We start from the raw sequence: 208,958 nt of genomic DNA, 5'->3' as shown, positions 1-208,958 counted from the left end.
TTAAAAAGAGCAATAAACTGGCTCAATTTCTGAGGGACAGGGAAATAGATGCTTTTCCTAAAGTTATTGCTACATCTTCAAGATAGATTAGTGTGCATATGTACTCATGTAGCTGAAATGAGATGAAAATAAGGCCATAGCAATCTTTAAATTCAATTCTTTCCTATTCAGGTAAAATACCAAAATGCCCTTTAAACTCAAATTCAAATTATATATATAAGTTTAATAAACAATAAAAGTTTTCTTACTTTGTGAACTTTTCACTGGTCTTAATAAAGATGCTTTATTTTTAAAATGTTTTTATGTACTTTAAATATTTTATTTTTTGTTTTCTATTTCTTGGGGGATTCTGAACACAAGTTTTTCTGAGAAAGAAAGGCTAGTAGGAAGAGAATTCTAACACACTTTTTTTCAGTGCCATCCCTGTCTTCAACAATGCAATGCTATATATGTACATGTAGAAGTAAGCACCACTGTGTTCAGAAGGGAGGTTCTTCTAGATCAGTGATGGCGAACCTTTTAGAGACCGAGTGCCCAAACTGCAACCCAAAACCCACTTATGCATCATCGGGTGCCGGGTGGGTGTGACACATTGGTGGTTGTGGCACGTTGGGTGGGTGTGGCCAGTTGGGTGGGCATGGCCCATTGGGTGGGCGTGGCTGCGGTGGTAACAGCAGACTGGGTGGGACTAAAAAGTTTAATCAATCAATTCCAACTTTGCAAGATCTTTTTTTTCCCGCGGGAAGTTGAAATTGACTGATTGATTGAACCTATTTTTTTTTTCACACGGCACCAGAGGCCTAAAGCGAAAAGGTTTTATAAAACCCAGCTGAAGGCCTAGGATTGGGGCGACGGCATGCGTGCCCACAGAGAGGGCTCTGAGTGCCGCCTCTGGCACCCGTACCATAGGTTCGCCACCACGGTTCTAGATTGTCCCCTTGAGAGTTGGAACAGATTTTCTGCTCTGTTAAGACAATGGATATCAGAGGCAAATAAATCAATGAAAGTTCTCTTGTAGTCTCTGACTTTTTCTTTTGGGACCTTCTTAAGGTCCCAAAATCATTTCTTAATGGGGCCTTCTTAATCTCACTGGGTTTGTACACTTTTAATTGGGAAGGATGGAATAAGTGTAAGCAAAGTGACTCCAGGATATTCGATATAGTAGACCTAGAATATTGAGTGGACATTCACTGTAACGAAGAGGTTTTGTTCATAGTACTGAAAACAGTTTAATTGATAACAAAATACACATTTCCTAAACACTGTAATGGAAGAGTGGCTAGATGTAAACATGGAAAATAAACAGCGGCTTTTGGGCCCAAGTAGAACTCTGTGTAATTTTTAAAAATTAAATTGATTCCTTATATTATTTTGGTGATTTTAAAGATTCTTGTTTGAAGACTCTTGTGTCTACCATTTACCAGTTTTAACTGCAGCTTGGATTAAAATGTTGTTTAGGCATTTATTTCTTCATTTCAATAATAGTCAAACTGTTTTCCAAAGTGTTCTGTGTTTTCTTTAAAACACACACAGGTTCAACGTCCAAAGTTGAATTCAGCAGACAGTGATAATACCCAAGTTATTTGTTGGGAGGAAGGCTGGTCCTACCTTTAATAACGATAAGCTATTTATCGTTATTGTCAACTATTTGTCAACTATCAGATTTGGAATAATATTTCATTATAGTTTAAACCCCTATTGTATGTTTATTGTCTGATATGAGGAAAGCAAGTGAAGATTTCCGGTCTTTTTATTGACATAACTGATTGCTTTAGTTATTACAAATCTTAGTTTGATTGGTAATCGTGTTTTTCTTTTTTTTCTTTCTTCAAAATGGGTTGAATCTTTATGTAAAACTGAAATAGTGTCAGGAAACATGAAAAAGACAACAAAACCAAAGCAAAATATAGAAAAGGAGGCAACACTACAGTACACCTACAAAATTGAATAATTTGTGGTGAAATTCATGATGGATAAAGCCATTTACCTCAAAGCTTGAAAAATAAAAAACTAAATACACTTCATTGGAGAGACAAGACAAAAAAAATAATAATGAAAACGTGCACCTATGACATCTATGTGCATCTACACTATGGAGGATAGGTAACATGCAAATGATTGTATAATAAAGAAAAGATCGGATATACAACGGATACACAAAATAAATAAGGACATTCATGACCTACAGAATACATGCAACCTTCTAGATCCATCTTTTCAGCCCCAGTATTGTGCCACCAAAGTGCAGAAGCAAATTTCCAATTTTCAGTACTTCTTTTCTTCAGCTAAAATAAACGTTAAACCACTAGTGCATAATACCAAAACTATTTTGCTTGAGTCCTCCCTCAAATGAACAAGGTTCAGTCTCATATCCTCCAGTAAAATCATTGTCTCTTGCCTTTCATAGGATCAAATCCACAGTCGATCCGTAAAGGATCTCCCCATCTCTCATGCCAAAAAGAATACCCATCCTTTCAAGTGTACAAAAAGGGATATCCAATTCTTACATTATCATCAGAAGAAAAGGGAGAAGGAAATCTCTCCCTGCATCCCACAGCACTGCCTTCACCTATGCCAGGGGTAGGCAACCTTGGCTCTTTTATGAGTCGTGGACTTCAACTCCCAGAATTCCTGAGCCAGCCATGCTGGCTCAGGAATTCTGGGAGTTGAAGTCCACGACTCATAAAAGAGCCAAGGTTGCCTATCCCTGATCTATGCTGAGAGGTTATAGGGGTCCCCAAGGAAGGAGAGGGAGGTCCATTTGATGTACGTAAGCCTGTTCACATAGTACTGAACTTTACTTGTGGAAGTGAGTGCACAAATAACACCAATACTTGAAATTAAGGGGGTTCAGTTTAAGTCAGACTCCATTTGGTGGATCAGCCATGGGGGCAGTTGTAGGGAAAGCATTTCTAATGGAAACCTTTCAGATGTGCCTGGCTGTGGAATTCTGGGAGTTGAAGTCCACAAGTCATAAAAGAGCCAAGTTAGAAGACCCCTGATATAGTGATTCCAGAAGTATTCCCATTGACTTTGACAGTTAACCACTGCAGCATAAATTATAATCCCTTTTTGCAATAGGTTGCCTGACATTTGTGTCGAGTAAAATGACATAGGTTCAGTGGTGGGATTCAGCCGGTTCGCACCACTTCAGCAGAACCGGTAGCTAATTTTTTTTGTTGCCCAGGCCCAGAATGGATTTCCAGAAGCGGCATCCACACAGAGAACCGGTTGTTCACATATTTGAATCCCACCACTGCTTAGGTTGCTGAAAAATATTACTCAGTAAGTCAACCTTACATTATTCAGTTGAAGATTCACAGTTGAAAAGAATAATGAAAGCAGTTCTTGCTCTGAATATACAATAGAGGATATTTTTAAAATAAAAATGGTTTCCAGCAAGCTTGTAAAATGGATTGCTTGTGTTCCTCTTCGATGGATTCTGCAAACCTCACCCTGAAAAAGATCTACAATGAAAAACAAACAATGTGCAAGGGTTTGGGAGGTAAAGGTTGGAAAGATTCTAAATACATAGGCAGTTCACTCACTGTGAACCTGGCAAACTTACCTTAAGAAGCAAAGGGAAAGAAAAATGCAAAGAATGTACTAATTGAATAAATGCAACTGGTGATGATGGATTAGAGGAGGAAAATGGCACCTCCAACAATATTTAAGAACTGCTTTTATCATCACTCACTGCGTCCTTTGGAAGATTTTAATTGCTTTATAATTCAAAGTTTAATTCAAAGCACATGAATGAGTTAACTCTTGTAAATAATATAAATACATTTCTCTTCCCCAGCCCAGACAATTGTGCTACATGATTCAAACGATTATGTAATTACAATTATGTAATTGTTTGAATTATGTAGCACACTTTTCTGGGCTGGGGAAGGGAAATGTATTTATATTATTTACAAAAGTTAACTCATTCATGTGCGCACATGCACACATATATACATACATGTTCGCAGTCTTGCAGTAAGCAATATTTTCCCCATGCTTTGGGGTGAGCAATTTCTCATCTGACCTTTGCAATTTACAGTCCATAGTTTAAAAACAACCAAGGGTTTCAAAGGAAACCTTTCTGTTTTTATCCTGTTATCTGGAACAATGGGAAATGATGTGTTCAGCCAGCAGATGGCGTAAACAATCTTTGAACTTTTGTCCTCACTTGACCTCTTCCAAAGGACCCTACGGTTCTTGGTCAGTCTGAGTTTCACCATGTAAGGTGTATTCAAGTCTAAATTAATGCAATAGTTAGTCACTTAGAGCAATTTGCTGCTAAGACAATACATACATATATGCAGACTCTAAAGGCAGAGTCCAGGCAATAGTTTTGTCACTGGTTAGGGATACTTCAATGCATATTTGTGTGTGTTGGTCCTCAGGCCACATTTGTCAAGCTCTTTTCACCTTATGGTTGAGATCATGCTTTTCTTACAGCTGAACATAGTTGCAAAGCTCACATGGTACAAATTATAGTGCAAAAACAAAGCAGAACCATCTGTGGCCTCAAGGTCACTATAGAGTCAGTTGTCTGCACCTCTGAGAATCCCTACACATAATGTAATGTGTGTGCACATTACAATTATAATAGGCCAGTGCCAGAAATATTTTCAGGTGCATGTACATTTTAACAGCTTATGCCCACTGCTACTTACAAGTCTCAAATTACCTTATATTGTACTTCGTGCATTTGTTGTATGTGCCTGGAGATACTTCACGTGATCTACAATACAAACACAAAATATAAGTAATATTGGAATCACATTTAAGACCACAATGTAGCCATGCACCACTAAGCCACTCTGTTTTGTATCCACATTACTGGTGTCTGATATTTAACAAATGGGTTCATGTGTCATGCAATAAACCATGTTTTCTTTAAAAAACAACAACAACGCATCAACCATGTTTTTATTTAGCATCATTTGAAAATCCAGTTTATGTAGCTTAGTAAAAATAGTTTGATCATCAGAGAAAACCTGTGCCTACTGTTTCCCATACTATCGTGGAAACACTCCTCTTAGGTATTCTGAGATTAGAGTGTCTGCCGGAGAGGTAAAAAAAAAAAAATCAAGATAGAAGCTGTGATTATGCAATTAAAGCTCTCCCTTTTTAATGCACATTATGGATGCTCTAAATTCTCATCCTAAATTTAGTCCGGCCTTAGGCATGAAAACTGGGTGACTCAGGGTCATTCACTATCAGCCAAATACACTGCACAGGGTTGCTGTTGTGGGGAAAATAGGCAAAGGAAGGAGTATTAGATATGTTCATTGCCTCAAATGTATATACTTGGAAAGCCTACCAATAGCTGGAAAGGGTTGGATTAAAAAACAACATTGAGGCATTGATCATAGCAACACAGAAGCAGCCACTATGCGCCAGATCCAAAAAAGCAGGGGTCTACCAAACTAGATAAGACTCAAGGTGCAGTCTATGCAGAGATACCTACCTTAAAGACAGTTCAACACACAGTGGCAGGGTGTAAGATGCAAGCAAGAACAGCATACACTGAATGGCACAACTAAGCAGCTGGCATTATGTACAGGAACGTCTGCATGGTGTTTGGGCTAGACCTTCCCAAGTCCAGGTGGGATATTTCACAGAAGGTCATGGAGAATAAGAGGGCTTCCAGATCCAGATAGACAGACAGGTACTGGCCAATCAACCAGATATCATGGTAGTAGACAAGGTTCAAAAGACAGCAGTGGTGATAGATGTAGTGGTGTCATTTGATAGCAAAATCAGGAAGGAGTGTGAGAAGCTGGAGAAGGACCAGAGCCTGATGGAGAAACTAGAAAGAATGTGGTAGCACATAGTCCCAAGTGCTCCTACCAATTGTGATAGGAGCACTTGGGTCCATGATTCCTAAGCTGGGACAGAGACTCCAACAGATGCCATGAAGGACATCAGCGCTCTCTTTTCAGAAGAATGCTGTGCTACAAACAGCTAAGATATTGTGCAGAATCCTCAAATTCTCAGTCCTCTGGTAGAGGACGTAATATTGAAGAACATGCATATCATCCATTATATGGGTGAGAAGAGATTTTATAATTTGTTTATGGCTCAAATAGAAATATAAAGGTATTCAATTGTATTCCACACCTTCTTCACTTTAGGAGTAACCATGCTAGTCTTTTACAGTGAAAAACAAGGTATCTTGTGATAGCTGAAAGATTAACAAATCTATTGTGGGGAATATCCAGTGGCCACTTCATTGTGTTCTATGAAAGCCAATGCCATAAGCATTCCTTCGTCTTTAAAGTGCTAAATTCTCTTTATTGTTTCTCCTGTACGTAGGCTGCTTCATAAACCAGTCGGCAATGATGATAATTTCAACCAGTAAAAGTGCTTCTGTTCACCATTTCTGAGTGGATCTTAAGTAGCTTTTGATATTGAAATTGGAGCTAATGCGCACAAGCTGCAAGGAACAAGTTCTTGTCAATATTTTAGCATTCTTCTTACCCAAATATTATTACAATTCTTGCAGCAGGGGTGACTCATGATTTTTTTAAAAAAAGTTTTGCCTCTCAGACACAATAGCTGGGTTCACAAATCAAACTCTCTCTTTATATTTTAGCTAGGTATACCATGATTGATTTCTCTGTATTTTGTTGATTATGCTATAAATGGCTGGATTCCCACAATTCACTAAATCAAGTCCACACATACCAACCATATTGGGGGCTTTGTCTTTTGTATGAATGGGCAATTTCTTTCTATCACTGAGAGGAATTGTGTAACAAGGATGAAGAAGCTACTATATCTGGCCCACAAAAATCTGAACCATGACTAAATACCAACAGTTAACAAGCAATATTATAACTCTTGCCATTTGGTTTTGCAACCCAGATAGGATACATCTTTAAGAAACACATGAGCAAATAAGATTCTCTCTCTTCCTATTTCCTACTAGACAAGCTTAATACAGTTAGTCCTCGACTTACGACTACAATTGAGCCCAGAATTTATGTTGCTAAGTAAGAAATATGTTAAGTGAGTTTTGCCCCATTTTATGACCTTTTTTTGCCACAGGTGTTAATTGAATTACTGCAGTTGTTAAATTATAACAAGGTTGTTAAGTGAATCTAGCTTCCCCATTGACTTTGTTTATCAGAAGGTCGCAAAAGTGATTGTGTGACCCCAGGATACTGCAACCATCATAAATTTGAGTCAGTTGTCAAGAATCTGAAGGTAAATCACATGACCAAGGGGATGCTGCAAAGGTCATTTCACAGGTTTTATCTGTGAAAAATGGTCATAAGTCACTTTTTTCAGTGCTGTTGTAACTTTGAACGGTCAATAACAATAACCATAAAGTTGGAAGGGACCTTGGAGGTCACTAGTCCAACCCCCTGCTCAGGCAGGAAACCCTATACCATTTCAGACAAATGGCTGTCCAGTCTCTTCTTAAAAACTTCCAGTGTTAGAGCATTCACAATTTCTAGAGGCAGGTTGTTCCACTGATTAATTGTTCTAACTGTCAGGAAGTTTCTCCTTAGTTCTAGGGTGCTTCTCTCCTTGATTAGTTTCCATCCGTTGCTTCTTGTCCTACCTTCAGGTGCTTTGGAGAACAGCCTGACGCCCTTTTCTTTGTGGCAACCCTTGAGATGAACTGTTGTAAGTCAAGGACTACCTAATGCTTCAGAATTTCATATAAAACATCCCTTCCCACCCCAAAGTATGTTTCAGCACTTAACAGGATCAGATAGGTTAATGTTGTTCCATTGGTGCTTAAAACTGATCTGCTAATACCTAACTCAGGGAATTATTTAAATATTTGGGCTCCCATTTATGGGCCTTTGATTTCAGGAGAGGAAAAACAATGGACAATATTTTATTACCAAGTCTGTCAGTCTGAAAAAGCTCTTTTCCAAGATCTAGAGCAAATATTTCAATCATCCTAGTAAATAAGAGAAGACATGGAGGAGAACAGTTTGCATATTAAGTAGCGTGGACCATAATTGTGCATGCTACAGTACATACAAAGATAATTTTTCCTTTCCTTCAGGTGAAAACAGCCTGAGCTTTAAAACAGCTTCTAACTTAATCTGTCTAGCTGTTAACAGATGTCAGTAGTTTGGAAACAATATGCTATTTTTAGACGGTGACTTCTCCTCAACTGCAATTTAAACATCAATACCTAATTGCTGAGTTTTTCCTAGTAAAATAATAGAGCGTACGAATATGGACTTTCCTGTGAAATTCCTGTTAACAGAATCAGTTTCCTGTCCTCAGTATGTAACGCATCGCTTGATTTTCTCTGACTGTCGCTATTTACTTTTTCTATCGTTTAATATCCTTCTTCTGTTTCTAGGAACTATGCATCTTTTCCAGCTTGAATATATGATTCTACTGAATTAAATGTCATCCTCAGTCATTTTTAGGCTGAGTAAGCAGCTACAATAGCTAATTATGGGCTAAATGGATGTTTCTCCCCTCCCCAGCCAGAACTATAATGTTAAAAACCTATCTCAAACTCAGCTAGATTTCCCAGCTGTGCAGTTAATATGTATTTTCATCTGACTCGATCTCAACAAAGATATAAAAAGGTATGCATTAATAAATACACACACACACACAGAGAGAGAGAGAGAGAGAGACAGACAGACAGACAGACAGACATACTGTAAAGTTTCTGTACATGTCACATCCTAGATTTTCAAGCTGGATGCATTACAATAATGTAGCAATGTAATGCACCTGGATTAAAGCAGAACAGAATAAAATAACAGAGTTGAAGGGACCTTGGAGGTCTTCTAGTCCAACCCCCTGCTCAAGCAGGAAACCCTATACCATTTCAGACAAATAGTTGTCCAGTCTCTTCTTTAAAACTTCCAGTGTTGGACCATTCACAACTTCTGGAGGCAAGCTGTTCCATTGATTAGTTCCACTGTCAGGAAATTTCTTCTTAGTTCTAGGTTGCTTCTCTCCTTGATTAGTTTTCATCCATTGCTTCTTGTCATGCCCTCAGGTACAGAACAAAAAGGTATCAATTTATATTTCCTACATTCTCTAACAGCAAGGATACATAGTCAGTTTATTTGCACAGTTAACCACAAAATAACTAAGCACATTTTAGCTTAGTCTCTCGGGCAAACCCTGGTCATGTCTGACCAGTTCATGGTCCAATATATCCGGGAAGATAGGCTGAACAGACAGTGATTGTTAATTATGTGTAGATATATTTTGCAAAGATAGCTCATAGGGATATATTAGTCAATTACATTTTAATTTATGATTTTGGGTGAATCAAATATTTGGTCTATGGTGGCCCCAGGTGGTTGTGACTTAATCCAGAAACAATAGTACATGATCTAGCACAGGGGTGTCAAACTGCTGGCCCGTGGGCCGGGCGCGTTGCGCTCACCCGATTGCCAGCAATGGTGGAAAAGTTCTGATACATCATGCGAAATCACGTGACGTTGCGAGTTTGACATGTCTGATCTAGCACAATACGCAAAACTAACTCGCAAAGCATGTACAGTATATCTCTGCTATAGGCTCTTGCCCATTCTGAATGGTAAGATCCAGCTTTTTTTTTTTTTTTTGTGTGTGTGTGTGTGTGTACATGCGCATGCACGTGTGTCCTACTGGATACATCCAAGGATTGGTCAATATTTGAAGGAATTATTTCCAACATCTTGAAAAATCTTAGGGACGTGGCTTCTGTTGAAAAAAAAAAACTCCTCCTGATCTTGATGTTTTGGACACCTACTAAAGGTAGACCTTGACTTACAAGTGAGTTTTGTCCCATTTTACAACCTTGTTTGCCACTGTGGTTAAGTGAATCACTGCAATTGATAAGTTAGTAACCTGATTGTTTAGAGAATCTGACTTTCCCATTGACTTTGCTTGTCAGAAGATTGCCAAAGGTGATCACATGATCCTGGGACATAGCAAAGGTCCTAAATATCAACCAGTTGCCAATCGGCCATCTGAATTTTGATCACATGACTATGGGGATGCTGCAAAAGTCGTTAAATGTGAAAAACAGTCATAAGTCACATTTTTCAGTGCCATTGTAACTTTGAACGGTCACTAAACAAACTGTTGTTAAGTTGAAGATTACCTGTATTCAGATATAAGTATTAGTGCTGTGTATTGCTTTGAATTCAGTGAGGAAAAGGAGTTTCAGGCCGCAAAGCCATACACCAAACAATACATCTTTAAAAATGAAGTACACGACTGTTTCGTTAAAAAAAATAAAGGGAAGGGTGAGGGAGAATATTGAAACAAAACATTTAAATAGTATGCTTTGTTCTTTTTTATTTAATACATCAGTTTTAACAGGAAGCATGATATTGCATATAATGACATATTTCTTCAACCTTTGTTGAGAGATATACAGTATAAAAGAAAATCTTAGATTAAACTTTCAAGGCCTTTTCACTTAGAAATCCTAGTCTCTGTAGACTTTTCTCCAGGAAGCTGTGTTCCTCCACTACTTTTGTTTCAGTAGGACATACGAAGAGAGAATTATAAAACTCCTTATTTATGGATAGGGTAGTCATTTAGTTAGTGAAGTCTGAATTCCAGTGCACAATAAACCCTTTGTGGAACATCTTAAAGTTATTTAGAAAATACTAGATTTCTGCAGAACATAACTCAAGAAACAATGTTCTGGCTCTATTTCAATCTGGCTTCTGGATGCTTGATCATTTACCTTTATAGCAGGCATGTCAAACTGCCGGCCCGCGGGCCGGGTGCATCATACTGAAAGCACGCACCCACTCCATTGCTGGCAATGGGGAAAAAGTTGCGATACATCACGCGACATCGCGAGTTTGACATGCCTGCTTTATAGGGACAGAAACATGGGAAGTGCTCTCATGTTAGGTTCTTGAACTGATAATCGAATATTACTGGAGAGGCTCAACCCGTTGGGCTGATAGCAATAGTTTCATTCTTACTAGCAGCACTATCAGCAGAGAGGGGCTGTGGGAGATTTCTGTCAATTCTTATGATACTTGAGTAGTGGGGTCCCTTTCTGGCTATTCAATATCTACGTCCAAAGTACAAGTCCTCAACTTACAACAGTTCATTTAGTGACCGTTCAAAGTTACAACAGCACCGAAAAAAGTGACTTATAACCATTTTTCACAGTTACAACCTTTGTAGCATCCCCACGATCATGTGATCAGAATTCAGATGCTTGGCAACTGGTTCATATTTATGACCATTGCTGTGTCCCAAGGTCATGTGATCATCTTTTGCAACCTTCTGACAAGCAAAGTCAGTGGGGGAAGCCAGATTCACCTTAATAACTGGGTTTCTAACTTATCAACTGTAGTGATTCACTGAACAACTGTTGGCAAGAAAAGTTGTAAAATGGGGCAAAACTCACTTAATAAATGTCTCACTTAACAACATAAATTTGGGGCTCAATTGTGGTTGTAAGTCGAGGATTACCTATAGACATCCAGACATATGGGCACAATGTCATCTGTATATTGTGCTCCGTATATTAATGCTCAGAAATATTTCTCCTTTTCACCTGATCAGAAAAGCTATAGAAGCCTTTGAGAACTGTTGATATTAGAGTAGTAATAGATGGGAGAGGGGAAGGGAGGTCCAGAAATTGAAGCTTAATCCAGATTAGGATAGTGACAGTATGAATATGTGGTTTCAGGGAATTAGAGTGGGATTCAACTGAGGGGTTCAACTTGATTCCATTCCATCTATAGCAGTTGTTCTCAACCTTTTTAATGCCGCGACCCCCAACCAGTCGTAAGTCGAGGACTACCCAACTGGTCGTAAGTCAAGGACTACCCAACTGGTTGTAAGTCGAGGACTTTCCCTGCCCGGGAGCGCCACGCATGCATGGTGCCGCCCCCTGTGCCGGCCGAGGCGTAGCTGGCAAGCGGCAGAGACGGCACACGCCGACCACCGGCTGGGCCACCAGCTGGCCCAGCCCAAGGGAGGTAAGGCACCTGCTGGGCCCCACACGCGCCAGCAACCCTCCCTGCGCCCGCCGGCCTCCCACCTCCCACCCCTGGCCCTCTTTTACTTACATTTTTAGTAGTTGCTCAGCAGGGAGGGGTGGAAACTTCCAGACAGCTCGCCTTTCGCTGCAGACAACTTGCAGCACCGTTTGCAGAATGGGACTTTTGGCGGGCTCAGCAGGGCAGAGACAGCCTGGACAATTCCTATTGGCTTTTGAAAGCCAATAGAATTAGACTCTATTCAAGAGAGTCTATTCTATTGGCTTTCAAAAGCCAATAGAATAAAAGGGAGTAGCACAGCTAAGGAAAAGGGGAAAAAAATGGCGGACTGCGTTGTTTGGCGACCCCCGTGAAATGGTCATTTGACCCCAAATGGGGTCCCGACCCACAGGTTGAGAACCACTGATCTATAGCAATCAGTGGTCAGCTTTGGCTGGCACACCAGCTCTGACTCTACCTGAACTGGGATAATGTAGCCTTGGGATAATTACCCATGCCCTAATAACTTTAGAACTTGATTAATGTCGAGATACCCTTTGAAGATTGTCTGAAAGCTGCCACTGGCTAGAAATGCAGCTACAAACCTGGGGTGGCTAAAGGGGACCATTTAACGCTGGTTCTGAAAGCTGTCTTTGACCTGGAGAACTCAATCTGAAGGGTGGATATTGGTCTATAAAACTCAAAACAGTCTAGGGCCCAGTTTCTTAAAATATCACCTGCCTAAATACCATTCATCCTATGTATTAATATCGGCCGAGAAAGTCCGGCTTGTGGTCCTCTTAGGTCAGTGGTTCTCAACCTGTGGGTTGGGACCCCATTTGGGGTCGAATGACCATTTCACGGGGGTCACCAAACAAGGCTGTCTGCCATTTTTCCCCCTTTTCTTTGGCCATGCCCCTGGCACCCGGTGATGTATAAGTGGTTGGGGGTCACCACAACATGGGGAACTGCATTATGGGGTCGCGGCGTTAGAAAGGTTGAGAACCACTGTCTTAGGTGTTGTCAGTTCTCAGCTCACAGAAAATAATTAGGGGTGGGACCTCGGCAGTAATGTCCCAGTTATGGAAATCTCTCCCAGGGAAAAATGAGCTTCAGAAAGCTATTGACAATATGTCAGTTCACCACATTTTTTTGTAGGATAATAACTATTCTAGTATCAGTCTGTTTTTAGGTTGCCTGTTATCTTGTTTTTCTATTATTTTAAAATGAACATTGTTTTAATTTTTGAAATTATCGTTTTGGGGCATCCTTGGTTTTATTGTGATGGTTTTGATAAAGATTGCTTGTTATTGTTTTCTTGAAAATGGCTCCGGGCTTTTTCTAGGAAGGAAGTGGTATAGGAATGAAATGAAATGAAGAAAATGAATTTAATAGTGATCAAAAAGAAATGACTGCATAGTGTATATCTGTTAATATAAGAAAAAGCCTGCAACCAAATCTGTAGTTTTATGGGGGAAAGAGCAATAGGGATGATTAAAAGTCAGTTTAACGCAGAAGGAGCCCGTTTAAATGGAAGGGTTAAAGGCAATTTTAAATCCACATTCCTTTATCTGTGTTTTTACGTATGCGCATTATCAGTGCAAAAGATGCCTTAAAATTTCTTTCTATGGCATGTCTGAAATCTCCCTTTGTGTGTGCGTGTGACACTCCCTAGCAAGCTGCCTCTTAGCCACAGGGTCACTTTGAGAAGGCAGCAAGGGTGAGAGGCCAATGAGGCTATTGGCAAATCCTCCCCATTCAGTGAATAGTTCTATTTAAAAATAGATATACAAATCTTGGATCAGCAATATAACTGTTTTGGTTCCCAACTGAAAACAATGGCATGGGTTTGTTGGGGGAAAGTCAGCACATGAATAACAAGACGCTTCTTGGTGTGGCAAGGAGTAACCAAAAATGGCCACGGAAAAGAAGAGAGGCACCCCACAGGCTAAAAGCAACTTTAATATATCAACTCATTTTATTTCATCTTTTGTTGTTATCCCGCTTGCTGTTTTCGCACTGCATTTTAAAATTATTATTGAAGGAACTATGAAAACTTAAACAAAAATGCAGATTGTGAATGAGAAGCACCAGTAAAACCAATAAGGCAAGCCTCATAACTAACTTAACTTAACTTAACTTAACTTAACTTAACTTCTGTGGTCTGTAATTATGATTAATGTAGTTTTAATGCTATCCATGAATGCTAGAAACAACTTGCTTTGAAAGGTAACCCAGAAATAGCAGATAACAAGCCTATTTCCTATGTAAAATGAGATGGTATCATCTACTTTTAAAGTAGTGGAGACTGGCTTTATTGGATTCAGATTTGGCAACTCTTGTTATAAAAATCCTTCTATTCCATGACATTTTTTGATTAAAGTGATACAGACGGTCTTTAAGTTGCTTTGGGATTCTGGAGGCTCTGTATTTCCTGTATCTTAAACTGAACCCACAAAACAAAATGGACACATATGTACTGTAGTATAGGCAGCATGATCCCAAACAGCCATTGTCATTCAAGATCCATCAAAATTAATGAGGCATGCAGCGTAAAGCATTCAACAAATGAGGTGGATTGCAATCCAGAAATTATTTGTTTTATAGCAACTTCTAGAAATAGGGAGACTCAGATGGCATCCTCTGAGGCTTCTATGGCAGGTTGATGGTTGCAACTGGGAAATACAGTACATAGGAGGTAAAAATCATCTCCCATAAAAATATCACACTAGGCAGATTTGCATTTGCCAAGTGGATTCTCTTTCTGTCAATCAATTCCTTTTCTAGAGAAAGTAGGGCAAATCTACTATGAAATATTTCTTTCTAAAACAATTTCATGAAGCCTCAGTCCTATCCTTCTTTCTACAATATGGCTATGATCACACAACATTCCAGGCCTTGGTTTATTGAATTAAGCCAGTTGGCTGAATTTGAACATTGACTCGTAAATTCTGGGTACTCTGGCTGTCCTATTGGAATGATAATCAATAATAATCTGTCATAACAACATACATTAAGGCTACCAAATCTGAGCTGCAAAAATCAAGATGGCAGCCAAGAAAATTTTGCCTCTTTGTGATTTTCTTGTAATCATTTAGATTTTTTTTCAGCTCAGCTCTGCTACCCCTAATATATGCTATTATTACTGATTATCTTCCCAATTTAATAGGAGAGCTAGATGACAGGGAATAAATACAAAGGTAGTAAATACTTCTAGTGGCATAAGAGATTGGCTGTGCATCTTTTTTTTAAAAAAAGTAAATAAAATGTTATAGTCCCCTAGTGACAAATAATAAAAGCTTTGGCAGTCCTCTGAGACACCTACATGGATGCATTTGACTTTTGATTGCCTCAAAAACATTATCCCCTGGAGAATGTATAGCATAACAAATACAAAGATGACTCGACAAATTATTTCCTTCAGCCACTGTGCATATATAACCGAGGAACCTTCAGTCTAATCTGTTTCTAATACTATTATTTAAAATAATCAAAACTGTTGCCCCCTAATCTGTTCAAAAATCAATTATATATTTGTTGAATTACGTGCTGAATACATAGCTATAACTAGAGAGAAAAATGCAGCAGTCTTTGGGTTTTCCTTAGTTTTAGGAACAAACAAGAACCTTGACTATGGAAATTCTGAAAACCTTTCCATATACAGCAGGAGTGTCAAACTGCCAGCCCATGGGCTGGATGCGTCATGCCGAAACCGTGCCCACCCCATTGCCGGCTATGGAAAAAAAATCACCATACGTCACGACACATCACGTGAAGTTGCAAGTTTGAGACCCCTGAAATAGAGTATAATTCCCATCATCCGTAGCACGCATGATCATTGTAGGCTAATACATCTGGAGAGCACCTGGTTGGAGAAAGCAGTGTTATTTGTGGCAGAACTATTAGGTAATTCCTTATCCAGGCAATTATTTTTGTCAGTGCAATAATCTTCTCACAAATTTTGTTCTCTGATAAGGAGGCACAGTGGCTCAGTGGCTTAAAGACACTGGAGATGGTCTTTGCTCCTGCAGTTTGAGTCTTAGCACCTTGTGGTGGAGTGAGCGCCTATCACTTGCCTCAACTTTGCTCACCTAGCACTTCAAAAGCATGTTACATGCAAGTAGATAAATAGGTACCACTTTGGTGGGAATGTGGCAGCATTTTGTATAGACAATTGAACCTCAGCCGGTGCTGCCTGATTGCAAGGTGACATCGGTAATTTGGAAAAGGCCCCAGATGATGCCTCAGGATGCCACCCTTCTGGTGTGGTGCTAGTTTGCCCTCTATAGTGCCCCCTGAATAGCACACGAGAGTAAACAGACTAGCACTCTTCGGCAGCAAAATTTGTACTGATTAGCTAACAATACTTTGTACTAACTCTGTAGTCTCTTGACTAATTGTAACATCACTGTATGCTAAAGTAATATATAATGTTTTCTGATCAAATTGTGCATCGTATTGTGTATGTTGTTTTGGTGGTTGATTTAATCTAACTTGTATGAGGCTACATCTCTGGAGATTCTGAGTAGTATACAGGTTCATATACAGTACTACATTAAATATCAAATTTTCGGTTATGATGGCCAAATAGATTGATAGCTTAGTTCAGGGGTAGGCAACTTTGGCTCTTTTATGACTCATGGACTTCAACTCCCAGAATTCCTGAGCCAGCATGGCTCAGTTTGAAAACTCTCCCTTTCCCCTCAGCATGGCTGGCTCAGGAATTCTGGGAGTTGAAGTCCACGAGTCATAAAAGAGCCAAGGTTGCCGACCCCTGGCTTAGTTGATTTAGCTTAATATATGAAGTCAACCAGCAATGTTTTATTCAATAATAGATACTAAACTCAGTAGCATCTGCACCAAACCTCTGCAACAAAATGTCAAGATGCACATGGCGAGATCACTAAAATGCTATAGGAGTGTGGTGGCTCATGAGGTTGGAATGTTAGGCTGACGATCGGCAGGCTCGTGTTTGAAACCTGTTGCTGCCGTGGAGTGGGGTGGGTTCCCAATCACACACTCCAGCTCCCGCCAATCTAGCGGTTTGAAAGTGGGTAATTGCAAGAAGATAAATTGGTACCATTTCGGTGGGCAACTTCACAAGGATGCGAAAGGGCCCCCCAACTGGATGTCTCGTGGGCAATGGTGATATTACCAGCAAATTCTTTCACCGAGGAAGCGCTTCAATGTTTTTAATATGGAAGTATAGTATACCCAAATGCTGCCCTTATGTATTTCCATCCTGAAAAGTGACATAAATATATTAGTCACAGCATCTGCATGCGTGTATTATCATTGGCCCCCAACTTGCTGACACCATATAACCTGAATAACTTGTTGTTGTTGCCATTTGATGCCCTACATGACATAGTGCCATGTTAACTTCAGGATTATATCTGATTACATTGGCTGATCCCACCTGGTCAGACAGGGAAAGTATGTTACAGATCCTGTCAGCTAAAGAATTTTGCCTGATGGGGATCTAGGAAAAGAGGCTTTTTGGCTGTCTCCCCCCTCCCAGATGAGACAGACCACTGCTCTCCTGACCTTTTGGAAAGGTGTGAAAATATGGCTCTGTGGCTTTGCTTGGGGCTCTCACATAGGACCATGCAGCTGTGGGGCTGGTTAGCACCTTGAAAGCTCTACCTCGCCTTTTATTTAATTTTCACACTGATTTTTAGTTAATCCTTTCCTTTAAAATTTTAAATTATATGTACTGTTTTTATGGTTTTATGTTTTATCTCTACACTGTCCATGGTTTTTAAATTTGCTAAATAAATGAAATTTATCTGTGAGTGTGATTTCAGGGCTGACACTGAGGTTGGGGGAAAAAAAAATAAGAATATGTCAGAAAACAAACAGGTGGATATTTCAGTGTCAATCTTAGCTGAAAAAAAAAGAGGATTAGCCCTTCAGTTTTGCCTTTTGGGAAAAGGTGTTTGAGAGAGGGGTTTCATATACACATCTTCATAATTTCATTAATGAATGAATGCTATTAATTCCTCTTCTTGACAGTAAACATAATGGTGACTGTTGATTGTGAATCTTTCTGGGTTGTACTTTGCTGTTAAGGGCTTGACATCACCTTTAAAAGGAAAAATTAACATTAAAGAAAACAACTTTGTTTCTGCATGGACTTTGGACTTTTTGCTAGAAATGCTATATTAATTTTGAAATTTGGCAATTATAGTTGCTTGCAATTATAGAAATATTGTATAATATTTAATTCCAGATTAAAAGGTTAATGTATTTTTATCTTGATAACTCTACTGAAAAAAGTTGAAACTTGCTTTTTTTCCTATTTCTTTTCTCCCCCCCCCTTTTTTCATTGCATCTTTCCCTTTCCTATTTTTTCTTCCTTAACTTTTTTCTTGTTTTTTAAATATTTTTTATATTTTATCTGTTACATAAATTTAAGGAAGCATATTAGTGGAACCATCTCCAGAAACCATTGTTTGTGTGATTGTAACAGCCATCAGGGGCTCTGGTTTTAATAAATGTTGATTCATTTTCTAGCTTTATTCATTTTACTAATTGTTTGGCTCTTATTATATTAACTTCTTGTTTGATGCTATGGGATTGTGATTTTATTAATTTTGACTGTAAATAAATAAACCACAGCTATTAAAAATGTGAATTTATTAAGGGAAGGTGACAAAATTCATAGAATACTTATTTGAATGTCACTATTTCACATTTTAATATTTAAGCCTCAAACTTAACTTCCATCTTGAAGCCTTTATTGTTTATAATAAGCTACAGCTTATCTGAGTAAAAAAAAAATCAATATTTTTAATCATTAAGAGTTTGAAAAAAAATAGTAAGCTTAAATTCTCAGTTAAAAAATAAATTAAATAGAGCCAGTTTGAGTCTAGTGGTTAAGGTACGAGGCTAGAAACTGGGAGATCATGAGTTCGAATCCTGCCTTAGGAATGAAAGCTAGGGGACTTTGGGCCAGTTACTGTCTCTCTCCCTCAACCCAACAGATCTCACAGAGTTCTTGTTGTGGGAAAAGGAGGAGGAGGAAGGTATATTAGATAAGTTTGCCACCGTCAGTTATTTATATAAAAAAATAAAGATGAGATATAGATAAATAAAAATAAAATAAATCTGGCGTGGAGTTTACGAAGTATGCTTCAAGAGTGCAAACTACCCCTTTAGATAGTTTTCTTCATGTTGTTTAAATGAAGTTAAGTGGAATTAGAAGACATTAATATTTGAAGGTTTGTTAAAGGACAATACTAGCAAATCATAGTGTAATTTTTCATTGATATAGAATATACTGTACTGTAGCATTCTACAATTAATACTAAATTAAGAACTAAGAACATTACTTGATATATAGAGTCTAAAAATGCCAGCATCCTCTAGCAAATGATTTACTATAATTGTCTTAAAAGTAAGTTCAAAACTAAAAAGTACCAAAAAAAAAAAAAACCCAGAAGAAAGAAAACATCCTCATATTTTCTGAAAGATCTCTTGTTCAGGATGTGTAGACATTTAATAGGTGAAGTTTTTCTATGCATGGTAAATCCATGATCTTGCCTGATTTATTCAGAACTGACTATATTATGACTGCTGTGATTTCCTCATTTCAGCATCTGCTTCCAAAACTAACAACTGCTTCTTTAATCACCTTTGATCAAGGCACAACTTCCACATTTAGTAACTGTGTGTTTTTATAATCACACACATCTATACAAAATTTGTACAAACTCGCTTTGATGGCTGTGCACATGTATTCAGTGGAGAGACCCTCACCAACACAGTAACTTCACTTGAAGTCTATGAAAGTAATGCAATCCTTTCATTAACTTTGATGAGAGTTGGCCTACACCCACTTTCTGGAATTCATCACAAAAAAAATCTTTCATATATAGCAACAGACACTGCTTGTTTAAAGTCACAGAGTAAGTAAAATACAAGGACAGGCATGGTTGCATTGTTTAGTGATACCTGATAGAGCAGCAGTGGGGAACCGTGGCTTTTATATGAGTTGTGGACTTCATCTCCCAGAATTCCTGAGCCAGAATGATAGAGTCTTGTTCTATTCAAGCTATTAAGGATTTCAGTTATATGGTACTGTATATGAATTGCAGCTAGTGATTCACAATTATTAAAGAGCTTAATGGAATTGAATTTGTGAAGTATTCTCCTGACCCACCTAAACAGCTCAGAAGCTCATCAGGGCCAATCCAAATGTTTCAAAACCAGCAGAATATAATATTTCACTATACCGTTAGGTACCTAATTTGTAAATCCAGACCACAGAAGACTAGTGGAGAACAACCATTATTTAGTAGTTTTGCAATTGGCAACTCATCTTGGGATAGCTGTTGCCTTAGCAGTTCTTTACTAAATCTCCAAAATTACTTCCACTTAGACGTTTATTTACAGAACCCTTTGGTTTCTATTATTGTTGTATAGGATGGTGATTGAGACAAGGGAGTTGAGCTGAAGTCTTTTTGCACCAGGATTTTGCTAATAAAATCTGCTTTAACCACATATGTTTTTGCTTTGGTGAAGCTCTGTGATTGAAAGTAACATCTGTTGAAAAAAAAAAATCAGGTAAAAGTGATTTTGAATGGAAAAGACAGGCCTGCTTCACACATGATGCTAAGGCTTGTTCATTTTGACTTAGTATGGAGTGCTCAACAAGCCACTGTGGCTTATATTTGCTAAAAAATAAATAAATCTATGTTTAAATTTGTATGTGAACCTGGTCAAAGCATGTGTGAGTCAGCATCAGCACTTTATGCTATTTTTTTACCCCATCTTTCTAGGTATGTAGACCATTCAGTTAATTTAAGTCCCTGTGGTGATACTACTAACAGAATTTCATTTCTGCTATATCCAGGACCCATACAACAATATAGATCAGAGTGCAATATAACTAGCCACAGCAATAGCACTTAGATTTACAGTATATAATGCTCCACAGTACTTCACAGCCTTCTCTAAGTGATTTTCAGAATCAGCATATTGCCCCCAAAAATCTGGGTCCTCATTTTACTGACCACAGAAGGATGGAAGACTGAGTCAACCTTGAGCCAATCAGGATTGAACCTCTGACAAGTCAGCATGAGTGTTAGAACAGTCATATATTGCAATCGTCATATAATCCCTGTTCTGCCATTGTTTAAGCAATATGATTCTTCTAACTTCGTATCAGGCCTGTTGTGGTCAAATCTTCTTGAAACCTTAACAGCAAGTGGTCTTGACATAGAGCTCCATACGTACATGGATTATGTACAGTAGGGTGGTATCAGTGGTGGGATTCAGCTGGTTCATACCACTTTGGCAGAAGTGGTAGCTAATTTTTTGTTGTCCAGGCCTAGAACGGACTTCTGGAAGCGGCATCCAAACAGAGAACTGGTTGTTCACATATTTGATTCCCATTACTGGGCGATATGCTAAACCTAAACAGATCATATTAGCTGGGGTTATTGTTTAAAATTTGTAGGGCTTTGATTTCCCAACTTGCATAATTACTCCTAAGAAGGTCCTGACTCCGCTGTGTTATGGAGAAATGCCCTTATGTCTATCTTTGGCTAGCTCTACCTAGCAAATAGCATCTTTGGTGACTGGCTGACCTTCACAGCAATAAATTCTAGAGCTGTAGGAGATGACCAGGCTGAGCCTGAGGGAGGGGTCAAATGAGCCATCAGTCTCGAGATTTAAGTCCAGCCCACCTTGAATTCCATTGACTCTTATCTACTGCCAATTTGATTTGATTGTTAGTAGTAGATCTTAAACTTGCAATAAACTTCATCTTAACTGTCTGGATTTCTTGATTTTCCTGTGCATTGCAGAAGTGACTTACATACAATAAAGACCATCTATAATGGTCTTTTCATATCCTAACTCTACATAATGCAGGTCACATATTTTGCCAGCTGTCTGAATGAAGGATACAGTATATTGCTTGGGTGGGTTTGAGCCTTATATAAGCCACCATTTAGGTTAAATGTAGCTGCACCTAAAGGTTTGTTTTAAATTACACGTAATCATGGAAATGATTAACACTCTTTTGGTCAAGTTATATTTTACTGCCTGGATTAAACACTTTAAAATAAATATTATTTTAAATCAAAGGGTTTACTTGGAAAGATTCCTATCGTATATTTTAAACTGTCACTTCTTTTGATGTTTGGTTTTTTTTTTAATCTTAAAATTTATTTCAAGAAATACAATTTTTAAAAATGCTGTTTAATATAATATGAACTGGATGGAGCTCTTTTACCGAGCCTGAACACACATTAATGTAGTTCGGTATTGTTCTCCGATAGGAAGCTGTGATTGAAAAAAGGTTTTAGGCCCTAAATTGCTAGCTTAGATTATACCTTAACGTATGGGCCACCAGTGTAGTACACTGTGTCCCTGTAGACGCTTACTTTGTTATTCACTTTGCTTATTTTATTTTTAAAAAGTGGGAGTTAGCATGCTACAAAACAAAATGCCATCCTTATTCCTAAAATGTAGATCCCCGTTTAATGGACTTTGGATGCTACAGATATAACTTTTGTCCAGGCATTCCTGAATTAATGGACAAGTTTGTTGAATTCAAATAACATAGACAAGGACCTTAAATTTACACCATTGAATCATATTCACATTATTTGCATCAAGTTACGACATACAGTTAATCCTTGACTTATGACCACAATTGAGTCCAAAATTTCCATTGCTAAGTGAGACAGCTAAATGAGTTTTGCCCCATTTTACAACATTTCTTGCCACAGTTGTTAAGTGAATCACTGCAGTTTTAAGTTAATAAGATGGTTGCTAAATGAATTAGCTTTCCCATTGACTTTGCTTGTCAGAAGGCCACAAAAAGTGATCACATGATCCCTACTGCAACTGTCATAAGTATGAGTCAGTTGTCAAGCATCCAAATTTTCATCACGTGACCACGGGGATGTTGCAACAGTCAGAAGTGTGAAAAACAGTCATAAATCTCCTTTTCCATGGGCATAATTTCAAATGGTCACTAAACAATTGTTTGTAAGTCAAAGACTACTAAAGGACAACATAAATTGCCACATCTAATATACTTTAACACAAAGGACAGGGCAGAATTGTTCAAAGTTGTTCCATAAAAGCAGGACAAGAAACAAAGAGCCTCATTACAAGGAAATACATTTTACTATTGATATAGAATACAGAATAACAGAGTTGGAAGGGATCTTAGAGGCCTTCTAAGTCCAACCCCCTGCTCAGGCATGGAGCCCTATACCATTTCAGACAAATGGTTGTCCAATCTCTTCTTTAAAACTTCCAGTGTTGGAGCATCCACAACTTCTGGAGGCAGGTCCTTCCACTGATTAATTGTTCTAACTGTCAGGAAATTTCTCCTTAATTCTAGGTTGTTTCTCTCCTTGATTGGTTGCTTCTCTCCTTGATGGAATATTTCCCCAATAGTAAGTGTTGTTCACAATGAAATGGACTGCTTTGGGAGATGGTGGACTCTTATTCACTTGATATTTTAAGCAAAGTTTGGACAGCCATTTGTCACAGATGCTCTAGCAGTGGTTTTCCTATACAGGACAGAAGATTGGTTCACATGATCTTCCAACTTCTATGTGTGCAAACCATATTCTCCCACTTAGCCATGTCAATATTCTGAAAGTGATTAAAACAAGGAAGAATCCTTCTTCACTGAAAACTATGAATTAGGATGTATGACAGTATAAATAGCAGCATGCCCTGAAATCCCACAATGCCAAGTACATTTCCATACAAATATTTAAATAATTGAAATTTTATATATTTTATTTATGTTATAGTTTTTTTAAAAAACCAATAGACTGCCAAGACAGACTGATGTAATTAGTTTTCTGGATACCTAAAAACCCCCACAATATTCTTTCTGAACTTTAAGCACTTTTAGGCTAGTCCACATATAATCCACAAAGCATTAAATTTTCTTTGCTTTTGGCTTTGCATGAGCTTAGTCTGATAGTTAGCACTATGGGCTAAGCAGATCACAATGGTTTGTGTCACAAAGAAAAATATGTTGCCATAGGTGGCGATGCAGCTGGCCCTTTAAATAACCAGCCAGCTTTCCAGTCGAAGGAGTCACATGACCTCCAAGAGCCAATAAAGGAAAAGAAAGGGGTTCTGTCAGGTTTTGGAGGCAAAATTTTTGGGGAATGACCTTAAACAAGAAGCACAACTATGATTACTAACTCTATCTTTATTGTAAGATTGCATTAGTAGAATTTTGAAAAGTATGATAGTTCAGGTTCTATAAATGTATTAGAAATATGTCATATTCTCTCTCTCTCTCTCTCTCTCTGTATGTGTGTGTGTGTGTGTGTGTGTGTATAATTGTTAATTCCTGAATTTTTTCTGTTGCATTTTTCACTTTTTAAAAACATTTTATATGCACTCTTAATCTTTGAAAATATATGTATTATAATTATCCTTGTTTTATTTCTTGTCTTTTTTATTTGTAAAAAAAGCGGTATTTTTTTAAAAAAAAACAAGACTGAAAGAAGTCTTCTCTTCCTTCACTTTTGTTTTCTTGAAAACTAGGAAACATCCTGAGACATTCAGCCACCATCTCCTCTGAACTCAAATTTCATTTATCAGACTGTTGTTGAGATTGTGGTTCTTTTGCCTGCCAACCAAGGTCATTTCCATATATATACCATTTACACATCCATAGCCGGGACAAATAATTTCTCTGTTTTTAATTAAAATTCTTTATAGGTATTTCTTCTAACTAGTCTGATATCATCAATTCAGGTTTGGCTATTTGCATATTGATTCCTTTAGTGCTGGTTAATGACTAATAAAATATTTCAGATTCAGTATTGTATGCATAATTAGGATTGTTTCTCTAAAATAAAAGGGCTCTTATTACTTTTGTCATTTCACCAACAGATGTGGAATGAGGACTAAGTAGAATGTTTGGCTCCTAATTTCATAGAACTGTTTTAAAGTTGCAATGCAATATAATCAGTTCTTTTATCTGAGAGTGTTGAATGTTGTTCACACTGTCTTTCTCTACATACTGTGCTGAGCCACAACGTGGGTTTCACACAACATGGTTAGCATATTATATAGAGACCTATATATAAATTTATAAATCATGTTTTTGTTTGTTGTGCAATCCCAGGCAATATTACTTTATCATAAACTGAATGAATTATAGCTTAGCACAAAGTGTGAATAGATTAAGGGAGAAATGCTATTATGTATTAACTTATTATGAAATACCTTTCCCCAACTTTGGTATTACAGAAAATCTTGTTTATCCGGTTATTTGAATTAGTAATAAAGTTTGTTTTATGTGTTTTAGTATCTTTTCTTTGATGGAATTGTAATTTGAGGCTATTTTTATTTTGATATACTGCCATGGTATAGTGTTTTGTTTGTTTTTGTGTAACAGTCCTACATCTAGAATAATGATTTGTTTTTAATAAAACGGAATAAACGTAAGGTGACCAATCGTCCTCCTTTAGGGAGGACAGTCCTTCTTTTATAAGTTCTGTCCTCACTCGAAAAGTGTCCTCCTACATGTCCTCCTTTTCAATATTTGAAGACTAATCTGTAAATCTCCATATTTGATCGATGCCGAGCTGATCCACTCGTATGATGTGATATATTTGTATTTGACATGACGATTAGTCAAGGCTCGGTACAGTGCGGCGAGATGCGATTATGAGACACATGCACGCTGCACAGGAGAATTGTTTTGAGAGTGCACCGTGTGCAAAGGTGCGCTGCACACAAGTGGCTTTGTTTACTTCTTACCGAAACATGACATAGCATACACGCACGCATTAGACTCACTTCTTTCTCAGTGAATATTCAATCATATACAGGTGAGCACAATAATTCATGTTTTATTAATTCATTAATAAATAAATTTCCAAATATGTATCATTTTATTTACAAGTTTATTCGCTTATGTTATTGTTTCAGTTTTAATAATTAATTTTATTTATTCATATTTTTTTCTTCAATTTATTTGTGTCTTCCTTCTCATTGTAAAAAAGTTGGTCACCTTAATAAACGGCCTTTCTAATACTAGTTAGGATCCCATAGATTTTAAATCAAATTAGTGTTGGTTTGGAAGACGGTTATTGTATTTACGTTATTTTGTAGGTATGGAAATCTTTTTTTGAGGCAGCTGTTTCTAAATAATACTGTATGAAGAAACTAACTCTTCCAGGTCATTAAAAACATTTTCATGTTCAAAATCTATTAAATAACCTCAGAGATTTCTAATTGCTTCATTGTAGCTATATAGAGGCACATACAAGATTGTAATAAGCAGCGACGCAGTACATAAAAGCAAAATGAAGAAAGTGAAAAATTAGTAACGTTAGATTTAAAAACAGCCCACAGATAATTAATAGTCACCGACACTTCTGCAGCTTTTAGCACCATTCTATGAAACCCATCTTCCTTATTTGTAATGCGTCTGCTCCTCTTCCCGGGCATGCTCAGAAGCAACAATGTAGCCAAACTTGCCCTTTTGTGAGTCAGGGCGACCGAACAATCGCTACTGAGTCTGCGTTTATACCACGTCTCCGCCGCCGTGGGACGTTGCTGCGGGGTTTGACAGAGGGATCACGAGTGAACGCAGGTGAGCGTCTGTTTCCGCTGCTTTCGGTTTGAAAAGCCGCTTCGAACGGTGCCGGTCGTAGCCTTCCAATAATGGACCCAGCAGAACGGCCTCTGCAAAGTTAGGGCGTTGCGCAGGGCTTTTGAATCGTGCAACTGGAAAGTAATTTAAACTTTTTAAGGTCTCTTATTCTCCTGAATTAAGTTGATGCATGCCACGTTTTAAGAAGGAAACGTGCCCGCCTAATTGCCTAATTCGGTCACTGCAGTCTGTTCTAAAAAGGCAAGCTTCCACAAGCTGAAGCCCCCCCCCCATCAGTTGGACTCCTAATTTTTATAATCTCCATGCAGAATGGTTTGGCTGTCTGGCAATGATGGGGGAGTTGCAGCCCACCATTTCTAGAAAGCTGAAATGGTAGAGGTCTAAGGTATAACGCTTTGCTGAGATTTGTAATGGTTTATTTAGCAGTTTACTGCTGGAGCAATTATCTGCATGTATGTAGTGCTTGTTGGATTACACGACTATCGGAGTCTTCTGAAGCCCCGTGTTGTTTTTTTGAATGTTTAAAGTTGTGTATATAAAATTTGAAATTAATTTAAAACCACCACAACATGAATAAGATGAATTATATAACAAATCTAAGCAGCTAAAAGAACAGAGCTTTGACTCTTAGATCAAACTGGTGCTAATTCAACTTGCTTCAGAGTTTTAGAGAGGCAGTCCTTGTTAACTTGGTCCTCAGTGTACTCTTGTAGACAATTAGTGGAGAAGCTTAAAGGTGGTGTTAAAGCAGAATGATAGGAGCAGACTAGTGGATGCTGTCCCCATCCTCAGTGCCATTACATGCTCTTGATCCCTTCGCTCAAAACTTGCTCTGTCATGATGCAAACACTTTTAAGTCTGAATGTTTCATATACACGTCGGTTAACATTTTGAACATTATGGCAAAGTACTCACCTCTGCTCATCTGGTTTTTTTATACTGGAAAAATGCAATGCCTTTGCCAGTGTTACTGGAGCAATAGGATTGACAACCCTCAGCCTGAAGATGATATGTTTGCTCATACAAAATATGTGACATGATTAATAGAGCAATATTACCAGAAAGTTAAAGCAAAACAAAAGTTAATATACAGTGGATATAAACAGTCTATACACCCCTGTTAAAATGCCAGGATTTTATTTATTTATTCCCCCCTCCACAAGACAGTTTCAATTTATTTTTCAATTGATTGCACAGCTTATATGTTATGAAGGTGAAAACAATTCTAAAGTGATTTATCTTGGTCTGATTTTCTTATATCTCAAAAACCTGGCACTTTCATAAGGGTATAGACTTTTCTGTATCCACTGTAACATGTGGAATACAATAATCCTAGGAGTTCAGACAAAAAAAAAATCTTACTGGATTAAGAAAAAGATTCAGAATTTTGACAATGTACTGATATTACAGCAAAGTAATTGTAAAAAAATAAGATGGTTGAGCTAATACCTTATTTAGCTGGTAAAAAATCAGAACAGATTTGTTTTTTCCAGAAAGCGTCTTGTTTAATAAGATACTTCAGTAAGTAGCTGTGTCTTTTGTGATATACTGCACGGTTAAGGGATTGCGCTAAGGTTTGGAAATTAAGTTCAAGTGCATGTCTGAATGATAGATATTTATTTATTTAATTTATAAGCCGCCCATCTCACTTAGCAAAGCATTTCTGGGTGGTTTACAAATTGCTTACAGATTGCTAAGTGGTTCACTAGTGGCCTCTAAGCAGCCTACATCTCAAAATTGTTGTCGGGGTAAAATGAGGGATGGTTCTGCTATGATCCCTTCTTGATTTTCTAGACAAAGACAAGAAGATACAAGAACAATGCTTTGGTTTAACTATAAAACAATGAAAAGAAATTAGCAATTCCTTAAGTTGAAAAAATTCCTTATTACATTCTATACTTTCAGCAAGAAGAATAACTGTTATCAGCTATTTGTTTTCAACAAAATGAACATATGGTAGTTTGGAAGATTGTTGGGGAAGCAGACTAAGTTTCCAAGACTGCTTTAAAAAAAAGATCTGCCAGTAGCTCTTCATATATTGCTATACAGTTGAGTGTTCTCTCCAACTGGTTCAGTGAATGGTTCATACCCAATATTAAGCAAGATTCTTTATGTAATAAGCCATAAGGTTGTTGGTTAAGTTCACATGTGACTGTTAGACAAGTGACATCTCCCTTGTAGTCCTTTAGTGCTTCGGTATATGTGCTATGTTCACAGCAACATATGTACTGGAAAAACATCTTCAGTTCCTGAAATACATCTACAGAACTCTTTCTCAAACTGATGTTCCCAGATGTTTTACACCATGATGTGAATATCATCTACTGTGCAGTATGCTAGGAATTTGAATGAAAATCCAAACCATCAGGAGGGCACCAGAATAATGAAGGCTGCCACAGACTACAATGGAACAGCTCTTTTTAAATATTGCAGGCCAAGTACACTCAAACATTCAAGAAAGTTTAAAAAATTGTTGAGACCTTGTGGGAGGCATAATATGTCAGTTTATATATGCCAAAATAATACTAATCTCAGGGGCTGCCACAAAGAAGAGGGAGCCAAGCTATTTTCCAAAGCGCCTGAAGGCAGGACAAGAAGCAACGGATGGAAACTAATCAAGGAAAGAAGCAACCTAGAACTAAGGAGAAACTTCCTGACAGTTACAACAATTAACCAGTGGAACAACCTGCCTCCAGAAGCGGTGAATGCTCCAACACTGGAAGTTTTTAAGGAAAGACTGGACAGCCATTTGTACGAAATGGTATAGGGTTTCCTGCCTGAGCAGGAGGTTGGACTAGATGACCTCCAAGGTCCCTTCCAACATTATTATTATTATTATTATTATTATTATTATTATTATTCTACTACCGTATATGCCGGCATTTAAGGTGACCCGGCGTATAAGATGAGCCCCGTCTTTAGCGCCGAGTCGCATGCCTAGAACGTCGTCTTATACGCCGGAAACTACCAGTATTTCCGTCGTATAAGACGACTCGGCGTATAAGACAACCCCCGACTTCAGCGCCAATTTTAATGCTTGCGGAAGTCACCTTATATGCCGGCATATACGGTACTACTACTATTAATAATAATCATTCTGTGGCTAATGTCAGAAATATTAAAATGATACACAAGGATGGTATAAAGGGAAACTCCAACACATAGCTATAATAAACGGGTTCCTCTCACATAATGTAACCATTTATCTCCCAAAGGTGCTTTTTCAAAAGGCAATTTGGACTTTATTTTTTCCTTGAAGATGTTTTGCTTCACATCCAAGAAGCTTCTTCAATTCTGACTCAGTCAGAACTGAAGAAGCTTCTTGGATGAGAAGCAAAAGTCTCATTTTGCCCTAGTTGCCTTTTGAAAAACCATCTTTGAGACAACCATGATCTGGGTGACTGAGAATCTCCATAGACAACTATTTATTTCAGATCTCGAAATATGCTAAACCAGGGTCCCCAACCTTCAGGCCACAGCCCACTATCAGGCCGTGGCCTGTTTGGAACTGGGTCACACCAGCGGCTGGCCAGCACACATGCGCACAGCTCGACTTGCATGACTGGTGGGCTGGTTCCCCTCCCCCCCCGCTGGGTTTATTCAGCAGATGTGAAACCAAATCAGTGATGATGTTGACATTTTATATCTGCTTTTGTTTCAGAAGCTTAATTGTCAATAGATTAATCAAACAATGTCTGAAGAAATCAGAAAAAGGCTTGATTTTCCTAACACGCTTATACAGTCACAGGTGAGAAAGCTTCTGTTTGTATGTATAGGTAGTCCTCAACTTATGACTTCAATTGAGCCCAGAATTTCAGTTGCTAAGTGGGACTTTTGTTAAGTGAGTTTTGTCCCATTTTATGACCTTTTTTGCCACAGTTAAGTGAATTACTGCAGTTGTTTAGTTAGTAACATGTTTGTTAAGTGAATCTGGCTTCCCCATTGACTTTGCTTGTCAGAAGGTCGCAAAAGGGGATCACATGACCTTGGGACGCTGCAACTGTCATAAATTGAGTCAGTTGCCAAGCGTCTAAATTTTGATCACATGACCATGGGAATGCTGCAACAGTTGCAAGTGTGAAAAGTGGTCATAAGTCATTTTTTTTCAATTACATTGTAACTTTGAACGGTCTGTTCAAAGTTAAACTGTTATAAGTCAAGGACTATCTGTACTATGTATGGCATGAATATCTAGATTGATCCACACACATATGCACTTGTACTTGTTGAAAAATAAATTATTTACATGAAACCTCTGGGGAAGATTATCCAGAGTTTTGAGTGGGATGTCTTCAGGATGATGAGACCCTGCTTTGCTGCTCCTTACTATCCCGTTTCAAGTAAGTATTTGATACCCTGGAGTATTGCCAAAGTGCCATTAGAGACTGGATGAGAAAAAACAAGCTGCTAATCCAGCCAAAACAAAGGTGATGTTGACTACATTTTACTAGTTGGCTGTATCTAGGCAATAGTGGCTGGTTTTTAAAAAAATAAGCAGAGATAGAACAGATTAGTATTTGAACAAGGGACCACAAAAATTACCAGGATTATCGAAGAAAGTGGGAAATTAAAAAAATGCAAGAAGGTACTGGGGATGGTGGGAAATTGCTTCTATATTATTATTATTATTATTATTATTATTATTATTATTATTATTATTATTATTATTATTATGTCATATCCGTTATTGGACGTTGGTGATCATGTTGGCGATCCTGTTTTTATCAGCAGCCGCACGAAAAAGTGCTGCTGAGTTTTGTCCAAATATAGTTTTGTCTACATTATTACTACTAATATATTGCTACCAATTGTAAATTTCATTGAACTGTCCTAAAAGTCACTACAAGTTGAGTTTGACTACTAGAATATATGTTAGTAGTTTTGCTAATTCTTTCACAGAGAAGTATGAAATAGATTCTGTTAGATCAGAATTAGCAGTCTTTCTGTTGCACCATTCTACTTTTCATAATGGCCATCTGGCAGCTGAAGCACAGTAATAGTGAATTGACAGATAAGCTCCTAACCAAAATTCAAAATCTCTTGGCCAAGAGATATGACTACATCAGGTTTCTTTAAGCCATTTGCTTGGTTTTCACCCTGTACGAACAACAGATAGGCTCTTGTGTGGTTTGTTTTAATTAGTGAGAGCAGCCATTATGTCAATGAAGAAATATTCTTAAGAAAAGATCCAGGTTGATGTCAGGCTTTCTGCTGATTTATGATGGTGTTAACTAGAACTGTTCATTTTTCAAATAGTAATACTGTTCTTGCAAGTATTTTTCACTTGGACTTTTTTTTTTTAGAAAAATAGATCCCTGCCTGTATTCATTGCGTAAGTTGGGCATTTTGTGGTCTTTGAATTGATACCATGATATAGCTTAGCACCACTGATTTCATTAGTTTACTCTGCTGGGATTAAAGAACTGTCTGGAGAGCCAAGGGAGGCTGACATCTACTCAAGAATGTTGCCTGCATAATTATATTTCTAGTAGCCATATGACATGTATATTATAAGCAGCTTGATATGTCTTCATATAGCTATCATGTTTTCATATACTACCTGTCTGACATAATTATTGACACTTTGCTAAATAAATTAATTAGAATTTCTTCAAACTTAGAAGGTGAAGAACTCAGCTTCCTACATGCATTAGCAGAAAGGTGGGGGAGATGGCATTTGTTTATTTTAAACCCCATAAGGGAATCATTCCTTCTTATAAGGTGCAAATAAAAAAAATAAAAATGTTTTTAAATGCATCTGAAGTGCTTTCTTATAAGAAATTCTACTTCCTTAGTACAGTTACTAAATTCTTAAGGAAATATAGAACTCATCTGGCTATTCGTCCATTTATTCTGTAATGACAGATCACAGTATCCCATACCCTAGGAAGGAATTTTTCCCATTACTAGGAACAGCTATTAAATCACTTTTTAAATGAGGCTGAGGACTTTCTCATATATGTAACTTCTAAGTAAAGGCCCATCTACAAACATTGTTTTTGCTATGCTGATTCAGGTACCAAGTTCTGGTCCACTTGTACTGACAATCTAGGGTTGTGAGTAGCTATATTTTTAGCACCAAGATGTTATATCTCAGAATTCTCTGTGAAGATAAAGAGAATATCAAGTTTGCTACTATTGAATTGTGTTTGATAAATTATTTTCCCCCCAATATAACCTTAGCCTTGATGATGATGTTCAACTAACATAACTGGGGGAGGGAGGGGCAGGGCATGGTTGCTGCTGGCTGCAATAAAGATCATAATTTAGTAATTTATGTTTATTCACAGGCTGTGGGCCATCTTATTGCTGCAGTGCTGAAAGAAAATGTTTTATCTAACAAGATCAGCCAATCCAGTAACCAGGTTTGTGACTTTGCTTTCATTTTTCTTTCCTCCATTGCCCTGACAACTGCTTTTGTGGTGTAACATGATTGAAAATCAATTCTGGTAATTTTAAATTTTCACAACCAGAGGATAATGCTTCGCTGAGAAAGAAAAAAAACATTGAAATGGTGTATGTAACAATATCAGACTATCTAATGATAACGATGCACTGTCTGGAATGGGCAGGTGCAAGGTGACTTGCCCCACGATGCCTCCCCGTTCAGTTGAAGGCTTCGTTCTTGCCCTCAAACTAAAGCCGGCACAGGTGAGCGAGCAGCATTGGTTCCTGTGCCCAGCCAACTCCGATTCCATGCTTTGCCCCATAGGCAAGCAAATGAAGCAAACACTCCCCCCTTAAAATGGAAGCTTCTGGGGGCCATGATCTCTTTTGAACCTACTCGATATTACAGCACCCAGGAGCTCCCGTTGTCGTTGTGAAAAACATTTTCAAGCCAACTCTCCTCTCCTTCAAAGGGAAAGAAACCTCACCAGAGAGGGTTTTTGTAAGGTTCGGCAGGAAGGGAGGGGGAAGTGTGAGGTATCTTAGTGGGTTGGGGAGGCCTTGGGGCCTGTTCCATCACTAGGCCCTCTATGGCCTTCCCTACCCTGAGATACCTCATGTGCACTTAACGAGCTGCGTGCGTCTTAACGAGCAGGGAGTGATCTTGTTCGAGGTACAACATTCACTCCCACGAGTTTTCGAGTTATGATGGAATGGGCAGGCTCCATTCCATTCGTAACTTGAAGACTACCTGCCAGCTGTCAAGTATCCAAATTTTGATCATGTGATCCCAGGGATGCTAAAATGATCATAAGCATGAATGAATGGTTGTTAGTCAAGGACTATCTGTATAGAAATTTGTTTCATTTGCCTCAGTTCATATTGGCTGAGAGATGCTGAGATTTATAAAAATCTGTAATGTAATTGAAAAAAGATGTGCCAAAGATTTGCAAAATCTGGCCATAGATTATCTGGTCCTGATACAAAATACATTTTCCTATTCTGTTATCTTTTTTCCTGATGTTTACTTTGTGTAATAGTTCATTAGATTTAAATGGAATAAAACTTACATTTCTGAACTTAAATTTAGAATTGTTGGAGCTAAAACTATTTGTTGCAGCTTTATTTAGTTATTGTTTGATCACTTTATAACTGGCTTTCCTTCAAGAGACAAAGACAATATACATAGAAGTTCCTCTTCTTCTTTCTCTCCTTAATAATCCTGTGAGGTAGCTACAATTAAGAAAGCATGACTGACTCAAAATTATGTCAAAATCCATAGCTGACAATGGACTAGAATCTGAGTCCTCCTAGCACAGTGGTTCTCAATCTTTTTAATGCCGCGACCCCCAACCGGTCGTAAGTTGAGGACTACTCAACCGGTCGTAAGTCGAGGACTACTCAACTGGTGCAGCACCATTTGCAGAATGGGACTTTTGGCGGGCTCAGCAGGGCAGAGACAGCCTGGACAATTCCTATTGGCTTTTGAAAGCCAATAGAATTAGACTCTATTCAAGAGAGTCTATTCCATTGGCTTTCAAAAGCCAATAGAATAAAAGGGAGTAGCACAGCTAAGGAAAAGGGGGAAAAATGGCAGACTCCATTGTTTGGCGACCCCCGTGAAATGGTTGTTTGACCCCAAATGGGGTCCCGACCCACAGGTTGAGAACCACTGTCCTAGCACTAATGTAACCTTTTAACACTATGCCTCTTTGCACCTCCTTTTTCATTTCTAGCATTGTTTTCATGCATATTATAATGCTCATTAGAATATAAATACACAACTGAAAATGAAATAATGAACTGGTCATGGGCTTTTTCTGTTAATTGTTTATGTAAATTTTGTGGACATTTCACTATATCAGTGGATTGAAAAAAAATGAATACATACTGTACATGTAAAAAGTGTAGCAAACTATAAACTATCTACTAGATATCTTTCTAAGTATTAAATGGAAACATCTTTTTTATTAAGAAAGGCAGAAATTTTGTCCTCTCAGAACATTTGCCATACTGAACACTTTCACTTTTGAAATATTTTGGCTAATTCTAAATGAGGAGAGTAAACATTAAAGAAATGGTTTCCATTAGGCACTTCAGTCCATAATCAAACATGCTTGCAACCCATTGACAGATTTAAATGGTTAGGTGCAGTTAAGCATTTTAGCTATATTTTTAAAAGTATCAAATATTAAAATTACAACAGGACAACTACCAGCTATCTCAGAATTAAATTACGATTTTGATTAAATCAAAATTAAATGTCAGTCCTAATAAATTCAAAGCAAACTGTAAAATAAGCCTTCCTCAAAAGATGTCTGATTCTTTTGCTACCAGAAACTTATATTCTAAGTGCAAAGAAACAGGAACAAAAAAGAAGCATGTTACTTTTATGAGGCACTTCCATAATTATGAGACCACTACTGAAAATACATTTTTAATATATTATACTGTCCTGGGAGAGATATTTGATATTCAAGCCATTCTCCATTTACACAACTAGCAAAAACAGGAGTCTTCCATGTCAAAGAGTTTTCTGTATCACATTAGTAAATTTTACTTAGTCTTGAGTTCAGGAAGCCATCTGAGGTAAATTAACTATATGTTCAGCAAGTGGCAAGTGAAGAAAGAATGAAATATTCTTTCACTTTCTCTGTTTTTGCTCAGATATCAGTTGAAGTAGAATGGCTGTGAGAACAATAATTGAATTTATGAGTCATCAGTCCTGAATAACGGAGCTTGTTTCTCCTCTCTCTTTGATTCCAGACCCCGGCGTTAAAGTTGCTCTGGGAAAAGTCCTGCAGTGACAATATGATGGTTCGGACAACCTGCTGTGAGGCTCTGGTGATGCTTGTTAAACAAGATCATGCAGAGTTTGGCTACATTCTTAACACAGCACTCAGCCTCATTCCTTCAGCCAGGTGATGGTCATTTAATTGAAGATCAACTCTTGATTTTGTAGGTCAGAATCAGTGATACCATCTTGTAAAAAAAAAAAAAAAGGTAAAGTTGACCCTGGGGAAACCGTGAAAGAGCCATTAATGGAGGAAGGAAAGAATGAGCTATTAAGGGAGAAAAAAATTATACAATCCTGAGATGGAGGAAAGAATGAGAAAGATGCAAAATAACTCTACCTTGGTTTTGTTTAATATAAAATGCAGCAGGGAGAAACTTGGACAGGTTTGCTAGATCCTGTTTTTTTTTTTAACCTTATTATAATAAAGAGCATTAGGGTGAAGGTTCGTTCTCTGAGTTTGGTTTCTGAACGTTTCATTACCAAGCTAGATAACATCTTCAGTGGAGTTTAGGGGATGTCAGTCTGGTAAACGTTCAGAAACCAGCCCACAAGCTCGGAGAATGAACCTTCACCTCATTCTACGCCTGAGCTACAGATATTTTGCAAATAAAGAGCATTCTAGGAATCTCTACTGTTTCTGTTACTTGACCTGGCTTACCTTGCAGGGCTGACACCTCTGCTCTTTTCTGCTCCAGTGTCTCACTTCTGAGTGTCCAAATGCTAAATAGTGACTGGACTTCAGAGTCAAGCTGTCTTTCCTAATCTCTGGAACCCAGTCTCTCATTTTTATTTTTTGCCATTCAGTGATTCTCTCTGTAGGTCTTGGGCCTGGGTAAAATAACAATGCTTTTCCTCCAAGAAAGCTGTCAGGCATATAACAGTTTTCTTACAGTGCTCAAAAGTATTCTCAGCTTCATTCAAACATTTTGCTGTTATGAATGAAAACACTACCAAATGCTTTTTTTTTTTTTGGCCATTTCTTTCGAGACTTCAGTGATCTTATTGAATTGACTATGGATTCAGTGTTCATGATGTCTTTGCTCAACCCAAACCCAAACAGATTTTATGGAAGTTTGCCAAAGCTAAACGTGTTCCTTGATGTTCTGCCTCTTCTGTTGTATTCTTAAATTGGAGTTAGATAAAGAATGGAGCAGAGTAGCATAGCAAAAAATAAATAGGTAAATAATAAAAATAATGATTTGCAATGATGCTCAAGCGTAATCACCTACAGATTTCTGCTCTTTGCATAGAGGTTGTTTTATTGCTCAAGGCTAGTAATTTGGTTTTCCACCTGTACTGTATTATAAGGTCATTGACCCTCATAGTCAGAGATTCCATGATTTGTACCACCAAAACATATTTCTAACTTTCACAAAAGTACATTTTGAATGTGCCTGGCTTCAACTAGTAATACATCCCTGTCCACCCCCAACCTAGCACAGTGAAACAGCAATCTCTTTTTTAAACATTACTAAAATACTCTATTAAACTCTAGCTGTGTATTACTGGCATACAGTGTACATTAGGGTATGACTTAAAAATATACAGGTAGTCCTCGAGTTATAACAGTTCATTTAGTGACTGTTCAAAGCTACAAGAGCACTGAAAAAAATGACTTACGATCGTAGTATGATCTTTGCAGCATCCCCATGGTCCTGTGATCAAAATTCAGACGTTGGGCAACCAACTCATATTTATGACCGTTACATTCTCCTGGGGGTCATGTGATCACCTCTTGTGACCTTCTGACAAGCAAAGTCAATGGAGAAGCCAGATTCATTTAACAACCAGATTACTAACTTATCAACTATGGTGATTCACTTAACAACTGAAGCAAGAAAGGTTGTAAAATGGGCCAAAACCTACTTAACAAATGTCTCACTTAACAATAAAAATTTTGGGCTCAATTGTGGTCATAAGTCGAGCACTACCTGTAATCGAAGCCCCCGAAAAGAGTTAAAGAAAACTAGGTTACTTGTCAAGGTAGCAGCTGGAGTTAAGCTAAAGAAGAAGAGGAAAACTAAACAATTTCCCCAATATATTCTTGAGCATGTAAGTACCATTTTCAAGGCGAACATCAGGAACTGCTTGGAAATCCTGAACCTCATTGACAGAAGATTTAGAAGAACTACAGGATGAACATAACAAAGTTATTAAGGAGGAATGGGAAAAGACACTGCCAAAGATAAAGAAACAAGAAATCAAATTGGACGTCAGAACAGATCATGGAAATTACCAAGAAAAGAAACCAAAGCCAAGGAAAACAAAATCTCAAGAAGAAACCTACCAAACAATTTCAGAGAGCTGTTGGAAGAGACAAGAAGCAGTACTAAGAGTACTTCTGTAAAGATACTGAAGATGGAAACAGACATGGAAAACAAGGAAAGTCTTCCAAAATACCTCTGAACTCTAGAAGGGGGTTCTAACCTCAAATCGATATGCTAAAGGATGCAATGGATAGATTCAACTGATTCAAAAATAAATATGGAATGAATAGCCTTAAATACTGTACAGTAAAGCTGTCAGCCTCAAAGATATTGTAGGAGATATTTCTACTTATAAGAAACTGTAGTACTAGAAGATGAAATTAAATCAGCATCCAGATGCAGAAACTGATGGAAAACTTGCTGAAATATGGCAATCAACGGAAGAAGAATCAGTAAGGATTTTAACCAAGCTGTTAGCAAAATCAGTGATGAGTCTAATGAAGCAAATCTGGAAAACAACACAATGGCCAACAGATTGGAAAATGTACATCCCAATATGAAACTAGGAGACTTAACAGAGTATGCAAACTATTGTACAATATCCTTAATTTGATACGTCAACAAAATAATGCTTGAAATCATCCAGTGCAGACTGAAGCCCTACACAGAAAAAGAGATACCAGATGTTCAAGCTGAAGTTAGAAAATGCTAAGCCGCATAAGATATTGCTGAGCACGCTCAATAATTAAGAAAGCAAAAAAATACCAGAAAGAAGTCAGTATGTGCTTCGTTGATTTGTAGAAAGGCTTTGGGTGGTGTCACCATGTGAAACTGTGGAATGTGCATTAAAAAAAATTGGGAATCCCAGGACATCTCATTGTCCTCATGCAAAATATATATACAGATCAGGAAGCCCCAGTATGGATAGTACATAATAAAACAGATTGGCTCCCGGTCAGCAAAGAAGTGAGGCAAAGTTTGGAGGGTAGGGAATGGCCTTGAAGGACAGTTGGAAGGTAATGGTTAGATCAGTGGTTCTCAACCTTTCTAATGCCGCGACCCCATAATACAGTTCCCCATGTTGTGGTGACCCCCAACCACTTATACATCACCGGGTGCAGGGGCGTGGCCAAAGAAAAGGGAAAAATGGCGGACAGCCTTGTTTGGCGACCCCCGTGAAATGGTCGTTTGACCCCAAATGGGGTCCCGACCCACAGGTTGAGAACCACTGGGTTAGATAAAAGGGGATTGATATGTGTCAAGAGAGTAACTTGGCAAGCCCATTCCCTAATTCAGTGGAGATAAAGGGAGGGAGGGGGAAGCATATTCAGACTTGCAAGATTCTGTTACTATAGCTGTTACAATAAAAATTGTACTAACCTACCTGATGATGGTTTCTTAGTCTGACCTACCTTGTAAGACTGACATAAGCATTTATACTATCTCTTCATTTATTCAACCCGTGTCCTGAACATATATTAAGGGAATCTGGGTTGGAAACAAAAGAATGTGTGAATATGTTACTTTGGAGGAAGAAATATCAATAACCTGAGCTCAAAAATACAAAGGATCTCCAAGCTCTAGTAATACCGTGTATGTATGTATGTATGTATGTATGTATGTATGTATTTACTTGCCTCCAAAAGAGGCACCAGGTAGACTGGGTCTTATTTGTTTGTTTGTTTGTTTGCCTCCAAAAGAGGAACCAAGTCTTATTTTGGGGGGATGTCTTTTATACTCACCTCCGGCACCGACAACCCCGCCCAGCAAGTCCACTTTTTCTGCAGCCGAAGGAGCAGCTTCATTCTGCAGCTGCATTCCGGCCGGCATTTTGCAGTCAGGCCTTTCCAGAAGGCCTATGCAGCCGAGTACCGAGCTATGGATTGAATCCATAGCTTGATCCTCAGCTGCAGAGCTGTTGGAGAACCGAGCTATGGATTGAATCCATAGCTCAGTTCTCAGCTGTAGTGGCCTTCTGGAAAATCTGTGACTGGGAAATGTAGGCCTGGCTGCAGAAGACACCGCAGAAGAAGAGCTGGGCCAGCGAGGAGAGACCTGGCTGGAAGGTAAGTGGGTGTGGGGTGTGCGGGGCAGTTTCACCCTCACCCCCGCCCTAGCTTGCTTTTTAGATGTGTGCCTTGCCCCAAAACTAGGGCTTATTTTTGGGGTATGGCTTATATTAGGCCCACCCCCAAAAATCAAGCTAGAGCTTATTTTTGGGGTAGGTCTTTCAGGAAAATGTTAAGAAGCATGGAGGAAAGAATGGAACTGAAATTAAATATAAAGAAAACTAAACAAATGACAACAGGTAGAACAACCATCCATAGAATTGACAAGATATCTAAGTGGTAAATAGTTTCTTCCTTTCAGGATCAACAATATTAAAGGAACAGTCAAGAAATAAATCACAGACTAGATAGAGCAGCTGTGAAAGTCTTTGAAATGATGATCAGATGCTATGATGTGTTTATACTTACAAAAATCAGAATAGTGCAAGAAATATTCCCTGTGGCACCGTATGAAAGCAAAATTTGGACTTTGAAAAAATAGAACAGGAAGAGTATTGCTGTTTTTTTTTTAACTTTTCTGTTGAAGAAGACTCCTGGGAATACTGTGGACAGCCAAGAAAACAAGTAAACCGTCAAACAAAATAATCCAGATATTGCACTTGAGGCTCAAATTATCCTACTTTAGATTAATTATGCAAAGACCAAGCTCTCTGGAGACGACTTTAATGCTGAGAATGAAAGAGAAGAAGAGGACAACTAGCAGAAAAGTAGGTGGACATTGTTACAATGGTTTTATATACTATTGGAAGATCTGAAGGACTAGGTTAGGAACAGGTCGTCATGGAGAAAATCTAGGTGATTGCTAAGAGTCAACACCAACTTAATAGTACATAATCAAATGGGCTGTAGAGAGTAAAGAAGATGACATTGATGGAAATACACAAGCTCTTTCCCCAAAGTGATGAGGGGTGAAATGCACAAGTCCACAACAGAGATCAAATATATAAAAGGGGCTTAGAAAGACACCTCCCTAATTCACCACAGTATAAGAAGAGGGATGATATATAGGACAATCAGAAAAATTGGATGCCAGGAGCCAGTCAAGATCTTGGGTTCACCCTCTCAGTTGGCTTTTAGAAGGCTGGATGACAGTCTCCATTTTGTCTTTGTCTTCAGTATATGTTTTTTTTTTTTGAAAGGATACTAGATTTGCATACTTTTCTAATTACTCTTGGGAATTGTTTATTAACTTTTTCAGCTATTAGAAACCTTCGGATTGGGTGCGTTTTCCTTCAATCCTTAGTGAAAAAAGTTTTAACAAAAGGTTTATGAACTTTAAAAACAATTATGGACTAAACTGCAAGAATGATTAAAACTTTGATTGTAGAACGTTACAAATAGGCTAAGTATCCCGATAAATTTGCAGTAAGATTTTGGAATTAATTATAAAGAATCCTTCCCAGGTGAAAAGTCTTTCATTTTAAAACATAAGAGAAGATTTTAAAAAATGGATACTAAGGGAAACCAGAGGGAGTTAAAAATTACAATTAAAGAAGAACATTTAAACTCAATTTACAATTATAGAATGAAGCAAACATTTGAACATTTTGAAAAATACTTTTGAACAATGGACTGAGAAGTTAATTTTAAGGGTGTCTGCCTCTATAGATAGACAGTATCTAAAAGATTTTATGGAAGTGGAGAAAGTTCTACCAGACAAGAGCAGGACTGAGTTGAAAATGGCTTTCTATAAGAATGACATGGGAAAAAATGCTACGCTAGACATACAAAACTTTGGCTGATGTCTTAATAATTAAAAAGGATATTGAAAGATCAAAAGGAAGAAAGTGACCTGATAATTTTGCTATATTACAAAAAGTAACTTGTTAACATTTTGAAAAGTTTTGTGATAAGGAGCAAAGAAAAAAATCAGGTTCAATGATACTACTTGAAGGGACTAAAGACTGAGATTGTTGGAATAAAAGGAAGGAATATAAAGTTGGTTTATTTGATCAAGGTTAAACTAAGTATATTATTAATGGGCTTTTTGCTGACATCAGGACTGAAATGACAGTGCTTCATGAATTTGCTTATATGTAAGAGAAGGTTTATGGGAAGAAAGATCATTTGTATTTTAAGAGAAGGTGATGAATTTCTCTTCAACAGTGAGATGGGTGGCATATATATTTAATAAATAAATAAAATAAAGTTAGTAAAATGGTTTATACTTGTGATGAAAGTGGGAAATCACTTTATATTTTTTAAATTTTTCTTCACTATATACTTTTTCAATTTCTCTATTTTTCATCTTTTTCTATTGTTTCTGCATCTTTCTAATCTTTATTCTTCTATTTTCAGTTTGTATTAGCTTTTACTGTTGAAATTATAATCTTTAATAAAATCACAATTTATATAAAAAGATTATTTATTCCTTCACCCTTCCCTTTTCCACTTTTGTCTAAGTTTCTGATTTTTCTATCTATAATAAATGGCTCTCAAAGGTGCTGATTTTTGAAAAGGATAAAAGATCCAGTCTGTAGCTTGCTTATGGAAAGTAACGGTGATACTAATTAATTCCTATGTTAAATTGATGCGAGAAAATATTTTTCGGGATTAAAGTGGCTAGCAAGACCAGAACTGTGGGAAGAGTGCAGCAAGTAGGTGAAAAGACTGTTTGAGACCTTTATATGAATCCTTAAAGTCTCTGGTATATGCACATATGACCTGTTATATATCTTCAAAGAGATACTTTCAAAATTAAGACTGTCTTGTGATAGTGCCTACAAGATAATTTACTATGTAAAATGGGCACATAGCTATCGGAATCAGGGCAAACCAAATGAAAAAGTACTATGTTGAATTATGGTTTGATTAATGACATAACCTGGGAAGTCCTTTCAAACTAAAAAGTGGTGTTAAGGGACATCGTGAAAATGTTTCCCTTTTTGTAGAAATCTGTTGACTGAACATGTATTTTTACTGTGCTTTTTGATAGGAATGTCCAGGGCTTGATAAAAATCATTGTAAAGCTATTACAGATGCAAGCCTTGAAGACATCAAAAAATGAAGAACAGCAACAGCTTGACTTATATGCAATCAGGTATGCCTTAAACCGGTCAAATTGGCCTGCTGTTTTGAATGGTAACGTGATAAACATTGCAAGTACCAAGGATTCTCATTACTTGCAGTAATTATTTTATAAAGTCTTAGCTGAGAACAGTGTGTTGGGCAACCCAGTTTTTCTCCATTCTGCATGTCCATGAATGACCACATGTACATTAAGAAACAGAGATTAAGAAACAGAGCAACAGTCAAGGCAATGATCAGATAAATCTGAGTAACTAATAAATAATAATAACTAATATATGTATCAGATAAATCCAAAGCAAGAATGGAATTTGAGAAAATATCTCAAGCTTGACCCTCCCTATTGTGAAGGCAAGGAGCTGGGAGACACATTCAGATTTGCAAGATTGATGTGATGTCAACATTTTGAAGCAGAAAAGACTCAAGCCCCCAATATTATGGATATTAAAACTATTTTTATTATAGAGTTATAGTAATAAAATCTTGCAAGATTTTTCTTATCTGACTATTGTCTTGGCTGTGGCTCTTCCCGGTGTTTCTCAAATTTATCTTCACAACCCATTATATCGCAAAAATGTCACACCATATTGATTTTATGGTTACAAATACATTCTAATGAGCATACAAATTTGAAAATATGAAATCTGCAAATAACAAGAATTGGCTGGTGTGTAAATAAATAAAAAAATTGCCTGAAATGCTAGTTGATAAAAATCCAATAAAATCTGCTTCATTAGGCAACAACCACAAAAAAAGGTGGAGCTAGGTTTGGGGGGAAAGCCTAAACAAAGTTGGAGAATCATTTTGGTTTAGTGATTAAGGCACTGGTTTAGACAGCAAGGGGCTGTGAGTTCAAGCCCCGCCTTCGCCACAAAAACCATATGAAAGTCCTTGGGCAATCACTCACTCTTCGCTCACATCACCTCACGGTAGTTCTCAGGAAAATAGGAAGAAGTGTTGGTTATGTTCACCCCCTTATCTGTAAAAATAATAAAGTTACTGGATATAAATAAAACTATTCAGCTAAACTTTTGGCTTCTCCAGTATTCTCCATTAAGCAGCATACAGTATGTTCAAGTAAGCAGTTACAGAGGATGTGATGAAGGGATACTGTAGAAATGCAGCTTAAAGTTAACAGACACATATTTAGAGTGAAAGAGTTTAAATCTCCAAAGCCAAAGGAAAAACCTCCTGCATTATGGAAATAACCTAATGATTTGACCAAACCTATATCCGTTAACAGTGAGAAAGCCCGGAGAACTGGTGAAATACCAAGACAATTTAAAGAAAGTAATTGATTCTGTTTTAAAAAGAGGCAAAAGGATTTGGAGAGCTGACATTTGGTACCAGAAAGATATCTGAGAAGATAAATAAAACAACGGATCTATAAACACTTTGAATGCAATACAGTGATAACCGGAATTCAGCATTAATTTGTTGCGAACAAGTCTTATCAGACTTCCTTCCTTCCTTCCTTCCTTCCTTCCTTCCTTCCTTCCTTCCTTCCTTCCTTCCTTCCTTCCTTCCTTCCTTCCTTCCTTCCTCCCTCCCTCCCTCCCTCCCTCCCTCCCTCCCTCCTTCCCTCCCTCCCTCCCTCCCTCTCTCCCCCCCTTAGATGAGGAAAATACTTTGAACACAATAAGGCCTAAGTTCAGCAAAATATTTTACAACATAACCTATACCGCTAATTAACGATTTAGTTATACAGTATGTCTATTAGGTGGGTCAATAGCGACTAACAATTTGAAAATTAACGATCAAGTGCATCAAATTGGAAAGGTGTATGTATATAGAGTCAGGTTTTAGATTGAGAGTTGTTTAGAATTAAATAATAACTTGGATGGCAAGGTGAAAAATAAAATTGCAGATGACATAAAATTGAATATCACAGCAAGAAAAATAAGGCCAAAGTTTGCCCAGAAAATCAGAATGAATTTGAACAGTGGCAATTTCATATTTTTTCATTTGGGTGAGTGGGTAGGGTGGAATAAAGTCCTGAACAAGCTACATCCTGTATATCAGAAAATATGAAATATTATCCAGTATTTTTTCTTGCATTATAATTTTTTCTTGATAGTGCCCTTTGAGCATATGAAAAGAGAATGTAGGAAGGAATGCACAATACAGTATGTATAGTATGAAATTGTATGCATGTATTCATTCACATCAAGAATAAATGTTATTCCGTTAATCCATTATTACAGGGACATATTGTAGGAAAAATTCTGATATCACAGTAATAAACTTACCTTCATTAGAATCATTCTCACCATTCATGAGGCCATTAAAAAGTTTATTAATATATTGCCTGTAAATACAGCTTTCATTCTGTATCCATGAACATATACTCCCCTTCTATTAACAAAACATATCTCATGGGCAATTCTGTATCTTATTATAATACTGTATTTATGATTGTGTTTATTTTTAGGATAATCAAATTTGCAAGTTTTATTATTTTTAATGATTTAATGATTTGTTGTCATTTTTTTGTTTTCTCCCAGAAACTCTCCTCACCCTCTAATTATTGTACTTGAAAACAGACCTGATTGCTGGCCATTCCTTCTTCAACATATGACCACATTTTTCCAGCAATGTCCAAAAGGGTAGGAAAATAAAATAATTGCATAAGTAACTGATGACACAGTTGACCTCTAGATTCTTATGTGAACTCAGGCTTTAACAATACAGGATTTTTACTGCTGATTAATAGAGTGGTAACAATTAATATAACATAGCACTTTAGGCTTATAGAGTATAGCGCCCCATAGTACTTTACAGTATTTCTGGGTGATTTACAATGTAAGTATTATTTGCATATTGCCCCCAACAGTCTGGGTCCTCATTTTACCAACCTCAGAAGGATAGAAGGCTGAGTCAACTTTAAGCCCTTTTCAGGATCGAACTCCAGGCTGAGGGCAGAGTTTGCCTCAATACTGTACATTAACTGTGCCACGAGATCAGCAAAGTGTAGTATTCTGTCAATAATCATGATATCATATTAACATGTGGTGAAAATACCACTTGTTTCTTCACTGTTCCACAAATTATATTAGATACCTAGGGTGATTCTTGTTTCAGGTAGCATATGAACTTCTGAACACTTGGGCTTGATTGCCTGCTATGTTCCTTTATCCAGTATATACCCATGAAAATACTAAGATATTGGATAAGGTCTTGCAGGTTGTATTGCAATCTGCAGATTATCACCTGTTTTGGCTCTCATTCTTTCTAATCTTTTCTCTGATTAGGAATCAACAACTGCTATGTATTCTAGAACAGAGGTCACCAACCTTTTCATACTGGTGGACTGGAGGGAAAGGGAGCAGCTGAAAAACTGGGAGCGTGCATTCGCATGTGCGAACAGTCTCATGCAGGAACAGGGCTGTGCACACCCACATGGCACTAGTGACCCCATTTGCACGCAGGCACCAGTTGCCACCACTGCTAGCACTCGCACATGCGCAAATGGGCCATGCAATGTGCACAGCACTAGTGGCCCTGTTTGCGCAGGTGCGCAGGAGCTAGCTGCCGCTACTAGCACCCGCATGCATGTGCAAATGGGCTGTGCAACCTGCACGGGCTAGCGGCCACATTTAGCACCTGTACACATGCGCAAACAGGCTGTGCAACCTGCACGGGGCTAGCAGCCCTGTTTGTGCTAGCGTGCAGGCGGTAGCCCCTGCACATGCACATATGTGTCCGCGGGCGCTACCGCAATTTGGTGAGTACACGCATTAGCCAGCCTGCTCCGCGGCCCGATGGCCAGTAGGCCATGGCCCGGTAGTGGGCCGGGGCCCATAGGTTGGAGACCCCTGTTCTAGAAGACGTTTTAATTCAGGTTTTTCTAGCTTGATGTAGTAATGTTTTATTTTCTTCTCTGTGGTTGTATTTGTTGGTTTACATCTTTTAAACCTTGAAGGTATAGAAATTATATTTTTTGTATTTTTCCAGTTTCTTTATAGTTGATTTTTTATTGTATACCAAAAGAAGCAGTTGCTACATTGATGTGATAACTGTCTTGTGAGTTCTTAAAATGATTTCTTACAATTTCAGGGCAGAACATGTATGGGTCAATATAATGAGGCCATTTCTAAGGTACCTATATTGTGAACCTTACCAGTTGCGGGAACATGCAGAATTACGGATGAGCCTGCTTAGAGTCTTGCTTCAGCCATATGGGCCTTTGAACAAAGAGGAACCCCATGCCCTTGAAAGCCATCTCCTTCAATTGCTTTGTGACCTAGTTCCATATTATCAGGTAAAGCTTCTCCCGTGCTAACCTCTCAGTGCACATTATTTTATTTATTTACTTTCTATTGTTTCTATGTTTCTTTAACATATGTATGTGGCCAGGGAGCCTGATGGCTCAACAGTTAAAAATGCTGAGCCTGAGTTCGAGACCTGAGTGTCACATGATGAGGTGAGTTCCTCTTGCTTGCCCCAGCTTCTGCTCACCTAGCAGTTTGAAAACATGCCCATGTAAGTAGATAAATAGGTTCCATTTCAATAGGAAAATAACAGCGTTCATTGTGCCTTGGTGTCTAGTCATGCTGGCCATGTGACCATGGATAATACTGGCTCCCTCGGCTAAGAAACGGAGATGAGCACCTATAGTCAGGCATAACTGGATAGGGGAAACCTTTACCTTTATATGTACAGTATGCATATGGCCACCCATATACCAAACTTGGGATAGTGGATAAAAGAAGACAAAATGACAATCCATAGTATAAAAATAGCAAATCTGAGGACCTTAAAAAATTTCAATAACCACAGATATCAGAGGTTGGGTTTTTTGTTTTTTGTTTTGCATCGTGGCTCTAGCACCAGGGGAACAGCCAAGCTTTTATGGCTTTCCTTTCTGTTGGTAAAAGATTACAGGGAAGGAGCGTCATGGTTGCCTATATCTCAAGGAGGAGTCTGTTCCATAAGACGGGCACCATGACTGAGAAGGATTCATCAAATGACCTTATTTTACTGATTGGACCCAGAGCCTGCCTACTCTGCCAGATTTGGTGGGATGGACAAAAACTGTTGGGGAGAGGCAATCCCACAAGTAGCTTGGCCCCGTCCGTGTAGTGTTAAAAATAACCATCAAAACTTGAATTTCATCCAGAGACTATTGGAACCAGCGTGCCTTATGAAATAGCAATGTTATATGGCTTTATAGGTAGTCCTTGACTTATGACCAGTCATTTAATGACTGTTCAAAAAATATTAAATTCAAAAAAGTTATTTATGACCTGCCCTTGATGTTTCAGCTGTCACACCAACCCCACGATCACATGACTACATCCTGGGTGCTTGAAAACCGGCTTTTATTTACAGCCGGTTACAGTGTCGCTGGCCATATATGATTGCTTTTTGCGACTTTTCTTGTCTGTTAAGAAATACTCATTGGACTGGCTGCATTTGGACTTAGGATCATGTGATTTGCTTAGTGACCACAGTGACTTGCTTAAAAAATGTCGTAAAAATGGTTGGAGAATCAAGTCTGGTCACGCGGTAATTTGATTTACAACCCACAGCAACTTATGAACAATTCTGGGCTCCGTTGTGCTCACAAGTCAAGGACTACGTGTGCTGTGGAGCGCTCTTGCATTGTTTGGGCTCTTGCATTCTGGACCTGATGAAAATTCTAAATGCTCTTCAGGTGTGCAGAGCAGGTCGCAATGGTCCAAGTAGGAGATGACTTGAAATATGAGGGACCGTGACCATTCCTCCTGATCTACGAATGGGTATAGTTGGTGCACAAGATGTAATTGGGCAAAGGTCCTCCTGGTCATGGCTGCCACCTGCTTCTTGAACAGGAACTCTGAATCCAGAGGGAACCTCAGATTGTATACTGCCTGGTGGAGAGTTACCCCATTCAAAAATCGCTACATACAAGGAACTCTGAGACCCATAGCCATGTGGTCTTGTCAGGGTTGATCTGAAGTTGGTTTATCCTTATCCATACTACTGCAATGCGCTCTACATGGGGCTACCCTTGAAAAGTATTTGGAGACTACAGTTGGTCCAGAATGCAGCCGCGCGAGTGATAGTGGGTGCTCCTCGATACACCCACGTTACACCTATCCTCCGTGAGCTGCTCTGGTTGCCTATTGGTCTCCGGGTCCAATTCAAGGTGTTGGTCATTACCTTTAAAGCCCTATATGGCTCAGGGCCAGGCTATTTGCGAGACCGCCTACTACCTCATAGTTCCCTACGTCCGGTTAGATCCCACAGGCTGGGCCTCCTTCAGGCCCCGTCGGCCAAGCAGTGCCATTTGGCGGGGCCGCGGAGGAGGGCCTTCTCTGTGATGGTGCCCACGCTTTGGAATCAGCTCCGCCCGGAGATTAGGACCACTCCCACCCTATTGGTCTTCCGTAAGCTACTTAAGACCTGGCTTTTCCGGCAGGCCTGGGGTTTATAAAACCTTACCCCTGGATGATTGTTTTTGTATTGTTGTTTTGTTATGTTTTATGTGTTTTTTATTGTTAGCCGCCCAGAGTCCCAGGGCGGCTTATAAATTTTATAAATAAATAAATAAATAAATAAATAAATAAATGAATGAATGAATGAATGAATGAATGAATGAATGAATGAATGAATGTGGATTCCAATCCCTTGACTGTATTACTTGGCAGCTGGGGATAGAGATGTGCAACTAAGTATCATCAGCACAATATCAGGGAGGTGTTTCTAGAATGCATACAGTGGGATCTTAGATTACCTATTCCAGATAAACTGACTTACTATGAACGCAAAATCTCTCTCTATTGCATTCTTCATTTATACATATCTGCTAACACTTTAGCTGGTTCTCAGTGCTGAGTATGATGCAGTCTTGATTTTTGTTTTCCATAGGTAAAAGATGCTCTACAGATCACGGAAGCATTGCTTTTTCTGGAGGGATTATTTCGGAGTCTGCTACGTCACCCTAGTTTTTGGAGGACACAATTATGTCATCTTTGCCTGCAGCTTCTGGTTTTCTGTGAGGTTAGCCTGCAGGCCACAGGGGAATGTTCATCTTTAATTGGCTTAATGGAGGAAAATGTTGAGCTTCTGAAAGAGGTAGGCTCTCTGGGGATTAAGATAACTTTTAAAGATGTATTCATACTTAATTGTGTGATGGCCCTTAACTTTTGGCACTTAGTTGTAAGGTTAGTAGGCTGGACTGGAAACAGGCATCACAGGTATTTAAGGACACGAGAGTTGCTAAGAAGTAGATTTATTATAGTAAAACTATGTTATTATATAAACTTTCCCAGCATCTATATACTACTAAATGTCTACAACTTTTAACTGGACAAAACTACGCATCTTAGGTCAACAATTTTTGAACCAAAGTAGCTCAACTGGACTAACAGAGAATCTGCTCCAAATCCAGGAGCCATAACACCTAAGACAATAACATTTGGGAAGGTTATTTACTGCTTAAGTATATATTGGGCTGCTGCTGCACTTATATGATCTTCATTTTCAATATTTGCCGATAGTTTCCTAGCCACTCTCACAATCCTTCAGTCTGTCTCCCATCCAGGAGCAGCCACTTATACAGAGGAGGAAGAAAGAGGGGGAAGGGAGGGATGGAGGAAGGAATTGGGAGAAAGGAAGGGAAAGAAGAACAGGAAGGATGGATCTCCACATGTCCTCCAAAACCCACCTCCGTGTACCCCCAAGCACACTCCCTGAACTATGCTTCTGCCCTGTATTTCTCCCCTGACCCACAAGGCACTTCTTTCACATCTGCGCTTACTTTTCCTGAGCCATGCCATCCCCCCATGCGGACCCTTTCACATTTCCTCCTGCAGCCTTCTTACTCCATGCCACCCTCCACATGCCTTTTCTGATCCATGATGCTGTCCCTGTGTGCCTTCTCCAACCTGTGCAATACAGCTTGCACACCACCGCACATCCTTCCTCAGCCGCATCACCTTTGCGCCTTACCTGACTACGCAGCACTTCTTGCACATGCCCATGAACCCTTCTTGACCTGTGCTACCCCCTGCACACCATTGTGGACCCTAAGGCATCCTTCTCATCTTGTGCTGCCCCTCCATGCAGATTGCCTGAGCTGTGTAGTACCTCTCTTGTCCATCCTCATGCACCTTTCCTGACCCACGCTGCTCACCCACCCGCCCTTCCCTACCTCTAGTATTTGTACACCCTTCCTGACCACCACCACCACCACCCAATGTGCCTTTGTTGACCTATGCAGCACTTCCTGTGCATCCTACACATAATTTCTTATCTGCCACTGCCCCCACTGACTTTCCAACTCCCCACAAACAAAATAAATGGGGAAGCCAACAGGAACTTGAGGGAGGGAGGGAGGAAGAAAGATAGATTTTCAGGGCTCCCTGCCTGCTTCCCACAAGGAAACTCGGTGGGGAAGCTAGCAAGAAATTGGAAGCTGCTGTCCCTCCCGCTGCTTTTTTGCCTGCTGGTGATCATACTGTTTCTTGTATAGATAAGAAAATATCTTCGAAACAATGACCAAATAGGGTATGAGCTGTATAGCAAGCCTTATTTACAGGCAATCCTTGATTTACCAACACAATTGAGCCTGGAATTTTAGTTGTTGAGCAATCGATCATTAGCGAGATGTCACATGACTATCCATGTGACTGTTTTACTCAACAATTGCAATCCTGGCATTCCTAATCGCAATTGTTAAGTGGATGGATTTCCAGATAAGGAGTGTGGATGGGAGTGGGGAAACCCTGGCGGGTTCCACTCAAGAACTGAAAATAGTCTGTGCCAAATTCCTACCAGATTTTTCAGCCTCTGAGGAAAAACGCTCACAGTCTGCACTGGGCCTCCCAGGTCTTGCCCCATCTGCCTAAAGTACTCTGTGCTGATTATCTTATCACATTGCCTCTCCGTCCTCTGCTTGAATTTTGGCTTCCTCTCATCTCTAGGGTCTGGGTGAAAGAGCTGCTTCCTGAAGGATGTCACTTCTCAGAGTTTAGGAAGGAACACCGTCGGCTGGGTGGAGAAATGGAGTTCAAATAATTAAGATCTGAACTCCATATTTGCACTCCATGGGATGATGTCAGTCTTCCTCTACCTGCAGAAGGAAACTCCTTCTATGGGTGGTGAAATCGAGCTCAAATCACCAGGATCTGAGCTCTGTTTATCTACCTTGCTGAAGGAGCTCAGTGCCCCTTGGTGAGCAGATCTTTCAGCTCCCCGGAGACATGAGAAAGTCCTTTTGGCCGGCAACTTGCAATTTTCTCTGCCAGCTTTCCCACTGACTTTCCAGGAAAGCCGGCAGGAAAGATTTCAAACGGTGACAACATGTTTGTGGGGCATTTGCCAACCGGTTGTAAGTTCAAACAGGTTGCCAAGCACCCAGATCGCGATTGTGTGACTGCAGGAGAGCGAGCGCTCTGCTGTTCTGTGAAAACACCCTTTCTGAGGCCATTGTGATTTTAAACAATTGTTAAACGAACTTTGCTTTGAGGTACATCAATTCCTCAGTTTTTTTAAACAGCTGAAATTATCTTTACAAGAAGGCAGCTGTATGCAGCCATAAGAAAAGTATTGTGTTAAAGAAGCAAGGCACAAACCATAATTTATAAAATACATGCTAAAACAGAACAAACAAACAAGTCATGTCATTAGTTTAACACAAAGAGTAAAGCCAGTTATTATCTAGCTATAGTGTTTCAGGTAACATTTTTCTCATCTTCTGTGTGATAACACTGGAAATAAATTTGAGTCTTACTGTCTTTGTCCCTGTTGGATTCATATACATTTTTAGTAGTGCAGAGAACTACAAGGTTCGCTTGTTTACAGATCATGAATTCATTATTTGTAAAAGCTGACTTTCAAAGAACCTTAATCTTTTTGACAGGTGAGCACCTATGTATAGACATCACTCTAACCTCAGTAATAAAATGGAACCGTATAAATCAGCTATACTATTATATGTGTGTGTGTGTGTGTGTGTGTGTGTGTGTGTGTGTGTCTGAACATAGACTTTTTGGCTTTGTTTTTTCTTCTGCAATAAGGATGAAAGAAAGCTTTTGTTGCAGTCCAAGACCAGAGAAAGGAAATCTGACTGGCTTTTTTCATGTATATCTACATTTATTCAAGCAATATGTTTAAACACCAGTTAGTATGCACTAGCTCTCTTGAGAGGAGTCAGAGTCAGTCACTGGCTCTTATATTATGACACTGTTGCCTTTCTGCTGAGGAAATGGAAACATGGGAAGTAGTTATGTTACCAGCACCTAGTACTGCAAAGTCAGAAGAGTTATTTATTTTACATATTAAGGCTGAAGAAATATGCTTCATTTGATTTTTTTTTTTTAAAAAAAACCAAGTGTAAAATTTGCTTAGGCTGTTTATTTCCAGAGACTGTTGTATATTATACTTGGAAAGAAAATCAAACTTGATTGTGTATCTTGGTTTTTTAGGGTTTTCCATTTCAGATGACCATCATTGGACTGGGTGTGCTCCTGCTGCAGATTCCAGCTAGTCAGCAAAAGCCTATTTTAAATCTAGGTAAGACTTCATTGTAAAATTGCAATAATTCCCTGAAAAATTACTTGCATTCTTTATCTTTCTGGGAGGGAGCAATTTCTTAATAATTTCAGATTATTAGAAAGTATCCTTTGTTGGCAACTGTTGTAGATTAAATTTGTTGTTCATAAAGATTAGTAGGAGATTATATGTCATAAACATATATTTGTTTAGCTATTTTTATGCCCGGAATGTCTTTCAGTTACCTGAGAACCACGTCAATGATTTAAATGTCAAATTAAGCAAGAGGAAATACAGAACATTACTCATGTGTTCCATGAAACTTCTTGAGAGATGAGAAACTAATTTCATTTACAATAATCCTAATCAAAATTAGAATAAATATGTTTATCCATTTAATAACAGACATTTGTCATATTTATCAGCCAAAAAGTACTCCAGAAATTTCCTCTGTGTCATCTCAAAGATTTTTCCAGTTACATATCATGCTGATTTAATTTTTCTAATGTATATTTAAGGTACCAATTAGTAATCCAATATTATTCAAGGGTTGTCATCCATTGATGAAACCAGATTGTGAAGGATGGACAATCAGATTAATAATTTATGTAATGCACATACCAGAGTCACTGTCAACATTTTTCCATTAGTATTTAAATAAAATCATAATGAAAATTTAATACAATAATAAAGACTGTTAAAGAACTAAAAGAAAAAGAAAAAAAATGAGAAAAAAGAAAATATTAATAGGTTTCCAGATAAGATGTCCTGAAGAGGGAACTTTCCCTCTTCCCAGTTGCTGGCCCAAATCCAAAGTGCTTCATCTCCCTCTGAAAATGTAAAAAGAAAAAAAAAATGAGCATTAAAAAAGCTGCTACTACATTTCTTCAAATGATCTCAACACAATAAACTGCTCTGGAGCATCTGTGACAAATTGCTGGAAAAAAGAAAAAAAAAGATTTAATTTCTTTTTGATTTGCTGCCCAATGGGCTTTTCTGAATAACATCTGCTTCTGAACTGTTTGTGGAGTCAGATCTGGAAAAATCATTAACTCCTTTGTATTTCATTCCAAAAATCCCACTAGCTAAGATAAATGCTGGATGTGATCCCATAACTGTACATCTTATACATTTCATAGCAGTAGGACAGTAAGCAACTCATAGGTTTCCCCTCCCAATTACTTTATCTTATTTAAATTTAGCAGAAACTAAAGCTTTCTGTTGTTCTACAGCTCACTTAAAAAGCTGCTTTCCCTTGGAAAAATGGTCCCATTCTTGTTTATTATGTCTTTGTGGTTAGCTTACAGGTACTAGGTTTTGATAAATGTAGCAAGATAAAAGGTTTTCCACTTAACAGTTAAAAGTACTTACTGAAGGCAATGAAAATATGCTGAAATACTACCTCGTCCTTGGTGTTCTCTGAGTTTGGTTGTTTTCTTGAAGATGTTTCATTACCCAAACTAGGTAACATCATCAGTGTGCGTGCTGATGTTGTTATCTAGTTTGGCTAACAAACAATGAAGAAACTTAATACAATAAGAAAACAGACAAGGTCAGAAAGCACCAAGGACTTCTCATTTCAACTCTAAGCTACAAATATTTTCCTTTCTTGGTCCCTTGTCCTTGGAAGGTATCAAGATTATAAACTTAAGTTTGTCACCATTGAACCCAGGAATCTCAGATTCCTATTTCTACATTGATTCCGTAGTAAATTTACATTTAATATTGTGGGAATTGAGATTCCCTGAATGAGGCAGACTTGTAAAATTATCTCAGAATTAAAGGCTATTTGTTTACTGAGGGAACTTTGAGTGTAAATGTGAATGCAGCCACTTTATTATTACTCCCTAGGCGTGTTGGCTGCTCCATGTTTTTGAATACCCTTCTGTTCTAAAGGGGAAATTGTATCTGTATTCTACTATTTTTCACTATTGTGTTAGATGGTTCTGAGTTATAAAATTCTTAATACAAATGTTCTCTTGTTTTTATAGCCATCAAGCTTCTGTCGGGTTCGGAAATCAAGATGACTCCGTTGATGGCTGTCATCTTAGTGATGCCTGCATTGCAAATACTATCGTCCACAGCTGTTCAGGACAACATGACTGAGGAGAATGATAGCACGGCTAGGCAGCAATTAGCCATTAATCTTCTAGAGATTGTACAGCAGGAAGAGCTGAAAGAGCAGCACTTGGTGAAGTTTTCATGCTTACTTTAAATTTTCTAGCTATGGTAAAATAATAGTTATATAATATTTTCAGCTTTCAACTCTACTTCAAACATAACAATGTAAAATATTAAAATAAGTACTGAAGTATGAGGAAAGAATATGAGAGAATCAGTCAGATTATGAAGGGGCAATATAAATAAGCACATATAGTAATTATTAACTCATATCATGTTTATGGCCTCTTAAAGACATTGGATTGGCCTTTACCTAAGTAGAATCTTGGTTTGAGTAGGCCTTTTGGTTAATGTGTTAGGGCTGTTAAGTACCTAAAGCATGGGTGTCTAACCTTTGGCTTGGGTTGCATTGAGTGTTGGGTCATTCACAATATATATAATATATAGTTAAGTCTTTGGTTGTTCGGGTTTTCTCCCGCGTAAAATTGGAAGTGTCTTGGCGACGTTTCGACGAAGTCCCATTCGTCATCTTCAGGCTGGTGCTTTCAGCTTCATGCTTCGAGGAGCAAACATCGCCAAGACACTTCCAATTTTACGCGGGAGAAAACCCGAACAACCAAAGACCTACATACAAACACCCGCGAAAACCTCAGAAAACAAATATATAGTTAATGTATATAAATAACAAAGTTCCTGTGTATTTTTAATATTTGTTATGCAATCTTGTGGAGCTGCATCTTGTGGGCCATGGCTTGGACATGCCTGACCTAACGTATAAGACCCAGACCCTTGATAGATCATGTTAAGTCCGGCGTTCTTTTTGTATAACAGTAGGCATTTAGCAATTCACAAGAGGATGTCCAACAATCCAGAAAAGTATTATTCCTCTGTAGGTTGATACGGCCAACATAACTGAAAGTTTTTGCATAATCAATGAAGCATAATTAAATAATTTTGGTATTCTTGGGTTTTTTCAATTATTCAGTGTAATAATGGTTCTTGCTTCTCAATCTGTTTTAAAACCGCTTGAACACCTAGGATTCCAAACTGCATTGGATGATACTAAGCATTATTTAGCTAACGTGAAAGTATGTTGTCAGAAATTTAATTCTTCTTTCTTGTACAAATTTGGTATACAAATTGGATTCTCCCAATCTGTTTGCGACGGTGTTATTCTCAAGATTTGCTGGCATTATTTGGTTAGGACTTTTATTGATTCTTCTTCTTGTTGACCAGGAATCTGGAGAAAGCGTAGAAGGCTTATACGTGCAGAGGGCCCCATTATCTCTGCCTGCCTGCAGGGCCATAGATGGTCACCCAAAGGGGAACACCCAATGTCCTAAGATACCCGGGAACACCCAGTGTCCTTAGGTAACCACCCAAAAGTACTCGGAACATCTTTAGCTATTTCTGTATTCTATTATCTATAGTGTGCCAGCTTTGCTGGGTGACTTCTTTATCTTTATGCCAGCCTTGCTGGATGTATTAAGTATGTAATAAAAAGGGTATAAATATGAGCATTTTTTGTTATTTCGGGCTTGCTTTCCTTTAAAGGGGCCTGTCTTTGTTCAGCTGAATAAACGTGTAAGCTTAAAGACAACTTCTGGTTTCTTGTATATATTACCAAGCCACACCTCAGAATTGGCATAACATTCTGTTAACTTGCCATAGTTCTGTAGATATTCCATCAGTTCCTATTGCTTTCTGATTTAGTAATAACTGAAACACAGGCCTAATTTTATCTTCTAGTACTGAAGATTCTTATGAATAGGGAATATTTTCCAAGTTATCTTGGATATTGACATCTCTGCTATATAGAATTTTAATATATACTCCTTCCATCTTTGTTTGGTGTTCTTTGAATCAATTAATATCTGGCACTGACATCCTTTAACATACTAATAATGTGATTAGATCTTCCTTTTGAGTTTAGAGATCATTTGGAAAACTTTTTTTTATTTTTCTATGTCTATTTCCATCTTTATTGTCTTTACAGATGTACTTGTAATCTTGCTTATTGTCTTTTCTAACGTCTGAAGTTCTCTGGTAGATTATTTCCTGATATTTTTGCCTTTGCCTTTTTTTCTCTTCTTGGCTTTTTCTACTCTTTCTTCTGATATCAGGTTGCTTCTTTCTATTTCTAGATTTTTGGCGGTCTGTTTTCATGTTCATGCTTAAAATTTCTTTGATTTCATTCCACAATTCCTTTGGTTGCATATCAGTGGGATCCAGGACTTCAAAGCAATTTTTGATCTTCTCCTTGAAAATGGTGTATGTGTATGTGCTTATGACCATATAGTGGAAATTGGTTGGCTTTGTTTTCTATTTGAGCTTGACTCTGAGCTCAGACAAGAGTAGTCCTTGAACTCTTCTTCAGTCAGCCCCTGTCCTTGCCATGTTTTTATTATTATCCACTAATTTGGTCAATTTGATCTGCATGTATTCCATTTCATAATGTTTATGCATATTGGTGTTTTTTGGGTTGTTTAAAGACCTAATTAGCAATGAAGAAACCTAGGCTGTACGTTACAATTTCATTTTCTTACTGTTTCCAACAATGACATTCCAGTCTCCAACCACATGCAACACATCTTGGGTACATGTTTCTACAGGTAATCCTAGACTTACAAACATTTGTTAAGTGACCATCAAAATTACAACGGCATTGGAAAAAAAGTGACTTATCACCTGTTTTCACACTTACAATCATTGCAGCATCCCCATGGTCATGTGATCAAAATTCGGGCGCTTGGCATCTGGCATGTATTTATGACAGTAGCACTGTCCCAGGGTCATCTGATCACCATTTGTAACTTCTCAGCCGGCTTCTGACAAGCAAAGTTAATGGAGGAAGTCAGATTCGTAGGTGGTTTGTAGAGGCCTATAAAGCTTCTCTAGGACATTTTCTTTTTCCTGATACTGTCAGCTAACTTCAAAGTAAATAATTCATACAAAAAGAAGGAGTTAATTGGTGAGTAGAATTTATGAGTCCCAAATAAAACCAAGTCCATCTAGGGCTAAATCAAATTTCCTCTCGGTTAGTCCAGCAGTTCATCTGAATGGGTTGGAGAGCTTCCAAAACATGTCACCCTCCTCATATTAAGCCTATATTAATATAGTCATATATGATATGCCTTAAGAGTTAGAAATGTTTTGGTCCATTTGGAGTGGCAAAGTAAGTTTGGGGAACCTACTTAAAGAAGAGGCAAGAATCCCTTTGTATGTTAAGGAGCTCCAGCTAATTTTAGTATGCCAATAATTCATAATTGCTTGGGGCTTTAAGCATGCTCTCTAGTAATAGAACTCTAGCAATTCCTTTATAGTGATTGACATTTGGGAAGTTTAAGAGAATACGTAATATAAATATAATCGTAGGTTTAGTTTAAGAGAGGAAGCCATAATTGACAACAGTGATGTTGGTGATTAATTTGAATGAAAAAACTCTTTAACAGCAATAAGATAATATAATTGTTCTTTGCACAGACCAGCTTTCCTCAACTTATCAGTCCAATATTTCCACAATTCCCAGCCAGTATTTTCTTTGTCCATACAGGCTGCGAGTTGTGGGAATCATGTTTTTAATATATATTTGCAAGTCGAATAAAATACGGTATTCATCTTTGGCATCATGAAGGAAAGCAGTTTCATTATTATAATAGCCCTTTTCATTTCCCACAGGTCTCCTGGGATCACTTCTTCCCCATAAATAGTATCTATGGTTCATTGCATGTCACTTGGCAACTCCTTTGGCTTTTGAGAGACAAGACCTCCATGTCTGACTGGTTGTCTTCTGTTAAATCAATGCTTCCTATTGCAACACAAGTCTCTGTCCATGTCGTTCTCCTGGTAGCTTATCTCCTCATTCAAGAGAATGAGGATAATCTTCATAGTGTGCTGGATGCTACCATAGAAATTGCAAAGGTGGATTCATCTCAGGTAAGATTGATTTTTGATAACACTTAATATCCAAATGATGTCTCAAAATCAGTCTGAGCTTCTTACTTCTGAAGCTTTTGGCTTTTTGCATATCACCTTTTTGTTACATTTTCTTCCCAGCTCCTCTTTTAAATCTTTTTTTCCTTTTGCTCTCTATTTCTGTATGGGCCCATTTTCTAGTCACTTGCTTTTTCCCTTTATACACAACCTGCACACCAATATGGGACAGGAGTGAAGCTATGTGGAGGTTTTCTGTTCCATTTTCTAACTCTTAGCACTGCTTTCAACTTTGAAGAGGAAAAACGGGTTAAACAAGAAACAGAAACAAGTTTCTAAGTGGGTATCTTAAAATGGCCACCTCTGGCACTGGTGCTGTTTTGAGACATAAAATGCCCATAAATTGTGAAGCAGTGAGAATCCCTGATTGTTTTTTCAAGAAAAAAAAAAGGAATACCGTATATGCCGCCGTATTAGGCGACCCGGCGTATAAGACGACCCCCGTCTTTATAGCCGGGCCGCATTCCTAGAACGTTGTCTTATACGCCGGAAACTACCAGTATTTCCGGCGTATAAGACGACTCGGCGTATAAGACGACCCCCGTCTTTGGCGCCGATTTCAGCGCTCGCGGAAGTCGTCTTATACGCCGGCATTTATGGTATATGCAACATGTTATGCAAAATATAGTTGTTTGTAAAATTGCTAGAAAAATTGCAAATATAGCATGTCTAGACAGTGGATTACTTGCATTTCAATAAGTGTGTGTGTGTGTGTATGTATGTATGTATGTATGTATGTATGTATGTATGTATATGTATATGTATATGCAGAACAGACTGATTTATATTTGGTAGACCAGGTGCCTCACCCAAGAGACAAGATATATATCCTCCCTGGTTTCTGCTGACTGGAGTAAGGGGAAACCTGTGGCTCAAAAGAGTAATACAGCTGCCTAACATGCAAGCTGCCCAGGTTCGAATCCCTGTAGGGAGTGACTAGCTGATGAGGGCTAATGAGCCTGAAATAGCTATACTAGTCTCCCACTAACTCTTTGCCAGCCACAAATTCTGAATTTATAGTGTTCACAGTATGTGATGTCTGCCTGCAAAACATGCTCCTAGATTGGAGCAAAACGCAGAACAGACTGATTTATATTTGATAGACCGGGTGCTTCACCAAAAAAGATGAGGTTCAAAAAAAGGAGACATTGTAATAAAACAAAGAAACATATTTTTTGGACATAATGTATACATAATACATAATGCAGGAAAAAAAATCTAAGAAGAAACAGATGAAATCAAGTCTTAAAACACAAGTTTTGCCAATGAAACGAAATCTAATCAGTCTGTCTTCCTCTGAGGTATTCTTTCATCAGTTTCTATTTCTTCTGACTCTTACACATTTTATTTGTCATTTTTCAACTTCCATGGATTTCAGAAAACTAATTTTGCCTATTGAGGCAACTTGATTTGGGATTTTTCTAAACATTTACCAATTTCTTTCACATCTTAATCATTTTATGCGTCAATAAGATAAAACTGAAAAATGTAGAAAAAAGAGAGGAAGAAATCTGTGGATCAAGCTCTCATAACTCCTGATCTTAAAAGAATTTTGCTTAATGGTAATGAACTACCATTTTTCTCTGAAAATAAGACCCAACCAGAAAATAAGACCCAGCATGATTTTTCAGGATGCTCATAATATAAGCCCCACCCCCAAAATAAGCCCCAGTTCAGATTGTCAGCCAGATTTGTTTATAAAGGTTGAATATAAAAGTAATTAAAATATATATAATTAAAAATCTATTGATAAATGTAATAAACATGTTTTTACTTAGCTGATATAATAAGAACTATACTAGCAGACATTAAGTGAAAGAGAGAGGAAGGATTTGATGTTGAAACGAGAAATTTTGGTTACTAAATTTAAGACATTTGGAAATTAATAGAAAATAAGAATATTATTTTGTATTATTAATTATTGTATTATGTAAGATGGTGAGAAATAGGATATATTCAAATAGATAAGACATGTATCCTGAATATTAGACTTTGTGATGAATTGTGATAAAGGGAACTTTGGTTACTTAAAACTTGGAAATTATAAATATTAAATGTTAAATTTAAACATTAATGGGAAACTAAAAATTGGGAAAAACTAATTAGGACATTGATTGTCTATAAAGACTGAATGTTAAAATAATTTGGATATGTATAAGCTAAAAATTATTGATAAATGTAAGAATGCTATTTTTATTTAATTAATATAATAAGAATTGTATTAGTTTAAACATGAGACAGTAAATACTAAGGGAAAAGAGAGGAAATATTTAATGTGGTAGTTTGAGACTGGTACTAAAAGATTACTTGTATGTTATTGAATTATTGATTAACTCAGCCGCCACGTTGCTTTTCAAATACTTAAATGTATTTGAAAAGCAACGTGGAAAATTAGAAAATCAATAAAACATTAAAAAAGACATATGGGGAGGGCAGGGGTGGAGTGGGGAGAGGTGGGATCTGTTATTATTCAGCCAACCTCCTCCATTGCACTGATCCCCCACTGGGGCCCCAAGCCAACTGGTACAGCCACATCTTTAGGCTCTTGCGAAAAGATAGGAGGGTTGGGGCCAACCTCAGATCGGGGGGGGGGCAAGATGCAGGCGCAAGGGCAGAGAAGGCCCTCCTCCTGGACCCCGCTAGCCGGAATACTTGGGCTGATGGGATCCGCAGCATGCCTTCTCTGCCAGCACGAATCATATGGGCCAATCCCAGTGGGGTGAGAGAGTCCCTGGACCCATGCCATGAAGAGGTTTAAAGGTGATCACCAACACCTGGAATTGCACGCGGAAGCAGATTGGTAACCAACACAGCTTGCAGAACAGTGGTGTTACAAGGGCCATTCTTGGGGCCCCCCAAACTACCCAGAGTGCAACACTTTGCATCAGCTGCAGCTTCCAAATGATCGTCAAGGGTAGCCCCTTGTGGAGCACATTACAATAGTCCAGTCATGAGATGACTAGAGACTGAGTGCCTGGGCGCAATTTAATAACCTTTGAATGTTTTGGGCTATAACTTTCATAGTCTGATGTGGCTGCTCATGCATGATGTTGGAAGCCAAAAGTTCTGGAGCGCACTAAACTACCTAGCCTAGATTGCTTTACCTGGTGAATTCATCACACTTGCCTATCTATCTGATTTCCTTGCTCCCATTTGCCATGTTTGTTTTTCATAATCAATAAACACAAGATAGAACATTATGAATGCATAATTGGCTATAAGATGGATAAAGATAAAAAAAAATAGATTAGTTGCATTGTGCTTTTCATTAAGGCAGCTTTCCCCAACCTGATGCCTTTCACTTGCATTAGGACTGAAACTCCCCAAATACCCGAGTAGCCATTCTGGATGGGAAATTAGGGAGCTATAATCCCAACATATTCAGTCAAGTCTGGGAAATTTGTGATGGAAATTATCTATGTAAAGGTATATCTCATCTGCATGTTTATTCTGAGCACTTGAGTAGCATTTCCCTTTTCTAACTTTATTACACTTCTCTACAAACTATACATAATTCCAGTTTTACTCATTCTTTCATTTTTATTTCCTGGAGAGAGGGAGTATAAAATGTTTTAAGAGCTAGTGCTTATTGTTAGGTTTACATGAACATTTTTGTTAAATAGGAATCAATCCAAAATTCTCATTTTTTCATAAAAAACTACATTGGTTAAAACAATTCAGATGTTGACAACATACAGGTAGTCCTTTGTTAATGATCATTCAGCGACTGGTCAAAATTACGAGGATGCTAAATGAATAGTACTTAATCTAATCCTTGAAGTTATGACTGTTGCAGTGCCCCACAAGCTGTCCAGGACTTATTACCTCATACTGGCTTCCTAGTTGATTTTGCTTGCTGGGAGCTGGCATGAAGTTGCAAGCAAATCCTCACTTAGCGACCCACAATCCTTGATTAACAATGGCAACAGGAACTGCTGGAATTACCATTGTTAACTGAAGACTATCTGTACAGTCTTCCATCTCTGTGCAAAGTTTCTTTCCCTTAGCAATTTTTGGGTCAGCCGTGTGGCAAGATATTGTTGCCAGATATTACTATCAACAAGCTTTTGTTTCCATTGCAGATAGAAGAATCCTCCTGTTTGGTACCTCCTGCTCCTTTTGGTACCTACAGGTAGTTAATAACAGTAACTCGGACCAGGATTTCATTACTAAGCGATGTAGTTTAAAGTATAATGTTACATAACTACATTGCTTAGCAATGGCAATCTTGACAGAAGGTGATCCCACACTGGAAGGGGGAGGGGGAAAGAGGGGATGGTTTTGTGGGAGGGGCAAGCATGTGCACATTCATGAGCACCCATTGCTCACATGAGTGAGGCCGAGAGCATTTGTGACACTTGCACGAGTGAGGCCCTGGGCGCTTGCATGAGTGAGGCCCAGGTGCTCGTGATGCTCGTGTGAGTGGGACTGTGCGTGCACATGTGCTCACACCAACCAGCCACCCACCCACGTGGCCTGGTTGCGAATAGGCCATGGACTGGTAAATGGCCGTGGCTCACAAGCTGGGGACCCCTGCTATAGGGGGTTGGACTAGAACAGGGCTTTTCAACCTTTTCACCGATTGTACCACTTTTAGAATATGGCAACATTCGAGTACCACCAGTCACCTAGCGAGGTGTCAAAAACTTGATGACCCAAAAAACAAATGGAAAAAAGTGATAAAGTACAGGTAGTCCTTGACTTACAACAATTTGCTTAGTGACTGTTCAAAGTTACAACGGCACTGAAAAAAGTGACTTATGACAATTTTTCACACTTATGACTGTTGCAGCATCCTCAGGGTCATGTGATTTACATTTCGATGCTTGGCAACTGATTCATATTTATGATGGTCACTTTGTTCCAGGGTCATGTGATTGCCTTTTGCAACCTTCTGACAAGCAAAGTTAGTGGGGGAAACCAGATTCATTTAAAAACCATGTTACTAATTTAATCTCTCTTTCTCTCTCTCTCTCCCTTCCTCTCTCTTTCTCCCTCTCTTTCTCTCTCTCTCCCTCTCTTTCTCTCTCTCTCCCTCTCCCCCTCTCTCTATTTCTTTCCCTCTCCCTTTCGTTCTCTCTCCTCCTCTTTTTTTCTTTCTCTCTCTCTGTCTCTCTCTCCTTTCTCTTCCTCTCTCTCCCCCTCCCTCTCTCCCTTTCTCTCTCCCTCTTTCTCTCTCTCTCTCCTTCTCTCCCTTCCTCTCTCTCCCTCTCTCTATTTCTCTCTTCCTTTTTCTTTTTTTCTTCCCTCTCTCTTTCTCTCTCCCTCTTTCTCTCCCTCTCTCCCTCTCCCCCTTTCTCTCCCTCCCTCTCTCCCTCTTTCTCTATTCCTCTCTATTTCTCTCTCTCCCTCTCTCTCCCTTTCTCTCCTTCGCTTTCCCTCTCTCTCTTTCTCCCTCTTTCTCTCTCTCTCTCCCTCTCTCTATTTCTCTCTTTCTCTCTCCCTCCCTCTTTCTCTCCCTCTCCTCTCTTTCTCTCTCTCTTTCTCCCCCTCTTTCTCCTCTCCTCTCCTCTCTTCCCTCCCTCCCTCTCTCTCCGATTGGGGATCGATTTGGAGGCACGGAGGGGAGGGGAGCGGCCGAGGGCTGCCTGTGTGACTTTGAAGTGGCCACCTTTGGAAGTACCAACATTGCTCCAGCCAGGCTCAAGCTGGGCAGAGCGGACAATGGGAGAGGAGCGGGTTGATCATCTTACCGGTAGCCGAGACTCCGGCTCGCCTTCCCGGCCAGCGGGGCCTACAGTAGCGCTGGCTGGGGATTGCAGGGGCCTATGATAGTGCCGGCTTGGGGCCGCGGCTTGCGGGAGGGCTGGCCTGCTCAGCGGAGGCTCCAGCGGGCCGCTCCCAGGGGGGATACCGGGGCTGCTCGTGCGGCTCCCTGGCCATGTGCACTTCGGACAGGGCCAGCCCGGAAAAGCCTTGCTGGGCACGCTTCTCCCAGGGGGTGGGGCGCCTGGGCGCAGGGCCAATCAGGAGCCCCGCGAGGGGGCAAGCTCGCATGAAGAGCCAAACCCTTTCTGCAATGGAGAGATGCGTTGAAGGAGCCAGCCAATCATGGGACATAGATTCTGACGGACGGCTGGCCTGAGCCAACAAGGCGCCAGAGGATGGGAGCTATAGTTGAAGGCTGAAACGCCTTCAGCTGTAACTGCTGCTTGTGTGTGTGTGAGTGTGCGGGCCCTGGAGACGCGCCAATCAGGTGGAAAGGAGCGCTGATTCTGGGGCTTCCCCTGAGCCCTCACGGCCCCGGAGAAGCGCCGATCAGGTGGAAAGGAGCGCTGATCCTGGCGCTTCCCCTGAGCCCTCACGGCCCCGGAGAAGCGCCGATCAGGTGGAAAGGAGCGCTGATCCTGGCGCTTCCCCTGAGCCCTCACGGCCCCGGAGAAGCGCCGATCAGGTGGAAAGGAGCGCTGATCCTGGCGCTTCCCCTGAGCCCTCACGGCCCCGGAGAAGCGCCGATCAGGTGGAGAGGAGCGCTGATCCTGGCGCTTCCCCTGAGCCCTCACGGCCCCGGAGAAGCGCCGATCAGGTGGAAAGGAGCGCCGATCCTGGCGCTTCCCCTGAGCCCTCACGGCCCCGGAGAAGCGCCGATCAGGTGGAAAGGAGCGCTGATCCTGGCGCTTCCCCTGAGCCCTCATGGCCCCGGAGAAGCGCCGATCAGGTGGAGAGGAGCGCTGATCCTGGCACTTCCCCTGAACCCTCACGGCCCCGGAGAAGCGCTGATCAGGTGGAAAGGAGCGCTGATCCTGGTGCTTCCCCTGAGCCCTCATGGCCCCGGAGAAGCACCGATCAGGTGGAGAGGAGCGCTGATCCTGGCACTTCCCCTGAGCTCTCACCTCCCCCAAGCATTTTTTACTTACTTGCTTTCAGCTGCACTCACTTTCTCCTTTTGCTTCTCTGCCTTCGTTTGCTTCTCTGCCTTTGCCATGTGTTTGTAAAAAAGAAAAAAAAGTTCCATGAGACTTTCTAACTTCTTACGAAGGCTGAGAATGACAGGAGAAAGGGAGTGCTGCTGAAAGCAGGTGAGTAAAAAAACGCTTGGGGGAGGTGAGGGTATCTGGGTGTGGGCGGGGGGACCTAGGCAATGCGTCGTGCAGCTCCAGCGGAATCTCCACTGAAGACTGCTTGAGGCTGCCTGCCGCCAATCAGCTGGAGCTGCGTGCTTTGATCCTGGGCTCTCAGTAGGACCCAGGCAACGTGCAGTTCCAGCTGACTTTGCCACAAGCCTGTGCGGCGCTGCTGCCGCTTCACTTCATCCACTTTTACACTTTTAAAAAAAATTTTTTTTTTACATTTTTTTTCAACTGGTCCTACGCGTACCACCAGCCAGGTGCTCGTGTAGCACTGGTGGTATGCGTACCATCGGTTGAAAAGCTCTGGACTAGAAGACGTCCAAGGTCCCTTCCAACTCTGTTATTCTGTCATTGACAGTTCTCATTACTGTCATTCATTGAATGCCATCTGGTCATTAGGCAAGGACCCACCCCGATCCAAGCCATTCCTGGCTTGGTCCCTCGCAGCCTCTTTAAGACTGCTTCTTCTTGAACTCCCCTCACCTACCTGTGCCCCCCCGAGTCCTTCTGGCTGCCCTGTACAGCAACAGTTTCAGCTGGTTGCCAGGCCTCTATTTCAGCCCTGAGTTTGCCAGTCTCACTATCACCAAGGAGTGTTGCCTCAGTTCCCCCACCATGGCCAGATGCCCCAGTGCTAAGCCCCAGCTGACTTGGCCATCCCACTGCAGCTGCAGGCTACGCGAGGCCTTTTTCCTAAGGTTGTATGTTCCAAGTAGTGTGTGGCCTTCTTGGGAGACTTTGGAAGTCTTCATGTATGATCAGTTGTAAGCGCAGTGGGCTGCCAACTGCCTAAAGTTTGATCACATGACTGCAGAGGATCTGCAATGGCTGTAACTTTGGGTGCCAGGTTAAATACTGTATGTTGACCACTTAACTTCAAACGGTCATTGAAGAAACACTGTGAATAATTTACCTGAAAGTTAACCAGTATTCTTGTGTTTCCTGGCAGAAAAGATACTTTGAACCATTATCATCCAATATATTTTCAGCTTTTAAAAATGTTTGTTATTAAATATATATGAAGAGCAAAAGCAGCAGATAATCAGATGGGAAGTTAGTGATTATTAATCTCATCTACAGAGGCTTTTGTGTATGAAACCTTAACAGGCTAATCGACATATATAGGAAAATACTCATGGACTTTTCTATTTTCTATTAACCTTGGGTATATTGGAAGCAGTAAGGAGAGTGACATAATGTTAAAATGCAAAGAGAGCTGAACCACTGAATTATGAGAAATAAGCTTTGCAACAATGTAGAATACAATTCATTAATAACTATGAAACATTCAGTAATTGTATTCTATTAACGTTAAACCTTTGGGGTACATTCAAATACTTACTATACTACTTTCTCACTGTAAAAATTATTAAAACATGCAGAAAAGTACCTATTAAGTGGTTGCTTAAGTATCATAAAGTTCAAAGAATCGCAAAGGTTAACAATAAAATAGTGAGAGAAAATCTTATGTTTTGGATATACGATAGCTGATCCACTGTATTTAATTTCCTTGGGTATCTTGTTTTTTTAAAAAAGCATTCAAAATGCAAAAAAGAATGATAAGAGAGGAATTCTGATTTACAGTTTGCAGCTCTGTGGGAACAGCTGTCCGTGGATGGTTTGTTCAGCATGCTTTTATCATATTAATTCAGAACAGATAAATGGGAACTACTTTATAAGAAATGGGGAGCTTGGGGATTTCTTTTCAACCTCAAATGGCCTGGATTGTCTTTGTTCTGCTGATTTTTTATTTATTATTTTTGTAGTATAGAATAGAGAAACGGAAGAAGGTTAGAACCACAGAGGGTGTTGCCAATGGCAGTCTGCTGTAAATTATTTGCATAGTTATGGATGAGGATATGGATTAACCCTAGATCAACCACATTGAGTGCTAGAAAAAAGCATTTTTAAATCTTTGGGTATTTGGCTTGTTGGGAGGTTTATGGCTAACTTAGCAGAAGAAGCTTAGTTTTTGTGTAGTTTTCTTTAACATGTGAGTCACAATATCTTTTAGTACAATGGAAATTAAATAATGGATTATGATAAATCAAAATTATGCCAGACTAATTTATCAACCCTGACTGCTCTTTAGAAGGCCAGATCCTGAAGTTGAAACTCAAATACTTTGGCCACCTAATGAGAAGGAAGGACTCACTGGAAAAGGGCCTAATGCTGGGAAAGATTGAGGGCAATAGAAGAAGGGGACGACAGAGAATGAGATGGCTGGATGGAGTCACTGAAGCAGTAGGTGTGAACTTAAATGGTCTCCAGAAGATGGTAGAGGACAGGAAGACCTGGAGGAACGTTGTCCATGGGGTCGCGATGGGTCGGACACGACTTCGCAATTAACAACAAATTTATTTAGAGTTTATGTGCTAAAACCATGAAGAAAGCTTAAGACAGATATAACATTTTTGAAAGAAGCATTATAATCTGTAAAACAGTGATCAAAGAAACATGAAATATAAGTAACAAAAATCTTGAAACCAAGTTTTTTGCAATTTACATAGGCAATATGATAGCTATCTATTTTGCAATAAATTATTTACATTTGGAATTAAGTGATTTTGCTTAAATCTCTACAATTTAATTTTCATCTGTGAGGTCTGTTGTGTTTGATGTTTGCACAATGTTTTAATAAATTAGACATTCTAAATAGGAAACATGTAATAGAAGATGCAAAAAAACATTAACCTTAATTTATCATTTACCATTTAAGAGTGTTTCAAACGCGTCTAAGGCGTTTTGATAAGACGTCAGAGATATGCGTGTGGGCTGCAGCTGTGAAATAGGAAAGAGTAATCTTTCTTTTGGAGATATATTTATTTATTTATTAAATTTTTATGCTGCCTGTCTACCCTATAAGATGATTGCTTGCTTGTAAGTTATGAAATAATTAAAATATAAACACATTTAAACTACATAGATTATGATTATAAAACTATACCGAAATCAGAACCATCAGAGAGGTGGGACCGGGATGAGGCCTTCTTATCCTGTCAGCCTCCTCCAGCAGCCTCTTCCTCAGGGGCCCAGGCCAAGTTTTGATATCCTTCCAGAAGGCTGAAAGAGTAGGATCAGTTCTTACCTCCAGTGGTAGAAGTTCCACAGGAGTGGGGCCACAGCGGAAAAGACTCTTCTCCAACCCGCCTGCTGGAATTCCTTAGCACAGTGTTTCCCAAACTTGACAATTTTAAGGCATGTGGACTTCAACTCCCAGAATTCCACAGCATGCCTTAAAATTGTCAAGTTTGGGAAACACTGCCTTAGCAGATGCGATCCATAGTAAGCATCTTCTACTGGTGTGAATGGCGCGCACTATTCCCATTGGGGAGAGTTGGCTCCTTAGGTACCCAAAGACTATTTTGGATCAACAAAATAAATTTAAGCTCTCTTTGGATCCTGTTCAACTACTGTGGGTGGAAGTTATAGATAATTAGCTTTTTATTTATTTTGGTTAAAAATTCAAATGCTTTCTTCCAGATACAGGTAATCTTCATTTAGTGACTACTTGTTCTGTAAACATTTGAAGCTATGATGGCCATGAACAAGTGGGACTTAACAGCTAGTCTTTGTAATTGTGGCAGTCACGGCATCCCCATGGTCACGTGACTCCCTTTTGTGCCCTTGGCTGCTAGTTTCCAATATGCAAAGTCAGTGAGGAAGCTGGCAGAAAGTTACAGATGGTAATTAGGTGATGTTGCACTTAACAAGCATACAGGGTTCGCTTAAAGATGGCAATCAGAAGTCCTGGAAATTGTAAGTTGTGCAGTCATGTGACATCACGCTCTATAACTGTGTTGCTTAGTGACAAGAGTTGCTGGTCCCAATTATAGTAAGGACTACCTGTAATTTGCAAACTACAGCTCTTAGTGTTTTCATTTTCAGTAGCTTATATCAGATATGTCAAACTCATGATGTCATGTGACATCGCACAACGTATTGGAACTTTCCCCCCATTGCCGGCAATGGGGTGGGCGCGGTTTCCTCGTGACGTGTCTGGCCCATGGGCCGACACTTTGACATGCCTGGCTTATATAAAAGGAATTGTATAGCTAGCAATATGGTGGATTCTCAAAGTCTGCCTTTTAAAATCTGTCCATCAACCAAGCTTCTCCATCAGAAATTATGCTCTGAGAGTTTTCTGTTTCTTGGCACAAAACTATCTTGAACATGTTATATCAAAGGTCACATAAACATATTTCATTATATTTATTTATGGAGCACTCTTTTATTTTTACAGTCAGTGTCTGATCTTTACATCAGTTCAAAGAGGAGGGGAGCCTGAATTTTAATTTCATAGTGTCATCTTGTAGATAATGTTTTTCTTTCCAAGACCTTGCTGAAAGCTTCCTAATTGACTTATCTAAATGGATTTTTAAAAAGGCAGGTTGTTCCATAAGCTTTCTGTTCATGGCCAATTGTAGTTGCATTAGCATGTAGCTACAATAGCCTTTGTAGCTTACAGTACTACACTTCTATGCTGACTAATAGTGCCCCCTAATTAAATGGCTTATCCAGTACTTCTTAATATTTAAAAAGAAAGAAGTCGTAGCTTATCCTACTTTTCCCTAATCCTTTTTTGCAGGAATTCTGCTTAGCTCAATATACGAGGGACAGCTGATGAGATGCAAGAGAGGAATGGTCATATAAAGCTGCCATTTCTTAACTTTCATAGTACCTGGTCATTTAAAGACATACATTCCTAAAATATGGCATTTGTTTGGGTCAACACAAGTTGATTGTTAGATTATGACTAAATAGAGAAATTCAATGATCTCCCTCTTCAGAAAGAATCTAAATTGGGTCCTGCAAGTTTTCCAATATTTATTTTTAGAGAAAAATAAAACTGCTTTTAAAAAAGGCAATACAAAACCAATCTCTTTGGCAATTTTTTTTACTTTATTTTGTTTTCCTATATTCTGTTGAAGAGATCAATTAGTAAGCCTATGTGATTCGTCTAAGATAATAAAGAATCTGCTCTAGGCTGAGATATGTAGCTTTGCTTGCCACATGAATGCTGTATATGCTTATAAGGGACATCTGTCACTGATTTCTGTTGAGGTCATTTGCATACTGTGCGAAGCAGCCAATATCAGCCTTATAAAAATTGCAGTCTGATACATCTGGGGGTCATCCGATTGAGCAAAGGAGATCTGTGTACTTACTCTATAGCGGAGCTATTTAATATTTGCAATTTATCTGCTTCCAATGCATCTTACTAGGCAAAAGAATGATTTGGAACAATTGGGAAATTCTTAGATGAGTGTGATGCTAGTTTGAATGGGGAAAATCACTGCAGAAGTCATACTGATTTGTTTTGCTGGCGAAAGAGTTTAATGCTGCTTTCCTAATGGGTTGAATTGACTCACTGTGTCAAAAACACTATTATTATGTTGTGTGTGAATCCAACCATGCTGCAAGAAGAAAAAATTAAATTGTTTGACTGAGAGGTCATTTGTGCATTGTAATACAAGATCTATTACCATTATTAGTGGATTATGAGTCCTTGGGGGATATTCACCCTTTTATGGTCTAGCTAAACTGCAGCAGTAAAATATTTAGTTGTAAATGACAGCCTTCTGGGAAATTCATCTGAAGACCATTCTCTTCTATATTAATTTGGATTCAAGTGAAAGACCAAATCAAATGAAAGAATAAATGAAACTTGATTTTAAGCAAAAATGGCATTTCAAGTTCTCAGTTTGGGAACTAGTGCGTGTGTATGCAAAAATGCTTTTTGTCTTTTAATAACTAGAAATTACATTACACAGGGAATATACTGATCATTATAAAGGAACATATTAGTAATGTGAAATTATGGCATTGTACAGTATAGCATAATCAAAACACATCAGAGTAAAATAAAATACAAAATTAAAAGCACTATCGGGTACAAAGAAGACTGGTTTGCAGATTGCAAAAGATGAAATCATGGTATAACTTATATACATTTTCAAGACTCTGAAATGTGACAGATATATATATATTAATCAAGTTTATGGCCTAAAGAACATGGTAGAAAATTAAATCTCATATGCTTTGTATTAATTTGTAGCAGAAATGATATTGTAGTGAAGGTGATGCTATTAGGAGAATAACAACATTCTTCTTATCCTGAAATCTTATATTTGAGTTAACAAAAGTTTTTTTTTTTAAATGGCAGCCATTTTAAGTTGCATTGCCAAGGTTGAGGCCTGGAGACAATCCCTTCTGCAGGCCTCAACTTCGTTCTGCTCCTTCCCCCCAATTACTTCCTTCCTTGTTTTTTCCTTGCTTTATTTTGTCTCTTGCTGCCTTACTATCTGCACAATAAACACTCAGTCCTTCATGTTTTCCAGGTGGAATACTGACCACCCCATCATATGTTAGACAGTTTCTGTGTAAACTAGTGCAAAACAATAGTTGTGCCTGGAATTTTCATCTCTCTAAAAACCTTTTTTTTTCAAAAGAAGATATATGTAGTAATGAATTCAATGACTTTGTTTTACAAAGAATTGCTTTTTCCCAAATCTTATCCATTCAAAATTAAAAGAAAAAATAAGAAGGATACTACAATATATAATATATTCCCATCTGCTACAACTATCACTCACCTTCAAATTATAAAATTGTAGCTCAGTTGCGCTGGAAAGAGAACAATTTAAATTTTTTTACTTAGTAATATATACTGTAGTATTATAAATTTTAAAAAAATATTCCTCTATATATCATCAGATGGCTTTGTTTCTCCTACTCTTCTCTTCTCTTCTCTTCTCTTCTCTTCTCTTCTCTTCTCTTCTCTTCTCTTCTCTTCTCTTCTCTTCTCTTCTTTCTCTTCATTTTTCTTTTCTAAGGTAATGGCTGTGTAACTAAATGAAGACTGATTTGCTGTCAGAATATAAACATGGGTAGCAATTCTATTTTGTGAAGGATCATATTTTGATTCCGGCTAATAATTTTAAGAGCAGCGAGTAAGTTTATTCGCATGACTGACTTGACCGAGATTTTGTTTTTAAACTACAGTTTATTGTGTGAAGAAAGAGAAAAAGGGAGGGATGAATCCACTAACTCTTTGTCAAGCATCTAATGGAGAGGGTTGGCCTAGTTGCTGAATCTTTGGAGATGGTGAGGGGTTGAAAATGCTGCATTGCTAAGCAACACATTCAATAGCTTTCTGAGTGTGTTCATAGGCAGTGCGAAGTATTGAAGAAGGGGGTGGAAGGAACTCTTGGAGGGAAAAAAGGTTGAAAAGTAAATGCTCATTTAGCATTGGTAAGGACATAGCCTTCCTTTCTTTAAGCCAGAAGTTAAGAGGTAGCTTTTATTGGATTTTAAAAATCTAATACAGTACAACAAAGCATCAGAAACCATCGGTTTATGATCTTAACATAATTTATTAAGGTAGATACTGGTATAACATTGCTAGCTGCTTTACAACAAATATATGTATAATTATCAATATATGTCCACTATCAGTTTAATTGTTTCTCTGTGTATTAGGTCCCATAGAGACATTTATAATTTTAAGCTTAACTTTTTTTTAGTTAAGTATCAGGGCTAGAGATAGTGTAACTATAGTTATACTATAGGTACTGCTACTTCATATGGAAGATCATAAAGAAGAGATATGTAAAATAGCATATATGACATTAATGTGCTTATTGATACCTCCACATAAATAAGCTTTCTGTCTCTACTTTTAGATGAAATCTTATTTAAGATGTGACATGGTTCATCTATATAAGAAAGTCTCAAGACAAAATAAAATCTTACACAGAAAAATAATGGAAGATGCTTTGCTTGAGAATGTGTTGTACTTCCTCAGAAAACAACAAAGCAAAACTAGGATAGGAAGCATCTTGAATGTTCATCTTGTAGGGGTGGCAGGAAGCAATGGTTTGCTTTTGGGTACTGTAGTTTGTGGGTGCTTTGGGGTATTTGGGGGTATTTTGGGCATTTTGTGACTAGCTGCACTCATCATGCCAGTCATTCTGGAAATGTGCAATCCTTTCATGGCAACCATTTGCAGGAAGTTTTCAAAATTTCCAGAAAACCCTTAAAGATCCCCCCAAATTCTCACCAAGCCTACCCATTTCTGTTATAAGGTCTGCTTTTTCATTCTGTCTGTAACTTTTTGAGATCACAGAAATTGTACCTCGTATTCTTTTGCTTTCATCACTTTAAAAAAACATGGATGTATATTTCTTAAAAATCCTCAATCCTCGACTTATGACCAGTCACTTAGTGGACTTACCGAAATTATGATGGACCTCCTCAGGGCTACTTATGACCCTGTTCCGATGGCCAACCCCTCCCCCCCTCAGTCACTTAACCGTATTTTGAGTGCACAGCAGTTGGTTCAAATTGAGCCGCTTGTAGTAACTTGCAGTCACTTGACTGTGTTTTATAATGTGTTTGCCAAAATCCGGCATTTACTTCTGGTTTTTGGCAAAACAGGCCCATAGTGAACAATGGATTCATGTCATGTACGAACAATCAGATCTACTGCCAAAGAGTTCAGTTAGCTATTTTATTGCTCATGCCTACAATACAGGAATCTTCTCAGACTGGCGGTTTGTACTTGGGTCAGACTAGATAAGGTTCAACAGCATTCAGGGGGAGGGGGGGGCAGAGCTCTCCCTTTTATGCCCATATAGGGATTCAAAACTGATTTCCCATTTGACTCCTCTCCCAGCTCAGCCGGTCTATCTCTGAAGCATCACTTAACAATTGCGGCATTCACTTAAACACTATGCCAAAAAAGGTCATAAAATCAAATTGGTCATGTGGGTGATCTGCTTTAAGACCACTGTAAGGGCAGGCTCCATTAAGGTCATAAACCACTATCTGTAAGTGGTTTTGAATTCAAGATCTTCCTTTGGGAGAATGTTGGAGATTATCTGATTAGAAGCAGTGAGTGCTTTTTGAGGATATCCTTACGTACATCTTGTCAAGGAATTGGGCAGCCGGTGACCAAATGGATTTAGAGATGCTGACATGAACTTGTAGTTTTATATAAATAAATTTATTTTACATTTATCTTTATAAATGCAAACAAGGTAGTCAGGCACATCAGTACATCATGAGGTAAAACACAGAGCACACAGGAGAAAAAAGGCAGGGGGAAAAGGGAAACTCCCCCTCCACACCCATAGCAACCAATCACAGTGAAGATTACCTCACACAGGAGCCATCACTCTCCAACCAATCAACTATAACTGTGTGTTCTGGCTCATTGTACAACCCCACTGTTCCAGCTACTAAATTTAAATATCTTAACATATCTCTAATGATTTTTTCAGTTGGAAGCAACCCTTAATTCTTGTACAATTGAAAATTATAGGAATGGCCTAATGGCTTTGGAACCATATGGCTTTTGAATGCTTAGTTCCTGTTTCTGATTTCAAATTATTATCATCTGAAAACTCTGAGTTCAAAGGAAAGTTGTGTACATCACAGCAAGCTGCTAATGTGATTAAAGATGCAATACAGAAAAAAAAGAAATGTTTCATAAAAATTGTTCAAAGAAACCTCCTTTTCTGACAAATAAAAACAATATGGATTTATGAGAAATTCAGGACTGCTTCTACCAAGGCTTATTTTGGTGCACTTCTCTTCTGCACCTGGGCTGTACTTTATTTAGCCTAATAAATTCCAGCTTTGTCCTGCCCTGATTAGGTGCCTACTTGGCTCCAGTAAGATAAAATAGAATGAGATTGTCTGTAAAATCAGATTCAACAACTAATTTGCAACTCTTTGGGATGGGTACATTTTTCTGTATGTGAAGGTGCATGCTTTTTTTGTTTGGTGCTGACCCACCACTCTTAAGATCCGTGCCTAGTTTGAATTTGATAACTTTTGTTTTTCTCTGCCATATGCATGATATTGCTTACTGTTTTCTTTGAGTCACAGCACTAGTTTTGCCTTCTTAACAGCTTTTAGACCTTAATGTTGACCTGGCCCTTTAAAATATATGCACTTTCTATAGTTATTTATTGTTAAGCAGGGGTAAGTTTTATAGTGCATTTATACAATTCTGAGATAAAACTATGATGCCTACAGGGAATGTAGCCATATGCATAAAGAGGTAGAATCACAAGAGCAAAATTTTGATGGGAGTAGAAAAACAAAATAAGTGAGTTAAGTTTAGCTCTTTGGATTTCTTCTTCTTTTTGAAAAGGAAACATTACACTGAAAATCAATTATTTGCCTCCACATTTTGATGATGTCATTGAAAAAGAAAAAAAGGATTGAATAGGTATAGGTATTACCCACATTGCCATAATGCTTTATGATTTTTTTTCAACATTCCCATCTTTACTGAACTTGTGAGTATGACAGATTATGGGAGGTTGGGAAAAAGATGGAAGAGGACATTAGCATAAACATCAGGAAATGGAGATGATACAAATCTGGGAAGAAGCATTTGAAAGTATTCAAAGAGACTTATTCTTAATTAGTTCACTACAAATGAAAGCAAGAAATTCTTATTATAGTTTTTAAGATTTTACATTTACCTAGAGTAGCATTAAAGATATCAAATCTGCATAATTCTTGCTTCCTTGATCTTGCTATGCTGTACAGAGCTTGAAAAACAAACCAAGTGGTACATGTGGGTACCAACAGGCAGGCTTGTCAATATGATTTTACTCATGTTGATAAATATCATGTGGTGTTCTTCTTAGCAGGATTAAGGAGTTCTAGAAATTCATCCATTTGAAAGGTGAGATGACCTTTCACATCATATGTCAGGGACTGACTCGGATTTTGGCATTAGACTTAATCTCTTGTAGCATGAAGACATTTTTTGTAAAACAATAATGTAAAATATACATGGGTTTAAATATGAATCTTCTTCGTACAAAGAACGAATCTATGGCTCTTCCTCATAAATCCTTCAATTAAACAAATCAACTCTGCCATTTCAAAATGCAGCAGAATATATAATTCTTTACTTAATTTGAGCTGTGGAATTTATGTTTTTTTTTTTCCTGAAACACACATTGCTTTCAAAACAACACAGCTACTGAGTTAATTGTATCTTGCTGGTATGTGAAAATTATAGAAGATATTACATTTTTGGTTAAAACAAGGTTAAAATGAGGAAATTTGTATTAAAATATACTCCCTTTTATAGCATTATTTTATTATGTTATTGCATGAAGAGCATTTCATTGAATTGATGGTTTAAAAATCAGAATACCAAGAATACTTGAGTATTAAATTTGAGTACAAAATGTAATGTAAATACTCTTCAAAAGTATTATTGGACATATTTACTGTTTAGTTTTTAACAGCAATTATTTTAGCAACAATAATTCTGTTAGACTTTATTCAAACTCTCGCATTGATTTAATGTAAATTTTAGATGTAAAGTATAGAAATGAGAATTAAGTCATATAATAGTTTATTTCTAAACCATATTGTAGCCTAAGAAACTAGTTTAGAAATTAAAGATGCTTAATTTGTTTCCATTTCCAGCAAAATGTACAAATGCAACTCTTGGCACAGTGGAAATAAATCCTATTGAAAACACAGCTTGAGCAAATACTAACAATATTTGCACATTTTATGGGTACACCCAACCTTTGAGGCTCATCTTAATTTTGAAAGCTTGGTGGATTTTTAATCTTATCACAAAATGATGGACATGAGAGGATTTACAAAATAGCATGCAATGGGAATGGGCCAATCACAAAATATCCTTTTTTTGGAAAAGGCAGACAAGAGGAAATGAGAGACAAGTAACCTGCCAAAAACCTCATTACAAGAATATGTCTAAGTCTGTCTTCCAAGGACATTCAGTTTTTTGCTCCAGTGAAGTACACTCATGTTGTAAGGACAAATTGTAAATTTCCTTTTCTTTTTCTCTATGGGTGAGCCAAGTCATCTCCACTTTATTTTCCTAGGATACATATTCATAAACCAGATCAGTGTGTCTGTTGTGTATATCTGTTGTATGTATCTGTGTCTATGTGCAAGATTCAGAATGTCACAGAGATTCAACGGGGAAAGAAAACAAAAACATAAGTGTTGGGACAAAGAAAAGAAAAACCCTAATCCCAGGTCGAGGTCCCATTTATTCACCTGCTAATGTTCAGAACCATGGTTTCTTTGTCCGTAGCAGAAATTGACATCTTTTCTGATCAATCTACCCTTTTTTTTTTGCCTTCCCTCCATATCTCTGTGTAACCTACTTTTTCTGCTTCAAATCTATACAAACTCAAGTATAGCTGGATTATCAGGAGGGAGTAACTAATCAAGAATGCTACCTAGCCTCTTTCAAATTGCAAATCAAAAATAACTTGGTCACCAGTCACACATTATAGGTATGAGAGCAGTTAAGTATATTGAGTTCATCACTGCCAGGGAGCAGTGAATTGAATCTGTTAGTACTGAGCATTTTCAATTCAAAAATTGGTTCAGAATCAACCAAATACTGTATATTTTGAATTCTATACAAATTAGATATGTTGATGTTGCCACATTTGATTCTTTACAACTTAATGGCGTGCAGGATAACTTTTCAAAAATTGAACAAAATGGGGTTAAATTTGGTATGGTTGGAGAACCCAAGGAAACAAATTTCAAAAATGGTCCAAATTGGCCAGAGGTAAAGAGTGAAAAAAAAAACCCTTCCCACACAATATATATGAAGAGCAAACTACAGTGTTGGGGAGTCCTCCCTCCCAACCCTCCCCCCCTTCCTCTCTTCCCCACCTTCCCATTTCTTCTCCTAGTCCTGAAGTGGCATTATTATTGAAGAGGTTGAAAATAATAATAATAATAATAATAATAATAATAATAATAATAATAATAATAAATTAAAGTAGCAACAATGGTGCATTGGAAGATCTGCAAAAAATATCATTTGCCTGTAAGCAAAAACTGGTGGGATCATAAAATAGAGAAAGTCATAGAAAATGATAAAATTAAACTGCTCTGGGACTTCAGAATTCAAACAGACAAGCACCTGCAACATAACACCCCAGACTTAACAATTGTCGATAAGAAAGACAAAAAAGTCTGGATAGTGGATGTGGCAGTGCCTGGAGATAGCAGAATAGAAGAGAAAGAACTGGAGAAGATAACAAAATACAAAGACCTACAAATAGAAATAGAAAGACTGTGGCAAAAGCAAGCAAGGGTAGTACCAATAGTCATAGGCTCCTTGGGTGCAATCCCAAAACAACTGGAGCACCACTTGAACACCATTGGCATTGACAAATTCGCTATTAGTCAATTGCAAAAGGCGGCCTTATTAGGAACTGCTTCCATCCTGCGACGATATCTGTAATACCATCAAACATCCACATCTGCCTATCCCAGGTCCTGGGTAAGGACTCGATAGGTAGACAAAATGCCAAATCCAGTCTGAACATCTGGCTGACTGTGCGATGATCGATAATAATAATAATAAAAAAGTTGGAAGGGACCTTGGAGGTCATCTAGTCCAGGGCTTTTCAACCTTTTCACCCATTGTACCTCTTTTAGGATATGGCAACATCCGAGTACCACCAGTCGCCTAGCAAGGTGTCAAAAACTTGATGACCAAAAAAAAAAAAGGAAAAAAGTGATAAAGTACAGGTAGTCCTTGACTTACAACAGTTCGCTTAGTGACTGTTCAAAGTTACAATGGCACTGAAAAAAGTGCCTCCCAAGGCACAGCCGAGCAAGACACCTGCCTGCCTGCCTGGCAGCGCTCTCATTCCCCTCCCTCGCTACTTTTCTAGGATGGTCGCGTACCACCTGTCAGGTGCCAATGTACCACAGGTGGTACCCGTACCACTGGTTGAAAAGCCCTGATCTAGTCCAACCCCCTGTTCAGGCAGGAAACCCTATACCATTTCAGAAAAATGGCTGTCCAGTCTCTTCTTAAAAATGTCCAGTGTTGGAGCATTCACTGCCTCTGGAGGCAGGAAATTTCTCCTTAGTTCTAGGTTGCTTCTCTCTTTGGTTAGTTTCCATCCGTTACTTCTCGTCCTGCCTTCAGGTGCTTTGGAGAATAGTTTGACTCCTTCTTTGTGGCAGCTCCTGAGATATTGGAACACTGCTATCATGTCTCCCCTTGTCCTTCTCTTCATTAGACTAGACATACCCAATTCCAGCAACCGTTCATTATATGTTTTAGCCTCCAGTCCCCATGCCAGATGTTTGTTGTGCATGTCATGCTTTCTGTAGCATGTTCAGAGATGTATACTAGAAACAATTACATTGTAAAAAAAAAGTGAATACTGAGCCATATCAACAAAGTGAATACTGTATTTCAAGCTTGGTATATGCAGAAAAATTATAAATGGGAAAAGGCTAATTTTAAAAAAATTAATGGAACTGAAAGATTTATAGACTGTTGCATAAATTCCTGTCTGAGAGACTTTAATACAGTAATCAGTTTCTTAATGTAGAAGCATTTTTTCCATAGAATTGAATGATTGTCTTCAACTACAGTATGATCCTGGGTAAAGATTTAATTGGTTTAAGGAATTCCCAGCAGGTACTAATAGACACCAGCTCGTATGCCAAGGCACCTTTTCCCTTTCAATCTGAAGCACCACTGCACATCCCTTTTAATTAATATAATCCAATTCATAAAAGCGGAAATAGTTGAGGAGTGCTGTTATTGAACTGCTGGAGGGTATTTATGCTCATGGGAACTATGATAGTTTATTAAGGCAACAAATGAACCATCCTAAATATTTAGCTTATTCCTTCCTTCCTATAGGAAAACATTTTGAACATTTCCCTTTAAGGGTAGTTTTGTTATCCAGATTAGCAAATGTTAAATGTTTAACATTAATTCTGGTAAGTTTTGAACAACCAAGCCTTTTAGAAGTAATCATACATATTATAAATCTTTTTTTTAATAATATTTTTATTAATTTTCTATTTTACATTTAGGTATTTAAAAAGCAACTTGGTGGCTGGGTTAATCAATAGTTCAGTAACATACAAAAATCTTTAGTACAAATCTCAAACTACAACTTCAAATATTTCCTCTCTTTTTCCCTAAATATCTACTATCTCATATTTAAGCTGATAACAGTTCTTATTATATCAACTAAATAAAAACATCATTATTACATTTATCAATAAACTTTTAGCTTATACATAATTACTTTTATATTCAATCTTTACAGTCAATCAATGTCCTGTTATTTGGTTTGTCCCAATTTTTAGTTTCTCATCAATATTCAAATTTAACATTTGATATTTATAATTTCCAGGTTTTATGTAACCAAAGTTTCCTTTATATCAATTCATAACAGAATCTAATGTTCAAAATACACATCTTATCTGTTTGGGTCTAATCTTGTTCTATTTCCTAAAAGTTATCTATTTCCCCCATCTTACATCATCTACTTGATAATACAGTATCCCCTTTAATAAATCAAAGCCCATTATCTATATTGTCTGAGTTAACCAATTAATCAAACATATTCATATTTTTTTTCTTTTGAGTCTAATTTTTAAGTATTAAATAAATAGCATCCTTATTTTCAACTAATTTCCAAATGTTTTAATTTTAATGACCAAAATTTTCCTTATCTCAACTTCTCCCTTTGACCCTCTAATTCAGTGGTTCTCAACCTGTGGGTCGGGACCCCATTTGGGGTCGAACGACCATTTCACGGGGGTCGCCAAACAAGGCTGTCCGCCATTTTCCCCCCCTTTTCTTTGGCCACACCGCTGGCACCGATGATGTATAAGTGGTTGGGGGTCACCACAACATGGGGAACTGTATTATGGGGTTGCGGCATTAGAAAGGTTGAGAACCACTGCTCTAATTAGTAATATAATCCCTTGTGATAAATCAAAACCCCAATTTTCTTCAGTCTTATTCTGGCTTTCTTTCTTTGTCAGCTAGCCTTCCATGTCAACACTTTTAAATCATCAAATAGATCCCCCTCTATTATTATATATATTGTTTGGAATAAGAGAGACCATTTAGTTGCCATTTTTTGGGAAGGGCTAGCCCGTTAATATTCCTTAAATTGTCTCCCTATTATTCCAAATCCCCATAATTGTCCTGGTATGTTTATCTTCCATTCAGTCTGTTCTTCTTCCTCCTTCTCAAATTTCTTCTGATTTATATAGAAAGTCTTTTCCATTTTCAGTGTTGTCAGTCCCTTTTCTGGATATTCCATTGACTATATTTGTTGATCAATTGAGTCCTCTGACTTAGTATTTGATTGTTCTACTTCTTCTGTTACCTTCTGCATTGTTACTTCTTTAGTTGTCGTTGGAATTTGAGTTTGTATATCTAAGCTGATATCTTTTTCTTTTCTGTAACATCTTATTTTTTCACAAGCTGAAAGGATGTTTCATGTATTGCTTTTAATGCAGAAAGAATCTTTTCCTGGTCTTCATCCATCTTCTCTTAATGGTGCATTAAGTTGAGGACTTTGAAATCAGATGAAAATAATTTTATAGCTGGGCATGGGACCTCTATTTCATATGTTTGTAGGCAGTCTTTATAGTAAAAGTCTTTGTCAAGTACAATTTTATAATGTAATGTATTTCATCATCTGCAGTAATGACCAATATTCCTCAGATAAAGTAGGAAGGCAATTCCCCACATACAGCTCTAAAAATCAATGAAGGTTTACATTCATAGTTCAAGGAGGCCAGCCATGCCACCCAGAAGTTCTCTTTACAGCTGAACTTCTCACAGATGATGTTTATCAAAGTTAAAAGAGTGTTATCTGTAGTCTGGGCTACAAGCCAAGTCTCCTTTAGGCAATAACAAGTTGTAATATCAAGCTTCACCACAAGATGTTACCGATGCCGCTTAAGGTTTTTTAAGTCCAAAATTTTTATAGTCCTTTTTCCAATTTTATTTCTTTTTTATAGATAAAAACAAAAGTCTTCAGTGAAAATAAGAAAACTTTTGGTCCCTAAGTTTCAGAAACGTATAAATCCAATTAAATTAAAGTTATTCTTTTAGTGCTTTAACTCCCCTGGGTAGTCAGTCCCACTATTCTTAGAGGGTGGGATAGAATTTCCCTTCCCTCTCTCCTCACAGGGGGAAAGATACTTTGGGCAGCTTTTACAGGAAGAAAAATACTTAGGATCTTAGAGAGAAGATTGGATCTCACCCAGTTTCATCTGCGTTGCTTTAGAAGTGCCTGGTGGTAAGTATGATGTTGGCTGTCTGCAGCCTAGTGACGAGCCATATCGCTATGCCTGGTCTTTCCTCCGCCGGTTTGGAGGGCTGCCCCAGATCAAGCATGGATCCCTTAGCTCGTTGCCCCTACAGAGTGACTTTTGACTCTTTCCAGGATCCCCCAGCGGAACAAAATTGAACGTGGAAAACGGAGCTTGCCTTCCAGCGTCCGCGGCGGCCACAATGGCAAACCAGAAGTCTTAGATATTATAAATCTTGTAGCTAACAGAGACGGTTGTATTTTGCAAAAATAGACGTGTACAACCTCCAGATTCTACTCCCAGATATATTGGAAGGCAGACTAAAGGAGGAATGTGTGAAACTGAGGCCTGTTATATATTTTCACATTTTAAAATATAAATTGTCATAATGTACAGATACTTTCTACATCCTATCCTTATTGCTTTTGCTTCATTGTCAAAATTCATTTGTAAACAGTCCATTATTTATTTTGTGATATAAAGTGCAAAATTTCACAATAGTTTTTTTATTTCCTTTTGTTGTTTGTCTCAAACCTGATTCTGTTCTGAAACTAGGGAAAGTTAGCACAAAAGAAAAGCTTCTATTTATCTGTATTAGTATTATAATAATTAGTAATACAATGTGCTAATTTTAGGGTGGTTGCTTTTATATATAGGTGCCAAATCTGATTCCAGTTTTGATGTTTAAATTGGGAAGACCATTGGAGGCCACACTCTGCCGAGACATCTTGTATGCTTTACCTGCTTTGGGAGTTCATAAGGTCAGTATAAAAATATAACTTATGTCTCCTATTATTTATATGAGGTGCAATTAATTTCAGTGCGATGATTATGTTCCCATAGGCTCTTTGTTAGTTGTGGTAATAATGTTGAAAGCTTTAACAATGGGACCCAAATTGCTGTGCCTGAAACTTATACACAGTTCTGGTTGTACAAATTAAAAGTGCTAACTATAATTGTCTTTGATTGTTGGCCTAGGAGGGTTTTTCCTGGTTTATTTCTATGCTGCCATAGTAATCCTTGGAATGTGCAGTTACATGGCTCAAGACAATTATGGGAATATATATTGTGAGTGATTCCTTTTAAGTAATGCCCTCCTAACCATACCCAAGCACTCCGAGTTGGTTGGTGATGTCCATTTTGCTCTCTGAGTTCATGGTGACCTAACCCTAACCCTAAGTAGAATTTTCCTCCAATGGGATTTTCTCATGTATTTTTCCAGGAAACATTGAAAGGGCAGGCTAAAAAAGTCAGTGCCCTCCTAACCATACCCAAGCACTCCGACTTTGTTGGAGGTGCCCATTTTGCTCTCTGAGTTCATGGTGACCTAACCCTAACCCTACGTGGAATTTTTCTCCAGTGGGATTTTCCCATGTATTTTTCCAGGACAAATTGATAGGGTAGAGTAGCAAAGTCATTGCCATCCTAACCATACCCAAGCACTCCGAATTGGTTGGCGATATCCATTTTGCTCTCTTAAGTTTATGGTGACCTAACCTTAACCTTAAGTGGAATTTTCCTCCAATTGGATTTTCCTACCGTATATGCTGGTGTATAAGGCGACTTCTGCGAGCGCTAAAATCAGCGCCAAAGACGGGGGTCGTCTTATACGCCGAGTCGTCTTATACGCCGGAAATACTGGTAGTTTCCGGGGTATAAGACAACGTTCTAGGAATGCGGCTCGGCGATAAAGACGGGGGGGTCGTCTTATACACCAGGTCGCCTTGTTCGCCGGCATATACGGTATATATTTTATCAGGACAAATTGATAGGGCAGGTTAGAAAAGTCAGTGTCCTCCTAACCATGCCCAAGCACTCCGCGTTTGTTGGAGGTGTCCATTTTGCTCTCTGAGTTCATGGTGACCTAACCCTAATTTTAAATGGAATTTTCCTCCAATGGGATTTTCTCATGTATTTTTTAAGGAAAGATAGATTGGGTAGATTAGAAAAGTAACTGCCTTCTAACAATACCCAAACACTCTGAGTCCATTGGCACTTTCCATTTTGCTCTCCGAGTTCATGGTGACCTAACTGTAAACCTAAATGGAATTTTCCTTTAATGGGATTTTCTCATGTATTTTTCCAGGAAATATGGATTGGATAAAATAGAAAAGTAACCGCCCTCCTAACGATACCCAAGCGCTTCAAAACTGTTGGCACTGTCCATTTTGCTGTCCCAGTTCATGGTGACCTAACCCTAAGAGGAATTTTCCTCCAATGGAATTTTCCCATGTATTTTCCTAGGACAAATTGATAGGGTAGACTAGAAAAGTCATTGCCATTCTAACCCCATACCCATTCACTCCAAATTGATTGGTGATGTCCATTTTGCTCTCCGGGTTTATGGTGACCTAAAGGTATATAAAGGTATCAAATATTATTCTAATGGCACGAAAGAAGGTGAAGAAAATGTGCTTTTTACATGGATTTTAAAACAGTTATACACAGGAACCAGTGAAGGGGGGAAGAAAATAGAAATAGGATATTCACCTTTTAATTTATGAAAATACTGACCAGGCTGAGCCCGAAGGAAGGGTCAAACCCATCATCACTTTCAAGTCCCTTCATGCCCACAAGAGATCTAAGCTCACCTTGAATTCCATTGACTTTTATTTACCAGAAATTTGCTTTGACCATTAGTAGAGAGCTAGCATGGAATAAACTTGTATTGATTTGAATAGCCTTGGTTCCTGATTTCTTGTGCCTGACAACAACGCAGCTATTGATTAAATTGGCAGGTTCAACTTAGTTATAATTAAGTATCTTTAATAATAAAAGGCAAAAACCAAATAAATACATCAAATGAATATGTTCAAATAACAACTGTACGCTCATTCGAAATACTAAATATGGACAGAAAAAAAATATTATTTAAATAAGTAATATTTGATATAGTTGATTATAGCTGTCTTGAGAGCCAGTTTGATAAAATAGTAGAGGTATTAAACTAAGACTAGGGAGATAAAAGTTCCAGTCTCTGCATAAGTGATAGAATTAGTCTCTGTCTCTCAGCACAACTTACTTTACAAATGAGGAAAAAATGGAAGAGAGTACATTATATGTGTTGCATTGAGTTCCTTGGAAGAAAGGTTATATATAGCAGTAATAAGTAACATCTTATTTAACAATTCATACTTTCAGTTCACCTCTCTGAGCGATATAATCTAATCCCAGTGTGTATAATGAATATAGTTCACTGAAGTCACATTTCATTCTTAAATTAAGAATGCATCAGTGTATATATTCAGCAGAATAACTTTTTAATGGTTCATTTGCATAAATTTCTAAAAATATTATATGTAAAGTTTCACAGTTTATCCCATATCAAGTATATTAATTTACTTGAACTATAAACATCATGTCTACTCTTATCCTGTAATGAAAGTGCAGATTATAGATTATAAATAAAGCCAATGTGGGATTGTTAGCTATGCCTCACCCTATCCTGTTTACACCCAATTTTTACAACTCTTTTGTAAAAAAGCTTTCTCTTTTGTCTACTTGTAATGCTAAATTGTGCAATCAGTCAAATTAAAAATTACTTTCTCATTGTTGTCTTAAACAAGGAGAGCACATTAGTGCATCTGGAGATGGTACAAAATTAATCTCTCTGGATTTATTTTACATGATAAATGAATATACAAGAAATTGCATTTACAAAAAAATATTTTCTAGGTCTGTGTTGCACAGATTTTACGTGTGCTGCAGGTATTAGGAAACACGCCAAAGCTTCAAGCTGTTACGTTACGTCTGATGACATGTTTATGGGAGAAACAGGTAAAGCTTTGCAAACTGTTAATTTTCAGACACACACACACACACACACACACACACACACACACACACACACACACACATACATATATATATATATATATATATATATATATATATATATATGTCTTTGGTTGTTCGGGTTTTCTCCCGCGTAAAATTGGAAGTGTCTTGGCAACGTTTCGACGAAGTCACATTCGTCATCTTCAGGCTGGTGTTTTTAGCTTCTTGCTTTGAGCAGCAATGTGTGGTTTTAGCTGTTTCTTCCTTTTAACTGCCAGTGGGGGTATGAACTGATTGGGTGGGAGCTTGGCTGTGTTCTGATTGGGTGGAGGTGTGTTCTGAATGGTTAGGGGCTTGGCTGTGCTCTGATTGGCTGGGGGAGTGTTCTGTTTGGTTGTGCTCAGGTTAGTGTGAGTTGCAGAGGGGTTTAAGATTTTGGGGTTAGGGAGTCGTTTGTCAATAAGGGCAGGTTTCCAAATGGCTGGTAGGCGGGAGGTATCATCTCGAGATGATACCTCCCGCCTACCAGCCATTTGGAAACCTGCCCTTATTGACAAACGACTCCCTAACCCCAAAATCTTAAACCCCTCTGCAACTCAGACTAACCTGAGCACAACCAAACAGAACACTCCCCCAGCCAATCAGAGCACAGCCAAGCCCCTAACCATTCAGAACACACCTCCACCCAATCAGAACACAGCCAAGCTCCCATCCAATCAGTTCATACCCTCACTGGCAGTTAAAAGGAAGAAACAGCTAAACCACACATTGCTGCTCAAAGCAAGAAGCTAAAAACACCAGCCTGAAGATGACGAATGTGACTTCGTCGAAACGTTGCCAAGACACTTCCAATTTTACGCGGGAGAAAACCCGAACAACCAAAGACCTATATACAAATACCCGCGAAAACCTCAGAAAAATATATATATATATATTATATATATATATATATATATATATATATATATATATATATATATATGTCTTTGGTTATTCGGGTTTTCTCCTGCGTAAAATTGGAAGTGTCTTGGCGACGTTTCGACAAAGTCCCATTCGTCATCTTCAGTCTGGTGTTTTCAGCTTCGTGATATATGTGTGTGTGTGTGTGTGTGTGTTTTCTGAGGTTTTTGCGGGTGTTTGTATGTAGGTCTTTGGTTATTCGGGTTTTCTCCCACGTAAAATTGGAAGTGTCTTCCAATTTTACGTGGGAGAAAACTCGAATAACCAAAGACCTACACATATATATCTTTTTATTTAAGTAATTGATATACATGTTGGGAGTTTTGGATGGCTACATATAACTGGAGGTTATCCATCCATTATATAAACTCTTACCTGAAAATTAGTCAAAATATTGTGTACAGTAATTTTTTCAGGTATGCACCCTCTTTTTTTACATCCATTTTAATCCAAATTGGAGGGTTGGAAAAAATGATGTAAAGGGGCTTAAGATCCTCTCTTTCAGTGGGTAGCTTCAAAAAAACTGAACAGAACGTATTGTGGGGTAAAATAAGATTTGGTGCTGGGAAGAAGCTGGCAAAAGAAAGATTTTTACAAAATGCCTTGGATCTGTCTGGACACCATAGTGAAAACAATTCCAGAAGCATTTTCTCTTTTGATGAGAAAAACAGTGGCCATACAGGTAGTCCTCGACTTACAACCATCATTTAGTAACCATTCAAAGTTATAACAGCATTGAAAAAGGTGACTTATAATTATTTTTCACACTTACAACCGTTGCAGCAACTGGTACATATTTTTGACAGTGGCACTGTCCCAATGTCATGTGATTACCATTTATAACCTTCCCAGTGCTTTCTGACAATTAAAGTCAATGAGGGAAGCCAGGTTTGCTTAACGATTGCACAATTCACTGAATGATTGTTATAAGAAAGGTTGTAAAATGGGGCAAAATTTGCTTAACTTGCTTAACAACAGAAATTTTGGGCTCAATTGTGGTCGTAAGTCAAGGGCTACCTGTATGTTAAAATTCTGTCTACTCTCCATTTTAAATGCCGTGTCTTGGTCATGTGGCTCAGAGCAGAGCAGGTGTGCAGTAGTTTGCTTGCTCAATACTTCACAGCGCCTCTTTGTACAAATACAACCGTACATACAAATACATGCAGACACATGGGATGAGAGCAGAAGTACACACACACACACACACACACACATGTTCTCACTCTGTTAAATGGAAGAAAAATCAGAGGCCTCCTATAGTAGCTGCTGATAAAAAAAAGTTGGAAAATTTTCAGAAGCCTTACTTTATGTCCTTTCCCTGTGTTTTTAAAAATTGTCCCAAATTTTGTCAAATACCCCGAGATCATTGCATGAAATCTGAGAGCTATAGTATGATTATCAAAATATCATATGGCTTGGGGATCTCTCTTTCTTTCCCCTCCCCCCCCTCTCTCTCTGACACACACACAGAGAGACTGAGTTGGTATGTACAGTTATTATTTGCAAACAGACATAAAATTGTATCAAAGTATGCATTGTAGGAGGGGACATGAATTTGTAAAACTCTTGATGTTTGAAAAATAGATTAATTTAATAACAGTAGGGCAATAAATTGTCACTTTCTCATCTTCTGTTTCCCTTTTTCCTATCAAAATATATTTAGGATCGAGTTTATCCAGAACTGCAGAGATTCATGGCAATGTCTGATATGGCTTCATTATCTGTTAGTAAAGATACTCAGTGGGAGAAGGTGATTGCCAAAGCGGCTTCTATCAGAGATATATGCAAGCAAAGGTAAATGTTAGGTTTCATACATAACAGTCAAACTAAAGGTTCTTGCAGCAATGTCAGAGACAGATGATAACACTGAAACTGGGAAAGATAAAAATAAAACTTGGGGAAGCAAGGACACAGTATCATAACACATACACTGTTAAATTTGCTTATGTTCTTCTTGGCTTGATGATATGTATTGCTTGTTACTATTAGAGTGTTAACTTTGGGGGGGGGGCAAAGGTTCAAGGCAAAAGAGTTTTGAGCAATATGGTCAAAGCTTATGGTGTTGTTCTATTTATACCATAATTTTCATTCTGTCCTCCCAACTTTTTTTTCCTTTTTTTCTTTAAATTGATATATGCTTATCAATTATGCTGATTGTAGTGCTATTGTGTGTACTTGTATTTTTCTTTTGTGGAAAAGAAAAAAAAATCAAATAATGTACTCTTATACTGATAATAATCTTAGTAAGGAGTATGACCTTAGAAAGGAAACCATAACAGTCTAAGAGCTAGGTGGTATAAAACCTTGAATTGGCTAGACTTAGTATTATCATTTTGTGTCCTTGCTTCCCCAAACTTAGTTTACTTCCCCAAAGTTTGGTTTGACCGCTGTGTATTTTAAAGGAATGCAGTATCATAAATCCAGTCCCTTTCCCCCATCTGCTTTGTCACATGACTCCTTCAATTCATATTCTACTGTCCTAGGCCTAATTTTTTTCAATTGATGCAAGATGTTTCAAGATACAGTATTTGTCTGAAAAATTGGTTAAGATCTAGCTAGATCCTTAATGAATCTGTCATGTCTGAGAATGAAGTCAATGTATTTCATGCCTTTTCCACAAGTTGTGATGTTACTATTACTGAACTTAATACCGTAATGGTTTCAGGAGTCAAGCTTATGTGAAACCACGGACAAGTGGTTAGCTTCACATATTATACTAATGTTCATTTTTAAAAAATTAAATACTCTAAAGAAACTACATCAGTACACAAGAAAATATGCAAAAGAATAAAGTAATATAATAAAGATGAATAAACCAAGAATTTTAAAATGTCATGGAAGATTATAGCTTTCCTGGCTCCAAACATTTTTTATGTTTTCTCTTATGGTAGAGATGGTGAATTATGCCCTTCCAGCTGTACTTGAATTTCAGGTTCCATCTGCCCCATCCATAAGAGCCAGTGCTCAGAATGATAGATTAATAATATGTGGATGGCCACAGATTCCTTTCCAGAGACAGAGTATGTATGTATATGTGCATTTATATCCTGCCTTTATTATTTTTACAAATAACTCAAGGTAGTGAACATATCCAACACATATTCCTTCTCCTATTTTCTCCACAATAACAACCTTGTGAAGTGAGATGGGCTGAGAGAGAATGACTGGCCCAAGATCACCCAGCTGGCTTTCATGGCCAAGGCGGGATTTGAACTCATGGTCTCCTGCTTTCTAGCCTGGTGCCTTAAACTGGTACAAAAGTTGTGGATCTTGAGATAACCATGCAATTATGTTCATTTTTTTATAATTACATGAAAACTTTTGTATTTTGTTAGGCCTTACCAACATGGGGCAGATATGCTGGCTGCAATTTCTCAGGTACTGAATGAATGCACAAAAGCCGACCAAGCCACGCCTGCTGCCTTAGTCTTACAAGGACTTCATGCACTTTGTCAAGCTGAGGTACAGTTTATTTTTCTCTTTTATGTATTGCATGTTTTGTTCATCATTCCTTCTAGTAGTTGTTCTTGGAAAAAAATCCCATATTTCATTCGTGTTAAATAAGATTCTATTTTCCTCATTCACTAATCTTCTAGTAACTGAAAGTTACTAGAGAGTTGTAGTAAAATTATATTTCAGTCATTAATTGTCTGGCTCTGAAAAGTGTGGTTCTTAATGTATAAATTGAAATTGTGCCTTGAATTTATTTTGATTCTGGTTTTATATTGATGTCTGAGGACCTATTTTCTCCCATGCTATTAGGGGTAGAATTTGTAGTACCTGTGATATTAATTACAGTATTTAGGTTTCCTCAATTATTTTGTTAGCTAGTAATATTAAATTGGTTTTGCAGAACAGCAGCAAATGGTAGTTTTGTCTAAAGGTGGGAGAGAAGAGAATATAAGCGAAAGAGGAAAATATTCCTTAGGATTGTGTTACCGTTGGTTATACGGCAGTGAAGATGTTTGGATGTAAGCTGCTATAGCATCTGGGATCCTGTGGCATCTCATACTGTGGATGGTATAGTTAGAAACAAATACAGGGGAGTTTGGAATAATGAAATAGCATGATGCTAGGGGCTGTTCCTGCTCTTGATCATTATAGCTCTATAGCTAGAGTTCTATGGCTAGAACTCACAAATGGAGAATGTATAAAAGTAATACAAAGACTGTGGAGCAGGCACTGAATAGTTCACATCCATTGCAGTAGTAGAAGTCATTTATTTTCATTGTACTTCCTAAATTATTGAATCAATTTAGGAATAGCAAGTTCAAAGCACCACGCAGCTCCTCCCACTTCATATGTAGGCATACCTCTATTTTTTTATGACATCTTGTGAGTTTTTGCAGATGGCTTAGAATTAGAATCATCAGTGAAACATTAAGGTACAATAATAAGCTATAAAAGAAGAAAATGGAATGTTAAAGTTTCCAGTAGCAGATAGTATAGTTAACTAACTAATCCTCTAAAATCGCACAATTTTTGACAGTTGAAATGTAAGAACTTAAATGAGTTTTATGAAAGCTTTAAAATATGGAATGGAAATATAGTATGGAAAATAACAAAACTGTTAGAAAAACTACAAAGCAGAAGACAGTTTAACTGCCTCAGGATAGCTTTCTGTAGCAAACGTGTATCATAATCAGAAAACCCTTTTTCTTTTGAAACCACCTACTAGTCTTTGTAGTAGAAGTACCAGGAGAACAGCTTGTAAATACAATTTTACATGAGGTACCTCTGATATAAGAGAGATAGAACTCAATTTTTGGGAAGGAATTTAATGGAGAAACACAAGTGCTCGAGGAGACATTTTTGCAGTTGATGCTGAACTGTGACAAACAACTTTTGGTCATTAAAATACTACCGTGCTGCTGGTGAGGATGGCCCTCAGGTGATGGGAGTGGGATATATGTTTCTTCTGGACTTAGCTTAGAAATGGGTGATATGATGACTCAGTGGTTAAGAGGCTGGACTTGTTGGCTGGAAAGCCAGCAGCCCAGGTTCGAGACCCAAGTGCCACGCAATGGGGTGAGTTCCAGTCCTTGTCCCAGCTTCTGCCAACCTGGCAATTCAAAAGCATATAAATCCGAGTAGATAAATAGGTACCACTTGCGTGGGAAGGTGTCAGTGCTTTGTGCTGGCTACATGACTGTGGAAATGTATTCGGATAGCACTGGCACAATGGCCGTGAAATGGAGATGAGCACTGCTCCCTAAAGTCGGCAATGACTAGGGGGGTAAAATCCGCAGGGACTCCTTTTTTTACCTTTAAGTGGAAATAACAGGAACATTGGCGGAAAGAGACCAAAAAGAGAAGTTCTTTTTCTTTTTAGGGAAACTAAAAACTAAAGCTGACTTATCTGGGGTCAGAAACCTAATTAGTACTTCTATAGGAGATAATTAGAAAATGACAGGGCTGTAAGATATTTTAGGAAGTTGAAAAATGAAGAATGGCAAATTGAAGAATGGCAAACTACTTATGTACTATTTCCAAGAAAGCTGCATGGATGTGTCCCCGTAGTCACGCAAAATCACACTCATTTTGAGGGAAAGCATCTATTGAGGGAAAGCTGATGCATTGAATAAATATCTTGGAATTCAAGAAAGCATATTTTATTAAACCCAGAGCAATGATAAACAGGATTCACTGCCTGGAGAAGCTAATTGGAAACGGAACTCAGAATTTTAAAAAGAAATACTAAAAACACAATTGCAAATAATTTTATTGGGAAAAATATGACTAACAATAGAAACTAATGTGAAAGCCTAAAACCCACCCAAGTCACGTGTTGAGATGTTTCACGTTACAAATTGAATAACTGAATGAATGAATAAATAAATAAGTCTTTTAGTGAAAGCAAAGAGACAGATATAGGAGATATGTGTTGTACTTTGGATTAAGAGGCAAAAAAATGATTTGACGCATGTGCGGGCTTCAGTTTGTCTGAACTTCAGTCTCTTATCCTTAATAATCATTAGAGAATAGATGATGTACTAGATAATTGTAGAAAGCAAAATGCTCATATCTTCAAAAGGGATCTAAGGCATGGGTGTCAAACTCATCACGCCACGTGATGTGTTGTGACGTATCGTGACTTTTTTCACATTGCTGAAGCTGGGGTGGGCGTGGTCTCCGCATGATGCAACCGGCCTATGGGCCGGCAGTTTGGCACCACTTATCTAGGGAATTACAAATCAGGAAGTCTGGCATTGATAGCTGGGAAGATTCCAGAGTTATCAATCTTGAATACCATGTAGTATTTAGCAGAAGTTAGCATGCTTTTATCAAGACTTACTTGGTCTTGCCAGACAATAATATCATATCATTATTTCTTTTGGGCAACTTCTTTAGTAGGTTATGACAATACTGTGGATTTAATATACCTTAATATCAATGCAGCTTTTTTACAAAACACCTCATGGTGATTTTGTTAGCAAATAAGTTAAATGTGAGTCAGATGGCATGACAATAGAATATATACATAGCTAAAAATAACAAAATGAGGTTTAACAGATATACTTAAGAAAAAGAAATCAAATGCACGGATACAGGATGGGGAACATGCCGTACATATTGCTGCCTTCGAAGAGCATCTGGAAGCTTCAGCTGGTACAAAATTCAGTGGTGGAGGCAGTTACATGCGCACCTAGATCAGTTCACATTACACCTCTGCTCTGTGAGTGACATTAAAGTTTAGAGAAAGGTAGTGAAAAATGATCAAGGAACTAGAAATGGAATCCTATGAAAAAAAATTAAACCCACTGGGCATGAGTCTTGAGTACATTTCTAATTCTTGAAAGGATATCATAGAAAAGATCAAGACTGTTCTCTATTATCTCAAAATAGCTGATGAAAGAATAATAGTTTGAAATTTGAGAACGAAAATTCCAACTGAATGGAGGAAAATAATGGTAAAGGCCAATTACCCAGAAAGGTGGTGAGCCTCCCATCAGTGACTATGTTCCCACTAAAAAGCTTCTGTTAGAGTTGTTTCCCCCCCCCCCCAGTTCTGTGGTTCTGTGATTCTACCATTTTAAGAATGTCTTTAAAGAAGAACACCATAACAATCAGTACTGGAAGTCAATCTTGAATCTGAATCTCACAGAATAACCTGCAACTTTTAAATGCTTTTTTAACTGCAATGATTGTCCTGTACTAAAATACAATAACTTATATGAAATGCAAAACACTGTTCATGAATCATTCATATTACTCCTGAGTATTGAAGACAGCTACTTTCGGGGGGCATTCAAATAATATATTTGTTAATGATTCTTGCAGTATTCTTTGCTTTCCATGTCATACCTGGAAAACATACAAAGTAGTCCTTGCCAGACCAAATTTGTTAAGTCTTTGCAAATCCATTTTTTTTTTTGCCAGCATAATTCTGGCATATTTTCTATGCGCCTTATGTCCTGGTCTATAATAGATTTCATGTGGGAGCTATTATCATGGAGGCCAAGATTCAGAAATGAAAAAGCTAAGTTGGTGTGGTGAGTCTGTGTTTATAATCTTTTCTTCCCTGGAAGCAATTTTGTGTGGTTTATTCCTTGATCTTACATTTATCAGGCTTTGACCAGAGAGAAGACATAGAATAAGGTAAAAATGAAGGGAGACCTGACAGAACAGAATAATAAAATGGAAACTATATGATGACAAATTAAATGAATTTAACAAGACAAAAATTGTTTCTTGGCCATTCTTAAAATAACTTTGCGATTAATACCTGAAGAAATATATTTTCCAGAAGCTGAGTTTCTTTGGGTTGAAAAATCTTTTTCTTGGAGACTAAGGAATACTCTTATGAGGTTTATTCCATATGCTTCCTGTTAAACAAAGGTAAACATAGTGAAACACAGAAGTGTCATTTTAAAAAAGGCAAAGGGGCAACTTTATCTTCATATTATTCAGGAGCACCAATGATTCTGAATATTTTGAGAAAGAGTATACATTATCACAACAAAAGCTGATACAGACAACTTAGTAATGTTGTTATAATTCACTTTTTAAAATGTTGTTGTTGTGTTGTTAATTGCGAAGTCGTGTCCGACCCATCGCGACCCCATGGACAACGTTCCTCCAGGTCTTCCTGTCCTCTACCATCTTCTGGAGTCCATTCAAATTCACACCTACTGCTTCAGTGACTCCATCCAGCCATCTCATTCTCTGTCGTCCCCTTCTTCTATTGCCCTCAATCTTTCCCAGCATTAGGCCCTTCTCCAGTGAGTCCTTCCTTCTCATTAGGTGGCCAAAGTACTTGAGTTTCAACTTCAGGATCTGGCCTTCTAAAGAGCAGTCGGGGTTGATCTCTTCTAGGACTGACCGGTTTGAACGCCTTGCAGTCCAAGGGACTCGCAGGAGTCTTCTCCAGCACCATAGTTCAAAGGCCTCAATTCTTTTGCGCTCAGCCTTTCTTATGGTCCACTTTCACAGCCATACATTGCAACTGGGAAAACCATGGCCTGGACTATACGCACTTTTGTTGGCAGGGTGATGTCTCTGCTTTTTAGTATGCTGTCTAGATTTGCCATAGCTTTCCTCCCCAGGAGCAAGCGTCTTTTAATTTCTTGGCTGCAGTCCCCATCTGAGGTGATCTTTTTAAAATATCAGGTATCAAATAGTCTTGAATTTGAGTAGGAAAGAGAATTATAGGAATTAAAACTTTTAAAATGATTTTAAGAACTCAGGCTCTTGGTACCAATTGACATAACCTTATATGATCCTTCAAAATGCCTCTTACATCTGTTGGATAATAAACCAACTTCCTACACTTGTTATTAGTGGTATCCTTTTATGGGTAGCATGGCTGCCTTCTAAGTAATAAATGACTAATTATCAATTTGTTATTAGCTGTTCCTTAAAATCTAGTACAGGTTGTCCTTGATTTACAACCACTCATTTAGTGCCCCTTCAAAGCTACAACGGCAATGAAAAAAGTGATTTATGACTAGTTTTCACACTTACAACCATTGCACCATCCCCTTGGTCATATCAAAATTCAAGCGTTTGGCAATTGGAGTGTATTTTTGACAGTTGCATTGCTTGGGGTCATCTGATCATCATTTGTAACCTTCCCAGCCGAGTCCCAACAAGCAAAGTCAAGGGGGGGGGGGAGTCAGATTTGCTCTGAGGAAAGAAAGTCCTTGTGGTCCAACAAGCAAGGCTAAAAATCTGAGTTGGTAAACTGTCAGTCAAGGGACAGATTCAAGGGAGAAACAAGGGACAAGGGGAGATGAAATCCAAGGTCCAAACACATCAAGCAGGTTCATAGGCAGGAACTGAATTTTAGATAAGTCCTCGGCACTTTCTAATGTAAGTGAGCACAATAAGTAAGCCATGCTGAGATTTCATTTGGTGCACAGCTGTACAGCAGTCGTATGTGTGCTCCTTGACTTAAAGCCGGTTGCTTAGTAACAGTCCAAAGTTATGACAGACCTATCTTGGGACTTGTTACAACCCACAATCCAAGTTCCAACAAACCCCTCCCCCCAGTGCCATTACCAAACCTCGATTACTCAGCAACATTGGCCGCTTTCACTCTTGTCACAGGATCACATGACAGTATTTTATGACAGTTTTGCTGAACACTGGCACTTCTGGTTTTTGGCTAAACTGTGCCCATGACAAATCATTGGTTTGCTTAAAAACTGTCACATGTCCAGCTTGTTTTACAACCATCACGACTTGGGCAGGCTCCATTACAGTTGTTATTCGAGGACTAGCTGTATATGATCATGCCAAGCCTCAGGGGAAAAATTACCCCAGTCACGCATTAGTATTTGTACATTGTGGCAAACTGGTAGATCATCACAACACTTAAATACCAAGGGTCAAGAAAATATTGTACAAGGGAACTTGGTTTGTTTTACAGGGCTTATAGGTTGTTTTCATCAGAACGTACACTGAGCAAAGTGCAATTCCCCCCTCCTTCAGTTGGAGTAAAAACAGAAGACAATATCCACAGTATAATTAATCAAAACACATTAACAATTTCTAGTTGCTCAAGGGAATTTTTTTTACTACACCGAACCATTATTTTTCAAGACCTGTTGATTCCAGTCTGGATTGTCTCTTCTTCCTTCCTCCCTGGCTCTCTTTCTTCTTCCTCCTCCTCCTCCTCCTCTTCCCTCTCCTTGCCATTTATACAATTATGAATGCCACTTTTAGGAATAATGGCATCACATCTAATTTGATTCTCAAAGTATTCACAGTTTTGGTTGAGGTTTGTCAGGTCCTCATTTTTCCTCCCCACTTTCTGCAAAGTGATACAGAATAATGCTCACATAGAAGAGGGTTAGTATAGTATAAAATACATTTCAGATCTTCATGCAAGTTAGAATAACTTCCGAATGTACTGCGCTCATATAAGCCCACTGTATTTTTTTATGGTCTAACAGAAAGGTGTATTGAATTTTATTTTCCTATATGCAAAAATGGCTTCACTAACAATGTATTCTTCTGTTCGTGACCATTCTCAGCTTTGGCAAGGATAATTAAAGCATTTTCTGGTTGAAAGTGTATATCAAACCAGGGTGTTCTGTTGCATAGAAGCATAAAAAAAGACACTGTCAATAGTCCTGAAATCTGTGACATTAAATCCTTGTTAGGTCTTAGAGATGGAAATGACCCATTCATGCTAAAACAACAATAAAGGAAGGAACAATAAGCACAAAGTTTAAAACAAACTTACAAAGGCTGTTTGCACCCTCAGCCTTTGAACGCTGCCTGGCGTTACAAAGATGCTTTCTGATCGGCTATTGCTCCGTTGTGTCAGAACTAATAGGTGCCCCCATATTGAAGCACAAAACTGCTTTCATCTTCTGCGACTCCTAGAGGGTGTTGTGCTCTCAAATAACAGCAATGTACAATTGAGCAATAACTATCCAGACACTGGGCATTTCCTGGGGATTCATGACCGAGAGAAAGAGTTCACTGCAAGCCGTTTATCACAAGACAGAACTGGCTGCTCCCCCAGGAAATGCACCGTACTTGATGATTGTTACTGGACAATGATGATTGTTACTGGAGTGCTGTTATTACTTTTGCATTTGTTTACATTTTTTTTTAAAAAAAAATACTTTGGGAGAAAAAAAAGGATAATTTTGGTTTCTGTGTAACATGAGAACATTGACAATAGCCGATTCTCAGTTTTGCTGCTATGTTTCATTATTCCGGAAAACGTGTTTTCGCAGAAAGACCCAGTAAAACATTTGAATTTGAAGTCAAGTGTGTTAAAATAAATTTTATTATAGAAGTTTTTCAATATAGATAAAAGCTTCCCTAAAGCTAGCCAGAGTGTATATGATTATATGCTTTAAATTAAGCGTGAATTTTTATATTATGTTTCAAAGATATCTTAATTGCGTGGTGCTGAGATACTGCATTTCTGATTGGCTTCAACTCAGAATGTTGTGTTTAACTTTATGAGATGGCAGTGTACGTACACATATAATGTTGCTGTATTAAAAATGACATAATGTTTTCTTTGAGGCAATAATTACTGTACTGGTGCTATTGAAGAGAGGAATTATAAAAAAGTTTCTTTTTGTATACATTTACTATAAAAACCAAATAAGGGACACCCATGTTATAAAGCCCTAGACACAAAAACGTGCTTTTAAGAGTGCTGATAAAATGGTCGAATATGGCACAGTTTTCTATAATTTTTGTTAGCCCTTCACTTTGTAAGTCTATTAGACTATAACTCATGTAATTTCTAGTCAGTAGATCACTTCCTAGAGTAGTTGGGAATTTTCTGAAGTATACTTCAACACATTCAGAAGGCATGGAAAAAGTTTGTATTGGGTAGATCAATACTATCAATTAAATAACATTGCTTGAAGAGCAATTACACTGGATGAACAGCAATTAAAAGAAGATTTAATCTACTCATTATCTACTTAAAATGCTAAGAAAATTGTATGGTATTGTTCAAAAATAAAATAGCATGTAATTCGATATGTCTTGGTAATAAAAGAAGACCTGGCTTTTTGCTCTCATTTTTAGGTTGTAATACTTACTACCTGATTTTGATCCTTTAGTGCGTCTCTGTTTCTGTCGCTGGTTTATGATAGCATGCTTTATTTATTTGATTTGGTTTTACCACAGTTTCCTGCTTTTATAGATTACATTTTTCTACAAGCTCCTTAGGATAGTGAGTATAAATAAATATGTATATATAAATAAATGTGCTGCCTAAATCACCAGTGGATGAGGGCTGTAGTTCAATAATACCTGGAGGGCTACTAATTATCATCCTTCCTCCAAATCATCAGTTTCAAGATGTGCAGATCCTGCCTTGTTACCAGTTTATTCTTTTTCCACCATTAAATGTTACCAACCCAGATTAACCTTCCCTTTACAATTCAGGGTAAGATTAGCAGTTCTTTTTCTGTGAAGCTTTTTTCTTTACCATTGTGAGTAGTCCTTGACTTATGATCAATCATTAAACAACCTTTCAAACACTTATTAAAAAAATACTTACAACCTGTCCTCAAAGTTATGACTGCCTCTTTTGCAGAGGGCACATGATCCCATCTTGGGCACTTGGCAACAGGCTCACATTTTCAACTGGTTGCAACATCCCATGATCAGAGGACCGCGATTTGCGATGCTTTCTGTCGGTTTCCAGAAAAAAAGATCCAGTTTAGAAGAAGGGATTCACTTAACAAGCATCTGATTCAGTTTATGACTGCAAGTGACTCACTTTATGACCTTAATAAAAATGGTTGTAAAATTGAATTTATCACATGGTGCCTTATGATCGCAATGATTTACAACCAATGTCATATGCCAAGGTCTACCTGTAATATTCTTTGTATAAAATAAAAATGTCTAGGAGAGACTCCACAGCTCTAAATTCAACTTTATGTTATAGCTCAAAGTCATCAGTATAAGATAATAAAGCATTTATACCTAACACATTTTATCTTTACAGCATGCAGAATTTAAGTTATATGTTTTCTTTCCTATGGAAATCAGATAAATGGGTATACTTTTCAGAATATATCCTATAACTTGAATGAGGATATACTATGCTTTTGACAACCTGATTATTAGTATCTCAGCTAATCTGAGATTCTTTCTTTTCTTTTCTTTCTTTTTTCATTGATTTACTGTATTGCCACAAAATTCCAAGGGCATTTGGAAAAGATCAGTAGCTTTGAAGGCTAGGGAAATTTTGACTTTGTCTGTTATGAACAAGGGGAGCCCAACCACCAGCAGAGAAGCCTGGCTGACTGGCTGCAAATCACGATTGGTGAATGAACCCCACTGAGCTGGAAATAATACCGTGACTCAAAGTATGATAATCAATGCTATTATGCTATCTTGGTGAATATCTGTCTTGATTTAGGTTTTGATTTTTTTTAAAAAAAAGCATTAATCTTTTTTTATGGTGTTTCAACTTAGAGGACACTGGGGGCCAGCAGCCAGATGTCACACTTAAAGTTGCTCTGTGATAAGACCATAACTACGGTGCATGTTTTTAACTATAAACATGTAAAACTGAGGAACTTTGTAGAGTAACATTTATGCCATTGTTTAACTAGGATGATTTTATTACAGTTAGTAGACTGGGAAATTATTCTGGAGGAAGTTTCTTCAACTTGATGCTTTCCAGAGCAGGAGTGCTCTAGATGAATAACCTTTTTAGGGGTCAATTTAAAGCTTTGAGACCGTATGCTGGAGAAAACTTAAATTTGTTTAAAATTAAAAATTCTTTGAAAATTAAACTGCATTAAGAATTAATTTAATACATTTTACAATATTATAAATTTAATTATAATAAGTACATGCAGTAGGTGTTTAATAATGTACTATGTTATCACATTAAATGATGCAGTTCAACAGGACAATTTAGATAGCTGGCTAGATGTGGTGCTAACCTGCTGATTGTGCATCTGTGCCCTAGAGAATACAGTCCCTCTGAAAGCCATCATTGAGTGTAGTGTTTTGTGGATACATTTATTATTTTGAAAAAGATCAATATTTTTAGATAGGGATTATTTGATTAGATGTTGCAATCTAAATGAATATTCCAATTTAATACCATAACTCCTCAACGAACAATCAAACTCACTTTCTTATCCTCAATTTTAAGGCAATTATTCCGTTTTCAACTTCTATGTAAGAGTGGTATATCTTTTTAATGATGATGGTTAGCACACATATGAATTAAGTCTTACTTAAGTCCTCCCTTTATATAATTATTCTGATGTGAGGAACATCATAGGCATTTCTTCCCATAGTAAATCAGTATATTGGAAAGTATTCAGAGAGCAGCTTATGATACTGAGGTGTTTGAAAGACAGATGGGAGAACAGTCAGAAGGAACTATTATATTTATCCTGAAGGAAGCAAAAAGAAGAAAGATTAAAGGGTCATAGAAAGACATCATTGTATACAAACTTATTTCAAAGGATCTCAGGCAGATGAAAGAAAACAATGCTGTCTATTACATATTTAGTTGGTCAAAAGCAACACTTAAGGACCGGTAGTCTTAAAAATCAGAGCCAGTTTGGTAATGCAGGGGTAGGCAACCTTGGCTCTTTTATGACTCGTGGACTTCAACTCCTAGAATTCCTGAGCCAGCCATGCTGGCTCAGGAATTCTGGGAGTTGAAGTCCACGAGTCATAAAACAGCCAAGGTTGCCTACCCCTGGTATAATGGTTAAAGCTAGAAACCGCGCGACTGTGAATTTTTTTTTTTTTTTGAGCACAAAGCCAGCTGAATGACTTGAGCCAGTCACTTTTTCTTTGCCCTAGGAAGGCGCAATAGCAAACCACTTCTGAAAAATCTTGTCTAGGAAACTGCAGGGACTTGTCCAGGCAGTCTCCAAGAATCTGACAGGATTGAAAAGAAGAAAGTCTAAAGCCCAGACGGTGACAGATTCTACAATCATAACATTTTTAAATGCTTAGGACCAGAGTAGATCCTTTTAAAATTGATCATAACAACTGCAATCCCAGCTTTCCTAATTGTGGTCATTTAGACAGACAGAGCAAAAGAGCTACTTTCTGAAGGAGGGCAGGCAGCTTCCCTCTGGGCACAGAAGGGAATTTGTGTGGTGAGCTGGAGAGAGGAATTGGGGAGCCTGAAAATCCAAGCTTTCTCTCTGTAACCCAATGAAGTTTGTCTGCTTCTCTCTCTCCCCCCCCCCAACATGGAGGGGATGGGTAATCTTTTGGCAGGTGGCAGCATCTTGCAATCTTCCCTTCCCTTCAGCAAAGAAGATTGCAAAGGGTGATCACATGGTTGCGGAACACTTGGCAAAGAGTTGCCAACCACCCAAATCACGATTATGTAATTATGGAGGGTGCAGTGTGAACTGTTACGAAGGCCAGAAGTGCTTTATCAATAGTAAAGCACCCTTTCCAAGGTATTGTAACTTTGAATAGTAGCTAAACAACTGATTATAAGTTGAGGACTACCTGTACAACTTCTGTCATCTCAGATTATTAACAATGCTGGTTAAGTTTGATAGAAGTTGCACTGTAGCACATAGATTTACTACTTCTGTTTTAGTCACTTGATTCCTGGTGATTACCTGGACAAGTCCTACAGGGGTTTTTTTTGGCCAGGTTTTTCAAAAGTGGTTTGCCATTGTCATTTTCTTAGGGCTGATATACTGGCCCAAGGTCACTCATTGGCTTTATGCCTAAATTGGGATTAGATTTTTTTAGCCTGATGTCTTGACCATCACACCAACTGGCTCTCAGACCTTAATTTAAGAATATTTACCAAAGTTTTTTTTTTAAAAAAAACCATTGAATCAATAAAAATATTCAGTGCGTTATTTTTTTTGTAATATGAATGGGCTCTATATAAGATTTTTTTCCTTATGTTCCTTCCTCTCCCACTTCTGTATCCAAATTAATATTGGACTTTCTGCTTTATTAATTTTTTTAAGACAAAGTCTTTTCTGAGCCAAGAAATTTGCATTTTTTTTCATATCAGGTTTGTAGATTAAACATGAATTTTTCAGTCTTACTTTCTGGGTAGACCTATTATTAAAGTGGCTTTTTTAAACAATACATTGTTTAACAATCTAAGACATGGGGGCTGAGGAGAAGAAGAGAAATGAGAGTTTCAAGAATATTGGCATTTCTCTGTTGGATTGTAACATGACTTATGAAGTAGATAACTGAAAATGTTGCAGAATAACTGTGAGTAACCCAAGGTTGGCTTCTGTGTATATACTATACACATATGCACACACACATACACACACACACACACACACACAAGCATACTCTTTTACAGACATTTTTGGCGAATTTTAGTTTGTGTGCTTTCCAATAGCATCAAAAAAGTGTAACTATTTTGCAAAATTAATGTTGGTAATTCCTCCATATAGGAATTCATATTAAGTAGGAATTTCTGGGGCTGTGACAAAATTATTCCCAGGTGAGTCAATATGGAATTGAAAGCCTAATGCTGCTAACAAAGGTAAAATATTTACTTACTTGTGACTAATGCTAAGATCTGCTCTTGTAGACTTGATCAGTGTCAATGTGTTGCCATCATCTCATTGGACATGTTTTGGACCTTGATGTAAATTAAAATAGAGTTTACGATCTTAAATGACATGTTTCTAAGATAATAGTCATTTATAAGAATGTATCTAGTTTAATAATTTCTTAATGATTTTTTTTGCAACATAAAGGCAGTTGGTATCATTTTAAACTAAAACACACAGTGATTTACTATTCTTTCCATTTATTTTTGTTATGGTACAATACATTGATTAATATTTTTTCCAGTTAGTTTGTAAATAAATATTTACAATTTTTCCCAATTTCAGGATTTTTTTAAAAAAATTCTCTTTTGCCTATATACATTCTCCACATGAATTGTTTTGTCTGGTTATTGAGATCAATGTTTTCTAAAGTGGAGGTGGAGAAGTGTCATTTTCACTCAACATATAATCAGATTAAGTTTCAGTAGCTGTCAACATGAGTTACACTGGAATTGTCTTCATGGATCCATCTGTTCGTTAAAAGGACTTAACTAAATAGGAGTTCTTAAGAGCTTTATCGTTACTGATTATGAAATGGTACCCCTAAAGTCTTTCTACAGCTGCCAAAATGGCTGTTTAATTCTGATGCCCAGCGTTTTGATTTTTTTTTCTAATATAAAATATTGCTATAGTGATTTCATTAACTCATTATCTTTTCAAAATGAGTATCCCAGGGACAATGTTAACTCATTTATCTGCCCATATAGATATTTGATTCTCCCATTTGGCAGAGGCAACTGCAGCTTTTTTTTTTTTTTTTTTTTACAATTTTGTATATATTATGACACTGTTTTTGGCATCTACTTCCTTGATTTTGAATATAAACCAGATGTGTAACCCTAATTTAGACACTACTTTGTCTTCTTCCCCTTAGTATCACCTTGCTCTTTTAATTTTTGGAAGGATATATTTTTTTTTCCTAGCCAATTTTACTTGTCTGTCAATATTTCTGCTGCCATTACAGCGTAGACTTGAATGATTCATGATAATTGCAGGCAACTGGTAGAAACCTGCAGATATGATAACAATGTCTGAAAAGTTGAAATTCCTGAAGGGAACTTTTATGCATTTCTGTGCATGGACTGACCCCAGGGAAATCCATTGAAGTCTTCATTACAATGGTTTATTCCCTGCAGAGATGGGGGGGAAGGGAAGAGGGCCTTCCAGCCTTGGAGAATGCCTTATGGGGGAAAGTAAAGGAGAAAGCAGCTTCAATGCCCAAAAATGTAAATTATTGGTTACTTGATCCATTTCTTCCAGTTATGTTCTTAGACTTAGAATTTATCCAGGTGGCCTAAAGGATGAAGGATATATTAGACAACTTACGAAACACATGTTTCTTGAAAATTTCAGAAACTTTTAGTATGGAATAAATTTTTGGAAAAAAGTACTGTTAATATTTACTCTATTTACAGTTTTATTATTATTAGATTTTTATCATGGTTTTTTTTACATATATCACTCAAGGCAGTGAGCATACTTAATACTTCTGCCTCTTCCTTTCTCCACAACACAACCCTGTGAGGTAGGTTGGACTGAGAGAAAGTAACAAGCCCTAAGCCACTCACCTAGCTTTCATGCCTATGAGAGGCCTAAAACTCATAATATCCTGCTTTTTAGGCCAGCATTTAACAACTAAATAGAACTGACTCTCAGCTGATGCTGCTATGATGCCTTTGTAATAAAAAGTTTTAATTCTAGTAACGAAATAACAAGAAATTATACATTAACAATCACATTCTTATGGGGAGGCAATGGGGAAACATCAGTATTGAAGTGGGACTGCTGCTATATTGCTGATTTTTTTGTTTAAAAAAACACTCTTTAGCTTGATCAAAGTGTACACATTGAGGAAAGAAATGAAGTAAAACTGCTTAGCAGCTTAGCCTATAACATTACGTTTCTTAGTAAAACCATAAACTGAAATGATCATTTTTACAATACATTACCTTTTGGAATCAGCTCTTAATGTCCTTATTTCCTCTATATGTTACCTTGCCATCTATGTTGAATTGCAGTTTTATCCACTCTGATGCTCTTCAGATTTGTAAGAACTACAGCTTCTGGATTTCCTGGTTAGTAAGGATGTTGACAATACAGTTGGAATAGCTCAAGCTGAAATCTTTTCTCTGTTGATGCCTTTCTCTAATCAAAATTTTAAAATGTCTTATCCTTTGAAATCATATCTAAGGAAGTACTTAGATATAGTAAAGAGTGTATGTTGTCCTTGGCTGAATTTCATACTAAAAATAAAAAGGAGACACCTGTTATAGATCATGAAATACAGTACTTTTAAAACTTGCCCCATTTTTCTGAGATAATGTATTTTATTCATACACAGCATTCCTCAAAAATAAAATCTATTGTTCCCAAGATTGCACATTAATTTTTGTTTCATGGCTTCTTCAGTCCTGACCATATAATAAATTCTATTGGGCAGTAGATGGATATATATTTTTGTGTTTACTGACTTGAGCTGAGATTTCTGTGTTTAAAAATCAGTTGACTTAATAAATGGTATTAATACCACCTTGACATCTAGTAATACATTGCCTAGTCTAAATGTGCATTACACCTCTCTAAATTATTGCTTTTCTTGAATTTCATTCATATAGCACTCTGGGGGCTCATCTAGAAAACAAACTGCTTCAGCATTGACTTATTAAGCTATAATTTTGAAGCAAGTAGGCGCATGCATGGACACAAGTTACAGTTTTGTTAGACTGAAAAACCACTGTCATTATAAAATGGTAGCATATTTCTTTTAAAAAAAATCTTTTAAATCAAAATATGGAGTTTTGAAAATGTATGGATTTAAAGGCTGCAAATTCCATAGGGAATTCTGACATGGTAAAATGTTGAAGCAGAAGCAACTTTTATTGTAGTAGCTTGTCCTGGGTCAATAATGGTCAGGTAATTAGTAATGAGTACAATTAGACTGCCTAAACGTAATAAATTTTGCCATGAGTGAATATACAGCTCCATTCATTTATGCACAAATGGGGAGAACACATTAGCATACCTCTGTTATTTGTAAGTTTGTTGATTAGAGGTATATTTATTCAAATCTTTTGAGTTTTTCTAAAACTGCTTCTTTAGAACCTTACCTCCAATGACAGATGGTGCTCACTTTGTTCAGAGGTTTTTGCCGAAATCTCTGTTTTGGTAATATGTGCGATGAAAACAATTTCAGACCTGATTCACCTTTTTTACTGTTAATATTATTGCTTTTAAGGAAATGTTAATAAATTGTAGTTCTGACTAGAACTTTTTCAGATATTCTTCTCTTAATGGTAAATTGGTATTTTCAACTATAAAAAACTATTTCATCAAAACTGATTTTATACTGTATATGAGCCAGATTTTGCTGTTTTGTTGATGGATCTTTTCTTATCCTATTTACATAAAGAGATTTTGTACCTAACAGTGATCCGGCAAGGGCTAATTTCTAGCTATGAATAAATATGACAAATTTATGATAATTATTTGAGAATTCTTCTTTAGAAAAGGCTGCCTAAGAGTATATTGCTACATTGCTTATCCCTTCTAGTTATTGGGATTTAGGCAACAGTATATTGTCTTGCAGGACAATAACTATATTAGATATCCATTCAGAGAATGATGTGAACATGCCTGAGAAAAATGGATTTTGATTGTGCATATGGTATGCTAGCCAAAATGCACCCAAACAGACTAGTATTGCATTTACCATTAGCAGGGAATATTCCATATGGCATAGGAGTGGCTAAAGCTGGTCACCTTGTCTACACCTTTCTAACTTTGGCCTCAAGTTGATCACAGATATGAGGAGCAAAGGATGTGTCAGGATCTGTGGGCTCATCTATGATGACCATAACATATTAGAATGTAAGAGGAATAAATAAAACAGAACACAATTAACAAGAAAAAAGAGAAGAAGGAAGGAAGGAAAATGAAAGAGAAAGAAGTAATAGAGATTAATAAAGGTGGTCAGATTTGAAAGAAACTAAAAGCATAACAACTTCAGAAAGTGGAAAAAAACGAGTCCTGTTTAAAAAAGTATTATAAATTAGATTAATAGCATGAATGGAAACTGGACATAAGGAAATTTTATGCCTGGAATATATAAAATAATTATTTTACTGTGTGTCACAATATGGAGTTAATGGAAAGTATAAATGATTATCAAAAGGAGCAAAACTCTGTATAAACAATATGCTCTGGCCACTTTACTCACATGGGAGGGAGAGTTATACTGTATATCAGGAGAAATAAAAAGAAAGTTCAACTCAATAGGAGATAGATATTTAATGTGGAAAAGAAGAAGTACAGTCAAGAATGGGGCCTGAGTGAATATGGATATAAAAATGACTAATCAGCAAGGGAAAAAAATGTTGGGTTGGTCTATAGAATTATTGAGGATCAAACTGTGAAACAAATATGAAAAAAGGATGAATGAATTGAGAGGATGGGAAAACCGGGCAATTTGTGGTAGTTGATGAAATCCTGAAAAAGAGAGAGATGAGAATGTTAACAAAGCAAAGGCAATGTATGGGCTGGAAGGAAAGTATGGTTTACAAAATAAAAAAAGTATGAAAAGTATGGAGTGAGTGCAGTGGTGGGATTCAAATATGTGAACAACTGGTTCTCTGTGTGGATGCCGCTTCTGGAAGTCCATTCTAGGCCTGGGCAACAAAAATTAGCTACCAGTTCTCCGAAGTGGTGCGAACCGGCTGAATTCCACCACTGAGTGAGTGCTTTGATGTAAACTAGTTCTGGCTGTGTTCGTTTTTCTTATTTGGTGCCTTTAATTTCTTTTGCTTACTGTTTTTACTTGTGTTTTGTGTAATGTTGCTTAAATCAAAAGGGAATTGTATGATGGTGTATATGCATGTCATTTATGCTTTTCAATCCCAAGACATTGGATCCAGCCAGTCTGTTGAAGCTAAAAAGATCTGGATTCCATTAATACCTTTATTATATCTATGGTAAATATCATCAGTATAAAATGTACTTAATTTTGGTTAAATTTTAGTCGCCTAATAATAATTGAGTTTCTATCTGAAACATGGCACATCTGATTTACAATGAGAGCCTACAAGATGTAATTTGTAAGTGCTATTTCTAATCCATATATTATATCTCTTTAAACACATTTTAAACACACACACAGAGACTTTTGTTTCTTTATTCCAGGTTGTTTGCATTCGTTCTACATGGGATGCACTCTCACCGAAACTGAGCTGTGATACCCGGCCACTTATTTTAAAAACACTCAATGAACTGTTCTCTCTTGTCCCTTCATTAATGGTGAATTCGAGTGAATATGAGGTATGTGTCTCATACTGGCCTATTTTTTTTTTAATCCACCATTTTAAATAAGCCAGTCAAGTTTTAATACTTCCTTGAAGATTGTTTATGAACACAAGCGAAGGCAACCGAACTGCAGAGCCGAGGCGGCGTTCTAATGACATTATTGGAAAGTGTAGAGCCAGATTTTCTTTGCTGTTTTTCCTTCAACTTTTGAAGGATTTTTATTTTTATAGAGTAGCAGATAACGATCAACCTTGGTGTCCTTCAAAAAAGCTAAGCAGGATTGGACCTCATTAGTATTTGGATAGCACAGCGTTCTCGTGCCCTAGGCAAGGTTAAGAAATATTCCAGCAGAAGGCAGTGGCAAACTAATTGTTTTGTTGCCAGTTCTCTAAAGGAGACTTTATCTTTACTTTTAAGTAAGATGCATTAAATACATTGGAGAGTTGAGAATAGGGTCAGATCAATCATAGAAATTACTCAGGGCCAGAGCTAATGTTTACAGGTATTCTTGATTTACGACCATAATTGAGCCCAAACTTTCTGTTGCCAAGCAAGACAGTTGTTAAGAGAGGTTTTGCCCCAAATTTTTTATCACATTTTTTTTCCGCAGTGAACCACTGCAGTTGCTAAGTTAGTAACATGGTTGTTAATGAGAATCTGACTTCCCCATTGACTTTGCTTGTCAGAAGGTCGCAAAAGGGGATCACATGACCTTGGGACGCTGCAACTGTCATAAATATGAGTCAGTTGCCAAGCGTCTAAATTTTGATCACGTGACCAAGGGGATGCTGCAATGGTCCTAAGTATGAAAAATAGTCATAGGACACTTTTTCAGTGCTGTTGTAACTTTGGTCACTAAACAAACCGTTGTAAGTCAAGGAGTACCTATATATCTGCTATCATTTCATGGCTGAGCAGTGATTAAAACTAGAATGGACTGTGACGAGCTGAAGGTTTTTTATGATCATTTTGTTAAAGTTGAAAGTCTGGCACTTTTGTGGAACTATTGAGGATTTCTTAATAAGTTATTAAAAAGGAATCATTTTCAGGAAGAATCAATCTAAATAGGCATTTGCCCTTAGTTTTCTCATTGGCTGGAATATATAACCAGTTGAAAATTACTTTAATTTTAAATAGTTTTGTTTGCCACAAGTAAATAAACTACGCCAGATTAGACCAAAAGCTTATCTAGCTCAGCATTTTATTTTAAAGAAGCCATCCTAGATACTTTCATAGATGCAAAATGAATGTATTAGCACTCTCTCCTTATGTTGCCTAGCAACTAGTATTCAAAAGCATACTGCATTTTATAAATAAACTGCAAATAGCTAGGTGGATAACTGTATTCTGTACGAATTTGACTGTTAAATGTCTAACAGATTCCAAATGTTCATTTTGCTATGCATGCTATTTCCTTCTTGAGGTGGTGAAAACCTCCAAATAATTTAACCTTTTGTAACTGGGGAATTTGTACAACACTGTAATCATTTGGGTGGTGCTTTTCTGCATTTCTCCTGCCTGCATTTTTTAAAGTAAATGAGCAAAATTGTACTAATGCTTTACAATTGAACCAAATCTTGTAAAAGTGGCAGTAAGGTATTCAATTTATTTCATAAAATGCCAATCTAATGTGAAAGAATTATGAAAAATACAAATTCCATTTTAGACGTCTATATAAAATTTGACTTTTTTAATAGCAACTGTCTCTTAGATAGATATTTAATTGAATTAACTATTATAAAATCAGAGTAGTTTTCCTAGTCTATGAACATACACTTAACCTATATACAGATAATCCTCGACTTATAACCACAATTGAGCCCAACATTTCTGCTGCTAAACAAGACTGTTAAATAACTTTTTCCCCGTTTATGACTTTTCTTTTTTTTTTTTATTGAAAATTTTTAGGTTTTACAAAAAGAAAAGATTCCTCTCCCCCACACCCTCCCACCCCTCCCCTACCCTCCCCCAATCTTCCCAGAGCTGAATACAGGCTTAATTAAAAAAAAAAATTTAAAAAATCTTGAAACACTTATAAACCATAAACAAATCTAAATACGTTAATTAAACAAATTATAAAATGATTAACAACAGTATATAAAAAATACAAGAAGAAAGAAAAGAAAAAACAGAAAAAGAAAAAATAAAAATAAATAAAAATAAAAGAAAATATCTAAGAAATATCTTAAACTTTAACTATAAATTATTCAAAAACTAAGTAATATTTTTTTATATCCAACTTATATTGTATGAAATCTATCCATCTTTTCCATACCAGGAGATACTTCTCCTGCGATTGATCTTTCAAGAAAGCCGAAATCTTTGCCATTTCCGCCAAATAAGAAACTTTAAAAAACCATTCTTGCAATGTAGGCACCGTTTATGACTTTTCTTGCCACAGTTGTTAAGTGAATCACTGCAGTTGTTAAGTTGGTTATTAAGTGAATCTGGCTTCCCCATTGACTTTGTTTGTTAGAAGGTTGCAAAATGGGATCACACAATCCCAGGGTCCTGCAACCATCCTAAATACATGCCTGTTGCCAAACATCCTAATTTTGATCATGTGACCATGGGGACGCTGCAATGGTCGTGTGAAAAACAGTCATAAGTCACTTTTTCAGTACTGCTGTAACTTAGAATGGTCACTAAATGAACCATTGTAAGTTGAGGCCTACCTATATAGAGTTAAGCTGCAATTTGTTTTGTTTTGTCATGAAGGAAATAAATTATCTTAAAGCTGAGCAAATAGGATGATTACATCCTTATATTGAAGTTTATTGGGTCCTGTATCAGCTACTTTACTTTGCAGTCTCTTATATTAGGAGTCCCCATATGTCCGGGCTGTGGCCTGCTATTTGGCTGTGCCCTATTGGGAACCAAGCTGCTGAAGTGGCGGGCAAGCACGTGAAACTTCATTTATGCACGCATGGGATTTAGGTTGCGTGCGTGAAACCATTCCCCTTCATCGTGGAAGCTGCTGTCGCCGGTCCGTAGAACCAAAAAGGTTGGGGACTCCTGTGTTATAATTCTCCATAAACATACATTCCGAAGAGCTTGATAAAAAGCCAATTAAATATTGAATAAATTCTAGTGCTATATTTTCCCTATTCCCCCCTCCATTTGCTCTAATGAGCAGAAAGGTGGTTCTGTTAGGGTCATTTGGCTGTATCTTTTATTCGTATTGCACATGCAGTTGCATATATTTAATATAATTATTCTGTCAACGAAAGACTGAGCAGAATGTTTTAATAGGTAACTTCTGTGCTTCTAAAAGCATTTAAATCTGTTTACAGGGCTGAAATTGTAACGTTGAAAATGTTTTTTTGAATTGCCTCTTTAAGAGTACTTAAAGGTCAATCCCTCCCTCCCAACCTGAAATGGTGCTTTGCATTTTTATTATACATCATTGAATATGGGATCTTGAATATAATTTTTAACCTTTGAAATTTTCTCAGTAAGTATAATAAGGACTATTAGTCTTCACTTTGGAGCCAGGTAAATTGCCAAAACCTTTCTTGTTATTTTAAATTAGGCTCCAGTGGCCACTTAGAAATACTAGTCCCTTGTTACTAGCTCAAATAAACTGCTAATCCATAAATTCCTATCTTGGTTTATTCTATGATGTGTTATTTACCTCAGTTTTCTATCATGTTTCCTTGATAAAAAAAACTTTTCTGAATTGGATTTTGCTCTCTCTCTCTCCCATTTGATGTTACAGAAATTTAAAGCTCAAGTTGTCAGTTTCCTATGGAGCCACACACAAAACAAGGTGAGATACTAGAAAATGAACTGGCTTTGGCCAAAAACTGGCCCTGCGTAAATATTTTCTGTGTTGCATTAAGCACCTAGTTTCTCTGTCCAAACCTACATTTTTTTGATAACATATCGTAATCGTGGATATGTGACAAAGAAAATCTTTTTTTCTATAACCACTGCATACCTTCCTAATTCTTTATTTTATGCCCAGTTATGATTGATCAATGGCATTGATAAACATCCCCACATATCGTCAAGACCACAGAGAGGTCTTGAGTACTAGAATCATAGTAAATGAACTGTGTGGTGGTATGACATGTAGCAGGCAAGTCACCATTCTTTATTTCTAAAACATTTTACAGTCAGGATATAAAGCAGTCAATTTATATTTTGACATTTTTGATCATACCATTAAATAATATCTCAGATGTTTACTCCAAAGTCCTCCTATAGTATAACTACTGCAGAATAATATAACTTATGTGCTGTAAAAAAATAGGTTTCTTTTGTTTAGTAATTTTGGGTGATGTGATATTTAATGTGCACTATTTGCTTTTAGCCACAAGGTTCAAGACAATTTAGAACGTGGCCTACATTCTCCACTTGGAAAATCAATGCTACATTTAGCATAATATATGATATACAGTATTATATATAATATACAGTATTTTTTTTCCTTATCCATCCTTATTTGCTGTGATGTGATGGCAATATTTTTCTTTAGGATTCTCTTGTAGCTATCTCTGCATATAAATCTCTCTCTGAATTTCATTCTGAAGAATACACCATCCTCCATCTTCCTGAACAGGTAGATCTTTCTTACTTTAATTATGGGTGAGTGTTGTAATCATTAGGAATACAAAATAGTGTGGAAAGAGTGTCCAATCCTTGCTTGAACATTCAGTAATTCATCTGATCTTAATAGGAAAAGGCTCTATAATTGCTACTCCATCTCCTGTATTACAGTATATTCCAGTTGCCCGGACTCACATCTTTCCACCTGTTGCAAGTGGGAGTTTGAAAGCAAAGAGTATTAATACTGATTTTATGTAATGTAACATAACAAAGTACAGTATTAGTTAATATAGAAAAATGCCTATATGTTGGGTTAATGGTATTATTAAAATTGCCGTATAATAAAATTCAGCAATAAGTTAAATGACTAACTGGAATAGTAAACAATATTACAAATTTATGGATGTTATGTTTATAGGGTCCTCTAATTTACACGGTTCTGTGGTTTAAAACGTAGTATGCAAGTGCATAAAATAAACATTTCCATAAAGGAACTCTAAAGGTGATTCTGGTAAAAGTTAACACAGGCATGAAAATAACATAAAAATAAACCTTGCAACTCTAACCTGATAACCACAAGTATCCCGATGGCATTATCCCATTATGAGGGTTATAAATATTCAACTGCGTATACGGCGGGTTTCTTTTTATAATATGAATGTGAATGACCCTAAATATATTGTACATCATTTTTAGCTTTAAAAATGTTCCTGGGTACTCTTGTACTCCTTGGAATCTTAGTCTTAATTTTAATCTTAGTCTTAGTGAGTGTTAGGGTACCCTATGGAACAATGAAGATAGCAGAGAAGAGAGACAAACACTGCCTTTCCATCCTCTTGCCCACATTTTCCTCAATATTTATTTTATTCAATTTGACTTAGGGCCACTTGACTCCAATTGACTTTAGGCAGCTCAGAGCATAAAAGCGAAAGAATAGCATGGAATCTTATGAAAAGGACATAATGTAAAAAGATGCCAACATTGATCAACAATACAAAATTATCAGTTACCCACAAGGGGATCCAACCACTCTAACCCAATACCAGGTCTTTAAAATTATTGCCACAATCTTCTTTCATATCTGTGTTCATTAAACTCCTGTGGAAAAAGTTATGAATTTATATTACTTTGTGTATGAAATGGCTTATATTTTTTTTAATAATACCCTTTGTATTGATGTTATGACAACAGAATAAAAAAGACATACAGTATTTCGTGTCTCCAAATCTATAATAACCTCTCCAATAACCATGAAATCTGGGAATGATGTGAGCTCTAGTTTATCATATTTAAAAGCCTCAAACTGAGGAAGGCTGAAGCTTAGTTGCCTCTCCTTTCAGCTGACTTAGGGAAACTTGTTTTCAGTTTTTGAAGTTCAGTTCTGTACAGCCGATTGCATGCTCTCTCTCTTTTTTTTTTCATGGTTTATCATGCATACAGGCAAGACCGGAATTGGATCAACAAAAAATGGACTTAGAGGAAGAGGAGGGGGAGGAAGAAGAAGAACCAGATTTGTCTGTCCCTGGCCACTCATATATCAAATTGTTGTTGCTCACTCCTCTTCCTGTCTTACAAGGTACAGCATATTCATAAAAGATGATAATTTAGAAATAAAGTTGTTTTAAAACTTCATAGTATCAAACACATCGTTTCTTAAAATGGTTTCTAAAAGTTCAATTTGAAAACAGCGCTTATAGTACAGGTAGTCCTCGACTTACAACAGTCCATTTAGTGACTGTTCAGAGTTACAACGGCACTGAAAAAAATGACTTAGGACCATTTTTCTCACTTAACGATCAAAATTCAGACACTTGGCAACCGACTGATATTTATGACTGTTGCAGTGTCCTGGGGTCATGTGATCACCTTTTGTGACCTTCCGACAAGCAAATTCAATGGGGAAGCCAGATTCACTTAACAACCACGTTGCTAATTAACAGCTATAATGATTTACTTAACAACTGTGGCAAGAAAGGTCATAATGTTGAGCAAAATTCACTTAACAACTGTCTCGCTTAGCAGTAGAAATTTTGGGCTCAATTGTGGTTGTAAGTCGAGGACCACGTGTATAACTAAAATATACCAAGCAATCGTGCTGTGAAGAAATGAGGTCCAAGCAGTAATCATCTTCACACATAGCCCTTATCAGCTTGCAGAGGTATTTGTTTTATAAAGTTGGCGAGCTGGAAATGGGACATAGAGTTGAAGGGGGCAATAAGCTCAGGTTTGATGTTTCATGAGTGAATTGAAATAGAGAGGATGAAAGCTTAAGATCGATCTTTAACTTTTGTTTCCAGTTGTTTAGAAATCAAGCACAAACATGAAATTCCTAATAGGTTTTTACAGTATTTACATGCATAGCAGAATTGCCGGAAGGTTCTTAAAGGGAAACTTCGTTCTCTTATGGGAAAAACACAGCCGCAACTTGTGAATCTGGAACAGAATCTAATATAAATATTGTGGTCCATCTCAGGGCCTGGTTTTCAACTGATTCTAACCTGTGTGTGATGAATGTGCTTATATTTGTATGTGTGCGGAAAAAGGTACCAAGTGTTCAAGACAATATTTAGCCAATAGAATTCCTAAGAATAATCCTAACCTTGGTGTCATTTATCAACCTGATCTTAACATTAAATAAAGAATTCCAAAAGTTTACCATAAGAAATAAAACATCTGTGGTGTTAACAGAGGAGCTGTTGGTATTTGCAGTAAAAAAGAGGAATGCCAAATAGTTTGGCTTAAATAGTTATAAAAGAAATTATTCTGGATAACATTTCTAAGTAATGTCCATTGGAATGTCTGGATAAGGAGTTTTTCTTCTGTTCCTTTATGTAGATAAAGAAAGGCTCCTACTATTGTTTTATATTAATCTGTGTCAGTTGTCCAAAAATATGTAGTTAACAGGGGCAAGTAGTGCCCCTCAAAGGAATGTTTGACAAATCCTGTTTCGGCAGTATGAAAAAAAAAATGGCAAGAAATAACCAAAGTATTCTTAAATAGAATTTTTAAATAGATCTACTCTTACATAGATTTAGTTTTATGGTTTTGTTAATTTTTTTGATCTGCTAGTAGATTTGAAAACTTGTCCTCGTTTTCCTATAAATAATGGACTGCTTTTTTCCGACGCTTCCCTCTGGCTGTTATTAACAGAAACAACAGGCAGGAAGAAGGGTGGGAGAATGGGTAGTGTTCAGGAGAATAGATGGAATAAGAAAAGATTGGAGGATAAAAAGCCAAGGCATATCAGAGTCTGACTGGATTTTGTTAACTGATTTGTGACACTTTGTGTATGTCTGGCTGGCAGGAATGAGTATATGAATAAGTTTTCAGTCAATATTAGCTCCAGTTTATAAGATACTGTATCTGTTTTAAAAAACTCTGCATCGGATCCACCCAGTTAATGAGAAAAAGTTGTTTATAGCTTTCCCTTTGAGAGAAAAATTGTAATTTCTCATTATATAATAAAAAACGGGTATAGATTGTTAAACCTAACAAATGTTGCCTTACTTTGCCTATTGATGATGAAGCAATGACCTGCTGTAGTCCCTCTGACTTCGTTTGCCCTTGCATTTCAGTTTCCCAGCTATAACAATTGTTTAAAATTTCATCAATTAACGTACCATCAAGCCCCCAGCTTTGCTATCCTTGATCAACCTAACCATGTTGCATCTATTTATTTTTCAGTATCTATGTTGGAATTGTTTTATTTTAAATCACATCAAGCATGGTGTAGCTCTAGGCTGGGATTTTTTTGGCTGATGTAAGGTAAAAGTCACTTGTGTTGTTTCAAACTGGAGAGCTCATTTGTATGGTCCAGACAAAGGGTCCATTGATCAACATATAAGACATTTTGGGCTGTTTGTTTTTGTTCCTGAGCTGGAACATCTGACACCATTTATTGAAGGCTTCCTGAGGTGACATTTTGAGTGAGAGGTGAATATGAAGTCTTGCTTAGGAGCTACAGAAACCATGACCTTGAAGCTGTGGTTGAATATGGAGTTACCTCTTATTTCAATATAACATTCCCAGATAATCGTCGTGGTTCTGCTTTGGTTGGGTGGTTCTGGTTTCTCCAGTCAATCACCTTTTGTTTTCTTTCTTTTCCCTCACTGCCTTTTCACTTCTTCCCTTCCCCCCCCCTTTCAGCTTTTGCAGAGTTTGCAGCATCACTTGTGAAAGAAGAGATGGCTAACATGCCTCGTGGAATATACCATTCCGCACTGAGAGGTAATGCTGTGCGTTCAGACCATGGGAAGACACTATCAAGTGTTCCAAACTTTATGCTGAAAATGCATGAAAGGAACAAGCAGCCTGGGCTGAAACCTGGTCTTGCAGGTAAGTTTCCTTGTGGACCTTTATATGGTAAAGATTCTTGCAATGCCTCTTTTGTTTTCCTAATGACTTTATTTTTATGTCACTCAGAGAGGCATTTGTAAATTGAAAACATTTAAATGTCACAATTGACATAACTTGACATTCAGAATAAATACCATGTATGCCTTGCGTTTACATCACTTTTTTTTTTTAAATAAGAACAGGGCACAATCACCCAGTAACGCTGTCTACTAAGTGTTCCTAGTCCAATACTCTGATTACTAAGAGCGGGGATTTTAAAAAGCCACAGCAAAATTTTAAAAGCCTGAAAAGTAAGGTATTTGAGTAGCTTAAAAGCCTTAAAACATATTGTACATAAAGCATTCTACAGTTGAAGTATCACCAAAAATAATCTTCTAGTTTGTTACCTATAAAGCTTATAGGGATTGGTTACCTGAGGGACCGGCTAGCCAATTTAATCCTATAGGATTGACACGCTCTGGATTAGATTAAATTAAATTAACTAATGTCATCTTTTAGGACCCTGGAAGCATACAGTACTTCTCTGTAGTAGCAGTTGCCCTCTCGAATGAAGTTTCCCCTGAGATCGAGATGACCCTGCCACTCTGGTGTTATTTAAAAGAGTGCTGAAGACCTGGCTCTTCATCCTGGCCATGTATTATCCAATGGACAAATTATTAAATATTCTAATGGCATCTAGTGAAGGTTGTAAAAAAGTAAAATGGTTCATGAGAATAGGTAGATAATAGGTAATTTTTTTGTAACAAAATGTTTTTGGGAGATGATCAAGCTTTCCTCTTGTGCCCAGGTTGACTTGATATAGATCGGGTTTCCAAATCCATTCATGGATGCATTCTACAATTGATTTGCTATAAGAAAAGTGAGTCTTGAGCCTCTTCTACACCTTGAAAAGAAGAAGAAAAAATTCTGCTCTCCGTACTAAGCTAATTAGGTAGAACTAGGCCATGATCTGTTGGTGCTTTGGTAAATGTTACACTGAAAAGAAAATCGGTAATTTGCATCTTCCCCCTGCCCTTTAAGAAATAATTACCAATTTTTTTCCTGAAATCCCAGTTTTCAACTTTTCTGAATGACAGCTTTATGTAATTTTACAGTAATGTTAACATATGTTTTTGGAATATTTATCAGCAATTTAATGCATATATAAACACTTTTTTCAGCTGGCATGTTACTAAGTTATGATCTTCCAATCCATGTGGGCAAAGACGGAAAGCCTATCAATCGGTTTTTAGCCAGCAGGGGGCGAAACTTCCACCAGATGTTTATTGCTCTCATCCATGAGGTAAATGGCACCATTCTCCTCCTTTTTGTGTAACCATTCAAAGCATTTATTTCCCTACCTGAGCTTCCATTTGCTTATATTTAATTATGAAATGGTAGCTGCAAGCAATGTGCTGTTGTAATTTGCTCTTAATTAAGTAAACTTAAGGAGGATGGAAAGCATAAATTCATCTAATGAAATGCTCTCTGAGTTGAAGTGTTTTCTCTAAAATGTTATGCAATTCAGAGGATCAGAGTTTTATCTTCAACTCTTTTAAACAATTTTGCTTAAGCAGCTGATACCACTGACAGTTCCAGGCTTGTCTGAAAAACAATTAGGGGATGGCAACCTGTGGAGTCACCCATATGCCTTGTTACTACTGTATAATAATAACAACACAGTCTATCTCTTCATCGTTCTCAGCATCCTAGGATATTATATTAATATAACTGAGTTTTGTGCACTAAAGTTTTATAAACTGAAGCTATAACTTTCCTGCATGAAATATGATTTAAGGCAGGGACAAAAATAATATGAAAAGGATATATAATTAAATATAATGCTTATACCACTTACAACAACTGATTTTCAGAAATTGCAGAGAGCAGATAGAAGAGTATGAAAGCATGTGAAGGGTATGTTGGCATTTCTGTCAGATTGCATCAAACTGCTATATTATTGGTGCTATTTTTATAACTGGAGGAAGGTTCTGAGCAAGCTAACTATGTAAAATTATTTCCTGTCTGTTCTGACATTTGAATGGTGGCTGGGTTACCAGGAAGAATTTACATCTATCTCTATTTGGATAATGGGTACTCTGCAGGTTAAGGAAAGAGTTACTGAAGATTATTTTGAATTTTACTCAACTTTATGAAAGTAGACAAACTTTTGAAGAAGAGTTTCTATTTTATTTTATTTATTTTATTTAACATTTCTTAAACTGTAGTAAATATTAGAGCAGCTTATGCCACCCAGAAAGGCTGGAAATGTAATTCTCAGGATCCCTTAAATTAGCCACCGAGCTTGAAAATTCTTAAGAGTTGTACTTCTGATAATTTTGGAGGGCACAGCTTTCTGAAGGCTGCATTAAATAATTATCACTCCATGTCTCCCAATGTTTTTTCAGAATGCACAGCACATGATAACATAATCATACTCTAAATTTTACTATTCTCTTGTCATTGATTCTGTGATAGGTTTAAAGAATTCCAGGTTCAGAAGCAGTAATTAAATCTGTAACCCTGCAGAATGCTGTGCTTATAGATCATTAAGATGCAAACTTGCAACTATTCTTCTGAAATTACTATTTAAAAACAAAATCTAATCCAGTGACTCTTCTCTTACACCTTTATGGGTTTGTGAGCAATTCTGATGTAAAATAATGCAGAGATCAGCCTGAGATAAAATACGTACTTTTAAAAATCTAAATAATCTGGTACAGGGATCTTGCTTTCGTATTAACAGCACCTATCACTTCTCAGTTTTCAGCTAAAGAGTGTAGAATTTATTCCTGCACTCTGTCTGTTTTGACTAGCTTGTACAGTACTCTAAGTTCTAACTTTCTTAGTTTTCACACTTTCCTGGATTGTTGAAAGATGTCAATGGCTCAGCTTTCCAACTCCATGTACAGGGCTTGGATATTAGTTCTCAGTCATTAGTAAAAGCCATGTGGCCTCTTTTTCTTGGAGAATCCACTTCCCTATAGGATTAAGAATTAGGTTCTGAAAATCTGTCTGTTTTGTTACCTCTTCAGTAAACCTCACTTCACAGAGCCAAATTTCTGACGATAATCATTAGGAGATCACTTTGAATAATTTGAAAGTATCTGTTTCCCCCATATACTTAATATTTTATATAGTCCTAAATTGACTTCTGCTAAGATTAGCAGAAAAGATTATTTTTATGTGGCTTACAATGCTTTTTGTAGAAAAATAGCATAAAAATAAGTTTCTTTCCTGATTTATTTAATTTATGAAAAGTTGTGTATCTATTACAGTGTTTCTCAACCTTGACAATTTTAAGGCATGTGGACTTCAACTCCCAGAATTCCACAGCCAGCATTGCTGGCTGTGGAATTCTGGGAGTTGAAGTCCACATGCCTTAAAATTGTCAAGGTTGAGAAACACTGTATTAGGACAAGGCAACTGACAGCACCAAAATATAATAGAGAACAATTGAGAAGTAATAAAATGGAAGAGTGAACATTAAAATAATTGTAAAACAATGTACAGTCCTGATTGAAAATATAAGTTTTAACTCTGTTGTTTAAAAGCAGTCGAAATAAATGGAAGAACAATGCAACTCTTGTTTGGATGCAGTGTAGGACTGTGAAATTTTTATTTGTTTGTTTGTTTATTTGTTTATTTATTTGGCACCCCTCTCATGTCAAATGACTCTGGGCAGCTTACAGCATAAAAGTGAAATGAAAACCTTGATTTCTGCTCAGGAAATAATTGTCAATTGCTTGTAACTGCAATAAAAGTTTAAAACCTGCCACTGGATGAATCTTAAATTTTTGACCATGGCAAGATTTTTCTGCTACACGCCAGACTCCTCCTCCACATTATGTACTTCAAATAGAAAGGCAAGGAGATAAACTAAGTTAATACTTAGCAGTAGTAGGAATTAGCTGGCAGTTGATCCATTCCAGAATGAAAAATAAGCTCCAGTTCTTGGATAGTGTTTTTGCTTACGAATAGGGCTAGTTAGAAGGATTATTGGGCTCTAGATTGCTAGCTTCAAAAGGAAAACCAAAACTTATTTTAAATATAATCAACTGAATAAATCTGTCTGATTCATCCAAAATGTTTTATTAATTGCCTTGAACTTCTGTGTAATCTTACACTCTTCTCTTTTTCTATAGGAGATTCTTATTTAAGAATCACTTTGAACTGTGAGATGGATGGAAAATAAATTGATAATAATAAATCATTCTTTTTACTACAATCTCAGTTTTTTATTTTCTATCAGCCACAAAAAAGATCTTTCTTTTGTCCTTCAGAATTTGGAATATATTTTTATCTTATAAAAAGAAATGTCTGTATTCTATTTCATAACTTCAGGGCTTTTGTTTGTTTCATGTGGTGCTAAATTTCCTTTTGGCTTGACAGGCATTTAGAAATACACGTTTGTATTAAATTTGAATCAAAGGAAAAATAAAAAATTGAGAAAATAATGAGAGAGAAGAGTGTTTTGCATGTGCTGTTCTAAGCTTTGGAAACATCATTCATAACTATTCATTTGTGTGGTAATTTTTCTGTAGGATGCAAGATGTTAAGATGAAACCTTGCTCCTGATATAGCTTAATAAAGGTTATTTGAAATGGTAATTTCATTTTCAGAAACAAATTTTTCTTTGGCAAAAAAGAAGTAGCCAGCTTTCTTGCAGCTGCAGATACAATATTTGCAAAATAACATTTCACTTCTACTGCTTTTTTTGATAAAATAACAAATGTGTCTAATTGAATGAATGAATGAAAGGCAAAAAAAGAAGGAATATTCTTATTTTAACAAAGGGGTGCAGTGAGGTCAAATAATGCCACATTAGAAATATTTTGAGAAAGGCTCTGAGTTGATTCCTTAATTTGAAAGATTTACCGTAATATGATATCTCTGTGCCAATGGGAGTCAGCTCTCTGCCATTTTGGTATTCTTCATTATTGTTAAAAACTATAATGCTTTAATTTACAAGATTTAAATACTGCCCTAATCCAAACATTCTGGCCAGTACACACTTCAAATTAACTTTCATCCCTTTCCACATGAATAATACGAATTTTGCATTTTGTATGGCATTAGTTGTGAAGCTCTAATGTCTTTGGACACCAGGAATCAACAGCCTAGAGCTGTCTGGATCTTAGGAACTTTATTTCTGATCAGCATTAGTAAACATGGCTTACTAAGCAGTGTAACACCCAAAGAAGAACAAAACTGCCTATCAATTACATGCAATCAGTTCAGGCAACTAACGTCTGCAAGAAAACAACCAAGTTCAGAGAGCACCAAGGACTCCACAGATTAAACAATGCTTGTGGAGTTTTCTCCCAAAAGGAAGTGTAAGAACTGAGATTCCAGAAAGAAGTCTAGCACACTGATGTGGGAGTTGCTGACAGATACCCCATGCTTTCTCCTTGCTACTTCATGATAAATAACTTAAGCCCCTAAACATGTTTCCACACAATTCTTAGAAGCTCCAGCCTGTGTGGAAGGTTTTGGAAATGCTGAGAATTACAGTACAATAATATGTGGAGGGGCTCAAATTGCCCACTCCTAAAGTTTTTTAGTCCCTATGAATACAATGTTTTCTTTTAGTCTATATAATAAGCTCCTTTTGAATTCATATAGGTAACCATTTTTCAGATATTATTGCATTGATGCCTTTTAATTATAACAGCCACCCACACCCACATATACATACGCATACACATACTTTCTTAAGATAAAATAATTCTATGATACGACAGCTTTATCATTATTATTTCATAAGAAACCCCTTCAACATGTTGCTTTTGGACATGAATTATTGTCCTTTATTTATCAAAACATCTATGTAGAGGTTTCTCATAAGTTTTAAATTTTTTTACTGTTTTTCTCTTTTGTGAAGTTCTTTATTAGTTCTGGAAGAATTTATTAAGGAACTTCTTAATTTTACTTGCAGAGGAGAATCCATGGGGTGTGCTTGAGCGATACTCAAAAGTTAATTTAGGAGCAGTTAAATTAGTTCTTTTCAATATGTAGAGTTTTGTACCTGGGATTGGAATGTAAATTGCAGGCAGAGAAGCTTATAATAGTTACTTTCTAAATGAATTTTTAAGTGGCATTTTTATTAAGAGATACATCTGAAGACACTATTTTCAGTGAAAAGTGTAAAACTAAAAACTACTTTAAAATTATGTTATGTGTTTCTTGGGCATGTACAGTAAATAACGGATGTCAGTGTAAGGAAGAATGCTCATGTTATATACAAAACATATGGACATATTTATACAATGAATGAGATATTTTATCTAGTGAGCATATGGTTAAATATGTGTGAAGAGCATATGTATATATCATGTTTACATACCCATATCCAACTGATACAATAATCATTATCAGATGTAGTTATTTGGATAATATTTGTTAGGTTGTACAGTGTCTGTCAATAGGAATTGCTATAGTATATAAAGCATATTTCACATTGTTTAGAATTTATTTTCTGTTAAAGACAGACATATGGTTGTATCAGTAGAAATCCGTTTGAAGTTGTGTATTCTTCACATTCCTATAATATATTTTTTTTTAGACTAACTCTATAGCTCATCGTGTAAGTCTTCCCAAAGTGCTAACTTGCTGTTTTATTGTTTGGTAAATAAATTGTGGCAGTGCTCCTTAGAAAAGAATATTCCAATATCATTATATTTTTTGCACATTGAAAGGGTCTTCAAAGAACCCTCCTCTGTAGCTTAGACAAACCAACAATTATCTTAATATGTTTCAGCAGTTACAAATCATCATTTTGAGGAGTAGTTTCTGCCCTCTCAGAGAGATTTTGATTAAGAGACACCTGACTTCTAACTTGTTGTAAAATAGCTGGTACCCGGGTCGATATTTATAGTTGTATGCAAAAGTTAAGACACCCCTGGTAAACAGAAGCTGACTCAGTCTCTTCATGGTAGAAAGTCAAATATGCCATCTTTCTGCAAATTTGAATACATACAGTGCTCACTATTTGTATGTAGTTGCTTACAGATTCAGAATAAGAAAACATTGAACACAGCATGTGTAAAATTTGAATATGCTTTTGGTCAATACTATGTAATACCTCCTTTGGCTGAAAGATACAATGAACAATGCCATAGTTAAAAGGTTCCAGAACAAGCAGTAATACCTGTTTTATGCTCAACATTAATTATCTTACCAAGAGGTTCAAGATTGTTTCTGTCTCCAAATCAGAACTGAACTCAGATTAGAAAGCATCCTAAAAACAACAACAACAACAACCCAAGAAGTTTGTTATATCACTGCTTTAGAACTTAGCAAAGATTGTGACTTCTGGACAAAAAAAAAAATGGTGGCCTGAAAATGGCTCTGGGAAAAGTGGAGTCAATGCTGTGGCAAAGAACGAAGAGCTGTCATGCAGGCTGCCTCTCTGAATCTCCGCAGAAGTTACAGCCTGAGGGGTTTCATAAGTAGTTCTGGTTGTTTCCATCTGACAATGGCAGAGAGTGAAACAAAAGTTAGTTTCCCCCCCCCCTCATTTATAGTCCAATTCCTTACTATTTTATTTATTATTAGTTGTTTATTTTTATCAGGAAAACATTTTGCAAAATATTACAGTTATACCAGTGCTTCCTCCATAATGCTACTTTATTCACTGGAAGACACCTGCCTTGTTCTAATGATAGATGTATGTCTTGATCCAGAAATCTAATTCCTTTTCCTAAAACAAGACATTATTGATTCAGTCTTTTTGACCAGTAAGAGGATTTGGCTTCAGAAGCATCTCTTTGAGTCTGAACTAGCTCAAAACCTCCTTCTTAGGGGGAAGGGGGGGGAAGGGAAACAGTACCACCCTGAGACTAATTCCAACTGTGGTCTTGAGGGAGATACATCATCACTCTCTCAAATATTAAAATCTTCATCATACCGAAGTCACCTTAGTACTGATCAAGATAAGGTCCTGTTTAGGATGTGATAAAAACAAATAAAAGCCAAAATCCTACATAAGATTCAGTGAGAGGCAGTCCACATGTACTTTTCTGGCTTTCAACAGCTCCCCCCTTCCCTGTCCCCTTCCCATATTGGAGCTCTCCATGGTGCTGTCTATTTTTGTTGTTCCTTCTCAAAAATATGAACGTTAATAATCTGAACATAGCTGTCCACATTTGCATCCTGACCCAGATAAAGTTGCTAACATTCTAAACTAAACAACTCAATCCTTTAGAGCTCAGTAATCCAAACAATATGTAATAAATGTATGGACCATCCTTTGATCCTTTACTGGCTTAATGCTAAGTCCTTTTCCATTGTTACACTAATTATCTACTCAAACACTGCTGTCAGCTCCCCACAAAATCAAAACCTGGATTTCATGCAGTATGAGAGGGTGCTTGGGAGTGATTATGTCAACTGCTGTCAACTGTTGCCATATCCCTGTTCCACAGATCAACCAGATTTTCATCAAGATCACCATGGCTTGTGGCAGGAGAATCTAATAATTTTCAAAGGCCATGTTAATAACCCCTTTTCCATTCCTGTGCAATGTTTATGAGTAGTGATCCATCAATAAAACGGTTCTTTTGAACTTCTCTTTCTGCCTTTCTGTAGATCACTTCCATCTTTCCCAGAAATTAGTAGGTCATGAGTATATCTTGTCACATTAATTGAGAGGCCCGTGGTTGCTATGACATTCCAGATGACCAGAATGTGACAGTGATGTAGAAAATGCTTAGAACACAGCTTTTGAGAGAAATCAGAGAAAAAAATCAGGGCTACCTTCACAAGTTCCACTGGGAGACAACCGGTCCATCAGCAGAATCCTTCTGTACTAATGTAGACGCATGCATTTCCTCTTATTAGCCAAGATTAATTACAGTTTGCTAAGGTTTGGAGAAGAAACTAATTCTGATCATCTAAAACAGAAGTGAAAACTTTGAAGCTATTTCTTGTGACTACAGGTAGTCCTTGACCTCTGACCATAATTGAGCCCAAAATTTCTGTTGCTAAGTGAGGTATTTGTTAAGTGAGTTTTGCCCCATTTTATGACCTTTCTGGCCAGAGTTGTTAAGTGAATTACTGCAGTTTTTAAGTTAGTAACATGGTGGTTAAGTAAGTCTGCCTTCCCCATTGACTTCGTTTGCCAAACGGTCACATGACCCCGGGACACCGCAACTGTCATAAATATGAGTCAATTGCCAAGCGTCTGAATTTTGATCACATGATTCTGGAGATGCTGCAATGGTCATAAGTGTGAAAAATGGTCATAAGCCACTTTTTTTCAGTGCCGTTATAACTTTGAACAGTCGCTAAATGAACTGTTGTAAGTCGAGGACTACCTGTCATTGGATGAAACAGAACTATACAAACCTTCCCAAAGATAATATGGCATTTAAAAGATTATCTTGCAATGACTCTCATCTTACCTTGATAAATATTACAGAAAAGCAATCTAGGATAATTCAAACTTTGATGATTGAATTATGGAACTTTATATGGCTCTATTTTTTAATCCTTTTCTCTCTTTAATAGCTACATCTAGCTTCCCCAATCTGTTCCTCTTTAAATGTGTTGATAAGAACTCCATCATTTCCAGCCAGCATCTGGTTGCTGATTTTCATGAAACAGCTGATAAGACATGCAGAGAATTGAGATTATGCCAATGATGGCTAGCTCTTTGTTCCATTTTCAAATGATGCCAAGGAGTCTATGGAAAGTAATAGATTGCATGTAGGCTAAGATGATGAGAATGAATCTTAGAGAAGCTGATCATTGCAACATACAGTACTTTACACTGGGGTTAATGTAGAAAAGTGTCCAGGCATACGAGTGGTGCAGAATATTTAAGCTACTTTGTTTTTTTTTCCCCAACATTACTAAATCAATTGCACAAGCTTCCAAGTTTTTTTTTTTAATTGAGCATAGTTTAAGATGCTTGTTGTTTACAAATTCTGAAGGATTGCCACTTTTTTTTACCAAAAGAATCTTGGGACGTAGGAATCAAGGCCAAAGTTTTATCTATGTCTGTAGCCCAATTGTATGGATGTACCTCAACTGTAATTAATTTCATTTTTCAGCAGGTAGTTGTGAAGTGTCTGCTCTCCTCGGTGTTTCTTGGTTTTTAAGATTTAGAACGTCTATTATTCTTGTTAGAATGGTACTACTTTATTTCTAATGTTTCTTATTATTCAAATTACCCTAATAATCTGTTACTGCCTTTTAAGCACTGTCATTGAAAGACAGAAATGAAAGAAACTGGGTTAAACATAAAGAAGCTGGGTTGAATATAAAATTGAAGTTGGGTGTTTTTTTTTAAATAAACCATTCTACTGTTTTTATAAAAAATATTGAAAAAAGTGTATTATAATCCAAGTTGGTTTCTGTACATTGGACCTGGATTGGTGAGCTCCTAGTGCAGATGCACACAACCATGAAGCTGAGTGGTGTTGGATCAGTCGTTTTATCTCTGAATAGTTTCACAAAATGATTTTTGTAGGAAAAAAATGGAAGTGGGGAGTGACAAAATTTAGTTCCTACATATTGATGAAACAAATCAAAATGTATATGTTTGTACACCAAGAGGTATCTGGGTATCTGTTATATAGTAGTCAGCATTATGTCCTGAATTTTGGGTGACCTGAAAACTGCCAAGTTCTCACAACTTGTGTTTAATAGGCTTCAAATGCCTGTCACGACAACTACCAATGTTTTTGGTTGAGGCCGTATTAAAAATAATTGGACACAGGAAACAAAAAAACGATTCTTTTGCCTGCCATACAATATTATGAGACATAACAATGCACCACAATCATTTTAATTACAGTGCTCTTTAAAAAAAAAAAAGTAGGGAGCTTTGAAGTCCCAGAACAAACAGAAATGATCCCAGGCAATTTGCTGTAATAAAACTATTTTACAAAGAAATGTGGAGTTGTGCTATTAGTTTCTTAAAAAAAACAAACAAACCCGACTGTGCTTATGTTATATCTTAAATGATACTTAGCCAAAGTAGATTGAGGTAATAAAAGTTTTCCATTCCTACATATGGATAATTTTTCTATATGATTAAGATTCTATTGTAAAATATTCAGTAATTTATTAATACAGTGCAATTAGTGTAGTATGGATTTAAAAACCAAATTTACTTGTTTTACAAGTCCTTATAGTACCTCAGAATTTTTTTGTATTATGAAATTTTCAACAAGATGTCTATTTTGCTACACAAACTGCATTTGAAAGGTTTCTCAAAGTGCATTACTTTGTTTATTTATTCACTTAGCAATTCTCTAAATGTTAAGTAGAAGAAGGAAAAGCAATTTCCCATCAGATAAGACTAATGAGGCTTTCAGGACAAGTTGTATTGTCTTTTGAATTACAGTCTCTGCATGAAAAATCTGTAAAACTGAATAACCAGAAGGAAATATAAAAGTATGAGTGTTTTTATTTATAAAAACTTCAAAACTGGTACCTGATACAAAGAAGTAAAATATCTGATAATGGCAGCGAGCCAATGTAAATTTGAGTGTTTGTGTGTGTTTGTGTGTGTGTTACTTTGTAACTGCATATTTTTGTTCAGTTTATAATATTCTTTTCTTTGACATGCAGGTTAACATTCAGCCTTCAGAGTGGCATCACTCCTTGTTGCTGCCTCATTCCTGGGCTGGATTTATGGAGAGAACATATCATGCAATTTTACAAGTATGAGATATAGCATATACAGTATATCAATGGATATTTTTATGTTTTCCTCCATAGTGGGATGATTTTTTTGTGTGTAAATACATAAGTAAGCAAGTATGCCTGATGCATTCAGAGTTTTCAGTTACATTGGGCTCTTGAGAAGTCTAAGTTTAACATTAGGGAAAGATGGGTTTAAAATGTCTCCTTAAGATACGATATAAATATCTACGACAGTGTTTCTCAGCCTTGGCATCTTTAAAATATGTGGACTTCATCTCCAGAATTCCCCAACCAGTCTCCTGGGAGTTGAAATCCACACATCTTAAATTTGCGTAGGTTGAGAAACATGGTCTAGGATATTTTTTTAAATTCTGAGAATACAGTTTGAGAGATTTCATAAAATGACCCTCAGCCATGTAACATCCATATACCCTACAAGTTTAAGATCTGATATATTTGCAACTAACTACCTCTAATGGCTTCTGCCTGTCCAATGAGATCTGGACGATTTGGCTTATCTCAAAATAGCGTCATAAAAATTAAACATCCAATAGGGTAGGGTTTCTGAAAGATATGTTCTGAATTGGAATGATATATAAACTCAAGGAATGACATATAAAATGAAGTAAGTAAATAAAGTGGTGTTTGTTATAACGGTATACCACGCTCTGGATTTAAAATGGAGAAATAACATTAATTTTCAGCCTGTAAATTTAATGAAAGTTACCTGTTCCTGCCAACTCACCGAAGAACCGGCCAAATGGATTCCCATCTCAGTGCTATAGGTTAGGGTTCAATCCACATTGATTTTTGATTAAATCAATCCTATTGATTTCAGTTAAATTTAAGATAGCTAATACAAGACCCAAGCACCACATGGTAGGGGGAGCTCCGGTTACTTGTCCCAGCTCCTGCTCATCTAGCAGTTTAAAAGCCGGCAAATGCAAGTAGAGAGATAGATACCACTTTGGTGGGAAGGTAACTGCATTCTGTGTGCCTTGGCATATAGTCATGCAGGCCACATGACCACGTAAAAGTCTTCAGACAACACTGGCTCCCTTGGCTAAGAAGCAGAGATGAGCCTTGCCCCCTAGAGCAGTGGTTCTCAACCTGTGGGTCGGGACCCCATTTGGGGTCGAATGACCATTTCACGGGGGTCACCAAGCCATGCTGTCCGCCATTTTTTTCCCTTTTCCCTAGCTGTCCTACTCCCTCTTATTGGTGGCCACACCCACTTGGGGGTCACCACAACATGGGGAACTGTATTATGGGGTCACGGCATTAGAAAGGTTGAGAATCACTGCCCTAGAGTCAGAAATGACTGGACAGGGGAAACCTTTACCTAATACGGGGTTGTATCGAACGCTGACTGTGTAGATGGCAAATCATTAATGAAACAGATTTTCAATGTTATGTACTCTAGATAGTTTTGGGTGATCTGGAACAGATTTGCTTCAGGTATTGTGTAATGCCGGGGAAGAACAAGAGGAAGTAAATGAAGTATTATGTGACACTGAATAAAATTCTGTGTCTGTTAGGAATATAGAATAATTTCAATAAATTCTGCTAGTACATTTGTTCTCCATAGCACTGCAAAAAGTTCACTAGCATCCAGCTTTCTAATTCTAGGATTTTGTTTAATGTTATTTTTTTTTAAAGAAATAACTTACATCACGGAAATTTCCATTCCAAAATCCTGCATCGTAATTATGTAAACATTTGAGAACCAGAAAAAGATGGTGGATGTTTTTTTAAGAAATGGCTCTTGGGGAGTCTAAAATTAGGAAAAGTTGCATATAAAAATGTCGCCTTATAAATCTAACCTGTTTCCAACACGTCTTTTAAAATATCTTTGCATTTATTTCTTTTAAAAAATTGTACAAAAACGATATTGCAGTACTGCAGTAATGTGGACAGTAAGTCATGAAAAAATGTGTAATTGCAACTTGTAAAATTGAAATAATTGTACAGTTTATTTGTACCTTTTAAAAAAGTGTAGGATTGTTATGAATTGAAGTCATAATCTATAGAACATTTACTGTACTAAAAGAGAACATTGCATGTGTTTTTTTAAAGGCCTCTTTTGGAATTTTTCGAACATTTATTTATTTTATTAAGATCGACATTGCAACATAGTTAAAGAACCTAAGAGTAGAATCTATTCTTTTAGTTCTAACTTAATTTCTTCCTCACATAATTTGGGGTTGTTAACCATGAGGAAACACAATTAATTTAATTCTTTTTGAATCTGTGTTTAACTTTTCACTTAACTAGACCTGAATGAACAAGGCTGTCTATTAGGTTGTGGTAGTTCAGCCATGAACTACAAGAACCTAATAACTGTTAAATTTGTGTGAGTTTGTGTGTGTGTGTGTATGACTTCAAAAGATTAGAGTAAACTCTATGCATATCATTAGAATGAAGAAATAATTGCCGATCTCAATTAATGAAGAAAAACTTTTTTCACAAACATAACGTTGAAGAATTTTATCATTATTATTTATTCAGGTTACTAAAAATTACATTTTCATAATTTGAACATACCAAACATGACAAATAACTGGGAAAGTTACTTACTTTAGTATACTTTCTCACAAAGATTCAGTATTGCATATACTTTTTTCTAATCTTTAGATCACAGCAGAATTTACAGAGTATTCCAAGAAATAATCTCTTACCATTTCCCTACAATTAGGAAATTAAGAAACTTCCTTCTAAATATTAGAATCACATCTCCTGGACATGCTTGTGATAAATATCAGCAAGATATTTAAGCTGAATGCTATGGTTGTATAGTAATAAAGCCCCAAGGAACTTTTCCCAAATTATAGCATCAAAGCACACTGACCTGTCAAGATGTACATTACATTTTAGAGAACTCTCCCAAAAGTTGCAATCATTAATGAAAGTAATGAGAATATCTGGGTCTCTTGAAGAGATGCGTCTTCATTATTCAAACCCAAGATTTCAGATTCCATCACATGGTTTATTATGCAGAAAAGATTCATAAAGAGCATTTGGATTTAACTGTGGAATAGCGCTCAGGGGAAAGTTTACGTCTGTTATGTAAGTGTTCCCTGTAGAAATCTCTGGATTACTACCTATGTAAGTACCCCTGCTGATTTTTGTTATGGTTACACAGGGGAGGCAAGCTGAATTGGAGATGCAGTTAAAACATGGAAAAGAGGAACCAGAGCAAGTGCAATACAAGCAATTTACAGCCTGGCTCTGGTAAGGCAATGACTATCTATTCCTTGTCAGCTAGAACACTGGTGGGCTAATAGGGAAAGAATCAAGTAAGATAGTTTAAAGCAGTGGTTCTCAACCTGTGGGTCGGGACCCCATTTGGGGTCGAACGATCATTTCACGGGGGTCGCCAAACAACGCAGTCCGCCATTTTTTCCCCCTTTTCCTTAGCTGTGCTACTCCCTTTTATTCTATTGGCTTTTGAAAGCCAATAGAATAGACTCTCTTGAATAGAGTCTAATTCTATTGGCTTTCAAAAGCCAATAGGAATTGTCCAGGCTGTCTCTGCCCTGCTGAGCCCGCCAAAAGTTCCATTCTGCAAACGGTGCTGCACCAGTTGAGTAGTCCTCGACTTACGACCGGTTGGGGGGTCGCGGCATTAAAAAGGTTGAGAACCACTGGTTTAAAGGATTCAAAGCTGTAAGTTTTACAAACCTTAAAAGTGTTAATGATAAAAGCCAGAAATGATCTTGCAGAGAAATGGCAAATACAAGGTGTAATCACGAAGAATTGTTTTTCACCAGTAGCTCTTCTTTTCTTTATGAAGAATTTTGATGATGGAATTGGCAGAATGTCCCAGAACAAGTTGCTTACATCATTCTGAAATTTCTTTCTGAGCGTTCAGTAGTTGGATGCCTGTAGGAAAAGCACTTAGCATTTAAATGCATGACTTTGTTGTAATATCAGTGACCATACTTCAGTTTCTTATGTTCAGTATATCTGAACATATGGACTCAGTGTAAAAATTTGCCTGGTTGTGATTGCAATATAGAAATATATGTATATTAAATACATAAATTTAATATTTATCCAACATTATTAGTCTTGTTTCCTTACTACATAGCAATCTAAATGTTGTTAAAAACATAGCCCAAAACCTCATATTTGGTAGATTATTTTAAAGGTAATGTCAACTGTGCCTCTAAACATGAAATAGAATAAAACTAGAAATTCAGTTGTGAAGTGGAAAATTGTATGTAGTCCAAGATTTTCAGGTTCAAGTTTTGGAATCTGAAGTTTATCTTATAACAATAAAGACAGTTATCTAGCCTCAAGAAAGACCACACCTCTTTGTTGAACTGTGGGTGTTCCATAGATGCTTGATTTGTTGCACTAGTGATAAATGAAGAAGTTTTGATTATGATAAACTTTCTTCTAATATTCTTATGTTCCTATATAAAAAATAAATTTAAAAAGATTAATCTGTCTCTAGAGACAAAGCAGAAGATAATTAAAATAAACATTTGCTTGCTAGCGAGAATTGGTGTATTATGAATAGAGATTATGTGAGGAATATTTTAATAAATAGAATTTCTTTGAGTTTGCCTAACAGAATGCACAAATGTAGCATCTGTGGCTACTCAACATAATATGTCGAAAGAATAGTTATCATTTTATACTGATATAAAATTGTGATAAAATAATCTGAAGTGAAACAGTGAGACAGGTTGCTCAGGCGTCTACACATATCAGCTATCTTCTTATTCTACAAATCCATCAATGCTTCAACAAATCAACCAGTTCTAGTGACTGGAATATTCATAACCTCCAAGAAATCTGCAAACACTGCAAAAAAATAGGTTTCCCTATCGCTGCAAAAGTTATAAATCTCAATATATTGTTTTCATTCTGTTCTATAAATACTTTAGGGATCCATACGGATCTCTCTTTGGTGGATTACCGCCTCTTCTAGAAAACTACATTTATCAGCTCAGTATTTGAGCAGTTCTGCATGCAATTCAGCAACAGAATTTCAGTTGATGCACACTAGCAGGAGTGCACATCCATTTTTTAGAGATTGCCTGGAACAGGATCTTAGCTGGGGGATGATTTTACAACCAATTATGATTCTTCCATCTCTAGTCTCCCCCATATTTTGCTTGCTACCCAACTCAGACCCTTTAGGATGCTCCCTGACAGATACTCCACCCCCCCACCACCACACACACAGTTAAAACTGTCTTATTCTATAGTACATTCTTTACTTTCTTGTTTCTCTCTTTTAACAGGGTTAGAGATATGCTAACTGATGCAGTCAAAGGATCTTCCAAGTAAGATCTTTGCTTCTTAATAAATATAGGCTGTGGTATTGTTGTTGTTATTATTGTTGTTGTTATTCTTATTAATTGCACAGTCAGCCAGATGTTCAGACTGGGTTTGGCAGTCCTTACCAAGAATCAAGGATAAGCAGATGTAAATATTTAATGGTGTTACAGATATCATCACAGGATGGAAGCTGTTCCCAGTAAAGCCATCTTTTGCAATTGACTGTTGGTGAATTTATCAATGCCAATGGTGGTCAAGTGATGCTCCAGTTGTTTAGGGATTGCACCCAAGGCACATATTACTATTGGCTTGCCTTTGCCACACTCGTTTTATTTTTATTTGTAATTCTTTGTATTTTGTTATTTTCTCCAGTTCTTTCTCTTCTATTCTGCTGTTTCCAGGCACTGCCATGTCCACTATTCAGACTTTTTTGTCTTTCTTATCAACAGTTGTTAAGTCCAGGGTGTTATGTGGCAGGTGCCTGTCCGTTTTTGTTGTTGTTATTGAAATGGGACAATCTACTTTAAACAAATATTATTATTACATCCCTTTCATGATAAGCTTTCCTTAAGAAGCACTATTTGACTGAAGGTTGTTTAAAAGAAAATCTTATTAAAAAAACACTATCCCATCATACAACTGCAAAACAAAGTTGCTTTTGTAGGTTTTATTAACTCTCTCTCACACACACAAACACACAAATTAATATTTTTGTTCTTATCACTAACTAAATATAAGGTAATTTCTCTATTATCTTTTTTATAGGTATTAACATACTTTCAGAATTCAAACATTATATATGCTGGGTGATAATCCTAAAATTTGTAGATCTTAAAAATTTTAGAAGTTATCATATTGTTGAAAAGGGATGACTTTTCCATTCCATTTCTTTAACCTCATTCTCCTTCCTTTATTTTTTCCCTTTATTTCATTGACAACTGATACATAATTTTCAACAGGGAAAGCCCAGTGGTTAAAGGGAATTGTCTTCTAGCATTAACAGGACTGGCAGTTGCTGTTGCAAAGCATGAAAAAGAACTTACTTCAGACATTGAAGAACAATTTGATGTGAGTTAAAATGAATTGATGGCTTTAACTGTAAAACAAATACTGTATATGTAAACATTAATAACTGACCATGAAGTTCTAGTTAGTATAAGGCACAATCAGGTACATGAGTTTTATATTCAGTTGCTTAAAATATCACTGAAAACATGAGTAGTTCATGTCCATGAGAAGAAAAACAATGATAAAAATCTATATAAATTGCTTATTTAAAATTGCATTCCCATATTTGTTTGACCGCTATGAAAATTACTTGCTACAGTAATAAAATTAGAATTGTACTCCAATTCTTTTTGAGCAGTACTTTCGTGTTTATATATTTTTTGGAATGTCATTCAGTCTCTATATGTATATGTACATATACATACTAATTCAGGAGTATTTTTTGATAATGATGCCTAGTGTTCTATTGTTGGTCAGTTCATAAAATTATTACATAATTTAAATAACTAGATTTTTTTAAAAAAAGTTATTAGATAATTTTCAGTGTTTTTGTTTTCTGCAGACTGAACCAGACTTTCTTCCAACAAAACACTGGCTTTCCATGGTGATCGATACCCTCCTTAGCATTGTAGACAGTCACTATTGCCCCAAGGGGCGAATCTTCCCTTGGTTTTATCAGGTAAGTCAAAGGAGATTTAGCAGAAGAATCATTATTACAATTGTACTTTTTTGCAGGGGTCTCCAACCTTTCTAGCTTTGTGGACCGGAGGAGAGGGGAAGAGGGGAGGGTTCTGGGAAGCAATGGGTATGCTCAGCCCCACTTACACAAGAGGTGGGTGCACGTGCCCGCCATTCTCACAAATGGAGTTTCCAGCGCAAGGGCCTGCCACTCACACAAATGGAGCAGCTCGGAGGTTGGGAACCCCTGCTTTATTGTATTGGGGAAAGAAAATGATTTGGATTTTACTTTACAGTCTCTTTGATAGCACTGGCCAGTTTTTGCGCATGACTCCTCGTCATCGGTCCATCCAATGGTCCTAATTGTTTGATTTCTAAGAGGCGTGCATTGGCTGTTTTCTTGGTGTTTTTTGAGGCTGCTACTCCGTTGTTCACTTCCCTTCCTCCACCCTCCCCCTTTGTGCATACGCTATTATCTATTAACCCGCCACAGGCTCCCAAAACCAGCATGTTCATTCCCTCCCTTTTTTGGTCATTCGTTTCCTTCGTACATATCCAGTTGTTCACTCTCACCCTACTGAGCTTTGGGCTTGCTGTTCCCCCCCTCCTTTCCTTCCATTGTCCTTCTCATGTTTCCACAATCGTACTCTATGTCTTTGTTGCGTTCTATGGTCCCTACTCTCTCCTCTTCCCCTTTTTGATGTTTTATTTCATTTGTGTCACTCCAGTCATCACGTTGCAACTCTTGTTCTAGTTCGTTTCGTTCATTCAACCTGGATCATATTCGTTCTCTCCTCATGGGGGTGTCACTGCACTGTGTGTTTGATTCTGCCCCTCTGCTCTTGTCCTTCATCCCCACCTTGTCGGGTCCTGGGCTTGTTGTTCTTTCCTCCCCCCTTTTTCTTTCAAGCATCCTTCTCATGCTTCTGTGGTTGCCCATCATGTCCCCATTGGCTTCCGGAGTAGCCATTCGTTCTCCCCCCCCCTTTTTTTTGACATTCGTTGTGTGCGTGTCATTATGGCCCTCACATTGTGTGCGGCGCTCTAGCTGGGCGCAGAGACAGGTAGCTATATAGGCAAGCTTCCTAATCACCTAGCATTCCAAACCTGATGACATCAGCAGTCGGGCTGATGAAAGCTTGGTAACTCTTTTACTTACAAACTTGTTTGTATTAAACAGGTTTGTTTTATTTTTATCCTGGTGTTCGTTTTTTCTATATTTTATTGTTATGTGTTTGTTCAGGATTCGCATTTTTAATGTTATTAAGGACAATATATATATATATTTGTTTTCTGAGGTTTTCGCGGGTGTTTGTATGTAGGTCTTTGGTTGTTCGGGTTTTCTCCCGCATAAAATTGGAAGTGTCTTGGCAACGTTTCGACGAAGTCCCATTCGTCATCTTCAGGCTGGTGCTTTCAGCTTCGTGCTTCGACCACACATTGCTCCTCGAAGCACGAAGCTGAAAGCACCAGCCTGAAGATGACGAATGGGACTTCGTCGAAACGTCGCCAAGACACTTCCAATTTTACGTGGGAGAAAACCCGAACAACCAAAGACCTACATATACATACATACATACATACATACATACATACATATATATATATAGTTTTATATATATAGTTATAGCTATATATAGTTACATATATACATACCCTTCTTTTAAGCTTTACCCTACCAAAAAAGCATCAGACCTGGAATCTTCTCAAAATCCTACCACCAGGGCTTTTTTTCTCATAGAACACCCAGAACGGAGTTCCAGCACTTTTTTGGGATGGAATCTTGTAGAGTAGGCAAGGTGGGTTGTATGACATGTGTGAGTTCCGGCACCTTTTTTTTTTTTTTTAACAAAAAAAGCACTGCCTACCACCATCAACTTTTATGATATTATTATCTCAATTCCATGCTGACTGTGATCATTATCTTCTAATCTGTGGCCCCTGACCACTGAAAGATGGACTGTCTTTGTCATAGATAGTGGCTACCGATTCATCACTGCTGAAGAAATAAAAGATTAAAAGGTTGTATCTCATTTTGGTCAATTATAGACAGAAAAGGCGTAGCTTCTTTGGAGCATAAGCACAGTGCAGCTTTAAAATAATGTTTTAGTGAAGTGAGGAGGAGTCTGAATGAATGGGATGAGTAGAATAGCATTAGGAAGGTTCAAAATGGTTGATACAAACCTTGAACAGCATGCAGTCTTTCAATTTTGTAAGCTAGTGCACTCTAAGGAAAAAAATATACATGGCTGGCAACATTGAAATTATCACTCTGAAAATGGTATCTCAATGTTAATCTCCACCCCTTTCTTTGGAATCTTTGATATCACTTCTTCCGTGCTGTGAAAGAGACCATCTTGTTACAAATGACTATGCTCAAGGAATGATGCAACATGTGGGTGAGGGAAAGAACCAAACCCAGGGACCATTGTCAGTTACCATATTATAATGTCAGTCAAATGAAACTAAAAATGTTAATTTTTTGTGTGTAGTGTCATAGAATGGTTTTAATAATATCTCTCCAATTAGGTGTAAATTACTAATAAGCTACTTCTTTAGAATGAATGGGTACTCAAAAGGGATCCTAAGGCAAAAAAAAAAAAAAAAAATGGACAGAACCTATTCATCTTATAGGAGTATAGCTTCACAACCCAATGTTTTCCCCCAGGATCAGATTCTTCTGATTTATGGGAGATTGAATGAATGTGAAGATTTACATGCAAAAGCAGATTTGCAGTTGGTATTTCTGCTTTTGACTCTGGTCACTTAGTCTCCCTCTCTCCTCTCCCTTCCCCTGCTTCTATAGTTCTTTTTAATAAAACTCCCCGTGTACATTATGCACATAGGCTGTGCCTCCCCACAAAGTTTTGGACCCGATAGGAGTGACAGGAACAGCAGAGGTGGCACTTGCATTTTCCTCTGTTCTAGTATAATCACATTCAGCATGTTTTTGCAGTTAAATAAGATGGTTATCCTTTTGTACAGAGGCTTTTATAGAGAACTGAAAGGTCCAGCAAATAACTAATTGCAGATTTTCCTAAGGAGCTATGGACTCATCGAAGTGTTTTGGCAATTGTGGATGGTGGAAATATGATAGGACAGCCTTTCTCAACCTGCTGATTTGTAGATGTTTTACATATCAGTTCCCACAATTCTTACATGAACTAAATTTGTGTTGGCCTGTGGATTATGGGAGTTGAAGCCCAACATATTTGGAACATTAGTTGGGGGAAAACTGCTGTTCTACGATCTATTCGAAATGAGTTTCAGTTAAGTAGGTGCTGAACAGGTAGGTGGGTCGAAATAATAACTCTTCTTGTCTAAAGGCACCAAATGTTTGTTAAAGAGGAATGAATAGGATTTGTTTTTCAACCATTGAATTAAATCATTTACATGCCTTTGATTAGAATCAAATCTGGGATGAATTCTTCTAATAGAAAGTCTACTTGGACCACTCTAGAAATATTCATACATTATGACTTTGGTTACTTGGACTATCTTGGGATCAAAATAGATGTCAAATTCCTCTATATCAGTGGTTCTCAACCTTTTTAATGTCGCGACTCCCAACCGGTCGTAAGTCGAGGACTACCCAACCGGTCATAAGTCGAGGACTTTCCCTGCCCAGGAGTGCCGCACATGCGTGGTGCCGCCCCCTGCGCCGGCCAAGGTGTAGCTGGCAAGTGGTAGAGATGGCGCAGGCCGACCACCGGTTGGGCCACCAGCTGGCCCAGCCCAAGGGAGGTAAGGCACCCGCTGGGCCCCCCGCACACCAGCAACCCTCCCTGTGCCCGCCGGCCTCCCACCTCCCACCCCTGGCCCTCTTTTATTTACATTTTTAGTAGTTGCTCAGCAGGGAGGGGTGGAAACTTCCAGACAGCTCGCCTTCGCTGCAGACAACTTGCAGCACCTTTTGCAGAATGGGACTTTTGGCGGGCTCAGCAGGGCAGAGACAGCCTGGACAATTCCTATTGGCTTTTGAAAGCCAATAGAATTAGACTCTATTCAAGAGAGTCTATTCTATTGGCTTTCAAAAGCCAATAGAATAAAAGGGAGTAGCACAGCTAAGGAAAAGGGGAAAAAAATGGTGGACTGCGTTGTTTGGCGACCCCCGTGAAATGGTCGTTCGACCCCAAATGGGGTCTCGACCCACAGGTTGAGAACTGCTGCTCTATATCAACTTGGTATTTGAGGTAATTCTTTTTAGGAAATGACATGTTTTATCCTTTTTCTCATGCTAAATGTATGCTATGGAGTAATCCAAATCTCATAATATAAAAACTATTTTATTGAAAATTGGGGTAGAAGATGGGATTTAAAATTAGGCTCAATATATAAACATGGAAAAAAAAATTCTGATTTGTGTTAATTAGTACAAATCAGTGGTAATATTTATAAATGCAATATTTGTTGACACCTCAACTGGGATCTGTAGTATTTTCTACCTTAGAAATATCTAATCTACTGCAAGCCAAAATTGCAGCGATGTCACAAAACAAGTTACAATTATTCTTTATAAAATTTGATATGCAAATATTAATGGCCAGGTAGAATAATGAATTAATAATTTATATTTTCTAGGAAGACAGTGGGAAGCTGTGTTAACATCAAAGCCAAAAAACTTCAGTAAATCTTAGATTGCATCTTGCTCAACAAAATATTTTAGACTTACTAGACTCCATTGCAATTATATAGAAAAGAATTGAATGAACTATCACGTTGAGGGAGATACAATGAGAGTAATGCTTCATTTAAACGTATGTTTGTATAGTGTCCTATAATTATTTCATTTGGAGAGGAAGATATTACATGTTGAGACAAGATTTAATAATCTCAGATATTCATATTCTTTAGAAGAATTAATCTATTGCATGGAAATTGACATCTGAACAAAGAAAGTTAATTCTCTTGCTTATAGCTAGCACTGAGTAGTCTGCAGAATTGATGTTAGCAGTTTACAAACCAATCACTTATCAGCCTAAATTAGTTATGGGTGATTATAATGAAATATGACCAGTGTCATTGAAATGCTTATGTAGAACATTGATGAATGCATATGTGTCCATGAATACCTCCTCCATATACCATGTTTTCCTTTCTAAATTTTTAAGGTTCTTTTGTTTTATTATCTTTCTATAACTTTATGTGTTATTTTGTGTTGTTTTTTTTTCTAAACAGTTAATTAAGTGAAATGAAAAAACTTGAGTTGTTCCCAAATGGGTTCATTTGGTAGTTATCTGATTTCTGTGCTTAAAATAATTTCCAAGGCATAACTCTCTAATGCTCAACATGATTGTTTTTCTCTAACTTCCCTTGTATTTTTTATAAATCCACCTATAAACTATATGGGTTCTGAATTTTTTTTTACAAATGTGACTGATTTCACTGCTTTGAAATAAATGTCACTTGACTTCACACTGTTCTGTTGTTCCAGTTGCTTTCTTTTTTTTCTCATTATGCAAAGTGTGCTTCTCAATGTAATTTAGCCATGGTGTTAATGCTGCCTCGAAGGGAAAGGTATAATTTTGTATATTGATGATCAGTCCTATAGATATGTATTCAGAAGTACGTAAATCCCATTGAAAGTAAGGCACTTAATCATAATTACTGAGTTTTAAGATTTCAGGATATTTCTTCCTCTGGGAGTGTATGTTTAATCACTATAAACTGCTGTCAGTGCCTACAAACTGACAGGTGAGCCTAGGTGTGTTTATACACTTTAAAATAAACAAATACCCTGAAATGTGTATTAATTATTAAAGTGTTTGGTTCCCTTGCATTTGGTATTTGATGTTTCCGCAACAATTACATATTCTTTTCTTTTTCACATGGAACGTTTACTGAGGTTGATTCCCTTCTCTTCCTCTCCTGCCTGCTCAGGAAATTCCAGTGAAGCTATACAATGAATTAATAATTTTAATTTGCATTTATATATATATATATAGACAATATAGATTTGCTTTTGTTTTCTTCCAAGTAAAGCTTACTTCGGGGTTACCGAATAAAAGGCAAAGGTATGCAGAGTCACACTGTCAGAATCATTATTATATCTTTGTTTTTGCTTTCCTAGATTGGCATGCAATGTGCTAAATCCTTTTATATGCAGAAAAAGGATCAAACTAAGAATCTTTGGGACTTTTCTTTTGTGTCCTAGAAATCCTACTCCGGTGAAAATACCGCAAGTGCCATTGCTCGCTCCTGCGCAGCAACCTCTTTGTCTCTCTTGGTGCCGGTTTTTATTGTATCCTACAAGGAAAGGGTTGAGGAAGTCCTGAATTTACTGATTGCCATGTTACCTGGGAAACCAAATGCAGATGAGTCTCAGGCTGTTCAAATCCACATGAGCCTTGCGTTGGGGATGTTTATTTCACGGTTATGTGAAGAGAAAGTCAGGTATGAATTCCATCATATCGCAGGTGTGCAAATAACTTTTGCTTCCTCCAATGCTAGATAATTCAGATTATGCAGAGCAACATGTTCAGCCTTCTGCACTTCACAGTTCCCAAGCCATTCTGCAGGATGCTTTCCGTTTGAACGATGTCCTTGGTCCCCCATTTTCTTCCGTCTTCCCTTATTTCACTGCCATGTAACTGATTGCTTTTCCTTTCTGCGAGATTGCAGTGGTGTCTGAGGCCTCTGTGTAGGTTACGTTCATAGTGAGAAAGCTCCTTCAGTGTGGACTTTTCTGCAAAATTAAAACCAAAAGTCCTAATCCCACAGTCTAAGCTTTTTCCAACCTAGTATCTTCCAGATGTGTGTTTGCTATAGCCCACGAGTAGGCAACTTTGGCTCTTTTATGACTCATGGACTTCAACTCCCAGAATTCCTGAGCCAGCTATGCTATGAGCTATGCTGGCTCAGGAATTCTGGGAGTTGAAGTCCATGAGTCATAAAAGAGCCAAGGTTGCCTACCCCTGCTGTAGCCCATCCTCGTTAGCCAGCATTACTGTTATCTTGCTGAATGGAAATCATAGAAAATGTCCAACATCTGAATGGCTCTAGATTGGATAGGGCTTTCTTAGTATTTCAACACTACATAATTTTGATATGTTTTGTACAACAAAATAGCAAAAGAGATTCAGTCCTGACTTCACATTCATATCCCAAGAAGGTTTTAATGAGCATCATGTAAAGCAGTATTACTTTTGAGTAGAAAACAAGAGACAATTCTGGATTATTCCAGTCTTAGAATGAAAGGATATGAAGCAGCCACTTGTATTAAAAATAGTAATAAAATCAAACTTTGTATTTGGAGAAGAAAAGGCTGACTAAACTATTTTTTAAATCCCCATAGTGCTTGTTTGCCCCCATTGGATTGTAACTTTATTTTCTACTTGCATATTCAATATACAAAACTAGATTTATCTGCTAATATTTGAAATAATATGTCTTGCTCTCCCATGTCATTCTGCTTAAAAGTGATTACCAATATTTCAAGAGATTACAGTTATATAATTTTTTTTCCCCCAAGGTTGTTGAAAAAAAATGCTTGGAAATACAGTATAGGAGCAACAAAATCAAAAGTAGTTAAAGACAAAATAGACAAAATTACATCAGTGCATTGTACGTGGGAGCAAAGTTATCTCTTTATTGTTAATAAAAAAAAGACACCACAGTATTGTATAATCTAAGCAACTACTCATAATAATTTCCCCAGATATATTTCCCTCCCTCCCTCTCTCCTTCCCTCCCTCCTTTTCTCCATTCATCCATCCTACTTGGGACTTAGTATCTTAAGTCAGAGTGGTTTTTTTTTCTTTGAGAGACATACCGTACAAAAGTGCAGGCTTTGATAGTTTTATCAGAAAAAGGAAACCTATATTTTTAAGAAAGTTGCAATTTTTGAAACTGATAACAGAAAGAGAATAAAACTGATTCAGTTTTATATAGCTATTTAGCTCTGCTCTTGCAAGATCATTTAGGCTATAGTACTGAACAAGTGACGAGAGTTGAAAGGAAATAGATTTGCACATACTCAGGGCGGTCTAAATTAGTCTTGAGAATACTTTGTAATAGAATCAGAAGGATGGAAAGATGGAAAAGCAAGTTTGTCTGGAAATTGATTACGAATCCTATATTTTCATTTTTCCTTTAAAGCTTCTGTTGCATAAAGAATAGAGTCAAGGGATAAGGAAGTTCTCTCTCTTTTGGCCTTTTGAGAGATGTATGTCAGAAATCAAAGAGAAGAAAGAGAAGTAGCAACACCTCCCATTGGCACGCTCTAATATGATGGTGGATGCTGCTTTTCGAGTGTATCTCAGAAATAATGACATATGGTGATTCTTCCAAGTTGAGTTCCTTATTGTTTCAGGCCTAAAGACAAAGTTCTGCCAGGACTCCACTGTCTGCATTTACAATATACTCTGTGAACGATTAGGGAGAGTCTGTCCTCACCCTCTTTCTCTCACACCTAAGATCTGGACTGAGTTGCCTCTTATTTCTTTGGAATGCACACACCCTCTCCTTGGAATCCACCTCATTATCACATTCCATTACACTGTGTGTTGTATGGTGTGTGTGTGTGTGTGTGTGTGTGTGTGTGTGTGTGTGTGTGTGTGTGGTTTCTGTTACCCATGAATCTAAAATGTTAATTTGTATTAGACGGGAGAAGAATATATAAATAATAATAGCAAATTGGTTATCAGATCAGGAAACACTGTAATAATTTACAAGACTTAAAATGTAGGGAAATGTATCACTAGGATATATTATTACTACTTTTACTCCCCTAGTGATGTAGCTGACAAACAAATGAATCTCCTGTTGTGGAAGTCTCTGGCTGCATTAGAAGACTGCTGCTTCGACACAAGTCTGGAGTACAAGTATGTACATTTATTTATTTGTTGTAGTGCTTGAATATTGATGTGTAGGGTGATGTTGTGCTTAGATCAGGGGCAGGAATTGTATTTCTCCAGATGCTGAACTATAACACCCAGTAACCCAAACTGGAGGAGGATTCTCAATAATTCACCAACATCATCTGGGCCCAGCCTTAACAGAATTAAAATTGCTTCGATGTGACTCCTTGCTGGTCTCTCACATATTATTGACCTAACTCTAAAATGTTTTTGAAGATAAAATTAGGCAGTGTACCTATTCCTGAACTCTTTATAGAAGAAATGTGGCATAACTAGAAGGAAAACATAGAAGGAATTTTTTTTAAATAAATAAAAGAGATATATTTTTAAATGCCTTAGACTTTTAGATGATTTGATTTTATTGTAGTTTTTGATGTAGTATGCCATATGTTTTCCTTTTTTTAGTATTGTGATTTGTATTGTTTGTGATTCGTATTGTATTTGTATTGTTTTCTATACAGTTTTCTATTATGAACGGCATGGTAGCCTAGAGACGGAGCTCTCGCCTCACAATCAGGAGGCTGTGAGTTTGAGCCTAGGTAGTGACAAATATTTCTCTCTCTGGGTACAATGAGTAACTGTCTGCTGTGAACACCGGGTGGGCATCAGGAAGAGCATCTGGCCGGTAAACGCTCAGCTCCATTCAGTCGCCCTGACTCCATTCCAAAGCAAGGGATTACAGGGTCGTTCAAAGAAAAAAAAAATACAGTTTTCTATTACATATTTGGACAGTACCAGTGCAGTGAAATAATCTTGCCTATCACATGGTAAAAAAAGGGGGGGGCATGCTACATTTGTAATATATATTAGCTATAAATATAATAGGGATTTAAAACATCTCCAAAAGGCAGGTACCTGCAGTCATGCCCTCTGAAACCAAGACACAGTCTTGTTTTATTGGATGTCATTGTTTTCTTCCCACAGCTGTGGAAGAGTTTATAAATGCCATGCAGTATGTAGAAAACTGTAGGACTGCTTCATTCATTATGGTTTTTTTCTAAACTGGAGTATAATTTGTATAGGAAAAAATGTATTCCATATCATCTAAAGGATATCTTTTTTGTTATGAACACATGGGAAAATGCTTTTAGGCATTTGGGTTTTTTTTTTATTCTTATTCTATGGGAAGATAACTATATGGTATTTCCTGCAGGCTTCCTAATTTAAGGAATACATTTAGAATTTAAAATACCGCCATAAATATATTTCTATGTGCTCAGAGTCTGTTTAATAACTAGATCAATGTGTAGTTTATGTATTTGCTGGGATGGAAAAAAAACTAAGCAGAAAAAGCAAAGTACCTAATAAAGATAACTATGCACTGTCACTTAGATCCTGGACCTAGAACATTGAAGATGTGGAGCATTTAAGGTGAATTGGAGAGTAGTGATGGCATCATGGAGTCAGCCAATGTTGACAGGAGACTATTCCTTTACAGGTTAATTAATAAAATACACTTTTGAAGCTTTCATTGGTAAGGTTGAGTTGAGTCTACCATCTCTGGAGCCTGTTGTTAGAACAGACATGTGCTTATAATACAGTCTGAGCTGCAGGAGCAGCTGTCTCACCCTGCTCCTTTATCTGGAGGAGCTATTGTGTTAATTTAACAGCTGGAGATTGGATGTAAAGTATGGATGAAAGGAAACTTATTTAGGTCTGCTAAGCAGCAGGCTAGAACTCCAGGTGTTGAACAAAATAGCTGGGAAATTGGGAAAAGACTAAAATGTATGGAAAAGTGATGCTGGAAAAAAACATTTAGAATTATATGGGCCTTGAGGTGTATCCTGACTATTAAGGCAATTATCAGAATCAACGTTTAGGTAAAAAGGCCATTTTTAGAAGTGAGTTTCAGGTTTACACTTTCAAAATCCATTTAAATTGTAAGCATTAATGAATCGGCCTTATTCAATACCTAGTGGCCTCTGCTAGGTTAAAACATTTTTTTTCCATTTTCATCCTTCAATTCATTCCTTTTCCCCTCCCCCCCTCTTATTTTATGCCACACAGAATACGTGTTCAGTCTTCTTACTTTCTTTTGCTGTTTGAGAACCTGACACTTGGAAGCAAAAAAGAAATACCTAGCTGCGCAAATGTATGCAAATGTATGCAGATTCCTTGTTTCATTGGCAGAGATTTTAGACTTTTCTTTGGCACCGAGTAGACGCTGCCCTCGCTATAATCTAAGGAGAGCTGAGTTTAGAATTGAATTGGCATTGTTTGACTGTCTTCTGGCATGGTAGAAGGCACATATGGTAAAAGAGAGATGCATTAGCCACATTGCTTTGCAATGCCCACTGTTTCATGTCTGAGTGCCCATCTAGCATAAGATAAAAGCTTGGTAATTGTAGCCAAATTAGCTTCCCCCCCTGCCAGCCAAGAGCAGATGGAGGTACAGTGTAATGGTAGGGAGATGAAAGATTAGGATCGTTTGCCTCCTATTTTAGGTATAGCTTGGGGCAAAATGAAATAAATAAAAATCTGGCTATTACCGATAACCGAATGTCATTATATTTTAGGTTGCAAATATTGTTATCTCATAAAATATTTGAAGAGATGGTATCTCAATACCTCATTCTAAAATATAGATTTAAAAACTATTTCAGAAATGCAGTAATAATAATAATAGTAGTAATAATAATAGTAGTAGTAGTAGTAATAATAATAATAATAATAATAATAATAATAATAAATGTATATTTCGCTTAACACCCAGCAACTGGATCTTTTAAAAGTTTGGGGAAACATAAGCTGGCATGATAGGGAAGGCATCAAAGCTGTGGCCTTATACTGAAGGTCATCTAGTCCAACCCCCTGCTCAGGCAAGAAACCCTATACCATTTTAGACAAATGGCTGTCCAGTCTCTTCTTAAAAACTTCCAGTGCTGGAGCATTCACCGCTTCTGGAGGTAGGTTGTTCCACAGTAATCACATGGAGCATGTAGTTTTTCTAGGGATGTACACAAGGAATTCATATTTTTATAGAACTTAATTGTTAAACGTTAGGGCATGTATCAAGCACAGAGTTCACTTCAAATGCTGAAATAGTAATTTGGAAAACAGTCTGATTTGATTGAAACATTTCAGATTCTGGACACTTTGATTCAAAGCTACATGTGAACTAAATTTTGGAATCATAATTTTTTCTTTTGTTGTATACCACCCAGAGTCACTTGCTCATGAGATGGATGGCTCTATAAATTAGTTAAATATTGAGGCTCTCATTGGCCAGTCTAGGATATCTACAAAAGTAGGCACAGCAATTTTTTCCTAAAAATTAGTCTATAAAATCTTATAGAAAGAAATGCAAGGATTTTACAAAAGGGGAAATTTTTAGGCGGAAGTGGATCTTCCTTAAATATGTAATTTAAATAATTGATCCTACAGAGAAACAAATTTAAATCTGAAGACAAAATACACTAAGGGAATGTCAAGCACAGGAAATCAGGAATTCAGGCAGTTCAAATGAATATAGGTTTATTAATATGCTAATGTTCTGAACTATTACTGGTCAAAGCAAATTAGCGGTAAATAAGAGTCAAAGGAATTCAAGGTGGGCTGAGATTGTGGGCGCAAAGGGACTCTAGAACGATGATGCATTTGACCCCCTCCCTCGGGCTCAGTCTGGTCATCTACTACAAGGATTTTGATGGAAGATGACATCTCTCCCTTCTTTAATTGTCTCATGTGGTTTGTGTAGTCTGCCCTCACAATGAACTGAGAGTAAATAACTATTTATTAGCATTACAAATATGCACACTATATTATTCATAATGGTGTGCGTGTGAAATAAAATGCCCATATAACACAGAGTACACAGAGAATTAAATAAAAGTCTCACAGGAAGAGGAGCATTGTGAGGCAGAACAATATATAATTCAGCAAGAAAGAGTAATTACTAATATACTGTATGTACACTAGAGAACTACAGAAGGAGCATAGAATTCAAAATAACAATTAAGGCCCAAGTAGAGAAGGAAAAAGGTATAGCAGAGCTTATGCTTCTAAGGGTGAATGGGATAGGATCGGAATGAAATTTGACGCCGGAGAAAATGGTGTTTTTTCCAGGTTCATTATCTGTCTTTCAGGAAGTTCAGAATTTGATTCTTTCATTTTGGAGGGAATCCTGTTTTATATCTGGGGAAATCTCTCCAAAATATTTCAGTTCAGCTCTGGATAGCCACCGGAAACCCTATTTTTCCTTAATACACTTAATTCCCTAAATTAGGGGCATCAGTCTCCATAACTTAATTGTGTATTGTGAAAAGAAGGATTTGCCTTTTGTGTGATGTCTTACCATAAAATATGTTATCAATCAAGGCTGTTGCTTAACCATTGCCATCTAGTATTTTTAAGAGGAAGGAAAATAAATCTTTTTGAACTAAAACTGTACAGTTTTCATAACAAGAATGTCCCATCATTGAACCTGTTGATTTTCTGAGGATCTGTTTTTGTTGTCCTCCTTCATTTATTTTTTTGTGCTTCTGCGTTTTGTTTTCTGTTTAACCCCCCCCCCCTTTCTCCACACCTACAATACCATTTCTGAGCTGAGCGAAACTAAAGGGGGGGGGTATTCAAAACAACAGCTTATACAAGTGGAACTTGCAACAAACTGTTTAAAAATAAGCATCTGACTGTAACCACCGTTCCATTTGGGCTTCCATTTCTCTCTGATTTTACTCATTATGGGAACGTTCACCATCTTGATTGAGCTGTTTGGGGAGAGGATCCTTTGTTTATTTTTCTAAACATTTTACAAAGTTTGATTCGGGGTTTTTTTTTAATGGTCATCAAGGTGTCAAGTTCAATCCATTTATAGTCATGATTATTTGTTATGGCTGTAATAAAATAATAAATTTTAAAAACCCAAGAACTTTTGTGCATCAAATCTGCTTGTAAATGAGCTTCACTCACACGAGTGGAATTCCTCTGTTTCTTTCCCAACTGCAGGCAGAGATTCCCTTGACTCTTTAACGTAAGGTTTTGATAGTGGACAGAAGCTGGGCATTGATGAAAGTCACTCAGGAGTTTCTGTGATTTGATGGCAGTCTCAAAACAGTTCTTCTCTGTTTTTAGAAGCATAAGAATATACAGTTTCTGGAGAGTATTGATAATAAATGCTTCTAAGTAATCTAATTAAAAATGTTTATGGGAGCCAGCTTGTTGAGATGGGTTTTTTTTTTTTTTTAATAGTTTCACATACAGGTAGCTTTTTTTGACACCACAGTTGCAACCTACTTATAAGACTTTATTGCCATCTAGTGGTGGATTCCTCACAAAGTAATTTTTAAACATAAGTATTAAGAGTGAAATGCCAAGAAGGGGCGAGCAAAGAACACGCTGGATTGATAACATCAAATTTGATGCAAAAATGGGCATCCAACAACGGAAAGAAGCTGTGCTTGACAGGGTAGCATAGAAAGCACTTGCCTAGAAAGTCGACAAGAGTCGGACACAACTCTTAAAGCAACAACAATGAGGAATTGTTATACCAGCATTATTTTTTTCTTAAAGATTTATTTCATGAATGGAATCAATATGTTTCAGTTCTGGGAAGGTATGACTATACCAGGGCCATCACTGATATAATTGTTTTTTTATGTAGCTCTTAATACTAGCCAGTGAGACTAATCTGCAAATTTACATAGTTCTTGCAATGCGGATATTTATCATGAGTCACAGCATGTGCTGCATGATGTGTCTAGTATCATATATTTACAGATGTTTTTCACTGTTTCCAGTAGAAGAATTGAATAGCAGGGACTTCCACACTGTGGAGTAGGAGCGAGGTATCTTGTTATTTGATGAGTATAACCTGTCTGAAAAGGCTATCGTACATATCTCTTCACATTGCCTCAGTTGCAGAGCTTTTCTGTGGAACCAATTATGCTTGAAGCACTATTGAGTGACATGCCAGTTTAATAAATTATATGTATGTATGTATGTATGTATGTATGTATGTATGTATGTATGTCAGGCACAACTTGGAGTGATAGATCTGTTGTAATGAATTTTATTTCAGATATATCAGTTTCTTCAGTTATCTATCAACTGCTGTGAACTGAATGATGATTGCATATACTTGTTTAAACATTCACTTAAAAATAAAGTTCTGTAGCTGTGTGCAACTTTAATATATGAATGTAAAATGGAATTGTGACATTGATCCGCCGTATAACCTATAAACATTAATATTTGTACGACATTTGTAAACAAGAAACAAATTTATAATCATGTCGTCTTGTAAATGCAATGACTTGTATGCATGACACAAGTGTGTAATTATACCAGTCATGTGATCATGTCATCACAGGTGTAATCATTTTGACACCATCGTGATTTCTTACAAATGACACTAATAGAAAATTCAGAATCTCCTGGAATATGAAAAAAAAATAAGCATTCTCTATATCTGGTTAAATTAGAATTCTGACTGTCTCAACACTTTTTCTTCTTCCAATTTCCTATATTTAGCACTGGATGTATCTTGGGGGTAGGACTCGTTCTGTCACTGATGAGTCACAGCAACTTGACAGATTCTGAAGGTCACATCTCCACCTCTCTGCGTAAACTTTGCAAATACTTGGATGATGCAGAAGACCAAAGCCGAACATTACAGGAAGTAAGAGGACGGTGTTTACTTTTCCAATGCTTGCTTTTCATCTGCTGTTTCTCCAGCATGTTTATATTTCCCAGATTGTGTGTACATAAAGCATACTTTTAAAAAATGAATTCATTCTAATTATTTCTTAACTTTTTCTATTTTCTAGATTCTTGCCTACACAATTGCCTGTGTCTGTGTTTCTGCATTCAGCACTAGGATTGTTGAGGCTACAGAGGCTGAAGAGGTTATGGACAAGCTGCAGAAATTAACAGAAATGAATCAACAGGTCATATCAAGCTTTTAGATCAATGTTAAGCTTTCAAAATATTTCTGTACTATTTTATGTCATCCTAATATTTTCAACAACAGCATGGATGACTTGAACAGCTAATCAAACTGCTTCTTGAAATGGAGGCATCAGGAAACCTTAGTCTTGTATGTCTGTGGAGATTCTTAATCATCCAGGTCATGATTGTCCCAAAGGTGCTTTTCCAAAAGGCAACTGGATTTTCTCATTTTTTTTCCCCTTGAAAACATTTCACTTCTATCCAAGAAGCTTCTTCAGTTCTCAGACTGAGATAGGATGTAAAATTGGAAAAGGGAGAGAAAAATAGTTAGAATATGCAGATGCAGGTTACAGCTGAGACAGATTTCAAGTACCTTATCTATTAACAATTATAATGTGTAAATAATCTGTTTTGTTGGTTAAGACATTCTGAGATGGCCTGAAAACTTTGCAACTCCCACTTTTCCAAAACAGCCACTCTGAAGTTTGTCATGAAATTTGTTGGGAGATTGAAATGCTTTGATATTACTTTAGCCTTGTTTTGAATCCTGATGTCAAATTTGTCACTTATCAGGACCTAACAAGAACACACATAAGATTAGAAGAACGTTCATATACTTCCCTTCCATTGTGATATATGCTATCACCTGCCCACAATACCTACCTGAATTTTTATGTGTGCCATCAGTTTTGGATTTCTGGTGACTGCCTGGACACGTCCCTGCAGTTTTAATTGCAAGAATTTTTGGAAGTGGTTTGATGTTGCGTAATTCCCTGACTTGTGAGAGAGTAACTGGGTTTGTACCTGTGGCAGGACCAGAACTCCTGGTCTCTCGGTTTCTAGTGTGGTACCTCAGCCTCTCCCCTCTAGATTCTTCCTAGGACAAATGGGAGAAAGTATTTGTGCAAAAGACTTAACGGACACAAAACTGACATATATTAACACATTACAATTGTTAATTGATAAGATATTGTAATTTGTTTTATAAGTAAACTGTGTCTGTATAATCATTTTTCCTTCCTTCTTCCTCCTGCCTCTGCCTAATTTAAATCTGCAGTTCAGAAAAGTATAATAAGTTTTAGTAAAAATACTTATTCAGAAAATATCAAACTCCTGATATTTTTTTTTTGCCATTGTCGACTAACTTCCTCTTACAATGTCCAAATAATTGAAAATTTTAAGAGTATAATCCCCACACATTTGGAGGGTACCAATTGAAAAAGGCTGCTCCATAAAACATGGTCATCTTATTCAGTACTTTGATGTCATTATGTCAACTGTTTCCCTGCTCACAGTCTACCCTGCTAATTTTTAATGCAATTATATAAAGAACACTAGTAAACTGAAAAGGGTCACTTCAAAGTGGAAGGGAAAGATGTTTACCGTATAATGAAACCATTTATTGGCTTTGCAGTCTTTTAATCTGGTATATTTTTGTTTGTTAATGCTAAGATTTTTTTTTTCACTTTTAATTACACTTGATCTTAAGCAGCACTTTATCTGGTTTGAAAGAAGAGCTGCTCTGTGTGCAATACTATACACTGCAAGTTCATTTTCCCTGCTTGAGTGCATTTAGATTTTGTTTATTTCAAAGAACTCACAACAGTACTTCAGTATGCTTCATACTTAAATTAAGGATTTCTCTTCCCCGCCCCTTTGCTCACTCTTTTTCTCTCACTTTTGAAACAATGCAAAACAAACAGACTTCGTAATGTGCTGCCTGCTTTATGTCTTGTTCTGCGGCAGACACCAGGTTTTGCCTTAGCCTTGGGGAGCCTTGTTCATGGATTGTCTGTATGCGGACATGGAAAAGCAGACGTTCTCAGCAATAAGCTATTTCCAGTCTGGATGAAAACTGTACTTGCCGAGGTAAAGCACTTGTAACTGTATGAGTTGACTGACAGCTTTAACCATTCCTAGGAATGCAGTGTGCCAGTCTGTGGCTTTTTTTTTTTTTCAAAACCACTATGGAATAAAGGAGCCTGTTTCTTGCTAGCTGTGTTTGATGGGAAGTCTTGAGGCTTAGAATGGGCTGATTCTATCCATTCTTTTGTTTCTATCTCTCCCACCCATAAAGTACATCTGAAGTTCCAGGATTCATGCAGTGTTGCTGAATGAGCTTCTGAGTTTTCCAGATCATTGAGAACCGGGCTGCACTAAGTTTGACCCAGGGCCAAACAGATGCATTTCCTGGTTCCTACACTGCTTTTAACTGAAAACCAGTGGTATGGTAGAAGTTAAGTGAAGCTGCTTAACACTTCCCTGTCCATCTGTTCTCCCGACCCCAGTTACTTCACCACAGTATTGTTTTTTAACGGGTAGAAAAGCAGCCACAAAGATTTCGAGGGTTAAAGTGGTTAAAGGTGAAAGTTTCTAAGGAGTCATTTTTCTCTTCCCTTTTGTGCTGTTCCTCTCTTTTTGACCACAGAGTCCCGTAGCTGCATTTCATTTTTGAAATTATTAAAAGGCTGAATAGGTTATAAATTGGATCCTGAGAGGATGAGTGAAAAAGCTATCCGTTTCACAATGCTGATGGCAGCATATTTGGTATCGGGATGTCTGTCATTGGATCAGTGGGTGAAAGGATTTGGGAGAGGGCAATCTTTTTTCTTGCAGGAAGCAGTTCAAGAACATTCACTTTTCTCTAACAAACATTGGTTTTGCTTTGATTCTAGGGAGCTCCTACAATGCAAAGACTAGCAGCGGTCAATGGGTTGGTCTCTCTAATGGGTTCTGAAAGTACCATGATACAGGTAAAATGAGGACATGCCAGATTATTTCTGTCTTGAATTTACATAGTTTTCAAATATAAGAATAGGGAGGCAACTTTATAGAGTCGATGTAGAAGAAGAGGCAGAGCTTGGGGTCGGAGTCAAGAAAGGATTCAGCCTAGAATCGTTACATGTCCACAGATGCTCCAAGTCCAGCCCTTCTTGAATTCTGTTGACTTTTACCTAGCACCAATTTAGTACTGACCATCAGCGGACTAGATTCTTGTGTTTAGGCTTGAGCAATAAATCCTTTGAATTGGAATTTGCCATATGGTCTCGATTCTTCGCGCCTTACATTATATACTTCAGGTGAATTAAACGAGTCCCATAGTGCTGCAAAAATATACTCCTATCCGGTGAAAAAACTGTAATGTCACATGAAATTTAGGCAACTTTAGTTCCTTGAGAGCTGCCCCAGAGTGGTTCAGATTTTGCGGGGTGGGGGGCACACCAAATTTTATATGGACAGCAGTACATAAACATCCAAATATGATCTTTACATAGATGACACTTCTACCTTTCCCGACAATAACACTGGCAATGCTTCCTCAGCCCTCTACTGACTACAATTTGTCATATCACTTTGTTTCCTTGCTGCCTGAAAGGATATAAGGCTAGGGCAGAACGCTAGTACAGAAGGAGCAAGGGGTCTTGAGATGTATATATATGCCTGCAGAGACTGTTGCCCATCCTTCTTTTTATGCTACTTCTTAATAATCATAGCCACTATTTTCCCATATCTCTATTCTCCCTTTTGGAGAAAAACCCTTCTACATTTAAAAAAAAAAAATACACGATTTTTATAGAAAAGTGCTAAAACAACTTGCATGAGACTGTTCTTGTGTAACAAAAAAAAAAAAAAAAGACCAGTGTGACTGCACTACACAGAGAGAGAAGTTGTGTATATGTCCAAAAGCAAACTCCAAATACAGGCTTCTCGACCTGCTTTCCTCTGGATGTCTTGGTTATCCAAGTTCCAGAATTCTTGGGGCCATCTAGGTGAGAATTTGAGTGGGTTGCCAGCCTAGCACCTCTCCTGTGTTGTGCTCTCCTCTGAAACCAGCAGCGGTTTCCCAAAGTTTCCATCTGTGATGCAGAACAGACTTTGCCTCACCAGACAGCGTGGTCTGTGTTATCTCTCCGTGCACGAATGAGACACAGATGTTTATTTAGACTATATAGAAGCTCAATTCTGTTTTCTTCTGTGTGTTGCAACGTATTAAGTATTTAGTGTGTGATTACACAATATTTTTCTTTAGAATATATAGAAGATCAGTTCTGGTTTCTTCTGGATGATGCAACATATTAAGTATTTGGCTTATTATTACAAAATATTTTCCTCAGTTATACTTTAGTGCGGGGATGTCAAACTAGCGTCACACGGGCCGGAGGCATCATGCACAGGCCACGCCCACACCAGCTCTGCAAAGGCAAAAAAACATTGTGATAAGTCACATTACGTCATGTGACGCAATTGAGTTTGACATCTGTGCTTTAGGGTGATGAAATATTGTATAAAGAGTGTGTGGTGTGTGTGTGTGTGTGTGTGCACTGATAAAAATAACATAAGTTTCAAGTGATTGGTGTTTTCCAATAACATGTGAATACAGAGTCAACAAAGGTATAGATTTTGCACAAGAGATACTATACTATAGTGGTTAAATATAGAATTAACCCTGGAAAAACCCTAATTCAAACCTCCCTTCAACCACAGAAGCTCACTGGGTGACTTTGGGCTAGTCTGAATGGGCTGTTATTGGGAAAAATGGCAAGAAGGAGTATGATGTTTTTCTGAATATAATAAATACAACGAACAAATAGCTGAGGAAAAGATAAAGCATCATTTTAATAAGTGGCTTATTCGTATTCGCTTATGCTTCCTTATTTAGTAACCTATAGAGTGTGATATCATGTGGTTTATTTATTTACTTGTATCCTGCCATTATTTTTGCAAATAACTCAAGGCAGCAAACTCACCCAACACATCTTCCTCCTCCTATTTTCCCCACAACAACAGCTTTGTGAGGTAGATTGCGCTGAGAGAAAGTGACTAGGGTCAAAGTCACAAGCTGGCTTTCCTGGCTAAGGGGGGACTTAAACTCAATGTCTCCTGTTTTCTAGCCTTGCGCCTTAACTACTACACCATACCCAAAATTGTTGGCAGCATGCCTTTGGTGTTGGAAAATAAAATTGTTCTCATATTAAATAAACATTAAAATAAATCATTTGCATGCATGTAGGTGCGTGTGTATGTGCATGAAAGTCCTTCACCATGCAGATGCTTTGACTTTCTGTGACTTTCTTTGACTTTTTCACCCATCAGTGTTCTCCCATTTCTCTTTCTTTTTCTTTTTTTAAATAGCTGAAATCAGAAGCTATCCAATCCTCTCAATTTCAAAGCAAACTTAATGAAGTCATCCGAACCCTGACTCAGGTATGGTTACCCTATTGACATTGCTGTGCAATTCGTTCAGGATAAAGTTTGGGATTATTCTAGGCAGTCCTTCAAGTCATCAGGTGCTCTATTCCAAAAATTGCTGTCACATTTTTTGTGACATGGTAAAATGATTAAATATAAGGGAATAATCTAGTTACCAATGTAATTAATATGATTCAAATGCATAATATTTTCTTTCTGAGATTACCTTGCTTCTTTCCTGGGCCCATTTCCTTTTCTGAAAGAGCTGGCTTGAAAATGGCTAGTAATCATATCAGTCTTTTAAGGAGGTTGGGAAATAGTCATTGAAGCTGCTATCCATTAGATCTGACATACTGTAGTTCCATCTTCAGCTTTATCAATAGTCTTCGTGCCAGCCTGTAGTGAACTATCTCATTAAGAAAACTAATCATTAAGAAAAAAGACCCCTTATTAGCAACACGCACATGTGGTCATACTGGTTAAAATTCCCTTTCCAATTTTGGAATCTTAGTTCCAAAATTAGTTTAGTTTCATTTCTTATAAACTTTTTTTGTATTTTACACCTACTAAATATTCACAGAACGAAGTATACTTCCATTTGAACAGAACGACTTCCAAGTATATGTATAATCAGGCAACAATCCCCAAATAGTTTCATATAGGTGACTTTTTGTTGTGGTAGTGTTCCTGTTTTGGATTACAGTTTTCTTATTTAGGATAGACATGAGCTATGTTACAGGGAAAGTATTCACAGACAACTGAATGGTCAAGGTGGGGCATTCCTTCCTTCAACACCTGCCTATATTTTTCCTCAAAGAATAAAGCATATTTTATTGTGTTATCTACAGAATGGTATGGTCTACTCACCTAAATATGGAGTGTGCCCATATATTATGGGGAACACCACATTAAACTAGTGGCATTTATTTTGTAGTAATGATAACCTACATAAAATGAATTATAATTTGGGTTCGTTTGTGATGCTTCTCCTTGCAGACAATCAGCTTTTCTGGGGTGATAGGCCTTCAGGTAAACGCAGCATGGATGTTAGGACATTTGTACCTTTCCAATATGTCTGCCACCCGTAGTCGAACATCTGGTAAGTTGAAGCTTCTCATATGAGATTGTAGATTCAGGAAGTGAGATGACAATAAAAAAGTTTTGATATTTCAAATAGAGTTCACCCACCCCTCAGAGCCTGGGTCTTATTTTTGAGGCTATGAAATCAATTTGTATAGAGTGTCCTTTTTTCAGTTCATAGAGAGAGAGGGGGCACCTGTTGATGACTCTGGTAGAAAAAAAATGTGTTCCTGATTTGCTAGCTCTCACTGAATTTCCCACAGCCTGCTTTCTCCTGCTCTAAGTTGCCCTGTGATCAAGAATCTTTGCTTTCATTTAATTAAATGAAATGAAAGTTAGTTTTGTTTTCTCTTTAAAAGGTTTTATTCACTTATAACAGAAAATACGAAAATACAGAAGCAAATAGGAAGGAACAACGGTAGGAGAAGGGGAAAAAGAGAAGTGTGGAAAAGGGGGGAAGGAAAAAAAAAGGAGTTGACTTCCGATTTCCTCTGTTACAATAGAATAAGGGATTAACATCAAATCTCAACTTTTTACATTTCCGTAGGAGTACCAACTAGCCATTTCTATCAATCTAATCAGTAAAATCAAAAGTTATATTATCATTTTTTTTTCTACCTCAAGAAGTGGTTTCCAAGTAGAAAGAAAAGTACTTACATTCTTTTCTTTTATCAAAACAGCCAGTTTAGCCATCTCTGCTAATTCCATCAACTTTTGAAAGTTAGTTTTTGAGTTGATCCTGTCCACTGTTTCCAGAATACTACACAAATATTATGCACGGACCTTAGTTTTGAACTCTACTGTCAAGCACCCCCCTATATTCTGCTGTAAAATTGTCAAGTGTGAATGTGAAAATGGTTAACCCGATTTGCCTTTGTCTTTACAGTTCCTTCCGACTTTAGCTACCTCCCTGAGAAAAGTTTCCTTAGAGCAGCCATTGATTTCATTATAGAAGGCGGAAAGAAAGGTAAACAAACAAACAAAAAAATCTTATACGGGCAAAACATCTTCCAGTGATGAGAAGAAATAATTATTTCTCTTCTCTACCACAAATGTGACATGACAATTGAAAGGATAGTCCAAACATTTTTGTTTTTGTTTTACTATAGAAATTATCAGCATTCTCTTTTACAACTGGAGAAGACTTATATTGCTGATGTGAACTTATAATTCTACATGTTCTTAATGTCTGTAATATGGACACAACCAAGAACATTCCTCCACTTTTTCCCCAAAAATCCCACTTTTTACCATTTACAAGAAAATGTTCCTAATAGAAAGCAAAGAGTCTGCTTTGTGGACTATGGCAGTGGTTTCCAATCCTTCCAGCCTGAGGGAGTGATGGCAGCGGGGATGGGGAGAGGAGATAGTTTTTGCGCACGTGCCACTTTCACAAATGTAGCTGCTTGTGCGCACACACATGTTCCCCACCACTTCCGTGACCTGGTTCCAAAAGAGCAGTGGCCCAGCATCAGACCATGGACTGGGGGTCGGGGACCCCTTGACTGTGGAATAAAGGATGGTGAATGTCATTTGCTTGTGTTAGTTTCAACTTCTTTCATGGCAAATTGGGATTCTTTGGAGAAAAATGGAGGGGCATCTGGATAGTGTTTATATACTTATTTTGCATACCTGGAGAGAAGGGGGGGAATAGATCTGGACCTTACTTGATGAAGGGCTTTCATACCAGATATTACTATGGAGAAACAAATGATTGTATTTCGAAAACTCGGTAAAATACAGTTAGAACTCCTACGAAAAGTAATCCCGTGATTCTTTGTTTTTATCATTATAAGTCATGTCAGTTAATCAAGGTATCTAATTGTTCAAGTGATAATTGGAGGCTTTGTTTTAGGGCCTGAACAAGTTCACCCAAGTGTCTTAAAGGCAGCCATGGCACCCATTGCATTGATTGGAGGAAGCTATCAGTATCCCCCTTTGAACTGGGCATCAATTCTTGCCCCTCTGCTGCGGCTAGATTTCGGTATGCTTTTTTTTTAAATTAAAGAATAAATGAGTGAATCCTGTCCATATTCCTTTGAGTAGATAAATAACTTCATCAAATCTTCTCCTTTAATATAGAGCAGTGGTGGCGAACCTACGGCACGGCTGCCAGAGGCGGCACTCAGAGCCCTCTCTGTGGGCACGCATGCTGTCGCCCCAGTCCTAGGCCTTCAGCTGGGTTTTATAAAATCTTTTCGCTTTAGGCCTCCACCGCCATCTGCAAAAAAAAAAAAAAGGTTCAATCAGTCAATTTCAACTACTCGCGGGAAAAAAAAAGATCTTGCAAAATTGGAATTGATTGATTGAACTTTTTAGTCCCACCCATTCTGCTGTTACCACCGCAGCCACGCCCACTCAATGGGCCACACCCACCCAATGGGCCACACCCACCCAATGGGCCACACCCACCCGGCACCCAATGATGCATAAGTGGGTTTTGGGTTGCAGTTTGGGCACTTGGTCTCTAAAAGGTTCGCCATCACTGATATAGAGCAACATTTTTATTTATTTATTCCTGTTTATCCATTATTAAGCATTATTTACAGAAAGATCTTGGAAGGAGAAAGTTTTATACCAGCGGTTCTCAATGTTTGTGTGACGGCGACACAAACGTTATGCGCGACGTGGCGCCGCCCCCGGAGGGGAGAAAATGGCGGATCGCCGCCTTTGGCGACCCCCGAAAAATGGTCGATCGACCCCAAATGGGGTCGCGACCCATAGGTTGAGAACCGCTGTTTTATACATTCAAGTTATGAATTTCCTTGTATCTTAATGGGCTGCAGAACATCATTTGTTTGCAGTGACTTTTGGAAATTTAAATTTGTCTGATAGATTTCAAGAAATAGGATTAGAGCAGAAGTGCAGGATCCTCTTCCTATATGATACGACTTGGATACACAGCGGAGAACTGGTTACGAATTCCTTTATTTCCTTAGCATTTATTTTCAGTTCGTGTCAATACCACTTTCGCTGTACTGTTTGCTTAAATCTAAAGTCAAGTCGAGTTCTTCCATTCTAACATATTTAAATTTGTTTAAAGTCCTACTTGGCCTTGGTCGACGAATGCAAATTTTTCAATTTAACATGATCGTGCTCCTGTAATTGGATTTTAGCTTTATTATACTTTTACAATAATTTATGTAACTCAATACAAAATCAAAATGTAATTACAGTAGTCTATTGAATTGGGTATGTGTTGGAATGTAGCAAACAAAGTAAATGTTAAGTGTAAGCAAATGAAATAAATATTTCATGGCTATGAAATAAGCAAATAAGAAAAAAAGTCGGTTTCATTTAGTTTTCACTTTTGCTCAGAACCAGGCAACCTCCCCCTTCCCCCCTCCTCCCCTGCCCCCCCTACATAAAGAACAAATTTGAGGTCAGTTGGATAATTGCTTTCTTTATTTAGTCTCTGATGATCGTTTCAACCAGAATCACCACTAGTGTATTGCTTTTTTAGTGGTCCTTGAAACATTACTAACATTCTATTATGTTTTCCAAGGCAATGGAAATTTCCATGGGTGATAGCAGAACATAAAACATAGAGCAGTGGTGGCGAACCTATGGCACGCGTGCCAGAGGTGGCACTCAGAGCCCTCTCTGTGGGCACATGTGCTGTCATCCCAGCCCCGCCTCCCCCCAAGGCCCCCTCCTCACCAGCAGCCCCCCCCAGGAGAATCACCTCCAGGCGCAGCCTGCGCGGAGCAGCGCAGCCAAGGACATGGCAGCCAGGCAGCAGGGACAAGACTCTGCCCTCACGGCCTGTTGCACACAGATGATGCTGCAGAGTGCAGGCAGAGGGCATGGCCGCCATGGTGCTGCAGGGCTGCCTGGGCGATCTGTGGTGGGCTGTGGAAGCGGTAGGTGACACTGTGGGTGGGCAGGGCAGGGGACAGGATGGGGGCAGGGGGCTGGGCGGTTTTTGGGCCCTCGGTGTCTAAAAGGTTCGCCATCACTGACATAGAGAGTTGGACGGGACCAACTTTATTATTCAGTTGGTCCCTTCCAACTCTATTATTCTATGCCAGTGTTTCCCAAACTTGACAATTTTAAGGCATGTGCGTTGCTGGCTGTGGAATTCTGGGAGTTGAAGTCCTCATGCCTTAAAATTGTCAAGTTTGGGAAACACTGTTCTATGCTAATAGTAGACCAACTCTGTTATTGAGTTCTAACACAATAGAGTTGGAAGAGTAATTATAGGAAGCTGAGGTTGATGTTTTATTCCAATCCTTTTGCTGTGTCTTCTTATGGCTTCAATTCTCTCCATCATTTTTCTTTTAGGGGAAGAAATACAGCAGTTGTGTATTGAACTAGCTGTGACCCAGGCCCAATCCTCTCAGAATGCAGCAATGATTTTAGGCATGTGGGTGGCACCGCCTCTGGTCTACAGTCTAAGTGTATGTGTGCTTTGTCTAATGGTTCTATTTCTCAGTCTTGGGGGTGGAAGTGGAAAGTCAACTCCTTTTGCTGTGTGGCTCCTCTCCATTCAGTAATTTAGTGTAATAGATTTGTTCTCTTGTTAAAAATAACCTTTTCTCTGGATGAACAAAAAAAAAAAAAATCCACAAATGTAATATGAGTTCGTACTGGTTTGTGTATTCTTCAAATATGTGCGGGTATTTTTCAAAGACATTTGTTGAAAATAATAAAGTAAATAATCAACTGTGATTTAATGTTGTAATGCATATTAGATTCTTGTGAATCCCTAATGCTCTGTTTTTGCTCATCAGATACAAGCCAAGAGATACCTTTTTACTTCCTTACCTCTGTGGATGAAATATGTAGCAGAAGACAAACAGCAGATCTTCACTGAAGTGTTTATGGTGCAGCATTTTGAGGCAAAGAAACAGTCAAAAAACCAAGACCTTTGCTGGAATATTTTGCAAGGACTCAACCAAGCTATGAAATCTCCTAGCCCAACTCAGCACAGCTGGAGTTGTTTTTGCAAGGCTGCTGAGAAGATATTTGAGCTTTTGCCAGATGAGATTTGGGTAGGGAAAAATAAACATCTGAAGTATTAAAACTTTGCTGGAAAAAAAGGTCTCATTTGGGAAGATAAAAGAGGTTGGTGAACTGGAAAGGCTAGATGAAAATGAAGGAGCTGTGACATATGCAGATACTTTACTGCGTACAATATTTTCATCAGCGCTTTCGTAGAGGTTGCCTTACACAAGTATGCTGTAGGATAATCTCTTGGACTTTTTAAAATGAGCGTGCGTCTAGTTTGAGAACAACTTAGATCAACATTAGAAACGTCTGCTTCTCTGATTACTGTACTGTTGAACTAGACTAGAGAATCACATTTGATTCCATTGCTTCAAAAAGTATCTATTAACTCAAGTTGTGATTCTACTCAGAGGATATTCACTGAATTGAGTTTGCATTAGAAACTGAAGTACTGAGTGAATAGGATTGATTGAAATGTTATTTTGTAAAATTTTCATTGAGGCTTAATATGGCAGATACTGTATATCAAATGGATTTAGAAATGACCTACTCTGTTTATTTGTATTTAATAGAGCAAAGTCCTATTTAATTTTGCTCATGAATTTAGAATTAAGATTGCAGGACTTGTAAGGGACTCCAGTCTTAATGGACAACATTGAAGCCCTTTTCACATGTTGATTTGAACACATGCAAGGAAAAATGGGGAGTGCGGCTATTCATGCTACTCCCATCTGCCTCGTCTTCTCATGTGCGTGAGACTAAGTTCCTCTAAAATCATTCTAAAAATGATTACGTTCTCTTGATCAAGATTATGTTTATTTTTATATTTATTGCAAATTTGAACATTTACAGTTAGGCATACTATTTTATCAAGAGTTATACTGTACTTCTCTGAATTTTACATTCTTGAGGTCTAGGAAAATGTAAAGAAGGCTTAAGTGGCATGAAATGAGGAAAAGGCAAATATAGTCCTCTTATGCATTAGATTCTTATGTTTTCAGAATTTGAGTGTATCTAGTTACAGGATAAAAGGATTCCAAAACAATTTTGATTTTTTTTTTAATTTAGAGCCTGGTTAATTACCAGTAACATAACACAAAGTTGTTGAACCAGAGAGTATTAATTTCCAGGCCACAAGCAGGGTTTTTTTTTTAACCCTCTTGATCTTAAAAAATGGAGGTACACATGACATTCAGTGATTTAAGTCTGACCCTTCCTATCAACTGTCATGGCAGTGGGGCATATTTCTTCCTTACAACCGCCCTGTTTATATTGCCTTTAATATCCTGCCTTACCTCTTAACTCTGCTTTTGTCTAGTTTTCTTGCTTATTGAAGCATGGGCTGCATTCAGGAAATTTCAGTGGAGTCTTCCCCCCCCCCCAAGACGTTGTTGCTTACTTCAATGGTAGGAAGATGATGAATGCTAGTTTCTGTTCCAACAGAGACAGATTCCAATATTAGTATTAGCAGTAGTACTATTTTGATTTTCCCACTGGGAGTATTATATATAGAGGTTTTTCAACATTTTAGTCGCAGGCGGAAATGAGCACCTCACTACTCTTTAGCTGCTTCTGGATTGAAAGGATTTGCCAGCTATCAGCTGTTATCCAGGGTAGCCTCTCCAAAGAATGTATGTTGGTCATATAGTATGCCTTATTTTAATTGTGATGCTTCTGACAGATAAACAAGCAAACTTTTGGTCTTACAAACCTGGGAAATAAATGGATGGGGTAGTGGTTAGGATTGGTTTTTTCTAATAGGTGCATTCATGTAATTCTGTGCACTAAGAACTAGTCTGATCAGTTAATACATAGAGATATCACTGTGGGCATTTATGATACCGTATTTATTACAATTATCCTTCATTTATTCCTCAAGATAGTTTTGGTCTGTGTTTAAAGCATTATTGCTTCTGGCACACGGTATTATTTATTCCCATTGCTATCATTGATAACATTAGGCGGAGGTTTAGAATTTGAAACAGAAGAATATTAAGATCATATGTCATAACAAAATGATTTTTATGGCTTGGCTTAGGCTAAAACCTATATTTGTTTTTATTTCTTTAGCAAGATGATGTAAAGATGTATATACTAGCAGCAAAATGTCTCTCGGAAATGGTTGATACAGAAATTGAACGTATTACAGAAGTTTCAAAGGTAAATGCATTTTAGCCTTATGAATGTTTCATGGAGGTGGAGGACAATTATTTCTCTCTACTGTTCTACATAACATTACCATTATCATTTCAAAGTAGAGGTGCATGTAATAAGGCAGAATTTAATTTTATGTTTTTATTTTAAGTTTGACACCATTTGAAAATGATATTTGAACAATTAAGGTATTTCCTAGTAATGTCATAACAGTACCACTTCTTGGTCCACATGTCCAGTTTGGAAGTAGATACCAAACTACAATCTTGATAACCATAATAATAACAACAACAACAACAATAATAACAATAATAAAGTTGGAAGGGACCTTGGTCATCGAGTCCAACCCCCTGCTCAGGCATTTCGGACAGATGGCTATCCAGTCTCTTCTTAAAAACTTCCAATGTTGGAGGATTCACAGCTTCTGGAAGCAGGTTGTTCCATTGGTTAATTGTTCTAACTGTCAGGAAGTTTCTCCTTAGTTCTAGGTTGCTTCTCTCCTTGATCAGTTTCCATCCGTTGCTTCTTGTCCTGCCTTCAGGTTCCTTGGAAAATAGCTTGACTCCCTCTTCTTTGTGGCAGTCCCTGAGATATCGGAACACTGCTATCATGTCCCCCCTCGTCCTTCTCTTCATTAAACTAGACATACCCAATTCCAGCAGCCGTTCCTTATATGCTTTAGTCTCCAGTCCCCTAATCATCTTTGTTGCTCTTCTCTGTACTCAACATCTTTTTTATATCGGGGTAACCAAAACTGGATGCAGTATTCCAAGTATTCCAAATGATAGTTTTAAAAGATGATATGATTTACAAAATTAAATGTACATGGTTTTCTTAAAGTAAGTAGCATGCCAGGGACTAGTCTATTTGTTCCCTGATGAGATAGGCAGCGTGACTTTTATACTGCTACCTCCGCCAATCTGAGTCAGAATCAGTATTGATGACTCCACATGGGAGAAAGAGACAGGCACACAGAGAGAATGAAAGGGGGGGGGGGAGAGAGAGAGATACAACTCCAAGTATTGTATAGTTTATGTTCTGAGTGCTAAGCCTCTTTTTGTTAACAAACTTCTTTTTTAATAAAGGAGATTATCTCCCTGAATTAATTTCCAGAAGTGTGAGGATTCCAACTGTTCCTTATTCACTTTATCAGAATCATTCCTGTATGAAGTGAAGTGTTGCTGTCCTATGCATGCATGTAACATTTTTTTCGCTCTCTGAGCTATCTTGAAATGCTCTGACCCCATGAATCATAGTTTTATAAACTATTTGTGGAAGCTTTTTTTATTTGGTATCTCTCAAGGCTGATTTCCTCCTTCCCTTTGTTTATTAGTATTAAGTATTGATTCAGAACAATAATTGTGCAGCACTGCATGTTACATTTTACACAACCTCGTTTATTCATGCCCATAATTAGAGAACTCTTTAAACCCCTGGCTATAATTGGTGAATCATAAAGTAATCACGATTTAAATTAACTATGACTTTCATGTGTTTGTGTATGTAAAATGTGCATGGAAGGGAAGAAAAAAGGATTTAATTCATAAAGAGTTGGGAAGTATATGGATAGAACTGTGTCCTGCTTTTCAATTAGGGTATGCTCAAGCACATCTTAAATATTACATTTTGTTAATGTAAAATTCAGGAGCATCGCCAGAAACATTTTCAATGGAGAACTCTTTTCTGATTAGGTGATGTCCCCTTTTTTTCTGAGAAATCATGAGGAAATGTTGCCTGTCTTCAAATAATAATGAGCAAGAGCTTACACTCATAGAGCCCGTTTCCTATTTTTCATCCATTTCATGGTTTGTTTTGCAGAACAATTTGGAAAAGGTTGCATTTGTCAGAGTTTATTTAGTTTCTCAAGGCAGATTTCCTTTGCTGAGATGGAATGATGTGATTAGTGCTGCGGCCGGGTGCCAGCAGAAAGAAACCATTGTGTGGATGCTGCTGCACAGCTTTTACCATGCACGAATCCTGAGCCATGAAAACACTGGTAAGAAATCGTGGCCAAAAAAAAAAAAAAAAGACTGGGCAATCCACTAATCTCCATTTACTACAATTACTAATAGTAGAGTAATGTATCAAACCTCCTTTTATTCCTATTTACTAATTATTTTCTCCCGAGTCCTTCTGTAGAACTGTGCATGCGCAATTATCCCCTCCCTTCCCCCAGTTCCAGGCAGACAACCGAAAGATGGAGATTTATTGAACTGCTAGTAGACTGCATTTGGCCTTGTGAAACGTAAGTTGTGCCAGGTCAGCATAAATTCCTGGTGCATATTATTCACAGCTCCACGCCCCTTTCAGATTTCCTGAACATTGGTATATCTTTTCCCCTTAATTTTGTCAGAGCTTTGTGTAGATCCTACCAATACATAAAGAGAATCTGAGTGGGGGAAAAAAATAACAACAAAGTCTGGTACTTGTTTCACTTATTTCATAAATTTGTCCATCGAGCACTGTGCTGGTGTGAAAAAAGGGAACCTTTCTCTCACCCCTATTCAGTCAATTCAGTTAAAATAATAACTAAGAACCAATTGTATTTGAGTATTTCATTAAACAGATTTGGACCAGTCCTGCCCTATATAAACCTCATAAGCCTCATCATGACATCACTATACAAATTCTAAAAACACACCACATCCTGCTCTAAAAAACTTTTCGAAGTCCTTTATTAAAAAGTTATAGATACCTATCCATTTAGACTCCTGCGAGTCCCCTGGACTGCAAGGCGATCAAACCGGTGAGTCCTAGAGGAGGTCAACCCTGACTGCTCTTTAGAAGGCCAGATCCTGAAGTTGAAACTCAAGTACTTTGGCCATCTAATGAGAAGGAAGGACTCACTGGAGAAGAGCCTAATGTTGGGAAAGATTGAGGGCAATATAAGAAGGGGACGACAGAGAATGAGGTGGCTGGATGGAGTCACTGAAGCAGTAGGCGTGAGCTTAAATGGACTCCAGAAGATGGTAGAGGACAGGAAGGCCTGGAGGAACGTTGTCCATGGGGTTGTGATGGGTCGGACACGACTTCACAACTAACAACAATCCATTTGGGGAAAAAATTACATACAAATAATTCAGAAAGCTCTAGGCTTTAGTGATGCACAATCAGAGACACACCGTGTTGAAATGGAGAAGGCTTGGGGCAATTGTGAATTTTCCCAAGAGTGGTTATCATGTCCAAATTGATCCAAGAGCACAGCATAAGATCATCCAGGAAGTCACAAAGGAACCACAAACAACATCTTGGATCTTTATGCTTCTATCATCCTGGTTAAATCCAGCGTTCATAAATCCACCACCAGCAAAATACTGGATAAAAATGGGACTCATGGAAGAGTAACAAGGTGGAAGCCATTGTTTATAAAAGAAGCTTTGATCTTTGTCTCGTATTTTGAAGAAGCACTTGGATATTTCTCAGATGACAGTTATTTCCATTGCCATCTTCTGATATGCTTTTTGAGTTTCATGTCTAATCTGGAACTATTCCGGGATTTCCTGGTTGCTGCCCATCCAAGAAATAACTAACTACTGGCACCTACTGACCATTAGAAAATATTTAAAGTAACGTTCTAGCTACTTAGATTCTTAAATCCCAGTATGCACATCACTTCCAATATTTCATACTACAGGAAATGTAGCTGAAGAATTCTTACCTGTGTTGCAACTGTAGGATTATGATTACAGCACTTGAAAATGGGTGTGTGATTTTGATCTCTGTTCTTTTTGCTTTGACAGGAGTCTTAAAAAGAATGGAGTGGCTCTTGGAATTCATGGGATATATTAAAAAGGTTTCCTTAAATACAGCCTCTATGCAAAATGTTTCTCCCCAAGAGGTACATTGCTGAAAAAATTACATTTTCAGATAAAGAAAACAAGTTGAAATGTGTGATTTAAACTCTTTCTGAGGAATATCAAGAGATGCTTGCTCTGGGAGAAGATCACGTTATTACTTCCATAATGAAAATGCCAGCTTGTTGAAAAAAATATAGCAAAATCGTATTTGGGGACTCATGTTTAAAATTTGGAAATTGACCATCTGGAATGCCTGAATCGTGATGAAATCTAGGAAGGAAATATTTTGGATATACATTTAGAAATAGCTGCAGTTAAAATTCAATTACTTTGAGGAGTCATAAAACCATCTGTATAATTTGCTATGCACATTATTTTGCTGAATTTAATTATTCATATTATTGTCACTATAACGACAATCCCCAAATACAAACTATAATTAAATATAATCTCTATAAAATAGGCATAGGCAGTGAAAATCAAGGAAAATATATCCAAAGACTTTAGACTCCCCACTCCTTTCTAAAAGGTACTCTGATAGGTTAGAAAACTGCAAGCCAGACTTTGATTTTGCTTATTTATTTTCTTTTCCATCAGTGTCAGCAGTGGATCGAGTAGAATTCTGGAAAATGATGTGGTCTTAATAATATCCCAATATTTGAACTATAGTTTCTTGAGCAGTAGCCTAAAACTCATAAAGCCCTGAGCTGTATTTAGATCACTTTAAGCCAGGGGTCTTCAAACTTGGCCCTTTTATGAGGAATGGCTGAGGAATTCTGGGAGTTGAAGTCCACAAGTCATAAAAGAGCCAAGTTTGAAGACCCCTGCTTTAAGCCAAAAAACAAACACATTATAGGTTAGCATTTTATCTGAGCCAGGTTAAATTCTGCTCTATGACTCTTACTGATTCTTGTTTTCTGAAGAAAACATAGAATTTATTAGCATAGAATTACTTTATTAATTTACATATTTTATTGTTAATAAGCTCCATGAGCATAGTAGGACTTACTTGGTCCAATGCATTTATTGCATCACAAATGAAGTTGTAGTGGAAGCAGTGGTTTGTTTCATACAGCAATTTCTCAGCACGAAGCATAAACCTATTACTAGAAAATCCTCCTAGAATTCAACATTAATAAATGTTGGCTTTACAGGTAGTCCTCAACTTACAACCACAATTGGGACCAGTCACTAAATGATGCGGTCATTACAGGAGTTGTCATCCTCAGCTGGACCCAATTTTATGACGATTTTACTATGATCATTAAGTGAACTGTGCAGTTGTTAATCGAATTTGGCTTCCTCAATTGATTTTGATTCCTCAATTGAAGCTGGCTGGGCAAGTCATAAATTATGATCATGTGACTGCAAGGTGCTGCAGACATCATAAATCTGAGTTGGTTGCCAAGCACCCAAATTGTGATCACACTGTTGCCACAGTCATAACTTTGATGATGGATCATGAGTCCCTTTTTCTGAGGCTCTTATAACCAAACTGTGGTTAAACAATTTTAAGCAGAGCACTATCTGTATTTGTGATTTAGAAAACAAAGTGTTTCATATACCTTATCTAGATATTCACACTAAGATCCTTTGAATCAGGATTTTTATTCCATTACACTCTACTTTTATTTTACTCAGACAATTAGTGTCATTTGCTGGGCCAAGACCACTGACGGAGTAATAGATTTGGAAAGTATCTGTTTTACAACAAATAACCTTGAAGCTGAATGCAGAAAAAATCCTAAACCACAATTCATTCTCTTAACGGTCATATGGTGGTCCTTTCAGATAAAAATAGAACCTTTGTGTGCTGAATACCTTTTAGGATTGCACAGCACTTTGGAATCAGACAAAAGATGCTTAAAGGCATATACGTAGGACTACTTGTTGAGTACTTGTCTGCAACTCCTTAAAGCAGCTGTGTCTTTTCTAGGATCACATGGGTGCTGTCAGCAACTGCAGCATCATCCTGAGAAAAGGCATATTTGCTTTAAGCTGTTGGAAACAAATGTTATGTTTATGGCCCTTTTGGCTTTCAAGTTTGAATTTGTGAAGGCTTATTTTTATTTCTTGTATATCTATAGATCTATATCCCACATTTCTTTCAGGATTCAAGATGGTATACAAAGCAGTCACTGCTTCTGTTTTGCCCCACATACAGTAACTACCTTGTGAAGTAGACGGGGTTGAGAGAAAGTGACTGGCCCAAAGTCACATAGTGGTCTGAAGATGGCTGAAGTTGGGCTAGAATTTGTCTTTTCCCAGTGCCAGTCCAAGACTGTAACCACCCACACCACAGTCCAAGTAGCCACCATCTTTGTCTTAACAACTAGCCTACAACCTGGTGCATCCCATTTATAAGAAAATGTCAGAGCTAATAAAATATGATCTTCCAGATTTCAAATCTGGAACTCCCTATACTATAGTTATTGCAGTATTAATGTGCACTAATTGTACCTTTTGAATAAATTTTTATATTAGATGAACAGGCTTATTTACAGTATAGCAATATATGCTATAAAATATTATACTTAAGTCATTTCTACAAGCTCACTTGATCTTTCTAGAAATCGAAAGATAAAAGTTTCTTTTTTTCTAGCCTGATATAGCTCATGTTAAAAAATTATACTAGTTTTAAGACCATTAAAATATTCCGGTAACATTCTTAATTGTTTGAGCTCAATAATTTATAAATTATTGTGACTCTAGACCTTTCCAGACTTCACCGATCCAGTTAGCAAAATGTGCATCTGTTTCCTGTTCAGGCTGTGAGCTTCCTGTTGTGGATTTTCGCCGCTTGTGTGGTTGCCTGGGCGGATCACGCCATGCCCATGCTACTTGGCCTTAGTGCAGACTGGTCTGCCTGGCAGCGTGAAACAATAGACGGAGCCTTTGCACGTGCTTTAGGCAAGCGTCCAGTGGATACTTTGGCTGTCAAAGAGATACTCAACCTTCTTCCAGGGAGCTTACAAATTCTGTTGACCAAAGAGCCTTGGAAAGAGCAAACGCCAAAGGTATGTGTCTTAAGTTGGATCGTGTCTTGCACTAGTTCACTCAACAGTCTAATCTCACAGTGTGAAAGAATCCTTTACAGCAGTGTTTCTCAACCTTGACAATTTTAAGGCATGTGGACTTCAACTCCCAGAATTCCACAGCCAGCAATTGCTGGCTGTGGAATTCTGGGAGTTGAAGTCCACATGCCTTAAAATTGTCAAGGTTGAGAAACACTGCTTTACAGGTTCTGATCTACCAGCACATATAGGAGAAATGGGCATCTGTAGATTGCAGCGGTATATTGATACAACAGTTAAATAAATCCATAAATATTTTGAGAAAATAGTGTTATATCTGTGGGTACATTCACTCCTTGACCAGAAGACCATCACGTCTGCATTCTAATATTAAGATCTGATTTCAGTTTACATTTGTTCATAGTTGTTATGTGGTTTTATAGAGGGAACTGATGATTAAAGAAAGAATTCCCACCACACCTACATCTTTCCCAATACAGGTGATCCTCGACTTACAACAGTTCACTTAGTGACCGTTCAAAATTACCATGGCATTGAAAAAGTGACCATTTTTCACACTTACGACTTTTGTAGCATCCCCATGCTTATGTGACCAAAATTCCGATGCTTGGCAACTGGTTCATACTTACGACTGTCGCTGTGTCCCAAGGTCATGTGATCCCCTTTTGCGACCTTTTGACAGGCAAAGTCAATGGGGGAAGCCAGATTCACTTAACAACCGTGTTACTAACTTTATCAACTGCAGAGAATCACTAAACAACTGTGGCAAGAAAGGTCATGAAATGGGGCAAAACTCACTTAACAAATGTCTCACTTAATAACAGAAATGTTGGGCTCAATTGTGGTCCTAAGTCGAGGAGTACCTGTATATTTTTAAAGACATCATAACCTCTTTCCTAGCTATGAACTTGTTCAGATTGATGTACAAATGTTTGGAGTGTTGGCAGTTTAAACTGTAGTCCACCCAGCATATCTTCCAAGTGGCATGTGGATAATTGCAGCATCCTCCCAAAATCATTCCAGTGAAATGCACGCAGTACGAGAAGAGCTTGGCATGACTGAAAATTAGGGCTGGGCATAAAACACACCGAAGCACAAAGAGGTAGATATAAAACTTGACAGGTCTTTAAATGAAATTCATACTTTCCAGGATTGCAAGAGCACCTGTCAGAGCTATGGGGTTGCATTGGAAAGTGGCCATAGATTCCTGGGAAGAGATACTGATGCTCTAAAAAGGTGTGCAAAGATGCTGTTTCAGCATGCCTTTCATTCTGAAGTGCTGCCTAACACTAACAGATTTATAACATGAATAAATTAGTATTATTTACAAACTAGGATTTTAAGAAGGTTTACAAACAACGATTAATTTTTCAAAGTCCTGAAATAGTGGTGGCGAACCTATGGCACGCGTGCCAGAGGCAGTACTCAGAGCCCTCTCTGTGGGCACGCGTGCCATGCCCCAGGGATGGTGAGGGATTGGCCCCCGCCGCCCTGGCCCCGCCCACCCAGTCTGCCATGACCACCGCGGCCACGCCCACCAGCACCCGCTGATAAATAAGTGGGTTTTGGGTTGCAGTTTGAGCACTGGGTCTCTAAAAGGTTCGCCATCACTGTCCTAAAAGAATAGCAGCAGTGCTGTTTTTCCTTACATGCAAGGTAACCTGCAGCTCTCAGTTGTAATAGATCAGCATGTAATATAAATCACCATTGGCCAGTAGGATTGAGAACTTGAATTAGATCATGTGATAGATTATATGTTTGTTTAATGTGTCTCGGTTTTATCATTTCCAAGAAATTGTGTTTTGTTTATTTTTTTCCTGTTTTGAAGGAATGGTTAAATACCCACACATTTCCTTGTTCTCATCACAAATATGTTGGATTGTCATTAAAATGTATTTCATATAAAACAGTTTGGACTTTATATTTGAATACAGATATATATTTTAAGCAATAATGAAAATTTCTGCATCAGCTTGTCAACTTTAATTAAAGCAGGTTTATCCAAAGTTTTGTTACCCCCCTCCCCCCCAATGCTTTGAACTACATTTCCCATCTGCACCAACCCACATAATCAGTGACTGTTGAGATGGCAATCATTGTATTCCAACATGTCTGGACAAGTTGAGAAAGCTTGATTGAGTTATTTTAATTTAAAAAAAATAATTCTAACTTTTGAGTTTTAAATTTATTCACAGTTTATTGACTGGCTGTTTAGCCTAATGGAGAATCCTAATGAAATGCTCTCTCAGTCTTCCAGATATCTTTTGAAAGGTACAGTAAAAACTGAGTTACTTATAGACTTCCAAACGTGGATAAATAATAACACTTTGTTGTTGTTGTTTTTTAAAAAGGTGATTTATATCAATTTAAAAGCAAAAACATGTTTACAAAAGATATTGTTATTCAGACTTGTTTTACACATCTCATTATAAAGTTGTGGGACAGTCGAAGGTGGGATGTTTCAGCTTCAGATCTTTTTCTGGAGGATGAGCCTTTTATTGTCTTCTAGTAGTTACCTTTGGATGTGAAGAACAAGTGTTTTTCTGTTCAGTTCCTGTTTGTGGATTTTCCATAGGCCTTTGCTGCTGGGTGGCGGGTTGGGGGTGGAAGAAGGCTGAGCTTGATGGGCCTTTGATTTGATCCAAGAGAGTTCTTCCTGTGATGTTAATTGACTTTCAAATCATTTCAGGCATGCAACAGTAGAATATTTGTTTCTGTTTCCATTGGTGATATTGTGTGTGTTCTTTTAACAGCTTCTTTATTGTCCCTGAGATCCCTTCCAGAGTTCAAGAAGAAAGCAGTATGGACAAAAGCTTATGGCTGGTAGGGATCATGAAGAAACAGATACTGTTATCTGCTGGCCATACGGTGTCTTGCAAATAAATCTTTTACGCTGTGGAATAAGAGCTTCTGTTAGGGACAGGTTGTTATCTTTCTTGAGGAAAGATACTTAAAAATCCTGCTTATTTGAATATGTACCATTTGTTCTATTGAGAGAAGGAGAGAGGAAAGAAAGAAAAGAAAAAAAGAAAGAGAAAGAAAGAAAAAGAAAGAAAGAAAGAAAGAAAGAAAGAAAGAAAGAAAGAAAGAAAGAGAAAGAAAGAAAAGGAAATTCCTATTAGAAAGTGGGAGTTGGGTTAGTTGAGTAAGGAAGTTTAAACAAGATAAGATTTCATAAAAGGTTGGTCAGCAATGCGTTTGACAACTTCAGTGTGGTAAGATTAAAAATATTGCCTTGAAAAATTGAACTTTTGAATGAGTTTTATTTTTTAGACAATGTGCGATGACACAAAGCAGCTACCCACTGTTTATTGATATTCTTGCTACCACTATCGGTACAAAGGAAATTAGGCTGACAAGAAAGTGTTTCCCCAGGGGTTCCTTCAACATGGAAATGATCCTATTTGGCACTGGTTTTCTCTATGGAAAAAAAAACATTTTAAAGGGAGATGCATACAAATTAGGACTTAACTAGCTTAAACTGAGGAGTGTCATTTTAATCAGAAGTAGGCCTTTCTATGGCCAAATGATAGGTTTTTTTGCCTTAACAATTTAAATTTTCTCCAAAATATCAGGCCATAGACTAAAAAAAAAAAAAAAGTTCACTTATGGTGGTGTTTAAGACATGGAAGAGGATCCCAGCCCCCTAATCTATATTTAAACCTCAGATCAAAAGAAAGTTTCCCAGAAAAAGAGCTACAGAAGCATTGATGGAGGTACGTTGGGATTTGATCCAACAACATGCATGGAAAAACATCTGGTTTCTGTACCTGGTTAATATCAAGGTTTCTCAACCTGTTATCCCCACCCATCCCCCAATGTTTTGAACTTCAATATTTCTATCTCCCTAAAGTCTCCACTCATTTCAGCATACTTTATTCTTCCTGCAAATATCTTTGGTTATTGCATTTCTGAAATGAAATACAACTTATGGAATAAGGAAGGGAGAATTTCCTCAAGGAAAAATGTAGATTAAAAAGATTAAAGATTAAAAAGGAGTCACAAGGAGGGGGCAATCAGCATTAAAGTTTGGAGGACTTTCAAAAATGTTGCTACTATTATATAAAGTCTAATCATAAGGAACACATTCACACATACTTTAACACGGGTGAGCGCCATTTTAAAAATCATTTTTCAACTCAGCATTTTAGGGATGTGGCTGATTGAGAGAAAGAATACAACAAATCAGATTTTAAGGTTTTGAAAGGCTTAGCCATACTTATTTTGAAAATCCTAAAAACATATTTAAAACCACATGGCTGATAAGAAGCCTTTTGTCATCAAATTTCAATGGCATGATCCTAACAAGCTCTAGATTACCAAAATACAGACTTGGGAATAAATAAGGTTCCCGAGTTATAGAAAGCCCATTCCTGCTTTATCTATACCTGGGTGGATAATGTTATGATTTGCAACATATCATCAGACACGTAATCAAAATTTCAGGTGCACACAAAATGCCCTACAATATATTCTATTTTTAAAAAGGTTGATTATTGCTATCAAATTGTTTTGTTCTGTCTGGTTTTCACGTAATAGTTCTTCAAAGACACCAGCTGACAAAAAGGTGTGTTGGAAGGTTGTTTTGGCTGTTGTCCTTTGTGGCAGTGTTAGAAACAATGAACGCCTCCTAGACAATTTTGAAAGAATTCTCCAGTGTGGATATATATACACATGCATGTACATAATATCCTGGCTTTTAAAGGAGGTAATGTTCTCATTACTGTAACAGCAATAGAGCAAGTAGCTTTTGCATTCCACTGAATATAATGAGAAAGCTAGTGAAAGTGTGTTTAAGCAATCAAGGAATTCTTTTGATTCTGCTTCGTGTGCCTCTGTGTACAAAGTCTGTGAGCAAACGATCTAATTGCGAAGAAAGTATAGTGTGCTTTTTAAACCTGAAATCTCCAAGTGACTAGATCTTGAAATATTAGTAATTGTCACAAAGGCTGTTTCATAAGAGGTGAAATTTGTCATTTCCGACCAAAAACATGAGTTAGCTGCTTTTCTCTTTGATCTTGCTGCTTCCTAGATGAGTCTTCCGTTCCATATAAAGATACTGAACAATGAAATAGGCACCTAAACCCAAACCACAGCATGTTTGAAACATAAAAAGAAAAAAAAAAGAAACGTAAAGTACATAATAGCATTGCTCTTATAAAATAATAGTCTCTGAAATCCTCAGACCTTAAAGTTGTTCAAATATATTTACTTTAAAGTGATTGGATTTATTTATTTAACCTACAGCAGTGTTTCCCAAACTTGACAATTTTAAGGCATGAGGACTTCAACTCCCAGAATTCCACAGCCAGCAACGCTGGCTGTGGAATTCTGGGAGTTGAAGTCCACATGCCTTAAAATTGTCAAGTTTGGGAAACACTGACCTACAGCAACTTATATTTTAAAACTCATTTAGCACATTTTTCTGATTCAGTAGCCAGAGGAATCTTTGCTTAGTCCCTCAAGATTCCTTGTTCCCTATGGTTTAATATCTTCAGAAAAACTGAAATCGGTACTGTATGAGGAATGCCAAAATGAAGAAGGAAATTGCTTGAAATGGTGTTAGGAAAACCGTCATTAGAGCAGGACAAGGTTGCCCTCATTCCATTTGACCATTCAGATATGTTGGGCAATATTGTGTTCTGAACTGTACATGTGTAAGTGTACATATCTCCAAATAGCTGGACATGCAAAATGACAGAGTAGCGCACTTCTGACAATTAAGCAATATATTGTCATTTAAATTATTTAAACAAATAGGGATTCAGTATCTGTGGGAAACACACTCTGGCTGATGAGGGCTTTGCATTAATACTATACTGTACCCATCTGTTTATAGCTGTTTCAGAGTTAGTATATAGCAGTGATGGCGAACCTTTTAGAGACCGAGTGCCCAAAAACTGGCCCCGCCCCTGCTCCACCCCCTGCCCCACCCCTGCTCTGCCCCATCCCCTGCCCCGCCTGCCCACAGGACCACTCACCGCCTCCACGGCCCGCTGCAGATCGCCCAGGCAGCCCAGCAGTGCTATGGCGGCCACACCCTCTGCCCACACTCTGCGGCATCAACTGCATGATGGGGTGTGAGGGCAGAGTCTTGCCTACTCTGCCTGGCTCCCATGTCCTTGGCTGCGCTGCTCCGTGTGGGCCATGCTCGAGGGCGACTGTCCTTCAGGGGGACTGCTGGAGAGGAGGGGATCGCGGGGGGAGGCAAGGCTGGGGCAACGGCACGTGTGCCCACAGAGAGGGCTCCGAGTGCCGTCTCTGGCATCCGTGCCATAGATTCGCCACCACTGGTATATAGTTTGACAGGGATCTGATGTAACTGATGAATACCTCTAGACTCTATACTGGTATAATGAATTGTGTGAATAAAGAACTTCTTGTACCAATCAGGCTCCCCTCAGTGAGGGATGGGAGTTTAATCCCCAATCCTGCCAATGCACTACAGATAATCTCCTCTGGTGTATTTGCTAAGAAATAAAAGAACTTACCACCAAACAATACTGCCATGTACATTTTCAGTACGTAGGGAAAGTAAACGGTTAGATCAAATGGAAAGAGTATTCGGATGGAATAAGTGCCTGAGGTTTCAAAGTGAGGCAACGATTCATATATGGCAAATGCTGGGGGGAGAAAAAGAAGAAAAAAATCAGCCAAGTGAAAAATTCCAAATACGCAAAAATGTCTCAGTTCTGCGCAATACATTCAATTAATATGGATACAGGTTAGGCTCACGCTTCAACCAGGACTAGAGATTCACAGTTAGAAGTTTTTATTATAGAGCAGGAGTGGGTAATCTCCAGATTAGATTGGATCCCAATTTTCATCAACCTTATATATATGGTATAGCCCAGGGGTAGGCAACCTGGGCTCTTTAATGACTCGTGGACTTCAACTCCCAGAATTCCTGAGCCAGCCATGCCTACCCCTGGTATAGCCAATAGTTACCGATGCTGGGAGTTGTGGTTCAGTACATCGGGAAGAGCACAAGTTGTCCTTTCTTCTGCCCCAGGAGTGTCCAGCCTTGGTAACTTTAAGACTTGTGGACCATCTCCCAGAATTTCCCAGCCACTATGAAGTTGAGGTTTCACAAGTCTTAAAGTTGCCAAGGTTGGATACCTCTGTTTTGCTTTAAAGAAGTGAAGCTGATTTGAAAGATTATTCCTGTGATACATATAGCCACCTCCCATGTTTTTTCAGAGACATCGTTTTTCCAAGAGGTAGCATCACAGGAAAAAAAAAAGTTAATTAGCTTTTGAAACAATTGGTGCTAAACAAGATTTGAAAATGGAAAATTTTCCATTGCCTTGCAAAGCATGTGACTTCTTACTGGAGAGCCATCATATTTATCTTTCTGTAAATACTATTATGCAATCCTATAAGTGTCTCCTTCGAAGAATGATCCAGTGAAACTGATTCCCAATTAAGCATATGCAGGTAGTCTTTGTTTAACAACTATTTCAAGTTACAATAGCACTGAATGAATGGTAGTTACAACCAGTCCCCAAAGTTACACATCATCAAAGCACCCTGTGGTCATCTGGGTGCCTGGCAGACCACCCACATTTACAAAAAAAACACAGCATGTGCTTTAACTCGCCCCACACACATCTCACCCCACCATCTGTGCCCTTTGCAGGCTGTCCTGCACGCTATCATCCCCTACTCCTGCCACCCTCAGCTGACTCTTCACAAGTTTGCATATAGGGCCAGCAGCTGCCTCAGCTAGGAATGCATTTTTGCAACAGGAGGAAAAAGATGGCGAAGAGTGGAGTGCAGAGTGCTCAAAAGAGCAGAGATGGGCTGCTTAGGCGGGGGGGGGGGATGTTGAAGTAGAGGCAAGCATAGCAGGGCAGGAGAAGCATGAGGTCCTCACGTAATGACAGTACAGTTCCCATCTAACAACCACTGCCAGAACCACCATATGATATGTCACCTAATGATCGCTCTGCTGAGCGATGGAAATTCTGGTCCCAATTAGGGCCATTAAATGAGGATTACTTGTGCAGAATTGTGATTTCAGAAATTATAGTCTCTTCCTCCACTTACCTTGAGCCAAAACTGAGAGAGGATAGAAAGGAATCCACAGTGAATGATAGAGCCAAGCTAGTCCTTGAAAGTATATCCCTCTCTCCAATAGTATGCAGTGTGTGTATCTAGAAGGAAAAACAGGGCAGGGGAGTCCCGTCACATGTGCCGTGTTATCAAATAAATAATGCATATGGCATCATTATGATTAGGAGTGGCTGCTTATGGGGCAGATGAATCCCATGCAGCCTTCAGAACCCAGGTTCCCTGCAGTTGTGTTATAACTGTCCTTGTTCCAACTCAGAAGACTGCCACTGAGAATGATCAAATGATTGTATCTGAATCCTGAATCAAGAGGATTGATTGATTGATTTGATTTCTAATAACCACCCATCTGAACAAGTAATCCTGGGTGACGTATTAGGACAACTAAAACACTACAAAATAAATATTTGTTGTTAGTTGCGAAGTCGTGTCCGACCCATTGCGACCCCATGGACAACGTTCCTCCAGGCCTTCCTGTCCTCTACCATCTTCTGGAGTCCATTTAAGCTCACGCCTGCTGCTTCAATGACTCCATCCAGCCACCTCATTCTCTGTCGTTCCCTTCTTCTATTGCCCTCAATCTTTCCCAGCATTAGGTTCTTCTCCAGTGAGTCCTTCCTTTTCATTAGGGCCCCAAATAAAACTGCTACTATGGATGTTAATAGAACCAAGAAACAGAGCCCTTAACGTATTTGGGGGCCCAGGCTCAGGTTCACAATCCTGTCTTCATAGCCTTATGAAAGGCCAACAGGATTAGGACTCATCCCGATATCAAAGGAAGAATATTTCAGAGGGCTGGGACCTACGACAGAGAAGCAAAACTCCTGGTTCTCACCAGCTGACATTCCTTGGCAGATGGGACCTGCAGTATCCCTAACTTGCCCGACTGAATTGAATAGGTAAAAACAGATTTGGGAAGGATGATTTGATTAGTCAACTCTTGCTAGGTTTCACAGAAATCAGAATTAATCAGCACTGACCTTCTGTTTTTCATTGGCTCCAATAAATTGCAGGAACCTCAAAAAACTAGCTTGCTTACATTTTTGCACACTGAATCATACAATGTCTTTGTGTTGCCTCAATTCTCAGGAATTCAACCATCTAAACACATTAATAATGTGTTTGGAGTATTCTGATGTTCTGGATATTCTGTGATATTATCAAAAATCTTGGATTCTACTATTCTGGTTATTGCTTTCTATTTATAATGTTCCATAAAAGAGGAGAATACATGATTTACAGCCAGAAAGGTTGAATGTTTATGAGTAAGAGAATGCACATCCTTATCTTCTGAGCTATGTTACAAAGAAAGCCTCCCAGATAATAACAGTGAATTCCATACAAGAAAGATAAATAAGGGAAACTTCTTGGCTGCGTTTCCACAGGAGTGGCATTAAATTCTCACCTGATGACATCAATGCAACTCCAAAGGAAAAACAAGACACATACAATGCCTTTCCCTTGAACTTCTTCTTGACTTGCTATGGCAACAAATAAGATGACAATTCTTTCTGTGATCTGGAAAAAGTAAAATAGTTTTTCTCAGTTTGTTCTCTTTGGACTATCAATGTGATAAAAGTGGCCACAGGAGAGACCATTTTCAACTATGGTAAAGGCAGGCTGTAGTTATATGATATGAGTCACTGAATTAAGTTTTTTACTCATCTTAATTTTCTGGGTTTGACATATTGATAAGTACCGAGGCTACATTCGCATACTACATTAAATTAAAATATGTTGTCTAATCAGAATATTATGGAAACACAGCTGCAGCACACGATGCATTAAATACTAAAACAATAAAATGCGCTTTTTCACTAAATTCTGTATTTCAATTTTGACATTAAATGCTTCTGCTATCTTAACTAAGGAAACACAATACGGTAGTTTGCAAAGTAGATTATTATCCATTAATAAGTAGTACTGTTTGCCCACTCACTAAATTTCCAAACAATGCAGTTACCATTAAAAAAATGTGTAGCAGGTTTGCAGAACCTTGAGTATATGAATACAGTGCGAAGATGACTTATTTTATGCAAACCGGAATTAAGTTTGGCTACAGATTAAAACTGGGATGAAGCACTAGTCTTTAGTTAAGCATATGCAGGTAATCCTTGTTTACTAATTGTATGGTTTAGCAACTGTTTGCAGTGAAGATGGTGATGAAAAAGTAATTTTTCAACCACTCCTTGCATTTATGACCTTCACAGGTCTGTAAAACAAAGGAAAGCTGAAGTAAGATAATAAAATCATGATATTTCACTTAGCAACCACTTCATTAGAATAAGGGCAGGGGAGTGAAGAAAAGGAAAGCACAGTTGAGGACACGTGATTTCCCAGTTAGCTTCGTTTAACGAGTTACTGGTCCCAATTGTATACAATGACTACATGTAGATAATTTTTTGAAATTGCTCATTTTCATTTCATATTTTATTGGTTTTCATTTTTTTAAAAGTCAGACTGAAATCCAAATTCCATATCCCGTTTTCTATAATCAGATGTCAGGAACTGAAAAACTCATGCCACTATTTTATAAAATGTATGCACAGGTGCCTTCTTTTTCATTTGTGCTATTGTTCTTGAATTCCCTCTACCTTTACAGTATACCCTATTTCCCAATTTCTAAACAGACCTTCAGGTTTCTGAGGGGCTATTCTGTGGCTTATTCAGTGCAACAGCAAATACTAAATCAAGTAATGGGCCACAATTAATACAACAATTAGAAAAACAGTGTGTGTTTCAAATCCCAGCCTGCTTAGGAAATTCTGTTCACATTCTGTTCTAACAAGAAAGACTTTCCCCTCTAGTCTTCCCATCTCCCCACCACCATGAAAAATGCAATTTATTCAATGTGTGTCATGTCCAGACACAATTCTAATCTGATTAACCGACAAAGATCTCATTTTTAAAGGGAGTGATGACAGAAACTAGGAATTCAGGTTACAGTTCACCTTCAATTATGAAAAGTCACAGAGAGACTTTAGATCAGTCAGTATGTAACAGTCTAATCAACACCACAAATTTTTGTGGGGAAAAACCTGGAAGTGGAAATATGATGTATCCTGTCTTGAATTACTGAACAAAATGTTCAACGTTATAGTCATTGCTTGCTGATCACTTGTTTGATGACTGTTAGAAGTTATAATAGCACTGAATGAATGAGACTCATTCATTATACTGTATATTCAGATCATATACTCAGTTCATGCAAGAAAATTGTACAAACTGATTATAAACAATGACATTGTAGTCATCAAAATGATTCACTGGAACATCTGTTAAAACAATCAGGTGCCAATAATGAAAAATTGGTGAGAATATATAGTTGAAAAAGTAGTTAAAAAAAGAGGTTAAAATATTGTGAAATTTCTAATATGTACCGATAAGATCTTGGCTCATAACATACAAGATTTACCTGTGGTTAAAAAAAAGAAAGTGAATAATTGATGTGGCAATACCAAGGCACGGTAGAGTAGAAAAATAGATAAAGAATTGGAGACAACCACAAGGTATCAAGATCCAAAAATAAAAAGTTGAAAGATTATGGCATAAACCATAAAGCCAGTGCGTGCCATACCAAAAAGCCTTAGACCGTGTTTAGAAAATCTGCATATTAACAAAATTTCCAAATCTGTCAATTACAAAAGACCACACAGCCTGGATCTGTGCGTAAGGACTAGAAAAATAATCACAATGAATTCATCCACGCAGCAATACTATCAGATTCTACCTGCCAAGAAGCATAGCTAAGAGTGGAATGTTGCAAGAAAGCATGATTGTGATACTACTTGCAAGATGGAGTTGATAGACTGAGCCCAAACATTATGCCAGGAATAGCCAACTTCTGCCCTGCATATATTTTGAATTCCAAGCGTAATAATGAATTGCTATTTGTCAGAATAGCCATGAGCTAATAGGTAGTGAAATTCAAAATACATGGTGAGCATTACCTTGCTTATCCTTGTATTAGAAGATGGTTTGTGCAGTTTCAATGAGAAAAAAAAATGATGCAGGTTTTGTTTATAGATGATGTATTGACGATGGTAGTGGCAGCTTTTATAAAATTTGCTAAAGTTTCTGATTGTCTTCTGATCATATTTCTCGTCAAGATTTCTTCCAAAATTCTGATCCACTGCGAGCAGAGCACTTTTATTACTCATGTTTTTCAATGAGCACATTAAAATAATATCCAGAATTCAGATCTAAAACCAATTCATTTTCATTTCTAAGCTCTCTGTTACTATGAGTTCTAGTAAAAGGGGGTTGTGTGGGGGATATATGCAGAGAAAAATATTTAACAGTGCAATCCTAAAAATGTCAAAAGTAAATCTCATAAAGGTCAAAAATTATGTTTCCCAAGTAAATAAACTGAAATTTACAATTCCCTACCTATGTAGTGAATAGGTCATGCCACAATAGGTCTTTCTATTGTAGTCTAAGTAGATATCCATAAGATTATGTTGTCCATCTCACTGAATTCAATGTGTGCTACTTGGGAGTTAGCACAGTCTGAGCTTACGTTTCTTACTAAGCTTTTTGTTTATTATGGCCACCTTTTCATCCAGGGTATAAATTAGAACCCTAGGCTGAAATGTAAGCTGACAACACAGGAATTCTTCATGCTAAAAAAAACCCAAAACAAAACAAAAATCTAAAATTACCTTTAAAATGTCGTTATATTAGGCACTTGTGTGGAATATTGATTATACTAACTTTCTTATTTGTCCTACAAATTCATTTTCTCAAATTCTGTTGAAGGAATGCAAAACCTTTATTCTCGTCCATTTGTATCTCTCCCTTTTTCCACTAGTTAACCTATTTTTCTGGGGGAAAAAAATCATTCCAAATTCTGTTCTTTGACTTATGCCTCTTTTCTTTTGCAAGGGTCTTTTGAGATTCAAAATAGATTGTTTTGCAAAACAACCGTTTTTTGAGCGCTGGTTTGACTTGATTGGGGCAGAGGTGGCAACCTATGGCCTCTAGGGCCATGTGTATCCCTTAACTTAATTGTACGCAGCTATGGGCATCTAGTCAATTAGGACCTCTAGTAAAAGCAATCGTACCCTCCAGGCAACCTGACAGAAAAAGGCATAAGAGGTAGACAGCCATAATTTCACAGAGTTAGATCCATTATTCTTCATACATTTTTGCTCGGATAATGGTTATTGGAATGGATATCCTGTTATGTGTTCCTTCCTGGTAATTTTTGATCGCTGTAATTAAGCAGTGTGTTATTTAGCCAGGACTTTCAGGATAATTTAAAGGTACGGTATATACAATAACCAGTGGCTTATTGCAGCAATGGCCAAAATCTTTGTACAAATCTATTGTATCTTCATTTACTATATAATTCAAAATACAGGTAGTCCTCAACTTATGACCACAATTGAATCCATCGTTTATGTTGCTAAATGAGTAATTTGCCAAACGACTTTTTGCCCCATTTTACCACTTTTCTTGCTTTGTTAAGGGTATCACTGCAGTTGTCCAATTAGTAACACGCTTATTAAGTGAATCTGGCTTCCCCATTCACTTTGCTTGTCAGGTTGCAAAAGTGGATCACCTGACCCCGGGATACTGCAACCATCATAAATATGAGTCAGTTGTCAAGCATCTGAATGTAAACCATGTGACCCTGGGGATGCTGCAATGGTCATACGTCACTTATCTCAGTGCGGTTGTAGCTTTGAACAGTCCCTAAGTGTACTGTTGTAAGTTGAGGACTACCTGTATTATTAGCCACAAAGACTGAAGGTTGGCAAGAACAAGATCTGAAACATCCAAAGGTGCTGTTTTCACGAAGTTTCTTGGATGAGAAACAAAACATCTTCAAAGAAAAACAAGGAAGCCCAGTTGCCTTGTGAAAAAGCACCTTTGGGACAACCATGACCTGGATGGCTGAGAGAGAGCTGAAGAAGCTTCTTGAATGAGAAGTGAAACATCTTCAAAGAAAAATAAGGAAGTCCAGTTGCCTTGTGAAAAAGCACTTTTGGGACCTGGATGATTGAGAATCTCCATAGAAGATCTGAAACACTAAAAAGCTGGCTGCATGATTCTGTGATAAGCTTAGTTCATTCAGTATTTAGGTACGATGGGAACCAGATTCCAGCAACATCTGGAGAAAGTGGAGAGTCCCCCTCCTTGATCCAAGGACAGGAGCTAAACTAAATGAGAAGGTCTGTAACCTGAAATGCATATACAATTAGCAATTACATGCTTTTGAGGGGAAATACACAATCACCCCGTTTGGATATGACACTCGAATGAATAATATACATATCTGAATTCCTAGATAAGTTTACTATTTTTACAGAGTGGTTGAAATTAATTCAATTATTTTTCCCACATAGTAATAAAAAAAAAAGCCAACACCTCCTAATTCCTTCAGTTAGAGGCAACATAAACTGCATGTCAAAGGCAACTTTCAGGTACTATATAACCTCGGACCTGCACACAGATAGGTTTGCAGGGGTCATATGGTGAATAAATAGTCATGTATGAGCTTCCTCCGATTGACTTTCCAAGTTGGGTTTTGTTCAGTTCATCACATGTTTCTGCTGTGGGATTTTAGTGAACAATAAAAACAACCAAAGGAGACCGGATTCCAAATATCAAAGCCCTAATTTTCTTTAATATGATCATAATTTGCCCATACCTGTAAGAATCTTGGAAAAAAATGATCCTTCTCAATGCCAGACCAAATATGCAGAAGCTCTAGTATAGATGCTAGCTGGCAAATACGCATCACCAGTCCAATAGAATGAAAAGTATCTGCAACAGAATCTACAGATGCAAAAGGAGAAATAAGAAACATTGGTTTAAATTTTTCGGATACTCCCTTTGTCACAGTCATCCCTCTTCCCACTGACAGGAAGTTAACTTGAACATTTTCCAATACTGGCATTAAAGATTTTTGAAGATTTCCTATATTATTACATAAATAATAATTCCTGAAGATTTCGATGATTTGTCTTTATGTTTTGGCACAGAGAATACTGTGCAAATTTTTTTCACAAGGTTTTTCAAAGGAGAATAGATGAAATGTGGCAATCGTGTCTGTGGAACATGGGCCCGTAGAATACATGGCATTTAATTTGGTGACAGTTTGGAAAATTAATTCATGAGCAAATTTATTCATTAAATTTCCAGGAAATTTTAACTTGAATTATTCCCCTCTCCAAAAAAGGGCTATACTTCTATTGTCTCTTTTTTCTTTCTTTTGATAACAAATCATTGTGTTAATCTGTAGTTACATTTGTGCTGCTGTGCTTCCTAATCTAGTTCAGTTTTATGTAGGCTATATTCATGTAAGGTCAATTAAAAATAATAAATCATTATTCAATATAGCTCTTTTGCTGGACTTGATTTATTGCTGTATCCATACTTGATTATGGAGTGATCATTTCCTCTGCGTTTTCAGATGCAAAATGTTAGGCTTTCCTCAGAATAATAAATTCCACATGTTCTAGAAATGAGCTCAAAGCTTTTCCAGTGCAATTAAATGCTATAGGGTTTTCAGATCCTGGGTCTCCCAGCAATTGTTCTTCACTGGGCCTTTAATCCATTTGATTAATGTGCATATAATGTAACTTGGTCATGATTTACTTTAGCTGGATTGGGCTGATGTCATTTCTATTATATAGGAAGTGAACAGTCAGTTATAATTACTTACAATCTCTCTCTTTTCCCAATAATCTTAATCAACTTTGATCAGTTGATTAAACTAAATGGTTTAGACATATGCAATGTGTTAGAAATTAAAAGGTTTTAAAAAAAGTCCCTAGATGATTAATTGTCTGAGTTTTACTGGAATAGCTATACTGATTGCTTCAGAATTGCATAAACTTGCACATGCAGAAAATTGAGTTTTAAAGGAAAAAAAAAAAACCTAAGTTAATCTTGCTAAAAGTCGACTGCAACTGGGAGATGTCAAGCCTGCTTGGATATTCTCATATTAAATAATAATGTTATTAAAATAACACCATATACACAGAAGGACATTAGGAGACTTGGGGGATTCTAAACTGAAAAGGGAATGAAAAGTTAAAAAAAAAAAAACCAGTTCAAAACATGTAAGAGAAGAACTTCCTTCCACCACTCCCTGCATAATTAAAACTGTTCATTGTCAATAACATGTATTTTTAAAAATATGGGGGCAATTTGTGTATTTTTTTTAAAAAAATCTTATTTCCATTCAGAATCACTTAGAAAAGGGCTCAGGTTTGGATAATTGAAATTGGCAAAAATACCTACATTGTACTCGTACAAATGGAATATTTGCACTGTCTTAACCAGTGAGCTATTTCTCTAATAAACATTTTTTTCAAACTGAGATCATAATAGCAAATTATAAGCAGTATCTACAGTATCTGTCTGTCTGTCTACCTACCTATCTACCTATCTATATCCATCCATCCATCCTATATCTATCTACCTTAATATGGAGAGCAAAACCTGAAGTGAGTTTTGAAAAATGGCTAATAGCTATTTGCCAAAACTACCTGCCAATCATACTAATTCTATTCATAAAAAAGTAAAGTTGTTGCCAACTCTAGGGGGTAGCGCTCATCTCTGTTTCAAGGCCATTGAGCCAGCACTGTCCAAAGATCATGTGGCCAGCAGGACATCACGGAGCAGTTACTTTCCACCAAAGTGGTACTTATTGTTCTGTCCCAGCCTACGCGAGTACTTGCTCTACTGCTTTATTCATGAGGAACCCCTCTTCATGGAACCAGGCAGGACACCCAAGAAAAACAACCTCCTTTTATTTTTTACACACCTGACTCAATGTCCAAGACTTTGGAGGCAAGCAACACAATCAACAAAAACATGAAGCTGCAGCGGGAATGGTTGCCTTTGGCAACCAGTACTTCCCACACCTCTCCCTTTTATAGTCCAGCCAGGCTGTGGCTTCTTAATGATTTTTCTTTTGCCTCTGGAGGTGCCCCACTGCCTTCCTCTGTCTTGCTCGCCTCTCCTCTCTGCGCATCCGTGCATCAGGATTGGCCCCAGCTGTTCCTCATCATCGCCCAGCTCAGGCTTTCAAAACTGCTATGTCTCTGCCTGAGTGTGAGTAGAGGGGCCGGGCTCCTCATCTGACTGTGAGTCCTGGTGCTCCTCAGAGCCTTTCTCAGACTCCAATGTCACTCCAGGCCCCTCCTCCTCATCTGAGTCCTCAGATTCAGCTGCCGGATCCACTGGCTGGCAAGGAATCACAACACTTATTTATCTACTCGCATTTCCATGGTGTCGAACCGCTAGGTTGGCAGGAGCTGGGGCGAGGACAAGACCTCACCTGTCATGTGGCGCTTGGGTCTCAAACATGAGCTACCAGCTTTCCAGAAGAGAAGCTTAGCATTTTAACTGCTGAGCCACCACGCCACCCCATTCTATTCATAGTTTCATATTCATAGTTTGGTTTTATTCATAAGAACACATCTTCATTTATCATTTTACACTGTGGAGTTAGAGCACCTTTGCCTTAGTCTTTAATACTGGTTCTTTATTTTTGAAAATCTTCCTGCTTTCCAGGAACTGGGATTAAACCAACCCTATTTCACACAACCATCTGAATGCATAAGGGCAAAATATAGATGGGCCTCAACTGGGAGCATAACTACACTTGCATTTAGGCTAATGTTTCTGATTCACCTTCAGTCCTCAGTTCCACACCAGGAAGTCGAAAATGAGAGTCTGAAGGAAACACTGCCTTAAAGAAATGATTAGGCCCATAGTGCCTACGTTTTTTTCTCCAGGGTTATCTGTAACCGAAGGGATCAATAATTTCAAAATGGCAGGCATGACAGAGCACTTCACCTCACCCCTTTGTGTGCAACACATTATAAAGCACAATTTTAAAAGGGGCAGGACTTGATTGCTTGGTCAGGCTGTCATTTTGATAGCCATTTTTCTCATGAATTCAAAGAAAAGCATGAGGAGACGATCATCAGAGGGATAAGTGGATATTTAAAAATAAATAAACCATGGTTTCCTGATTGTTATTTTGAGAAATAACAACCAGGAAATAGATTTGGACTGATTTTGTAGTTCTATTGTCACCATTTTTTATTTCATAATAGCTTCTTAGTGAAAAAAATATAAATACAATGGTTCTCTTACATTTTTTTTGTCTGAACGGGGAATTTAACTCATGCATATTATATATGTATGAAAAAGAGTTTTAGACTTCTCAAGTCCAAATTTCTAAAACAATATCACTGTTAGATCTACTTCAGTTAATACTTGATTTATTAGCAAGCTTTAACAAAATGGAAAATGTATAACATGAGCCTACCTTCCCCAAATGAAAGGAATCTGATGATCATATTGGTAAATATCCATGAATGTCCACAAAACTGAAATAAATAATAGCTGAATATATATGTATTCATTGTTTTTCTGTTTTCTTTTCTGAAAAGACAAAAATACTCATTCAAATACCAAAGCTGACTTTAAAATTCTAACAGCAAGGAATCATTTCTTACCTGATACCTATTTTCATCAAAGCATTTTCTATATCACACTAACATCTTACAAATTGGACCAAAGCAAAAAAAAAAAAAAAAAAAAAGTGAAAACATATAAAAGCTTGAATGACCATATTGTTATTTTTTTATTTATTTGCTTTACAGTACTAGGGAATAAAAGTTTTTTCTTTTCATTTTTCTGATAATGTGCTGTCCCTAGTTGTAAAAATATCTCTGTTATCCTTGCTTTTTTATGTCTCTTTGTGTATGTGTATATGTGTGTGGTGGTATGGCAGACCACAGAATAAAGAAACTCGAAATAGATAGTTTTCATTAGCTGAAGCCAAACAACAGCAAAAATTCAACAGGCTCCCAATAAAAATGGGTTGAAGTGAGGGGCCCTTGGTGCTCTCTAAGCTTGGTTGTTTTCCTGCAGACATTTCCTTACCAAACTAGGTAACATCATCAGTGTTAGTTTGGCTATGGAAATGTCTGCAAGAAAACAACCAAGCACAGAGCCAAGAACCCCTCAAAAGTCTGTTTTTGGATGCGGCCAAAATTAATCTTTACATTATAAGACCAAGTGGTTACACTTCCCTTCTTTTTCAGTCATAAGAATATAAAGCGCATGGTCAAATATTTGTTGCCCCACTCCTTCCATTTTTTTAAGCCAGCAGATGTTTTGGCACACTATAGATATTAGGAACTGAGTTAACCGCAAGCCTAGTGTCAGCTGTGGCATTCTGACATGGTTTCTAAACCAGAGAAGCCTTTCTATATATAGCTACAAGGCTCACACTTATTTGCACATTACAATTGAGGAAGCAATCCCATTGCTTCTTTGCAAATTTCTCCTGTGGTAGCAGCAAAGTGCTGGGTGCCACTGCTTTTTGCATACTTTCAATAAAGTCACTGGCCAGTGACTTTGGGCCAGTCACTCACTCTCAGCCCAACCCATCTCACAAGGTTGTTGTTGTTGTTGTGAGAAAATAGGAGAAGGCAGGAGTATTAGATATGTTCACCACCCTGAATTATTTACACAATAATAAAGGTGAAATAAAGATGGAATATTTTTTTTTAAAAAAAATTGATAACTGCCTTCTTTAGTACAGAAAACAGAGAAATCAATGTGGTTGAAGGATCGTTCAATCCTGGCCAAAACATCTGACTTCTTGAAAAAGAAAAAAAAAATCTCCCCCCCAGGTACAGAAGTTACATCACTGAATGCAGATCCTCCTTTCAATTATTGCATACTACTCCTCAACTACTCCATCGGCATCCAGCCAATCTCTAAAGTTAACTAATGAGGGATGAAAAGAATCAGGCCATCAGCTCTGCTCAGCCCTTGTGGCCAAAAGGGGTGCCAAAGTACAGGTAGTCCTTGACACATGACCACAATAGAGCCCAACATTTCTGTTGCTAAGTGAAGCAGTTGTTAAGTGAATTTTGCCCCGCTTTATGATCTTTTTTGTCAGCTGTTATTTGAATCACTGCAGTTGTCGAATTAGTAACACGGTTGTTAAATGAATTTGGCTTCCCCAGTGACTTTCCTTGTCAGAAAGTGGCAAAAGCCGATTGCATGAGTCCCGGACACTGCAACCGTCATAAATATGAGTCAGTAGCCAAGCACCTGACTTTTGATCCCGTGACCATGGGGATGCTGCAAGGGTCGTAAGTGTGAAAGACAGTGATAAGTCACTTTTCTGCAGTGCTATCATAACTTTGGTCACTAAGCGAATGGTTGCAAGTCGAGGACACCTTCTACAGATATAAAACAAGCGATGGAACCAACCCCAGGCGTCCCAAACCCCCTGTTGGGATCCTCTGGAGCTTCTTAGATTGCGGAGGCAACCCACTCCCCGGAAACACCAGAAAAGGAGACTAAAAGGGGATAAAGCCAGCCCTAGAACGAATTCCCCCCCCCCCCCGCCACCTAATTAGAATCTCCGTGCGCACGCGCGGGGTGCGGAGAAATCCCAGTGACCAGAAGAGCCCGGACCGGCTTTTGCACAGAGTCCTTTTACCTGGGGAGGCTGCGGCTCCGCTTCTCAGTTCCTTCGGCTGAGGGCTTTCCGCGAGCGAGGGAGCGAGCGAGCGCGCGCTGGGACGGTCGCAGGGCGCGCGCCTTCCTTCCCCCCCCCCCCCTCCGCCGATTCCGACCCGGAGCTGAGGCGAGCTGGAAATCCGTCCCCTCCTCCTTCTTCCCTCCCTTCTCTTCCTCCTCGTTACGTCTAGCCAGTACGGCAAAAGCCGGCGACGGGCTCCCGAAGTCTAAACTTTTAATGGAGCCGAGGGAAGGGGGGGGGGGTTCCTTCTTTCTAAATCGCGGAGGCGGTGTGTGTGTGTGTGTGTGTGTGTGTGTGGAAGGTGAGGTATGATCAGCCAGGCATGCAAAGGCAAGGTCGAAAGAATGGTGACCCTAGGCTGCGCGTTTCTACAGAGATGTCCTTTTCCAGTTCCTTGCGGCTTCAGCTATCACAGAAATATGTGTACGCCTATATGGTTTAAGAAATGGCATGTCAACTGCCTCGCTCTCTCTCTCTCTCTCCCTCCCTCCCTCCCTCTCTCTCGCATCTTCTCGTTGAAACTTATGCAATTGCCCAGCAAGCCGAACAAAATGTTTATGCAATCCTGCTCCCACAGATCAAAAATTTCATAAACAGAAGCGATTTTTTTTTTCTTTATTTCTCTGGCAAATGAACTAAACAAAACGCTTGGTCTCTTGCCCCCACAGAGTTCCTGTGCTGTTTCAGGGTGGGTGGCTGGGAGGAACATTTGGTAGCACCTACAGCAGTGGTTCTCAACCTGTGGGTCGGGACCCCATTTGGGGTCAAATGACCATTTCACGGGGGTCACCAAACCATGCTGTCCGCCATTTTTTTCCCTTTTCCCTAGCTGTCCTACTCCCTCTTATTGGTGGCCACACCCACTTGGGGGTCACCACAACATGGGGAACTGTATTATGGGGTCACGGCATCAGAAAGGTTGAGAATCACTGACCTACAGCCTTCATACAACATCCTTAAGGCATATTGGGCTGTCAAAGGAGAAACGAGCAGAGATCCAATTCACAGGAATGCATCAACAGCAATGGAAGGCTTCACTCTTCTCAACACACCCTTTATCCCCACCCTTGAAGAACCTACCAACCAGAGCACAGGACAGGCCCAATTAAAACCTGTTGAGGTGCTTTTGATTTAAAAAAAAAAAATTAGGAGCAATTAGATAAGGAAGTGATCCCAAATTAGACCTGCAAACCAATCAGAATGATGTGGGTCCAAGGCTGGGCCCATGTCATTGGCAAGCCTCCCCACCATGTCTCAATATCTGCATGGTAGCAAGAAAGATAATGCTACTTCTGTGCTGAGACAATTCAGCCTGACTTAAACCCACCTAAGTGGATAGATCAGTGGTTCTCAACCTGTGGGTCGGGACGCCATTTGGGGTCGAATGACCATTTCACGGGGATCGCCAAACAATGCAGTCTGCCATTTTTTTCCCCTTTTCCTTAGCTGTGCTACTCCCTTTTATTCTATTGGCTTTTGAAAGCCAATAGAATAGACTCTCTTGAATAGAGTCTAATTCTATTGGCTTTCAAAAGCCAATAGGAATTGTCCAGGCTGTCTCTGACCTCAGCCCGCCAAAAGTCCATTCTGCAAACGGTGCTGCATCAGTTGAGTAGTCCTCGACTTACGACCGGTTGAGTAGTCCTCGACTTACGACCGGTTGGGGGTTGCGGCATTAAAAAGGTTGAGAACCACTGGGTTAGATGGAGACTCCAGTTTGAGTAAGAAGTCCTGCCAATGGTAAGTCGGCCATTATCATGACACAGCATGGGATCTCTGTAGACGCAACCATCCTGATCCCAATGTTTCTTCCCGAGTTCATCTTTCCCTGCACTTGGTATTCACACAAGGTGTTTTTTCCACGGGCAACTGAAGCCTGATTTTTTATTTACTTGCAGTAGCTGACTTAATTAACTCAGCAGGGGGGTCTGCAGAATCCAGACCCCTGAATGTCATGAAATGAGCATGCAACATTGCACCACAAACTTTGCCCTTAAATATGTGTGTGAAATCTCAATGCACTACAAAAGTGGTAGAGCTTACATCATGACAATGCAATGCTTGTTTGGCAATTTGTCCCTATGTACCACAGAGCAATTACATATATCCACAGTGGGGAAAAAATTTCACCCCAGAGTTCTTAAAATTAGTGGTTGCCAAAAAGAAACAAGAGCCTAATTGTTTCAGTTTGGGTTCTGGCCTACAGCCCTGATATTTCTGGTAGTCTTTTATCCAAATTCTATGCAGGTCCAGCCCAGCTTCATTATCTGAAGGTTGACAAAGTGCTGCTACCAAGCTGGGCTCTGAAAGTAGGTTTATAGAACTTTAATTAAAATATTTCCCTCTTAGAGCTATCAGACACTGCCAAGCATGTGAAGGGAAGTACTAAATTAGGAACCCTGGACACAAACGCAGTTTTGAACTTCTTCAGGAGAGGTACATGGTGGAATAGAAAAGAATTAACATTATTATCTAATAAGTATGAAGAAACCAATTCTCCTTGCAAGCTGTTGATATTCACTTTCATTAAAGCTGATCAATTGGCTCCACTTCGGGACTGTTTAGTGAACTGGCATCATGGGCTATTTGGATATAACTGGGAAAACACTGCAAATGCTTAATAAATAATGTAAGTAGTGCTACATTGATGAAAAAGTAACTTTATGACAAATCCTTGTATTTACAACTTTTGCAGGGCTGTAAAGGAAAGGAAAGATGAAGTAAGGTCATAAGCACAGTGACAGTTTCACTTAGCAACTGCTTTGCTTAACAATCAAGTTGCCAGTCCCAATTGTGGTCACTAACTGCGGCTATTTAAAATAAATAAGTTACTATACAAAGTCTTTTCACCAATACGTCTTCAAAAGAAAGCCACCTCTCAGAATATGCAGTGAAACCTCATTTTTTTTTAAAAAAAGGTCTTCAGGAAAAGAAAAGCCTAATAGCCTAATGGGTCAATCTTCTTTCTCTTAAAAAAGCAAACCCAAACCAGTGAGAAAAATTAGAACTAAGCATTCTGAATGATTGCAGAAGTTGAGGTGGAGAAAAGATAATGTGTGGGGAATGGGAATGGATTAAAATCCTGGAAAAGGAGCGCAGTTGATTAGTTGGGTGGAACTGTGGTTTAGGCACATAGCCCACATTTTCTGAAAGATCTCACCTTTTCAACTGATAAACTATGTACAATGACTACATTACAAATGTCATTAATTTCACAGCATCAGTGAAGTTGCTTTAGGCAGCCTTGATCTCAGTTCGCCCTCTAGTGCCCAGTAGAGGCATAACGTTTTTAAAAGGTAGCACCAAGGTGTTTAATGATCATTTAAAGTTATGAGGGCCTTGGAAAGGGCACTTGATGATTCATAAATCAGTTCCATCTATCATAAAACATCACACCACAGTCACATGACTAAATTTTGGGTGCTTGGCAATCAGTTTGTATCTATGACCAGTTGCAGGTCCAATGGTCACATGATTACAATTAGCAATGGTTTTTGCTGGTTTCTGACAAGAAAACGCCTGCTTAGGTGAATGGGTTCACTTAATAACCATGTGATTGGCTTAACCATAAAAACAATAAAAAAATTAGGTCCAGTCCTGTGGGGGTCTCTACTTAGAACTGCAATGACTTACAACCAAAATTCCAGACCCAGTTCTAGTTGTAAGTTAAGAACTTCCCGTACAATATTTCTGTATAACCTCTCATTTAAAAAAAAACAGTCAAAATTAATTGATATTGAATAGCTAAATAGAGTTGGCTTGCCTAGTACTTGGTTAAAACTATTTGTACTTAGTACTTGGATCTCCATAAGGCAAACCACTTTTATGGTATTGATAAAAGCTGTATGCATCCAAATGATCTCTAGGAGAAGAGCTTTACTGAAGGGAATTTTTATATTTTTATTAAAGGTACTGACATTTTTTGGGCCCATGATGCTAGGCAACAAAGTAAAGGATTAATAGCCATAGCTGATATATTTAGCTCATCCACTTTACTATGTGTATGCTGCTTTGTCATGATGTATCTCTGGAAACTTGAATCTAAATGAATTTATTGATTGACTAGTAAGTGAAGAAGTGTTTACAAATAAGATCAAAGGACTTCAACCCTTTCAACTGTCTTCATTTCTGAAATTATATATAATGGAGAAAAGCTCAGGAAGATTTAGATTTCTCTTTATTTAGAAAAAATATTATTATCATCCCATAAAACTATAATTGAAATTTTATTAAACATTTCATAGTTGATAAAATAGTAGAACCGTTAACGACAATAAAAACAACGCAAATACCATAAACAAATGACTATCGTAGAACAATGTCAGATAATAACAACAAGGAATTGAAAGCCATTGTAAGGTTTATCAGTCAAAGTAATCCTTAAAAATGCTATTTTTCCCAGTTCCAAAGCTTTTCTAGGCAGGTAGTTATCGCATGATTTGTTTCTGTTTTTCACACAACCATTGCAGCATCCCCATGATGTGATCAAAATTTAGATGCTGGACAACTGATTCATTTTTATGATGGTCACAGTGTCCCGGGATTATGTGATCATCTTTTGCAACCTTCTGCCCAGCAAAATCAATGGGGAAGCCAAATTCACTTAACCATGTTACTAATAGCTGCAACAATTCACATGTGACAAAACAGGTAACTCACTTCACAACAGTCTCACTTAGCAACAGAAATTTTGGGCTCAATTGTGGTGGTAAGTTGAGAACTACCTGTATTCTGGCATCATTTGGGAAAAGCATCTTTTCAGCTTTGACTGAGGCTTCCATTTGCCTGAAAATCCAAGTATTAAGGTATTTGTTCTGTTCTGACAAAATCCAAACCAGGATTCTATTTCATGTATGCACTTCCACTTATAACTGTAGAAAAATTAAAAAGCAATGCAATATTTGGGTCGATAGCCCTAGTGCAAATACAAATAACATCTGAAGAATAAATACACAAATACTTATTTTTTAAAAAGTGGAATGTTAATATTTAAAAATAAATAAATATCTGGAATTGTATAAATAAGTAAATAAATAATTTAAAAATCCCATGTTTAAACTTCAAGTAGGCATTTCTCCAGAATGACAGTCACATCTTGAGCTTATAGGATGGGTGGAGGTTCTGTCTGCTTGCTTGTATTCAGCTGATTGGGAAGTCAAGTTTGAAAGCTCGATCTCAACCTTATATTTTTTTTAAAAAGTCTCAGTGCTTGTTAAATGATTGTTCCAGAGTTCTTGTGATGTCCTTTATTCTTGCGTATCTGCTTCAAGATGAGGCTGTGTGTCCCTTATTGTCTCAGAAATGTTGTCGAATCTGTAATTTTAGAAGAAAAAGAAAAATGTTGGGTTGTAAATGTAGTTTTGGCATTTAACCCCCAAAAGCTCACATTAAGAATGATGGCAATTTAAAAACAGGTAATAAATGCATATTCTGAAGGTTAAACTGTGCCTCTTAAAATGTTACATAATAAACCAATTCTATTCTGATGAAGTGGTTTTTGTAACCTTTGAATTTAAGACCAAGTTTGATTTGCCTAAAACTCATTTGGCCATTAGCCTAAAGGTCATTTGGCCATGTATTCAATATAAATTTTAGTTTTTGGACTATTTGGTCCTAATACAGCTGCTGTTTCAGAATTGTACATTTGTTAGAGGAAGCAACTGAAGTTCTTAAGCCAGAGGTCAACAATGTCCTTCTGTAAAGAGGAGGGGCTATGCTGTTGGGAACCTGTGACCTCTGCCTGTGGCGAGGTGGCTGGTGAATGTCTCCAAAATGGTGTCAGGTCCAAGGAGTCAAGGAACCAGGACAGAGTTAAAAAAATACTACAAGTTTATTTCATGCTACCTATACATAAAAATCCCAACTGCTAATGATCAAGGCAGATTGGCGTTAGATAAGAATCAATGGACTTCAAGCAGGCAGAACTTAGGTCTCTTACAGAGGCATAAAGACTCCAAACTGATTTATTACCTGTTGCTTGTATGTACACTGAGAGCTTATGCACCGGAGACAAATTTCTTGTATGTCCAATCACACTTGGCCAATATTCTATTCTATTCTATTCTATTCTATTCTATTCTATTCTATTCTATTCTATTCTATTCTATTCTATTCTATTCTATTCCACGCCACGCCACGCCACGCCACTCCACCCACCCTAGCATCCTAACATGTGAGCCACTGTGCTCCTATCCCAAGAAGGATGTGACTAGTTATATTCTCCTGGAGGTCTATAACTTTATTATACCAAAGAAAGGTTGCTTCAAAAAATGTTAAATTATTATTTTTTGGAATAAAAACCAGGCTAATAAATAGAAAACTGAAATATATACGAAACCTATGGAAATATTTAATAAGGAGTTGGAATATAATTTCACATGAAATAAGTATATCCTGTTATTGGATGGAAACTAATAGGAAGGTTAACAAGGCTTTAAACCACTAGTTAACCAATAAGGGTGCCTATGTTCTTCCTGGCTGTTTCAAGACATTAAGAACTGAGGATTGAGGAATTACAAGAAGAAATAATATACAACACCAGAAGGATAAAACTTAATTTTAAGCAGTGCATTCAGTTAGCATTAATGCATGGTAGGGGACCTTTGAGTAATTTGACCAATTTAGAAAGGGTTTGTTTTGTTTACAATATAATTTTCAAGGTCTTGATAGCATTTTTAAGATCTTTTTGACTTTGATGTTATATTACAAGGTCAATGAATAGTTTAAGAAAGAGATATATTTTCAAAAGAAATGTAGTATCTACAAATGGATAGAAAATTACTGTAGTTTATACAGTAATGATTGCAAGCAAAGTATATTCACTTTTTTTTCTTTTTTTAATCTTTATAAATAATATCGTGGAGATTTTGGTATTTCACTAAATATATGTACATGCCTCTTTTTATATCATGACAACAACTCAAGGTGAATAGTCATTACATGTTTTAAAATAAACCATCAAATAAATATCTAACCTTTAGCTTTGAAGAGTTCTCAAAAGTCGGTCGAGGAATACAAGCTGGATGCCCATAATTTCATGTCGCACAGTTTCCCAGGCACAAGAACTGTATTCTTCATTCTTTAGGAATGTGTCTAGTCTTAAAAAGTAGCTCTTCAGTTTGAGCTTTGTACGGATCTCTTTAAATGTTGCTTGATTTTCAGTCGCTGTAACAGAGCACTTCTCCCACTGCACGAACTGCTGGTCCAGAGCTGTTTGGAAGTGTTCAGCGACTGTCATGTTCCAGTCAGTCTTGGTGAAGTTTTGCGAAAATATTATGTTAATCTGCTCCAGCATCAGACCAACGGTTGCCTTTGCGTCCTCTTTGATCGACCCAATGTTGTTTCCTATTGGGAAAGCAAAGTCTGGAATTTTATGGAAGCATTTCCACGGAATCGCTTGTGGTCCCATTGCCTCCAAAAGCTTCATGATGTTCACCATTGCGCCTTGTTGGGATTTCACAATATGGTTACAGTCCAGACTTCTGATTCCAGAGGAAAGTAAAAACAACAGGATAATGTGCTGGAAGCAACCTGAGATCATGGTGATGCTTATTGGGTGATTGCTGTGGAGATACAACACCCTGGACCTTCTTCAAGGAGTCTTTGAGATCTTTGAGTCTGGGTGCCATGTTTCTGAGTTTATTTATTGGGAGCTGGGGAAAACTTCCCTTACATCAATCCTAGCATTTTTCATTTTCATTTTCATTTTCCTTGATTTAGCTGGGTAATTTTTGGTATGCTTTTCTTTACCCTTTTCACTTCCTGGTAGATTGAAATGTAGACTTTCAATTTGGGCTATCTAGATTGGACTAAAACAACCATCATCCCCATCTCCCATTACCAAATAAGTAAAAATAAAAGTTGCCAGATTTTGCACAACAGCGATCAAAATCATTCATATAGTGATCTGTGCGCCATATAAGCCTTAACGAGTATTTGATTTATCAAGAGAAGAGAATATTTGCAGCTCAGGGTTGAATTGTGGGTTACCTGGATGCTCTCTGAGTGTAATTGTTTTCTTGAAGACATTTCATTACCCAACTAGGTAACATCATTAATGCTAGACGGGAATGGGGTTTTCTCTATGTTTATATACAAGTAGCTTGCCTTGCCAGTATTGGTGGGAGAGAGGAAGGAAAGAAGGGAGGGAGGGAGGGAGGGAAGGAAGGAAGGAAGGAAGGAGAGGTTGATTAAATGCTATTTAACAGAAAGTTCCCTCATATAGATAGATATGAAAGCACATTTTAAATAGACTACAGTAATAATAATAAAATGTAACATCAAAATCTTGTAGGAGATGAGCAGGCTGAGCCCAAGGGAGGGGTCAAACGTGTTATAAGTCATAAATCCCTGCGCACCCACAAGAGATCTAAGTCCAGTCCACTTCGAATGCCTTTCTTATCTCCTGCTCATTTCCCTTGACGTTAGTTGGTCAGATTCTTGTACACAGCTTAAGCTTGCAATAAATCTTTATATTCATTTTGAACTGCCTGAATCTCCAGATTTCCCTGGCGCTTGACAAATCTATTGTAACGTATTTGAAAAGGTGAATACGAAGTTTGAAAAGTTACGTAACAGACCAATTTCAGATACTGTATGAATAATTTATAAAAGCCTGTTTTAAAAATCCTTCTTATCACTCTTAAGAATTTTCTCTTTTTTAAGAAAAAAAGTCTATAATTTTATCCGATTATATTCTTTGCCTTTATTAGAGAATGAAAGAGAATAATTTAATGGTGATTAAAATTGGTAAGTCTATCAATAAGTGCAAAAAGGGATTGATGAGGATAAAAATGGACATTTTTCTTTTTTCAATATAACTCCAAATTCTTTTGGGGAGCTTTTCAGATTTGTCTTTGGATTTGTAGAAGTAATGCTCTCACAGCATCGTATGCTTTGCTTTCTGCCACTACTTTCACTTTCCTATCGTCACTCTGCAGCTGCCAAGTGATTCCCCTCGTTAAAGAAGAGTTTAAAATCAGGCTCTTTTCAGTGTTAACAGAGCCAAGAAACCCAATGAATAGACCAGATTTTTTTTCTTTTTTAATTAGGTAATTGTAAATCCCCAGTGGACCTGACAGAACGCATCAAACTTGACTGATGAAATGGAATTTGAAATTACATTGTGGGAGGATGTCTTCTGAGGGTTTTGGACTACAGCATCCGTTTTCCCTCTAGCTAATTGTCCATGATGAGGAAAGGTATTTTGTAGCTGTGCAATCTCCAGAGGATGTTCAAGATTGGCAAACGCTAGCTAGGTAATCCAATGCCTTTTGGATATTTTAGACTACAGTTTCCATGGTCAAAAATTATGGCATTTGCAGTCTAGTTGTGTGCCTATCTTCTAGTTTATGAGAGGTTATTTGGCCATGACAGTAATTTCTTTTACATAGGCTGACGATATATCTACTGACTGGTCATTAAAATTACTTAGGATAATTTGAATGTTCAGTGTGATGTAGTAATTGAAATGCACACTCAGCTTTGTTTGAGCTTGACCCATCAGTGACATTTGTTTACAGAATAACAGAATCGGAAGGGATCTTGGAGGTCTTCTAGTCCAGCCTCCTGCTTAAGCAAGAGACCCTCTACCATTACAGACAAATGGCTGTAAAATGTCCAGTGCTGTAGCACCCACAACTTCCAAAGGCAAGCTGTTCCACTAGTTAATTGTTCTCTCTGTTAGAAAATTTGTCCTTAGTTCTAGATTGCTTACTTGATGTTTCTGTCCATTGTTTCTATCCATTGTCTTGCCATCAAGTGCTTTGGAAAGTAGGTTGACACCCTCCTTTTTGTTGCAGCCCCTCAAACACTGCTATCATGTCACCCCATTAGGAACATTTCCTCACTTCTCATCTATGCAGCTCTTATGGAAATCCATTCCCTGGAGTGGAAGCAGAAAAAATGGTTTGGCATTATGCTACTTTTCCCTGATTCCCTTTCTCAACTCTGTAGGTTATAGCTGCTAGGTATTTTGGGCTACAGAAAGCATTGGAATTAATGCTCCTGATATAACCCCCCCCCAAGACCATCCCGACTGGCATCTACATGTAATTCATACGGCCTATTGGGGTCGGCATAAGTTAAGACGGGGGTGTTTGTAAGCCTTCACTTCAGCTGATCAAAAGCCTGTTCACAACGCTCAGTCCATTCTGCCAGAATAGATTCTTGCGACTTCCTGGGCCCCCTAATTTTATGGATTGGATTCGAACAACCCACTGTGTTCTCTACCTCCTCATTTTTTAACAACTCATTAAGCGGGCGAGCTGTCTTAGCAAACCCTTCCACAAATCTCCGATAGTATGAACAGAACCCCAGAAATGACCGCAGTTCAGCGACACTCTGGGGCCTAGGCCAAGAAACCATGGCCTCAAGCTTGGCGGGGTCCGTTGCCACTCCCTCGGCCAAGACGACATGCCCTAACTAGGTGACAGATGGCTGATAAAATTGGCATTTTTCTAACGACAATTTCAGCCCCTCCTCCTGGAGCCTTGTCAGTACCTTCTCTAAATGCTCCTCACGCTGCTCAAGTATCTTCCCAAAGACAATGATGTCATCTAAATAGACCAACACCTCTATCAGGTTCATGTCCCCCACTGTCTGTTCCATAAGCCTTTGAAAGGTTGCTGGAGCCCCTGACAACCCTTGTGGCATTCGATTGAATTCATAAAATCCCAATGGGTAGATGAACACAGTTTTCTCCCTATCCTCTGGGTGCATGGGGATCTAATGGTAACCACTCCTTAAATCTAACACACTGAACCACTTTGCCCCTGACAAATACTGCAAAGCATCGTCTATCCGAGGGGTTGTATACTGGTCAGGGATGGTCCTCCGGTTAAGGGTACAATAATCTATACACATCCTTAGGGTCCCGTTCTTCTTTCGGACTACCACTATAGGGGAAGCATAAGGACTTCGAGACTCCCTAATGACCCCAGTCCTTTTTAACTCTAGGTGCTCCCGAAGATCATTTAAGTCACTCAAAGGGATCCACCGGGACCTTTCCCTAAAGGGTTTATCCTCCTTCAGTCGGATTTCATGTTTGGCATTCCTAGCACAGCCTACATCAAAATAATCTCTTGAGAATAAATGCCTCCACCTCCAAAGCTGGTCCCTCGCTCTCTCTTGCTACTCAGGAGGAAGTTGGGTATTCCTAGGATAAAACTGATCCATCGAGACCTCTCCCTCCATCTCTCCCTCATCATCCAGAGACTCAATTGGAGTAGCTGGGCTCACCTGCCCCAACAACATCCGATCCTTCAGCCACACCGGGAGGCCTGTGATATTCCGAACTCCAACCAAGATCCGCCCTTTTTCCTGCTTCAATACCCATGTGGAGATTACCTCTGGAATCAATTCCACTCCACCATTCTGTCCCCTTGGGCCAGGCTCAAGAATGAAATATGGCCCAGGCTGCTCCCAATCTAACTTAACAGAAGCCCTCAGGCACACCACTTCCCCAGGTTGTATTACCCTCTTTCTCTTATCCAATTTCCATAACCGCCCCACTCCCTCTGCAGGGGCCTGCTGCTCCCGCACCAAACCCTGGCATACTGTCTGCAGCACAGGGTGAACGTTCCTCACTATTGGGTCCTTCCCTAATAGAATGACTGGGGTAAGTAACCGCCTAACTAAACTGGTGTTAGTCCCCACAATCAATGAACCCTGGCTAACTCCCAGGGGACGAGCACATACAATAGCCAAGGTATCCAAGGTCTCCGTATGCCCAGCAACAGAGGGCCCAAACGTCAGCTGTATAGGCAAACATCCATCATAGGGGAATTTTTCAGTACCAATACCACAGATCTTCAAATCAACCAACTCCTGTATGGGCATATGCGTCAAATACATATCATAATACTTATCAAATACATGTATAATAACGTCACCTGTGCACCTGAATCCAAAAGAGCCTTAGTATAAATATCCTCCACCTGCACTGCCACCACCGGGGAGGGGCCCACCAACTGCTGAGGAGCCATGGCTTTAGCCTCTGCCAGTTCAAGGGGACGGGGGTTTCTTATCAGAGAGGATACCCCTATTACTCTCATTTCTGCTGAGGATTCCCAAGAAAACTCTCTCTTGCCAGGGCTGACTGATATCACCGGGCGTCCAGCTAGCTCCTTCACCCGGGGCCCTTGACAATTTCCTGAATGCACTGGGTTCCCTGATCTTCTATACGATTTTGGACATGCACGCTTATAATGCCCCATGCCCCCACAATTATAGCAGACCACTGATCTCATTGGATTATTATCCCAGGTGGGCGGGCCCATCCTCCCATTGTTTATTCCACCCTGACCTCCATGCAAGGGTGAGCCACCCGCTGTTGACCAGGAGGCTATCATCTTGGTTAACTCCTGTATCTGGGTTTGCATCGTGGTTATCTGGTCGTCCTCCTCCCTTACCTCTCTCGCTCCTGAGCCTAAGGGCTGTCCTACCAGCCATTCAGCTGTCACCCCCTTAGCCATCTCCACAGCCTCAGTTGCCTGTACCCTCCTTAAAAGCTCATGATATCCCCAGGCATTTCCTCTAGCTTCGACTTTTATTTGGCTCCAGACAGGGTCCAAAGCCAAAGCCCCCTGGGAGAGTGGTTCTATCCTGGCCTGTTCCACCCCAGCTGGATCCAATCCCCCCTTCTCCACTACCTGATATAATAATCTATTCAGGCGCTTTATATATTCGGACTGCTTCTCACCCCTCTTCTGATACATATGTTCCAACTGGAATAGTAAACTAGATACCGTCTCAACTGACCCAAACTCATCATGCAACAAAGAGAGGTAGTCATGCACAGTAAACTGTCCCTGACCCAATGTTAAACTTCTAATGGCTTCTGCAGCAGGGCCCTTTAAACTCTCTCTAACCCGTTGTCTTTTGGGTATCTGGTATATCCCACTCCTCAACTGCTTGTATTGCCTACTCCATCCAGGCTTCATATTCCTGTTCTCCTTCTGGCACCGGTTGCATCCCTGAAAAAGTACGTAATTTCCTATAGCCGCCCCCTATACAATAACCCCCAATCAGATTTTGGACAGAAGCTAAATTTCCCCCCACTTGGGCAGCCCCTACTTCCACTACCCCTGTAGATAAGGAAATGCACTTCTCTTTCTTCTGGCCTAGTGATTTGGTCAAAGGTATACCCCATACAGTAGGGAAAATCATCCCCACTCTGGCGTCTTCTGTCAGTTGCAGACTTTGAACCTGAAAGCAATCTGGGACGCTCTCCTTCCATTCCAGCAGTACATAAAAATGGGGAGAATCCGTATCCACCCTCATATCTATCACATATACCCTCTGGTCTGGGACAAAGCCCCTTAGTGTCTGTAAAATTTGCTCCTCTGACCAGACATCACCAGGGACCTTAATTACTACGCTTGTCCTTACTTTACTCTTCTGCTCCTCACACCACCTGGTGGCCGCATTAGAGTCCATATTGTTCTCCTGGCTCATATCCCTACACAAGACTAATACTTCCTTACTAAAGGGAGAGGCCAGGCAGGAAATCCTGGATGAACCACCCTCAGAGGCTGCCAAAAAACCAGACCCTCCCAGCCCCAGCCCCCTTTGTCAAGCCCTGCAGTGGTGTTCTTTAAGGGTTGATGTCTCTTCCAGCTGAAGCTCATGCAGAATTAGTAGGTAGCAAAGAGGAGCTTCCAGGAATGAAAATAACCAGTCACGATAGTCAATGCTATGATGATATCCAACAGCCCAAGGCCGGTATAGCAGCAGGAATAAAAGATTCCTCAGCGATCGTTCAGAGTCAAATGGGATGGAGGAAAACCCCGGATCCAGACAGTAGTAGAAACGACAACAGTCAGTGTGCTGTAGCAATAGCTCGTCCCCCAGGGCAACTCCCCCACAATGTCTAAAACCTGTACCAGCAGCAATAGTCACAGTCCAAATAGCCTCCAAGCTTCGCAGCAACAATAGCCACCACCAGTCTCTCCTCTCCTTCTGTTGCTTCTTCTTCAGTCAGGTTTCAGCGTCAAAGCCCTCCCCCCCCTCTATCTTTAATGTTAAAATCTGAGGCCAGGAGCCTCAGCCAACTCCTTTCTACACACTCTCTCTCTTGCCTCCGTTTGAGATATCCTCCTTACGAAGGGAGCAATAAAACTCCACTCTCTCCCTCCCTCTAGCCTCTGTTTAAAATGTCCTCCTTACGAAGAAAAGCAAATAAAACTTCCAGTCCCTTTACCTTCACCTGACGAACTGCAACAGCAACAGCAACAGGCTCCGGCCCTTTCCTTTCCTTCCCTTTTCTATCTTTTCTTCCACCCATGCCGGCCATACCCAAAGCCAGCAGCAGCTGTCCCAATCTCTCCCTTCCCAACCAAGCTCCTGCAAACTTTCTCAGACAGCCCTGCTACACAAGCATCAGAGAAGAGTTATGTATATCCTTTCTTTCCTTCAGGAGCTACAACATTATTTCATTTTTTTTCACCAAAAGTCTATGAAATAGTGTAGGTTAGGCTGGGAGACTGTGACCCTTTCTTTA

The 208,958-nt window shown here is 37.9% G+C and overlaps 4 protein-coding genes and 1 long non-coding RNA gene across 9 annotated transcripts; 1 reads left to right on the top strand and 4 right to left on the bottom strand.

Moving 5' to 3' along the window:
• The first annotated feature begins 26,394 nt into the window (after positions 1–26,394).
• FOCAD (focadhesin) lies at positions 26,395–177,096 on the top strand. 4 transcript variants are annotated; one of them, XM_039357059.1, is made up of 44 exons: positions 26,395–26,532; positions 30,215–30,301; positions 32,844–32,918; positions 35,707–35,861; positions 42,949–43,053; positions 45,545–45,646; positions 47,097–47,301; positions 49,893–50,099; positions 53,453–53,540; positions 55,511–55,710; positions 59,319–59,576; positions 84,487–84,591; positions 87,506–87,607; positions 90,231–90,361; positions 91,903–92,029; positions 110,263–110,397; positions 114,101–114,151; positions 114,863–114,946; positions 116,374–116,509; positions 119,080–119,268; positions 120,450–120,571; positions 130,849–130,941; positions 134,066–134,154; positions 136,179–136,220; positions 137,175–137,283; positions 137,786–137,902; positions 144,056–144,294; positions 146,634–146,723; positions 153,231–153,378; positions 153,527–153,646; positions 155,394–155,516; positions 156,323–156,400; positions 158,781–158,852; positions 159,834–159,936; positions 160,804–160,884; positions 161,773–161,901; positions 164,202–164,317; positions 164,651–164,911; positions 166,938–167,027; positions 168,840–169,017; positions 170,762–170,859; positions 173,587–173,835; positions 176,049–176,124; positions 176,607–176,680. In XM_039357059.1, exons 2-44 carry the CDS (start codon positions 30,245–30,247, stop codon positions 176,678–176,680), a joined length of 5,409 nt encoding a protein of 1,802 aa, XP_039212993.1. In that variant the 5' UTR covers positions 26,395–26,532; positions 30,215–30,244. The 4 variants fall into 4 exon arrangements, with proteins under 4 accessions (XP_039212993.1, XP_039212994.1, XP_039212995.1 ...); XM_039357060.1 differs by lacking the exon at positions 26,395–26,532 and adding an exon at positions 26,539–26,673; XM_039357061.1 differs by lacking the exon at positions 26,395–26,532 and having other exon boundaries at positions 30,245–30,301; positions 176,607–177,096.
• On the bottom strand, positions 35,792–39,786 carry LOC120314213. Its single transcript, XR_005558373.1, has 3 exons — positions 39,687–39,786; positions 39,357–39,432; positions 35,792–35,922 (listed from the first exon to the last, which is right to left on the bottom strand). It is a non-coding gene; the product is annotated as an uncharacterized LOC120314213 (long non-coding RNA).
• On the bottom strand, positions 65,094–74,232 carry LOC120314211. Its single transcript, XM_039357063.1, has 2 exons — positions 73,300–74,232; positions 65,094–66,549 (listed from the first exon to the last, which is right to left on the bottom strand). The coding sequence occupies exon 2, from the start codon at positions 66,398–66,400 to the stop codon at positions 65,600–65,602; it is 801 nt and encodes a 266-aa protein (XP_039212997.1). The 5' UTR covers positions 66,401–66,549; positions 73,300–74,232; the 3' UTR covers positions 65,094–65,599.
• On the bottom strand, positions 176,190–194,522 carry HACD4 (3-hydroxyacyl-CoA dehydratase 4). Of its 2 annotated transcripts, none has more exons than XM_039357064.1 (7): positions 194,417–194,522; positions 192,221–192,336; positions 188,582–188,709; positions 183,332–183,444; positions 181,903–182,009; positions 180,345–180,476; positions 176,190–178,932 (listed from the first exon to the last, which is right to left on the bottom strand). In XM_039357064.1, exons 2-7 carry the CDS (start codon positions 192,315–192,317, stop codon positions 178,850–178,852), a joined length of 660 nt encoding a protein of 219 aa, XP_039212998.1. In that variant the 5' UTR covers positions 192,318–192,336; positions 194,417–194,522; the 3' UTR covers positions 176,190–178,849. The 2 variants fall into 2 exon arrangements, with proteins under 2 accessions (XP_039212998.1, XP_039212999.1); XM_039357065.1 differs by having other exon boundaries at positions 176,190–176,746.
• Positions 194,523–201,434: 6,912 nt separating this feature from the next.
• LOC120314223 (interferon alpha-21-like) lies at positions 201,435–201,896 on the bottom strand. Its single transcript, XM_039357081.1, has one exon. The coding sequence runs from the start codon at positions 201,894–201,896 to the stop codon at positions 201,435–201,437; it is 462 nt and encodes a 153-aa protein (XP_039213015.1).
• Positions 201,897–208,958: the final 7,062 nt, after the last annotated feature.

This window comes from Crotalus tigris, unplaced genomic scaffold, assembly GCF_016545835.1.
Source record: "Crotalus tigris isolate CLP2741 ecotype Arizona unplaced genomic scaffold, ASM1654583v1 scf7180000018862.1388955, whole genome shotgun sequence".
NCBI classification, from domain to species: Eukaryota; Metazoa; Chordata; class Lepidosauria; order Squamata; family Viperidae; genus Crotalus; species Crotalus tigris.
Note: the sequence above shows the minus strand (reverse complement) of the source record. Positions and strands in the feature narration are given on the sequence as shown.

What these genes read in the sequence shown, in the direction of transcription:
- FOCAD (XM_039357061.1), top strand. Translation starts at nt 30,245, where the DNA reads ATGTCTGAAGAAATCAGAAAAAGGCTTGATTTTCCTAACACGCTTATA. An exon ending in TTATGTGAAGAGAAAGTCAG is followed by an intron (nt 144,295 to 146,633) that starts GTATGAATTCCA and finishes TTACTCCCCTAG; the next exon opens with TGATGTAGCTGACAAACAAA. An exon ending in TCTGCTGCGGCTAGATTTCG is followed by an intron (nt 161,902 to 164,201) that starts GTATGCTTTTTT and finishes TTTTTCTTTTAG; the next exon opens with GGGAAGAAATACAGCAGTTG.
- LOC120314211 (XM_039357063.1), bottom strand. Translation starts at nt 66,400, where the DNA reads ATGAGGGCTCAGGGGAAGCACCAGGATCAGCGCTCCTTTCCACCTGAT.
- HACD4 (XM_039357064.1), bottom strand. Translation starts at nt 192,317, where the DNA reads ATGAATACATATATATTCAGCTATTATTTATTTCAGTTTTGTGGACAT. An exon ending in AGTTGCATTGATGTCATCAG is followed by an intron (nt 182,010 to 183,331) that starts GTGAGAATTTAA and finishes TTTTCCTTCTAG; the next exon opens with ATACACACACTGCATACTAT. An exon ending in TCTCTCAGTTTTGGCTCAAG is followed by an intron (nt 180,477 to 181,902) that starts GTAAGTGGAGGA and finishes TTCTCCCCCCAG; the next exon opens with CATTTGCCATATATGAATCG.
- LOC120314223 (XM_039357081.1), bottom strand. Translation starts at nt 201,896, where the DNA reads ATGGTGAACATCATGAAGCTTTTGGAGGCAATGGGACCACAAGCGATT.